Source organism: Tiliqua scincoides, chromosome 1 (assembly GCF_035046505.1).
Source record: "Tiliqua scincoides isolate rTilSci1 chromosome 1, rTilSci1.hap2, whole genome shotgun sequence".
Classification (NCBI taxonomy): domain Eukaryota; kingdom Metazoa; phylum Chordata; class Lepidosauria; order Squamata; family Scincidae; genus Tiliqua; species Tiliqua scincoides.
The window spans coordinates 171,768,774-172,057,131 of record NC_089821.1 but is presented as its reverse complement, the minus strand read 5'-3'; the positions used below and the strand labels follow the sequence as shown (position 1 = coordinate 172,057,131).

General features: G+C 43.2%; 4 protein-coding genes and 6 pseudogenes across 13 annotated transcripts; 1 reads left to right on the top strand and 9 right to left on the bottom strand.

Annotated features, from left to right (window-relative positions):
* Positions 1-12,792: 12,792 nt before the first annotated feature.
* On the bottom strand, positions 12,793-12,912 carry LOC136637817 (5S ribosomal RNA; annotated as a pseudogene).
* A 29,425-nt stretch (positions 12,913-42,337) lies between these two features.
* On the bottom strand, positions 42,338-42,454 carry LOC136637386 (5S ribosomal RNA; annotated as a pseudogene).
* Positions 42,455-45,191: 2,737 nt separating this feature from the next.
* LOC136637509 (5S ribosomal RNA) lies at positions 45,192-45,306 on the bottom strand (annotated as a pseudogene).
* A 2,211-nt stretch (positions 45,307-47,517) lies between these two features.
* On the bottom strand, positions 47,518-47,636 carry LOC136637974 (5S ribosomal RNA; annotated as a pseudogene).
* Positions 47,637-51,157: 3,521 nt separating this feature from the next.
* LOC136637956 (5S ribosomal RNA) lies at positions 51,158-51,282 on the bottom strand (annotated as a pseudogene).
* A 63,362-nt stretch (positions 51,283-114,644) lies between these two features.
* Positions 114,645-202,380, bottom strand: PRIM2 (DNA primase subunit 2). Its single transcript, XM_066609490.1, has 14 exons — positions 202,315-202,380; positions 196,226-196,388; positions 194,948-195,051; positions 192,840-192,919; positions 189,767-189,887; positions 178,004-178,099; positions 176,707-176,844; positions 149,317-149,384; positions 147,018-147,090; positions 145,373-145,558; positions 131,612-131,738; positions 129,680-129,762; positions 122,884-122,952; positions 114,645-116,753 (listed from the first exon to the last, which is right to left on the bottom strand). Exons 2-14 carry the CDS (start codon positions 196,371-196,373, stop codon positions 116,532-116,534), a joined length of 1,515 nt encoding a protein of 504 aa, XP_066465587.1. The 5' UTR covers positions 196,374-196,388; positions 202,315-202,380; the 3' UTR covers positions 114,645-116,531.
* Positions 202,381-215,003: 12,623 nt separating this feature from the next.
* On the top strand, positions 215,004-235,147 carry RAB23 (RAB23, member RAS oncogene family). 5 transcript variants are annotated; one of them, XM_066609440.1, is made up of 7 exons: positions 215,004-215,080; positions 219,551-219,769; positions 220,270-220,355; positions 222,803-222,959; positions 224,975-225,057; positions 226,599-226,691; positions 231,364-235,147. In XM_066609440.1, the coding sequence occupies exons 2-7, from the start codon at positions 219,615-219,617 to the stop codon at positions 231,501-231,503; spliced, it is 714 nt and encodes a 237-aa protein (XP_066465537.1). In that variant the 5' UTR covers positions 215,004-215,080; positions 219,551-219,614; the 3' UTR covers positions 231,504-235,147. The 5 variants fall into 5 exon arrangements, with proteins under 5 accessions (XP_066465537.1, XP_066465555.1, XP_066465529.1 ...); XM_066609458.1 differs by having other exon boundaries at positions 215,013-215,080; positions 219,557-219,769; XM_066609432.1 differs by lacking the exon at positions 215,004-215,080 and adding an exon at positions 215,249-215,307.
* Positions 235,148-237,613: 2,466 nt separating this feature from the next.
* Positions 237,614-247,185, bottom strand: BAG2 (BAG cochaperone 2). Of its 3 annotated transcripts, none has more exons than XM_066609411.1 (4): positions 246,940-247,016; positions 241,104-241,262; positions 239,681-239,790; positions 237,614-238,819 (listed from the first exon to the last, which is right to left on the bottom strand). In XM_066609411.1, exons 2-4 carry the CDS (start codon positions 241,136-241,138, stop codon positions 238,419-238,421), a joined length of 546 nt encoding a protein of 181 aa, XP_066465508.1. In that variant the 5' UTR covers positions 241,139-241,262; positions 246,940-247,016; the 3' UTR covers positions 237,614-238,418. The 3 variants fall into 3 exon arrangements, with proteins under 3 accessions (XP_066465508.1, XP_066465517.1, XP_066497011.1); XM_066609420.1 differs by lacking the exon at positions 246,940-247,016 and adding an exon at positions 245,807-245,890; XM_066640914.1 differs by lacking the exon at positions 241,104-241,262 and having other exon boundaries at positions 246,940-247,185.
* A 5,684-nt stretch (positions 247,186-252,869) lies between these two features.
* Positions 252,870-288,064, bottom strand: ZNF451 (zinc finger protein 451). 4 transcript variants are annotated; one of them, XM_066640894.1, is made up of 15 exons: positions 287,929-288,064; positions 285,696-285,782; positions 279,206-279,280; positions 276,272-276,397; positions 274,222-274,333; positions 271,803-271,953; positions 271,167-271,293; positions 270,466-270,619; positions 267,110-267,257; positions 263,737-265,367; positions 261,422-261,559; positions 258,209-258,339; positions 255,686-255,872; positions 254,746-254,834; positions 252,870-253,062 (listed from the first exon to the last, which is right to left on the bottom strand). In XM_066640894.1, the coding sequence occupies exons 2-14, from the start codon at positions 285,777-285,779 to the stop codon at positions 254,791-254,793; spliced, it is 3,108 nt and encodes a 1,035-aa protein (XP_066496991.1). In that variant the 5' UTR covers positions 285,780-285,782; positions 287,929-288,064; the 3' UTR covers positions 252,870-253,062; positions 254,746-254,790. The 4 variants fall into 4 exon arrangements, with proteins under 4 accessions (XP_066496991.1, XP_066496975.1, XP_066496999.1 ...); XM_066640878.1 differs by lacking the exon at positions 252,870-253,062 and having other exon boundaries at positions 253,516-254,834; XM_066640902.1 differs by lacking the exon at positions 252,870-253,062 and having other exon boundaries at positions 253,516-254,834; positions 276,272-276,394.
* LOC136637315 (5S ribosomal RNA) lies at positions 263,411-263,530 on the bottom strand (annotated as a pseudogene).
* Positions 288,065-288,358: the final 294 nt, after the last annotated feature.

The window sequence follows — 288,358 nt, the reverse complement described above, 5'->3', positions numbered from 1 at the left end:
TCAATTTCTCCAAGAAAATGATAAGAGAAGCCTTAGGCCACTGGGTCCTGGCCCCACCTCCCACCATCCACTCTATCCCTGCCCCGGAACGCCACCTCCTCAGCCGGCATGGACCTATCTTCCTCCATCGGTGCAGAGGCTGAATGCAGCCTCCGTGGACCAGCGCACGTCCTTGTGTTGGGTTGGCCGACATTTGAGGAGGTGCAAATGTGCTTTATGGCACGTTTGCAACCCTCCTGGGCCACCGCAAGGGACTTGTGCCAGCCCAGCACAATCTTAGAATTGTGCCCTAAATGTGGCTGCTGGGGGAGTTTTTGGTACCAAAGAATTCCCACCTGCAGTTTGAAGTGGTACAGCCTAAAAATAGGTTTGCCTCCTCAGGTTCTTGAGAATGAGGCCTGGGAAAGGCAAGTTGAGAGGAAAAGCTAAGAAAGCTGTACTAAATGAGGAAATGTGTGGTGGGTTTAAAACAGGGGTGTCCAAACCCCGGCCCTGGGGCCACTTGCGGCCCTCAAGGCCTCTCAATGCGGCCCTCAGGGAGCCCCCAGTCTCCAATGAGCCTCTGGCCCTCTGGAGATTTGTTGGAGCCCACACTAGCTCGATGCAACTGCTCTCAGCGTGAGGGCGACTGTTTGACCTCTCGCGTGAGCAGTGAGATGAGGGCTCCCGCCACTGCTTGTTGTTTCACGCCTGGGATGCAGTAGCAGCAGCAAAGGAAAGGCCAGCCTTGCTTTGTGCAAGGCCTTTTATAGGCCTTGAGCGATTGCAAGACCTTCATTCATTCATATAAGTTCATCTTTAATATATTCACTTATGTAAACCTATGTAAATTTATTCAAATTTGAAATGTAAATTAATTATTTCCCCCCCCCCCCGGTCCCCAACACAGTGTCAGAGAGACGATGTGGCCCTCCTGCCAAAAACTTTGGACACCCTGGTTTAAAAGAACCACTTCTCTTTCAAGACTCTGCCTGTATAGCTAAGCTTTAAATAAACCTAAAGAAAAAAAACATACCAGGGAGTTCAGTGTCTGAAAGAAAGCAGAGATAATTTACTGAATCTTGTAGCGTGTAAGGAATTAAAGTGCTTCACTTCCTGAAATTGAGTCAGGTTAAAGAGCTATAAACTCATAAACTACCAGAGTTAATTATATCTTCTTTTCAGCTACCTTTGTGTCATTTCTCATGCAGAGTTGAGTTGAAATCCTGTCCCTCACAGAGGTTTCATAGATGGCTTCATAAACCCTGTAGTTCAACACGAAAAGCTACTTGTCTGATATGACTGTAAAGAGAAGTAATTTCCAATGTAGTACTGAGGAAAAGGAGGCTATGATAACCTCATACAGCTGAGCAATGAAAGAAATTAGCCCTCTGCAGGCATTCAGAATGAAGCACAGAGCGCCCAGGTAGAAACAGAACGAGGGCATGTGGACTTTCAGTGTCCCCTGGTGCCAATGCCATCTGTGGCCACACTCCTGCTCTTCCTGTTTTCATGTGTACAGAGGTGCCAAACCCAGAGAGTCCCTGTTCCCATGTTTTGGAACTACAGCCAGGGGTTCACCAGAGCAGGGGTCTCCAAACTACAGCCTGGGGGTCACATCCAGCCCACCACAGGATTTTATCCAGCCCACAGCAACTTAAAATACTTTTTTTCCCAACCATGTGGTTGGACAGTTAACACATGCAGTTCTGTCTGCCGCACTCCTTTCCATGTGGCCAGGGTGGTGTCAGGCTGGAAAACCCTCATTTCCATCACCTGGGCTTTAAGACCCTCAAACCCTAATTATTCAATATGAGTTTATAGCTCTTTAAAACAATAAAAGAAATCAATAAAACAAATTCCAATAAATTCCCCTGCCAATAAAACAAATCAAGTTTCTGCAGGTTAACTTTTCGACGCTGTAAACCAATTGCGGTTTTTGCACATGCATAAACAAATCATAACAAACCGGGTTTCCGCATCAGATTCGGCAGAGACAGTGTGTCATTTGTTACTTGCCTCCACCCTATATAAAAAAATTTTTTGGTCTGCGCAAATATGCAAAATATACAATGTGGCCCTCGTACTGAAAAGTTTGGAGATCCCTGCTCCAGAGCATGGGAAGAAAGTTCTTAATCTGGGGACAGAAGAGGGCTTAGTCATGCGCATGGAGTGGTGTAGGAGCCACCCCCTGTGGCTGGTTCCCCTTCCAATTCCTCCATATCCCCCTCTTCCTTCCTGCTTCTGTCTTCTTTCTCCCTTAAATCTCCTACTCTCTCAAGGCCCCACTCTCTCTGGCTAGAGGGGCCAACCAGGGCCTCTTCTCCCATAGTGCCCACTGATAACATCATTGCTGAGTGTCCCAGACTGAAGTGGCTCTACTCTGGAGTATTCCCCCTTCTCTGGAGATGCTGCAAGGACTCAAAAGAGACGCAGCTGGCCAAGATGCTCCCAGTCCCCTTCTACCTGAATGCACTGTATCCACTTTTAGAATGCCTGGAAAGGCACATAGTCTTACAAGAAAACAAACACGAAGGCCCAAATCCTAAGCAACTTTCCAGCACTGGCATAGTGGTGCCAGTGGGGCATGTGCTGCCTCCTGCAGTTGGGTGGCACTCACAGAGACCGCCTCAAAGTAAAGGGATGTTTGTTCCCTTACCTCAGAGCTGCAGTGCCCTTATGGCAGTGCTGGAAAGTGGGTTAGGATTGCACCCTAATAAGTATTATACCTTTTAAGAGAGGACAACTGTTAATTCCACAATCAAATCTAATGCAGAATCTCTCATTTTCAGTTTGAATGGCCGGCAGTTTTTTGTCACTTGCCAACTATTTTAGAGCGGAGGGAGGACCTGACCCATCACAGGAAGTCCTTTACTTTGGTCATCCTGCCACTTTTGGATCCTCGCAGAGGAAGCAAAACTTCCACATGGTGACTGCATGAAAATAAGCCTCCCCTATTCACTTGCAAATGTTCCCAGAGCTACCCTGAGTGCTTTGACTTGTAGAAAGCATTTATATTCAGTAAAGTGTTGGCAAGCACCACGATTTGTAATCCAAACACTTTGAAACTATATATGCCCAGCACTTGAAGAGCTTTGAGCATCTACTCACAACAAAGCCACAGGAAGCATCCCATGTCAGAACCATAATTTTTGTGGAGGTTTGATCAGCCACACTTACAACAAAGGATGAACTCTTGCTTAGTTATGAAAAGCATGTGTTGGCATTCTCCTGCAGTGACCTAACCAATTCTGCAGGTAAATTTTGCAGCAGAAGAAAAAAAGCCATCGAGTTTCACCTTAAAACCTAACTGCAAAGCAATTAACTTCACAGCAGTTGCCATTTGGCAAAGCTAGACAGGATATAGAATGAAGTATTCATTAATAATTGACTCTGTGAAAACTGTAGTTAAACTGTGTTCAGCTAATATAATAGCTCACAGCTATAAGAATGCAGAGGATAAGACGCTTTATGTTAACCCCCAAAAAGGAGGGGGAGGTAATTTAAGGCTGTTAAAGTCTGAGAGTTGGGTTTTGTGAATTGCCAAAATCAAATTCTAAAGGTTTTGTGACAAAGGAAGAATATACGAGCGAGGCTGGAAAATGGAGCCAGTGTGTGCTGATTTTTCATACACGTCTCTGCATATCTCTGAAGAACAGGTGATTGATAATATTCTTCAAATCCAAGTATTTTTTTTTTCTTTAAAGGTCTATATTGAGAACAGTCAATGGCTTATTTTCAATGAGAAACCAAACTGTAAGGGGGGAAAAGAGGGAGAACAGAATGCACGCTCAGTAACACAATCTGATAGCATCCAATGATGGAATATCCAATTAAGCCAACTTGAAGCCAACACTAACTGCATCAAATCAAGGCTTTTGTGTTTCTGTGGCAAAGCTCTAGTCTTATCCTTTTACAGCTGTCTCTCCACGGGGCTCTCTAATTGAATTTACTGCTTCTTAATGAGAACCAAATTTAATGCTGTTTACCATGCCTGGTTGACTGCGATGGCCCCTCCTCCTCCGCATGCAGCAAAACTTGCCAAATGATTCTCTCTGAATGTAAGGGTGAAATTCAAAGGCGCTCCTGCCTCGCATCTTACCTTTCATCTGCAAAATGAATGAGAGCACTTTTCACACAAAGAGGAAACAAAAACAGAGGAGGGATGTTTTCTTCCAAGCTGGTTATGCTCCACGATGTCTCACAGTTTTGATGGTTTCTGGTGCCAGTGTGAAGCTCCTACTCTGGGAGGGAGGGGGCGTTGAAAAAGTCCACTGCTGAACAGTTTTGTTTTTTTAAAAAAAAATAGTATTTGGTACATTTGAGAACCAACAGATGAACATGTCTAATTGCTGTAATAAAAGGGAACAGCCAAGTATAGCTTTTGTATCATAATTTGCAGGGCCACACGCAATGTATCTTGGCCCCAAAAACAAAACACCACATTTATTTGTCACTAAAGCCATAAGCAAAAACATAACAAAACAAGTGCCATTTTGAGTGATGCCAGCCATTCCTCTCATCCAGTATCTGTACACTACCTCCTCTGCTGTCTTTTCCCTACAGTGCAGTATCACCTTCCTCTCCCACTCCATCTGGATGTGTCCCCGTTCTCTTTGGGTGCAAGCGGTGGGAATTTGCGGTTTCTGTCCTCAATTTAAAACGGACCACAATTTGTTGTTGCATCCAAACCTGGCAAACGGTGGTTTATGCTCTAGCCATAGCTTGTAAGCAAGCCAGGATGTCAAACCAGGATGAGTTCGGATAGACAAAATGGAAATGCAATACATATAACGTGGCATTTCACTTTCTGCTAATCATGACCTAGTGCTAAGCATGCTAGTGCTCCCCATCTAAGGCAGTGGCATAATCAGTGGTATAACCACACCAACCATCCCCCTAGCACAGGAGTTCTGAAATTTTATGTTATGGCAATCCCCCCAAATACATATAAATGTATACTACCACTCCTGTATTACAGTCTGAGAACCTGTGGACAGTAGCATAGCTAGGGGGGTGCAGGGGTAGCAGGCGCACTGGGCTACAGGGTGGGTGGGGGCAACAACATGGCTGAGGGGGCAACAACTTGCAGGCAACAGCGCCTGTGTGCAACAATTGGGCTGCTGCCAGCAGCCCTGGCAGTGCCAGGCACTCTGAAGGGAGGAGGGGCAACAGTCATGGAGAGGGGCAAAACTGCATGTTGCCCCTCTCTGCAGCCGAGACGGAAGGTAGTCTAGCTTGTCACTTCCGGCAGAGCTCAAGAAGCACAGGTCGCTACAGGCACTAGGAGCTGGCCCTCTCCCCCTCCCGCAGCTGAGATGCTGGCAACAGGCACAGACCTCCTAGGAGTCTTCTTTCATGCACCTGCCAGCCCTCATTCCCTCCGTGATTTCCTCCACCTGTCCTGCTCAACAAGCTGCCCCTGAAGCCCTATTTGGCTTAAATGGCAAGAGAGGCGAGTGGGGAGCAGAGCGCATCAGTGCTTGTTTGTGTTTAGAGAGGGGGAAGAAGTGTGTTGGTGGGGGGGGGCTGTTGGATAGGACACTGGGTGTGTGTGTGAAAGAGAGAGATGGAGCCCCAGATAGTCAGGCGTAGATCCCAGAGACCCTTGTGGAGCCCAGCCTGGAGTGAGGAGGGGGTTCCCCTTGTGCAGCGGGACCAGTTGCTCACCCCTGCCCTGCACCTCCTATTCTCCTCTGCTCATCACAGTCCTCTCTCTACTTGCCTGCCCCCTTATCCTCCTCTCTCCTCCTGGCAAGGCTGCAGCAGCCCAATCGTCTCTGCAATCTAAGCCAGTAGGGCTTGCTCCTGAGTAGACATGCAGGAGATTGGGCTCTGAGGCTGCAACCCTATCCACACTTTCCTGGGAGTAAGCCCCATTGACTATAATGGGCTTGCTTCCAAGTAGACAGGCAGAGAATTGGGCTCCAAGGCTGCAATCCTCTCCCCACTTTCCTGGGAGTAAGCCCCATTGACTAGACTGGGCTTGCTTCCAAATAGACAGGCAGAGGATTGGGCTCTGAGTTGGCTGACTGTGAGAGGTTACCTGTGCATGTGCAGGAACCCGAAGAGGGTAGCAAGCAAGGCACAGCAACCTGGGAAGCAAGTGGCAGCAGGAGCCCTGAGCAGCAGGTGGTTTGGCCTCCTCATTTCTTCACATAATTCCACTTCCTCAAGATCAGCTGCTGGCTCTTATGATTGTCTCCAGTCCCCTCCTGCACATCTCAAAGTGTGTAAGCCTGCAATCCTACCTTACTTCACTTACCAGGGAGTGAACACAATGGGACTTACTTTTGAGTAGACATGAATAGATTGTGCTGTAAAATTGCAATAAGTACTTCCAACAAGTGTTTGCTATTTTAAAATATTAGCCAACATTTCTCACTCACTTTAACAAATAAAAAGACCCAATGGCTGGCTGGGGGGGGGGGTTTCCCCTGGAAGTGGGATTCTCTGGATGTGATTTCCCTGGGAGTGCAGACTCCAGCTGGCCAGGGAACACAGAGGAAGGGAGCTGGAGGCAGTGTGGCAGCAGGAGAGGGGAGAAACAATATGCTCAGCCCCCAGCCCTGGTTCCCCCTCCCCAGTTGGCAGGATTGGACCCCCTGGATGTGCTCTTCTAACACCCAGGGGTGGAGCAAGGGATCCAGGCAACCAGGTTTTTGCACCCCTTTTGGAGAGGGAAACAGGCAGCATCTCTGCTGTCTTACTGCAAGGTGCCCACCTGGGAAGAAGCAATTCCAGAAGCTGCAGAACAGGCACCACCATAGCCAAGTACAGCAGGTGTAACCCCTGACTTTTCCTCCTCAGAGAGCAGCAGTAGCTTTGTCCATGGGGAGCCCTCCCCACCCCACACTTGGCCAGTTCCCCATCTCCTCAGATTGCAATCCTATGCATGCTTACCTTGGAGTAAGCCCCATTGACTATAATGGGACTTACTTCTGAGTAGATGTGCCTAGAATGGGCTGTTAGTCACACCGTGGCTGTGATGGCCTTCTCCAGAAATTTCTCCAATCCCCTTTTAAAGGCATCTAGTCTAGACACCATCATCACATCTTGGGGCAAGGAGTTCCACAGACTAATGGCAGAGTAAGCAGCTGTTGTTTTGTGGCTGCAGCCTACCTATAGGCTTGCTCACACTCTCTTAGCTCCAACCAAAGTAGTCCACAGCTAGACCATGACAGCAATTAGAACAGGAAGTGAAGAGAGGCTTTTTTCCCCCTAAAGACCTTGCAGTGCACACCAAAGGGACTTTTCTTCCTGAGACATGCAGCAGCCATTCTGAGCTGGTGCTTCTCCTTCAGGACCGACCGGCCTAAGTTGTGTTGAACACTTTCCTAAGGACTCTGGACTCACAAGTGGGGGGGAGCAGGGCCAGGGCTGTGTCACAAAAGGAAATGTGGAGGGATGTGTGTGCTTTCTGTTGGCTCATTTAACTACCTTGCATGACTTGTCTATAATCCCCTTGTGCTTACCCTCTCCCTTTTTGAGGTGTTTTTCCACACTTAAAAGAGGCAAGGGCTGTGCGCAATGTGGTCTGGTGTGGGGGAAAAGAGACTGGATTGAATTGGGTGGGTGTGAAAACCTCTGAGTTGGGGGGGAATTATTTTGTGTTCTGTGTATTCCATGTAAACCCAAGACTTTCACAGCTAGTGAAGCTAATGCAAGTACAACCATCACATTAATTATTAAATCATCTTCTTATGTATTACAAATTTAATTGTATTTTTTGTGTGCAAGGGTGGGGGGGGGTTGCATGTGGCCCCGCCATCTCCAAATTTTGCCTTAGTGGTCCCTGAGCTCTTAAAGGTTGGGAACCACTGATCTAAGAGCTTCCACAGATGTCTTTCTTGCACTGCCTTCAATCACAAATAGGTCTGCTGAGAATCTGCCACCCATTGCACATTGTTTTCCCTTTAAATTTGATTTCCTGACAGCAGTCTGGAGACACATGATTCATTTCTCATGCTGACACTAAGTGGAGTTGTTCCTGAGGAATACCTATATAGCAGACTATTGTGGGGCAGGAATGGGTAGGGGCACTTATACGCCACGCTGTCAACTTTGGAACAATGGTGGTATACTTTTGCAACACAGAGATTCCATATTAGGCTTTGGCTGCAATCCTAAATTGAGCTGGAAGCAGGCAGGCCAGCAGGCCTGCACTGCATCCAGTGCATGTTTGGGGCCAAAAGCAGCGCAGCCCGAGGCAAGGGGAAACCTTTCACCTTACCCTGTGTCGCACTGCAGCAGCCCCAGTGGGTCTACTCAAATCTGCGTCACCTGATGCGGTGGTGCAAATCCAAGCAGCCCAGGACTGCCCTGGGCTGTCCAGGAACTGGGCTAGGATCCAGCATAACTGCTGGATCCTGGCCCCGCTTCCTGCTCCCTGCCCCCAGGAATGCCCACCACCCGCTCTCCCCCACCCCAAAAAGCCTCCCTCCTGCCTCCTCCTCACCCCCACAACCCCTGCGTCGGCCAACACAACTCACCACTCCTCCAGGGCCCACATTGGTGCAGGAAGGCCAGCACACATGAATGACGCAAAAGTGCCTTATGGCATTTTTGTGACACTCCCGGGCTGTCCCTTGTGCCAGCCCAAGCTCAGGTTTGGATTGGGTCCACAGTTTCCTAAGAGATCTGGAGATGTAGAGACAAATATCAAACAATTTCACTGAGCTTCTCACAAAGGGCGGACACCCAAAAGTATTTTTTCCTTCAAAAAAATTTTTTAGAAATTAAAAGAAAACTATCAAACACGAGACAGAAACTTACCACATCAAAATTTCTGAGCTAGTCAAATAAGACCAGAGCTTATTTCATAGGCACCAATTTCAAAGTTGTTTTTCTTTTCCCCAGTAACAGCTTTTAAGATAACTGTGACCCAATTTTATTTTGTTTAACATCCAGATTTTGTGCAATGAGACAAAACTACCACTTTGAGTGAGGCTTGTCCCTCGACAAGCCACCATTTCTACTCATTCTGTTTTTAATCAAAGTGACATGAATAAGAGAGGGATATAATACTCCCTTCTTTTTGTGTAATGAATGCACAAGTTAATTCTTCCTCAGGCAAATTCAAACAGGATTTATTCTGTACTTTAGAGCAAAATAGAGGAGGGGAACAAACCCACACACACACTAAAAATTATATTTTGAACAACAAAAGTGAAACTGCAGTATCTGACAGTGAAAGCATAAACATTCATTTCGGCTTTACAAAGCTTTTTCATCTGACACTGGAGCCAGATAAATATCTACATGGCTGGTTAGCTCTGCAGTATTAAATATAAATGTACACAATCATCTACAATCCCAGTCCCAAGGGAGAAAGGCTATAAATGAAAGAAACAATCTAGATGAGAAGAGAAATAGCCTTTGATTTCAACATGGAAATATAAATATTTTAACTTGGGGGAAAAATGATCCTTTGTAATCTTTAAGAAATATCTGCAGGAGGGCAGGAGTGGTTCACTGGAGCCAACACATAAACCAATTACCTCCTATGGCACTTTAAAGAGTCATGTCTATGCTGTGATTAGAGTACAGTGCAGGAGTAGACAAATCCAGGGGCAGGATTCACATAAGAGAGGAGCACTGCAGAATTTCCTTCCCTCCTAAGGGAGGAGCTGCAATTTTGTTACCCCAAGTGTTGCAGGACATCTGTACTAAAAGTGCCCACAGTCCCCAAAACATCTTAAGGGACCTCAAACTGCTGACGATGGAGTACCCACCTTCCAACCTGTGATCAGAGACAAAAGGAGTTCAAAGTCTGACTGTAACTGGAACATATACACATTTCAGTGAGAGGACTATTTAAAATCATCTGGAAGGAGAGGAAGTCCGTAAAGTCACACATTGGTTGGCAACCTTCAGTCTCGAAAGACTATGGTATAAGCCTACAGTACCAGGTAGTCTCCCATCCAAGTACTCACCAGGCCTGACCCTGCTTAGCTTCCGAGATCAGGTATGTGCAAGGTAGCAGTTGCTGTACCCATCAATTACTGATATGGACTAACCAACTGGTGCTGCTTTGGAAGACAGAAGCAGGGAGCACAGCACCTGCAAGGCAATCAGCAGTACATAAGCAGAGTGCTGGATTTCCCAGGATGCCAAAGGGTTTTAAAGTATAACAGGCTTCACCAAGAGCAAGAGAGGAATAGCAGAAACCTGTGGTTAGGTGCAGAGGAACTTGGAGGGTTGGCCAAAATGCAGAGGGAAGAGGGACTGAAAAAGAGCAGCATCAGCTCTCTGGCAAACGGTTTGCTAACCCAGAACTACAGTTAAGAGTTCACTCCTCACTTTCCAGCACTCTTGACTGATACTTCAAACTACCGAGAGTAGGGAAACAAGGTACCATGTGGAAAATTGTTCATAGGAGTGCTACAACCAAATGTGAAATCAAACAGGTATTTGCTGGATTGGTCAAGAGGATTGAATCCAAAGCAGCTGGAAGGCAGATCTCCCACCCTAATTAAATATAAAATGAAAGGGAGAGGAAAGATGGCAGAACAAGGCTGCAATGTCATGCACACAAGTGGAACCTCAGGAGAGAGGCCAAAGCCCAAGACTTCCTTGTCTTTGTCTGCTGAGTAGACAACATCTGGAAATCCAAGACCAGGTCCAGGAGAACCGCCAGACTGAAAGCCTGATATTTTAAAAGGAGTGCTACCTGTCCAGAACAGGCTGATCCACTATCATTGGTTACTAGTCCTCGTCACCAAGAGTCATAACTCCATGGCACATCACATGCTTTATATATGAAAGGTCCCAAGTACAATCTTGGCATCTCCAGGTTGGGTTGGGAAGACTGCTGTCCAGAACCCTGGAAGTTTCTACCAGTGAGGACAGACAAGGTTGACCTAGATCAGTGGTTCTCAAACTAGTGGGTCGTGACCCACCAGTTTGTGTAAAGGTTCCCCAGTCCCTTTAAGGGGTGGGGAAGGAGAGAGGCAGGGATGTGATCCCCAGGATCACATCCCTATGGGGGATGAAGGGGGGGGGTGCTTTCACTTTATGGAGGTAGAGCTGCAGCAGGCTCAGGGAGCCCTGCACAGCCCTCTGCAGCACTCCCCAAGGCTTGGGATCGTCAGTAACAGGCGCAAAACACTTCTGTTTTGCAGGAGGTGCTTTGCCCCTGCATTTAGTGAACGTTTCAAGCCTTGGGGAGTGCCTGCTGCAGCCCTAACTACATGAAGTGAAAGCACACACACACACACCCCTCAGTGACATGATCCTGGGGATCGGGTTGCTGCCCTAGCCCCTCCCCCACAAAGACTTACTGAGGGAGTAAAGCTCCCTCAAAGTTTGAGAAACACTGACCTAGATGAACCAATGATCTGATTCATTCTTCTTATGTTTTGTCCAGATTAAATTTCATCTTCTAAACCCATTTCCAACCCATCACTGATTTCAGTCATTGATTCAGGATTTCCATTGTCTCTGAAACAGAAAAGAGGGACAAAGTTGCATGTCATCATCAGCATACTGATGACAGCCAACTCCAAACCTCTGCCTGATGGCCTTCAGTGGCTTCATGTCCATTATGCTTTGACCTTCCCAGAAAGAAGCTGACGAAACAAGGCAGAGCCTTCATCTGTCCAGATCTAAAACATTCAGCTGCATTCTGCAGTTTGCAGCTTTCCCCTTCTGTATAGTCCAACCTTACAATATGGATACTACTGTTGAGGAGTCAGCATTAAAGACATTGACCAGCAATTGAAATTTCATTCAACAGTGAGGAAATGAAAGGATCTTAGGTGAGGTGTGGAATCTTCATGTCTCTGGCAACCAGACAATTAGAAGGACTACAAACTCCACATGCCAGACAGCAGCGCTAAGATTTGTGTAGTAATCAAAGCCAAGAAGGGGGAAAAAAAGGTAAAGCCAACACAGGTGTTGAGCTGCACTTGAAGTGAATAGCTGAAAGAAAGCCGAAATCGGAAGCAGCTGTTCAAAATCACATTGCATAAGGAGAGATGATGATTCAGATTCAAATGTGACCTTGTCAGCACTAAGCATTTCTGTAATGAAATCCTGCAAAATGGAGTTTTTTGGATTATTTCCTTATCAGCATGTTGCCTGACCTTCCTTTTGGCTGATTTCTGACTGTTCATGCTTGAAGTCAAATACTACTGAAGCCATTAAAAAGCACTGAGACTTCCTGGCTCATTAACTAAAAGTATAACACACATACACATCCTGCAAAAGCCTCCCCAGCTCACAAGCCAACAACAATCGACTTGGCTAACTACTAAGAGAATCCTCATTCATCCTGAGCTTGAAAGGGAATTGTTTCTGGCCAGAGACATCAGGGTTTTTGGTTTTCATTTACTATTACAATTCAAAATTGTCCTTCCTGAAATCAAAGCCTTCTAAGACAATTATCTGCCTAAGGAATTTTGTGTAGTAGTTATTTGAGAAGACATCAAAGACCTGGAGTAAAGGAAGGTCACATATCAGGCAAATTTCTTTTTGCACTTTTCTGGTCACATTTTCTTTTCTGAAATATTTCAAGGCATTCCAGAACTTTTTATTCTGGCATTCTTCTTATTGCCAGGAATTGATCATACAGTCAAAATGAACAGATGCCTCTTTAGTTTCACAGAAGTGTCATTGCAGTTAAGGCATATTGAAAGTCAGTAGAAAGCCAATGGAAACCCTTGTTTCTAAGAGGAAAGAGATGGAGGTAAGTGGGTACAAAATAAGGTTATGAGGCGAAGGCAAAATAAGACATAATGCATTGCAAACCCACCAGGCAGGAGCCATTCCAAAAATGATTGGCAACCTTCAGTCTCGAAAGACTATGGTATAAGCCTACAGCACCTGGTATTCCCAAGCGGTCTCCCATCTAAGTACTAACCAGGCCTGACCCTGCTTAGCTTCCAAGATCAGACAAGATTAGGAATGTGCAGGGTAACAGTTGCTGCATTATAGAAGATAACCAGGCCCCTGCCTGAGATGTCAGCATTTTAGAGGTGTCTTCCTCTGTGATGTCAATCTCTTGGAGAGGATGGCACTAAAGAGGGGTGAATAGGTGTTCTTCACTTGGCTTGGATCATATTGAGCAGCAAGAAGTTCCAAACAGCACTTCTGGGATTTGCTTTTCTGTGGATGAGAGAGCACTGGCGACCTTGAGATTTGGGGTAGTATTTGCCTTATTCTCACTGCTTGTAGTGGGGAATGTGCGACATTGGCAAGCCAGCTAAAATGCTCCTTCTCTTCCAGAAGTTCAGTTAGTAGCTTTCTTGCTTTCCAAGAGACTGACATCAAGTATACAAAGTAGAGCACACACAAAGGCAAAGAGGTTGCTTTTTTACAAGGCAGAAGGCTTGCTACCCCACATCAGACTCTCAGAATCAGGCCCTATGCTTCCAGCCTTCTGCTAACTTGCAGTTCTGTCTGTTCCAGAGGGCAAAATTGCTGTCTCTTCACTTGCAGAGATCTTTCAGGAGGCTGTCCTTAAATGAGTGTGGGGGTCAGGTCACCTTCTCTGATAGCTCTCCTTTTCAAATACACATTGCCAATGAAATTGATTGAGATTGCCACCTATTAGAGCCCACCAAGGAAACAACATGCCATTACACATACAATCTGCCCAACAAAAGCGAATGGCCAACCAGCCAGGACACGATTGAACAAGGACATAATCATCAGAAAAAAATGCAGCTGGAAGAAGGGACCACTTTCTCTTCTGCTAAATCAGGAGATTTGTTTTAAAATACAGTGCCATTCTCAGGGTTGGAATTTAAAACCCTGAGTGCAATATCAGGTTATCCAGCATTTCTTCTCAAGCACAATGTACTTCTGCCACTATAGGGTTATAGCCTGAGCTAGGTTTCAGCCTATAGAACCCATTTGGGTTCACCTATATGGAATATAGAAGATACATCCTACTAGTACAGTGGTACCTCGCATAACGAATGCCCCCGCAGCGAAAAACCCGCAAAACGAAAGAGTTGTGCGAAGTTTGGTAACTCGCACAACGAATTTTTATGACTTATGCTTCGCATAACGAATTTTTTTTTGTTTTTGTTTTGGTTTGTCTTAAGGGGGGGATCTTCATGCCAGTTTATGCTCACATTCACCCTAAGGAAGGGGGAGGATCGTCATGCTGGTTTATGCTCACATTCACCCTAAGGAAGGATGATGAGTTCTTGGGGTTTCCTCGCGCAGCAGCGGGTCAGTCAGCATCCCTCCCTCCCTCCCTCTCACACACACACTTACGCTCTCTTCACCACTCCTCACTCACTCACAGGGCAGGCTCCTGTGTGCCTGTCAGGGGTTGCTCGTTCTTGCTCCTGCCTGTTTTTGTGGGGCCCCCCCCGCAAGCCTGGAACATCACAGCCCTCTCTCTCCCCAAGCCTGGAGCATCGCAGCCTCTCTCTCATCCCATCCTAGGGAGTGAGCCCAGGGAGTGAGCCTAGGGAAGGAGCCCAGGGAGCCCAGGGAATGAGCCTAGGGCAGTGGTGGCGAACCTGTGGCACGCGTGCCAGATAGGGCACGCAGCAGCGCTGTCTCTGTTGGCACACAGCGCTGAACCAGGCAGCCTGGGGAGGGGCGCTGAAGCGGCGTGTCCCTCTAAAGGAAACTGAGGCTTTTTCTGAGCCCCTATGTGTTGGGAGGGCGGGTTGCTTCCCTCCGCCCCCTGTGCTCACTGCCCTCCTCTCCCTTCACCCCCACCTGCCCCACATTTGTTTCCGTTTTCAATTTTGCCCATTCTGCAAGCTTGGATTGGAGTCTGCTCCTGTGCGTGTCTACTCAGAAGTAAGCCCCAGTAGAGTTGATGAGGCTTCCTCCCAGGAAAGAGTGGCTGGGATTGCAGCCTTGGAGCCCACTCCTGTGCATATCTACTCAGAAGTAAGCCCCATTACAGTGGATGAGGCTTACTCCCAGGAAAGAGTGCCTGGGATTGGAGCCTGCACCTGTGCATGTCTACTCAGAAGTAAGCCCCATTAGAGTCAATGAGGCTTACTCCTAGGAAAGTAAGCCGTGTTGGCACTTTGTGATAAAAAAGTGGGTTTTGCATTGCAGTTTGGGCACTCAGTCTCTAAAAGGTTAGCCATCACTGGCCTAGGGAGTGAGCCCAGGGACTGAGCCTAGGGAAGGAGCCCAGGGAGCCCAGGGAGTGAGCCCAGGGAGGCTTCTCTCCCGTCCACGCATCCCTGGAGTGAGCCCCATTGACTCTACTGGGGCTGACTTACCTTTCCCCTGTTTTTGCACTGGTATGTATGGAGATCTGCCCCCCCCCAACTTCCATCTGTTGGTTCTGTGTGCAAGGGGTTTTGCACTGGTCTTGCTGTGATGTCTATACAGAGATCTTCCCTCCCCCACACCTTTCCCCTGCTTTTGCACTGGTCTGTATGGAGATCTGCGCCCCCCCCACTTCCGTCTGTTGGTTCTGTGTGCAAGGGGTTTTGCACTTATCTTGCTGTGATGTCTATACAGAGATCTTCCCTTCCCCACACCTTTCCCCTGCTTTTGCACTGGTATGTATGGAGATTTGCCCCCCCCCAACTTCCATCTGTTGGTTCTGTGTGCAAGGGGTTTTGCACTGGTCTTGCTGTGATGTCTATACAGAGATCTTCCCTCCCCCACACCTTTCCCCTGCTTTTGCACTGGTATGTATGGAGATCTGCCCCCCCCCAACTTCCATCTGTTGGTTCTGTGTGCAAGGGGTTTTGCACTGGTCTTGCTGTGATGTCTATACAGAGATCTTCCCTTCCCCACACCTTTCCCCTGCTTTTGCACTGGTATGTATGGAGATTTGCCCCCCCCCAACTTCCATCTGTTGGTTCTGTGTGCAAGGGGTTTTGCACTGGTCTTGCTGTGATGTCTATACAGAGATCTTCCCTCCCCCACACCTTTCCCCTGCTTTTGCACTGGTATGTATGGAGATCTGCCCCCCCCCCAACTTCCATCTGTTGGTTCTGTGTGCAAGGGGTTTTGCACTGGTCTTGCTGTGATGTCTATACAGAGATCTTCCCACCCCCACACCTTTCCCCTGCTTTTGCACTGGTATGTATGGAGATCTGCCCCCCCCCCCAACTTCCATCTGTTGGTTCTGTGTGCAAGGGGTTTTGCACTGGTCTTGCTGTGATGTCTATATAGAGATCTTCCCTCCCCCACACCTTTCCCCTGTTTTTGCACTGGTCTGTATAGAGATCTGCTCTCCCCCCCCCACTTGTATTGGAATCAAGCTCCCCACTCAGCATCCCCCCATTTTTGAAATCCTCAGTACAGTATGTATGCCTTTAAAGAGCACTTAATAAACACTTTGTAAACCAAATTTGACTTTGTTCTGACTTTTCTTGCCCATAGGAACGCATTGATTAAATTTCAATACATTTCTATGGGAAAACTCGCTTCGCAAAACGAAAAACTCACACAATGAAAGGACTTGCGGAACGGATTAATTTCGTTATGCAAGGCACCACTGTTTTTAGAAGAAACTTCTGCTTCCCAGAGGAACATAATTACCATTTTAAGAAACAGGATCAGAGCTGGCACTCCCTGGGAAATGTCACTTGTCTCAAAGAACAGTGGTTCTTAAACGTTTTTCACTTGTGTACCCCTTGGAAGCCTACTTCCATAAATTGTACCTCTCACATTAGCTAAATGTTTGTAATTAACAATAATAAAAGCCTTCATCTCCTCCCTGTGAAAACCCATCACAGTATTTTCTCTTGTTACCTGTTTGAAGAACTGAAGATGATGCCTTTGCACTGTTTTGTGCCATAAGTGTCCCAAGAAATTCTTGATGATTGATTACTTTCCATATTATGTTTCAGCTTTTTTACAGTGCTGGTTTTCAATCACTGATTCATTCATGTTGGCAACCTTCAGTCTCGAAAGACTATGGTATCGCGCTCTGAATTCATACATACCGATTCATACATGAATCAAAAACTAGCTGTTGGAGGGGCTTTTGCAGCCAGCTAGCTATCTCCTTTCCTGTCTTGCTGGCTCTGCATTCTGGGCCCTACTTGCCTTTTTCTGCCATTATTCTTTTTCAAGTATCCTTAAAGGACCTGTTGAGTATCCCAAGTTGGGAACCACTGTCTTAGAACATTGTTTGGTTTTTCTTGAAAATTCTAGATCTTCTTGGGGGGAACCCTGTCATGTGCTTGGAATTTCGTTTTTTCAACTTTCCATTTTTTTGTTTTTACTAACCCTGCCTCAGCACCTTTCTCTGTAGGAATTCACCACCGGCGGCTGCCATCAAATCTACAGCTGATGGAAGAGGCCTCACCACACAAATCCCAACATGAATAGACTCACTTTCCCCATTCTTCCGAGATTTACACATTCTTTGACTCTGATGGGTGTTTTATGTGTGGATGTTCAAAACTGGAGCTTTCATCTGATTTCATCTATAGTTTTAAATCAGTATGCTGCAGCAGGCTACAGCAGTCTCCCTCTGTTCAAGTAAAGTGCACTCCAATGCCAACACCTTTCCAACATTTTGAGGAAGTGCAAATTTAAAAAAATATTATTTTAAAACACCTTTCCACTTGAGCAGTTGCTGGGAACAGATGTCGGCTCCCAGCATGCAGGCTGGACAGCAAAACCACAAGGCCCAGGGTACTGATTTACTGCTTTCACTGCTGCCTTTTCCAACTGATTGATGGCAGCGCAGTGGAAATGCCTTTGTAAGAAGTCAATTCACCTTAACAAGTAAAAATCTCCCATCTGCCACTTGATAAAGTTAGAAAGAGAGCAAAGGAGAGGAAGAACCTGGTGCTGTTATTGTTTTAAAGGCTAATGTGAAGACAGCTGAAAGATTAGTTATATAGCCTCACCCTGGATCTATCCCCTCACATTTCATTGGGCAACACAAAACTAACTGAAATTCTGTGTTTTGGGTGAAGTACCAGGAAATCCACTCAGCGAATACAAAATTCCCATCAAGGCCCTTTCAAAAAGGCCCTCACTTTTTTCCCCTTTTGGCCAAGGCAGTTACTGCCCTCATGATGCGAAGCATGAGATAATCAAAGTCATGTTTTTGGTAAAGGCCATATGAAAATGGCCTTTTCATTGACATTGTCAGGGTGCTAGAGAATCCACTAGACACAACAAATTAGACTGTAGCATATCATGCGCCCCCATGATGGGGGGGATCATGTGATTTCTATGGTCATGGTGAAAGAAGGGATAGGAAAATATGAATAAAATGGTGTGGAGGTGAGGGGTCTCTCCCTTCATTGTTAAGCACAATTGTCTCACAAAAGGGAGAATCAGACTTTCTTTCAGGCTCTGTTCACAGAATTTGCTGTCACAAAATAGCCACCAATAGCACACAGAACACTCCTTCATTAGCCCACCGTAGCCGCCAGAGTACATAAGGCAGGGAGGCTATGGGAGAGGGTGGACCAAGCAGTGATGGCACACACTGGTTCCTATCACCTCTTAGCAGCCTCCCTGTCCTCTTTCTCTCCTCATACATGCACCAGCTACAGAGTTAGCATAGGTCTGAAGCGATCCATTGTGGAGCGGAAAGCTTGTGGAAGCATAATGGGATTTAAATATCCTCCCTCCCTCCAGAGCCCCCAGATCTCCCCCTCCCACTGGATACAGAGTGTTCTTTTTTGGCTCAGCTGCACTGCAATGAGGGGAGGATAGGATTGGGCTCTAAGGAACTAGCTGGTTTGGATTTGCGTTTTTGTACTAGCACTGAATAAAGGTTACCTTTCCTTGCTGACCCCCTTTGGCTCCCCCTGGAGGTGAACAGAGGAATGACATTTATGTAAGTATTTTTTGAAATTTATGTCTAGGTTGCTGCGTCAGGATTTATTGTTTTCCTGTTGCCGCACGTGCTGTTTTTATCTAATTGCAAATTGTTTTTGTCTACTTTGCTCTTACCCCTTTCCCCTTGGGCTCTGTCTTTTATTCCTTTGCTTCTTCCCAGAATCACTACACAGAGGGCTGCGAGGCCTCTTGCACATCACCACATGGCTAATAGCTTTTGATAGTTCTATCCTCGATGGATTTGTCTAATCCTTTTTTTAATATTACTATTTATTCAAGGGATTTTCAATACATCATTATAAAAGTTAACAAAGGCACAGTCCTAAAACGCAGTCCTCTTTTTTGCCCTTAAGAAAACCAACTGTCAAATCACAAGAAGAACAAATTAACAAAAAAAATGGATCATCCAGCCAGAAAAAACACCAAGAAGAAGGTCAAGAGTTTACAAAAACATAAGGATGTGTTTATTAACAAATGAAATACTAGCTTAAGAATGTACTACCCCAAAGACCAACACAAAAGTCTAAGTCAGGTTTCCTTGAAATTAAAACAATATCCAGAACAAAGAAAGCCACCACCTCAGAGTCTACCTATGCATTACATGTAAATGCGGGCAACAAAACCCCAATGGTCACTTCCATCAAAGAAAAGCAACTTCAGGAGAGAATAAAGATCAGTGGAGAAGTGGGGGGGGGGGAGAGGTTCTTACCCTGTTTTCCATTGCTAATCTTTCCCTCCATCTGTCTGCTACACATCACTCTCACACTACACTGGGTTTTTCCAAAGGTATGTTAAAGAATGCTTGGATTCCCAAAAGTGATAACCCTACTGCAAAAGGGGAGTGGCTTGTCAAGCTCCTGGCGGCTACAATTCATGGCTAATGAGTCACACATTGTGCAAACATGATCTACAGGGACATGCCCTCAGAAGCATGCTGGACAACAAGAAAACATATTGTAATCAGCAGGTGATCCCAAATACAAAATTCATTCAGAGCCTAATGCAGTAGTTCCCAAACATTTTTTGACTGGCAGCTCCCATGGCTCCCCATTAGGGTTACACTGTATAGGGCAGTGGCTTTTTAAGCAAGGATTCTGTGGCTCCCCTGGCTGGTTTCCAGTTTGGGAACTACTGGCCTAATGCAAGGAGCTTTCCATCTTAGCAGATGGGAAGAGGAAGATACTGTACTTTGAATCTGAATGAAATGAAATTTCATTCGTTTTGAATGAAACCGAAACAAATTCAACTAGGGTGGCCAACTCTGAGTGAAGATCTTCCAGGAAGAAGCTCAGCAGCTCTGTGTCAAGGAGCAATTGATGATCTATTAGTGAGAGCAGTAAAAGCTGCAACTTCCCCACCTCCCTTGAGTTCAAAGTAAGTGCATTTCCTCATTGTTCTCTGCTTCAGATTTGTTCCTGAACACCCACAGCAGCGTTCCACTGCATTTGTGCCAAAAATAAAGAGTGTGTGTTTGTTCTCACTTTCAGAGAACATGAAAGACCCATTACGATAAAAACTAAATAACCCATTAAGAATATTTCATGTTGCCAGAGAGATAACACGGACACACTTCAAAGGTCCGTTCCATGCCACTTTTTAAAGTATAGAAACTCTGTGCATTTGTGCAGGTGGAAAAAAAAACACCAGAGAAAGATCTATCATTTAACACTAACTATACAATATATGGAAGATTCCTACCATCAGCTCTCTAACGATTACTGTGTATTCAATAACTTTTATTTGAGTAACTCCCTTGGCTGTAAATGGGACTTATTGCTCCTCTGTTGGGCACAAATGTTATAATTTGGAGAATAACATATTGCGGTTCAGAGGAGCACCGGGTTCCCTCCGAGATATCTCAGACAGACTAATGATTTTCATTTCAGATTTTCATTTCACTTTCTGCTTTTCATTGCTGTGAGGGTTCTGTGGCAACCACAAAATGCTAACTATAGCAAAATGCAGCTTTAATACAGGGTGAATCAAATATAACTAGCCCTAGAAGGTATACCGTTTTGAAGAAGGATCATGCTATTAGGTGAGCCTTGGCAAATTATAAAATAATGCATTTGTGTGAGTGAACCTATACTTTTTGTTCCTTTAGCTTCTGTTGTGCTGCACTGTCACTGATGAGACAGTAAACGTCACTTCTTCAAACCTTGAAATAGCTAGTGCACTTTTTTTGGTTATAATAATACTTTCCAAAAAAAAATTATAATACCTGATATTGGTATAGTCAGTACAAAGCACTTCAAAGTTACTACCCTGCTGGAATCCTTATAACAACCCTGTAAGGCTGTGGTCTCCCAGAGTTTGAAACCCACAGTAAGTCCTTGTGGGGGAGAGGCAGCAGGGGCGGGGGGAAGGCAGCAACGCAATCCCCAGGATTGCGCCGCTCAGGGGAGCTGCAGGGACTGGGGTGCACTCACCAGTCCCTGCAGCAGCGTCCTGGGGGTGCAGGGAGCCCTGCGTGAGCCTCTGAAGGGCTCCCCAGGACAGCAGCAGTGAAAGTGAGCAATTGCACTCTGCCTCTGCAAAACCGAAAGTGGTTTTTCCAAAAAACTGGTGAGTGCACCCAAGTCCCTGCAGCCGCATCAGAAGTGAAAGTGGAGCAATCACACTCTGCTTCTGGTTTAGTGGAGGCGGGGCACGATCGCCCCACTTTCACTATGGAAGCCTCAGGGAGCCCTGCAGAAGGTCACGCAGGGGTCCCCGCACCCCTGGAAGGCTGCAGGAGGCTGTGGTAAGTGCAGCCAAGCCCCTGCAGCCCCCTGAGCAGCGTAATCCTGGGGATCGCGCTGATGCCTCCTCCCTGCCTCCTGGCTGCCCCCACCCCTTAAGGGTAAAGAGGCCAGGGCTCTCAGGCTGGGGTGTCGCAACACCCCAGTCTGAAAATTTCTGCCGTAAGGTAAGTATTCTGATCACCATCTTGTGGTTGGTTTGCTAAGACTGAGAGAGGAGTGGCTTTGCCTCAAGCCACCTGGTAAAGCATAGCAGAGCTGAGATCTGAACCCAGGATCTTTTATAGCACAATTCTACACATGTCTACTCAGAAGTCTAAGGGCGCAATCCTAACCCACTTTCCAGCACTGGCATAAGGGCAATGCAGCTCTAAGGTAAGGGAACAAGCATTCCCTTACTTTGAGGAGGTCTCTGTGAGTGCCACCAACTGCAAGATGCAGCACATGCCCCACTGGCACCGCTATGCCAGTGCTGGAAAGTTGGTTAGGATTTGGGCTTAAGTAATTTATTTTAATGGGACTTACTTCCAGGTAAATACTGTAGGATTGTAGCCTTGCAGCCCAATCCTGTCTACTCAGAAGTAAGACCCATTGTGTTCAATGAGACTTACTCCCAGGAAAGTATGGATTGGATTGCAGCCCCAGCCACTGTGCTACACCAGGTGGCTGCTCTGTTTTTACTTAAACTCCTTAACATTAAAAAATCCAGTTTGATATGAATTGTGATAAGGTACCAAAACTTCACACACTCATCTACCTGTGGCAAGTAGAGAAACTCCTGTATATCCTTGAAAGGCACCATCTAGGAAGGGAAAACAGGTGGAAGAGATAAGGAGGGTCTGAAGCCACAAGGTTTGCCCGACCCTACAGATATGCTGGGAAGCGAAGTGCTGCAGCTCTGTCAAGCCTCCTTGATTCAAGACTTCATAAGTCCTTTTCTAACCAGTGTTTGGGACTGGGGTGCAGCATGTTGGGGAAGGGGACAGAAAGGGGACAGGGAAAGGGGACAGAAAGGGGACAGGGAAGGGGAGAGAAAAAACATCCTTATCCAGTCACCACTGAAACAGCCACTTTTGAGAGCAATGGAAACAAGCCCTGTTGGCCAACCATCCCTAAGGATAGTCTCCCTCTTGAGAGCTGTGTCTTCCAACCCAGCATCTGTCCTGGAGACTGACCTTCCATGTCTCAGAGAATCACTTTCCCTCTTTGCACCTTTGACGAATGCATTTCTGAAGCATGCATGCTGCTGGAGCTCCATTTATGATAGCCATAAAGCAGCAACAGCTGCTGGAACACTAACTCTGGCTGTGGTAGGGCTCAATAGTGCCATTAATTACATTGAATTGCTTCTTGGTGATCCACAAGCACCTCACTGGCATACATACATTCTGGAATATTCGTGTTCATTGGTAGATGCAGACAACAGGTATGGTAGGTTACTTGCAAAGCGATGACTGCAACACACGGATGCTCATCATCTGTAGCCTCCGGCCACATTGAAGCCAAACTGTACCATGTTCCTGCAACTAAGTGAAAATCTGTTGTACTGCAGTGGCCAGGCACCACATATAACCCTACTCTCCACTTGGCTGCAGTCACTTCATGGTAATTTTATAGACATCCCGTGGCAAGCAAGCATCTCTATCAGCCCATTTACTTCCACTTGGCAGGGTGACAAAAATTTGGACGATGCATAGCAAGTTTGAAAATTGCAGGTTTGAAAATTATAAAATGTAGAATATTATATGCTTAAACGCTCAGAATCCATATGACCCAGCCAATCAATGCAGTATCGGGAGAACTGGTGCTTGAAGCTTTCTGACCAGAATCCACTTCAAAGACCCACATTTAAAAAAAAAAAAATCATTACTTATTTTTGTATTCTCCAATGGAAAAAAATGTTGACACGTTTAAAAAATCTATTGTCTGCACGAGTTAATACATTTAGAAAAGGTACAACAGAATCATTTGTTACCACTTTTGTATTGGCAACCTTCAGTCTCGGAAGACTATGGTATCGCGCTCTGAAAGGTGGTTCTGGCACAGCGTCTAGTGTGGCTGAAAAGGCCAATCCGGGAGTGACAATCCCTTCCACATCGGGAGCAAGTGCAGTCTGTCCCTGGTCTGTCTCCCTGGCTATGGGCCTTCCTTCTTTGCCTCTTTGTCTCAGACTGTTGGCAAAGTGTCAACTGGGAAAGGCCATGCTGCACAGCCTGCCTCCAAGCGGACTGCTCAGAGGCCAGGGTTTCCCACTTGTTGAGGTCCACTCCTAAGGCCTTCAGATCCCTCTTGCAGATGTCCTTGTATCGCAGCTGTGGTCTACCTGTAGGGCGCTTTCCTTGCACGAGTTCTCCATAGAGGAGATCCTTTGGGATCCGGCCATCATCCATTCTCACGACATGACCGAGCCAACGCAGGCGTCTCAGCAGTGCACACATGCTAGGGATTCCAGCACGTTCCAGGACTGTGTTGTTAGGAACTTTGTCCTGCCAGGTGATGCCAAGAATGCGTCAGAGGCAGCGCATGTGGAAAGTGTTCAGTTTCCTCTCCTGTTGTGAGCGGAGAGTCCATGACTCGCTGCAGTACAGAAGTGTACTCAGGACGCAAGCTCTGTAGACCTGGATCTTGGTATGTTCTGTCAGCTTCTTATTGGACCAGACTCTCTTTGTGAGTCTGGAAAACGTGGTAGCTGTTTTACCGATGCGTTTGTTTAGCTCAGTATCGAGAGAAAGAGTGTCGGAGATCGTTGAGCCAAGGTACACAAAGTCATGGACAACCTCCAGTTCATGCGCAGAGATTGTAATGCAGGGAGGTGAGTCCACATCCTGAACCATGACCTGTGTTTTCTTTAGGCTGATCGTCAGTCCAAAATCTTGGCAGGCCTTGCTAAAACGATCCATGAGCTGCTGGAGATCTTTGGCAGAGTGGGTAGTGACAGCTGCATCGTCGGCAAAGAGGAAGTCACGAAGACATTTCAGCTGGACTTTGGACTTTGCTCTCAGTCTGGAGAGGTTGAAGAGCTTACCACAGTGTTACCACAATGTTACCACAATGATTCAATTTAAAGCAAACCTGTTCACAAGCAAGGCACAAGAAACTTCAAACAGTCAAAGCCCATGGAAAGTTAAAATATAGGACAAGAGTTTCAGGGAGAAAATGCTTGCTTTGTCTTTTCTGAGGAGCCACAAACCAATGTCTAAGCTCATTCAAGCATCTCTCCATCACAGATGTGCTTTCATGGCTTCAGAGTAATAGTTATTGGCCACCATTACACAGGTGTCTATCCGTCTGCTTCAAAAAACACAGTTTTTACTCTCCAAACCACAGACCTAAGAGGGTACTGAGGAATCATCTGGCCCGAGTTCATACATCATGGCAGGATCCACTAAAGCTAAACCATGTCAGCCAGAGTCACATTCAGCCTCCTCTCCAAAACCTCCCCCAAATTCCCCGGGGAAGCTTGTCACATTGGTCAACTACTATTATGGTTCCAAACAATGCATTCCTTATAGATCTAATTGAAATCTGCCTCCTGGCAGTGTAAATCTATGACTTCTCTTCATAGCTGCTGTAATAGCTGTAGGAAACAATTACTCTCCATCTTCTTTGAGGCAATTCAAATATCTGGGGGTTTTCACGAACAATGTACACTCTGGCCAACATTTATTTAGTTGAAGGAAACAGAAATAAATTCAAGTCAGTTCATATCCTGCCCTAAGCCTTTTTGATGAGGCAAGAAAGAAATACAAAGATCGATAATGGTTTTCCCAGATATTCAAGTCACATTAATTTATCTGTATTTCCTTGGGTCCTTCTTTTCCCTCTTTGAATAAGTCCCATGCTTACATCTCTCCAGTCATTTGGAAATCCTCTGTTCCCTCACCAGTTTTCAGTTTTAGTTGTCCTGAGCTAATTTCTTTAGCTCAGAATTATACCCAAATGGGATAATTTGCCAGTGATTTGACATCTCAACTTAGGGACCAATCCTGAAGTCGGTATGCCAGCTCACTGCCAGCACGCACTGTCACAAACATGCCATAAGCCACATTTGCGAGTCTTACCACGGACCCAGCACTGGAGCTAGCCCAACATGAGTTCACGCTGGGCCAGCACCAGCACTGGGCCTGTGGTCCACCACCTGGTTTTCCGTGCTAACACTGGGTGGAAGAGAGGTTAGACAGGGCAGGGGGAGGTGGGGAGAAGGCATTCTGGGGTGGGTGGAAGGCAGGGGCTTGGCATGGCGGAGGGAGGAAGTGGGGGGAGGGTGGCTGGACTGGTGGAGTTAGCTTTGCTGAATCCAGAGCCCTGTGTTGGGCCAGGGTTGACACAGGACTCCTTGATTCTGCACAGGCTAAAGAGCAGCACAGAATCAAGTAGCCCCATTGTGGGACTACATCCCTTACCCAGGAGAACGGGACAAAAGTCCCCTGAGGATCCACCAGTAGCTGCCCAGTGTCCTCAGCATCCCATAGTAACCATTTTGTGTTCCTGTTTCCAAGAAAAAATGTGTTCCTGTTTCCAAGAATAGCCCTTTCTGGTCTCATAATTGTAGTATATATTATGCATTTCCAAGTTAAAAATAATCTCAGAATAGCAGAGCCAAAGAAGACCCTGTCTGAGTCTTCAGAGACCCACTGCCCTTCAAAGTAGTGCAAACGGTGCAAGATAGACCAATGGTCAGCAGAAGGCAATGACCTAAAATGCTGTAACTTGTTAGTGATTTGTTATGTTAAACAGCTAGGAACCATGTTACAATTTCATACATGGAGATACATGCTCCTGTATGAAGATCTCTGTAATGTCAGGAGAGCCAACAAATGTCAGCAGTGCAACTGGATGCTCTCATCTAGATGCTGTTCCATGCTTCTGCTTCTTGATGCATGTCCAGCTACAAGATGTGTGGCTGGTTATTCTCACTTTACAAAATATCGGCAACTTCCTACATGAGTGCAGGTCACTCCATATGACATTATAACAACTCTGTATTAAATTACCTGAGCTATTGTGACTGCTTTTCCTCACTCCTCCATGTGTGTGTTTAGAATCTGATAGTTCACTTCCTTGACAGTATGTCAAAACAACAATGGTAAATGTCCTGGATAAGTAAGATTCAAAAATATATGTATGTAAATCACCAGATCTTGTATGAGATAGGAAACCGACAAAATAGATCAGATCGGCAAACAAGAATTGGTTGCATCCACAGTAAAATGACTTTTCACTCACTAGTAACAACCTCTGAAAAGACACTCCAAAATCAATTACCCAGCACCCCCCAATAAAGACACAGGCAAGGGTATATGGTACAAAGGGCCACTTTATTAACTATTTAAATATACTTCAGATTGCAACAGGGCCTAACAAATAAGTCATGCGGGTTCTACATGGGGGAAACGGAGCTGCCCGTCTACTTCCCCCTATAGTGATTTGGGCGACCACACCAGACTCAGGGCAGCGTCAGTACAAGCCTGCCGCCCCCTTCATTGTCACCCCGAAGGGGCAGGGTGGCAGGCTAGCTCAGGCCACCCGAGCGAACCCGCGGTGCGCCTTTACCACCAGGCCGAGGTTCATCCAGCCTGCGCCACCCAGCCGGGAATGCCAGCATGACCAAGCGTGGAGTCCACCCGGCCCTTGCCACCCTGCGGTGTACACCGATATGACCTTACCTACCCAAAACCCGCACGACACCTGCCTAAAGTGACCAAGAAGACCTATGGAAAACCCCCATTCCGCCCCTAACTCCACAGTCCGGGGTAGGCAAAAAACCATCAACCGATGTGCCAATTAGGCTGATGGCAAAAATTCCTACCCGGCCCCAGAAGGCGACCAGCTAGTCTCGGACTGTGAAAGGGTGGGCGGGTGGGTGACCGCTGCCTGGTCCCGACTGCGCGGGCTTCTCTGAGCAGCCTGCATGTGGCCCCAGACCAATTAGCCCCCAGCCAATCGGCTGCGAGGCTGGCCCTTCCTGTGTCTCGTGGGCGGGCAGGGTAAACGCCGGTGGCGTGCTAATACACGTGCCACCGGAATTACCCAGCACCCCCCAATAAAGACACAGGCAAGGGTATATGGTACAAAGGGCCACTTTATTAACTATTTAAATATACTTCAGATTGCAACAGGGCCTAACAAATAAGTCATGCGGGTTCTACATGGGGGAAACGGAGCTGCCCGTCTACTTCCCCCTATAGTGATTTGGGCGACCACACCAGACTCAGGGCAGCGTCAGTACAAGCCTGCCGCCCCCTTCATTGTCACCCCGAAGGGGCAGGGTGGCAGGCTAGCTCAGGCCACCCGAGCGAACCCGCGGTGCGCCTTTACCACCAGGCCGAGGTTCATCCAGCCTGCGCCACCCAGCCGGGAATGCCAGCATGACCAAGCGTGGAGTCCACCCGGCCCTTGCCACCCTGCGGTGTACACCGATATGACCTTACCTACCCAAAACCCGCACGACACCTGCCACCCGGGGGGTCAGCCTAGCGCTTGGCCCCACCGCCCCACACGGAAACAAATTTCCGCAGGCCCAGTTGCAATTCAAGAAGAAAAGGATAATTGCCCAACACCAAAAGGTGTACTCCATCGCTTCTGAACAACTGGGGCGCATCATAGCTGATGCCTGGGTGATAAATGACACCGACTCCGTAAAGGGGTACCGCCCGCCTCACATATGAATTTACCTTCGTCCTATCCAGTTCAATCTTTTTAACATCAGAGGCATAACACCAAACACTGTGAGGCAAGAGGTCAGACCATAAGATGACCGTCCTGCAAAATGCTGATTAATGTGGAGAATATCGCTGTAGGCCTGAAGCCTCAAGGACAGAGTCGTCCTCTGGCCCAGGTCGTTCCCTCCCAAAAGTATAACAACAATGTGAGGCTGGGCATGGGCATGCACAAACTCATAAAAAGCAGGAAGAAGCTGATCCCACAGCATTCCCCGCCGTGCAACCCAATGCACAGTAGCCAAGGAACCAAGCTGCAACTGCATGCCAAAGCTACTGGATACCGCCCTCTTCCTTGCCCAGAAAACGATGGAGTGGCTGAAGATAATGACCCGAACTGCTCCCGCCCTGGAACCTGTGGACAGGAAAACAGGAATCACAATTCCAGAAACATGCATCACTTAACCATATAGCACCTGGCAAAGTCAGTGCAAGTGAGCGCCCAACCGCTGTCACGGGACGAGCCCGGAAATATAGCATGCAAAACAGGAACATGCGGCAGTGCCACTATAAACTTCTGGCAATGCCAGTATAAAGAGCGCCCAACCGCTGTCACGGGACAAGCCCGGAAATATAGCATGCAATACAGGAACTTGTGGCAGTGCCACTATAAACACCTGGCAATGCCAGTATAAAGAGCGCCCAACCGCTGTCACAGGCCGCGCCTGGAAATTTCTGTGGTATCTGCATCACCCCTCGCCCCTACCACCAGGGCGAGGGGGAATAGCCGAGCGAATCCCGCTCAGCGCTTGTCAGGCTCTCTGACGTGATACGAAAATGCGCAGGAGCGCCAACGGCCAATCCTCTGAATGTCCCGGGCTGGGAGGCCGATATCAGCTGTAGCCGAGAGTGCAGGCCGTAATCTTCCGTCCAAAACCCCAGGTCCGCCACTGCCCTGCGAAAAAGGATCCTAACTGGAAAAACATAACAGGTGAGGCATCAACATGACAGAACAAGGCATCCCAAACCACAGGACGTGCAGCCAAACAAGACCAGCATCAGCAAAACTTGAGGCCTTGGCACAGAACGCCAATGCCGCCAAGTACACTGATAAAGACCCACACGATACGTTAATGCCCTGCAGGTATAAAAGAACCGCATCAGGTGTTCTGGCGGAATAGGCCAGACTTGGGGTACAGCCAGGGCTGCCCAAAAGGCCTCAAATTCCCTTGCCGCCCTTTGATAGCTGTGAAGGTAGACGGCGCAAGCGCAGACAAAATTACATGCTGCGCTCTGCACAGCCAAGGGTCCTAAGCCAAAGAGGCATCGGGTCGGGATCCCGCTGCACCCCTGGAGCCAGCTGCCGGAAATGCTCCACCTAAAAAACGAGATAGGGTGTCGGCTATGCCGTTATCAAGACCCTGGATGTGCCTAATGAAAAACAAGGTGTTAATCTTAAGGCAATGCAACAAACACCCTCACCAGTCCCATTACCTGTGGGGACCGGGACGTCTGCTGGTTAACGACAAAAACCACAGCTTGGTTGTCGCACCAGAAACGCACAGTGGAGTTGGCAAATTCCTCTGCCCATAATTGAACTGCCACCGCAAGGGGGGGGACAGCCCTAAAAAATCATGTCTACAGTAACCCCTTCTGAAACCCATGTATCCGGCCAAGGGGCAGAACACCATCTCTCTCTAAAATAACTCCAAATCCAAAACCACCCGCAACATCAGAGTGAACTTGCAGCCCCGCCCCAAGTAAACACTCCTGCTGCCAAAAGGATACACCATTATAAAACTCCAAAACTGTAACCAGATTACCCAATCTGCCTTCATGTCCTGGGTGATCCGCAGGCGATGGTGAAGCCTCTAATACCCGCCATGCAGGCATGCAGCCCCTGAAAAAAGGCCTGGCCAGGGGCAACTACCCTGCAGGCAAAATTCAGATGCCCCACGAGAACCTGCAAATGTCTCTAGGACAATTTCGGAGCCTGGAGGCCAGCACGTATTAGCTGCTGCAGCCTAACCAACCTGTTGCCAGGCGGCCTACTGCACCGCTGTACAGTGTCTAATTCAATACCAAAAACGTAAGGGTAGTTGCGGGCCCCTCAAAATAATAGACCATTGAGGCGAGTCGTGCTCTGCTCACCACTAACCACCCCATAAGGGAGGCAGATTTCTCGAAAGGGCACAGGAAATTGCGCATCCCATTGGTAGCACTTTATCCAGATATAAGGAACCATTAAACTGAAAACCAAGCAAACAAAAATCATCAGGGTGGACGGGCAAGAGTCTGACTGTAGACACAATATCCGCCTTGGCCATAAGGGCGTCAAGGCCACAGCCACGTACTACCCTGATAGCTTGGTCCAAAGAATATATCATAATGAACTAAGGTGTGCAGGGATCCTATCACTAACTGAACCCCCATAAGGATAGGACAGATGGTGAATGAGAGGGAAGGTCCAGGGACCTTCTTGGAACTACACGTAACGGGAACACCTAAACATTGGGAAACTGAGGAGACTTAAAGGGGCCCACCAGATGGCCGGCTCCCTATTCCTTATCTATCTTAGCTTAAACTGTTCCTTCCATACCCTTTACCGACAGGAGATTCCTGGCCCAGGTAGACCTGGAGGGAGGGGCCACAGGAATCTGAATCCCTTGTCACTACCTTCAACTAATGATTGAGCGTCCGAAAACTTAGGATACCCCTACAAAATACAGCCAACACCTCTACTCTAATCAGGGTGGGCCACCTTCCCAGCTTGAGGGGGCTGACCACCCCCACTTTTGGCCTGCCCAGCTCGGAGCCTGGGACTCCTCCTAAATCCTGCCAACTCGGGGCACACGGACACCGAGTGCTGGCCGTTGTACTGCCCGCTGACATGTGCAAGGGTGCAACCTGCCCTGCCGCCCCGCCCCATGGAGTTAAACTCATAGCAGGAGCGGAGGGTGAATGCATCACACTCCTAACATCCCTGCCACTGGCCCGGCTGCGCCCAGAGCAAATGCCCACTAAGGATCAATCGCCCAAATTGGACCGGGCCAGCCAGATAATTTGAACCCACAATCCTGCTCTGAAATCTGCCAGTCGAGGGGATAATATCCAGGTACTTAAAGTGCAGCTGCCCCTGCTGCCTACATTAGAATAACTACTGCAGCATAAATATCAGGTCGACCAATTATTCCAATTTTATCAATTTTTCTGCCTTCACCCCACTTGAGGGACAGGCACTGGGTCACCCGCCTTCAAGGCTGGCTCAGGTTGCTCACACAATAAACTAAACACAGTAACAAACTCGCCCTGCTAAATTTTCCTTTAACTGCCAAGGCGAGTTGACCACCCAAAGGCAGGGCCACATCCCACTAGGCCACTCGTGGACATTCACCTGACCCTTCCGTGGCTCCCTGAGAGAAAACACCATACAGGACATCAGCATAAGGAGCCAGGCTGTAAGGGACACCAGAGACCATCAAGATCCGATGCCTGTACCTGAACAACTGGAGGTCCCGGAGCCTGTCGCTCAATGAGCTTGTCCAAAGTGGTTAATCTCTTCTGTGCCCAGAAAATGATGGAGTGCCCACAGATAAGAACCTGAACTGTCCCTACCCAGGAACCTGGGAAGATGCCACCTGTGGCTGCTGCTGCTCATCAGGGTCCCACTGTGCTTGCACAACCGGAGGTCTGGCTGGAGCCTGTGACTCCTTAAGCTCCTCCAATGGTTACTCTGGAAGAGAGGATTTGCGTTAGGTTCGCCCCACGTCCCTTCCTGGTAGACCTCCCTGGGGAGGGAAGCGCCTGATGCATTGACCATCACCCAAACCAGCGTTTGCACATTGCACTCTCCTTCTTAAAAGCTTCTGCCTGTGCAACCAGAGCCCACAGCTCAGCTGTATCATCCTCCTCCTCTGAGGAAGAAATCAGTGCGAGCTGGGGGGGGCCTTCCCCCCTGATTTCTTATTCCTCATTGGGCATACAGACGTCTCAACAAAAAACCTGGGGGGGGGGAGTGGTGGCAACTGACAGCCACCTCTCACCCCTCCAATATATTTCTATTAGAGAAATATATATATATTATTTCTGAGAGCCCAGTCCTATGCATGTCTACTCAGAAGTAAGTCCCATTATAGTCAATGGGGCTTACTCCCAGGAAAGTGTAGACAAGATTGAAGTCTTATTTATCATGACCGCCTTATTATTTAACAATCATTAATTTTCTTTTTTTTTTTTGTTTTGTTTTGTTATTAATTTATATTTTAACTACAACTTCCTTAATTATGGAATTTGGTTTTTTTTTTTGTTTGTTTGTTTCGTTGTGTTTTGTGTTTTTTAATTAAATTTTTTATTATTATTATTTATTATTTTTATTAATATTATTATTATTTTTAATCTCACCTCTTTATTTATTTATCCAATCAACTTCTTATTTTCTTTCCTCTTCCCCCCCTTTTTTTTTTCTCTCTTTTTTTTTTTTCTTTTTTTTAAACTAGCATGCAAATGACACAGCAAAACAACTATCCAACTTGCGGTCTCCCATCCAATTCTAAACCACAGCTGACTCTGCTTAGCTTTACTCAATGTTGAGTGTAAAACACCACTCAGCCAGCAGGCCTTATAGGCAAGCAAAGGAAGCAAACTCCTGGCAAAATGCTCTTCCATACTATGTGCTGGGGAGGAGGCTGATGACGCCCTGAAAGCCCCAAACACACGGAGGAAGGTGCGGAGAAAAGCTCCTGGTGCCTCTGCCAGCAGGCTCAACAAGCAGCCGGGCAGGAGGCAGAGCAACCCCAAGGGCGGCAGGCACCAGCTGCAGCCAGCTGCAGCCAGGCACGCGCCCAAACAGCGCTCCCACGGGGCGCCTGCACACCAAGCAGGCGACCCGTTTCCCACAGGCACCCCAAACGACCAGCAGGCTCAAACACTGACCCGTGCAGAGCTGCCAGGCGTCCAAGCGCTGGCCACCCAAACTACCCTGGGGAGGTGGGGGGGGGTCGGGCACTGCGTGAGGGAGGTGGGGGGGAGGTCGGGCGCTCAGCGGCTCCCGCTGAGCGCTCTCGCTGAGCGCAGCCAGCAGCCTGGAGGAGAGCAGCCAAGCACCAGCCCCAAGGCACACCAAGCCCACTGGAGGCGTGGGCACACCAGCCGCACACACGAGGCCAAAGAGGGGCGCAGCTGGACCGCCGCCCCTGCAAGGCAGCCCACCGCAACCCAGCCAAGAAGCCCAACCCAGGCAACACCACCAGCAACCGCTCGCTGCCCACAGGTAAGCCGAGAGGGCAGGCGGGCAGGCGGGCGCCCGCAGCCAAGTCTGCTGGGCTCGAGGCCCCAGCAACGTGGCCTGAGTCGGGGAGCAGCGTGCAAGAGGTCCTTCCCTGACCGCTGCCTGGTCCCGACTGCGCGGGCTTCTCTGAGCAGCCTGCATGTGGCCCCAGACCAATTAGCCCCCAGCCAATCGGCTGCGAGGCTGGCCCTTCCTGTGTCTCGTGGGCGGGCAGGGTAAACGCCGGTGGCGTGCTAATACACGTGCCACCGGAATTCAAGAGAAGCAGGTGGTATTATGCTTATACCATTCTTGAATTGAAGGACAAATCCATGGGATAAAGTTTTCAATAACACTATCACTGAAAAATAAAATTATACTCTTTAGGGCACAAGCCTAAGCAGGTCTACTCAGAAATAAGTCCCATAGTGTTCAATGGGACTTATTCCCAGGAAAGTGAGGTTAGGATTGCAGCCTTTAAAAAAATATGTATGTTCCCTTTGTGTTCCCTTTGTGATTATGATACTGTGAGCTTCATTGCATTGGAATCTACAGGATTAGGAAGGGGAAAGGGGGCAGTAGAATTTACCTATGGAATATTACCAGCGGCTGGGTGTGTGTGATATGTACACCATAAAAATAAGCCTAGATAAAAGAAAGTAGTAGTCATATGCATATGCATTTAGCTCAATGTTTCCACTGTAATCAGCAGCAGCCTTGAAAGATTTTTAAATTTGTATTTATTAAAAAAAACTTCTACCTTTCTATGCCACAGCAGGTCCTACAAGGACTAGAACACAACAAGTGCAACAAAATTTCAAGAAGGTAAGAAACAGCAGATAATATGCATTAACAAAGATAGGGAAGATAATCAGCCACTGGACCATCCAAAGGCATAGGATGCTGCTTTACACTGAATCAGCCTGTTGGTCCATCTAGGTCAGTACTGTCAACATTGACTGGGAGCAGTTCTCCATGGTTTCAGGCAAGAATTGTCTCAACCTGGTGCTTGCTACATGCAAAGCACGTACTCTACCATTGAGCCCCAGTCTTTCCTCAACGGCCTATTGACACTATACAGTCTTGATAGAGGAACACCAGCAGAGACAGGGCCCAACCAAACCCCTAAGGCACAGTGTTCCAGCCTGGGTGCCATGGCCAAGAGGACCCTGTCCTATATAGCCTCAGTCAGTGTTGGAGCACGGAGTAGTTGATTCCCAAGATTATCTCAATGGGTGGGCAGGTTTCTACGGGAGGAGTTAGTCTTCTAAGTATCCAGGTACCAAAACATTAACCACTCCCCAAGGACAAGTAACAATTTTTTTCAGGCCCATATGCCAAGCCATGTTTTAGCAGATAGATATGTGGGGTAGGCATGCTGATCAGATTTCTTTTGCAATAGTAAATGTTTTCCCCTCTTCATGGATATCAAAAGCTTTATGAGCTTACCTTGTATTCAGAAACGTGTCCTTTTAACTGTTCACTGTTTGTACACGAACATATTTTGTTACTTCCAGTCATGGTATTTTATGCTATTATCAGAACACCAATACGTAACAACACAGTCAAAATAAATTTCTCTCTCCCTGGTTGTATCTGACAAAATGCTCTTGCCTCCAGCCAGCAGCTGATGCCTCCCAATGCTTCCAGAGATCCTACCACAAACAAAGAAAGCAGGCAGGAAATACAGTACACAACTACATGTGCACATACACATACACCCTCCCCATCCTCTGCAATCCATTGTTTACTACTAGTTAGTTCACAGGCAAGGAGCAGGTGCTTATCGTGTAGCAATAAACACAGATGTGCTGATAAATTAATGAAAAGGCATATATATTTGTACATTTAAAAAAAATAGCAAATATTAATTATTTAGCCGAAGGGGAAAACTCTGATAGCTGAACTCAAAAGATACTCTTTTATTCATTACCCATTAGAGTGTAACGAAGCATTTACAGGCTGGCCAGGACAGGTGTATCACTATGTATAGAAAGTGTCAAATCTGACTGTAATTTATCTTCTCTGTTGATGAGATGTGGCATGCAATTTTGTACACTGACAGCTTAGTTAGCTAAATGTCATTGGCCTGGGCAAAAATGGAAACGAAAAGGGTTAACACCCACAGTATCCATCATGTGCTTTTCTCTAAGGCTATTCCTCGTATACATACTTCACGTCTGTTTTACCAAAATAAATGAGTCAAGAAAAAGAATAACGAGCAAACAGGTATATAACTTCTGGATACTAAATTACCTAGGAGAGCAAATCATGCAGAGAACCAGTAAGAGTTTTCCTGACCCAGGGCCTCCAAGAGGAATTTTATCAGGGGGTACAAAGTTTCTTTTGAGTCCCTTCCCAAAGGGGGAGGGGCGAAACAGAGCAAGGGGAGGGTAGTGACAGGGGCAGGTAGGGGTGGGGAGGGGTGAAAAAGGGCAGAGGAAGGATGGTGATGACCGGAATAGTTTTTGAAGCCCAGGTCTACCAGGCTTCCTGATGTGGAGCCCAGGTCTACCTGCCTATGTCAGTGCAGTGTCAGCAGCAAGACACATTAATATGGAAGACCAAAGCCCCTCCTGAGCCGTTGTAAAACCTTTCAGATATAGAAAGTTGTTGCAGAAAATAACAGAAGCAAAAATATGCAAACCTGGACCATATTTTAAAGATGTGGGAAAGCTCAATTATGTGGCCACCCTTTCAGCAGTGCCATTTCTGCCAAGGCATCACTTCGCAGCTCAGCAGCTGAGAGGTGCTCTGCAAAGTTCCAGTTGACAAATGCGGCTACAGAAAAGCAAAGAGAGGCAGGCCTCAAGTTGATGGTCAAAAGTAGCATTTAGTATGCAAAGATTTTCCATTGTGATTTGACCACAGGCCTTCCTTGGAAGAAAGGATCTTCATGTATTATTGTGGTATTCCAGCTCAAACAATTCTCCAGCTGTTCCAGAATAGAACATGCAGACACCCCCTGGAATCCCATCCTGTCCATAATGGAACACACTGGAAGAAATGACATTCCCTCCCTCCTAAGTTCTGACTCAGGAGCTGAGGTTGCGCTTCGTTTCAGGAACAAAAGAACCCTGCTATGTTTCATGCCCTGGCCTATTTATGTTCGCCTAATGTGCAATTAGAATCCTGTTAAACTCTGTACATAAGGTGACACTATCCTGGTCTCTTTGCTCTGTAGCTTTCAACCTCCTGCTACTCTTAAATTATGCCATCGCTCTCACTTTTTTGCCAAGAGGAGCTTTTTCAATTTGCTACACTGTCAGTATTTACTTGTTAGCCTGCCAATAGTGCTAACACTTTTAATTGATTTACTAGTGATTTTGTTCATTGCTAGGAGAGTGATAAAAAGAAATGTGCACGTCTGCCCTTATTGTACAGCCTGCGGGCAGTGTGCTGCTCCTTAGCAGGTCTGTGGCATGCCTTGTTTTTGTATTCCGCAATTAGGACAGGAGTGATGCTAATAATGAAACCTGGGTGAATGACATGAAAGCATTCATTCATTTTCCAAAGTACCTGTACATTTGTTAAAATTTACTTACATCTTCTGACTAAATTACTTGATGTACCTGGGGAGTGAATGTACTGTGCAAAAAAACCAACCATAAAATTATATTGGATTTTCTCCCTGAATGTCACATTTGTCTTTCTAAATTCCCTTGTTGGCTTTTAGATTTCACATGAACAACGAATAATAACAAATAGAGTTGCATTGTAATAACAAGGGAAAGCCTCTGTTTACTGCAAGGGCTGTGAAAAGAATATTCAAGAGTGTCCTTCACATTTGGTACCAACAGTTGTAGAGGTCGTATGCGAGAGTGATATGTAATAAAACAACAGGTTGGGATCAAAACACCTTTAGTACATATCACTCTTGCTAAAGCTCTCTACAACAGGCTGAGGAAGACCTGTACCCAAAGAAAGTCTGAGCAGGTGAAAAAAAAACTGCCCACCAAGGCCAGTTAGGTGAACAGTAAAAAAAGCCTTACCTGGCTTCCTAAGACAGATAGCTAGTCTTAGACTGCACAATGGAGATCAAAACCTCAAGGCACACTGAGCTGAATTCCCCCTCGCATTGGGCATTCAATGGAGTGCCAGGACTGTCTGCTCTTTCCTCCTGTGATTGTGGGGCAGGGCAAGTATGCCCTGCTCCCATAAGGGCAGTGCAGTGGTAGCATTCTCCTGAGCAGAGAAGCAGCAGCGGACCTCCCATAGGCAAAAACCCCAGGCGCCGGCCACCGTGGAAGCCTCTCTGCTATTATATTCTTTGAATTTTTTTTGAAGCTAGTGATCTTAACAAAGCAACATAACTCTGGTGGCTCATCAACACTGAATTTTGGTTTTAAAATATTTGTAGAGTACTTGAGCGTATGAGATGACAAATTTTAAGATTTGTTTTATTTGTTACAGCTCTTTCAGATGTTCCAAGGTTGTATATTTGTTAAACAAAAAAGGCAGAATCCTTTATTGCTTTTGAAGAAGTTTAGCGATGCTTGACACTTGACCAATGATTGGCTACATCTATATGAAACTACTTGTAGGTGTTGGTCCCTGAATTCCCTGCCAGTCAAGTGAAAGAGACAAATCAAGGACTGTTAGAGGAGTGCCAGAGGAAGATGACCTATGATGTGCCTTCTGTAGTGTGAGCCTCAGCCAATATAACATTTTTCTTACCTGAACCACATACAAGAAGGCAGTAGTTACACCAGGCTGGGTACTGGTCAAGGGATCACACTCAACACATCCAAAACCCTACATACAACACAGCACAAGTTGGTCAGGCCAATTCCTGAAGTCTCAGTACCAGAGGCAATGGTAGGGCCCAAATTGCCATCAGGGAGCAGGCAAGGAGCACCATGGGGACCCAGTGCAGAGCCATGTCCCAGCACCCCCAGCAACCTAATGACAGCACTGCTTGAAGGTGTCTGAACCTTCTTCTTGTGTTGCCTTGTGATGGGCAAAGTTGAGCTTCCTCTGTCCCTAACGGAGGTCACAATGGCATTATAACTGTTTAAGGGAAGCAAAGGAAGGAAAGAGCAATAAAACAGCCCAGCTTAGGCTGATCTGCCAGTGTCCAATCTGAACCTCCCTTGGAGTTGCATGGCTTGCTTTCTTCGCTGTGTCCATGTCACAGATTTGACTGCTTAGCCCAGCGGGTGATCCAGACACTGTTCTGTAGCAAAGGGATCTTTAGAAGAGTTGTGCAGGGACCAGAACTGAATTAAGTTAAAAGCACGTTATTTGCCAATAACAGGGTAATTACAGATGTTACAATAATCATAGTTCCCTATTCATCCTCACACATGAATTCTCAGATGCCAGTCTAATTGGTTGCAGATATTTGAGAAATTGAAGTTTTGGCAGTTGATATGCTACCTCTCCATCCAAGCGAAGTCTGCCCCTAATGATCCAATCCTATCTGGCTATGGCACGAGGGATGCAGGGCTGCTGACTCAGAGTCCATTGTATCCTACGTGTCATCCCAGAGAAGAGGCTGAGTGAGAGGAGTGGAAAGAAGAAATACTTAGTGTCATGCTGGCTGCCGCATGGTCCCTGACAGGAACCCTCAGATTTACACCAGATGTTGCTGGCGTAGTTCTGAGGACCCAGCTGGAGGTTTGGGATTCAGTGGCCACTGGCTCCACCTCACCCTGCCCTCACCCCACCCCAATCCTTGCACCTTTCCCACTCCACCAGTGACTGGTCTGAGCCATGCTGCTGGCAGCATATGGCTTTATGGCTGCTGCACTGGTAGCCATGCAGCAGTTGCTGGCAGAGGGGCTGCCATGACAATGGGGCCCTTGTTGCACTGGCATACCCGGTTGTATGCCAGAATTCGATGAGGATAGGATTGGGCCAGTAGTTCTCATATCATTGAGAGCTCATAGCCTGGGTACTTTTGTACTCACTGCTCTTTGCCCAGCTAATCAGCTACTGTCTACCCAAGACCCATTGCTGACATTTTGACCCATGATAGTCTGGTTGTTGGCAGCATCCTGCTTATCACCTGAAAGCCATGTTTGTGCAAGGAATCAATAATGCACATGACAAGCCAGGTGTTAGAAACTTCCTGCTTATCAGGCTATGTTGGTCTGATCAAAACCCACAATTACAACTTATTAACTGTTTCCTGATAAGTTCCTCTTTTCATGGCATGGCACTGTGTCATCAGCTTATCTATGGTCACTAGACCCCATGCCTCTCTCTTCAGGCCACCTCTAATTTCCATTAAGTTAAATGTACCTAAATCAGCACAAAGACTTATTTGAGTACAAAATGCTACATCATGTGGTTACGTCAATGGTAGCCATAAGAACATAAGAGCAGCCCCACTGGATCAGGCCATAGGCCCATCTAGTCCAGCTTCCTGTATCTCACAGCGGCCCACCAAATGCCCCGGGGAGCACACCAGATAACAATCAAGCCCAAGTTATGTAAGAATGCTGCATTAATGCTTATGTATATTGGTGCTGCCCCGGGTACCTTGGTACAGTTTCGCGTCTAGCCTACTGAGCGGGGAGCAGATAGCAGTGTGGCCTAAGACAGGCAATGTCTTAGTGTACCCCTTAATGTCCACTACAGCCAAGAGTTCAAAACTTCTCAGTGAAAATAAGGACACACCTGTGCATGAGGGTTAAGGGCAGAATCCGGGCTCGTAACAGTGAGGACTTAGGATCAGACTACATGTTAAGAAAATAGTTTGAGCCATCCATAGTTGTTTTAAAAATGAAAACATACATGGTTCCCCAATCCAGATCAGGACAGTTGCATGGGCAAGAGGGGTTTAACTTCTCCCTCTGCTAGGGTCCCAATCCAGATAAGCCCCCCTCCCCCCGTGTGATATTTAGCCCAGAAGCTCCTATTGGCAACAATGGAAGTCTTCTTTCATTGCAGTCCCAACAAAAACCGTTTCTTCCCAAGCTACCATGTGCCCTGGAAAGCTTTGAACATCTCATCCAAAATCTCAGTGGGCTTGAAGAAACAAACTAACTAATAACGAAAGCATTTTAATGTGCATTTTGCATGAGGCTTTGAGAAGGAAAGCTTACAAGAAGGAATCAGAATCTGCATGTAAAGGTGTTTTGCTATCGCCTTTGCCTCCATGAGAATTCATATTTGGATGATCATCTCAACTTTAACTTTAGACACTGTCATAAGGCCAAAGATATTAAGGACACACGTATGCCTTTAGGTAGTGCCTCTGTGTGCAGCACACAAGCTGCAGGTTGACCACCAGTGAGTTACATCAGGCAAGCCCTAGATCTCTGTTTCACAAACCCGTCCAATTGCAGGGCTGTAAAGATAACCACACATAAACAATCCAGGTGACAGCAATATGCAAAAGGCTAAACTTTTGTCTATCTTAGGCTTTATTGATGCTTAGTGATGGCTAGAGTCCAGAAGGTGGATACACTCGTTCCACCTTCAAGAAGCTCAAGGAGGAAACAGCAAACACACGAACACATCCTGGGTGATGGTCTGGGTCCCTCTGCTGTTAATGCTCTACCCCAGCTGTTGCCAGTTAGGACATCATGTTACTACCTGCTATTTCCATGAAGGAAATGTGCATCTTTCAAAGTGGCCCTCCTCTGCCCCCTACAGTCTCTATTCAAAACAGCACTGCTACCACATATGGATATCTCAGCATCTCTTGATTAGCCTAAATAAATTCACACAAGTGCAAACACAGAGGGACACATAGTATCTTTGAGGGCGCCTTTGAATCGAGTCACTAGATCCATTATTCAACAGCAGCACACACAATGGAGTTCCCTTCATTTCCATAACAATTATGCAAATAAGCTCACCTTTGTCGCAATCTGTGTAAAGTTTATGGAAATCATTCCCAGCTAAGTTGTAGGATGTCCTTGAAACCACAGATGTGTGAAGACAGTCATGTACTGGAGGAAGAAGGGCCACGTCCACTCTTAACCTCACTTGCTGGCTGGAAATTGCATAAGTCCTACATGTAATGAATACACAGGGGCATCTGTGTTGCTTACACAGCTGTCTAAATTCCCTACAACAGCTTGAGCAATAACTATGTATTCATTGTGCAACAAAGTAATGGTCTGGAGCAGCATTTAGTCATACAACTGTCCAAACCCATTCCTTAGACATACACTTTTTCTCTTCTTCACAAATATTCCCTCTTTGAAAGAGGCAAGGGAGTCTGCTCAGTTTGGTCCCTGGCTTGCTTCTCCCTGGCTGTCAGCAAAACAGTATTGTAAAGAGATTATTCATCAATAATTAAGCAATAAACAAAAGCATGTGGCAAAATTGTGGGAGATCAGGGCTCATTCTGCTCACAGTGCCATGGCTCTCAGTTTGGGATGGCAATTGCTCAGGTGGCCAGATGGCAGGGCACTGCTGCCGCTGCTGGAATACAGACAGCGATCTCCAAGGACATACCTAAGAGGAAATGCTCCAGAACTGTTTAGGTGGCTGATGGGATGGACACAGTTCTCTTTTGTTCCAGGAATGAATTTCTCAGGTTCTGAGGACTTCTCATTTATCTTATACTATGTCACTGGGGGCCTTCCTAAATCAAGAGAGGCTATTCATGCCTGCTGGAGCAGAAGACAAAGAAAAGATTATAATAGCAGCCTTATCTGAATGAGTGCAAACAAATACATCAAAAAGGGAGACCAGAAGGTTCCTCCAGTTTCTGAGGGCTCCCAGCTAAAGCCTTTTGCTGTTGCCTGAAGCCTTCTTCTTTCTTTCCCACAAACATTCCTCTTTCTCCTTGGCACCCCAAAACTTTCCTTTTCCTGAGTTCCTCTGGGATGCCCATCTAATCTTGCTACATCCCTTCTTTTCCCACCCCCATGTTTTCCCTCTTTTTGCTCTGCCCCTTCTAAGGAATTCCTTTCTCCTCCACTTTCCTCCTTGTAACCATTTTGGTTGGTTGGCAACCTTCAGTCTGGAAAGACTCTGGTATAAGCCTACAGCACCTGGTATTCCCAAGCGGTCTCCCATCCAAGTACTAACCAGGCCTGATCCTGCTTAGCTTCCGAGATCAGACAAGATCAGGCATGTGCAGGGTAACAGTTGTAACCATTTTACCCAGGGCTTCATTGTGTGTGATGGTTAGCTGTAGATTGTGAACCATTATTCTAGCCTCTGTCTACATAAGTGCATGTAAGCTAATTCAATTGGACCCAATTTAACCCCCACCCTTTTTTTTTTTTTTTTTAATTTTGAGCACCTTGGTAATTTTTCTGTACTTTCACCCTTGTTTCCTATATAACAAATTATACAGTTGCACCATTGACCATTTCACTGGTTCCCTGCACACAATTGTTTTATTTCCAGGTGCACGCATTACATATGTTTTAAAAAAAAACACTGCCAGTAACACCTGTGAAACTCACAGCTCTTACTAGGTGTGCATCCACTTGTATCTATATTTATCTGTTATCTAACCACCAAAACCCACAATTAAGAGGGGATGAAAATGCAGATAAGAAGCAGCCCAGGGACAATGAAGGACAACAAGGGACACAACTAAATTTATGGAACCACAATAGAGGATTGCTGTGACCTGGACGTATCTTGTATATCATTAAGAGCCCAATACTATCCTCCACCCATCCCCTGCTGACGCAGCTGTGCTGAAAAGGAGCATGCTATATCAGGCAGGGGAGGGGTGGGTGAGGAGCCTTTGAAGAGGAAAGGACATATAGATCCCCTTACCCCTCTGTAAGCCTCCTAGTCAGCAATGAGTCTCCTTGGACCTGTGCTGGCGCAAGTCTGAGGAGAGAAAGGGGTAGGGAGTCTGCAAAATGATGGGACACCATCACTGCCAGATCCACCACCCCCTGCAGCCTTCCCAACCCCATTTCTCTCCTTGCCCAGTTTTACCCTTTCCCCGCCTGGTTTGTCCCCCTCCTCGTCCCCATCATTGCCTTACCTGTTCCAGTGGCTGCAGTAGGATCCAGTGACAGAAGGGGAACACTGCAGCTTCTTACGGCAGCTCTCCCAAAATGGACACTAACAGAGTGCTCCATGCGTCATTGGTGGCCACTTTGTGACAGAGTAACTCAGTTCTGATGTTGCAAAGTGCTCCAGCCAGTAGCCCAAACCAGAACAGAAATAGGCTGTAATTCAGTGTGATGAAGTCTAATGAAGACAATACCTCTCTAAAAAAAAATCAGTCAGTACCATGTCACACCCCTTATATTCTTGCAAAATGTACTATAGGGATTCAAATCTTTGTTAGCTGACAGCACTGTGGACCCTTTCTAACACTGAAGAAAATAAACTGTCAGGAATGAAAAGGAAAAGGGCACATATAAGTAAACTTTAACTTAGCCTAATCAAATGGAAAACAAATCTCCACAGAAATAACATGACTGTCTGGTTAGTCTCTCCGATCTTTCATGGGATGGGAAGGTCCTTAAAACTTAAAAGCACTTTACTGTGGGTCTCCCAGATCTCCTTCCCAACACTCTATTTCAGTGGTTCTCAAACTGTGGGTCTGTGACCCACAAGTGGGTTATGACCCAGTTGTGAAAATGACAGGGCAGATTTGGCTATGTACATCAAGGGTTAAACAACCTTCCACTTGGGGGGAGCACTGCTGCCCCATCACCATTACAACCACACAGGCTTGAACGGCTTGTAAAATGAAACATTTTTATAGATGCTAAAAAGTTTGAGAACCACTGCTGTATTTCCTTTCTGCCCAAGTGTTTGGGAGTTGAAGAGAAGTATTTAACACAGCAAAAGACAACAACTTTTTGCTTTCCAGCAGATCTGTGACATTACATAAAAAGAAGGTAGAGAACATTGTCAGAAATAGCAGAAGGGAGGTTTGTTCAGTGAGGTTCAGTCATGGAGGTTTCATTAAACATCATGGAAAATAAATTCAGAAGGAATGCCTGTTCTTTTCTATTTTTTCCCCACAATGGAAGACGTACACACAAGGTGGTACTGAAAAGTTCAGAGACCCCAGTTTATTATTCCTTTTCTTCTATAACATGAAAGAGGAACAGACATAAAGGCCAGGAAAGGAAGACCTACAGGCAGAGGATTGTGCCAGGGTCAAGAAAGCTAGACAAGACTTAGCCCTCCTGATCTTGCTGAATTTGTCACAAAGCAGAAATCAAACCTGCATAGCCAAAAGACAAATACATTCACGCACCAAAATACTAGAATAATCACAGCTGATTTTCCAATAATACTTACACAAGATCATTTTGAGATAATGGATATGTCCACTGAGTCAATTTGACCCTCACATGATCCCAACCAAATGCTGACCTTTTTTTTTTTAAAAATCTGTCTTTATTATTTATTTACAGTGGAAAAAATGCTCCTGCCCACAGGAGCTTACAGCTTGACTTTGACATTGGGTAGGAAAGGAAAAGAATATAGGAAACCAAGGGTAATGTGAGATGACTGTGAATGAACACAGTCACAGCTTACATTTCAGATGCGGATGTGGAATTAGGAAACAATCCTATGCACAGATAAGGCCACTGAACACAATGGGATTTACTTCTGAGGAAATATACCTGGGCTTCAGTTGTAGGCCATCTGCTTTTTCTCAGGAAATGCTGGTTTGAAAGAGGGCATTGAAAAGTAAGAGAGAATTGACACCATAGGGGCAGCAGAAGAGAGGGAGAAGATACTGGCAGAGAGTTGTGCCAGTAGAGAAATCAGGGTCATTGGCAGAGATATAATGGGAAATAAAGACAGAGATATAGGGTAAGGCATATCTTGAGCACTTTATAGAAAAGGGTAATTACTGGTACTGGATGGCAACCTTCAGTCTTGTAAGACTATGGTATAAGCCTACAGCACCCGGTATTCCCAGGCGGTCTCCCATCCAAGTACTAACCAGGCCTGACCCTGCTTAGCTTCCGAGACCAGATCGGGCATGTGCAGGGTAACAGTTGCTGCAGAAAAGGCTAATTGGTTTATGCTGAATGAGGAAGGAAATGGGTAGCCAGCGTATGCATTTCAATAGGGTAATAGTGCATATGGAAGAAGCATGAACAAGAAACGTGCAACAGAGCAACTTCAGCAGCAGAATTCTGGAGAGAGGTGGGAAGATTGTGATGCAATGAGGAAAGGCTTCTGCCTGTTAGTGCAGACAGAACCTGAATCTCAGGATTAAGCAGAAGAGATACTTCCACAAAGAGAAGGAGCCCTGCTGACACAGGAAACTGTGTTATGTTGTGCCTTCTTTTCTCTGGGATTCCTTCCTTGATCTCTGAACCAGACACACAGAGGTTCCTACACAGAAAAGCTCACATGAAGGATCTAGAACAGTGCTTCCCAAACTGTAGGTCGGGACCCACTTGTGAGTTGTGACTTGGTTTTTGGTGGGTTTTTGGTGATGGAAAGATCAGATAATTAATTGCCTAAAGCTATTCAAAAATTAGATAGCTGCTAACTGCCCTTCGAGGTACTGAGCTCCTGCAGTCTGCAAGAATGTGTAAACAGAGGGAGATAAATGTTTGAGGATCTTTTTTTCTAGTTATTATTACTTATAAATAAATAAAACATTTCTTTATAAATCTTTTTTTTTTTTAAAGTCTGGTGAAACTAGGTGGGTCCCGATAGAGTGTCATTTTAAAAAGTGAGCCCTGGTGCTAAAAAGTTTGGGAACCACTGATCTGGAATCTAGAATACAACATGCCACTCCAGCGAAAAGGACTGGAACAACATCAAAAATGGTTTAAGTTAAGGCCAAATCAAAGGAAAATTTTTAACGCAATACATCACAGGATGTGTTATAAACCCCCATCCTTATATCTTCATCTTAATCATCTCTCTCAGGGAATTTACACTGGGCCAAACTGCAGAAATTCATATAGAAACGAACAGTGCCAACACCAGCTTGCTTAGGGCTCTGGGGCAAAGGCTTGTACTGTTCTCCCCTCCTCACCCCCTGATGGCACACTGGGAGCTCCCACTGCCACTAGTAATGAGGGTTCATGGCTTGCCCTCACCAGGTGAGCCCCATGATGGGCCTGGACCATTGACTGGTCCCTGACGCCACCCTGGAAACTATGAGAGGAACCCTTTTGGAAACAATTATATTTGCCTAAAAAAGGCAAATCCCACAGATGACAAGCTGCACCTGCTGCAATTCCCTCTTCTATACACTTGTTAAAGGTCCAGCATCCCTAAAGTTGAAAGTTTGAGCACCCCTGCTGTAGTGGTTGCTGTTCTTAATTGTTGCTTTTAATAGATAGAAAAGGACCTGTATTAAACAGCATGCATGCATGCATGCAAGGACAGAGAGAGCTTTTTAAACTCCCAGCACCATTTCATCGCTTCAACTACATTGATAAAGTCTTCTCCTCCTACCCCTGGTAATATTGCAAATCTATTCTTGTTGTTATGTTTCTTTAACAAACTATTTACATCATTCCTAAGCATCCTTCTCCTAGGTTTGGCACTGAAATTTCAAAAAAGTGAAGGAGGAAAAGAATTTCTGTCTTCCTCCCAAACTGATACAGCTGAGAATTTTCAAGAGACTTAAGGCAAGTGTACAGCCTGACTAAGCATGGGCACTTCCTACTCTTCCAAAGATGGACCTGAAGAAATGGAAAAAAATTGCAGCCACTTGAAGCAGTAATGCACTTCCTGTAGGAGACTTCCTAGGGAGCTTTGCCAGTCACTTCTCATATTTCAAAAACTGGTCAAAACTTCTTCCTTGTCACAAGGTTTAAATGATTTTTTTGTTTTTTCTTTTGGCTACCTGCTATATGCTAATTAGGGCTTTGATTCATTATTTTACAAATATTGTGCTTGGGTTTAATTCCTTTTCATTGTACTATTCATTTTGTGTACGTTGCCCTGGAGACCAATGCGGGCCAAAAAAAAAATGACAGAAACACATGAAGAAAAATAGCTATTTCTCAAACAGTTGAATGTACTGCAGCCTGCAGGGATTTAAGTTGAACAAGTCCAAGAGCAGCACAATTAGGTCATGGTGGGGCCAAAGCATTTAAATGAATACATGTATGGGACCTGTACATAATGACCATACTGTTCCAGGCGCTGGAAGGTAGCTTTCCATCCCACAGTTAGGAACAGCCTGCTCCCCAGCACCCTAACACACCTGGATGGTTGGCAACCTTCAGTCTCGAAAGACTCTGGTATAAGCCTACAGCACCCGGTATTCCCAGGCGGTCTCCCATCCAAGTACTAACCAGGCCTGACCCTGCTTAGCTTCCAAGATCAGACGGGATTGGGCATGTGCAGGGTAACACACCTAACAGTTTATCATTCCAGCCACTTTGTGAGAGAAGTGGTAGAAAGGCAGAGGGCCAGAATTTCACCCATGGCATCCTAGTGTCATGGGACAACAGGGAACAGTGTTCTGCCGAAACAGACCACTGCTCCATCTAGCTCACTATTGTCTGGCAGTAGATCTCCCAGGTTTTTTTTTCACACATGGGTCTTTCCCAGACATACCTGAAGATATGAATGACTGAACCAGGGGGCTTTCTAAGTGCGAAGCATGCTGAAGCCATCAAGAACTGGGAAATCAGATTACAGAACCATCCAAGTCCAGCATGCTCTGTCAATGAATATTTTTTGCCATTGCCCCCTTAAGCTCACTCTACCTTCAGAATAGCTCATTTGCTGGTCCTTGCAAAAAATGAACTGCAATAATAGTGGTTTACCAGCTTGCTAACACTTCACTCACATGGGCAATATGTGTTTTAGGGCAGAGAGGTCTTGATTCATTTAGCTTCTGCATCATTTCCAGGTAGCATGAACCCACACCGATATGCAATTGTTAGCCATCAGCAATCACTCTAGCCTTTCCTCAGGCCACTTATCTCAGGACCATTATTTTACAGAAATATATTTCTCATTCCTGTGCTCACATGGAGCCTGGTCTCAAGCTCAGCAGCAGAAAAATAACTAAGAGACTGTCCACCGCCCAAGGTCAGAGGAGAAAAAAAGTGGTGTCAAGAGACATACATAGTTGTTACACAAACAAGACAACTTACCAGGCACTTCAGGCAGACAGTAATTTCAGCTGAACTTGAAAGGAATCTAACAAGAACTGTGCTCTTCTGATCCATCTGAAAGAGCAACTACTAAGTCAGTTCTTGGAGGAGGCACAAATCATCTTAATCTGCCCACAACACAAAGTCTATCTTTTTTTCAGAATTCATAGTCCTTGTTCATGTTATGGATTATCTGGTTTTTAACAGCCTGCTCACCCTTAGTATGCAAAATTGAATATTATTCAGAACAATCCTGAATAAAATGCAATTCATCAACAGAGTCTACTAGTATGCACGGCAGCCCAGCAGGGGCTTGGTAAATCTCCTCATTTTGCTACCTGCTTGGGGCAGCAATCCTATCCACACATACCTGAGAGTAAACTCCATTGACTAAAATAGGGTTTACCTCTGAGTAGACATGTATAGATTGGGCCCTGGAACTATCAAAACAAATAGACTGGCCAAGACCCTGGCATGGCAGGTCATGGTTAGTGGGTTGTATTTAATTTGGTAGGTCACAAGTTGGGTAGACCTGATAGAACAGTGAAACAAACTTTCCCCTTTCCACAGAATCAGTAGATCCGTTCAGGCAATCATCTAAGCCAGGGGTGTCCAAAGTTTTTAGCAGGAGGGCCACATCATCTCTCTGACACTGTGTCGGGGGCCTGGGGGGGGAAAAGAATTAATTTACATGCGTTTACATAAACGAATATATTAAAGATGAACTTATATGAATGAATGAAGGTCTTGCAATAGCTCAAAGCCTATAAAAGGCCTTGCACAAAGCAAGGCTGGCCTTTCCTTTGCTGCTGCTACTGCATCACAGATGTGAAACAACAAGCAGTGGAGGGGAGCCCTCATCCCACAGCTCACGCGAGATGTCAAACAGTTGCCCTCATGCTGAGAGCAGTTGCATCGGGCCAGTGTGGGCTCCAACAAATCTCCGGAGGGCCAGAGACTCATTGGAGACTGGGGACTCCCTGAGGGCCACATTGAGAGGCCTCGAGGGCCACAAGTGGCCCCAGGACCGGGGTTTGGGCACCCCTGATCTAAGCCAGTCCAATCACAGTCTGGTACTTGAACACACAAATCCTGCCCCTCCTCTCAACATGCCATTCCCCTTCTCATAATCATGTAGGGAGAAGGTTCATCCAAATCATTTTCAAAACACTTTGAGGAGGCCGTTCAGACTCACCACCATGCAATTATGAGGACAATAGTCCTCATAATTGGGACAGAAAAACAGGTGCGCACTCACCTGGTGGGACAGAAAACAGGTGCACGCTCGCTTCCCAAATTGTGTACGGGCAAGGGTGGCTTGAAATACGTATATATAACATTATCCACTCTTCACAACGGTCATTTTCCCCATTCATTGAGGGTACACTGTCAACTCAAGTGATTGTATTGTATTGTGTCATTATGAGTTTCAAGGAAGTTTAAGGCAATGAAATTGGCCTTTAAGTGACTATTTAGATTGCAGGATATTTGCCTGAGATCACAGCTTTACCCATGTATTGGCAACCTTCATTCTCGAAAGACTATGGTATCGCGCTCTGAAAGGTGGTTCTGGCACAGCGTCTAGTGTGGCTGAAAAGGCCAATCCATGACATGCTGTCATATGTGAAAAGTGCTTGAACTGCAGGTGCATGACTAAAAGGTTTTGCCAGTCAAATATTCCCAGTGACGGGCACTGTAATAGTCCTATTGCCCCCACAGCAAGAATCGTGCAGTGTAGTCTTTCAAAAGAGACTGGGAGGGGGGGCTAGCACCAACTGCCAGTTCCTGACTTCAGTTTGAGGTGGTGAAGACTTGGTGCGATGATAGCGTGACTTTTCTCGTCAAGGTCATCAAGGTTCCTTTTCTTAGTGCCATTGGGGATTCTGTACTGAAAAAAGACACTCAGGTTCCAATCCTATGCACACTTTCCTGAAAATAAACCCCATTGAACACAATGGGACTTACTTTTGAGTAGACATGCATAGAATTGTGCTGACAGCAAGCAGGAACTTACATGTCAACAGTTCTTAGAGGCTTACCCAACACAGACAGAAATAAAATCCTATGTAATTATCCTTTTAGAATACTTTGTCAGCCCTTGAAAACTGTATTTTATGGATGGAACCTACAAATAAGGGCCAACCTTATCATGAAGCAATCGTTTCAAGGCAGGAAGCCTCAGGTTATGGTTTTCCTAATGGTTTTTTCCTACTGTTTTTTCAATTTGATTTGATTTTGCTATTGCTTTATGATTATTGTTATGATTTACAGTAAGTGACTGTGAGTCCCCTTACAGGAGTTTTTTTTTTTTTTTTAATGAATCAGACTAAAATTCCAAAGGGGCTCAAATTCCCTGCCTCAACCTGCTTTTCACTCTCTGGTACAGAGAACCAATCCCAGCCCTTAAGTTTATTTTTCAAATTCTTATACTGCCCTTCCTCCAAAGAGCTCAAGGTGGTGTACACAGTTCCTTCCCTCCTTCTTGTCCTCACAACAACCCTGTGAGGTAGGTGAAGCTGAGAGATAATGACTGTCCCAAGGTCACCCAGGAAGCTTTATGGCTGAGAGAAGATTTGAACCTGGACCAGCTGATTGAGAAGATATTGCTGTTAGAATCCATTCTGAACTCAGAAGCCGATGCCCCACCTGATTCCTCTTTATGGGTACTGGTGGGAAGGCTCCACCTGCCTAAGAGCCCAGTCCTGTCCAACTTTCCAGCATCGATGCAGGCACAAATGGTTAAATGGCTGGCAACCTTCAGTCTCGAAAGACTACGGTATAAGCCTACAGCACCCGGTATTCCCAGGCGGTCTCCCATCCAAGTACTAACCAGGCCTGACCCTGCTTAGCTTCCGAGATCAGACAAGATCAGGCATGTGCAGGCACAAAGCAGCTTCGATGTAAGGGAACAAATATTCCTTTACTTTGAGGTGGCATCCATAACTGCCCCAGCACCACAAGATGCAGTGCACACCCCATTGGCATGGCTAAACTGGGGTTGGAAAATTGGATAGGATTGGGCCCTTAGTTCTTCTGCAATAGGGGAGTTACAAATATTCCAGATATTTGTTAGTTATTTAAATACATTTAATGTATATTATCCTCCCACCCCATGACCTTAGCACTGAGGTATTCAATCTGTGCGTCCCGACTCCCTAGTGAGGCATGGCTAGCCTCTAGGGGCGTTGCTAGGCATCTCAGGGAGAGAGGTGGTCCAGCTGCTCTGCTCAGCTGCAGGTGCTGCCTCCTGATTTGCTGCTTTTCCATGGCTGAGAACAAGGTGGGGAGGGCAGCATGAGGAGGAGAGGGTGTGGGAAACATGGTGAGGAGAGGTGGGAGAGAAGGCTGGCTGGGCAGCAGCAGTGGATGTGCTGCATCTCATCAGCACAGGGTGTGCTCCAGGCAGGCTTCAAACTGGGAGGGAAGCCTGACCTAGAGAGAGCAGCGCTTGGGAAAGAGGGAGCCCAGTCTGCTCTTGGGGGGGGGGGGCAAATGCCCCAGCCTGCATCCCTCTGTCTTGCCTGGGGGGAATAGGGGTGGCATCTGCATGTTGGGGTGTATGTGTGTGAGCAGCCCCCATCTACTTCCGTGGTGAGCTGTAATCTTGCACTGTGTGGCTGCAATCCTAGCCACACTTTCCTGGGAGTAAGCCCATTGACTCAAATGGGACTTACTTCTTAGTAGACGTACATAGGCTTGGGGTCTGCGTCAGGTTAACCAAGGATCCTCACCTTTCTCTTTTTCCTCCCCCTTCAAAAAAGAAAAAAAGCCACTCTTGATGGCTTTGTCTCAAAAAATTGATTAAAAAAATAAAAACACCCATTCCTTTTCAGCCACCCCCCCCCCTTTTCTTCCTGCCTCGTTTTGAGGGGGGCAGGTTACTTCCCATGTTAGCTGCTATTATAAGACAAAAGGCACAATCCTAGCTAGGTCTATTCAGAAGTAAGTCCTATTGTGTTCAATGGGACTTACTCCGAGGAAAGTGAGGTTAGGATTGCAGCCAAACAGTCTCTGGGTGTCAGTTTCCAATTAGCAGATGCACACAAAACAAAGTCTTCTCCTCCCCCAGCAAATTCATCACTTCTCCCCCCTCCCTTTCCAAAACCCTCCAGGTGTGCTGCTAATAAACTCAGGGCACAATCCTAACCAGGTCTATTCAGAAGTAAGTCCTATTTTGTTCAATGGGGCTTACTCAGGTAAGTGTGGTTAGGATTGCAGCCTCAGAGCTGGCAGCTGTTTTCTTGTTTCTAGTGTATAATTACAACACCTTCCTCCCCATTTTGGGGGTAACTGAGGTGAGGTGATGTAATGGGAGCTGTGGCCAATGGCCACAAGGATCAGGGAAGCCGCAGGCAGAACCACTGCCTTAGCAGGAAATTCCATATGATGTTCCAGCTATGTAACATATTGTATCCATCTGGAAAGTGAGGATAAAATGGTGGTTTTCTGTAACAATCTTCCATATTATGCATTATTCTTGAAATAGCAATCTGTCGCCAAAAGAAATTAGTAGTGTTCACTGTTATGAATTTCTTGAGAGTCTTTAACACGAAGCTACAATTATTGCAGGTGGTTAGGCCAGAATAATACAGGCTTTATAAAAGTCCCATTGCAACATGCCCATGGATAATTCAGCATTAATAGTAGGTATAGTACAACTGCACTCACTGGCCAAAGATGTTCCCTTTTGACCCTCTATTCTGCAGCAACATCTGTTCTCCTTTGACTCATGATAAAATAATGCAACATCAGACCTCTGCTTGGGCTGCTGCACTCAAAACAGAGTTTGAACTTTTCCTTCCCAAGGGGAAAAAAAAAACACACTACAGTCTTAAAGTGCACAGAGCACATAAGCCAGAATTAATTGAGCACATAACAATTCCTGAGCCATAAGGTTAAGCATCAAACATACAATGATAAACAAATCTGAGACAGCGCACACAATATCCTGTTCAACGTTTCCTTGGAATGAAAGAATGCCAGGAAGTGAAGTGTAGCAAATAATGCAATATGCTACATGAAATGGTTGTGGGTGCGTTAATTTGATAAAGTGCACAGGCAAACAGAAGGCCTCCCTTTCCAGCAAGCGGCATAGCTAGTACAGAATTAATACATAAAACAGAGTTAACACATAAAACTGGGAACACTTGAATTTGCACAAGGAATGGTTCAATTATAGTGATAAGCAACATTAAAATAATCATTATTCTGCACAGAGGTAGCCGTGTCTGTTCTGAAATTTGGAGCACTGGTTTTACAAAAACACTTTAGGTTGTGATTGTTGGCACACCTACCTAGGAGTAAGCCGCATTGAACATAGTGAGACGTACTTCCAAGTAAATATGTATAGGATTGCTCTGTTAAGCCTTTTGCCCTGACTTTGGATCGTCTCCCCGAGAGAGTCTCCTAACACACAGCACACCTAATGTATCCAGCGAATGACATCACCAACCCATTCCAAAAGCATAGCTGTGTTGCACCAAACACAAACAGGAATCTGGTAGCACCATAAACACCAGGTTTATCGTGGCATTCACTTTTGTGGAGATGTATGGTGTTAGCTAGGGTTACCAGATACAAAAGGGGATTATACCTTTAACCATTGTATAGAAGATGCCTATACCTTTAACCTTTAAGGTGCTTATACCTTTCCCCATTGTACAGAAGAGGGAATTTGGGGAGATGCAGCTTTTTAAAACCTTCTATGTTGAGCTGCACCTGCCCAGATTCCCTCTTCTATACAATGGTGGAAGGTACAGGCACTCTGCCCGCCCCCTTTGTATCTGGTAACCCTAGTGTTAGCCTCATTTGACTCACTGCCACTATGAATGGCAGGTTTGTCCAACACTACAAAAAATGAGGCATTGTCACTTGGACTAAATAAATATGTTAAGTTCAGGGGCAAAATGATAAAGCAAAACCACTCGAAAAGCATAAACTGTCATTTGGATTAAAAAATACTGATCCCCTCCCCTGTAAGAATTCATACCACTTTTTCCATGATTCAATCCTATCTACTGGTTTTGGTGGATTTACACAGGGCAACATGCAGCAGTTGCTAGGCAACAGTAGGACAAGCTCCCCAGCTCCTTCCAGGTTGAATAAACAGCTGGCAGTGAATGACAGCAATTGGGAGGGGAAAATGCTCTGGCAGCTGGCAACACAGTGTTCCCTGCATTGTACCAATCTCCCATTTGCCCAGTGGCAAGTTGTCTTTCAGACTCAATGATTAACCAGCCATGGACAGTTGGCCTGTAAAATACAGCTCAGTGGAACATGGGCCATAAAAGCAGCTGCAGCAGGTTGATCAGAGGAAAGTTCTCTGCTCTCTGCTCAACCAAGATCAGCTTTGTGACTTCAATTCAAGCATGTTCTTACACAACAAGGACATTCCTGCTCAGGCAAAGGACCCCTTGATTCTCACTGATCTCCCCTCCTGCTGCAGACCCCATGCCCCATCCCATGGCATTCCAGAGGATTCCCTAGTCCACAAGAGCAGGGGCTTTTTTAGCACAGGGGGCTGCTATGGGGAGGAAAGAGTGGGAAAGTCTTGCTGCACAAGTGGTGTTCCACTTACATAACTTATGACACAATGCTTGTTCTACACTGGCAGAGCACATGCGGCACTGGCATAGGTTGTCACAAAAGCACCATAAAGTGTTTTGTGACAGTGTAGGAGTTTCTGGTGCAGGCAGGAAGGGCTGCATCTGCCTGCCAACATCAGTGCCGGAGCAGGTACGGCCCATGCTGAGCAGTGGAGTGGGGGAAGGGCGAGGGAGGGTGGTGGCATTAGCGAATGGGGCTCAGGAGCAGGGTAGGATCAGCAGTGCTGTTGCCAGATGATATTCCCAGGTGATATTCCTTCCAGGGCAAGATTCAGTTGGGGCTTTCTCCAGGGCAAGGGGACAAATGTCTGCTTACCTCAAGGAGACCTCCAGGTTGCTTAATTCCCCCACAGGATGCAGTGCCATAGGATTGGACTGCCCGAATCCAAGTCTATGTATCAATAAAATTGGTTCAAGATGGATATAATCTGAATTACAAAGTAAATTTAAATAGACTGTGGCATAGCTAACATCTTGTTTATCTGCTGCTTGAGTTGGTCTTCACTGTAGCCTACTGAAAACATACAAGCCAGCATTTCACATTGCAGATTTTTCATTATAGACTCAGCAAAAATGCAGAAGACTGATCATAAAAGGAACATGCATTCAGTAAAGATGACATAGGGTGCATTCCTAACCTCTTATGTCAGTGCTTTCCAGCACTGGCATAGCAGTGCCAATGGACCATGTGCTGCATCCTGCAGTTGTGTGTCACTCAGGGAGGCCTCCTCAAAGTAAGAGATGTTTGTTCCCTTACCTTGGAGCTGCATCGTCCTTATTTCAGTGCTGGGAAGCACTGACATAAGGGGTTAGGATTGCGTCCATAGTCTCTTCTTTCTCAGCTAGAGAAAAACACTCGGAAACTATAAGTGCTTTTCTACCTCTTGCTTACTTAGTCTTGGTCCTCTAACTAAAAGTGAAGAATTCACTGTTCAACTTTTGACCTGTAAGTATCACAATATATTACTCTGCTTACGGTTCAAAACATGTTCATAAAAAAGGCCATAAATATTAGAAGGAAATGTATACCAGTAAAGAAAATGAACTGCGGGAAGATTATCACCTTTTTGCCTTTTATCCCCTGAAGCAGTGAAAGGACAGGCACAATAATATTGCCCTTGAATCTAATATTCAACAAGGCATAAGAATGAATTCAATGTTGACAGCATTGCTTAGAACCAATGTAGTGTAAGGCACAGAGTGTTGAACTTTGAGCACAGAATCCCATATTCATATTCTCCTTCACTTATTTTGGACCGATCTCTCTCTCTCAACCTAATCTATCTCACAGGGTTGTTGTAAGGATATAAGTGGGAGGCGCCAAGAAGGCTCTCCTAAGTTCCTTGGAGAAAGGGCAGAGTAAAAATGTAGTAAAAAATAATACATTTAGGTTCTGATTGCATAATTGAGGTCTTGCCTTTTTCAGAATTTATATGGAAGAAGTTTATACATGTATATCTTGTATGCGTGTCTGTGCTCTCATGCCTTTTCCTGCCTTCAGGCCTGGAGGTCAGCACTGCAGGGACAGCAGAAACAAGTCATAGCTCTCCTCCAACGTGTTCATCTGAACTTCTGAATATCCATTACCTCTAGGAGGTACAAGTAAGATAAGGGATATTTTCAGAACCTTTCCACAACTCCATAGAACAGTGATTTTCAACCTTTTTCATCTCATGGCACACTGAGAAGGTGCTAAAATTGCCAAGGTTCACCACCAGTTTTTGGACAATTGACAAGGCACACCACACTGTGCACTGGTCAGGGGCTGACATCCCTACTAATATATGACCCTCCCTAAACTCCTGCGGCACACCTGCAGATTATTTCCAGCACACCAATGTACCACGGTACAGTGATTGAAAATCACTATAGCACATGAGTAGAAGAATATGATGGCTGCGCTAAATGGAAACATGAAATTAGAACAGTAATTTAGACAGAAATTGTTTAAAGTGATCTTTCAGATCATTATAGAATGGCTTCTATAGAATGGTCACATGAAGCAATTCCTGCAATTGAATTATTAATTGAATGACTGATTCATTGATTTCATAGATTTATGTCATCGCTTTCCATTGGAACACTCAAGGCGACTGATAAAATTACTGCTGCACAAAACACTTACAGCAAACATAAGAATCGCACTGTGGAAGAAGATGATTTTCCACAAAAACGTAGAAGGCTGGATTAGGCCATTCCCTTGGATCACTGTCAGTTAATGTCTTTTAGTAATCACGGATGATGGTGGCAAGTTAAGGGCTGGGTTTTGCCTCTCTCTCTCTCTCTCTCTCTCTCTCTCTCTCTCTCTGCTAACTTTTGGTGATACAAAATGGAGGACTGGCTTTCTTAGCCCTTCCATTATGTGTGGCAGTTTATGGTCTTCTGACCTGATGAGAGTTGAATGGAAACTGGAAGTGTGAACAGCATGACTGCTATACACTGATTTTGATACATGGCACTTTTCAGATCGAACAGCTTGCGATTTCACAAACAGCATAATGCAAAAAAAAAAAAAGCCAACTTAATAAACGCCAACAATTGGCCCAATTTTTCCTCTTAAAACACTGTAAATTCTATGATTCTCACAACATCACATACCAAGAAGAGTGAGTCCAGTTCTCAGAATCAAGGTTACAGAAGTTGTAAGTTCTCTCAAGCTGCTAATTCTCTATGTCGTCTGTCTCTTGCTCACCTGCCATTGCTTCCCCAGCTGTGAGAGAAAACTGATTAGACATGCTTCTCAGGAATATTGTGATAAATTAACTGGAGCCTGCAGTGAAGTGGCTCAGGGCTCCTTCAGCCAGGTCTCTTCTGACAGCCTGTGCTGACATCCAATGACAAGTTCACATATGGATTCCAGTAGTGCCCAACATCATGAAAGTTCAGAACCTCTTATAAAACACAAAGGTAACCTCAAAGGAAAGAATACTGAAGGTCACTTAACTATTAAAAATTAGTGCCGAATAATAAAGCGAACCTAACCATTACAAATGCCTGTGTTGTCTATCCAGATGTCCACCTGGTTTTTAAGCAGGATTGAAGAAGGTTTGCGCTAGATGTGGTGAAAACAGAAGGTACCTTTTTCATATGTGGTGGGACTATAAAGCTATGAAAAAGCTTTGACTAGAGCAGGGTTGTCCAGACTTTTTGGCAGGAGGGCCACATCATCTCTCTGACGCTGCATCAGGGGCTGGGAAAAAAGAATTAATTTACATTTCAAATTTGAATAAATTTACATAAATGAATATATTAGTGATGGAACTTTCATGAATGAATGAAGGTCTTGCAATAGTTCCAGGCCTATAAAAGGCCTTGCACAAAGGAAGATTGTCCTTTCCTTCTCTGCTGCTGCTTCACAGATGTGAAATAGCAAGCAGTGGAGGGAGCCCTTGGCCCATAGCTCATGCAAGAGGTCAAACAGTCACCCTCATGCTGACAGCAGTTGCATCGGGCCAGGAGCAGTCTCCCACCTTAGTTTGGTATATATTCTGTGTAATGATACCAGATGGGGGAAAAATGCCACCATCTAGATCTGTCCCCTGCTCCTTATTTATTGTTGGCAGCAAAGCTGTGGAATGCAGTGCACCCTCCTACTACCCTCCAGTGATTTAATAAGGTGTTGGATTTTCTCACTGCAGAGAATAAAGAAACACATATCAAAACCAGATGCTTTTCCTTACTTATCTGGGATCTTCTCATTTCTATGACAATTTGGTTAATTAATAGTTTTGATCCAATGTTTGTTAATATGAAGAATTTTGCTCTTTGTTTGGAATTGGTTTTATTTTGTACTTTGTCTCAGCTTTTGTTTCTATTCCATTGAAGCTGCATTGTCTTTCAAAATTTAAAAAAAATTAAAAATTAAAAAGAGAATTCTGCCTTTCTCTTTCATTACTTGGAAAGTTTTGATCAGTAGTTATAATACTACTAATAGTACTGAGCCCAGGTGGGGTAGCCTCTTTTCACAACTATCTTACAGCAAAAAAAAGCCTCTCAGCAAGGGAGAGAATCCTGATTTCACAGCAAAAACAAAAGCAGATTTTCCTCCTAGGGGAGAAGTATTTTGGGGGGAGAATAGTTCATATATCACAAAATGCCTTTTGACTGTGAAAAGTGACAAACTCCACAAAAATGTGCCTTGCCACTAATTATCATGTTGCCTGAGGATGGGATCTGAAACAGTCTTGAGCTATTTTGGTTCTGAGCAGCCACTCAACAAAGTCAAGAAAGGGGCTTGTTTAACAGATGCTCAAGCATTATCAACCCCATAAATGAGCTCAGTGTTCTTTCTCTGCTATTTGTGCCTTCCTACTTACTTACTACCCACAAGCAACCTTCCTTTATATAGAGTGATGAGGAACATGACAGGTATTATCAAGAAGAAGGAACGCAAACGGCAATTGAACCACTCCATCAAAGCCTAAAATGTTTTAGCTGAGTTTCAGTTGTAGCCCAAACAACAACAAAATGTGCCAAAGCTTGCAACTAGAGCAAGATACATTTACAAGATAAAACTCAGTCTCTTCCATGCTCAAGTACCCACTTGAAACAGATGAAGGGTGTATGTGATTATTGCTTGGAGCATGTAGCTGGTGAGAAGGTATTTCCAGAGCCTCAACCTGGGGCAGTAATTGAAAATGCTTGTCTCATTCATAGTCTCTTTTGAGACAGCCCAGATGTGATATGCCTTCCAACTCTGCCATTCAGAGCCAAGCCATTCTTCTCATTATCATCCTTAAACACCACCTGTCCTTGTTGAGAAATTGTCCTGGAACTAACAACCAAAAAAACATTGTGCTGCTGCTTCTTGTTTAAAGAGCAGATAAAGGCACTGCCCTTGAGCATGAGAAAATCCTAGCGGCATCGCACAACAAGAACATGATTACGATGACAGCATGCCAGTCTTCCTGTTACCCTCAACCAACTGGTACTTTATAGTGCTAAACCAGCAGAAATAACTAGGTCATATTTGCAGCTTACTGTTGCAACTCCAGACGTTTTTTAAAAAATGAAGTCCAAATTATGGAATGGGAAAATCATAGGCCTTAAGAGTGCCTCTCTTTTCAAGTTTCTAAAAGCCAGGTCCTGTGCATGTTTACTCAGAAGAATGTCCCACTGAGTTCAAGGCAGCTTAGTCCTAAATAATGGTGATTGGGGCTGCAGTTTAACACATTCTGTACATCTTTCAGATCTGTCTGTTCCTGAGGTAGAAACCAGCGGTCTTTAAAAAGTGGCCAAAGTGAGCTACTGCAGAAGTAAGAATGTAAGAGCAGTCTGTTGGATCAGACTAAAGACCCAATTAGTTCAGCATTCTGCTATCCACACTAGCCAACCAGGTGCCTTTGGGATGCCCACAAGCAGGAAATGAAGAAACATCCCTCTCCTGCCATTGCTTCCCTGGAATTGGTATTCAGAAGCATATCTCCTCTGAACCTGGAGACAGCATTACTAGAAGGCATGGGCAGACTTGTCATTCATGAATTTGTCTAATCCCCTTTTAAAATACTGTAAACTAGTGGCCATCACCACATCTTGTGCAAGCACATTCCATCCACTAATTATGTTCTGTGTGAAAGTGTACTTTCTTGTGTCCATCTAGAATCTCCCACCAATCGTCACTGTGCAACTCCTTGTTCTAATGTTGCAAAAGTAGGTCTGGCCCAAAGTGAAATGGCACCTGAAGTGGTACCCCAGTTTTCCACCATTCACTTTTATGTGCATGCATTAGCCTGCACATGCCCTAACCCAACTCCCCTGCCTTGTCCAACAAGTTGCTTCTTCAAAATGGGTTGAACAGAGCACCTTCAGCATGCTCCCACCCAGCTTTTGTTGTTGGCAACCTTCAGTCTCGAAAGACTATGGTATCGTGCTCTGAATGGTGGTTTTGGAACAGCGTCTAGTGTGGCTGAAAAGGCCGATTCAGGAGTGACAATCCCTTCCACACCGGGAGCAAGTGCAGCCTGTCCCTGGTCTGTCTCCCTGGCTATGGGCCTTCCTTCTTTGCCTCTTTGCCTCAGACTGTTGGCCAAGTGTCTCTTCAAACTGAGAAAGGCCATGCTGCACAGCCTGCCTCCAAGCGGGCCGCTCAGAGGCCAGGGTTTCCCACCTGTTGAGGTCCACTCCTAAGGCCTTCAGATCCCACCCAGCATGCCTTGAAAAAAAGGTCAGATGGGCAAGTTGGCAGCAGAGCAATCCCAGAACAACTTGTCCCTTTTACCACATCCTCCATCATCTCCTTCTTCCCTACCTGGTCACTTCATTAAAACAGGCCTGGTGGAACACACTAGGATCAGAAGAGGAATTCTTCACCCAGCTGCATGGGCGAGGCTGACCCTGCATGAAAGAGAGAGAACTTTTATACATCTCAATTAGGTCATCTCTTTTCAAGTGGCCCCAGTCTTCAGAGATTAGAAAAATGGTCTTCCCTCTGGATGACAGGAGAGAGGGTCTTCTTTGTGTCGGCACCAGCTGTGCAATATTCTTCACAGAGATGTTCAGCTTATGCCTGCTTAGCTTAATTTTAGGCACCAGGTCGGAATCATTTTATTTCTCTGAGCTTTTAAGTGACTACTGATATTAGTTTTATTGCCACTTCTGAGGTTTCACTGCTTTGCTTCTTTTAATGTGTTTTGGCTTTTTTTTTCTGTGTTGATTGCATTTTATGCTTTTGTAAGCAGCTTTGTAACTTAAGGTCAGCTACATATAATTTTGAAGTGTAGTGTAGTGTAGTATAGTGGCATTTTAATGGAACTATTTATGTTTTTATACACTTTTATTCTAGTTCTCTATAAGAAATAAACATCCAAAGAGGCTAAAGAAAAAATGTCAAAGTACAAAAATAACCAATTACAACAAAACAGTCATAAAGGAACAACTAAAAGAGCAGAAAAGAATACTAAAACCAGCAGAACAATCAGGAGCATAGCAGGAAAACTCTATTCTGAGGCTATGGCATGACTCCTGGGGGTCATGAATCACCACCACTTCCTTCCCCATTTTAGTCCCTTTATAATGCTACTTAGAGCACAATCCTAAAGATGTGCTAGGCCAGCGCAAATCCCTTGTGCCTGGGAGGGTTGCAAATGTTCCATAAAGCACATTTGTGTCTCCATGGAAGTAAACCGTGCCAGCGCATGAAGGTGTGCTGGCCCATGGAGGCTGCATCCATCCTCCTTTGTGATAGGAGAAGATAGGTTCACACCAGGCGAGCGTGGCAGGCATGGGAATCTGGAGTGGGCAGGTGGAAGGTGGGGAGAAGGCATCTGGGGCAGGGGAGGGTGGGCAGTGGGCAGGCCCATGGACAGGCAGGCAGGGAGTGGAAGGTGGGGCAAGGATTTGGCAGTTATGCAGAATCCTAGCCCCCATTTCCAGGCAGCGTGGAGTGGCTCCAGGTTGCTCTGTTCTACTCAGATCTGCGCCACCTTTTCAGGTGGCGCAGATCCAAGTAGACCCATTGGGGCCACTGCGGTTCTCACTGGAGTAAGGAGAAAAGTTTCCCCTTGCCTCAGGCCAATCCTCAACCAGACCCAATCTTGCCCTGGATACAGAGCAGGCCCTGGCCTGCCTGTTCCACCTCAAGTTAGGATTGCGCTGTTAACTATTTAGTCCAGGAATGTCAAACATAAGTCCCAGGGACCAGATGCAGCCCACAGAAGCTTTCTATCTGGTCCTCAGGCTCTCAGCTGCTGAGCAATGCTGAGGGGTCACTGCTGAAAGGGTGGCCCGCATGATAACTGGGCTCTCTCATATCTTAAAACATAATCAAATTTTGTGTATTTTCTCTTCTGTCATTTGCAGCTAATGAGTTCCTACATAAGAACATAGTACTTATTTCTGGTTTTGACCAGTTTAATGACATCACTTCCTGCCTAATGACATCACTTCCGGGCCTCAGCAAGCATCATGAATGCTGTTCAGTCAATTGTATGAAATGAGTGTGACACTCCTGGTTTAGTCTTTTGGTTCTCCATCTTTCTCCCTTTTTCCTCTTTCTCTTTTTCACAGCTTTTCTTCCTTCCATTTCTTATGTCAGGTTAATTAATAGTTGTGGGTAAGCATGGGCGTGGGTGGGCAGGAGGTTGTTTTGCTGTGTTGGGAAATATTATTGACCCGTTTCTGTTTTCCAAATCCTCTAATCCAGTGGTTTTCACCCTTTTTAGCCCAGGACCCACTTCTGAGAATGATAATCTGTCTGGGGCCCACCAGAAGTGATGTCAGCAACCTGGAAGTGATGTCATAGTCAGAAATGACATCATCAATCAGGAAGTGACATCACTGTGATGTCAGAGCCGGAAGTGATGTCATCAAGCAGGCATCAAGTTCCTGCCTAGAAACTCAAACTGTAAATGACAAGAGACACTATTCCAGCTCAGAAGCTTCTTCCCATTCTCCCTGCCCTCGCTACCATTGCTATCAAGCAAAAAATAAAACATCTGAAACAAAATGTTTGTGTATTTATTTACTACTGTTTTTATTTCTGTCTTTATTTACAAAATCTCAAGCTACTTCTTGTATTGTGCTTGAAACTAACAAACATGGATGTGGCTATTGATACTGTGCACAGCATTAGCCAGAAACAAGTGCGCCCTACTCATGCACCTCAAAACAAGAAGTAGCTTGAGTTTTTGTAAATAAAGGAAATAAAAAGTAGTATCCCCCTCAGAAGGAAGATAAGCAGGGACGCTTCCTCTCATCTCCCCCAAGCCCAAGCACATCTACTCAGAATTGACTCCCATTATTAGCAACGGGGCTTCCTTCCAGGTAAGAGTAGACAGAATTGCAGCCTAAGAGGGGAAGGGTGCACATCAGAGAAGCGGCTGGGGGAGCAGCACTCTCCCTGGGTGCTCCCCCCCCACATGCCAGGCTTGCCCCCCTCCCCCCCTCCTGGCTGTTCTCTTGGCAGCCAGGCAACCAGGGATCCCCCCTCACCCCAGCCAAGATAAAAAGAGAGGGCGTGCTAGTCAGGGCAGGAAAGGATTGCGGCTTCCAGGCGATTTCAGAGTGGGAGAGAGGTCGTGATGCAGAGGATGAGAACGGCAGTGGGGTGGCGGCAGCGGTGATGCTGCTTTCAAGGCAGGCTCACAAGAGGGGAGATCACGCGGGTCTGCCTCTACTCACCCAAGCCCTGTGTTCAGGTCTTCGCCTACACTCCAGCCCAGTCCAGCTGCAGGGGGTGGGAGCTGCTCCGTCTTGCAAACCTGAGGCGGCCCATCCCGTCAAGGCGGCCAAGCTGACAAAGGTTGGTGGGGAGAAGCCTGGCTGGCTCGTCCGCGTCTCTCCTGGTCCTTCTTTGCCTGCAATCCAAGCCTGCACTCTACGATTGGACCTCCTGAGGGAAGCCTCCAAGTACAGAGGGAGGTCCGGCTGGAAGGCAGCAGCACTCTTTCTGGGGAAAAGCGGCATACTGCTTTCTTTGCACATGTGCAAGCCACTCTTAGTTACGTCTCAATGCCGGGAAGCTTACATGGCCACGCCCAGGCTTTGCCCACTTCCAAAATCTAGGTCTTTTGCCATCTTCGAAGATGGCTGCCATCAGCTTCTCACGACCCACCAAAAATCAGATCATGACCCACAGTTTCAGAACCAGTGCTCTAATCAAACCAATCTGGTTTTGCAACGTAAAAAAGACTATTGTTAAGACCTTTTTCCAGAGGAAACAAAGCTGAATTAAAACTCAACACCTTCTGTGCTGCATAAGAAAACAGAAAGATATGTGCTAGGCATTGTGAGGCTTGTGCATGCTTCTTGGCTTTTAAGAAGTTACTTGCTAGCTTGCTCTGCTTCCCTTTTTGCTTCACCCCAGCCATGTGTCCATTCTTTGGTTAGCACATAGGGTACAGCTGCATCAGAGTGTAAACACAGTAAAGCTGCAACTCAAAGAGCCTCCTACATGGTCTCCATAAAGTAAGACAATTGATTTATTTACTTGTATTTTTCTACCAACATACTACCAAAGTACCTGTTGAAGTTCATAATAAAGCAATTCCTTACAAACTAAAAGATATAATACAAAAGATAAAGGGGAGGAAGAGGAAAATGTTGACTCTTGAAGCCTAACCCTTAGTCTTATCTACACACAAGGTCCTCCCTGTCCAATTCTCTTGGATTTTTCCACACACACTCCCTCTAACAACACAGAGTTCTACCTCTCCTTCCATTTCCTTAACATCAACAGCCGCCTACCGTCTGTGGGTACTTTTTCTGCCAGGATTGTCTTGATGCAGAAGTAGTAGCCACTATATCAGTGAATCAGAAATACTTTGTCACCAGCCAGGTGGTTAGTTTAGCCAATTTCAAATATAAAGTGAACATTTTCTTTGGAAATTTGGAAGCATTCTGCCTCCAGATTTCCGCAGACACTGGGGACAAACAACAAAACAGGGTTGTTTTCTTCATGCTCCAGTTATGGACATTGCAGAGGTATCTGGCCACTGAGAGAAACAGGGTGCTAGCCCAGATGGTGTATCGGTCTGAACCCAACAGGACTGTCCTTAAGAAAAATCATAGTTCAAATTTTGCAGACACAGAGGTTACTGAATAACCACAGAGGCTACATCCTTAAAATACTCTTCCTGCAACAGAAAAGAGGTATCTTTCCATTGCCTGTTCCACTCCTTTCAACTGATAGAAATGCAAAACAGAACCCTCCTTTAATTTCACAGTCTGTGATTCCTTCATGAAACTTTTAAAGATCAATTATGTCCTATCAGTGTTGGATCCAGGTTGAACTAAGTGATTTGTGCATAAATAGCCTCAACACACTGCACTACTGTAGATTGAGTAACTTATCTATATTAAATGTAAACTCAAAGGATTGTTATTTTTGGCACTATCTAAATCTTCATTGTTTCTGCTCATTTTTCTCCCCGATATCCTACATTGTCCCTGTAAAGATTGGCCTTCCTACATTATGGTATCTGGCACTGTGAACTTTTCAGAAAGATGTGGCTAAAATCAGTCTCTTCATTACAGTGCCATTGTTCGCTGATGGGACACTGTTGGGAAATAATGCAAGAGAAACGCATGAAAAGCAACATTTTGTAAACTGGAACTACATCAAATGGGCCTTTACTCCCATGCATGGAACATGCATTCTACCAGCATAAACTGCTTTACAGCCCGTCACAAATGCTAGTGCACAGGGCCTGGCAGTCACTGCAACCAGGGAGCAGGCAGCTCCACACAAAGACAGATCGCAGACACCTGCCAGGGCAGGTAAGTTGTGAGAGGGTTGGAAGGAGGTGGGGAGTGGGCTGAACAGTGTGGGGATGGGCGGAATGGAGCAGAGATGGGGTGGGAGGAAGGCGAATTGGACCCAGGAAGGGGCAGGTTCAGTGGTGGTACATGTCAAATTCTGACCCCCTTCCTGGGCATGATCTGCCTTCACGGATCAATTTGGTCTTGCACCAGCAATCAAGCTGGTGCAGGTTCAAGTGGATCCATGGTCATTGCTGGGGGTTACCCCAGGGCAAAGGAACTAATGTTCCCTTACCCAAAGGAAGCCTCCAGAGACCAAAAAAAAACCCTGCAAGATACAGTGGAAGCCGTGCCGTTGCTGCTCAATGCTGGGCAGGAATGGGCTGCTCAGCTCAAATACAGTAGATAATAAATCAGAGGACGGGGCCTGATTTTTAGCACAGAAGGGGTGTGTGGGTGAGGCGGTACGGACCTCCACTCCACTTCTTTTCTGGTATCGTCTCTTCGCCAGTTGAGCTCTAATGGCGGACAGGAAGTCAGCTAGAAGAGAAGCAACAGGGGGAAATGATATGCAAAAGGTTCTGCTCCTCCCATCCATAGAACCCTTTTGCTCTAAAAAACATGACTACCCACCTACTTCACTTTACACACAATTGGGAGGCACCTGGAGTGTTACTTTAGCCCACCACTTCTCGGCACTTTCTTTTGGGCCCTGTTTCCCTCTTCCTTTTCAAACCCAGTGGAGGAGAAGGAGGGGAAGTAGCAGCTGGTAAGGGGGGGAGGGCACTTGGGCACCACTATCAGGTAAGGCACTTGGCATGCTGCCTCACACACCAGAAGTGATTAAGCCGGCTCAGAAACCTGATCTTCTGAATGGGACTGAAGCACAGTAGTTCTCCCACACAACCACAAGTTTAGCATACCCCCAAAACCAGTTTGTGCGGTAGCCCAACACATATGGAATCTGTTCATAATTTTAAGCAGAAACCATTTCAGAAACTACTTACGAGTCAACCTTGTTTATGTCCAAACGTCTACTCATAAATAGTTGCATGGCTGAACAAGATGAGGTCATCAAGTTTTTTTCCCCCTTTGCTGTGAACACACTGTTGTTAGCCCCAATTTTCTAACTAACACATGGTAGAAAGAAAAACCTTAAAGCAAAGAGAAATCGCATTAAAGCAAAGACGGATCAGGGAAACCGCTAGCTAACCAACCCCCAGCACCGTAAGACATCTACATTCCTAAATCCTCCTAGAACTTAGCTCTGCTGTCATTCGGTAACATAAATGACTTGAAGTGTATCTCTAAAATCCTTGTGTAGAGACAAATCAGATTACTGAGAATGTACTGCTGGAGCATACAGCAACAATAATAAGCTTACCATACATCTCCACCTATTATCTAAAACCACAAGGAGAAGCAGAAGCACACAGCAGCATCAAATAAAGCCATGCAGGAAAAGATGCAATGTGGATAATATCACTAGCTTTTAGGTGAGCGCATGAGAGATAAAAAGGTAAACATAATACTATTGCCACCTAAAATGAAGCTGTATGTGTTACGACCCTACTGTGCAAACACAAGATCCTGGCCACCTCTCCTAATACTTTGCATGCACAGAGTGAAAAGAAATTGCTGTATTATCTGTATTTTTTCAATGTGTGTGGGAGGTATGTGTTGCATTCAGGGGCCCTCAAGCAAGGCACTCGCAGTGGACCCCTTTAACCTCCAAGAGTAGGGACACTTGGACAAACACAAACATAGAATCCACTTACACCACCTCCAACCACCATGGGTGTTCTGTAAAGTGAAAATGATAGCACTTTGGGGGTGATCTTTCGAGACTGAAAGTTGCCAACAAATGGGGGTGATAACAGGAAGGAGGGGAAACTCCTGGAAAAGGGGTAGCAAATATTTGGTAGCAGAGAACACCAACCAGGTGAGAATCTCGTTCTAGGAAATGTTTAATGGAATGTTATTTGAGTTTAAAATTCACTTCGATTGTAAGCGTTTGGGGCAGGGGCTGCAGCAGGTCTCTCTTCTACTCATTGTTGCCCAGCATGCTAGTAAAACAGTTGGGACCGGTAGGGCAGATGTGCCCTCTCACAGACACACAAGGCTCACAAATGGATTCTCCATTTCTACAATGCAAATAACAAATCCCTCCTGTATCACTGGCTGGAATGCTGTAAGAGTCGCTCTTAAGTTCACTGCTCTGCACATCAATCCTACCTGAACTTTCTTCTGAGAATGGATACTCCCCAAATCCTACACTCCTGTGGACTTTTCCCCCCCAAATATTGGTAAGAAAGAGAACCACCACCATCTCTTGCCATTTTTTGTTTTGTGTTGTTAACTTTAAAACCTCTGAATTGAAAGGACCTCTGGGCCAGCTGCTGGAGGCTGCAAAAGATTTGATTCTATTGAATCACAATCTACTGTAGCTGAAGGAAGCACCAAGGGAAATGCCAGGCTCACGTGCTGGTAGCACAGCTGAAGCATCCTTTAACATCAAACTCTCTCTCTCTCTCTCTCTCACACACACACACACACACACACACACACACACACACACAATGAATTTGCCCAGATAATTTGGGTAGCAGATTCATTTTCTAAATTTAAAAAGAAACCCAGACTGAAATGGAACTTAACAATCAGTGTCATTGAGAAAAACATGGAGCTGAAACAGGACATGCTTAGCGTCTTGCCCAGATTGGTTGGCAACCTTCAGTCTCGAAAGATTATGGTATAAGCCTACAGCACCTGGTATTCCCAAGCAGTCTCCCATACAAGTACTAACCAGGCCTGACCCTGCTTAGCTTCCAAGATCAGACAAGATCGGGTATGACAAAGTTAATTTTGCACAGGACAATGCTTGTTCACCCAGGTCAGGAGTTGATTTCTTTTGGGTGTGGGGGACCCACGTGGTCTCTGTTCAGGCTGTTGGGGTGGCACCCTCTTTCCACTCTTTGAGATCTCTGCCTTAACAACCTCTGAAAGCTTCAAAACCCACAAAGATAGACTGGTCCTGACAGCTCTGGTAAGCCAGGATGGGCAAGGATCAAGCAAGCAGGTGGGCAGTCTCACTTTTCCAAGGATTCTGTTTGTATCCTCAGGTAGAAGAAGCTGAAAGGTATCCACATCACCTTGATCAAAACGAACCATTGCTACACCCGACACATACTGAGCACACATTATGGTGCGCACAGTGGAACCATTGCAAGCCATTTTACACCTGCACAGTGTTCAATGCACTGGCCACAGTTAGGCACTGAGAATTCCACCAACCTCCTGCAAACTGGGAACGACTGTTCACTGCTTGGAAAGGCTCTGCTGGGCCAGCACCATGCAAGAAATGGGCTTTTCTTCCACCTTCATCACCACAACAGCACAAGATTCAACATGGGTTCCAGTATGGTAACAGTTCTGTTGTTACCATGACAAAAGCAAGGTTAGGAAGGGGAAAAATTGTGATCGGAGACTGGCTTGCACAGCTTTCCCCTGAGCTTGGTCTGTTCATCTTGGGCATAACTTTTCCAGTACCATAAAAAAGAAAAAAGTATAAAACTCCATGAAACCATTTGAACATTTGAGGTGGGAAAGAACAGCTGTTTGCGCTGTGCTTTCAGCCAATGGGAGCTGCATATTTTGGCTAGAATTTTCTGGCTAGAATATTGTACACTAATGAGAGTGGTATATTCTTGCTAGCGCAGGACCAACATTTGCTACCAGAAAAATGCTTCAAAAAAGGTAAGAGTGGGCAAGGCAATCTGCCTTAGATGTCTCCTTCAACAAAAAGGGTGAGACACCACCTGGCTCGAGAGTAGTTCATCCCAGTCTCTTCCACTGTGGCCATGCAGAAGAAGTGATGTAGAAGAAGTAAAAGGCTCGGACCTAATTCACTAGTGGCTTACAGTGCTGTGACTTACATTCACATCAGAACTGTGTAATAATTTTCTTCTTTAGTACTGTTACACTCAGCATTTTTTTTTTTTTCAGGAACATGTCCACAGCATCAGAAGTGGTATCAGAGAGGCAGGTGCAGTGGTTTAGGAGTCAGACTTAGACCTGGAAGATCCAGGTTCAAATCCCTGCTCAACCATGAAGCTTCCTGGGAGACCTTGGGCCAGTCACTGTGTTTCAGCCTAACCTACCTCAGAGGGTTATTACTAGGACAAAAGGAAGGGAGGAACCACAAGCTCCTTGAAGGAAGGGTGGTATAAAAGTGTGAAAAACAAACAGCATTGTATTCAGGCAGGTTATTCGCTCTGTATTTGATGTTACAAATTTGTGTAAATAAATGAACCCATGTATAAAATACACATTTCAGATACTCAGATTTGAGTGAGCTGAGGAAACTGTCCTCCATGTAAATCGCACTTATTGATTCATACTGCATCACACATAACTCAGCTGGAATAAGGAACAATTTTGAGGGAAACGGATTCTTGTAGTGCCGTTTTACAAGTGAGCACTTCTGCAGTGTAAGGCATACAAACGGCTCTCTGCTCTTCTCCAGGGAAGGTACTGATTACATAAAAGAGACAGGTGTATTTCTTGTGTAATGTAGCTGGAACAGAAATATTTTATCCCATAGGACCAAACAAAGTGCAAAGACGATGAATAAAAATACATTGAGTTATGCTGTAACACTGAGGAAAGGGCATGAGGTATATAAGATGGTGCATTTATACTCCTTACAGACTCTCCGTATTAAAAGTACAAAAAGCATGAACAGTACAGTGTTGTGTGACAACTCGTAAAAATATGAAGAAATTTATAAAAATGGTTCCTTCTTCTTGCATCCTGGTTTCTAGCATTTTTGTGAAGACATCTTGGGCAGAGTTTCTCAACCAGTGGCACAGACACCACCAGTGATACTTGCGGTGGTTTTTGGTGGTATTTGTGGGACACCCTGACATCTGCCACCCAGCAGTGAGACCAGTGACTTGATACTACAAATATGGGTAGGAGGCGTGGCTTGGTGGGCAGAGCTCCAAAGCATGCTTTTCATGTGCTCTAAAAAGCCCTTCCAAGCCTCTTACTGCTGTTTGTCACATTGCGTCTGGCCTCTCAACTCAGAAGTAACTGGTGATGATGTCATCACCAGTTACTTCCAGTGGTCCTTCCAATTGGTGGACTAGCAAACATTGAGAAACACTAATCTCGGGCTACCACAGGTTTTAGTCCGTTCATCAGTGCAACCAAACCAAAGCATTGCTCACCCAATTAGAGTTGCCCTTCAATTCATCAGGGAGGTCGACTACAAGCAAACGCCTGGGTCCATCGCAGTGCAGGCCACACAGATTCCCTTACCTTTCTCCATCCAGTCTGATGAAAAGAGAAGGAAGATGGTCTTTCCTCCTAGTGTGGATCCAGAACTAGCAAACAGTTTAACTTTCACGCTGAAACCATTATGGTTTTCTTGCATGAAATATTACTGCTAACCCTCCAAGATTGGCCTGGAGTCTCCAGGAATCAGCTTCAATTTGCAGGTTACTACTAAAAGCAATCCTGGAGATTCTAACCAGACCTTCTTGGCCTAGTGATATTCTGTTATATTGGGGGGGGGGGTGGAGTTTTCAGTCAGATTTGGCAACCCTAAGCATTAAGAGCCCAATCCTATGCATGTTTACTCAGAAGTCCCATAATAGTCAATGGGGCTTACTCTCAGGAAAGTGAGGATAGGATTGCAGCCTAAGAAAACTAAGCTAAAAGTGCTCATGTACAACAGGGTCTATTATAGATACTGGACTGAAGATCAAATATTTTGATTCTTCAGTTAACCTTCTTGACAGCAATTGCTTGAGAGGACCATTAACAGACATTCTGTCTGTATGGTGGCAGAAGGAAAGGACTGTAACACTCCTGTATTTTGAGATTTGCTCATTTCATTTTCCTGGCCAATCAGGGTCAATCTCTTTATCAGCGGGAACTCAGGGTCCAATCCTATCCAATATTCCAGTGCCGGTACAGCCGTGCCAATGGGGCATGCACTGCATCCTGTGGTGGGAAGGCAGTCACAGAGGCCTCCTCAAGGTATGGGAACATGTGTCTGGTCTAGGAGGAGGTCTGGTCTGGCAGGAGGTCTGGTCTAGAGGGTAGAGCCTCCATTTGCCTGAAGATTAACATCCACAAGGTCGCCAGTTCGAGGCCACTGGCACCGTGCGACCTTGAAGCAGCTGGCAAGCTGCAGCTGAGCTGTTCCATCTGCTCGGAGTGTGGGAGGATGGAGGCCAGAATGTTAAACCAGATCCGGAGTGTAACAGCTTGAATGTGGTGGTTCTTGAAAGAGAGAACCTTCTTTCAATTTGTAAAAATCCCTGCGTGGATTTAATAAGCCTGCCTGTGTAAACCGCCTTGAATAAAGTCTTGAATAAAGACCAAGAAAGGCGGTATATAAATACTGTATATTATATATTATATATTATATATTATATATTATTATTATTATTATTATTATTATTATTATTATCTTAGGCCTGCATTGCAGCTGCACCAGTACTGGAAAGTTGGATAGGATTGGGCCCTCATTCACCTGTCTTACCTGCAATCCACACTTCTTCACTGACCGTAGCAACCACTACATTTTTCTTCCAGTGGTCTCTTTGAGGCAGTCAGAATTTGTTGAAAGAACGCAAAGTACAGAAACTACTATTTTGCTGAGCTTGCATTTCAGCCCCAGTATGTAATCAATCTAGTTTTGTGTACTTCAATAACTTTTAGCTGGCATTCTAATCTTGTTTTTTTTTCCCCCCCATTTCTTTTTGGTCTTAATAAATGCACATTTTTCTTTATTCTCGATTTTGTAGCAGCTGTTTAAAAATCAGTAAACCTATTTTTAACGGAGTAATATTGACTCAGTTGGTCGCTGATTTTGAGAACTATGCCATTCTGCCTGTAACTGCTATCTTACAAAGCAGATGACTTTCCCAGGTTTATGACAGGTAGGCCAAGGGCACTCTTAGGACTGAATTCAAGGGTTTTTTTACACCACCATCACAACCCCTCACAATATTGCTGCCAATTAACAACAGAATCAGCAATCTCATCCAGTGTACAGTATCTGTTGCTGGACTGTATCACATTTAATCCTTCATCTACACTCTGAATGTTCTCCCATATAATAAAGCAATTCCCTTTACATGCACAACTAGCCTATCAAAGAGAAAAATTCTGGGCTAGTCTTTTCCTGACATTCTAGTTTTGTATGGGCAAGTGGCTTTCTTTTAGGTTTTTATTTGTCTGTTTACACCTAAGGGAGAGTTCACATATTCATTCCCCACCTGCACTCTGAGTCTGAAATGGTACCATCCAGCAACAGAGACATGAGATGAGTTCCCACATAGACATGCAAGTAGAAGACTGTGCAAAACCAGAGCAGAGATAGCAAGTTTGAGATTGATTGTATAACAAAGGCATAGCCATAACTCAGGCAGAACAGAGAAATCCCTGTGTTACCTGCCTATTAATTGTGTTTAGTATAGACAACTCTAACAAGAGACATTAGTAACCAACAACGACAAGAAGACTACCTATACTAACCAAATTACAGAGTTCTACCCAACCAATTGTGCACGGAGAATGAGTGAGCGACCCTTGAATCTTAGCTGCTCCTCCCTGAAAGGGAAGCCTATCTGCCCTCAAATCCTATCCCTGCAAATACGCCTGTAACTTCTGCTCTAATGCCAATTCCACTACACAGTTTTCCGAAGCAAGACTCTTAATCCTTCCACCACAGTAATAAAGAGCCCATAAAACACAGTCTGGCACATTCCAGGACCTATGCGAAGCACCTTGTTTTCTTTGCCTCTGCACTGCCATCTAGTGTCCAACTGTAGAAAGACAATTAGCTTGTAACACGGTACTGTACTGTACTGACAATCATTTTTGCTTTGTTTCTGGTGTGTCAGAAGATTGAAATTCTTCAGTGTGCTTCTCTATGCACTACAGTACAATACATTGACAGTTCAGGAGTGACTAAACATTGGTACGGAATACCCACTGGATATTTTATTCTTTTAGTACTGATGTCGAGGCCAGCACATCTATGAGGCCTATGGCCTCTGAGCAGCCCGCTTAGAGGCAGGCTGTGCAGCATGGCCTTTCCCAGTTTGAAGAGACACTTGGCCAACAGACTGAGGCAAAGAGGCAAAGAAGAAAGGCCCATAGCCAGGGAGACAGGCCAGGGACAGACTGCACTTGCTCCCAGTGTGGAAGGGATTGTCACTCCCGAATTGGCCTTTTCAGCCACACTAGATGCTGTTCCAGAACCACCATTCAGAGCGCGATACCATAGTCTTTCGAGACTGAAGGTTGCAACATTCATTCATTCATTCATTGAAGTGGTCATCACAGACAGTAAACTGGCCATCTGATTGATTATCCCCCTCCACTCACTTGCCTCCATTCCTCCCTTCTCCTGCACCCTGGATTGGAAAAGGAAGACAGTGCAGTTTTGGGTGCAATTTTAATTCTTTTCACCCATTTCTCACTATGGGACAATGTATTATAATGAACTAAGAAAGGGCAGGATGTTGAATTGTCATCAACATTTAGTGAGCATAATAGACTGTCCTGATTTATTATTTTTCCTTACAGTTCCATTTTGCACTCCGTGTTTGCACTGAACTAAAAGATACAGATATTGGGGGAGGGGGCTAAATATATGAGCACAGAGCTTCCTGGCTATTAGCTCATCATTCTTCCCTCTAAAAGCATTGATTTCCTATTCATTCTCACTGTTGAAGAGAAAGTGGGAACGGTAAACAAGAGAATAATGCTACTTCCACATTGGCATATGGTGATGAGTAGTCCAATAAAGCATGGATGAAAAGCACCAAGATTCTATTTGGGGGGAAGTAGTAGCCAGAATACCAAAGCACTTGCACACAGTGCGCCACTTTGGGATCTGAAACCTTGATGTTGCCAAGAAACCTCTGTCCTTCATATCCAGGGTCATGTAAGGGGATCATCAATTGGGACCCTAGAGCAACAGATATTTCATTATTTAAAATGTTGGGAATAACTGGGGCATTGTCAACTCTCATGGCAGATTTTTATTTTGATGTTACAGTCTGTATGGTTTTGGTGGGAAAAGTCTGAAGATGTGGCTGCCCTAGTGCAATTTGGGGGTATGTATTAGTCATTAGCGGATTGATGGTTGAGACAGACATTCTTCATTCATTCAGGTTTCACTTTAAATCATTCAGTCATAAATGAAAAAGAAAGCTTTCCCAATAGGAGCAATGCCCAAATTCATAGGGAAAGGCATAATATCCTCTTAGCACAGTATCTGGAAGTTGAAGCACTTCAGAAAAGGTTATATAACTAGTAGGCGGAGAATTTATCTTCAGCCACACCCCAACAGTGCACTGTTTCTAACCATGTACACTTTTGTACTGAAGCTCCAAAAGTGCTCCACAATGAATGCATGCCTCCTTCTTGCTATTCTCCATGGACAGATGAAGTTTCCACTCTAGCCTCTGCAGCAAAACTGTGGTTTCTTAGGGATAGCCTTCTCACAGCAGCAGAAATTCTCTTGTCCTCACTTCAATGCCTGCTTTCTTAGAGCAAAACTAACATGCAATGTGAAAGCTCTGCAAGAGCAACAAAACTGTATTGTGATTTTAAGTCACAATTACCCAACTATGTGAAAAGTAGATTCCTTCAGTGGGGTAGAGCCACCCTTGCAAAGGGACTGCACATGGCTCAGAAGTTGAGTTAGGCTTTCCCAGTAGTACAAGGATCAGGATGATTAAAGTGAATGCATGCAGAGAAGGCAAGGAACAGAGGAGCTTCCGCTATACCCATTTTGACCAGCACAAATGTATTAAGATCTTCAGGACTAGAGAGGAAGAGGACTGGGCAAGAGAAACCTATTGCTAACGGAAGTTCTAGGACTTTCAAATAGTGGAAAAATAAAACGTTGCTGTATTTAATTGAGACTGGGGTACTTTAATTTTTTAATTTTTGTTTTTTGAAAGCCTTAACTTCAGTGTCTCAGAAGGCAGCTTCAGGCTTTTGCAAAATCATGAAAAACTTAATAAGGAGCTCTTTTAATCTACAGAGAAAGGCTTTTATAGAAATATATTCTGAAGTCTAGCGGAACATTTTTTTTTAAAAAAACATCCGTGAGTTTGAAGAGAGTTTTAACAAACTCTCTACCTGGCATAGTAAAAAGAAACTTAAAAGACTAGAAAAACCCAAGGCAAAATTCAATTTCTTCCTTAAAAATAAATAAGCTAATTGAAAATCTATTTTGTATAAGTGGTGCAGAAGCCAAATATTTCTCTTTTCATTCACTTCCTTTTTTTCTTGAAAAGTTGTTCATGGATATCTTGTCATTAATTGTTTATTTTCTGTGAAGACAACTGAACTGGATTCTGAGTTGTGGAAAGACACCAAAAGAGATGGTGTATGTCAAAGAAGACCCATTGCCACTCGTGCCACCTACCAAAAGTTTAGTAGAAAATCTATTTATTTCCTGCAGGTTGCTGAGTGCCCTCCCACCATAGGATGCAGCATATGCCATTTTGGCACATGTGCATTGGCACTGATGGTGGGAATAGGGTTGAGGCCAAAGTGTATACATACAGGTTAGGTTTCAGGGGTCTGTACATAAGCTGAAACATACGCAGGTCAAAACAGCCAGTTCTTGCTGGCCCAAAACTATCATGCTTGCATAAAAGCACCAATGAAGCTGTCCATAACTCAGATATCCATAACTAGAAGACCTGCTGTATTGCGAATTAAGTGCACCTTTGAGCTGGTATGTCTCAAACAGCAACTCTTCATGCCATACACCTTTTGAAGCTGAGGGGAGATTCAAAAGCAATTGCTTACACAGCACAACAATCTGATGTGCAAAATGGGAAAAAAAGTCAAAAATCTCATGAGACCAGCCTAAACCTTGAGTGTGCCTTAAATAGGGGTTTGTTTTTGAAAAACCCAACCGCAGTTTTTCACAGATTTACTAGATCAATATTTCCCATATCTTTGAGAGCTGAGGCATACTTTAACAGGAGTTTACTTCACTCTAGCCCTAACTATGTGTCCTCAGAAATTATACAGACATACATCTAAAAGAGAGTGTGAGCGCCCTCTGAGCTCTGTTTTTAACACAGGCTTGCCCATTTTTCCCAAATCTCTTAATTCTCCAGCTTTTTGTTTCCCAGACCCTCAGGTGGATGAGCAGCCAACATTAGGTTATTTGGGGGTTGTTGCTGGGCTTTGCCACAGTACCAGTTCTCCCTATTCAGGGTTGATAGTCTTTTGACATCACCAGGCCCTGCCTCATAAATCTTCATTTTAAGGATGAGTCTGACCTGGCAGCCTTACAAACATATATGAGGCAATAAGCATATCAGCAAATTAAAAGTTAGCAGATGTTACAGACATTGATAAGCAGAACCATCACTGCTACCTCAACCCTAATTCTGCCAATAAAGAAACCAAACACCTCATACTTACGTAGTTGCCTAAGATAAGCAACTTCCATTTCAAGTACAGGTCCACCCCGCAGATACAGAAAATCGCGGATAAGTGAATCCATGATTTTCAGGCCCTTATGCCCTCCAAAGGGGACCAGAATGGGAAAGGAAAGAAGGCCCTAAGTTCCAGGACCCTTCCCATCCCCATTTGCTGACATGCACCCTTACTCCTCCTGGGAAAGTAAGTGCCTGCCACAGAGTGCTTAATATGGAAGCAACTGCCCTCCAGCAAGTAACTGCAGGGCACCCCATTCCCAATTTTTAAAAAAGACACTAAGGGCCCGATCCTATCCAACTTCCCAGCACTGATACCGTCGCATTGCAGCCCTGAGGTAACGGAACAAATGTTCCCCTACCTTGAGGAAGCCTCTGTGACTGCCCCCACACTGCAGGATGCAGCGCGTGCCCCATTGGCATGGCTGCATCAGTGCTTTAAGGTTGGATAGGACTGGGCCCTCAATGTGCAAGTGTCACCTGAGTGGCTCATTCTGCAATCAACCAGTAATGAACATGCAAACATCCAAGGCGAAAAAAGTGAAGGTAAAACTTACACACACACTTTTATTTATCTAGATTTCAAATCTGCTTTTCCTCATAGACTTGAGGGTAGATAACAATACTTTCCAAATAAAAATAAACAGAATAAAACAAATACAACTCAGTGATACATGTACATCAAAAATTAATATACACCAAACTACACAATTATCCAAATCCCAGCAGAATCAAGTCAATACAATCCACTCCAAACAAAACAGTCCTGCAATGCTTTTGGAAAGCACTTGACCTCAGACTAGCAAGTCTCCTAGAGGGCAAAAGTGTTCTGCAACTGTAGGGCAGTGACTGAGAACTCTTCTTAAGTGAGAATATCTATGGACATGAACTATTTAAGCTCATGTAAAATGGGCATGAACAAAAATAATGGTAGGTGTAGTGGGGTCAGTAAGGCAGCTCAAAGATACTTCCACGCATCACTGCTCATTCTGAGCCACCTACCCAATACCCAGGGCCTATGAGAAGAATTTTAGGAAGGGGTACAAAGTTTCTTCTGGGCCCCTTCCCAAAGAGGAAGGGGAGCAATGGGGGCAGACAGAATGGGGGGGGGGAATAGGGCAAAGGAGGGTGCTGACAGCCACAATAGTCTTTGGAGCTCAGGTCTACTAGGCTTCTTGATGCAGAGTCCAGGTCTATCCGACCATGCAGCATTAGCAGCTAGATAAAGTAATATGGAAAACCAAACACACTCCTAAGTCTCTCTAAAATTTTTGAAATATAGAAAATGGATTGTAGAATATTAGCATTATTGTATTTAGGCTCATGCTAGAATGGATCAAAATGAACTTCTGCAGCAGCTACAGCTCACAGCTGTGTCCCTGAGCTTCTATACACTCCTCCATGGTTATGGGATCCACAAGCCAAAGAGCTACTGCAGCAGGCCAGTTTCCTCCCAGATTTGACACTGCATAAGGTGGGTCATGGATGCTTTCCTGGGCCTGGTGTGTATGGCTTGCAGCAGCAGTTAACACTGCATGCACATGGTTGTGCCCCAGCATTGTGCGCTGGCAGTTAGTTCAGGTAAGATAGGAAAATGTCAGGTCCCAGGAACTTTCTGGGCCTCCTCCTTTGGCTCCTGGGCACCCTTTCTGACCCTGGGCCCAGGTACAAATTACCCCCTTTACCCCCCTCTCTTAGGACCTGCCAACACCCAAAGCAGTATGTAGCTTGATAAAAGCATTCAAGGCCATTCCCTGGTGAACACCCTGAACAAGTTGTTCATTCTACTAATCTTGGAAGATACACTGGATCCATTAGTCTTTAAGGGCAAGTCAATTTAGGGTGCAATCCTAACCCCTTATGTCAGTGCTTTCTAGCACTGACATAAGGGCACTGCAGCTCTGAGGTAAAGGAACAAACATTCCCTTACTTTGAGGAGGCTTCCATGAGTGACACCCAACTGCTGGATGCAGCACATGTCCCATTGGCACTGCTATGCCAGTGCTGGAAAGCACTGACATAAGGGGTTAGGATTGTCCCCTTAACCAGGTCCATACTTCTGCAGAGGTCAGATGAGCCCAAAATCTATTTCAGCAATGAATGGCCATCACAAAGGGTGTGTTTTACAATACCAGACTGAGTAAATGTTCTCATGGCCCATAGTCATGTTTGACACTGTTTCTAACTCGAGCCAGCCCTTGGGTAATTTTGGTAGTTCTGTGATGTTTAAAACAATGCCAGGACATCACATCTCAAATGGCTATCTACTAATTCCTTATACTAAGGGAGCAATCCTAACCAACTTTCCAGCACTGGCATAGCTGTGCCAGTGGGGCATGTGCTGCATCCTACAGTTGGGGGAAAGTCATGGAGGCCTCCTCAAGGTAGGGCAATGTTTGTTCCCTTACCTTGGAGTTGCATTGCCCTTATGTCAGTGCTGGAAAGTTGGTTAGGATGCGCCCTAAATGTACTATACACTTTATTTTCTCATAAATTATCTAAGGTGGCAGTTAAGTGTCTGGCTTAGAGACCAATAATCAAAAGTCCAATAATCCTCTCCACTTGGGAGCTCTGAAGTAGAAACTTTTATATCAGCTGAGAAGAAAGCAGCACCCAAATCCAAAACAGAAACAGTAAGGTTTGCTTCCACTTGTAGAAATGCCAAAGATATTGAGTCATAAAACAGTGACATTTTAGATACCCCAAAAATCTATTTTAGATCATTTTCAGATTAGTTTTCCATTCCATCAGAACCTAGCTTGAAGCAAGAACTAGATGAAGAATAGACTCTGTTATGCTGTAAACTCCATTGACTGGGAAAAGACAAATGCTGACCAAGGATGATGGAAACATTCTATAGATGTATGTCTATTATTTGCGTTTCGGTCAGAAGAAAAGCAGCTAGTGTAACCCTTTTTTGCCCGGCCTACAGGTGTACACATTTAGTCCCTGTTGCATATATGCAACGTTGGGCTGAAATGGCTTAAGCTGTGTTTGGTCTATATGAGCCCATGTTCTCTCTATATTACCTCCCTTTTCTAAAAATATGAGCACAGGAGCCCAGTGAAAACATTATCAAACTGGGGGAAGCCTCCACCAGCAGCAACTACTGTAATGAGAGAATGCAGGCAAGCCCTGCCCACACCACCAACATGCTCCATAGTGCCATCCCTCCTCCCCAGAAATAGCATTACCTGTCCAGATAAAGTATATTCCAGGAAGAACATGAAATGGAATGTGTCAAAAGCAGTGCTTGCCAGCATACTCTCCTTAGCCCTGTAACTGTGGAGATGCTCCAATACCTGCACAGAGCTAATTTCAAACATTGTATTGCACTTTCCAACAACTTTGCAGTCCTCTCATAAACCCTCCCCTGGCAACCTTGTAAGTAGGCTTTATTCCTGCTTTATACTACAAGAACTTGAGATTGAGACTCACCTTCCACTGGGGACTCAGCCAAACTGAGGATAGTATTCATTTTTTTCCCAAACACCATTCAATGAAATTGGACCATACACTAGGATTCTCCAAATACTAATCTGCTTTATACAGACAGCCTGTGGGGATACCAAAGTAGCCATGTGATTAGATATTTAGCTATACGGAAATGGTGCTTACATGTCGCTGTACTAACAAAGTTAAATGGCAGCAAGGAGTTCTGAATACTGGAGGTGTGTGGTTAATTTGATGGATGACCTGATGGGGGAAAATGCATATTCAAAAAAGTGGTAAATTTTTTGAAACATGTTCCCTGCTTTTCTGACCACTTTGAAGAAGGGAGGAATTAGTAATTTGTCACAATCCTTGTTACACCGTGCATTATGTGTGTCAATGTCAAGAAAACCTTTATTAGGCATAAAATGCATTATGTGTATTTTTTTATTCCCTTTGCCATGTTTATAAAATATACTTGTCAAGACGATCCACTTTGTTCAGCTTTTAATTGCAATTAATTCTTATCAGGTACTCAGGAAACCGAGAGAATCCATTTCTAGAAAAGCCATTTCAGAAGGGGGTCAATTGAAAACAGAGAAGTGGGTGGAGGCACACAACTCTTTTCCCATCTGTTTCACCGCCCAGAATTGCCATTCTCAGTACTTTTCCCACACCTGTGGGCTTTCAAATGTTGAGCTACTGTCTCAAATATGCAACATTTCAGTTTTGCTTTTCAACACTTAGGCCTGATACAAAAAAAAACATGTCACTCAAAAGTTCGTCTCCATTAGAAGACCACACACGCTTGCAAAATTTTGAAGCACCTTATTTGTCTTTTAAAAACCCCTAACATAACCATCCTTCATATTTATGCAGAGCCCCTATCGCCAAAGGTTTGAATCACTTCACATACATTATCTTACAGATATCCTCAGTAGAGGTGGGTTTTTCAGTGATAAAAAAATAAAAACACATAATATCGATTTTTGCACTTCTCATTTTTTCAAAGCCACTGTGTAGCCATCTAGTGGTGCCACACAAATGATGCCTGTAGAATGGTGTTTCTCAATGTTTGCCTTCCTCTGTATCACTTCACATGGTCCACCTATTGGAAGTACCACCAGAAGTAACTGGCAATGACAGTGGCAGACCTGCCATTAAGTGAAAGGGGCAAATGCCCAGGGCGCGGAGCCTCATGCACCTCTAGGACCGTGTGGAAGCCTCTCTGAGGCTCCTGATGAGGTTGGAAACTGTGCTTCTGGTTTTCCGGAATCATAGTATAAGAGTGCTTCCCCTGTGTGTCCTTGAGTCGCACAAGGCTCTGTTTGCTTCCAGGTGAGTGGGCGGATTTGCGAGCAGGGTCAGTGGCATCAAGTAGGGGGTGCCATCATGGACCTTTGCCCCAGGGCATGGGGCTGGGGAGGGCCGCCACTGGGCAATGGCATCATTGCCTGTTACTTCTGGATTGAGAGGCCAGATGCAACACGACAAACACCAGTAAGAGGCTCAGGGTGGACAGGAGGACTTTTTTGAACACAGAAAAGCATGCTTTGGAGCTCTGCCTGCCAAGCCTTCTACAGCTGTTTGTTGTGTCCTGTTCCTGCGCAGCAGGTGTCCTGGGGTCCCGCGAGTACCACCAGATGCCACCTCAAGTACCACTGATGGTACCTGTACTACTGGTTGAGAAACAGTGCTCTAGGCACAAATAGGAGAGGGGTGACAGTTCCCAGTCATCTGTCTCTCCTGAGCTGGATCCTCCCTTGTTCCCCCTGAGAGACAAGGAGTAGCATAGTTGACAGGCACCACGTCAAGTACCACTGGTGGTACTTGTACTACTGGTTGAGAAACACTGCACTAGAGGTGTTTGTTTCTGGTGAGTAAGATGAGTTTACAGCCTAAGTCTTACTGAACACAATGAGCTGACTTTGGAGTAAAATAAATAACACCTTTTTTCAAACACCTCTATTCCTGGGTCTAGAGCCTGAAAGCACTTGCATGTGTAACAAGCTACATAAGTCTCTTTCACCAGACTTGTTCATTAAAAATATTAATATTTGACACCTCTGTTAAAGTTTAGACATTCTGTGAAGTTGACCACACTGCCATAAACAAATATGTGCATTTTCCCCAACTACTGTTTTACCCGTAACAGGAAACATTTGGTCAAGTGGTTTTTGTTTGAATTCACACCATGCCTCAATCAATAAAACAGAAATAGTTACCAAGATGGAGAGCATTCTCACAGCAAGAATAAAAAGCTGTCACAAAAGTGATCTACCTCGCCAGGCCCTGCTGCTACTACCACTTTGCTCTGCAGGCTCTCGCAACAGTAAAACCATGATTGAGGCCTGAGCTTTTTTGCTGTGGGAAAAATAGAAGTCTGAATTATTTAGCATAGGAGACTGAAAGGAGAGCAGTGCAAAAGGCCAGCAAATGAGATCAATTACTGCGTTAAGCTGCAACACTGAGGCTGAGCTGTCAGGAATCTCCCGTCCCAGGAGGCCTTACTAGATTCTGTGGTCTCTCAGGCATAAGGCTGTGTATGATACAGATGTTACTCAATCCTCCCTTAAATGAAGTTGGAAATAGACAAGAAGCAATAGTCAGCTATATTATGTGGAGGTGTATCTGACCCGCTGTTTTACACTTTATTCAGATTAAATGATATTGTGTGAGAGGATTTGGTGCCATGTCTTCTTCTGAGCAGAGTCCCACCTCCCCCAAGTTGCACAGTGGCTCTTTCATGCAGGTTCCATGAGAGGGGGGGGTACATTGTTCCTGTGCTCAGGATCAAAAAGGGGGCCTGGGACTCAAAGCCAAAGGAAGGGAGCAGGAAATTTTCCAAGCTTTGCATATATTATATGAAGGCTAGCAGTCACATTTTGGGTAAGCCTACATAGTTTTATATATTGTAAGTATCGTGAAATTCCTGTTAGAGGCCCTGCTTTGGCACTCATGTCTGACCTTCCACTTTCTGTGGTGGAATTTCTCTTTGGCGGAAGAGAGAAGGTCAGAGCATCTGGAGCTATATTTGACCCTCTACCTGGGTTTTTCAAATTCTTTCCACTTTGGAGCCCAACAGGTTACTGCTGTTCCTCTACCTTACAAGCCTGGAACAGCTTGGGGGGAAATTATACAGAAAGCAAATGCCCCCAACCCTGTCAGATGTTTTCTGGTCAGTCAGCAGCCATCACAGAATACCTTTTCCCCCAGCTTTAGCAGGTTTACTCCCTACAGCCAAGGGGAAATGTAGATGGTATCACTATCCCTCAGAAGTAATGCTGACAATGCAAAGATGGTAGGCTATCACACAATTTTCACCTGGGAGTGTTTTCTTTTCAACCTAATGAACGGACAGAGAGCGTAGCTGCTCTTTTCATACATCACAGCATCGGGGCCAGTGCTTTGAGGAGGAGAAAGAATACCTTGCACTCAATACAGATCAATATTCAACTACACAGTAAAATAGGAGAAACTGTCAAGGAGGAGTACATGACATTCTGTAACATCAAAAAAAGATTCTTAACTGTGGAGCAGCTGACAAGCTCTATTTGTAGCCTGCTACCCTGTTGAAGAGAAAAGGTCATAGAAAGGAACATTTGAGGGAAACCTTGATTAATTACAGTAATTAAATATGTTGAAAAATCTAATTAACTATAAATCTAACAGCCTAATCCTATTCACCTCCCCCTGCTGGTACAGCACCAAAAACAGACACGCTGTATCCAGCGGGGAGGGGGTGGACTGGGAGACTTCAGAAGCAAAAGGAGATTTAAATCCCCTTACTCCTATGTAAGCCTCCCGCTCCACAGTGTTTCCTTGAACCTTCTCTAGCGATTTTGCTAGTGCAAGTCTGAGGAAATAAAGGGGCGGGAAGGCTGCAGAAAAGGGGAATCGGATCCTGCTAGTGCCATAACCTCCAGCAGACTCCCTGTCCCTCATTCCTTACCCTCTCCCCACCCCTGTTTCACCTTCTCCTTACCCCTCCTCACTTCCCGCCACCCCACCTTCCTCAGCAGGCAGCTGGGAATTTGCTGGCACAGGTGGGAAGGCTCCAGCCGTCCCAGCAGCATGCCACTCAGTGTGCTGCCAGAGTACCTTTAACAGCTGGTGCTGACTGGCAGGCAGCACCAGTGGAACATGAGTTCCACTGCTGCATGGGCCCATTAGGATGCAGTCTGAGGGCATGGGCACAGTCATCTTGCGGAAGTTAAACAGGTCTGGATTTGGTTACAGTAAATTTCCTAGGAACCCCATGTATGTCACCTTGAGCAGCACCATAGAAGGATGTCTACCACTATACTCATACACATGCACAATCTTGGGTCCAGCTAGAGAGGTCAAAGAGCAGCATATGGCTGTTTGGGGATCACTGTCTAGATAGTGGTTCAAACAACCTCAAACAACCAGTTAGGCTAACAGTAAACACAAGAGAGTTTTCCAAAATATATAGATTTTATTACAGGATGTGGAAAAAAGGAAAAGTCAAGATCGGTTACACAGAGATTTAAATGGTCGTGGATGAAAGAATATTTGCAAACAACTCTGTTTGGACAGGTACCAGGTAAGGGAGGGGGGGCATTTGGGCTACCATCTGGGCTGAGTTTCAGATGTGATCCAACGAGAAGTAAGTGGGGATTAGAAAGAGGTTTAAAACAAGCACTGGGGAATGGAGGATTTCAGATGGGAGGAGGTATCATGTGGGTTAGAGGAAGAAATGAGAAGAGAGAGGACAAATTATCAATTTGAATAGTCTGGGGTATGATGTCCTTCTGCAAAAGAGCTACATGGCTTCAGACCCTGGGAAACAGGAAGAAGATAGAAAAAAGGTGCTGGGGGAGATAAAGTAGCTCCTCCTAAGGTGTGGGTAGCTACCATGGCAAGAGGCTTTCCAAGCAGGAAAAACCTCACCAAAAAAGGACCAACAGGAAGTCTCTGTTGGAGGGAGAGGTCACCAAAACGGACAGTGTGGATGCCTTCAGTGGGGAAGAAAATGCCAAATGCCAAAAGGGAGTTTGTTCAAGCAAGCAGAGCAATCAACAGTAGGTCCATTTTCCTGTGGTAAATTCCACGACCCAGCTTTTGCTGCTATCAATAGAACAGAGGCAGTTGAAGGTTTCAAAAAAGTACTTAACAACAGTTCCTCAGACAAATACAACTCTTGAAATATCAGAGGCTTACATAAAGAGGCAGGAGGGTCTGGTCTAGAGGGTAGAGCCTCCGTCTGCCTGAAGATAACATCCACAAGGTCGCCAGTTCGAGGCCACCAGCACCATGCGACCTTGGAGCAGCTGACAAGCTGAAGCAGAGCTATTCCATCTGATGGAGGCCAGAATGTGAAGCCAGATCGGAATGAAACACCTTGAATGTAGTCGTTCTTGAAAGAAAGAACCTTCTTTGAAATTGTAAAAATAGGGATTTAGATAAAGCCTGCCTATGTAAACCGCCTTGAGTAAAGTCTTGAATAAAGACCAAGAAAGGCGGTATATAAATACCTGTTATTGTTGTTATTATTATTATAATAAAGAACAGAGAACCCTATGACTGTTCTTTTTTTGTGGAAGTCTGGGGGGGTTGGTACCCTTCAGTAATGGCCTTCAGAGCAAGAGAACGGAACATATGCAAGGAAGGTACTCAAGGGACCCATCTCCTGCAGGCTCCACAGGGAGCAGGCAAAGGGGTCTCAGGCAACCAGACAACACACTGCTCTCCTGAGTCCTTCAGGCAGCATTGCACCGATATTCCAACATGCTGCACCCATGCTTAGGTGGGAGAAGCTTCCTGGAGAAGGAATCAGAAAAGACTGTTCAGGAGGCCTGGCCACTAAGTTGCAGTTTAGTTTATCATGCCGGAAGACTTGTACTTACAAAGTGAGGCTATGAGGCAAGGTGGAGAACCCAAATTTGGAAGACCTAGAGGGAAAGTGACACACAGATGCCCCACAATGCTTGGACTTTCTGTTCCAATCAATTAGTATGATCTTGACTAGAGGGAGTCTTGCCTCCTCCTCTCCAGGGCAAAATTCTGACAGACTATGTCAGAAAAGGTACCAAGGTGGAGTTAGGAGAGACTGTGCGCATTTTGTAAAGTGAGATCATTGGCAACACCTGGGAGTGATTGATAGATCACACCATAATTACCCTTTCTTGCCTGGTACATTTTCTTCTGAATCATCCAATAGTGTTCATAGACATAGGAAAACAGCTTGGGGAGCCATTAATCTGACAGATTTATGGCAGTTTCTCCTCTCCAATATATAAGTGGAAATCAAGACCTGTTTTTCACTTCTCTCTGTGCATTTTAAGTTAAACTGTCACCATTCTCTCATTCACAGAGGAAGCTTCTCGAGCTATGTTTAAAATGCATCAGCACAAAACGAAAAAAACATAGCAATTGATATTGTAGTACAAGAATACTCCATTATTATCCTCAATGCACACTAGCTCACTCTAGCACATGTACAAGATATTTTCATTGATTTGTCACTGAGTACTCCCAGAAGCCCAATGAAGGCATAGATATTGTAACCATATGTTTCAAACTTGCCCTTGGTTGGATAGCTACTGTCACTTACCCTGGCCAAGCTGTAGAATATTTTAGAACTCTCTCTCTCTCTCTCTCTCTCTCTTTTAGTCTCAAAGCCATAAATTGATTTAAAGTAATTGACTGTGATGGAGTCTCTGTAATTAAAGGAAGGCGTACTTTGCAAATGTGTTCAGTCATAAAACTCAATGACAGGTAACTACTGTATACAGGAGGCAGGAGGCCTGGTCTAGAGGGTAGAGCCTCCGTCTGCCTGAAGATAACATCCACAAGGTCGCCAGTTCAAGGCCACCGGCACCGTGCGACCTTGGAGCAGCTGACAAGCTGAAGCCGAGCAATTCCATCTGCTCTGAGCGTGGGAGGATGGAGGCCAGAATGTGAAGCCAGATCGGAATGAAACACCTTGAATGTAGTCGTTCTTGAAAGAAAGAACCTTCTTTGAAATTGTAAAAATCCCTATTTAATAAGGGATTTAAGAAAGCCTGCCTATGTAAACCACCTTGAATAAAGTCTTGAATAAAGACCAAGAAAGGCGGTATATAAATACCTGTTGTTATTATTATTATTATTATTATTATTATTATTATTATTATATCTAAGCTTTTCTGCTGCATTGATAGCATGCTATGAAATACTAAATCTCTCCTTATGAGCAAAGAATATACAATCCATTTTCAGTAACTCTCTTTGAAACTACTCACCTAATTTGTGCCCAGCCTTTGATCCTGCATTTACTTAATCAAAAAAAAAAGAAAAAGAAAAAAGGCAGACACAGGTCCTGAACAAATATCTGAACGTATTCAATTGCAGTCTAGAATACTGAACTCGTTTCTCCTGCTAGATCAAATGTCATGTCCAAAATGTAGATCAGCAATGCAAACCCACTGAGATTTTTTAACTCACTGAAATGCAGCACTTCTCTTTCATCATTTATAGCTTCTTGATGCAATCAGCATCACACCAAACCCCCCCCCCCAATCCCCACATAAAACATCTCCCCACATATAGGCCTAGTACTCCCTGTAGCTTCTTGGTGGCTACCAAAATCAGGGAAGATTTGACAGAGCTCCATTTAGAACACCACCTCAGAATAGGCATGTGAAGGGGAAGAAGGTTGAATTTCTAATACAGTTTTCTGGCATTTTTTGTGGATTTCCTTTATAGGATGATCAAGTTTGAGCTCTCCATACAAGAAGCAAAGGTAGCATCCCACACCAAAGAGAATGTTAACTTTTAAACCACTTTGTTGAGAAGCAGTATAAAGATTATTATAATCAAAAACAAGGTGTTTGTTGTGGTTCTTCACAAACCACAATATTTCCCTACACGCCTATATTCCAGGCGGAGCACTAGAGACCTGATCACTACTGCTGCATCTGGGTTAACTGAATGCTCAGCCCTGCCCAGGAACACTGCTTCAACAAAAAAGTGTGGAGCAGCCTCTGGCAGCCACCTCTCCTGAACAGATCCGAGTAGACCCAATGCGACCCAATGTTGCGTAACACGAGGTAAGGGGAGAGTTTTCCCCTTGCATTGGGTTGTGCCGATTCTGGCCCCAAACTTGCACTGGATGAGCAACCCGGGGGAAGGGGGTCAGGATCCAGCATAACTGCCAGATTCTGGCCCCACCTCCCACTCACTGTCTGCCTGCCCCCGGGAACACCTGCCCTCCCCCCACCCTGAAACACCTCCCTCCCACCTCCTCCCTGCCTCCCCAGACCCCTGCATCAGCTGAGCTCAGCTGACGCAAGTCACCCATCTGCGAGGGCCCACATCATTGCAAGGGCCGCATCCCTGGAACGTGGAAAGTGCGACGCTTTTGAGCTGGCGCAAGAGAATTCCGTAGGCCCAAGTGAGGGCTTGGATTGCGCCTTTAGTGTTACATGACTGAATTATAAACTAACAAAAAATACTGCATTTACATCCAACCAGAATGACATTTGTCTTGCAGGAAAACATTTAAGTGATTCCTCATTACTATAGGTAATAGGAAACTGTTTTATTTTTTGGCAGATTTCAATGTTTTCCAAAGTTATAAGTGCAGAAAGTGGTGTTATATGTTGTTGTTCAAAATTTACATTGTAAGTGTAAATTATAATCACTTTAAAAGTGTACTAGGTAGGTGATATTGGTGGCATAGTGTCAGCAGATGCGGCCACAGTCATTACCCATGCACCCCGCCCCATTAAATAATAAATAAAAACCAAAGGAAACTGTTTTATTTTTCCACAGATTTGGGGTTTTTTTTTTACAAAAATGAGAATTGCAGAAAATCGAGTTATGTCTTTCTATTTCATTATCACTGTTTTCTCATACCTCTACCCATTACATGCCAATTATCTATGGAAGTGTCCAAATCATCCCACTTATTATAGAGATAAATATATTTTGTTAATTTGTCCATCAATGCCAAAAACCATCCTTGGTGACACCATTGCTTTACTGTAGCAGAATTCCGACTTTTCCACTTTTCTGAGTCTTTGGTGCAAGAGAAAGAACAAAATTCTTGTGCACCATGTGCTGAAGATCTTGTCCAAAAATATTTAATAATGCCAATTTTGGTACAAAAATTTGATACAAAAAAAAAGGTACAAAAAATGACAGCATGCAATTTTGTCCATTTCATCAAAGACTTGCTTCCAGAACCTGTTTAACAACATTACATTCCCACCATATATGAAAACATGGGCCCATACCTCTGCATTCCTCCCAACCTCTTGAGGAAACAGGATTACAAAAGTACACTGAAGCAGGTCTCTTTTCTCCCTGAAACCCTTTAATTACTTCAGCTGAGCACCCCATGGGAGCAGAAGCAACTGGGCCTGAAACAACAACAGCTCGGAAAAATGGTCTGACCCCTTGGGATAAAGCAAGATATAAATCTAATAAATGCATAATAAATGTGTTAAACATTTAAAAAAGAAGCATTCGCCTTTATCAGGTTTTATGACTGGAACAGCAAACAGGCAGGTACTCGTACTTTATCGTGATCTGAAGCAAAGGGCATTACGAAGCTAAAACCATTTAAATAAGAAATAAGCCTTGCATTGATTGTGTTTGAAAAATTACACGGAGAATTAAGGTAACTGGAGGGTTTCTGGATACAGACAGTCAAGGAAAGTTGTGTTGCTAAGAGACAGCAACTGCACTGACAGGCTGGCGTGCTTTAGTTTAAATAAGGGGGGAAAAAACCATTCTAGCAAAGCCAAGGAATATAGTATTGTATTTGAGAGCCAGTCAAGGCATTTCCACTGCTTGATTAAAAATGTGGAATATTTATCGACTGCAATAGGTTTAAGTACCATTTTTGAATTTGCATCTTGGGAAAAAAAATCTATCTGCAGGAAATGTCCAGTTGAAGCATATGATAAAAGTCTAACACCCACAAAAGGTGTAACCTCTTACAAGTTACATTGTAACATTGTTCAGGCATATGGCTAAATTTATTCCACTGCGTAGGTCGCAGGTCACTGTGTTGGTTCCTTTCTTTGTGGTCAAATTTATTTAAATTTTGAAAGGCAATTAACCCCTTGACCAACTACAGAAACACTCAGACGGATCAGTTAAACTGAACAGAGATTAATTATAATTACTAGAAACAAGCATCTCTACAGCACTGTTATTTCTTTGAAATTTACTGAACTCATTCAAGTATATAGACAGTGCAAACACACAATTTCATCATGATGGTGGCAAGCCAGTCCACGGCTACTGAGGAACAGATGGCATAATTAGCATACTTATAATTATTTTTCCAAATAAGTTATCCACATGGATCCAAACAAACAAACAAACAAGCAAACAATAGATCTTGTCATGTTACTCCACCAGTGGAAAATTCCAGGTTTATGAGTATGACTTTTGGGGGGGGGGGGGGACCAACTAAAGAATGATTTTATTAATTTATAAAATACCAAAATCAAGCCTTGCATACAGACTAAAACATTTCAGAATGAGAAATTACTATGCATAAAGAAAAATAAAGAGCTAAAACTAGATCCTACTTGAAGTATACCAAGACATTGAAATACAGATACATTTACAAACTAGTTGTACAGAAAAAAGGTCACCACAAAGTAAGACGTCTTTGCAATTGTTTGGTGTTCATACATTCTTTGAAATTAAATGCAAATGGTGTAATAAAGACACAATCGTGGTTGTTACTTGACTAATTTCTATTCGAATTTTCACATGGACACCTCTTTTCTGGATGTTCCTCACAAACAATTCTGCTTGGGATGATCTAAGTGAAACTGGAATCTGTATAGATCTGTGCCTTTCTCAGAACTCCCCCCCAATAATGCCCCCTTCTTTTTTTACTTGCACACACACATCCTATGACTGCCACAACTGCATCTAAGACCCATGTGATTGATGTAGTCCATATAGTCATGGTGTGCTCACACTTATGGGATCATAGCACTGGAAAAAGGTTCTCACACTGTGCGACAGCAGATGTATGTGAAATACAGGGCCAAGTAGAGTCACAGTGACACAATTCTAAACAAAATGCACTGGTAAAATAATGCATCACTTCATCAGTTCTGGTGTTCTTGGTGCAGGTTGCAGCATTTGGAGATAAAACTGCACAAGTATACAGCATCCTATTGGGCTGAATCATTACCAGAAAGCAGCAGACACACAACCTGGAATGTTACCCGATGCTGCCTCAGGTCCACCACACACACACACACACACACACACACACAGCTGCTTACCACACTCCTTGCACAGTTTCTTCAGCTGCAGAAGAACAGGACTTCCGCATCTTGTTTAAAAGAATTGCATAAATGAACTCCCTTGTTCACACAGCTCTTGTAAATCAATCAGGAAGGCCTGCACTTCTGTGTTTCAAAAAACCATGCAAAGTAAGGAGGTGGGTGGTCCACTTTCTGCTTGCTTTTAATGAGAGGAAAGCAAATCAGTGAGGATTGCATCCACAGAGGGCTGGAGAGAGGTGGTGGCAGACTCACGGTGGATGACTCCCCGAATCCACTGCCCTCTCACCCCCGCAATCTGCTGCTGATGCAACCCACATCATTTCACCTAATGCAGCGGGTCTCAAACTTTTCAGTCTCTGGAGCCCTTTACACTCCTAAATGGAGTTTTGGGAAGACTTGCTGGCACATGTGTGGAGTCTCAGGGAGCACCAGCGCATGTGCAGAGTGGTGCAGCACCAAGAAGATGGCAGTCACTTGTGGTGTCATCATGGAGTCCCTGAAGGGGACTCAGGGAGCCCCAGGACTCCTTGGAACACACTTTGAGAAAGTGGCCACACACTGGCTTAATGGATCAGCCACTCCTGCCAGAAAGCATGTGAGCATGAGAGTGCAATACTGGACATTCAGACTGTCATCGCCTAATAATCTACAGTTTGTGAGAGAGCGCACTGGCAAATTCAGCAGAACTAAAATGCCCTCATACATGCTGCAGGAGAAAATACAACTAACTGGGGCCCTCTGTATTCAGTACATCACTAAACATTTTGCCCAGAGCAAGTGACCTAGATTCCTAATGGTGATACCTCTCTGGACGAGGCAGCTCCTACCATTTTATTCAGAAGAGAAAATTTAATTCCATGCAAAGATTTTTGATCTGAAACTGTACAGTCTGAGAGAACGGAGAAGCCATCTTTTCTCCTTCATTTCCTCCAGCTTCCCAGCTGTCAAAGAACACTGTCAAAAGTAGTGCATTGATGTTCATACAAAACTTTTCCAGTGCACAGAAATCGCTGTCCTGCTCAAGCAAAATTACATACTCCTGAAAAATAGAGATATTAAAAAGCTCACCTGGATAACAGACTATCTGGATATCATCTGTGTGCATGAATGCTAGAGAGGGAATATTTTGACCCCACTCTAGGAGTCAGTTCACATGAACACTTTGAAGTGGTGACCAGGTGAGGGGGTTTGTGAATGCCAAGTGGCAAGAGTCTCCTCTGGGCTTTATTGTAATTCCCAGGTTAGGAATTGCACCCTTAGGGTATTGTATTCGATCATGTACATTGTATCTAACCATGTTATACACCTCAATGTGCAATACGTGTGAATTGGATGAAGGATGTGAACACATGAGATTGGACCAGTTCCCTGTTACATATATCCACCATATATTATACAGTACTCTGCAAGCACAGGTGGTACAGATGCCATTGTCAGCTAATCTGCAGTGTGTTAAGAAACTTTCAAGCCCAAAAATCTGCTCCCCAACTCTGTGAAGAGTCAGAATCAGGAGTTGGACCAAGATGGCAGTTTCATATGTTCATATGAACAGCACTCTATTAATGGCTGTTAGCCATGATGACAAGGTGGAATCTGCAAGTTCAGAGGAAGAAAAGGCTGCTATAGGGTCAAGACCTACTTATGGCCTTCCTGGTGTTTGGCCACATGGGAATCAGGATGCTGGACTGGATGGCCCTTTGGTCTCATCTAGCAGATTTCTTAAGATTTTAATGATGTCTAAAGTCTTTTAATCAAATGAGGTTAAAATGATCCAAAGTTCCTAACTAAAGAACAGTGCAGAAGACACATTTTCAATGTGACCAACACATCTAACAGGTACCCTGGTACATACTTGAAGGTAGGTCCTGCTGGAGGCATTTTCAAGCAAGGGCAAGCTTTGTTCGAGTTTCCCGCTTATTGTTTCTTGCCTTCTGTTCTTCCTCCAAGTATTACTTTGCAGACAGGGCTGTGGCCAAAAGTGTGTACTGTGTGCAAATGCTATCTTCAATCTCTTGCCAATCAATGTCTTTGAATGACTGCAAATTCTAGCATTAAGAGAGAGGAAAAACACTTCATCCACTTTCTCCACACCATGCAATGTCTGACCTGTCCCTACCTGAGCCATCTTTTTTTCCTTTTTTTCTCCCTAAAACTTAATCAAAGCCCAATCCTATCCAACTTTCCAGCACCAATGCAGCCATGCTGATGGGCTGTGTGCTGCATCCTGCAGTGTGGGGGGGGGGGGATTCATGGAGGCCTCTTCAAGGTAACATTTGTTCCCTTAACTCAGGGCTGCATTGTGACCGCATTGGCGCAGGAAAGTTGAATAGGTTCAGGTCCTCAGTCGCTTTCATCCTTCCTCATAGGGAAGTTTTCATTTGGTTGCCTCTTTCTGCATCTTTTCCAGCTCTACAGTATCCCTGAGATGGGGCCATCAAAGCTGTCCATGCTCTTCCAAATGTGACTGCGCCATACCTTTGAATTCATTCTCAGCTCAGCTGTGACAAGATCCAACATAACTTCTTTTCCAAGACCAGAAGTGTTGGAATGCAGAGCAGTGAAACCTGGAAGGGAAACAGAAAAAGAACGAAGAAACAATCACAGCAAGCTGAGAAGTGCTGGTTATCAAATGAACCACTCTACCATGATTTTAAAATATGCTTTGCCATCGTTTCTGCTGGAAATGCACCTGATTGTGTAATGTCTGAAGCTTGGTTCATTTGATTGCCTTTTGCCGAGAACAAGCAGAGCTGCAGTGCTAGACATATGCATGTGGGATTATCTCCCAAACAGAGCCACTTGCTGCATAATTCTAGTTTACTGTGCTTGGTTCTTCTTCCTAAAGAAAGAAGATCCATGTGTGGAGCACTGATAGTAGACAGTCATCCCTATCTCCCCCCTGAGTATGTAACAAAAGAGTCACACACAATAACTGTGGATAATTTATTGTTGGTGAGATAGATTACTGGACACCACCGTCAAAGAGCCTTGAATGGCTCTTCTTCCAGCATTGCCAGGGGAGTCACAATATAAAACAAAACAGTCAAGTCAGAACCATTTTATGTGGTATTTGATGGGTAAAATAAATGATGAAAGGGTAGGGGTCCCTCCTTGGCAAACAAATGGTGAAAGGGGTGAGGTGTTCCTGCTTGCAGGCTTAGATTACCAGATTTTTCATAAGGCATCCAACATTAAGATCCTCCTTACATACACACACACACCCCTTTTCTTCAACCAAGAAGTTGACGGTCTTAAAAAATATGCAAAAGAGACATCAACAACCAGCTACGGAAAAGTACACTATACTGTGGTGAATCAGGACAGCTGGCTCCCCCTGCTAATGTAAGAGAACTATCCCTTTAAAAAGTGCCCCTTAAACCAGTTAGCAGAGTTCTATTTCCCAGGTACTACTGCCTGCTCACCATCTCCTTAGTCCTGAAGTATTCAGTCTGTTCATCCTGCTTCCCTAGTGAGGCGTGGCTAGCCTCCAGGGGCATGGTGAGGCATCCGGGGAGAGAGGTGACCAGAGCTGCGCTGCTCTGCTCAGCTGCACATGCTGCCTGCTGACTTGCTGCTTTTCTGCGGCTGTGAATGAGGTGGGTGGGGCAGCGTGCGGTGGGGAGGGCATCTGAAACATGGTGGAAGAGAAGGCTGGTTGGGCGGCAGTGGAGGTGCTGCATCTCATCAGCACAGAGCACGCTCCTGGCAGGCTTCAAACTGGGAGGGAAGCCTGACCTAGAGAGAGCAGCGCTTGGGAAAGAGGGAGCCCAGTCTGCTCTTGGGGGGGGGGATGTCCAAATGCCCCAGCCTGCATCCCTCTGTCTTGCCTGGGGGGAATAGGGGTGGCATCTGCATGTTGGGGTGTATGTGTGTGAGCAACCCCCATCTACTTCCAGGGTGAGCTGTAATCTTGCTCTGTGTGGCTGCAATCCTATCCACACTTTCCTGGGAGTAAGCCCCATTGACTCAAATGGGACTTACTTCTGAGTAGGCCTACGTACGCTTTGGGTCTGTGCTAACCAAGGATCTTCACCTTTCTCTTTTTCCTCCCCCTTCCAAAAAGAATAAAAAAGCCAGTCTTGATGGTTTTGTCTCTAAAAATTGATTAAAAAATAAAAATACCCATTCCTTTTCAGCCATCCCCCTTTTTCCTCCTGCCTCCTGGTGGGGGGGGGGTACTTCCCATGTTGGCTGCTATTATAAGACAAAAGGCACAATCCTAGCTAGCTCTACTCAGAAGTAAGTCCTATTGTGTTCAATGGGACTTACTCAGAAGAAAGTGAACATAAGAACAGCCCCACTGGATCAGGCCACAGGCCCATCTAGTCCAGCTTCCTGTATCTCACAGTGGCCCACCAAATGCCCCAGGGAGCACACTAGATAACAAGAGACCTCATCCTGGTGCCCTCCCTTGCATCTGGCATTCTGACATAGCCCATTTCTAAAATCAGGAGCTTGCGCATACATATCATGGCTTGTAACCCGTAATGGGTTTTTCCTCCAGAAACTTGTCCAATCCCCTTTTAAAGGCATCCAGGCCAGACGCCATCACCACATCCTGTGGCAAGGAGTTCCACAGATCAACCACACACTGAGTAAAGAAATATTTTTTGTCTGTCCTAACCCTCCCAACACTCAATTTTAGTGGATGTCCCCTGGTTCTGGTGTTATGTGAGAGTGTAAAGAGCATCTCTCTATCCACTCTATCTTTCCTGTGCATAATTTTATATGTCTCAATCATGTCCCCCTTCAGGCGTCTCTTTTCTAGACTGAAGAGGCCCAAACGCCGTAGCCTTTCCTCATAAGGAAGGTGCCCCAGCCCAGTAATCATCTTAGTCGCTCTCTTTTGCACCTTTTCCATTTCCACTATGTCTTTTTTGAGATGCGGTGACCAGAACTGAACACAATATTCCAGGTGTGGCCTTACCATCAATTTGTACAACGGCATTTAATATTAGCCATTTTGTTCTCAATATCTTTTCTAATGATCCCAAGCATAGAATTGGCCTTCTTTACTGCCGCCGCACACTGGGTCGACACTTTCATTGACCTGTCCACCAGCACCCCAAGATCTCTCTCCTGATCTGTCACAGACAGCTCAGAACCCATCAGTCTATATGTGAAGTTTTGAATTTTTTGCCCCAATGTGCATGTTCTTACACTTACTTACATTGCAACGCATCTGCCATTTTGCTGCCCATTCTGCCAGTCTGAAGAGATCCTTCTGGAGTTCCTCACAATCAGTTCTGGTCTTCACCGCTCTGAAAAGTTTGGCGTTGTCTGCAAACTTAGCCACCTCACTGCTCAACCCTGTCTCCAGGTCATTTATGAAGAGGTTGAAGAGCACCGGTCCCAGGACAGATCCTTAGGGCACACCGCTTTTCACCTCTCTCCATTGTGAAAATTGCCCATTGACACCCACTCTCTGTTTCCTGGTCTTCAACCAGTTCTCAATCCAGGAGAGGACCTGCCCTCTAATTCCCTGACTGTGGAGTTTTTCCAGTAGCCTTTGGTGAGTCACCGTGTCAAACACCTTCTGAAAGTTCAGATATATAATGTCCATGGGTTCTCCCACATCCACATGCCTGTTGACCTTTTCAAAGAATTCTAAAAAGTTTGTGAGGAAAGACATACCCTTACAGAAGCCATGCTGATTCTCCCTCAGCAAGGCCTGTTCGTCTGTGTGTTTTGAGATCCTATCTTTGATGAGGCATTCCACCATCTTACCCGGTATGGATGTTAGGCTGACCGGCCTATAGTTTCCCGGGTCCCCCCTCTTTCCCTTTTTAAAGATAGGCGTGACATTTGCTATCCTCCAATCTTCTGGCACCGTGGCCATTTTGAGGGACAAGTTGCATATTTTGGTCAAGAGATCAGCAACTTCATTCTTCAATTCCTTAATAACTCTTGGGTGGATGCCATCAGGGCCCAGTGACTTATTGAGGTTAGGATTGCAGCCAGTCTCTGGGTCTCAGTTTGCATCAGTTTGCAATTAGCAGATTCACACAAAACAAAGTCTTCTCCTCCCCCAGCAAATTCATCACTTCCCCCCCTTTCCAAAACTCTCCAGGTGTGCTGCTAACAAACTCAGGGCACAATCCTAGCCAGGTCTACTCAGAAGTAAGTCCTATTTTGTTCAATGGAGCTTAGTCTCAGGTAAGTGTGGTTAGGATTGCAACCTCAGAGTGCTGGCAGCTGTTTTTTTTGTTTGTTTCAAATGCATAATTATAACACCTTCATCCCCATTTTGGGGACAACTGAGATGAGGTGTTGTAATGGGGAGCTGTGGCCAATGGCCACAAGGATCAGGGGAGCTGCAGGCTAGTAAAGTTTAAGAACCACTGCCTTAGTCTGTAATCTCAAACAGCCACAGAGTAGTAACAGTGTACATTCATGCACTTGGGACATTTTCCGGGGGGGGGGGGTTGAAGTTGTAAAGATGCTTCCCACACTAGCAAGGAACCTAACAGGTGATACACACATACTCCAAGACACTTGATTACAAAGAAAATTTGGAAAAAGGAACAGCTGTACATGTCTCCCCACACCCCAAAATGGGGAGGGGGAGAATCTAAGTCCTTTTGTATGTTTCCCCCAGCCCTGTCAACCCATTTATTATTTATGTGGGTGACAACCATCAATGATGCAACAGTTTGTGTTATTTAGGATGCAACCCTAACCAACTTTCCAGCACTGACATGGCTGTGCCAATGTGGTGTGCACTGCATCCTGTAGTCAAGGGGGCCTCCTCAAGGTAAGGGCATGTTTGTTATCTTATCTTGGGGCTGCATTGTGGCTAGGCCAGTGCTGGAAAGTTGGTTAGGATTGTGCCCTTAATCTGCCCAAATGCATGTTTTGGAAGAGGCCAAGAGAATGTGCCTTTAGGGGACCTGAGCAACTCTAATCCTATGCAAGTCTAGCAGCAGAACCTGTTTCACCTCAAGACCCAGAACATGTGACGCAATAATAAAAATGAATGCACTTTGGAGCATGTGCAGAGGTGCCTTTTTTGCCCAGTTTAACATCACAATCAGACTCTGCAGATGCAATATCAGGGCCCCAATGCCTAATCTGAAGGCATACGATGTAGCAACCCTGGGTCTGATCAGTGCCTGGGTGGGGAACTACCTATGAAGCTCACTCACACTGCCTTGAGCTTGATCATAGATGAATGATGGGCTACATATGTAATGAACAAATTAAAAACAGCAACATTAGTTTCCAGACAGGCTTGAGTTCTAATATTTCTCATTTTGTAAACTGATTTTACCCTAGAATTACACTAGCAGTCTGATTTTGGGCCACAGAGAAAAAAATTTACAGGCTGCATTTGGCATAAATTGTTAAAGAAAAAGGAGGCAGGTACCAAAAGTGAGAAAGAAAATTCTATACTTAAGGACTATTTCCTTGCTCATAATTCCCTTCTTCTTCTACCCTCCCATTACCATTTCACTCTCCATTCTGCTGCATTGTGTTGAACACAAAAGAAGAGAGAAGACAGACACAGGAGAAAGAAAGAAAGAAAGAAAGAAAGAAAGAAAGAAAGAAAGAAAGAAAGAAAGAAAGAAAGAAAGAAAGAAAGAAAGAAAGAAAGAAAACTTGTGTATAACAAAATTGAAGGCCAACATCTCACAGCCACTTTCAAAACACCAACCCAAACACCCACAGTATTTAATGACAGTAATACAGAAATACTGCAGAGAGCAGAGGCCAATTGCCTCACTTTCATTCTGTAACAATCTGCAAATATTATACCTTGCATTTCACTTCCACTTGAAGCGTTCAAATCCTCAATAAATAAGAAACATCATTGCGGAGAAATTCCCCAGCCTTTTCTTCTTATCAAATACTGTAATTTCAACATAAGAAAGAGGATTGCATGACCATTTGGGAACATTTTGTAAAGCTGTTAGCTTCCCCGCAGCCCATCAAATTGCAGAGTGCCCTAGAAAAAGTGTTTAACATTGAGCCGGTTCCATATTATCAACTGCTTTCAGAGGCAGATGTTTAACAGCAATCATTTGTCAAAGATTAAAAGACCCTGTTCCAACCTGTCCAAAGAAGTCAAAGGCTGCTTGACAGTTGTAAGTGTGATGCACCCCCACCTTTTAAAAAAGTATCCAATCACTGTTTATTTATTACAGTATTTATATACCGCCTTTCTCAAAGACTCGTAGACTCAGGGATGTTTACATAGTTAGCTGACCATAAACCTCATGGGGTTTTTGCAAGTGTTATATGAGAGAAACTCATACAAGCCTCCACGTCCCTAGATCAGTGGTTCTGAAACTGTGGGTCGGGACCCACTTGGTGGGTCGCGATCTGATTTTTGGTGGGTCATGAGAAGCTGACAGCAGCCATCTTGGAAGATGGCAAAAGACCCAGGCGGCGCCATTTTGGAAGTGGGCAAAGCCTGGGCGTGGCCATTTAAGCTTCCCGGCATTGAGACGTAACTAAGAGTGGTTTGCACATGTGCAAAGAAAGCAGCATGCCGCTTTCCCCCAGAAAGCTTGCTGCTGCCTTCCAGCCGGACCTCCCTCTGTACTTGGAGGCTTCCCTCAGGAGGTCCAATCGTAGAGTGCAGGCTTGGATTGCAGGCAAAGAAGGACCGGGAGAGACGCGGACGAGCCAGCCAGGCTTCTCCCCACCAACCTTTGTCAGCTTGGCCGCCTTGACGGGATGGGCCGCCTCAGGTTTGCAAGACGGAGCAGCTCCCACCCCCTGCAGCTGGACTGGGCTGGAGTGTAGGCGAAGACCTGAACACAGGGCTTGGGTGAGTAGAGGCAGACCCGTGTGATCTCCCCTCTTGTGAGCCTGCCTTGAAAGCAGCATCACTGCCACCACCACCCCACTACCGCTCTCCCCTCTGCATCACGACCTCTCTCCCTCTCTGAAATCGCCTGGAAGCTGCGATCCTTTCCTGCCCTGACTAGCACGCCCTCTCTTTTTATCTTGGCTGGGGTGAGGGGGGATCCCTGGTTGCCTGGCTGCCAAGAGAACGGCCAGGAGGGGGGGGAGGGTGGGCAAGCCTGGCATGTGGGGGGGGGAAGCACCCAGGGAGAGTGCTGCTCCCCCAGCCGCTTCTCTGATGTGCACCCTTCCCCTCTTAGGCTGCAATTCTGTCTACTCTTACCTGGGAGGAAGCCCCGTTGCCAATAATGGGAGTCAATTCTGAGTAGATGTGCTTGGGCTTGGGGGAGATGAGAGGAAGCGTCCCTGCTTATCTTCCTTCTGAGGGGGATACTACTTTTTTATTTCCTTTATTTACAAAAACTCAAGCTACTTCTTGTATTGAGGTGCATGAGTAGGGCGCACTTGTTTCTGGCTAATGCTGTGCACAGTATCAATAGCCACATCAATGTCTGTTAGTTTCAAGCACAATACAAGAAGTAGCTTGAGATTTTGTAAATAAAGAGAGAAATAAAAACAGTAGTAAATAAATACACAAACATTTTGTTCCAGATGCTTTATTTTTTGCTTGATAGCAATGGTAGCGAGGGCAGGGAGAATGGGAAGAAGCTTCTGAGCTGGAATAGTGTCTCTTGTCATTTACAGTTTGAGTTTCTAGGCAGGAACTTGATGCCTGCTTGATGACATCACTTCCGGCTCTGACATCACAGTGATGTCACTTCCTGATTGATGATGTCATTTCTGACTATGACATCACTTCCAGGTTGCTGACATCACTTCTGGTGGGCCCCAGACAGACTGTCATTCTCAGAAGTGGGTCCCAGGCTAAAAAGGGTGAGAACCACTGCTCTAGCTGTTTCCCTTCATGGTGCAACCATCATTCTGGCTACACCGCTCTTGCACCTTCCAAGCATCTACAGGCAGCTCCAAATCATGTCCCAGTCTGTTTCTCCAGTTGTTATCCATTTCTTTGCCAGCTGACTCCTCCAGCCTCCTCCACATTCCTTTGTCTCTAACCAGCTGCTTCCAGCCATCCAAGGTGAGACCGGAGCTGATGCTGCTTAGTTATGTTATTCAGGGAAGAGAGATGTTCCTTCTCTAAAAAGGTGTCTCTTGAACACCTGTAACAGAATATGCTATAGACTTAAACATATCAAGCAAGAACCAGTTTGGTGTAGTCTAATGATTAGTGTGCCAGGCTAGAACTGTGGCTTTCCATGATCAAAACCCTATTCAGCCATCAATGTGTGTTAGGACTTTACTTGACACTTGTCTTCAGTCACTGAGAACTGAAGATCACATGACCACCTTTGGGGAAAGTGACAATTTTCAGAAGGAAGGTAAAGGAGAAGAACAGAGAATGATGCACCTCTCCAGGTACATTGATTCTGAAGCAATATACAAGCCTAGCCATGCAGCTCCAGCTAGAGATTTGTGTGTTGTTTCCCTGCTTTTGATTTGCAAATTACAAATGTGCAGGTTACTTCAGCCAGTGCTGGCTTCCCAGCCAACCCTAACTCTGGCACAGACAGTTAAAGGGTGGTGTCAAATAGCTGGCTTTTAAGTTCCAGCTCACACACTTTCCAAGCAGGCAGTAACTGCCACTGGCATTCCTTCAGGGAAGGGCAAAACGTTACGTTTTTCAGGCTCCAGAATGCCAATGTATAGTGGCCTCTCCTCCTTGCCTTCAGAGCCATTTGGATAAGGGAGAGCAAAGCAAACACCTCTGTGTTTCTCTCACTGCCCCAATGGGTGAAGGTGAAGGTCAGAAGGAGGAGGAGGAGGAGTTACACCATTGTTCAGATACCTGGAAAAACTTAATGTTTCCCCCTCCTTCAGGAATGCCAGTGGTACCTGCCTTTTTCAAGGGACATTTGTGGACTCCTAGTTATGTGCTTCTCTTGTTCTGGATTGAAGCTATATGGAAGCTGCCATCCAGATGTACCATAACAGTGCAAGAATCCATCCAACATTGCAATAGCTGTTTGAAAGTAGCGCAAACCACACCAACTTAACCCTGGAAGTTACTGCTATTAGAAGCTACAAAATGGTGTTTTAGCAGAAGACCAACACACACTACACACTTGAAGAAACTAGAGCAAAATTGGTTGATTCCTACCCTCATTCGTCAAAGTGCCCGTAGTTCCCATTTTAGGGGAAGATAGATGATGATCAATGCAATGCAAATCCAATAGGCTCTGTTAAGGCCTTCTCCACCAGAGGGATGTCTGTCCCGTTCACAGGAAAGTGCAAGATCTATTAAAAGCACCCTGTCATTCTTTAACCAACATTAATGACAGACTCCATCTTGCCACAGCAAGTAGTTTAGGAAACAGCTGATCTTTCTCTGATTCCATCCCATCTACAAGAACTCATAGAACTAACAGGGTGTAGTTGAGTTAGGTATGTCTATCTTAAGAACATAAGAACAGCCCCACTGGATCAGGCCATAGGCCCATCTAGTCCAGATTCCTGTATCTCACAGCGGCCCACCAGATGCCCCAGGGAGCACAACAGATAACAAGAGACCTCATCCTGGTGCCCTCCCTTGCATCTGGCATTCTGACATAGCCCATTTCTAAAATCAGGAAGTTGCACATACACATCATGGCTTGTAACCCGAAATGGATTTTTCCTCCAGAAACTTGTCCAATCCCCTTTTAAAGGCGTCCAGGCCAGATGCCGTCACCACATCCTGTGGCAAGGAGTTCCACAGACCAACCACATGCTGAGTAAAGAAATATTTTCTCTTGTCTCTTCTAACTCTCCCAACACTCAATTTTAGTGGATGTCCCCTGCTTCTGGTGTTATGTGAGAGTGTAAAGAGCATCTCCCTATCCACTCTGTCCATCCCCTGCATAATTTTTTATGTCTCAATCATGTCCCCCCTCAGGTGTATCGTCACCTTTAACCACTAGATTGTGCCATGTTGTCATTGAAAAACTGTGCACATAATTTATGCAATTGTGGTTAAGGATTGAAAGTTAGCCTTCCCCATGTGACTGCCCTAAAATCAGTGATGTCAAACTTCTGTTGGGGAATACCACCTGCTCTGTTGTCCGGCCTGAACAACTTCCTAAAGTCACTGAGCAGCAGAGGAGATGATGGGCAGCCCAATCCTGAACCGCCCGGCATGCGGGGCTGCAGCAGTACTGAAAATGGCTGCCACTGCATCCAACATGCTCCAGGCAACTGACGCCGCCTCCTCAGAAGAAGAGGACATTTGTCCCTTTCCCCCAGGGACTGCTTGATTCTACGACAACTCAAGGGTCAGAGTAGAATTTAGAACTTCCATGCCGGTGCTGACTCATGGCTAGAGGGCCCTTCAGTCAAGTCCAGGAGCTGTTCTGAGGCACGGGGTTTGATGAAAACCAGAAGTGCCTGTTAGAAGCCTTCAGGAAGTCACATGTGGCCTCCCTGCACCTCAGAACACCTCCAGTTGCAACCAGAAGGCACTTCCTGTCACGTCTGGAGGTCCTCAGAGCCCTCATCTGTGTGGAACTCAATATCCATGGGTTCGTAATCCATGGTGGGTACAGGACCTGATCCCCTACAGATACCAAGGGCCAAATTGTAATTTATTTATTTATTACACAGTTCACTCCTACCTTATTTTCTTTGGCTTCTTGCCTTCTTTCTTGCATTTCACTGAATCTCCACATAAATACATAAACATTAAAGCTTACAGACATCTGAGGCATTTATTCACATGCACATTCTTCTATTTAAAAAATCTATTCATGTTTTTCATATAATTGTTCACTTTTTCAAATACTTCTGCTCATCTTTGGATAGCATTCTGTGCAATTTGAATCGGTGTTGCTCATAATGGATCATGCGGTCACTTCATTTTGACAGATCCTAGAAAGACTCTCTTCGCCTTCACCTCTCCCTCCATGGAGTCTTAAAGCAGTCTTCTATTCACTGAAAACAGTATAACCAATACATGTTCTCAAATTTAATTCTTTTCCTACCAACCTTGTTTGTGCACTTTTTCCTTGGATAATATACAAAAATGTTTCTTTGAGGGATAGCATGTTCAGTTGTGTCCTTTGTTTCCTCTGATTTTTGGCTCATTCTACCCCCCCCCCTTGTTTCTTCTGACTCTTTCTACCCACCTTTTGTCATCTATCTTTGCAAATTTATCTACATTCAATAAAGTACGTTATTAACTTTTAAAATGTCCTGATAATCTTTTGTAGATAACTCATTAAAGCGCTTGTTTTGTTTCCTTTTCTACAACTTCTGCTGCTTGTTCCCCTTCTTCGGGGGATCTTTCAAGCTGTTTTTCTCTCTCAATTCTGAATTAAGAATTTAAAAAAAATGTTTTATTTCTTGCTTGAAGACCAGGACAAACTTTAAAAACAAACAAACGAAACAAAAAACACTGGTTGGTTTAACTGGCTTCTGCAAAATATCTCTGAAGTCTACAGACAGTTTACATTTATCCCCTTTAATTTATTTTATTTATCCCCATAAATTAAAATGTCTAATGAACTGAATGTGTTATATGAGACTACAGTGCTATGTAGACTCAGCTGAGAATAGTGGCACTGCATGACTGTTGGCTGCCTTTTCTTTTCTTCGTTCTGATGCGGCTCCTCACATGGAGCCTTTGTCTGATCAGAGCTCTTCAAAGCTTCTACAGTGCTAACGAACATTAATGACTCCAGGAGAAGCTACCCTGAAGCTTTGCTCAGGCTGAGTTGCTGGAAGTACAGAAAGACTTGCTACTAAGCTAGGGGAATTGCGGAAGGGAGCAAAGATTAATTATGAGCTTCACTATTGGGTGATTGCCTGTGTAGTACTGAACAAGGTGAGAATGGAACTTAAGTGTGTATACCCCCAAGGTGTGGCTGTGCAGATAAATACACAATTCTAGACATTAAGGGTTGCATCCCAAGTTGTTCTGTTAACAGAATGCTATTTGTGTAAGGGACAGAGGAACAATTTTAGCTTATTTCTACCTCCTGCTGTGGTTGCTGGTGCAGCATTATTTATTATTATTGTGAGATTTTCAGTTGGTAGATGTTATTGACTGGTTTGTTTTATCCAGACATCGAGTCCTTCCCAAGGACCTGGGATGCCTGACTTTTATCCTATTTTGATATTATAAATACTGTTGCAAAATGTAAGCTTTTCCCAGTAAAGCTGCTTTTTTCCAGTTGATTGATGGTAATTTCTGTGGCCCCTGTGCAATACAGGTGCTCTTCGAGGTGTTTTGGAATAGCACCAAAGGAACCAATCACCACTGGGATCCTGTGATCAAAGGTTCATGTGATCACTGTGATCGCTGATCACTGGTTCATATGTTCAGTTATGATTTTTTTCAGTTTCTTCTTCATCTTTGCCTTCTGTCAACAACGAACACAAGACTCAAAATATCATGACTGGCCTTGATTAATTGAAACAAGTCATAAGAACATAAGAACAGCCCCACTGGATCAGGCCATAGGCCCATCTAGTCCAGCTTCCTGTATCTCACAGCAGCCCACCAAATGCCCCAGGGAGCACACAAGACAACAAGAGACCTGCATCCTGGTGCCCTCCCTTGCACCTGGCATTAGTCTCAGCCTGAGACCTAAGTGTCAACTAGATATTGGTACAGTATGTACGATATGCACCATTTTCTTGGCAGATCTGATGGTGCTATTTTAGTAAGCTGCAGTTGTTTAAAATAATTCACAAAGGACGTTCTGTACCTGTGCAAAAATGTTGATGCAACCATCCATAACTCGGACATCCATAACTTAGGAAGGCAGTGTATTTCAAATTCATGGAACTTCCTTTTTTTTTTAATCATATTTCTGCTTAGCCTACTTCTCTATCATACTACAGGAGATATGCACAAATAATATATCAGGTGCTTGATCTGAAATGATTGACGTGCTGGAGGGAAAACGTTTTATTAAAAACTAATACTTGACTTGTTTGGTGACTGTCCAGATATGTCTCCTGAGTGGCACAAATGAATCCAGACAGTGCTTTCCTTTATATATATATTGTTTCTATGACATGGTTCAACTCCATATTCCAAGGTGTTCAACGTTACTGATCAACTGCTCAGCATTTTGGTAGTAGATAAGACGTGTATAGCATGCTTTCTCTTGGGAGCAATTGAGCTCAGACTCTTCTGTTTCCAATCCTTGCTCGTCCAGTGTTTTTCCTTCCCCTAACAGCAGCACAGGCATGAAACCATAAGAGCCCAAACAAAAGGTAATGCCATTCGCATTTGTAGCACATAGAATTTTTCTCTTTTGGATGCTTCAGTTGAAGGACAGCAAAATGCACAAGAGATTCTTGTCGTAAATTCAAGAGCAATGCTGAAAATACAACAGCCCTTATCACCATGCCATTTTTGCAATGTATTCATTGAGGATGCAGTAAAAAGCTACTGGAAGAGATGGCCATGAAGTTTTCTTAAAAATTACAATTCAGGAAAGAGGGGCTTTGAATCTACACAGTAGGGAGCAGGCAGTGAAAATCGGAAATAAAAAGACAAAGCTTTGAAGGATAGAAATTGAATGTGTTCATGAAGATAATATGGCTGACATAAATGCAAAGCAATTTATGGCTGACAAATTCAAAGCAATTTTTGAATTGCAAGAAAGTTGTTCTATTGAAAAATGTTAAAATCTAGAAAAAATAATGCACAGAACCCAATTTCCCAATTCGGCTTTTGTCAGAATACTTACAACAAAATTAAGCTCAAACACCACTTCATGCAAGTTCAGACTAATTAACTGACTGTTGTTTCTGCCTTTTCCAACCTAAGTAACCATCAATCAGAAATAGAGCACTAGGAAAACACACAAGGCCTGCTCACAAGACCTTCTGAAAATATAATTTTACAGTATTGTGCAATCTTTTGGAATATTTTTTAATCAGAACAGCTGTCTCATCGTGTGAATGCTGTACTAGTCAGTTCTAGATCAGTGTTTCCCAAACTGTGAGTTGAGACCCACCAGTGGGTCGCAAGTCGATTGTTGGTGGGTTGTGAAAAGTTTTTGAAACATTAAAAAAAAAAAGAACTTTGCAATCAGTCTTGCCTGGTTGCATAAGAAAATAGTTTGCTGCAATGCTAACCTGAGGTATGAGGTTAGCATTCCAGAATTTCACACCCTCAAATTAAAATGGGTGTGCTGTAGATCACATGTGAACCCAGTCCCTAACTGCATGTCTTGCTCTCCAGTTCAGCCTTCTGGGTACCCTATAATGACTATAAAGTTCTGGGGAAACAGTCCTTGAACTCCATCTCTAGGAAGAGTCTAGCAAATGTCTATACACACATACGAGTATAAGGTCTCGTATATGTAAGGTCTCTAGTAGCCTTGGGAGCACATGATGATGATGATATATTATGGAATTTTTCCAGATATGGAAAAGCAATGACATAAGCTTAAATACCAAATGCAGATTAGTCCGAACTATTGTGTTCACCATTGTCACCTATGGCAGTAAACGTTGGACAATGAAAGAAGCAGGGGGTTTCGAAGAAATTTGAAGAAAGCCACCTGCAGCTGTTCTTAGAGGTAGTTTCTAAATATAAGAGGAAGCAAAGGGAAAAAGGTGGAGTTATTTGAGGAAGCAGGAAATAGTGAGACATCTTTCTCTCTCTCATAGAAAAATGACTTTTGCTTCTTTTGTAGCTTGATAGAACTTAAAGAGCATAAAAGGAAATAAAGAAAGGTATAAGAGAAAACTGATTACAACTCTGAGACTGCCTAATTTGACGAGTATTGCATCCATCCATTAGTTTACAAATTAATTTTATGAAGCTGTGCGTCTTTACAACACAGAACTTTCCATGGAAAAATGTAGAAGTGGAACAAATTCCATTATGGACATTTTTCCACCCCGCATCACCAAATGCAATACATTTCAGATCTCACCATGAAATCTTTATCTCTCCTTCTGATTATAGACCTCCATGGTGAGATCTGGGAATTGCTACATTCACTTCACCATACAAAAATAAGCAGAAGCATTAAACCCCAAAATGAGAACACAGTAGTTGCTAGCAAAGTTGCACTTTGACGGGCTCCTAATGTAATCTCAGTACTATCAGTGAGATGCCCTGATTGTGTCAGCAAATACATTTTGTTTGAAATGGTACTTTTAAGGCTCTTAAGGCCCATTTAACTCAGTGGAACTTACTCAGCTGTTTTTGAGAAAACATGCATAGGATTAACATAAGAACATAAGAACGGCCCCACTGGATCAGGCCACAGGCCCATCTAGTCCAGCTTCCTGTATCGCACAGCGGCCCACCAAATGCCCCAGGGAGCACACCAGATAACAAGAGACCTCATCCTGGTGCCCTCCCTTTTATCTGGCATTCTGACATAACGCATTTCTAAAATCAGGAGGTTGCGCATACACATCATGGCTTGTACCCCATAATGGATTTTTCCTCCAGAAACTTGTCCAATCCCCTTTTAAAGGCGTCTAGGCTAGATGCCAGCACCACATCCTGTGGCAAGGAGTTCCACAGACCAACCACACACTGAGTAAAGAAATATTTTCTTTTGTCTGTCCTAACCCGCCCAACACTCAATTTTAGTGGATGTCCCCTGGTTCTGGTATTATGTGAGAGTGTAAAGAGCATCTCCCTATCCACTCTGTCCATCCCCTACATAATTTTGTATGTCTCAATCATGTCCCCCCTCAGGCGTCTCTTTTCTAGGCTGAAGAGGCCCAAACGCCGTAGCCTTTCCTCATAAGGAAGGTGCCCCAGCCCCGTAATCATCTTAGTCACTCTCTTTTGCACCTTTTCCATTTCCACTATGTCTTTTTTGAGATGCGGCGACCAGAACTGGACACAATACTCCAGGTGTGGCCTTACCATAGATTTGTACAATGGCATTATAATACTAGCCGTTTTGTTCTCAATACCCTTCCTAATGATCCCAAGCATAGAATTGGCCTTCTTCACTGCCGCCGCACATTGGGTCGACACTTTCATCGACCTGTCCACCACCACCCCAAGATCTCTCTCCTGATCTGTCACAGACAGCTCAGAACCCATCAGCCTATATCTAAAGTTTTGATTTTTTGCCCCAATGTGCATGACTTTACACTTACTGACATTGAAGCGCATCTGCCATTTTGCTGCCCATTCTGCCAGTCTGGAGAGATCCTTCTGGAGCTCCTCACAATCACTTCTGGTCTTCAGCACTCGGAAAAGTTTGGTGTTGTCTGCAAACTTCGCCACCTCACTGCTTAACCCTGTCTCCAGGTCATTTATGAAGAGGTTGAAAAGCACCGGTCCCAGGACAGATCCTTGGGGCACACTGCTTTTCACCTCTCTCCATTGTGAGAATTGCCCATTGACACCCACTCTCTGCTTCCTGGCCTCCAACCAGTTCTCAATCCATGAGAGGACCTGTCCTCTAATTCCCTGACTGTGGAGTTTTTTTAGTAGCCTTTGGTGAGGGACCGTGTCAAACGCCTTCTGAAAGTCCAGATATATAATGTCCACGGGTTCTCCCACATCCACATGCCTGTTGACCTTTTCAAAGAATTCTAAAAGGTTCGTGAGGCAAGACTTACCCTTACAGAAGCCATGCTGACTCTCCCTCAGCAAGGCCTGTTCGTCTGTGTGTTTTGAGATCCTATCTTTGATGAGGCATTCCACCATCTTACCCGGTATGGATGTTAGGCTGACCGGCCTATAGTTTCCCGGGTCCCCCCTCTTTCCCTTTTTAAAAATAGGCGTGACATTTGCTATCCTCCAATCTTCTGGCACCATGGCCATTTTGAGGGACATGTTGCATACCTTAGTCAAGAGGTCTGCAACTTCATTCTTCAATTCCTTAATAACTCTTGGGTGGATGCCATCAGGGCCCGGTGACTTATTGATCTTTAATTTATCAATGAGGTCTGAAACATCTTCTCTTTTAACCTCTATCTGACTTAACTCCTCGGTCAGGAGGGGCCGTTCGGGCAGCGGTATCTGCCCGAGGTCTTCTGCCGTGAAGGCAGATGCAAAGAACTCATTTAATTTCTCTGCCATCTCTAAGTCTCCTTTTATCTCCCCTTTCCCTCCCTCACCATCCAGAAGGCCAACCGCTTCTCTGGCGGGTTTCCTGCATCTAACATATTTGAAGAAGTTTTTATTATTCCCCTTAATGTTGCTGGCCATGTGTTCCTCATAGTCTCGCTTGGCCTCCCGTATCACTTTCTTACATTTCTTTTGCCACAGTTTATGTTCCTTTTTATTCTCCTCATTAGGGCAAGACTTCCATTTACAAAAGGAAGCTTCCTTGCCCTTCACAGCCTCTCTAACTTGGCTGGTTAGCCATGCGGGCACCCTCCTGGATTTAGTGGAACCCTTCTTTCTTTGCGGTATACACCTCTGCTGGGCCTCTATTACTGTTGTTTTAAGCAGCCTCCATGCACTCTGGAGAGATTGGATTGAGCTGTTAGTCACCTAATCTTCCATTTCGGACTTAAATCACAGGGGAGTTTTTGATCAATTTGGTGGTTGTAAAATTTACACACCCATGTATGCAAAGTTCATTCTGCAGTGAAAACAAGATCACAAAATACATCTGTGAAAGCAGTTCACTTCTCTTTAGGCTATTGTCCTACCCACAGTCATAAGCAAGTGAATCACTATGATTTTAAATGTGAACTACTCATCCATAATCATCAGCAGATTTCCACTAAATGAATAAAAGGTACTGACTGAGTTTTCTTCATTAACAGTAACTATTTCTCAAGCAATACATAGTGCTGCTGTCCTGGAGCTCTCCCACTGTAGCTTCTACATACCACACCTGTCCTGCACCCCAGGTGGGCCTGCCATTTTCACCTCATTGCAACAACTGTTGAGCGTAAGCACAAGTCATGGGGTACTTTCCTGCTTGTTAGGAAGCAAATCATGTTTGAGCTGCAGTGCCAACTGCAGCTTAAATCAGAACTAGACAAAAAGTAATTTCCTGCAGAGCTTGGAGTTTTAACACACAGTTCAGGAGGTCTTCCAGAATTCTTTGCAAAACACCTGTATGTCCTATAGAGGACACATGATGGGAAATTAATTTAAAGCTTGACAAATCAAGAGAAGCTTCCCAAGATGAAACTGATGACCTCAAAGCCCTTTCCTCGAGCAGCTGCTGATAGGAGGTGCTGAAAGTGCTCTTGCCCCCCCTTACCAAAGACATGGAGAATCCTGTTATAGTAAGTGGGTAGCATGTATCTGATAACTGCCACAGCAGCTGCATAGGACTGCACAGGTCACAGAAAAGTCTTCAAGAAGAGTCAACTTATGGATCATATTCTACATTCTCTTGGTTTGAATTAACTCACAGGAACAGGCTGCTTGACTACAGAGAAATGTAATGGTGGTAACAGCAGCCAGTTCCTTTTACCTTTACTTCTTTTTTTGCTCTTTAAGTTCTACAAGCTACAAAAGTCGCAAAAATCATTTTTCTATGAAGCTAAAAGACCATGGAAACCCCAGATCTGAAAGCCATACTTTTTTGGTGTCAGGTAGGGAATAAAAGGCTCGTCTCAAGTAAAAACATTTTACAGATCACCATCCAATTCAAAATGCATGGCTTTCAAACAAGGACCTTCAAGAATCTGCATGTTAAGCAGCAGATACAGTACGTTTGCAGTAAAAATCCTTGACTTCCCCCTACTGTTTAAACTTTCCAGCCCCACAGGAGCTTCTGTGATTCTTCAGCCACTTAAACTATTTTGCTGGGACATCCTGCTCCGAGACCCTCTTTGAATTCAGCGCCATTACAAAAGAGCCACATGCTAGGGCAGCCAGGACAGAGTGTAGGTCGCTTGTCTTTGTGTCTGTGTCCAATAGATCTCAAGAATGAACCTCTTGTTGAAGTTGGCATGTGCCAGCTGACTGGGCCCTCCACCTGACCAGATCCAACTGTAACTCTTTCCATCAGATAAACCCACAGCATAATCAACCCTAAGTTCTAAAAGATCTGGCAAGGAGTGGCCTGTGTTTGTGTTGCTGGCTTCATCGTTGAAAGCAACTGTTTCTAATCAAAGGATGCCCACTGGCCAAGTGAGTTCTGGAACCAGTCCCTGCAAGAACATGGGTGTCAAAAAGAGCAAAGGAAAAACTGTTATCAGTTTCAGAGATTTGTTTGATTTCTTGCTTGCATTTTTATCTCATGTAAATCCCTAATCCTGCCAAGTGGTTTTTTTCTTTGCAAACCTGACCACCCCTTTGTTTTGGTCCTTTAACTTTTTAAGTAACTGCCATCCATTTTCTACCAATTACCTGACTGAGCTAAGATAACTGATAGCAGGGTCAGACCACCTTAGTCCCATTACTCTCAGTTTCGAGGGTGACCCTTCAGATGTTAAGAGCTCTCTAGTGAAGGAGATTTTTAAGGTTACCTGTATTGATATATCTTCTTATGTAAACCTATGTATGTGTTTAACTCTAGTAATGTATATGGATCTCTGAAACTGGTTTTCGGGCCTACAATTATGGCTACAGACTTTGGTTCTCTGTTACGCAGATAAGAAGGAATGTGTTTTTCAGCTCTAAACTGTGGCTGACAGCCAGGGACTTTTGCAAGGAAACATCCAAGATCATGTCAACTTGTACTAGGGCGCTTTGACCTGAGTTTCGATGAGTTCTGGAAGTTTGGAAAGTCCCGAGAAGCCAAAATGTGTCATGGTTGTTATGGACAGTTTGTTTTTCTACTGTTATAAAAGTGATTACAAAGGGGAGGTACAGAAGGGCGTATGGTCTTGTCCGTGACCAGTCTGTTTGAGCCTGTTAGAAAATAAACCATCTGAAAGAGAGCAACTCTTGATTTTTGATTTCGGCTTCTAATTGGAAACAAAGAACTCCAAATTCTTTCTATCACTAGTTATCCTAGGAGAAGGGTTTAAGCCAAGATGGCCTCCTCCTGCATGGGCTTTCTGGCAGAAGCGTATTATCAGACCCCTATCAAACTGGTGTGACGAATAAGCGGGAGCAGAAAGCAGAGGGCTAGGGAGAGTGGGTTGTTGCTAACCCCCGACGCTGTGCTTAACTAGTCTCTCTACCACAGCCTTCTACATTCCCAGAAACTGTGACGAGAGGACAGCCATTTTGGAATTTAGGAGACAAATTGTATGGCTGGGTCACTGAAACTTGAGAATAATAGATTAAGCCATTGAACTTGAAATATAATTAAGTGTTGCAGAATCTCATGAGATTTAAACTTATTGAAACTGTATAGCTGTAGAGAAAGGAAATTCTTAAGGATCTGTCAAAGACAAGGTATTTATTAATTATTATTATTATTATTATTAACAGTATTTATATACCGCTTTTCAACCAAAAGTTCACAAAGCGGTTTACAGAGAAAAATCAAATAACTAAATGGCTCCCTGTCCCAAAAGAGCTCACAATCTAAAAAGATGCAAATGAATACCAGCAGACAGCCACTAGAACAGACAGTGCTGGGGTGAAGTGGGCAATTTCCAACTAAGTATCCTCCCTGAAGCAGGCAACTAGCATGCTTTTAATACATTCAACCATTATTCTGAATTCTATTTGTCTTCCTAAAACTGATTTCACTCTGTAGCAATTATAGTTGGAACAGAGCAAATCACACTTGAAATGAGTAATCCTGAAGCAGGTTTCCAGCCTTGGAGGTCTTTAAAATGTGCAATGCTCAATAACTATACAGTGGTTTTCCTCATCACCCCTACCTATAAGCTGTGGGTGTCCCATCCATTTCCCAGGTTTTCAAGTAAGCGTTTTATTGAAGTTCTTGGTTTCTGTTGGATGCCAGTAACTTTTTTCTTGTATAGGGTGAGGAGGCTGATCAGGGTCAGAACTGTGGCAGTTCTAAAAAACATAACCCTTAAAGGCATCATGCAGTTCCCCCCTCCAGTTTCAGCACACTTTAAAAAAAAAAAAAGGAACAGAAAAAGCCTGAGGCCAAATTACATATTACAAAATGCGTAGTTTGGGCCCCACTGCATTTGACAAAATGCACTGGTCAAAAATGCCCTAACTGAAGTCTAGTGCTGTTGGGGCTCCCCTTGTGACTTGTTCCAGTCCCTGCTTTGGCATAAGAGCTCCTTCCAACTGCTAGATGTCCCCACACATCTCAAACCCTTGCAGTGAAGATACTTTGTGTTTGTTTCACATGGCTTCCTTTTTCCAAGGCAGCTGACATTCAACCTTTGCTCTGTTCTGCTCAAAAAAATATTGCTTGGGTGCGAGTAGAATGAGGGAACTAGAACCATGAATGTAGGAATCCCTAGCATTTCTTTGCTTTTGCCCCTTTGCAGCTAATGCCACTGTAACCCTTGCAGGAGCTGCGATGATATCCTTGCATTATGTCGTGTCCTTGAGGCGTCTCCCCATGGTTGGGGCGGTGCCTATTCCTGTGTTGTTCATTCCTAGTGAGAATATCCCCCCCAACACTGCTCACTGACCTTGCACCTGCTCCCTGCTCAGTTTACTTGGATAGCATTTCTCTGGCCGCAAGTGCTGGGGTTGACTGGATGTGGTGACTGGCTCCTTGGACATCACAGCAACAGTGTGCAGACATCACAGTGATGAATTGCCAATGACACTCTGATGTGAGGATGTGACTCCATGGACTATAGCTGTGCTGGTGTTTCCATGCACACTGGAGGGGTTACTGGGAAGGACTGTGCCCATGTTGCTTTGCCAAGACAGGCTTGGCACATTACTCTTGTGCCAGCATTGGTCTGCTATGGAGTGGCATTGCCAGGAGAGACTTCAGACAGGACAGGTGTCATGGCAGCATCCGTGCACCAGTGGCATGCTATCCTAATAGGACTGGGCTGCAAATTTCCTTTTCCATTGGCTATTTAAGATTGCAGCAAAATGCCTCTTTGTATTTCTAAGAGCAACTATGAATGTCCCATAAAGTATTTAGCAGGCTTCACTTTGAAAACCAAAAGAAATATTTTCATACTTCTACATTTCAACATCAGTTTTATTAAGAAAAAAAGTGGAGGAGAAAAGAGCTGAATAAAAGCAGTGAGCACAGGGTGGTAATAAAAATGCAACAGAAACTGCAGTATCACTCAGGCTTTACAAACCACTTTGCAGTTTCCATGTCAAAAAGGATGCCTGCTTTTCAAAAGGGATGCACAGCTTCTTGAGCTGGATGCACTAAAGAACATTTCCCGTTTCCGATTCAATGGTCCATGTATACCTACATGCAACAGGCCTGGGTTTGCCCTGATGCTCGACTCTCATTCTCAAACAGGGAAGGCTGCAAAGGACAAAAGATGCTCCTTAATCTTCAGCAAAGCAGGCCTCCAGCCCCTCCAGTTCCATTGCTTCTGTTGTGCTGAGAGAAGAAGCAGCAGTGGAGACAGTTCCCTGGCTATTGTGTTTGGGCTGGGAACTTTCAGGTTGCCTCTGTTCTTTCTTGATTTCCTTGGCACCACTGAGTAGCTGCTGACTCTCTGCAAAATACTGATTTGGATGGTTCAAAGAAAAGCCAATTTCACTGACCTGTGCGTGAAGAGAAGGACATAGAACAGTGCTGATCACAAAAACCCAAGCTGAAATGCATACTAAATTCTTACTTTGTTCAAGTTTTGAGACAGCTTTCAGAGGAAAGTCTTGCTGAACACACGACATTAGTTCAACCCTCTTGCAGCATTACTCCCTTAGAGTGGCATAAAGCCAAAACATCATGTTCTGATAACTAGGTTTCAGTTTTTGTGTGGTTTTTTTTTTTTTACAATGAAGGCAAATAAAATGAGACATGCCACAGATTACAAAGGTAGCAAACATACTAGTCCACAATCCAAAGAAGCCAGTGCACAGCAAGGGGACTGTAAAGCTTTTACACTTGTCTGCTTTGCTATGAGAAGTACATCAATCATTTTTCTGAAATCTCTCCTTACAACTGTAGAAGCAGCAGCAGAGAAAGCTCCAATATGCTCAGTTCTCTTTTCCAGAGCTAGCCCTATACTTACCAGCAAGAAGAGGTTGTTAAGGGATTGGCTGGCTGCTGAACTGCAATTTCATGAGATTTAGAAAGTGGGCATGGCCCCAATTCCTGCTCAGGAAAAGGAGCTGGGAAGGCAGCAAAGCCTAAACTGTATACAAGGAGCTAGTCTAATATAATTCCTGGACTACAAACCAGGAATTCCTCAATCCCAATCCCACCTTCATTTACTTTACAGAATTGTTGTAAGAACAAAGATAATACCTTAGTCCTGAACACTCAGAAAGTGCTATACAAGTACGCATTATTAATAAGTAATCATATTATTACCTCTGCCTACCAGTACTGAATATTGGTCAGTTTGGTATATATGTTTGGGAGGCTAGGAGTTGCTGAAGGCACAATCAACCAAACTTTGGGGATTTGTGGTAGATTTTGATTCCAGCACAAGCACAGGTAAATGATAAATTTACACACAAAGATAAATGTCTCTTAAGGTGCCTAGCTCTAGTCTGCTCACACAGTGTTGGATTATCCTTTCCTGCTTTCTATTCATCTGTCTTCAGCATGGCAAATTCCATATGAAACACAAACAAATCGCCATCGCCTTCCAAGATCACAGCTGAGAATGTCTACAAACATGTCACAGTGGGAAGCTATCACTCACTCATCAGAGCACGCTCCTATCAAATCCTTCAGTAGGGTACCTTCCACCACACTTTAGGCTAGTGTTTCCTCTATTTTCCCAAATGATCTGGTTTGACTCATTAAGGCTGCTGTACAGAATACATTAGCCTTACCAAAGAATACATTTCACTTTATAAAACACATTTGTATAAAACAGTAGGGCATTGTTTGCAAACACTCAGAAAAGTTAAGACATCTCATTTGGGAGCTGGACAATTACGTGTCCTTTAGGGTTTTTAGAAACACTGAAAAATGTTATACACACAATACACACTCTCTCTCTCTTTCCAATCATAACTTTAAAATACACACACAGGTATTTTCCTTGAAAAGGAAACCTGAAGAGACATTTCATTTGAAGCTGATATTACTTCCAAGTAAAATCAACCCAAAGCAGAAATTTAACATGCACAAAAAAACCAAAACCATTTACTTGCCCAGCAGAAAAACTTCACTCGTAATCTAGACCAGCACAGGATAAAGGCCTCTGGATTTAAAATCAGGTCTCTTCATTTACCCTTTTTGTATTTTATCCACCAAGGCCTCAAAGCTTTCCTTAGATTCTATTCATTTTTGAGCACAGGTTCCTTCAAAGCCTGGCATCCTCTTTGTGCTATATTGTGTGGTTGTAAGGAGTTGAAGCAATAAAGTTGAACCCATGTGATTCCGGGGGCTTTAATCAAGAGTTTCAAAGTGATGGGATAATGAGACAAGCTGGTATTTTACAAAGCCATATAGAATTATTTTAGACACAGTACCAAGGGTGCAGTGTGTGCTCTCCTTCCCTCCTCTAAGCCTGCTTTCACTACAGTATGATTGCCAAGATATTGAAAAGCAAAGTGCCCTTCTTCCCTACAAAAGTAATCAAGATATGTATTTTTCAATAAAGCAAACTCATTAGAAAAGCAGCAATAACCACAATATCAAGCACACTGGTCTTTGCAAAACTACTTTAAGAGTGACATTTTTTAACATGTGCATTGCCCATTTTGATAGTGACTGCCTTAAATATACTGCATTCAATCTAAAGGGCTTAACAATTTACGTAAAAAAACAAAACAACCACACTTCTGCACCCTTATTGGCTCAACCAAATGACTCACAATAACAACACATTTATAGGTATTCAAGTACAAAAAACACTGAGGGCTCAATCCTGACCCTCAATTGGGCCGACGCAACGGCCACTTGGGACATGCACGGCCTCCCCACACTGACCCTGCAGGAAACGTGTCAGCTGAGTTCAGCTGTCACAGGGGTCTGGCAGGGCGTGGGGAAGGCCGGGTTTCAGGGTGGGGGGAGGGTGGGCAGTGGATGATCCCGGGGCAGGTAGGGAGATGGAGGCATGGCCAGGATCCAGCAGTTATGGACTCTCCTGTATCTTGAAAATACTATCAAGACTTGCATATTTTCTCTTCTGTCATTTGCAGCTGATGAGTTCCTATGAAAAAGTGCTTATTTCTGGTATAACCTGCTTAATGACTTCACTTCCTGCTTAATGACATCACTTCCAGCCCTCAGCAGGCATCATAAATGCTGTTCGGCTCTCTGTATTAGATGAATTTGTCATCCCTGGGAAAGGTTACTAAAGACATTACTGAATAGCTGCATTGATATGCTTCAAATGTTGTGGTTTAACAAAATCAGCCAAATGATTTCTGGCCAGGGGTTTCCCCCAGCATATCGGCCAGGAATCAAGCCAGTCACTGCAATGAAAAAAATAGAAATCCAGATTATAAAACTACTTTACTAAACAAGTTTTGTCACAAATTGTTCCCATGATATACATATACAGTACTTGGCACAGTTGTGGGTCTTTGTTTTGTTAGATGGACAACTCTATCCAACTTGTCAAGCATTCAGGGTGTCATACAACCAGTTTTTGTATGCAAGCAGGCAAACTGAACCCGTAGTGGGTGAAAAGGAAAAAGGGACAAAGCATATTTTGCACAGTAGTTTCAACCCCACTACATTTACACTATAGACATGCATCCCTGAAGTCCAACAGCAACAGAACTGCAATTCTTCTTTTATGAGTTTGTTTAACATTTGCTGACCTTTGTGTGAAGCCCTTTTTTAGTTGCTGAATTGCAAATAAGAAAAAGAGCTACAGTTGGCCTCAGCAGCAGAGCTAAAAAGAAACCAGAGCCTTGAGGGTCAACACTCCACTCCAGATTGTACAAGTTAAAGAAATATGATTGACATTTTTGAAGTGTGCTTTAAAAAAAAAATTATCCCAAACTTAGCCAGTATGTTAGGCAAAAGGACATTAAAAATGTTACGGTCATGTGACCCAATCTATGTGAATTAAAAAGTGAAGCTCAGTGTGCATATATGCGAGCATTGTAATTTTTATACACACGCACGTGCACAGAGAGAAAGAGACTCCAAGTGCATTTTAGCAACTATGCAGCAACTATGGAAGAATGGTCAACTGTCCCCCTCTCTCACCTCCTTTGGCCTACAGAGAATGGAGAAAAATATGACACAAAGGCAGCGTGGCTTAGGACGCAGTCCTTACCAACTTTCCAGCACTGGCATAGCAGCGGCAGTGGGGCATGTGCTGCATCCTACAGTTGGGGGCAGTCATGAAGGCCTCCTCAAGGTAAGGCAATGTTTGTTCCTTACCTCGGAGTTGCATTGCCCTTACCTTGGGGCTGGAAAATTGTTAGGATTGTGCCCACAGTTACACGTGTACTGCTTTTGGATTAATTTTAAAAGGGTGGGCAGGGAGGTGACACATGTAGCCTAAAATGGAAGCAGCCACTTTTCTCTTGGAAGCTTCCATCTTCGCACTGCCCTGCTAAATAAAGGTTGTTAAATAAAAGCGCTTGGCTTACTATACACTTTAGTCAGTTTAGTTTACTCCTATTGTGGAAAAGAAGGTATTTGTTTTCCCTTTTATACCATCATTCCTCCAAAGTGCGCAGGGCAGCGTAAATGACTCCCTCCTTTCAGCTTAACAAGACTTTGAGGTAATTTGGGCCAGTCATAATCTCTAAACTGGGCAGCCCAATGCTAAGCTGCCCTGGTGCAGGCTGGCTGGCCTGCTTTGCATCCAGAGCAGGGCCAGGCCCAGTTGCAGCGCAACTAATTCCCCTTACCCTATGTTGTGGGACAGCTGCCCCATGGGGCAACTCAGACCTGCACCACCTAAAGAGGTGGTGCAGATCTGAGAAGCCCAGCGTAAGGCTGGGCCAACCAAGATGGAGGTTAGGATCTGGCCTAAGTGTCAGATCCTGGTATCACCCTCCTCCTGGTGCTGGCAGGCCCTTTCACCCAAGAACATCCTCCCCCTGTCCTCTCCAAAACCCTGTGCTGGCGGCCTGCCACCAATGTGAACATACTTCTAGCTGGTGTGGATCCAGTGCTGGAAGGACAGCGCACATCCTTGCACCAGCCTAATCGATTCCTGAGTTGTCACAACTGTGCTTTATGGCACATTTGTGACACTTGTAGGCAGATACAAGTGCCTTGTGGGCCGGTGCAAGTACCAAGATTAGGATTGCACTCTAAGTCACCCAGTAAGCTTCATGGCTGAGCAAGGATTTGAACCTAGGTCTTTCTGGCCCAAGTCTAACACTCTATGTCAGGGGTGCTCAATAGGTGGATCGCGATCTACCGGTAGATCGCGAGGCAAAATGAGTAGATCGCGGAGTGCCGACCCCCCCTTCAGGTGCCTCTGGGAGGAAACGCCGGGAGTAAGGCCCATTGTACTCAATGGGGCTTACTCCCAGGTAAGTGTGGCTAGGATTGCAGCCTCACAGCCTAATCCTAGGCATGTCTACTCAGGAGTAAGTCCTGTTATACTCAGTGGGGCTCAAGGTACACCAACATACATTGTACACATAAATGTTATATGTTATGATGGCGCTAACATTGTAAAAAAAACTCTGGTAGATCTCCGGGCCTTGCTGGGTTTCAAAGTAGCTCTCGAGCCAAAAAGGTGTGAGCACCCCTGCTCTATGTAGTCCTCCTATAATTATTTGTAAACTTATTCAAAACTATGTAAAATAGTATACTACAGTACCTTACCCAGTCTAACAGCACAATCCTATGCATATCTGATCTGAAGTCCTAGTGGAGTTAAACAGAACTTACTCCCAGGTAAGTGTGTATATGATTGCATGCAGAATTTGGTGGAAATACACAAAATTCAACCAACCCCCATAGAAAGGATGGCCAAACATGTGGCTTTTTGATATATAATGTGCGGCTCTTGGAAATGTTGGCCGAGCTCCTTTTTGCATCACATTTAATATAAAAGACGACATTTTCAAACTTTACAATGCTTTACCAGGTACAAACTTAAAGTCCACTCAGTTAAAATGTAAGTTTAATTTTCATAGTAAGTAAATCTATTTAAAAATTTAAATGCTAACTAAATATTGCAGCTCTCAAACACCTGAAGTTTATCATAAACGGCTCTTACATTAAGCAAGTTTGCCCTGTCCTATAGTAAAATGTCATGGGTAGCAGAACATATTTAAACAAATTATGTACTGGTCTTTAAAAGCAGCTTGAAGCTGTATCTACTTTTAAACTTCTATAGAGCCTGATGAAGCTGAAAAATCTGAGTCATCGTGAGAAGTTATCACCTTACGTACTTCATTTCATTTGCTATGACCAAAGAAAAAACACCACTCCATAAACAAATAATTTTTCTACACCTCCATTCATTCATTGGCATCCTTGGAGACTATGGTATCGCGCTCTGAAAAGTGGTTCTGGAACACCTAAAATTTAATTTAATTTCTACAGCTAAAATTGCATAATCTCATAACCTTTTTGCTGACTCCATGTACTAACAAATTGCAAAATATGGAAATATCAATTCAAATATAGAACCAAAGACATCCATTATATATACATTATCTCAGTAAAGTTAACAACCAATAGCAGTATTTGATGGATGTGGACAACTGAATCTCCAATACATCACACAATATTTCCAGTAAAGAGACAGATAATTTTCTGACAAAAAACTAAAGGTGCACTCACATCATGCATCAGCTCAAAATATTTCTGACAGGCCAACTGGTAATGCATACCCTTCACCAGGTCCAAGATCTAAAAAAGGAAGAAAGATCAAGAGATTAAAACATGTTTACAACAACTGAAATAGACTGTGGTGTGAACACATGACATTTACAGGATGAGTTGGCATCCTTCAGTCTTGGAAGACTATGGTGTCACGCACTGAATGGTGGTTCTGGAACAGAGTGTCCTCTCCAGTGCGCGAAGCTGGGTAAAGCAGGTATGGAGGATAGGCTGTTACCCATGCAGCAAATCCCCCCTCTCCACGTCGCTGAAATGGTCCAATGGAAAGGCAGAGGCCAATACGGTTGGTTCCAGCGGCGTCGCAGGAGTTGCCAGAACGTGACTGTGTTCAGTCATGAACTGCCTCAGGGACTCCGGCTCCGGATTTTGCCTCGAGGTTGACTCCTGAAGCCTTTTCCATAACTGGATGTAGCCACAAGACAGTGGAGGTTTGGGATCAGAGTTTTCCTTCTCTCAGATGAGCTACCTTCCCAGGCTGACAAGTCCCATCTACCCGGTGGCTGTTTAGTCGCCTCTTACGACAAGTACAGCCAAACTGAGGATATCCTATCCTATCCTCTTTACAGGATATTGTCAGGCATAAGCATATGTAATGTATGTATATATGTATGTATGTATGAATTACCAGGATATATTATTCTACAAAATCTTTCACAGTTTCAAATATAAATGTAGCATTGGCATGACAAACACAAACTGGTTAAGTATGTTTACCATTTATTCTACACATTTATTTTACCTAAACTTCTCTGTACATGTATGACACATTGTGGCTATGCTCCCATCCAGAAACTACTTTAAAGGGGTTTAAACATCAAAACTACTTCAAAGGAGTCGCAGAAAGCAACATGTTTCTGTCCTCTGTCTGATTGGTCCTGCTTCTAACAATGCTCAGAACAAGAAAGGGAACCACCTATTTTGAGCTGCTATTAGCAGCATCTTCCCATCTCTTGTAAATACAATTTGCTTTCCAATTCTGCCTCGTGTAATCTCTTCTGTCCGACATAAACACTCATTCTTATCAGCAGAATGCAATACTATTTGAAAATTTAAGTTGTATGTCATTTTCCCTTCCACGATTATATAAAACTGTATATTTGTTGCTTATCAAAAACAGAAAACCACTGGAACCAAAAGATAACCTCAGTACAGAGAAAATTCTTGAGAAATGCAAATTTCCATCCCTCTTTCCAAAGGCACTTTCCAAAGGCTCTTTCTTTCTGTGTCAAGCACAGCAATAAATTCGTGCACAAATCCCTCCTGTCCTCATTATTGAAGGCTGCCTTATAGTTATTGTCAGATATATAAATAATATTTGCTGAATGTATCAAACCACAATGCTGACTACGAAGTGCTTCCCGGGTCTGTTTTGCTGTTACAAGTGCAACGGATTAAAATGTCTACCTTTCCTGTCACTTCTGGTTACATATCACATGAAAAACGAGTCAGCCAACAGAGTTGCCTGGCATTGGCTAGGTATTGGTCTGATTTGTTAAAAACCTGTTTCTGCCGAATGGAAATTGTTACTGCATTTTCAAATAAAGTTGGAACTGTAGTTGACATAAAACTTTGGTATTTCTATACACTGTATATGAGAGAGGGGAAGGGATATGCATTAACCTAGAGTGACATGTGGTTATTCTATGTGTACTGTGCAGAGCTTTTCACTAAGAGTAGTTCTCTCCTGTCAGCTTCACAGGTTATTTTAGAAGCATAAGGAAATCTGAAACACAGTCCATGAAGCAATGTGAGGAGTCACTCTTAGGGGAAAGGTTTCTCCTGCCTCCTTCAGCATAAAAAACCCTTCCAAAGGGGTTCTTTCAATTCAAGAATTTTGCCAACCCCAACTGCAAATGGTTGCCAGTCCAAGAAAAATCCACTGTTAATCCGAGTCTACTGAAATATTCAATGACATTGGCAGCTAACATAAGACTTCAAAGACCAATCTGACTGTAGTCCCCATATTCCATTTCATTCTGAAACTTTGCATATGGGCACCCTTACAACAAATACCAAGAGAAGCAGAAGGGTTTGTGCTTCCTGTAACATTTATGGGAAAAGTGTTTTTGCCAAATGCTTCCTGAAAAAAGAGAGTGAGTAAAACATATACAAAATTTGCTAAAGTTCCCTCTTTTACAAAATGAACAATGAACTAAAGCCTTCACCTTTCCATTATTAGCTACTATTCAACATTTGAGAATTATCCTTCGCACATTTCCCCCCCCCCCCATCTGATCTCAAAATCTTTGGGTTTTACCACTAAGAAATGTTTTAACTATCTTTGCCTTCTTAATTGTCAATACTGATATTTCATTTATCTAAGGTAAGTTTGAAGCCATTTTCAAATGAGGGAGTTATGTCTAATCTTTAAAAACTCTTTTTCCAGTAAAGACTTGCTGCATGCTATCCATTCTAACCTTCATTTTTATTTCAAAGGTGACTTAAAATGTGATTTGAGGTGCAACTACTGGAACATATTTGGAGACATTTCCCTAGTTCTAAGTCAGTTTCTCACCACTCAGCGTAACTTGCCTTGTTCTCCAAGGGCTTTGCAAAGACCTTCGTTTATTTGCCTATATGAGGCAAGTATCTAACTCTCCTTCTCTGCGTATTTTATGTTTACCACTTGACATCAAACATTTACAGGAACTCTGTGTTTTACACCCTATAGGGCAGTGGTTTTCAGACTGGGACGTTGCGACACCCCAGCCTGAGGGCCCTGGCCTCTGCCCCCTTAAGGGGCAGGGGCAGGGTGGAAGGCAGTGACATGATCTCCAGGATTGCACCACTCAGGGGGGCTGCAGGGACTGGGATGTACTCACTAGTCCCTGCAGCAGCCTTCCCGGGGTGCAGGGAGCCCTGTGCAAGCGCCTGCAAACAGGAAGTGGAGCGCAATCGCTCTACTTGCACTTCAAAGCAGCTGGGGAGGCAGGCACTCGCACAGGGCTCCCCGACCCCAGGAAGGCTGCTGCAGGGACTGGTGAGTACATCCCAGTCCCTGCAGCCCCCGAGCAGCGCAATCCTGGAGATTGCGTCGCTGCCCCCCCTGCCACCTCCCTCCCTCCCTCCCTCCCTCCCCCTCAAAGACTTAGTGGCTCTCAAGCTCTCCAAGAGAGCTCTCCAACAGATGGCACAGTTCTGTCCATTCTGCTACTCAAGGCCCTTCTAAACAGGAGATGCTGAGAAATGGATATGCGGACCAACTACATAAAGATAAAATATGTAGTCTTATGGAATTCCTTCCCCTTTGGGTCTTAACCCATTAAGTTCTTAAACTACTCCTTCTCTAGAAGCCTTCCCACAAGTTCTAAAGACTCTTTCAAAAACCTTCTGAAACCAAGCAGAGTATTTTTAGGGTTCTACTGGTGTTTTGATTAATTACTGATTGATGGTTTTATAGTTGCTGTTTGCCACTGTCTGGTTCTTAATATTATACATGCACTTTTATATTTATTATATATTTTATAGTTGTTAAATGTACTTTAGTAAGCCACCTTGGGTGCCCTTCAGGGAGAAATGTGGAATTTAAAAATCAAACAAATGAATGAATTCTGGAATAACTACATCCCAAAATTTGGGTGGCCACATAAGGCACTTGAAGCTCAATCTTAAGGAAGTTTACTTAGATGCAAGTTTCACTGAGTTTACTGAGGTTTATGTCCTAACAAAAGTGCTTATGATGACAGTTTTAATGAAACGTGTATAAGAAATGGTAAACTTACATCTTTCAGGGAGGAAGACAAACTGCAGTTCACCAGTGGACTACATTGCATCTCCTGGTTACTAGATATCTCATAAAATGCTGGGTAAGGTGAACCATAGTCTGACCCCTGCAAGGCACTCATTTTCTTAAGACCACATACTCAGGATCCCTTTATTATTGCTTGCTTACTTCTCCTACTCAGGCTTGTACAATTATACAAATACAAATGTATACCTTAATTGTTAAAAAAAAAAAAGTCCATGTTTGCACTCTTGCATTGAAAACTTAACTAACACAGGTGAACCCATTATCAGAACTCTAGTTTAAGGAGCAGATCTTGCAAGATTTAAAGTAGAACAGTGAACAATGAAACAAGGTCTTCAATACTGAGCTTCCTGCAACTGCAATGTGGCATTTTTCCAAACAATGCATATCACTTATGAAAATAAGTTCATAAGTGATGACCACATAAGGCACTTGAAGCTCAAAGAAAAAGAAAGTAAGCTCAAAGAAAAAGTAGCAGAAAAGTGATTCAACACTGTTTTTGTGAGGTATATTAAACCAAGTGTTCCTACACACCATGTATGGAGCTTCATTCACTTATTTTAGAGTTGCACTCTCTTTTTGTTTCAGCTGAACCTGCTTTCATCTGAAATAGAACGCTCAGAAGGTTAGTACTTCAAGATTTTCTTCAGAATGTTCTTGACGTGACCCTCAGTGTGCTAGTATTTCACTGGCAGTGTAGAAGTCACCAAAAGTATGTTGCATCTATTCACTAAAGCAAATCATCAACATTAATGAACTGAACTATGCAAAAACAAAAAAACCTAAACATATACCAAAAAAGAAGATTTTAAGGCCCAATCCAACCAGCACTTTCCAGTGCTGATGCAGCCATGACAACAGGGCATGTGCAGAATCCTGTGGTGGGGAAATGAAGCCTGGGTGGTCTCTTCAAGCTAAGTAAAAGTTTGTTCCCTTACTTTGGATTAGCATTGCTCCTGCATTGGCCCTGAAATATTGGATAGGATTGGCCCCCCTCTACTATTGAGAGCTTTTACTTTCAAACCTCTAGACTGCAATTGTTGCTATTTTGGTTAAAGCAGTTTATGTTGTGAAATACCAATAGAAGTACTTGCCAAGTCAAATTGTGAACACCATAGCAAAATCTTGAATAAAAATAGGTAAAATAAAAGTACACAGTTAGTACTACCAGCAAGAGAATGACAAGATTTCATGCAGAAATGCTTCCTGACAAAATGACACTAAATATTACAGGCAAACAGACCACCCACTAACTTTAAAACAATTTACCTTTCATATAAGTAACTAAGGCATAATGCACAAGTTAGAAATGATTAGTTTGTAGCTGAAACTACAAAAGAGTCTGGCCTTTTCAACGTTTTATTCCAAGAATATTTACATTATTTGAAAGTGATCTGAAAAACCCACATAAAGGGTAGTTCACAAAACCTATGAACTTTGTATACATTTGGACTATTCATAATTGAATTCCTCCTCATCATTTTTATTGCATATAAATGTTTAACATTGCACATGCTTACAGCTCCCACTGAAACATGTGAGAACGAACAATAGTTTTACACAGAGTTGCAACAAGGTGGCTGGATGAGGTACTTCTTCTGTGTGAAAGTAGTTGATGCTGGGCTTCAAAACAAAATTCCATGCCTAGAGACTTTGTCAGTGCTACGCTGTCAGCACTTGGTTCCAGTAGACATGCCTAGAAGCATGATTACTAAGAATGGCTGCAGCATCCATGAGAATTAGAGAACACAGAGGGAAAGAGTTGGACATGTATGCTAGCAGATATTTGCCTTCAGGATTTGCACGGCAGAAAGTTGTTTATTTCTATTTATTTACTCCATTTAGACTCTGCATTTTCCCCCTGAAGGGCACCCAAAGCAGCTAACACACATAAAACAACAATAAAAACAGTAAGTTACACATAACCATCAAAATAACATTAAAACAACCTTAAAAATAATAACAAATCACAATCCACTAGTGCAGATCCAAGTAAACTCACAGAGGCTGTGGGGGGCACTAGACAGGGTAAGGGAACCCATGCTCCCTTACCTTGAGGAGATCTTCAGCTGCTGCTCAGGGCCTGCTGGATATAGTGGTTGATATTTTGGTGTCACTATACCACACTGTGCCAGGGCAGCATAGGATTGGGCCTAAATCTGTTTTGTAGCTATACTTGTTCAGGGAAAGTGTTTTCCCACTGTCAGGGAAAATACACAAAACCATCAGGAAAGAGCCAGGAGGGAGAAGATAATGGAGTTTCCATGAAGAGGGAACAGAACACACTAAAAGTGAAAATGTTTGAAAGAATATACTCCTCTCAGCAAAATCTCACAGATTTATATTTGTACTCACTTGTTTTAAAGAAGAGATTTAAACTTACATTGAAAAGCAATTTCCTGTACCGAGTTCTGTTTACGGCATTTCAGTGCAATCAAATATTTTAAAGCATATATGCACATTAATTGATAGATTATTGAAACGATATATTACATAAGACCATGACTAACGAATATCACAGTATCACTGACTGCAGAATATATCTCAGTGTCACACAAGCTTAAAAAATCCCAAAGAAGAATGTTGCCATTAGGTCCCACTTTCGTTAGAAAGCCAAAGTTACAATACACTGCAATAAACTAGAATTTCAAGACTCTATTATTATTATTATTATTATTATTATTATTATTATTATTATTATTATTATTATTATTATTATTATTAATAATAATAATAATAATAATAATAATAATAATAATAATAATAATAATAATAATAATGAGAAACAAAGCTGTCAAGCCATTTGTTAGCATTGTGAAGAGGGCACTTTCTGAAAACAAAAACAAATAAACTGCTGAAGCAAATACTAAATCTGATTTACAAGACATTTAGCATGCATTGTGACACACTGTAAATCAGTATTAAACTAACTTGAAAGGAAATGCCAGATGCCACATCACTAACGTATTAGAAGAAAATATTCCCTACCTGACTGATCCCAGAGGGAGTGACTTTATAGGACTGTAGCTTCTGCTTCAGTAGCTCAGGATCACTGTGACGGAATGGGCACCCTAACAACAAAGAACATAGGCAAGCACACAAAAAAGGCTATTTACCCCAGAGTGAGTACAAATAACACACTTGAGAGACTGGCTAAGTGGTTCTTAATTGTCTGACAGCTTATTAATAAAAAAGTTAATTGCCCATGTGTGCAATTGCTTTACCCTTCTTCTAAACAACTACTCACTGTATGGTATTGTAGCACCACAGGCTCAAAAGTTACATAATGTACAACAAAGCAAGCCAAGAATCTCATCCATTTGAATGGGGAATTGCTTTAACTAGGTTCTTTGCTAACAGTTATGAACATTCATTATGCAAAAATTCATAGTTAGAGGTGTTTGAAAATTATTTTATTCAGAAGTAAGCCCATTGTGTTCAGTAAGACTGAACTGCAATCTTATCTCATTCACCAGAAAGGAACACCTCTACTCTACATATAGAATAATAAAAAATATTGTGCTATAGTTACAGTTTTGGAGTATTACAGCTGTGAAAAATATACATTGAAAATAAATGTAAGGTCTATTATTAAATTGCAAAAATGACTACTCCTGTGGAGTTACTATGAGAAAGGAAGAATGCTGCAGACTATGTTATTTACAAAATAATTAATCAGAAGTATCTGGACCTAAGAATATTTCATCCCTAGATTAGAGTTATGTTGGTTTAAATTCCAAGTATCATAGGTTAGCTGGTACTGTATTTGAATCATAACCCGAAGTTAAATTGTTAATCAGCAGATATGAAAAATTATGCGTATCTAAAATATATGCGAAAGGTTTTTTTTAAGAAAACCACTGATAATTTAGATTCACAGGTTCTGTAATACGCATTCAGTATTTTAAAAATCTTTTAACAGGACAACGTGGTACTCTGACCACAGGCATCCGCACTGCAGATTCCAGAATGAATGACATTGAAGAACACGAATGGTAATGAAGTTGGGGCCAGGGAATTGTTATTTACCTTCTTTTACAATACAAAACACATACAGGTACATACCCTTCCTTCAAAACAATTAACATTGAACTTATCACGCAGCAGATTTTTACCTTGGGGTACTGGACTTAATTGACTGAGAGGGATTGGAGGTGAGAGTAAACAAGTCACTGTAATTGGCTGGTGGCTTCCTTTGGAGCAGACTCCCACTGGTTGCTGTCACACCGAAAAATGGGCTATGTGGGTCTCTAATGTGACCCAGTAGCAATTTTAAGCCTTATTCCACCCAGAGTGCACCACAGCCTTTTGTGTATAGTGAATGGGGGCAAATTTATTTTTACAGAAACTAAAGTAACTTGCGTGTACTTCAAATTTTAGAACATCATTTTGATGGCGGACTCCAGCTGAAGAGAGAGAGCTGAAGGAAAACCTGCTCTCATGCAAGTTGCTTTGTACAAGCCTTAAAAATGTGCCAGGCTGCCCTATAAGTAATTTTAGTCTAGAGAGATCATTAAGATTTGAAATACTTAATATCACTCCAAATGGCTTGGCTATTAGAAAAATCAAATGATTTAGTATGCTTTGACAGTCAGAGAGCATACACACTGAGAAACTTTGTTGTATGCCATGAAACATACTTAGCGGGGAGAAAAGTAACTGCAGAAGCAGGAAGAGAAAAGAAATACCGGAAAACTCAGTGGCGTGCAGATTGAAGCGCTGCTGAATGAATCTCTCTTGCTTGACCTAGTTTTGTAATAAGACAAATCACCAGAAGAGTTACAGCACACTAGGCTTGACAGTGATGACTGGCATAAGCTGCAAAACTAACTTCTGCCAGCAATACAGCCAACCAATCAGGTGGCTTCCAAGGCTGCTGGGTTCCCACGCATTGTGAACATGTCAGGTGTAAGCACTCACCATGATAATCCCCTTGGCCTGGTGGATTGGACAGGATAATTTTCATGCAGCTGAATGGAGTATAATCAGTCCTCTTGCCTTCTTTTCCATAACTATGCCGGATGCTGTAAGCATATCCTTTGTCAAACTGAAAGTGAAAACATTTTTTTTTAAAAGCTGATAGTTTGCATTTGAATTGCATGGGGGGGGTGGATCGGGAATTTCAATTACTATAAAGGATGAAATATTGGGACATTGAGACATTATATTCAATTACACCTCCCTGCTAGAACCATTTCAGAAGTTATCATTAAAACCATGTTAGCAGGAATTTAGCAGAAAGTGGTCTTCTATTCATAGTAAGTTATCATAGGACCTTGAAACACAGGAAGTAGGAAATCATTTCTAAGGATGGCATGTCGGTATTGTAGATTTGTTATTCCCTTTTCCACAATAATTACCTCTCCCACCGAACTTATTTAAAAGGAATATTCAAAAGAACGTAGTCAAACTTAAATTGACAACCAAATTGCTTCTCAAACAATTTTATTTTGAAATTAGCTCAATTTTGTGAGTACTCAATTACAAAGTCACACTAATACAGGTGACCGCTGCTTTGCGATGCTCTGACCGGCGATGGGCCGCATATGCAATGCACCACTGGTCCCTGCAAACCCCCCCAAGCCTTCGAAGTCGAGGGGAGCTCTGCTCCCCTTGCCTCTGGGGGCTTTTCTGAGCCTCGCAGAGGCAGCACATGTCCATGTGCTGCCTCTGCGAAATTCAGAACGCCCAAATCATGAGAGAGACATTACTTCTAGTTTCCCAAGGAAAGCAGAAGTCATGCCTCTCGCACGATTTGGGCGTACTGAGCCGCGCTGAAGCAGTGCGTGGACGTGCACTGCCTCTGTGAGGCTCAGAAAAGCCTCTGGAGGTGAAGGGAGCACAGCTTCCCCTCAACTTCAGAGACTTCATATAGCATCAATCCTTGCTTGATGACGGGGATGCCGGTCCACATTCCTATCGCTAAGCAATGCACGACTGTAAAGAGTTTATTTTATAGGCTGATGTTTCACGTATGGTTTAGGACAGGGGCCTCTAAATTATGGTCCACAGTACATTGAGGAAATCCATTTGGATGTGGCGGTGGCGAAGCCTTGCCATTCCACCCTACAACCTCCTATCTTCACACCTGATCTTTGCAGAAACACACGCCAGGCAGCTGATTCCACTGCCAGTCACCCCCAGAAGGCTCTGTGTTCCCATTTTCCAGGGAGAAGCAGCCGCCCAGCAAGAATTTCTGCAAAAATCAGGAGTGAAGATGGGAAGTGGTGGGGCAGAATTGTAAGGCTTCGCCATTGCCGTACCCAAGTGGATTTTTTCAGCATGCTGGATCCGGTTGCAGGGTATAGTCTGGAGGCCTTTTGTTTAGGGCAGTTCTTCCCAAACCCCTACAAGGGACTTGGGAGCACTGTAAGTATGTGCAGGGGAGCGGGGAAGACAGAAACACCCAGGATTGCACTGCTGTGGGGGGGAGGGTTTTTTCCACTTACCTAAGGAGGTGCCAGCCTTTACAACTGTAAACAGGAAGTGACTTTAAATCTTTTTTTTTTACTATTACATTGGCTTGGGGAGCCCTGCAGAGGTGTCTGCAGGGCTCCCTGCACCCCCAAGGCTGGTACCCCCCTTAGGTAAGTGAAAACCCCTCCTCCCAGCAGCAGTGCAATCCTGGGGATCACATTGCCACCTTCCCCCCACCCTTAAGGGCCCAGAGCTAAGTGCTTCCCAGACTGGTGGGTCACAACCCACCAATTTGGGAAGCACTGGTTTAGGGGAATGTTCCTGCATCACTGAAAAAGTAACAGACAAAATAGTCATCTCAAAACACTGTCCCCTCAGCAGGCACATTGAAAGGAGTTAAACCTGCTTGCCCACCTAACTTCCTCCTTAACTTAAGGGCACTCAAATTTTATAAGATGGGCGCCCCATTCCACTTATCACTGCAATATTATCTTTCATTCTTGTAAAGGGAACTGTCAGTAGACATTTCCCTTCTGGGGGAATAGCAGCTATTGGTGGGGCAGCTCCAGATCCATTGGGCAAAAGGCCCCCCTCACCCATGCAGTCCCAATTGGGCCACCCCAGCTGCTAATTAAGTTATAAAACAAGCACACAAGGTCAAACTGCGCATTTAACATAAAATGTAGTTTGGCTCTTGGGGGAAGAATCAATCTGACATCAAGACAAAGCAAATAAGTTGAAACAGCACTGAAATTGACATGGTCAGACCAATTTAAAAAAAAATTGAATTGAATTTCAAGTTATGTTTGCTTTAGGGTGAAGCATTCAATGTATCAAATGGACCAAGATCCGATTACCCGAGGTGTTTCATTTCAGTGCACACATGTAACTATAGGAAACAACCAAGAACTGCAAAAGGAAGAACTCATGCACCTTAAATACACATCATAGTTCAATTCTTTCATTTGCAGGCTCTGAAGGGATGACCATTTTACCACACATCAATTCCAATATATAGTAAAATCCTCCTGATCACTTCAGCAGGAAGATTCAGATGACTGAGCAACTCCAGGATGAGCGCATTCATCCCCCAGATTACTTCAATTGTCTGTACCTCAATTACAGTACAATCCTAAACATACTCCGAGGCAGACATGCTTACTCTGAAGTTGGACTGAAATCAACAGGACTTGCTTCTATAAGTATGCATTGGACGGCAGCCTGAGAATGCCAGCATGCCACTACAAGTACTATTCTGGGGTTCTTTATTTGTAAGTAATGAGGGAGAGAAGGAACAAAGTCTGCTTAATCTTCTCGGTAAGTGACCTATCACTACAGATTTGAAGATTTTTTTTGTTGGCATCCTTCAATCTCATGGCATCCTTCAATCTACCATGGAAGACCATGGTATCGCACTCTGAATGGTGGTTCTGGAACAGAGTGTCCTCTCCAGTGCGCGAAGCCTGGGTAAAGTAGATATGGAGGACAGACTGTTTCCCATGCAGCAAATCCCCCTTTCCACGTCGCTGAAATGGTCCAATGGAAAGGCAGAAGCCAATACGGTTGGTTCCAGCAGCGTCGCAGGAGTTGCCAGAATGTGACTGTGTTCAGCCATTAACTGCCTCAGGGACTCCGGCTCCGGATTTTGCCTCAAGGTTGACTCCTTGAAGCCGTTTCCATAACTGGATGTAGCTGCAAGGCAGTGGAGGTTTGGAATCAGAGTTTTCCTTCTCTCAGATGAGCTGCCTTCCCAGGCTAACGAGTACCATCTACCCGGTGGCTGTTTAGTCGCCTCTTAGGACAAGTACAGCCAAACTGAGGGCCTATTCTTATCCCTAGCCCCCACGGGAAGATTCGAAGATTACACCTAGGTTAATCTGCTTCTACAATATAACAAATGGAATGCAAGGAATTCTCACACAAGACACTTACTTGTTTCCCCAGAATGATAATCAAGTATGTTCCACTCATGATCAACCGAACAAGGGAAGGAAAACGATTTCCTACCTCCCTCAAATCCAAAGAAATCACTTTTTTGATATTTTTGACTCTTCTCTTCTTATTGCTTCGTATCAGCACAACAGTTTTGCTCAAGTAAGAGGGAGCAAGTCTTTCAAGGACCAGATTTGCTCCTGTGTTGATCATGCAGCTAATGAACCTGTCTATCACACTGGCAGACAGGGCAACCCAAAACACTAATAGCCCATGCCATAAACTAGCTACCTGAACCTTCATGCTTTTCTGAGATGTGGGAGGGTTTTGTTTTTACAAATGGTAAAAACCTGCATGTTCCCAAGAGAAGTGTTTTATTCCCATATAGTTGTGGTTTTTATATTTAACTTTTAAACAAAAAGTTTTGTTTTTGTTACATAACACAAAACAAAGATCAAAAACGACACGGATGGGAGGGAAATCCCTCAATCACAGCATTCATCCACTCTGTCGTTTATGTGTTCTAGGCCACAAAGGCAAAAAGAAACCAGACCAGAGTGCTAATGTCACAAAGAAAAAAAGTTATAAGATCCAGCATTTGATGATCCAGAATGCTCTATTAACAACCTCAGGGCCCAATCTTATCCAACTTTCCAGTGCGAGTGCAGCTGAAATGTAGCCCTGACAAAAGGGAACAAATGTTCCCCTGCCTGGAGAAGGCCTCCATGACTGCTCCCCTACTGCAGGATACAGTGCGTGCCTCAACAGCATGGATGCATCAGCACTGGAAAACTGGATAGAATTTGGCCCTCATTGAGCTCACCAGTCCCAACTTCTGGTTTGTTGCCAACGCATCTGATGACTAAAGAAGCTGTCCAGGAGCATTCTGAGTGGCTCAGCAGTGAAACAGCTACAACCACAGAGATGTTATACATCACTGGGAGGGGATAGCTCTGGGAGGGAGGGGCTAGACAGGATGGAACCTGGAAATGAGAATGATATAATGTTTTAACATCCGGAAAACTATGTTATCCAGCAACTCTTTGGTGGCAGAGATGAAAGCAAAACTTTTACTGTATGTACTTTACAGTAAATTAGTATTCCAAAATGTATTTATATTCCACAGATAAACTTTAGATCCTAAGCTTTCAAATTAATAGTTAGAGCAACATTAAGAGAACTAAAGCCAATGTTATACAATATACATGACTAAACAATGACACCATAGCTTATACTGGAAAACTTCTGGATTTCAGTTATTAGAAGTCACAGTCTTCGTCAAAGCTTCTCAGGCTAGTATTTCCACATTTCAAGACCAGGGTTCCCCAAGCTTTTCATATTTTACACATTTTCGTGGGTTGCTAAAAATCAGTTTTATAAATGAATGAATTAAATTTAAGTGAGTGAGTAAGTTTTACTTGGATCTTTTTTGTAATCAACATGATATGATTTAGAACAAAACAGAAATTTGACAATTACAAAAAAAAATAACGTCCTGCATAAACTGAGAAATATAATGAGTAAAAGAGTCAAAATATTAGCTAATGCTCTGACAAAAAAGACAAGTTGCTGCAGGCTGGATAAAATCGTGTGGCAGGCTGGATGTGGCCCCTGGGCCGCAGTTTGGACACCCTTGTACTAGACAGATGCAACTTTCTTTCATTGCACAGCTGCCTCAAGGACTAACCCCTATTCAAAACTGCATTGCAACAACAACTCTTAAATTCACTAATACAAGATTCTAGATCTACAGCAAAAAAACCTCACCCACTATTCTGCTAGTTTACTTAACCTTGGTGTGCACCAGTGGACTGATTAGTAATTTAAGGACTAAAACGAGAAATTTCAGAAGGAAATACACAGAGGTATGATTTAGTTTAATATGCAACTACATTAGCAACAGGGCATAATTAAAACTACATCACTCCTTTAAATCTACATAATTATATCCCAAAGACATTCTCATTAGTGTCTTTTACTTTGCAGCTGAACCAGAAGAGGCTTCAGGTCTACAAGGTCAGACTTCTTTTTTTTAATGTAAAAATGAAAGCACAACAACCAACACCTAATTGTGAGGTTGGTCTTTATCTTCTAGGAGTTACTGTGAACACCAAAGTTCCCAAACACCCATTAAAAATGATCAAAGAGCCAAAAACCAGCTCTTAAAAGCCTTATTAATCACCAATAAATGAACAGGGCTAATTCTGATAATGTGGAATTAATTGACTTGCTTTATTAATGCATGCATTAATTTATGGTAACAAGACTGCTACATTTATTCAAAATAATGTTCTTTAGGCAGCTATTTAGCTTGCAAGTTTGTTAATGGATGAATGTAACTGTTCTAATACCACATAATCTTTTACATTAATAACTACACAAGCTTAAGTTATGATAGGTGTTGTTCTGTGGGCAAGCTTCTGAAAGCAGGACAAATGCCTGTCATCTGAATAAAAAGTGAATCAGAAAGTCCATGATGTCACCCTCTGTAATATGGCAGAGAGGGGGTACCTCTTCCTCCCCTTCACCTGCCAGGTACAGAACCTCTGGCTGCCAAATATTTTGATAATACAGTATCAAGAGGACCAGGCCAAAAGTGTTATCTTATGGAAGTCCTTCTATAGTAGCACATCTTACTATCCAGTCATAATGCTCACCAGCCAAATGCCTGGTAACAGGAATGGGGGGAGGGGGAGCAACTACTGAGATTTTATTATGCTTTCTCCCAATCCATAACAATGAACTGAAGGCTTTAATCAACGTTTTCTTAATTTATTCATTAAAGCAGTGTCCCACCTTCAATAATATGCTCTCAGAATAGCTGTCCATTCAACATATCAAAATGACAAACCAAACTGCACGATTTTTTTAAAAAGAGTGTACAACAGCAGAATAATATCTGTTCAATTTTTATTTTGTTCTTGTATGTATTTTTTTAAAGCCTGGGAAAATACGAAGGACTTTGCTTGGTGTCGGGTGAGCCTTCCTGGAGATAAAGTTCCAAAAAGACGAAGTCAAAGCCTCCCTTCTCTCTGGCTGCTATCGGACTTAAGACTGCAAGGGCATCCAGAGGAGGATGTCTGTCTAATAAAGACTTCATTGCCTGGGTAGATTCAAATGCGAAAAGGTGGTCCATTAGAGTTCCACTTGAGTTCCAGACCATAAGTGACTTGAAAGGCAGGTACCAGCATTTTGAATGGTGTTCTGAAAATTGCCAGCAGTTTCAAAATTAGTGAGATGGGTTCCCTTGGACTGGTTCGAGTTAGTAACTTACTGGTTCGAGTTAGTAACTTAACAACCATATTTTGTACTAACTGAAATTTCTAAGCAGTCTTCAGTGTTAGTCTCATGTGGAACATATTGCAGAAGTCTGATCAGAAGGTTTTCAGGGCATGGAGAATTGTGGGCATGTTATGCTGCAATAAGAAACCTTTTGAACTGTGGTGAATAGTAAGAATATTGGACTGAATGAGATCCTTAAAGCACTAAGGTGACCAATCAACATTTTAGAATATGGAAAAATGAGAAAAATACGGATTTTGTTTTAAGAAATGAAGTTCCTACAATTAATTAACTGCAGCGTAAAAAAGAGCATACTGAATGAGAAACAGTTGCTTTCTAGTATCATTCTAAACAACACAGTTAGGTTTGGACACTGGAATTAGCAACATTAATGGTAACTTCAACTGGCTTACCAATGGTCCAGCAGAGCTAGGATTCCCTATAATTATATCCAACAGAAAATGCATAGAGTAGTGATTCCCAAACTTTTTAAAACTGGGACCCACTTCTTAAAACACTCTATCAGTCCCACTAGCATTACGAGACTAAAAAAAGTTTCACATTACCAGCTTCTCAAGTCTCTGTATCTTTTACACTATGGTGGAAGGAATTGCCTTCAGGAGCATTTATTGAGCTCCACTTTCATCGAATTGGAACCATTTGTCAGAGTGTGCAGATTGGAAAGAGATGCCAGCACTCCAGGTCACTGTTCCTCATAGTTGAAATAAGATGCAGACACAGTAGCTCCCATTACCAAGTCTCTCTCTCTCTCTCTCTCTCCACACACACACACACACACACACACACACACACACACACACCCACCAGCAAAAAATCCATAGCAGTTTCTGGGTAGTTCAGTCCTAAATGTTACAGACAGAATGGAGGAAGAAAACAGCCCCAGAAGCTAGCTCCTGGTCCTTCACCTTTATATTTCATTTAGCCAATCAGCAATCATGCATGGAATACAGCTCAGAGTAGCGCTGCACCCAGCGTTCCATCTGATGCGCCCGGTCCTGGATGACCTCGCCTGTGGCAAACTTCAGAGGGGCAGTTCTCTTCTGTGTTGGACCTAGAGCCTGCTTGATACCATCATACATCCCCTTGATGTTGCCTGTGTCAGCTGCTAGCTGTATCTGGGAACAGAGTTGGAGCCAGTAGTCTAGCACATCTCCTACACATCTAGCACATCTCCTAGTAGTTAGCACACCTCCTGGCAGTCTGCTGAACTTTGCTGCGAGTAGCTCAGAGGACCTGCAGGTTGCGCTCACTGGGACAGGCTTTGTATGCTGCTAGAGCTCTCCTCTTTTCCTCAATGACTGGTGTCAACTCCTCAGAGTGGGCTTCAAACCAGTCTGCCGCCTTGTTGGTCTTCTTGCCGAATACAGACAAGGTGGTGTTGTAAACAGCATTCCTGAAATGTTCCCATCTGTTGGATGCATTTGCATTGGCTGGGCCTGGAAGAATTTCCTCAAGTGCTCGTGCAAATTCCTCCACTTTTCTCTGATCCCGGGTCTTGCTGGTATCAATGCAAGGTCTTCCTTCCTTTTTCATGTGATACAGTCGCTTTGTTCACAGTTTCACTCTGCTGCACACCAGGGAGTGGTCAGTGTCGCAGACAGCACCCTGATAACTGTGTGTGATCTTGATGCTGGGAAGGTTGGAGCGTCTGGTAAAAATCAGGTCGAGCTGGTGCCAGTGCTTTGATCTTGGGTGTCTCCAAGAGACTCTATGTTGGGGCTTCATGTTGAAGAACGTGTTGCTGACACAGAGACCGTGATGACAGCAAAACTCTAGCAGGCGTTGGCCATTTTCATTCATCTTCCCAGTGCCGAACTGACCTAAGCATGTGGGCCACAAACTGTGATCAGCACCAACTCTAGCACTGAAGCTTGCAGCTTGTCATGATCCATCAACAATCAGGTCACAACCCACTTGTGTTTCCTGCCAGTTTGGGAAACACTGATATTAATGCCATCCTTCCAACTCACTCATTATACGCTTGCAGCACAACATTCTATGTACAAAAAGGGTATCTCCTCCTGCTTTAGAGCAATTTGCATGTATTCAAAAGGGAGAGAAACACTAATCACTTGAGTTCAAGAGGACTTGAGACATTCTTCTCAAAAGCATACTGCATTACAAGCTACTATTGAAACTGAAAGGGTTTCACAAGTAGTTGATAACGCAGAGCTGTTCAAAAAAATTTCAGGTTCAAGGTTTGCACTGAATTTGTTTGGGGTTGTTTATTTTGTTTAAGCACCAACAATGCACTAAAATCATCACAAAGTTTGTCACCAAATTAAAGTGAAAAAACAAAAACAATTTTCAAAGGCACAAAATACACAAGGTGAAATATAAGCAATTAGTCCTAACTATTGCATGTAGTTAGAAGTTCCCATATCATTTTAATAATCAACTAACATAATTTAATCAAAATATAATGTACTCAAATGCATGACTAGTTAGTCTCTTGATGATTCATGCAAGCAGGAGCAATCTGTTCTAACAAGTGTTTTAATACTAATTTTCATACTGTGCTACTGTGAATTATTCTTCCCTGTTTCCACAGATAGCATAGCAATAAAATCAGTATTTTGTATGTGCAATATTATGGATTTAAAAGCTCAAGAAGAAAGAAAAACAACTATGTCCTGTACTATATCTTCAGATTCTAATATATCATTATAATGTACCAGAATATCTGAATTTGGAATGTTACTTCCAGGGCCCTAGAAGCATTATTGCAAACAAGCATTAGGTCATTCATCTTCACTTTCCATTACTGAGTATATACTGCATTAACTTTGAGAAATTGATGCAGTATCATAGAAACCACCTCCCACACAGCCAAGGGATCCAGTGAGAGCACCCAAACCCTGACTGAAATAAACTGCACTATTGGGAGACGTACCCATAGGAGACGTACATCATCCAACAGCCTCACTGACTTCTTGGCTGGATCCCTGCTTCTGGGGTGTGTGTGGGTATATGTGTGTGTGGGTGTGTGTGTGTATATTTTTTTTGTTTTTTTGCTGTGGATAATGTGGATAGAAGTGTGTTGTAGGTACAGTGCCAGAGTATTATCACTATGATTTTTCAAGGTCCATAAGAAGAACCAGATATAGGCACTTAGGGCTGTCCACAATGATGTTTTTTTTTTCAATCCTACATGTAAGCAGGTTGAGTTTTGCATTATTTGTACAGCAAGTCCTCACTTAAAGTTGTCAATAGGTTCTTGGAAAACTGCAACTTTAAACAAAAGGTCTTCTAATGAAACCAATGTTACCACTGGCTAATTGATATATGTAAAAAAAAAGAGTTATGCTCCTATAGCAAATTTCTGATCACAAAACACTACCAAATTTCTAAATAAAGAACCAGAGTACTTCTAATATTAAACATCAAAATAAATGTGAGCTTTCTGGGCCAGAGGAAACCCTCTTAGATATGGGGAGACCATGCAAACTCCACACAGGCAGTGGATGAGGCCAGGAATCAATTTTTTTCTCATCAACTTTGTAACAAAACAACTTTAAGTGAGGACTTGCTGTACTAGAAAATATGAGTGGCTGCTGTACTCCACATTCTAATGCAAAACCTCTACCTATTAAAGTTCCACTTCCATATTTCTTTGTGCGAAGGCTAATACCTCACTAGTAACGTACTAACCGTATTACGATCTCCTCTTCTCTGCTTGTGTTTGAACAACTCTAATCATGTCTGCCATCCGAGCCAAGGTCTTGCACTTCCTTCCTCACAATCAGAGCTTTGCTTCTAACTTCCTTTTGACAATTTCTTTAGAGAGAGGGGAAGGGTGCAAGATGGAAAAGACTATCCTCACACAACCTGAATATTCTACATTTCCATATAGAAGTCCTCTCATCTACACACTTTTTGTACACTGTATGAATGTGGGTGGTGGCAAATATACACACTTGTTCACACATGTATTTAGCATTATTTCTAATTAAAACCTGAGCCCACAATCTCAAGAGAAGAAAGTGCATTACATGCTGAAAGCGTGAAAAAACCACAAAGGAACAGCCTAGCTAAAGTATCACTACAGTTCAAAGGTTGCATAGACATAACCAGAAATGTGTATTTCAAATATACTCAAGACTCTGCCCACAATCCAGCACAACTGCTCTGCAGCACCTTTTCCAACAGTCATCACTGGCAATGGATACTGCTGCAAGAGTAGGGACATTCCATGACCTGGGTGTTCACTCTGTCCACATGCGCCCTGGACAGAGCTCTAGAGATGTGATCATCATTAAGGACTGAGCTCTTTTTTGTTTGTTTGTAAATTGCTACTAAGCTTACAAGGCCAATTTGAATTCATTTGACCTATTTTATTCCCTCAAACTATTATTAATCTTCTTAATGTTTTCAATTGTGACCACCCTAAAGACATGTCTATTAACATGTTCAAAAAGTACTACAAGCCATTCTGACCCTATGGGATAGAGGAGGAGATCAACTGAACAAACACACAAACCAATACATAGAAACAAAAGCTTGCACAGTACAAACAGTCATTTTGCAGGGTACATTCAATTTCTAAAACAGTCAAGGGATTGGGATGCTTCATATAACTATTAAAACTGTATATAGAGCATTCTGCAGGCCTTATCAATATATATTCCTCTTTTAAGATGAATAAAGGGCTTAGACCCAAGGCTCCTCATCACCTTTTAGGTAGTTATTCATACCTAGTAACTTAATTGTGATCATCCAAATTGTTTTAAAAGTAGAGCAGACCTTCACTTTACAATGGATTCACAAGATAATTAAATTACTTTACAATGGATTCTCCATAATAAAACAAGGTTCACCCTACGATGAGTCCACAGTTGCCACCAACAGGACCCCATGGGTGACAGATAAACCAACCAGCTATGCAAATGCAAACCTGTGATAGCATCTTAGCCAACAGCAGCATTTAACATCCTGGCTGTGTGTACAGAGGGAAGGATATAGCCAATGTGAACACTGATGTAAATGCAAGCCTTCTAAGTAGCATCTCAGCCAGTATCAATGCTTTAACATTGTGGCTATGTATACTGAGGAAAGGGTACAGTCTTGTAATTTGGGTTTTGTACTTACAACATTGCAGAAGCTTTAACCATGGCCCCTAAAGAGTATATTAGGCTCCTTTAAAATAACATTTTAGAGAGGGAAATAGCTTATTTTTGTGGCAGAAATTTCTGAGGTATTAGAAAGAAATTACCAAAAAAAAATATGTTATTGGGTACACATTGCAATATTTTCACAATACAATGGTGTCTCCAGAATAGATTACTATTATAAAGCTGGGATCCACTGTAGTAGTCACAGTTCTCGGGGGGGGGGGTGTCATTCCAGGCTACTTCAATGCTCCCTGTGCCTCTAGGTTGTTACAAAATTTCCTTTTTCTCCAATTAGCAACAGGAAACATTAAACTTACCATTTTGGACAGCTTTGCATCCCCAAAAAATGTATACATATCCCTTCCCTTAACAACTCCTGGTAATTAATTTCTCTCTTGTATTTTGAGGTGGGACAAAATACAATAAATACAAATTATTATAACAGGCCATAGGGACTTTAGAATTACTGGTTACCTCTATCATCTGTAAAGTTAGGTTTTTTTCATAACTAATCTATAATTCCAGTTTTAAACAGCAGTAACTAAAAGCATTCTCTTTGTATTTTTAATTACTGAAAGAAGTCAGGGAGAGGAAAAAAAATATGTCACTCACAGACAGCTGCAAAACCAAATTCCACACTGATACCTTATATACTTCTAAGAAAACAATGCTCTTTCTACAGGTTACCTTCACGGTTTCCCTTGGCAACCAAAAATAAAAAATAAAACACAGTATGACCTTGTAATAATATTGTGAAATTTGTCAAGAAGTTAAAATCAGATAGGTTATAAATACCTGAGCACATCTATTTTAAGACTACAAACTATTTATTCCAGATACACTGAGGGAGAAATGTAGAAAATGTCATTCTGTGGTCAGATTTGTAAAATGCAGGCAAATAAGAGGAACTGACATCATCAGAATTTCTAAGACCATACTATACTGACCATACAGGGCAGGAGGTCTGGTCTAGAGGGTAGAGCCTCTGTTAGCCCGAAGATAACATCAGAAGGTCGCCAGTTCGAGGACACTGGCAGTTCCTCGACACTGGCTGAGAATGGCGAGACCTTGAAGCACCTGACATGCCCAGCTGAGTGATTCCACCTGCTCTTGGCATGAGCAAGAAGCATCTTGGCTGCCCTCCACGTGAGAGATGGAGCTGCTTGTCAGCCTGCGTGGGAGAACTGGAGGCCAGAAGTGAGACCAAACTAGGAAGAGCCATTCTGAAATGTTGTTGGTTCTTGAAAGAGAGAACCTCTATGATTGAAATGCCTGCCTATGTAAACCACCTTGAATAAAGTCAGAGGAGTAATCCGATGACCAGAAAGGCGGTATATAAATACCTAGTTGTTGTTGTTGACGACGACAACATCGACATCATCATCATCATCATCATCTGTGCTGTGGAATTCTGTTCCCCATTTCTAGCTCTCATATCTGACTAAAAAGAAATTAACTTATGAAAGAGGAATGAATGTGCGGAAGGTGAAAAGGAGAAGCAGGGCAGCAAGGAGAAGACGAAGGAGCAGCTACTTTTGTTTCTATCATTTATATTTCCTAACTTTAGTACGGCTTTTCTGTCTTTGCTTTGCTGCCCTGCCTCTCCTTTTCACCTTCCACACAATGATTCCTCTTGGTTGGTATACTACAGTACCTGTCCGTTGTACACAGACCTCCTCTGCAGACTAAAGGCCCAGTCCTATCCAACTTTCCAGCACCAATGGAGCTGTGCCAATGTGGCAGTTACTGCATCCTGCTGTGGTGAGGCAATCAAGGTCTCCTCAAGAAAAGAAAATGTTTGTTCCCTTTACTTCAGGGCTGCACTGCGGCTGAATCAGTGCTGGAAAGTTGGAGAGAAATGGGCCCTAAACAAGTTCCCAAACAGAACTGACACACTCAAAAACTGCCTCTAATTTACCTTGTCTGAATCCACTTTTCCTTTGATGAATTCAGATTTCCAGAACTGCAGAGCCTGTTCTAGTGTTAAACCAATGCCCTTTAGAAACAAGCCATACTGCATACGGCCTCCGTGACGAAGATGATGGTTATCGCGCAGAGCTTTGTGCAGCTGCCGCATGCAGGGGGGAAATGATTTAACCGAAAGCTGCAAGAAGACAACTTACATTAAAATACATATTGACTAGATGAGCTTACAGGCTGTATTTTGATCACTAATTAAATCCATTTATAAAGGTGAACAGCTTGAGGAAAGAAATGTATGCAAAAGCTACAGGGACTATAGATAAATCTACTTTACAACTTCAATGTGCCTCTAAGCATTCAGATCTAAACTCTTTCTGTACAAGATAAAAGAACAAATGTAACGCTGAAGCACATTATATATATATATAATCTTTATTAATTCTAGCCAAAAGGATCAATCAGTATGGTTAATTAGTTTATTATAAGTTTAGAGCAGCTTTCCCCAAAGAAAGCGAGTTCTGTGTTGATGACATCACTGTTATATATGTATCTCTCTTGAACACAACAATATGTTAAAAGTTTACTTTTGCCAGCTATCAACTGTTCATTTGCATTTCTTAGCCACAAAACTGTCAGTATTAATAAATACTACTCAAACAGTCACACATGATGATGATATATCAGGTAAATAATAACCTGTCAGTAATTACATTTGGGTTGTAATTCTATGCATATTACCTGGGAGTTAAACTTGAATCCAGGAAGATTTTCTTCCAAGCAAAAATGCATAAGATCAGAATGTAAACGTTATAAATTATAACTTTATAACAATATTTTAACTTAAAATATTGGAACAATGAAAATAATTTCAGCTCATCTTATAGGTTAGTTTTAAGAATTACTGAGGAAATTTAAGTGAAAAGCTCTGAACACTCTAAAGCAGTATTTCTCAAACTGTGGGTCGGGACCCACTAGGTGGGTTGCAAGTCAATTTCTGGTGGGTCTCCATTATTTTAATATTTTATTTTTAATATATTAGACTTGATGCTACCATGGTATGTGACTGCATTTGGGGAAAATGTGACAGAGCTGTACTTTTAACAAGCAACTATGTATATTCTTTTAACAATGATAGTAAACGGGACTTACTCCTGGGTAAGTGTGGGTAGGATTGCAGCCTAGGATTGTTAAAAATTGTCCTGCTTGATGATGTCACTTCTGATCATAATCAATGATCACTTCCAGTGGGCCCTGAGAGATTCTCATTCTAAAAAGTGCATCCTGGTGGTAAATGTGTGAGAATCATTGCTCTAAAGAGTTATACATGTATAAAAAGTTTGAGAATGACTTACATTAACTTATTATTGCCCTTTTATTCTGTCTGTCATTCAAGGAGCTCACAATGGCATTTACACCAGCATATTTTATTTTGTGTGTTACGTAAGTGAAACATTTCCCCTTCTGGTCTCTATATCATTTTTTAAAAATTCATAGACAATACTAATGTCATGCCCTTGCCACACTAGAGGTGTAATAAATATGCTAAGTATTATGTTTTATTTGTATATGGAAGTTTCATTACACAAATTGTTTGCCAAACCAGGCTGATGGATTAAGGCATAAAAACATGCAATACTTACAGAGTCAATCTGAGTCAAAGAAATTTTCCCAGTAGTTTTTTGGGTGCTGTAATCTGGACCAACATATGCATGGCTGTGGAGCAGAGGAGGAAAAAAAGGGGGTGACTTACAATACATGAAATTTTCACAAATTCAAAAGGGTAACCTTTCTGTTGTCCTGGAAAGTCAAATTTGCTTTTGATTTGTTCTGCTTTTGATGCTTTGTATTTTATATTGTCTGTTTTTATTATTTTAATGTTTTTATCTGCATTATCTGTTTTATTTTTATATTATGTTTTCTATTGATTGTTAGTTGCCTTGGGTGCCCTTTGGGGAGAAAGACGAATTACAAATCCAATAAATAAATAGATAAGTAAAATAAATTCTTAAAATCAGCCATTCAACATAACAATTCAAAACAAGTGTAAAGAAACACCCATTAGCCAAAACCATTTTTTTAAAAAACCTTTAGGGTACAAATGTTTTTAATATTAGCTTTACATATAAAATTCCATACATTCTACCACAAAGACACCCCAATATTGTCAAGCAAATGTGCTTCTTCCAGGCAATTATGCTCAGAATCACACTCTAAGGTGCCAAAACTGAACACTATTTTCAAATGGGGGCAAAATATTTGAAATTAGGCCTATCAAACTAGTTTACCCAAAGAATATAGTTCTAGTCTTCGGGTGCAGATCTTCTAGATTTTTGCTATTACAGGAGCCACGAGAAAAATTGTGTTCTCTTAAATTTATCAGAGAATGATGACAACATTTATACTGAAATATTACAGAGCCCGATGAGGAGACAACCCAAGGGAGTATGCAATAAAACCATAACTGTGGCTTTAAAGGGGTTCTGAGCAAAGGAGAATATTTTACATGAATTTCAAGTAGCAAGGCCCTTTTTCAAGGACAAAACATGATTTTCCAAATATGAGCCAAGGATTACTTAAAGGAAAACCTTGAAGTGTTGACAGAAAGCAGAAGTTGTATGACAGCACAGCTAATTGCATACCACGGCAAGTTCATTCTACAGAAACATTTTCATTATTTAACGTTATTCAGGTTGGCAAACAAATATTGCAATATCATTCTCAAAGATAAGATTTTGATGAAACCATCTCCAATCTTTTTGCAGGATTATATATCTTGAAAATGAAAAGCTGAAAACCAAAAATCTACCCTACATTATTATAAAATATATATTCCTTTCTCAGTAACAAAGTAAACATGTAAAGTGAACAAGATTAATTTCTGAAGCATGTGAAAGCTTGGACATACCCAAAGATACATATATATTGTATATACATATACATATATGCAATACAAGGACATCTGCAAGAGGGATCTGAAGGCCTTAGGAATGGACCTCAACAAGTGGGAAACCCTGGCCTCTGAGCGGCCTACTTGGAGGCAGGCTGTGCAGCATGGCCGTTCCCAGTTTGAAGAGACACTTGGCCAACAGTCTGAGGCAAAGAGGCAAAGAAGGAAGGCCCATAGCCAGGGAGACAGACCAGGGGCAGACTGCACTTGCTCCCAGTGTGGAAGGGATTGTCACTCCCGAATCGGCCTTTTCAGCCACACTAGACGCTGTGCCAGAACCACCATCCAGAGCGCGATACCATAGTCTTTCGAGACTGAAGGTTGCCAATACAAATTCCTTTCTCAGTAACAAAGTAAGCATGTAAAGTGAACAAGATTAATTTCTGAAGCATGTGAAGGCTTGGACATACCCAAAGATACATATATATGGAGAGAGAGAGAGAGAAAGAGAGAGAGAGAACGAACATTTCACTGAATGGCAGATTCCTATGCTATATCACAAACTGCTTTTGAAATGCCATAGAATCAACAAGTATGTCTCTTGGTCACACAAGATTATTTATGTGGTTCTTTGAACAGAAGTCAATGCACCCCTTTGTATTAACAACAATACTAGTCAGTGATGAACTGAATGAGAATGAATAAATTTAATCCCGATAAGTCTGAGCTGATGAAAATGGGGGACTCGGTAGACGTATTAGCTAGGGATCTGCTTTACCTGGACAGAGTCACACACCCTTGTAAGAGTCAGATTCCTAGTCTGGGAGTTACATGGGACCCAGCATTTTTCCTGGTCCCAGGTGGTTTGCCACAATGAAAAATACCAAATTATGTACTATTTTCCCCACTAATATCTGCCTGCGTGTCATCATAAGGTTGCATGCTTATAGCAACCTGTAAAAGGAAGCACATTTCACCAAATGGTCAGTCCTTGCAACTCCCATCTGTTGCACAGGAGAGAGAAATATCATGAAAAAAATGAGTATTGTTACCTCAGGTGGCTAAGCAGAGGCTGGAGTCTCTCATCAGACTGTATAACAGGTAGAGATCGTGCTGTTAGCTGGAAGACAAAAAAAACTCACTGAGATCCAATGAAATATTTTTCAGCCTTAGTATACCACTGCACAGTTACAAATCCTATTTGCTCTATCTTGATAAGAGCACAGGATGTTCACTGGGTCTTTCCCCAGATTCTTCCCCTTAACGCTCTTACTTTAGTATCCTACCAGTTCTTATAAAACATTCTACTAATTTATGAATAGACGAGAGAGCCTACAACCTCACTTGCCAATTCCAGTCTGAAGAATTAAAAATCGATTGTGGCCATCTTCTGTCACTGACACCTTTGTGCTCTCAGTCTGTCTTTCCACTCCATCCCTCCTCTCAAACTCACCTTTATATCAGCCTTTTCCATAAGGTTAAACCTTTCAGTTAAATCTTTCAACCTATCCAAAAGTATTCCTTCTTCAATTTGTTCTTCAGTCTTACAGTCATTCATCGTAGAACTGCAACTGCCTTTGTTCCACTGATGGTGAGCATCTATTCCTGTGCCACATCCAATCCTGAAGAAGTACTATACAAGTCGATGTTTCAATAACTACTCCTAGAGAAGACTCTCCTACAAGCAACTCTCAAAACCTTCATTGTTTCAAAAATAAGATTTCCTTCTAACAATCATAAATTTAACACCAAGATCTTTAAAAACACAAAATTTTAGGTGAAAAGTTTCTTTTATGACAGCGTGGATAGCAAATCATGAAGTTCCCAGCTGAAATCTGGGGCACCAACTCACAAATTTACTAAGGCCCAAATCCTAACCAACTTCTCAGCACCGGCATAGCAGTGCCAATGGGACATGGGCCTCATCCTGCTGTTGGGTGACAGTCACAGAGGCCTCCTCAGAGTAAGGAAATGCTTGTTGCCTTGCCTCAGAGCTGCATTGTCCTTATATCAGTGCTGGAAAATGTTGGAGTTGGTGCAACTCCATCTGCTGTCCAGAGGGGGCAGGATGCTGTCCAGAAGGGGTCAAGCTATGGCTCAGTGACTATGACCTTTCTACCTGTTCTCTCTGTGATCCTTGTGGGGTGTGGCCCTAACCCTTTATCCTTCCCTTCTCCTCTGAGCACTTCCTCTTGTCCTCTGACCACCAACCTGTTAAGATGTGCACACCAAAGCTCTGATGCCCAGGCCATCTTGAGCACAAAGCATGCAGGGCGAGGCAGCTCCAGGGCCTTGCTATCTCTAAGTGTTAGCTGAACCTCTGATCCTAATCAGATGCTGTAAATATACACTCAATGGAACTGTAAGTAAATAACTTTTTTGCAACTTTAAGAAGCCATTGCCTCTTGTGTCTTTTTTTTATTGATTAGCAGTCAGTTGGATGAGGGAGGTTCTCTGTTTAAGGGGGGTCTGCTGTTTAAGCTACTCTGCTTCCCCCCAAAGAGGAAACCATTTTTAATTTCCTCCAACAGAAAATAAGTTAGGATTGTACCTTAAGCGGTGTTAAGCAAGCCACTCAATGTCGGCCGCAGTACCCTTCCTTTTGCACAATGGCAACAACAAGAATAGCCAATCTTATGCCAGGGCAGTGCGGGTGGCCCACAAGCTGCCCCTGCAATTGTCATCACAAATATGCCATAAGGCATGTTGCGGTGGGTACACAAGTGAAAAAAATTTGGGAACCACTGTGCTATGAAATCATTTAAACAGAAAATATACCTTGCCGTAGCATTCAGTCCAAACAACCTCATGTGATGCCTTTAGCTAAAGATGGTATTTTAAAGATAATATGAAAATAGCATACTATTTCAATAGCTATTTTCAACAGTTTCAGAATTTTTATTAACAGTAATTTTATACACTTTTCAACAATGTGAATTTTTTTACAGTAGTTCACAGAGAAAATCAAATGGCTCCCTGACCCAAGAGCACAAAGTATAAACGATGCAGAAGAACACCAGCAAATAGCGACTAGAAAAGACACTATGCTGGGGTGAAAGGGGACAGTTACTCTTCCCCTGCTAAATATAAGAGGATTAGAATGTGCACTTGGATTTGCACAGGAGCTTCAACACTTCTCTAAAGATGGCTTTAGGACAGGCATTTGATTAATTGGCTTTCAATACAACTATTTTATGCTTTTCAGTGAAGAACTGATAGCATTTGATTAATAACCAGACAGGCTTGTACAAGTGTCATGCAAAGGACAAGTCTCAGCAGCAGTCACAGGCTTGTACAAGTGTCAGCTCCATGTTTTATTATGTATTTTGTACCAAAGAGGGCAAAAATGTGGCAGTGTAACACAATATCCCTTGACTTCAGATTTTTCAAGACAAGAGACCATTTGGCTTAGGGTACTCATTAGTTGATAGTTCATTCAACTCCACATAGAAGCTAATAATGGATTATTACTTGATGTATGCTAATCTAAACACATGGTGCATATGGGCAGTCTAAAACCATTTAATTAAGAAATTTATACCCCGCCTTTCCTGTGTCAAAGCAAATGCCCAAGTTGTACTTGGTTGTACAAATGTACTTGGTTGCTTTGTAAGCCAACCAAGTACAAAGTATCACAACAAATTAAAAAAACACATCAAACAAGGCATTAAAACATTATTTTTAACATTGTAGGGTGAAAAACAATATCAAAACAGAGCAAAAAAAATTAAGGGAAAAAGAGAAACAAACTCATTGAGTCAACGGGGAACCAATGAATCCAGGGAGGCAGTCAAGTCACCACAGTGTATCAGAGAAACAGAAGGCAAAAATCCACTTAGCAGCCAAATGCCTGATGAAACAGTTATGTTTTCAGCCTTTGCCAAAAAGCCATGAGAGAGGGAGTTGTTCTCAGTTCACCTGGGAGAACATTCTATAGTTGTGGTGCCACCACAGAGAAGGCTTGCCCCTGAGCTGCCACCCCCTCACTTGGGACAAAGGCAGCACTTGTAGAAGAGCCCCTTCAGCTGACCTAAGAGAGCGGGCTGGAATGTATGGAAGGAGGTGGTCTTTCAGGTAGCCTGGACTCAGCTCATGGAGGACCTTAAAGGTTAGAACAAGCACCCTGCATTGTGACAGAAGTATATGGGCAGCAGCCAATGTAGCTGCTGAAGATGTGGTCCAGCCAAGTCAAAATGTCTGGTCCCCGTAACCACTCGGGCCGCTGCATTCTGCACTAACTGCAGTTTCCAAACTGTTTTAGCAGGTAGCCTCTACCTGTTTTAGCAGGTAGCCCCCCAGTGCATTGCAGTAGTTCAGTCTTGAGGTTACTAAAGCATGGGTCACCGTAGCCAGGCTCTAAATGGCTCAAGTATGGTTTCAGTTGGTGCACCAGCTTAAGCTGGATGAATGCAGTTCTAGCCACTGCTGCTACCTGGTTTGCCAGGGAATGCTGAGAGTCCAGAAAACTCCTAAGCTGCATGCTTGTTTTTGTAAAGGGAGTGCAGCCCCATTCAAAGTGGGTAGATGATTCTGTGCCTGCATTGAGGATTTCTTAATTAGGAAAATGTCTGTATTTTCAGGATTTAGTTTCAGCTTATTGACTTTCATCCAGTCCCTAATGGCATTCAGAGTTCTAGGACTTCCACAGCTTCCTCAGAGAGGGATGGCAAGGAGAGATGGAGTTGGGTGTCATCCGCATATTGGTGGCACCCCACACCAAATCCCCAGATGATCTTGCCCAGAGGTTTCATGTAGATGTTAAAAAGCATAGGAAAAGGATAAACCCCTGTGGCACCCCATACTGTCAGGGTGCAGAGTAGCTGTCACCAAGCATCACCATCTGGAACCTGTTTGATAGGAAGGAGTAGAACCATTGTAGAACAGTGCCCCCAAGCCCCAGTTTGACCAGTCAATTCAGGAGGATACCATGATCGATGGTGTCAAAAGCTGCCGAAAGGTCCAGTAGGATCAGCAGGGACGCATTATCCCATCTAATCCTTGGCGAAGGTCATCTATTAGTACAACCATGGCTATCTTTGTTCCAAAACCTGGCCTGAAGCCGGACTGGAAGGAGTCCAGATAGTCCTTCTCATCCAGGAACCCTGTATTTGGCACACCACTGCTTGCTCAATCACCTTCCCTAAGAAAGAAGATTGGAAACTGGAGGATAGTTGTTAAAATTGGTGGAGTCCAGAGATGGCTTTTTAAGGAGAGGACACACAATTGCAGTTTGCAGGATGTTGAGCACTACTCACTCCTGCAAGGATGAATTTACAATAGGTTCCATCCATTTGGTTAGCCCTTCCTGTGCATCTTGTATTAGCCAGGCAGGGCAAGAGTCAAGCAAGAAAATGGTCTCAAGCCATCACTGTCAGTTGACGTAATCACTGTTGGCCAATCTAAGACAATGTCTTCAGCTGCAGGCATGACCAAAACATGTTTACAGAGCAGGGAGAAGTTTCAGCCATTTCAGCCATTCAGAAGTTTCAGAAGTTTCAGGGAGAAGGCTGAAACCACAGCCAACCCTTTGTTTTTTCTCCTCTCCATACCTGCTTCAAGTATCAGAGCTTGGCTAGTGAGGAGGGAAGAAAAGAACTTGTGAATGCCAATAAAGGTTAAAAATGCGGTGGTAGTTTCAGTGCTGCATCCAGATGCTGCACTGGTGCTTGATATCAGACATTCACCTTCTACTGCATACTTAGCTGGGGCAAACTTATGTTTGAAGACAAAGTTCTACTGCCAGCAAATGAAGTTTGGGTCTTAGACCAGAGAGACCCAGATTCAGCCATGAAGTCTACCCAGGTCAGCCACTCTTCCCACTTTGCCTATTATAGGAATGTTTTGAAGATAAAAGGATGGCGGAACATCACATGTATGCAAACAAATTTCTGGAACAAAGGGTGGTTTAAAAACACAACATAATTTTATTCCTGATATCAGATGTACAATGAGAAGAGGTTATAAGTAAGCCTTGCTTTGGAAAGAACACAAGAAAAAAAGAAAACTATTTCCTTTAATAATATTTAACATCTGACTGTAAAAACATTAGAGTCTTATGAAAGATCAAACTACAAAAAATATAAAACTCACAGTATTCCCAGCTTTGTTGCCTGAATTGTCTACAGCAGGGGTGCTCAATAGGTAGATTGCGATCTACCGGTAGATCGCGAGGCAAAATGAGTAGATTGCGGAGTGCCGACCCCCCCTTCAGGTGCCTCTGGGAGGAAACGCCGGGAGTAAGGCCCATTGTACTCAATGGGGCTTACTCCCAGGTAAGTGTGGCTAGGATTGCAGCCTCACAGCCTAATCCTAGGCATGTCTACTCAGGAGTAAGTCCTGTTATACTCAGTGGGGCTCAAAGTACACCAACATACATTGTACACATAAATGTTATATGTTATGATGGCGCGAACATTGTAAAAAAACTCTGGTAGATCTCTGGGCCTTGCTGGGTTTCAAAGTAGCTCTCGAGCCAAAAAAGTGTGAGCACCCCTGGTCTACAGACTCAATTTGGTAGTCCCTTTTGATATATCTAGGCCTGCAGATTCCATCTCTTAGAACTGAGTACCACACTCCAGGCTAAAATATTAAAATATTTACACACATGCCCCTTTTGCCCAATAGTTAACATCTAATTCCATATAGGTCACATCAGATACGATTGTATATGGTGTACTTTCAAAACGATTGATCAAGAAACAACCCATTTGCTAATGTGGTAGCAAAAATGTCACAATGCAAATGTTATGGAGCCAGGAAAATCAATATTAGACTGGTGTTTGCATGCTGGTAGGCTGCCATAACGAGACAGTTGACATTTCAATGCTGATCAATTTTGAAAAAGTTTGGTTTTAACCTTTAACATGTTACAATTCTTAAGAAATACGCAAAATAAGCAATCTTAGCAAAGATATTATATTCTAGCACTGCACACACCTGGACCTATTAAAATTCAGAACTACACTACTGATGATAGTATTAATTCCATAAGAACAAGCAGCTTTTTCTGGTTAACCAATACCTCTTAGCATTAAAAATAAAATACAGTTCGTACCACTGAGCTTCCATGCTGATTTATCACTAGTGGGGCACTAACAAAATAATTGATGATATAGTTACTGTATTTATGTCCCAATTTTCTTTTTCTATCAAAGGAAGCCCTCAAGACAGCGAATAAAATAAATAATACACATATGCGTGAAAAGAGCCCACAACAAACACTCTCCCTCTCCTAGATGTTGGCTAGCCACTGAAAGAGTCAAAGAGGGAGAGCGCCTGGTTTCCAAGGACAGGCAGTGCATGCAGGTAACAGTTTACTTGCTGTTTTCACCACAGTTCACAGTGCTGTTCAGTTTAACACATTTTTGCCCGACCCATAAGCGTACACATTTGGTCCCTGTTGCATATATGCAGCGTTGGGTGGAAATGGCTTAAGCAGCCTCTTTGGCAAGCCTCTGACTGTGCACTCAACTAACTGTGTCCCTTCTTTGGATCTCAGCTATTATGGGAGACAATAAATTGTCTCACCCCAGAATGCCAAATGCAAGGGAGAGCTCCAGGATACAGGTCTCTTGCCTTGTATGCTCCCTGAGGCATCTGGTAGGGCCACTGTGAGATACAGGAAGCTGGACTAGATGGGCCTTTGGCCTGATCTAGCAGGGCTCTTCTTATGCTCTGAAAATCAATGTTAAAAGAACTTATTCATACTTCAAGCATTTAGGATCAGAATGCTCAACAATATGAGTCGTAGCACAGAAAAAAGGCAGAAATGCTTTAACAGCTGTGTAGACCTCAACAGAACTCCTATCTTAAGTTTGCAGAGCTGAATGGGCAGCTATCTACCACTGCCAGCTAAATCACTGAAACAAAGACATTCAGGAAGACATTCTGAGCACCCAAAAAAAACCCACTATGACAAGTAAAAATTTAAAAAAACAGTACTTTCAGTTACATTACGTATTGCAAGCTGCTTCGAGTCTAAAAAAGATAAATATTCTAAATAAAGAAGTGCAGTAAATGTTTAAAAGACTCCAAAAATGAAAGGATGACTGGCAACTTTTCTTCAGGCAATACTACAGTACCTTCCCACCCTATTGGTATACCTACCTTCCTTCCTGCCGCATTCCTTTCCAAATCTAAAGTAGAGAATCTCACTACGGACTCTTCTAGTAATCACTGACTGCCTCCATATACTAAAAAACCTTCTCCTTACAAAGCATAGGCATAGGAATGATAACACAACCCAATGTTGAATAAAACAAAATTTATTTATAAAAACAAACAGGCTGTTTTATTTACAGAGATGTTCCATTACTTAAAGCAGCCTTTTTCAACCAGTGTGCCATGGCACACTGGTGTGCCGCGAGTGGTCCACAGGTGTGCCACAGGAATTTGAAGGAAAGGCATTTATTAGTAGGGCCAATAGGGATGTGAGACCCCCACTGGCAGCATGGTGTGCCTTGTCAATTGTCAAAAACCTTATGATGTGCCTTGACAATTTTAGTGCCTGATCAGTGTTGCCATGAGATGAAAAAGATTGAAAATCGCTGACTTAAAGGTTACTCTGATACCAGCTCTCAAGAATGACAAGATATTATGACCAGTGAATTCTCTAAATAATTTAGATAGCTAGTTACCCCTTCCTATTTCCATCCCAAGCACACTCACACACTGGAAGACTTCCCTGGGAAGCAGGCTCGCTCCACACTTCAGACCAATTCAGGACTCTGGAAGCTCCTGCCACAAGTCTTCCTTTAGGTCACACCAAAAGTCTCTGGGTGCTTGCATTCTTGCTGACTCACCACCCTCAGATGCCACTGAGCAGGGCCAGCCCAAGACTTCTAGGCACCTGAGGTGCCTAGACTGCTGTCCCCTGGCCCAATGATATGCCAGCCTCAGTTTCTCCCACTCTCCAATGTTTTAGCACTCTCCAATGTGAGGGGAAGACTCAGTACAGTCTTCCCCTCCATATTTCTACTTCTCTATCCCCCTCTTCCTTTTCCATTCACTGAGTGAAAGGAGAAGAAGGAGCAGCAGAGACAAGTAGGCAGACAGGGGTGGGCACTCCTGGCCAATCTACGACCTGAAGCTGCCACTTCATTTGGCCCCACGATGGGCCTGTCCTGCCACCAAGTAATCAGCTCTTTGTTGAGAGAAAGTTTCTTCGAAGGTTTCCTTAAGCACTTGTCCATCAGCAATTTTCAGCCACAAGTACTCTCCTGGTCTTTGTACCCTCTGCCTCTAATATGCCATTACTCCTTTCCTCTCTGGCTCTGTGGCCCCTTTTATTTTATCCCTCTTGGCCTGGGTGACCAATCATATGATGTGCTCTCTCAATCCTCCTGACCACTGCTCCAGTTATAAGCCAATAAGAACTTCTGGAGTGAATTCTGAATAACTAATTTTACAAGGTCCCTTGTTGACCAATCAGAACTGCACGTCTACAATACCTTCTGAACTATTTAGATAGTCCTAACACGCTGAAACCTCTAAAGTTCTGTAATCTGTGAGTAGCTCATATTGCTATGACTGAGTAAACTCTGCCTTCTGTTTCCCTCAGCACCACCTGTCAGAAGTAAGGCCAATACAATGTATACATTTTCTCAGAATCTCCAGCAGCTCAGCTTTAATCTTTAACCTGAGGTCCTGTTTACAAATAAAGTTGCTTCTGCAACCTCACAGAGGTTGTCCCTTCCCTTGGGACAAAGAACCATTCTCCAATTTATTTTACTGTATAAACTACTTTCGGAATGGTTTTTCTTGAAAAATAAAGCGGTGGTGATGATTATGATAATCAGATCTTATTTTAGTTTCATCCTTTGAACCTCCTGTATTCTGCCTCTGACATGCATACATCTGGAGATAGAAAAATATAGGAGCATCCCAACTGGAACACAGATATAGCACTTGCATATTTTCTCTAGATGCTGAACTAAGGCCCAGAATTTAGGAATGCTTAGATAATTCTTTGAAGCTTCTACATTTTCACACTCAAAAAAAGACCCGTACATCAGACACAGAAATGTTTCTGGGATCTGGCTTTTGTTCCCATATCGCCTGGGTGCAGAACTCTGTGTCTCTTCTTTCTCTGTCTCTTGAGGCATTAAGATTTGCTCTGTCAGGATTTATTCACAGAGACTTTTATTCATAAGTTTCTCCACTTATATCCATTCTTGTGTTTTGTTACGAAATTGGGGTTTTTTGTTTGTTTTTGTTTTTAAGTACATGCTGTGTGCCACTCTCCTTTTATTCAGTTTATCTTTGCCCCTGTCCTTCATTGGATTTAGCATAGCATTTCTCCTGGTTTATCACCAGAGACCAAAAACAACAGTTGTAGGCAGCAGCCTGAACTAGGAAACTACTGTCACTGTTTGGGCTTCTTATCATTAAATCTTTGGCTGCTGATAATAGTGACTGCATCTGGAATCCCTGGTAGCAGCAAAAAAGCTTATGACGACTTTTCGGTAGCCTCGATATTAATGTTACATACACAAAGTACTGCAAGGACAGTCTACAGGATTTTAAAAATTGAACAATCAGCAACTGACAAGTAAAAAACAAAATTGCCAAATGCTGGAAGCAAGGACAGGCGGTTACTGCCAAGAGAAATTCCAGGTAAGAGGAGGAGAGCGGGTTCCAAATTTCTCCCTGTCCACTCAGTGCTTTTCTAAGCAGCAGATGGGTAGAAAGAGGCAATCTAAAGGTTGCAGCAGCTTTCCATTCCCCCTCCCAGAGTACTGGAGAAAGGGGCTACAGCTGTTTTGATTCGCTTTCAGAAAACCAGAAGTAGAATGGAACACTGACCAGAATGTCAGCCTGCAGAGGATGGCAGACAGAGTGGCTTGGAACTCAGTTAGTTGATCTTCCAGCTTTGCCACCTGATCTGATGGTTTTATGTCACTTCCATGGAAGGCTAGCCTTGGCTGGAGGTCCCAAATACACTCCAATATATACAAAATTATAATCTGGAACCAACATTTACAGAAAATATACTTGTCCAAAAGAGTGTCTGTTCTTTAAAGCATAGAGGACAAGTAGTTGATAGAATAAACAAGAAAAAGGTCACTAACATATGTTATTCTGCTTGGCAAGTTAACATTTTACCCGGCAATTTTTAAATCAAAAAGAATTCCAACAAAGATAATTCTCAACAGTATTTTGTGCTACATGTCCTAGAAATATACAATAACATTCCCACAAAGCAGAGTTTGATATGGCTGTCAAAGTGCTATTGCTAAAGCATAGAAACACCACCAAGTCCAAAGTACCTCCAAATGTACTTTTCAGTCTATCACTGGGTTGCATCCAAAACTGAATTAGTCACAACTAACTAAACTTAAGATTATACTTAGTATCTGGCATAGTCAGAAAAGATGAAGCCGTATTCGTGCCTCAGTACCACATCATGGCCCAATTCTATTAGGGCGTTACAGTTGTGGATATTGTGATCTGCCACCGCCACCAACACAAAGCCCTGGAAGCTGCACACAGGTAACAGCAAACAAGCTAAAGAATGGGCATAAGTCTGAAGAGACCCATTGGGGAGCCAGGAGAGATTAGTAAATAACATTTTTACTTATGCATGTAGCACTGTTGATGGAGTGCATGCTGTATGCTGTGGGCTGACAGGATACCAGATAAGCAAGGAGAGATTAGTAAATAACATTTTTACTTATCTCTCTGTAGGCTTCCTACAGCGTGCACCCCATCAACAGTGCTGCATGCTCTGGGCCAGCAGGGACAGGACTGGGCTGACAATTTCTTATCACACCTCTGTCTTTTATATTGAAATAGTCATGTCAGTATCTTTGAAATATTACTGACACACATTTATGTAAAATCCATTTAAAGCCAACAGTAAAAAAAAAACAACAAATTTTCTTCAGTGTTTCTCAAACTGTGGGTTGGGATCCACTAGGTGGGTCACGAACCAATTTCAGGTGGGTCCCCATTCATTTCAATATATTAGACTTGATGCTACCATGCAGCATATGTGACTGCATTTGGGGAAATGTTACAGACCTATACTTTTATCAAGCTACTGTGCATATTCTTTTAACAATGATAGTAAATGGGACTTATTCCTGGGTAAGTGTGGGTCGGATCTCAGCCTAGGATTGTGAAAAACGTTCCTGCTTGATGATGTCACTTCCAGTCATAACATCACTTCCAGTGGGTCCTGACAGATTATCATTCTAAAAAGTGGGTCCCAGTACTGAATGTGTGAGAACCACTGCTCTATGACAATAGGCTAGATCCAGAAAAATGTAAACAGAATTCCCTATGCATGTTATGGGGCTTTCCCACTTTCTCCTTGCTGCAATCCATGGTACCACATGAAAAATGGTTCGGAAGAGTCAGAGACCCTCCAGAACACTGAAATATAGAGTGGTGGGCTGCAGTATTTGGGGAGGAAGTTTAGCTGAAATCAGATGCACACACAAGTATCCTCCATTCATTCATTCATAGATTCTCATGTCACTTTTCTAACTAAAATTTACACAAAGATTTACAATACAAATACATTCACAAATAAAAATAATATCAACAATAAAATCACCTGTCAAACAGTATAAAAACACACAGCAGGTTTAGAACTTGAACCCATATAAGATTCTGGCCAATGTTAGTCAGTACTAGAACACAGTTGTTGCAAAGTGGGTAAATTGGTAAGCATCAGGGCTGAGAGGGGACTGGAACAGAGCTCCCCTTGAGTGGCTGTAGCAGTAATTACAGTTGTGTAGTTGCTACAGTAACCTGAAAATGTTTGGCCATTTGAGGGTTCATGTCTTAGGTCAACTGGCCCAATGAAGCAGTACTGAAGAAAGTTGGTTCTATGATTTTTCATTCTATTGTGCCCTTCCCCCATACAGGTATCTCCTATACCACCAAACCTCCTTTACTGCAGCAAGTAACCTCTCAAAAACCTAACAACAGCTACGTGTAAAATAAATACCACCACATCATCTTCCAGTAGCCTTAAAAAGCATGCAATTAAAACACCTAAACATGAATGACAATCCATAGATGGAAGCGGCAACTGTAGTCATTAAACTAGGTTTCAGAGTTTCCTGCATGCAGTTTGTCACAACTTTAACACTTTTTGTATCAAACTAACTGCTTGTGTGATGGACAGCGAAGCCACACAATTTACATTTAATTGATTTAAATAAGGCTGGATAAATCTTCACCTTTATGTGACAAGCAGTCAAGACTGACAAGTGATGGTAGCCAGGTAAAAGTAAATGAATAGAAATTTGAATTGCCCTTGCCATTTATCTTGGTCTTCTGCATTGTAAATCCACTTTGGGAGAGAGACATTCTGAATTTCACTATTCAAGCACTAAATGAAACTGTCTCCTTCAAAATGATAGTTCCACTACAGCAGTGATACATATCCTCATTTTAATTAACCTAATGGTCTATTCACTCACCATACCTGGAGGACTATTTCATTACCCTAAATTAACATTTTCTTTCCATTAAACATCAGATAATAAAAAAGATACTACTTGCATGCCTGGTTTACAATACATTTAAATCAGTACCATTCCTTTGAAAAGAATTCAAATAGCAGAATATAAGATGATCAGATTATTAACAAGCAAAGAGGACTAAAAGTAATAGACATAGGTACCACACCTTTTGTACTTCAAAATACCCTCTCACATTAGCTAACTTTATATACTCAAATACTTAGTCAACACTTTAAAACTATAACTGCCTTATATACATATAAAAACAGAAATGACCATTGGCACAATACATTTGTCATCAGAACTACCTCCTGAACAATTATTTCAAAAGAAGCACAATTTAAATTCATTCTTTGCACACATGGAGAAAAATGGCTAGATTTTTTATGGCATTACCCCAACATCAGAGTGCCTCTAAACCATCTCCTGATTAAGGGAGAGGAAAAGTCAGAGGAACCCACTCATTTTTAATGGACTGCTCCAACCCAACACTAGACAACCAGAGATATATTTAAGGCAACATGCCCCCTTCAGATCCATTCAGTTTTCCCAAGTAACTAACATAAAAAAAGAATCTGGGAGTGTGAATGATTACACAGCAAATGCTTGATTTTCTAAAGTTCACATTCATCCTGAGTAATGTAAATCATTACCCCACAATGATATGCTTCTCAAACAGAACTTAGGTCCCCCATTTTATGATCATCTCATCTCTTCTGGTCTCAATGAAAGACTTAACTAAGGCTGTGGTGCTGCAATACAACCAAGCGGCTACGCACAGATCCAGTCTGAGAAAAGAGCTCCTGGGCAATTTTCTCAGGAAAATAATTTCTCAAATTCTAATCTCTTTTCTCTTCCTTCTTTCCCTGTCCACCAATACCTCATGTTCTTTCCCACTGGTTGGTTTCTGTCCCACTGAAATTTACACAAAGGGAAGGCATACCCACACAGCAGAATATGCAAACAAGAAGGAAGTTTATCTAGAACAGGGGTGCACAAACCCCGGCCTGGGGGCCATTTGCAGCCCCTGAGGACCCCCAATCCGGCCCATGGGGTGCCCCCAGTCTCCAATGAGCCTCTGGCCCTCTAGGGACTTGCTGGAACCCGCACTGGCTCAACGCAACTACTCTCAGAGCAAGTGCCAACTGTTTGACCTCTCGCTCGAGCTGCAAGCCGATGATTCCCTCTGCTGCCTTCTGTTTCATGTCTGTGAAGCAGCAGCGGCAGCAAAGGAAAGACTGGATGGCTTTGTGCAAGGTCTTTTATAGGCCTTGAGCCATCATGAGACCTTCATTCACTCATAAGTTCCATCTCTAATATATTCATTTGTGTAAATTTATGTAAATTTATTCAAATTTTAACTGTAGAGTAATTCTTTTTTCCTCTGCCTGCAACACAGTGTCAGAGAGATGATGTGGCCCTCTTGCCAAAAAGTTTGGATACCAACAATCTAAAAGAATGGAGAAAGCACTAACGTGTTAGATGGTACGGGTGGTAATGGAAGAGTCTTAAGAAGCTGAAAGGAAGTCAGAACCTGAACTTAGATCTGAAAGGAAGGTCCATGAAATGTAAACCTGGGTTAGGCAAAGACAAGACAGAGGAGACTACCTGTCATTTAAAATAATAATTTCTAACAAGGATAATAAAGTATGGAAAAGGAACATATTTGAAGACTGGGAGATAACATTGCATGCCTCTAAACTTGTTATACACATTTAGGTAGGCATGCAAAAGAAAGATCTTATGAACCAGCTAAACATGACAGAATGATATTTTGATTTCTTAAATCAGTTAAGGTTTCTTTGCTGCTTTAAAACCAAATATATTGGCCTTGGTTTTTAAGGGAAAGAAAGAAAAGAGATATTCAACCTGGCAAAATGTTATATAGTGAGACAGCAAGGGTCATTAATTTCAAGTTTCAAAACCTAAAAAAGTTCCCTGCGTATCAATGCAAGTTTAATAATGCTATGACTACAAATTAGAGAGACATGTACCTGGAAACCACAGGAGTAATTCTGTCTCTGTATATAAGTTATGAGACCAACCATAGCGTTAACTCACTTGATATAGTTCCAGAAATGATTAGTACAACTCAGCTAGTAATTTTTCTCATTACAAGAGGATACAACAGGGCAGGTACTCTAGAACAGTCTATCTGAGACCAGACCTACCACTGCTCTTCATTTCATTTAGAATCTATTTCAAGGAATGGGCACTTTAAACATCAGAACACATATACTTATGGGAACAGAGCAGTTTGCAGTGCAGAATAGTAATTGGTTTCTGGTTTAAAATGGTCTATTACTGATGTAAAAAAATTAACAGTAACATCCTATGCAGATTTACTCAGAAGTAAGTCCCATTGTATTCTATGCACTTATACTCTCAAGAAACTGTGCATAGGAATGCACTGTAAGTTTTAAATTATTATGGTATTGTATGAAAGCCATGTTAATGTAAACTTTAATACATTTTTTAAAAGTTTGATTTATGCCTCATGTCCATCTTATCCATTCTATTAAATCCAGTTAGCAAACTCTTCATCAACTTTAAAACACAATAATACAAATATTGGTGGGAAAATTTTTGCGAACTCCACAATGACCAGGCAAGAGTCATAAATTTTTGCATTCTTCCAAGAAGCGGTGACAAAACTAGTTGGGAATACTTAGGTTAGTAGTATGTCAGCTGCTTCAAATAAACAAGCACCCACTCCCTTGCAGAACCAAGTGAGAATTTTTTGTTAGTTTTTTCCTATGTTTGAAGGTGAATAGCTCTACTATCTATGTTTCTCAACCCTGATTCTTCTCACTCAGATCTGAAGCATACTTCCAGCATCCATTGCAGGAGCAAGACTTGCAGTAGAGAAGCAGTAGGCATGCAAAGCGTTAAGCACAGCCTCTCAAAAGCAGACTTTGTTCCTTCATCACACTGTTTTGGAGCAGTTCAACAGAGACCTAGGCCTATCGTTGAACATTTAGTTTCAAGGCAAAGCACACACTGGTCACAACCCATAGGTCTACATAAGGATGCCTCTTGATCTCTTTAAAATAATAATTTATAACAGAAGCCTGCACACTGCTTGACACACCATTTTTTTTTTTAATATGAGGAATTTCCTAATGGCCTCTCGTGTTTGAGAGGAGTTGCTGATCTGTGCAAAGAAACAGAAGTCCAGTGTGTCTAGACAACTAAAGGGGGTCTGTAGTTCACAACCACTCTCAGGTATGGACATATATAGATCGGTCTTTGGAAGACTCAGTTTAGAGCTTTAAGAAGTTTACATTACTGCATTATAACTCAGTGGACAAAATTTCTTTCCTCATTAACATGTTTATGCTTAATAATAAAGCAAAGGATGGTTTTCATTGGTTCTACCTTATATTCTACATAAGAAAGTAGAGAAGGCGGTGGGGGACTGGAGGACATGGCATACTGCTTTGGGAAATTAATTTTGCACTTTAAAATTGCTGTGCTGCAGGTTCATCTTTAAAACAAAGTAGCTCTCAAGCAGCAAAGCTTAAGTGGCAGTCTCCACTCATGCAGCATTATACACAAAGCCTTCTATAAAGCCTCCTTCAATAACTTGGCTGTTTTTCAATAAAGGAAAGCCTTGAAAACGGGAGGAGAAATTGTTCGCACACCTCCCAGGTTGGATCTAATATGTTTTGCATTCAGTCAGCTCAAGTACACAATTCACTAATAAATCACTGAACCAATGTAGTGTAAAATATCATGGGGTACTTGCATTTACATGTCATTAGAATGGAAATAGGGGGATATAAACATGTACAAACATCAATTCCATAAGCAGCGTTTGATTCAGGACATAAATTGGTTTCGCTAAAGAAAATACAATGCATACACTTTTTTTGTTTCATTTTATGAAGTCATTCTCGCTTTCTGGCTCTAAGCTGAGAGGTAATCAGGTGACAATTGCAAGTACTGTACCACTTTTAATAACATCTACATATTAAAAGCAGTTATCCAGTTAACCTAAGGAACAGATATGTGAAAATGCTGAAGAGGTAATGGCACTGTGTATGAGCAGGCAGCTTTAAAGTACGCACTTAAGCTGACAAACATCAAAAAGATGTTCCAGAGTCCCACCAGAAAGAACAATGCAGCAGAAATCATGATAAGCCTCAAGCTGCAATCCTATACAGGTTTGCATCACTTGATACATTTTCCGATCCCTGTCCTTATTCAATTAGGTCATTATGCCAACATTCAGCCCCATCTAGTGCCTTTGTTGTGTAAACAGACACTCCATGCCAGACACACACTGCAAAGGCTACCTGTCTCATTAAGAGCCTCTTCTTTGCATTAAGAGCCTCTTGTTTGTTGTGTAAACAGACAATCTGCTGCAGGCTATGGGAGATCTGGTTCCTCATTCAGAGACTTTTCTTGGTTGTGTAAACAGATACTTGCTCTGCAGGCTACTAGAGACTTGACTGGTTATGCTAGAGCTTCTTGATTGTGCTTTGATCACCATCATATATTAGGCCCGTCATTAGGCGGAAGGTTGTTAAGTGATGCAAGTCTGTACACAGTGGAGTGTAACCCAGTGAATACAATGAGATATACTTCTGACTAAACTTGTATAGAATTGGTAGGGTTTAGGTAGAATTGTGCTTAAGAACTCTCAAAAATGATGCAATTATTCCAATAGTTAGAAAAGTGAAAAGTTACTTTGTAACATGAAGGAGTGCACTGATGCAATTCAGTAAGGCTAAAATAAACAAAAGGTATTTATGCTAAATTTTACTCCCACATCTGTTTTAGTACACCAGAGTTCTCCACATATCAGACTGCAGGAACTCTACAATATGGTTAGAAATAGCAGAAATGTATGATGTTGGCGTACACCTCTTTATTCATTTATTTGGTCTGCAACAAGCATGTTTTTTTGTACCTCGTACTTTTCAAATTAATGGTTAACTAATACTTGCTTTAAACGAACAAGCAAACCAAATAAACCACTAATATATCTAAAACTTAACAGTAAGTTCAGAATGATAAACCCAACCAGTGCAATGCTATAGCAAAACCAATAAAAAAAACCACAAGTAGCTATGTAGCAAAAAGTAGTACTTTGTTCTTTAACAACTTGCCATCTGTAAACACTTTCACTGGTTAAAAATAGATGGTTAACACAAACAACTCCATTAGAATTGCAATAGGTTGTGTACAACAGATGGCATTATACAACAGTTCTAGAAAACATATTCGTTAATAGCTTCTAAGTTGTTAGTTGTGTCTACAGCCCAATGAAATAGCTGAAACAACACATCTTGATATACTATATCCAGGGGGAGAAAAGATTGTTTGAAACACAGGCCCAAAAGGAACAAGAATTCAAAACTGTGGTTCCCAAAGTGGGTGGGTACTGTCCCTTTGGAGGCATTGGGGTTACCTGAGGGACACTAAGAGGCAAGGTGATGGAGATGGGGACACTGGAATAATGGCACTATGTTGGAAAATGGCACTCCAAGATTCTGCCTCTGCATAGTGATGAAATTTGGTGGAAATTATTGGAATTTTTAGTAGATATGACAACAGAGTTCTAGTCAGACCCATATACTGAGTTTTGAGAAACTGTTGTCACCATATGAGTTTCTATCTCTTTTGGCCCAATTCTCTTGGGCCCAGCAACCAGTGGAACACACATTCCAGTAGAAGTGACTGCTGTAAAAGGCACTCTGGAACTGCACAGAATAGCACTCTGCAGGAAGGCTGGAGCCTTCCTATGCACTTTGGAGCATCTACAAGGACCCGCTGAGGTAAGTAGGACATCATGGAGGCTGGATGGAGTGGGAAAGACCGGAATAAGGAGACGATGGGAGTGAAAAGGGTGAACTGGGTTCACGAAGGGGGCGGGTCTGGCAGAGGCAGCAGCTGTCCTGGACCCGATCCCATGGCACAGATTCACGTGGAACTGAGCCAATGAATTCACTAGCACAGGTCTGAGTACACTCCTCCATTCTGCAAAGGGAATGAATGTTCCCTTACCCAGAAGAGACATCCACATATGCCTCCCTCCTCAGGATGCAGTGGTAGCCATTTTGGCATTGCCACATCAGCAGGGGAAGGGAAGCATAGGATTGAGCTATTTGATTTTTCTGCTTCTGTCATTTCTGTTCAATGACAAAGAAGAAATGTAGAATATCGCTTGGAATTTGAAGTATGGATTTCTCCAAGCACCAACAAAGCAGCAGCTGCCAACATGCCAATACGTGAAAAGCTCTTTTCTAAGGACACAACAATGCCTTCCAGACTGATGGGACATTTGAAGAAGGCACAACCTGATAAGGCAGTCAAGAACTTAACTTTTCTTCAATTACTTCATGTCAGCAAACACTGTTTTGCAATGTTCACAACAAAGCACTGATGGTTGTGTGCATCATGCAACATTTCATGGTTGATTGATAAGACTGGAAAGCCACCTACAACCGGTGAAGAACTGATCCTTCCTGCAGTTAGTGAGTCCTGTTTTGCATAAGTCAACACATGATATAATTAAGATGATTCCTCTCAGCAACAATTCAGTGCAAAGATGCAGAGGTGAAATGACTAACGATGCAGAAGATACATTGTGCAGTATACCAAGGACAAGAGAATTTGCACTACAGCTGGACAGGGCAATATTGCCAGACAAAGAATCTTTGTTTTTCGCTTACATGTACTTTATCAACAACGACAGTTTGGCTCAAGAGTTGTTATTTACCAGACAACTAAGAACATACTAAGAACATAAGAGTCAATATTTTGTGTTGTTGAGTAGTTCTACAAAGACAATGAAATTCCTACTACTAGCATACTTACTTGTGCAGCTGATGGAGCACCATCAATGACTGGTCGCTACCATGCGTGTGCTGCTTACTTGATAAAAGCAGCATTCACTGTGTCATTCATTGCCAACATCAGGGTCCAAAAATCCTCGGTGATTGCCTGCACAAGTCATTTCACACTGTCATTATTGCAGTGAATAAAATTAAAGCCCATACTCTCCAAGATCAACTAGTCAGGGAGCTCTGCAATGAAGATTTGGAACGTTTGCTGCTTCGTACTGAAGCTTGTTGGCTAAATAAAGGCAACTGTATGAGACACTTTTACAACCTTTTTGTTGTGGAGTTTTTTTGAAGGTGTTAATGTTTTCCTCAATCATGACACCATTTATCAGAAATATTTGCAAAGTTCAATGAAATGAATTTGCAGTTGCAAGGAAAGGAGATCAATCTTATTTATGGTCAAAATCTGTCATCTCTACATTAATTTCAGAATTAACTCTATTCAGTACAGAGTCATTGTGAGCTACGTCAATTACCAAGCCTGCCTGAGCAAGAAGAGAAAGGCAGGATACAAGATGATGGTCAGCAGGTTTTCTGCAATTATTTGGAAATGCTGCATGAAGTTATATTTGAGCTATTTGAGAATCTTTTATCAATGGAAATTCCAGATTGGGTGAAAAATCCATTTTCAGATTCTGAGGAAGTTGGGATAATGCAGGGCCTGAGCTACAAAATGATACTATGCCAAAGCCAACGTTTAAGTAATCATATCAAGAGAGTTTTGGTTATAGAAGAAAATTTCTGGTTGCTATCCTGTCCTATGGACAGAGGTTAAAAAGCTCCCTGTTGCATTTCCATCATCATATTTGGTGGAATGTGGTTTTAGTGTGGTCATTCAACTTCTGCCCAAGCAAATTGACTCCAGATATTACTAAGCGTGGTGACAATATCCTTGCAAGAAATAATATTTATGCACTCCACTAGAGTGACTGAAACTGTTAAAAATATTTCACAGAAATATTGTTAAGTACCTTGAACTTCAAGCAGTGCCAAACATCTTGTAACTGCTCCATAGTAATACAAGTGGGGAAAATAATAAATGACACAAAAATAATGGGAAGACATTAAATGAAATTATACTAAAATGAAAGCACTTTCCTGCCACACTACAGCATGAAGCATCTAGAGGACAAAGTCATTTTAATCGTGTTTTACACTGCACTGTCAAAGTTATTACCTTACTAACCTTGTATATGCATATTATAAAAATCATCCATTTATGTTACAGGGAATTACTTTGGGTTAACACTCAGAACTCAATACCTGAAACGAATCGCAAGTGACAAGACCCTCATTAATCATAATTTTCAGATATTAATGCTATAACACAAAGCCTTCTTCTTCACAGTTTGAAACTTTGGGGGATCAAATATTATTGAATACCACTTGCACAAAATTGCATACCTCCCCCTCCCAATTCCAAATAAAATTTGCTGGAGGGAGTTACAATGATAGATGGTGTTTACAAGTGTGAATCCTTGACAAAGGGGTAAAAAAAAATACACTTTTCACAAAAGGAAAGAACAGTGTTTCCCCTCTAAGCACCAAAACCAATTAGAGACTTTAAGCTTTATGTAGGACATATGTGCTTCATAATCATTTATATTCACAACCAGTCGGGGAGATGGCTAGCTTCCACTGCTGTGGAAATTGGCACTGAGTAAACCAATCAGATCCAAGTTTATTTTGGAATTTAAACCCAAATTTACAATGCATGCAGATTAATCTAAGCTAGGTGCTCTCCGGAGGTCTACCAACCTAGCTGGTAGTAGCAATTGCCCCTTTGCCTTTGGGTTGGGTACTTCCCACTAAACTTGAGGGTGGGGGACAGGATCTTTATCTGATCCCACCAGGATTTAGAGACAATGAAAAAGGAAATCCTGCTGAAGCTGCCTTGGAATCCAAGCTTTCAGTAAACACTTCAATGAACTTCCCTCTATAGGTAATAGGGTCAGGAAGTTTTGTTTTACCTTAAGTAAATATTTCTTTGAAAGTGGTATACAATCCAATGATGGTTGTGGGGGATAAAAATGTTTGTAGATGCCTGTCTGCAATATGCCGTATTTTTCGCTCCATAAGACGCACCTGACCATAAGACGCACCTCGTTTTTAGAGGAGGAAAACAAGGAAAAAAATATTCTGAACCAAATAGTGTAATAAAATATTTAATAAACTATAACAGAATAACATTTGAACCATGTAAACTGAACAGCAGTCAACAGTGGCATTAAGAACCATTATCACTGTCATTAACAAATGGAGAGACTTAAAGGTTTGAATACTCTAGTTTTCTGGAAACCCCAAGAACTCATCATAGCTGGAGTCAGAATTTATGAAGATCACAAAAGCAGGTGCACACAAATAGGGGATCACATTATCTTTCTGCTACAATGATGTTCTGCTAAATTCCAATCCACTGGGCCTCATGCCCGCTTAAGGCTGATCAGTCCCTCTTGTGCAACTCACCAGTGCAGCAAGCAAAAGTGAGTCCAGTTCCAGTCCACAGATGCCAAGTAAATCAATCCCATCAATCAGAGTTACCAAATCAGAGCCAATAAGCCAAATTACAGTCCAAGGTCAGGTTCCAGGTAGGTCAGTCAAATCCATCAGGGTATCCAAGTCCAGTCACAATCCACAGTCAGATTCCAAATTCAATAAACCCAGTCAGTCTCCTCCCCTACCTCCAACCTGCACTCCTTCAAAACCCACAAACCCTTTCTGCCTCTGGTACTCCTTATATCCCTGAGGGCCCTATTGCCTTCCAGTGGCTGCAGCTGTGCAGCACACTCTGCTGGATGCCCAGGCCTTACCCTTAAAGGGGCCACTGCTGACACCACATCTACCTCCTCGCCAGTTCTTCCGTGATTCCAATACAAATGAACAAGTGGAAAGTCCAACCACAACTTGAATTCTCAAGACACAACAAACCTCTGGATTTATGGTGAGAACCGAGCCTTACCTGGGGCTTGTGCAATAAGCAAACACTGGCATTCTGACCAAGGAGACAGTTTTTTCTTTGTGATGGGGGGGGGGCGCTTACATTCAGATGCTGGATGAGGTGAGTGAAAGTGCCCCTCCCCTGCTGTGTGAGTGGGGGGGGCAGAGCATCTGTGTGTGTAAGTGAAGGGGGCAGCCTGTGTGTGAGAGGGAGGGGGAAAGTGTTTGTGTTGCAGAGAAGTTGTGATGCTCCAGGCTTGGGGGGAGGGAAGAGTCTGTGATGCTCTAGGCTTGGGGGGCGGAAGAGAAAAGCTGTGATGCTCCAGGCTTGGGGGGAGAGAGGATGTGATGCTCCAGGCTTGGGGGGCGGGGAGAGGCTTTCCTGGGAGTAAGCCCCCCTGACTCTAATGGGACTTACTTCAGAGTAGGCATGCACAGGATTGGGCAGCGAGACTGCCACCCCACCCACGCTTTCCTGGGAAGCGGAGCCGAGCCAGAGCGGGCAGGGGGCGGGGCCAGGGGCGGAGTTGTGTTTTGTTTTTGTTTTTTGCGCAGTATTCGCTCCATAAGACGCGCGCACTTTTCCCCCACTTTTTTGGGGGGAAAAAGTGCGTCTTATGGAGCGAAAAATACGATAGCTTTCCTACATGGAAGCAGAAAAGCTATACTATAGAACCCACATAACCTGTGATCCAGCTACATACAGTTTGTGGGCTTTCAGGTACCATCTATTGCATTTAACAATGGCCCAATGACTCAACACTAAAATAAATCTGAACCAGACCAATGTATCCCTTGTCCCCTAGTCCATCTAGTGTATTATCTAAGTAAATAATACCAGAACCAGGGGACATCCACTAAAATTGAGTGTTGGGCGGGTTAGGACAGACAAAAGAAAATATTTCTTTACTCAGCATGTGGTCGGTCTATGGAACTCCTTGCCACAGGATGTGGTGCTGGCGTCTAGCCTAGACGCCTTTAAAAGGGGATTGGACGAGTTTCTGGAGGAAAAATCCATTATGGGGTACAAGCCATGATGAGTATGCGCAACCTCCTGATTTTAGGAATGGGTTAAGTCAGAATGCCAGATGTAGGGGAGGGCACCAGGATGAGGTCTCTTGTTATCTGGTGTGCTCCCTGGGGCATTTGGTGGGCCGCTGTGAGATACAGGAAGCTGGACTAGATGGGCCTATGGCCTGATCCAGTGGGGCTGTTCTTATGTTCTTATGTTCTTATGTAAATTGTGGTATCAATTTACTTACTAGAACACCTATCACGTCTTGGCCTCACTTTGAAACTCTGGACATTTGTTTTTAATCACTATATTTAACGTTTCCAAGTTTCTTGATTTATTTATTCACAATTCTTAACTGTTTCAGGCTACAATCCTATGCACACTTTCCTGGGAGTAGGCCCCAATAAACACAGTGGGACTTATTTCTGACTAGACCTGTCTAGGCTTTCTTGAAACCAATAGTGCTAAAAGTACAGAATATATATTTCTAAAAAGAAACACATACACACATTTATATTCACACGTTTAGTTGCATTCAAGAAAACCAAACATCAAAAATGTATACATTTTTACTGTACCTAAAACTATGTGAGAGATTAACCTGCCACACCTCGAGACTTTTTAGATACACAGGTTGCACTGTTCAAAATTTAAACACAGAAATCGATAAGAGCTGCTGTAATCTACACATACAGTTTTGCTGAATAAAATTGCCAAAGAGTTTAAAAGCACCAAAGAAGTGTTCTGCAGTTTCCTAGCAACTAGAACCTGCTGATGTCTTCTCAACACAAGTAGGCAATTTATATAAAATCTGTTGTGTTTCAGGGCATTCATGTGTCAAGGAAAGCAATGCTGTGCAGCAAGAACTTTCCAGCTATAAATAAATGTAGTTCTGAAAGAGTTTCAGAAATTGTAGAATTGAGTTTGCAAGTCTAAATCATTTTTTTTAAAATTTGAATCTTAAGTGCAGTACTTTGATACTTATACACATGCAATGATACACTGATGAACAATAATTCAGAAATTACCTACCAAACTTCTTTACATATAGTCTTAATTATATCATGATATCCAGGCCAAAAAACTGCCCCCCTTTGATAGGCAACTATGGTCAAACTGTAGTTGATGATATAACAGCAGCATTTGTTTAGTGCAGTAATTCCCAAACTGGTGGGTCACTACCCACCAGGGGAACTGGAAATGGGCCACTGCCGGTGCCACAGTGATTGTGGCACTGTAGGGACCCAGGGGCTTTTATATTTACCTGAGGGCTCACGCTGGCCAGCAGAGTCCAGGAGGCTCACAGCCTCCTCTGTGAGTTCCCCTGCAGTTGCACAGAGCTCCAATCACCAACTGGAGTCCACGTCTGGTTTTTGGAACTCCAAAAACCACAAGTGGACTCCAATCAGAGCTCTGTGCAGCCACAAGAAGGCTCACAGAGAGGATTCTGAGCTTGCTGGACCCTACCAGAGGCCAGTACAACCCCCCAGGTAAGTGTAAAAACCCCTAGGGTCCGTACAGCAGCATGATCGCTGCAAGGCCATCAGGGCCTCCCCTGTCAACACTTGGACTTTGGGAACTGCTGGTTTAGTGCATTTGAATACTAACCAACTTTTTTTTAGGGAGAGGGGCTGCTGGGAAAAGGTTAGCTGACCAAGAGGAGTAGCTTCTAGTGGCTTCCTTGCTACTCCCCACTTTCCCCTTACTAGACTAGCAGCTTAATAGGAAAAAACCCTTGGAAACAGGGGGATTCATCACACATACATTATTATATTATAATCCTTACAAAATTCTGAAAAATTGGGACAATAACACAGCCTAGATGGAAGGTCAAGGCTGAGAGGTAGTGGTTTTTAAAAACAAAAACAAAAAACTACCAAGTGGGTTCAGGAGAGACAACATCTCAACTGGGGATTTCCCAATTCATAGCTCAGATTCTTAATCACTATGCTATATTAGCATAGATCAAGTCTTATGTCTGAAGGAATGAGTTAATTCTGAACCACAAAGAAACCTATTAAAGTAAAGAAACTCCAAGAACAAGAGTGACCTTGAAAATGAGCAAGTAAAGCCAGTTCTATTAATGCAAACACAGGAAAATAGTTATATTGATTTGAACTTTCCATTATGGCTTCTCACATTTTAGGAACCATCTCACCTACTTCTCCCAGTGTTAGGGAGTTTTAAAGCCATTAATGCAAGAAGAGCAAGAAGTAATGAGTCTTCCGAAACTACCGTTTTAAAAAGTTAAATACTCCCACCATAATGTGTTTTCACTTTTTTAAACACACACACACACACACACGCAGGCACATGTGCGTGTGCAAAAAGGAAGCAATCAAAATCACAGATAAAACTAGGGAGGATAGATGTAAAAATTCAAGATTACTTCAATGAAAAACTGGGCTGATGACAAGTTTTTTTTTTAAATCAACAAAAGCAAACTGCTACACATAGGGAAGAGTTGCACAAATTATGATTAAGGATTACTGACAAGACTGTAGCACCTCTGTGAATAACAATGGTTTTAACAGTGAACTGAGCATGAGTCAACAATGATACTGTAATAACACAAATAACCTACACCATTTTCTCTTGTAAGAGAAGTTCTGTTTTTATAACTCTCAGACATTTAGAGCTGCTGACTCTGAGTTTCTGGGAACTACATTTAAGGATATCATTGACAAGCCAGAAAGGATTCAGTCAGAGCTATTAAAAATGTCAAAACAACGGCTGAAAACATGCCCTACTTAGATGGAAAAGGAGGAAAATTTGGGTTGGGGGAGATGTACCTACAGTTCTCAAACACTAAAAAAAATGTGTCAAAATACCGGCAACACTGTTCAGTGTTAGCCACCACTGATAAGTTTTTTTTTTTTAATGGATTTTTAGGACAGTGAGAAAGCATATTCGGATGCAAAAGAGGACTTTCCTCCTATAAAAGCAGTTAAACAATAGTAAGCTCTACGGAGATTACACATTAAGCATGAAATTTGTAATGACTGGTACACTGGGATCACGCTGGACAACAAAATCCTCCAATTCTCAACATAAAAAAATCACAGCCCAATCCAATGTGCTGGGTCCACTGCTGCAACTAGCATTCTAACAGCAGACCACACTTCACAGCATCATGAATGCCTTTACAGAAGCATGCTTAGCCACGTATTTCCAGGCCACTGGCAGGCATAGTAAGTGCACCCCACGCTTGATAGTTGCAGGTAGAAATTCTGCCAGCCTCAGTGAGTTGCCAATGGGGGCATAATGGGGAGGGGGATGAGCATAATGGGGGGAAATGGGGGAGGGCTGGGGGCATGACAGTGGCAGCAAGGGCGACACATGACATGGATGACTGAAGCTGGATGCTATTTCCTCCGGAGCCGCCATGCCGCCCTTTGTCTCTTTGGACTTGTGCCTGCTAAAGAGTTGGCACAGGACCGAGGGGACCCACTGGTGATCAAGAGTCTTATGGAAGGGTCAAGGAAAATAATTTCCCTTTCCCCTCCAAACCCTTCTGATCCTGCCTCCCATAGCATGCAGCTGCATGCGGTAGTAGGGAAAACCAGGGGTGACATCTCAATATTTCATCTTATCAGCTAAAAATAAATGAGAAGCTTATTTATTTTTCATATTATCAGACTTATGCCTTTGTAGTTTAAAGAGACTTGGAACCTCTCTGAATAAACAGCCTTGATCATTAACATGTCATCGAGCCAATGATGGGGTTAAAATTCAAATTAAAAAATTACAGAGGGTTCCCAGTATTTAACATAATAGCCAAATACTATTACTACTATCACTGTTTTTCTACTCCTACCTAAAGTTACTATGAAGTAGACTAGAATAAAAATTAGTTGACAATAAGAATCATACTGCATTATCTTTCACAGAAAATGACTGCAAAATCCCAATATCACCTCTAGCAGAAAGGGTCCAATTTTACATTGTACAGTAAAGGTGAAGAGTTACTTAATGGGGATAAGGAGTTTATAAAGTTGAAATACTACTCAAATCCTATAAGCTAAATCCCTACTATAAAGCTATACACTAAAATCCATGCCCTACTCCGATCAGCTTTTCCCCTCCGGTTGCAATGTTTCCATTTACAAACTAAAAACAAAAGGATCATACAGCACAGGGCAAATTAAGAGTGAAGAGGCTTACCGCCAGGGCTTTTGATAGTTTGGTTCTGAAATTGTTCAGGACAATGGCAACAATTTCACACTGAGGTACATAGGCATAGCCATCATGAAAGTAAACTTTTCTTGCACGAACTAAATCCACAGCATCAGGAAAAGAAACCTGAATTTGGAAAAGAAAAAGAAAGCAGACAAATTCTGAGGACAATCAGGGCCAGCATCCAATTACACAGAAACCAAATTAACCAAAAAGATAAAAACCTGGTGAAAGAAACAAGTTACAACTAAAGGGACGTAACATGGAACTTGTATCAGCTCTCACCAATTACAGAATGAATCTACAACTTGAATCCTGATGTGACATTCCTTTCCCGTATTAGATGCTTCCCCCTTAAAAATAACTGTTTCTTCACTTCATAAAAATACATGCTTGAAATTGGCGCTATTTACTGAAAAAATGCAACCTGATAAATCACATTTTGTCAGGAATCATCAATTTTCGAGAAAGACTCTTCTTTTGGAGGAAAAGAACCCGTTGGATGGGAAGAACCTACACAACTTGAGCTATTCACATGCCTGGAACAATCTCACACACACTTCCCAGTGGCGTTTCTCACAAGATCCAAAATGGCAGTGCCCAGGAGAGCCAGAAGAGGCGGCTGCCATCAAAGAAGGGAACTATGACTCTGGTAAGTTTAGGAACTGCCGGAATAAGGTATTGCTAGGTTAAGATTAACATCCGTAAAGCCTAATCAACCACTATTTCCTTTACAATGAGTCTTTTACACCAGAACATCAGATAAAAGACCAGGCAGGGACCCATATCCACACGGTTTCAATTATCTGTGGATGTGGGGGGTGGGGGCATGCCCATTAACTTGCTTGACTTGACTTAACTTGCTTTACAGACTTACCCCAACAAAACGCTTTGGAAGAAAACTAGATTGAGCTTAATGGGAAGCAGTTAAGCTTGATCTAGTTTTTTTCAAGCATCTAGGCTGCCAGGAGGCAGCCTGAACATCGCTATAAGCATGTAAGCTTATAGTGACCTGGTTAAGCAAGAAGTTACTCCAGTTTTGCTGCTTGAGGCAAGCCTGTAAAGCAAGTTAATGGGCGCACAGGGGGCATGTGAGGGTGGGGTCATGGAAACAGGAATCCCCCATATCCATAATTTCCATGTCCGTGGGGGGTTCATGGAACAGTTCTCCTATGGATATAGGGGCACACCTGTATCAGAATATGAAACTACAGCACTATTCACTTAAGTGGCGAAACTTAACGCTATGAAGGACAGTAAAAAATACATCTATCCATTTGCTTACCTTATAGAACACATTTGTTTCTACTTTAGAAACACTAAAACCAGGAGTTGAATTTTGTAATTTTATTTTCAGTTCTTCTTTTTTGTCTTCTGTCACCTAAAATAAAAGTAGCTACATTTTTTCAGTTGCTAAAAAGAGCTTTTAGTTAAAGTTTTAAGAAGAGTTTTAAGTGAAGAGACGACTGTGGAAAAAACAAAACAGACACCTAAGCAAATCCTCATGAAAATGTGAAAGTCAAATACATTATTAAAGAAATAGGGGCATGAAATAACCAAAAAGCATGGCTCAGGTGAAAAAGAAGAGGTATGGTCAATGTGAGCTAGGTACTGTAGGTAAAGCATAAAATAGAAACAATCTTGCACATAACATTAAAAGTGGTATTTTCTTTTCTCTTCAGTATTCCAAATGAATATTTACGTATCCAAATAGATACGTATTATCTTATCCATCTTCAGAATTAAGCTTTTGGGTATGCGCTTTCTCATGTATAAGGCTCACATTTTGAAGGATCTTTATACTCAGGTTAAGCAGAACACAGGATCTAGGCTGACACAGGTTAGAGCATTTTAGGCTTAATAGAGTGTTCCCAAGTTGTTCTCAACTCTCCAGGGTGATCATAATCAGGCCACAGCCCCACCATAAATTAATTTTCATCATTCCAGCAGACCACATTAAGGTTAATCACAAGAACATGAGTAATTAAGAGGCAGTTTTGTGTCACAGTAATGTACAATACAATTGTGATTCAAAGAAATTTGTCATTGTGAATAAAGTGCAGGAATTATTGCAATAACCTGTTGGTGTGCAATTCTGAGTATTTTTAAGTTACTATCTTTTTGCATTGCTGCAACTGCTGAAGTCATGCTTCTCTCCTTGCTTCATCTGCTGCCATAGTAGATCTTCCTTGTTTGCTTTTCTACTAGCATCTAAAGGGCTCTAGACTTTTCTTACAGATATTTGACAAACCTGATTTAGATAAGAAAATAGAGATATACAACCTCAAAAAACTGACAGACGCCTATGGTTTTCATCCCTTGTTATCGTTACCACTAATCTCATGGGGAAGAGTGGTCAACTCTTTCCTTCCCTAGCCCAACACAACTCTGCACTGGTTAATAACTCTTGCGTAGGAGCAAGTCGTTTCAACATCTACTAATATTGCTATATGTAAGCAACCGGGCTAGTACACTGTCTCATGCCCCAAGCAAGGCATAAAAAAGACTGAGTTTGTGAAAGGCTGAGAAGGAATGCAGACTTCATACTAACAATGGGCTACGTAATGGGCCATCCAAAGATTTTTTTTCTCTATACAGCCCACAAGCTTTTCCACAGCAGTAAGGCAGACTTTGAGCATCCTTTGAGTGGTGTATCTCTAGGTCGAAGCTTAGAAGAGCCATACCAGTATCATTCGTGGTCTTTTTGCACTTGCTACTTACACCACAAGAAAAAGAGTCATGCTGATTTAATTCCTATTGAGGTGGGGCTGCTTCTGCACCCACAGTGTCATCCCAAGGGGGCAGGTCCACGTCATAGGGTTTGGCATACAACATTTGGTTGCACCAGGGCCTTTTCCCATAAGCATGACAGACTACAGAAAAACAAGGTGTTGCTCAAAGGGGCTTATTAAGAAGTCTTAACAACGAACAGGACAGCTTCAGGGCCCAGAGATGCAGTCAGTCTATTCCAAAAGGGGATGGTCATGGACTTGTGTGTACATTTTCACTGTCGCCATCCTTCAACTATAAAGATCTTCTTCAAGGTGCAAATGTAATAGGCAATTGATGGATACAGTGATGATGTCTTAATTAGGGCTCTGGCTGGGCAGGGGCTAAATCTTCACTGAAAAGGCTCAGGGGTCTTTGTGCCATGTGATTGGCTAGGTTCTTCCTCAAATCCCTTCCTGTGGGGCTCACACCTTGCTCCTGCTTGGGAGGGGAGGGAAGAGCTTCCCTGACTAAGCCTCGGGACAAAGACAAGGTCCAAACCCCACTTTTCCTCCCCCATATACTCTTCCCCAGCCCTTCTTCCCTTTCCTTTTCCCCCCCATCTGGGGTCGCTGCTCTGTCCTTCCAGTCTAACACTGTGTGGGGTGCCTTCTTTCTTTCCACTCCTTTCCTGGGCTTCCTTTTCCTCCCTCCCATTTCTATGCCTCTTTTCTTCACATCTGACTACTTCCTCTTAATCCTCCTTTCTCCCCACCTTGCCTTGCTGTCTGGCAGCTGCTGGTGTCTTCCCCAAGGCTATCACCAGGCACTGTCCAGTTGATGGCCACAGAATACCTCACTGTGATGGTTTCAAGCGACTAGGATGCTGTGGGCATCAGGCACCAGACCCCACACTTGCTTTCCAATGGAGTATCCAAAAAACAGCATATTGCATTTATACTCACCATCCCAAAAGCTCCGTAAACACCTTCCTAACTTTATCATTACAATTAGCATAGGATGTAGATAAGAAAGTAACAGTGGCCCTGAGGAGAAGGATCACTTTGTATCCGTTTCAGTCAATTCACCAGTTATGGCCTCTCCTGGAAAGGTCTAATCTAGCTAAAGGTACCTTCACTCTGATCACCTCCCTGGTGATCTATGTTCTATGTACGGTGGCCCATGAAGAGCATTCTGAAACTTCCACTGATAAAAAATGTAGCAGCCAGAACTGGGGCTGCTTGGTGGGATCACATCGTCATAATTCTTCATGAATTGCATTGGTTATCAATTAGTTTTCAGCCTCAATTCAAGCTGTTGGTTATGCCTAAATTCCAAACAGTTTGGAACCTGAAAACATTAAGATTGCCTCCTTCCATATGTGCTTCACCACAGGCTCTGGTCATCAACTTACTCCAGCTGCCTCTGCCTTCAGAGGCATGGTGGGCACTGATCAATTAGCAGGACCTTATTGGTGGTAGCACCAACTTCGTAGAATGTCCTTCCCGTGGATGGCTAGCTGACCTCACCACATGCTCCTCCAGGAGATGCATTAAGACCTGGCTATTCCATTCAGGCTTTGGAAGGAAGTGATGTTCAGGAGGTGAAGGGGTTATATAGCTGTAGCTTCACAGTCACAATATTTAGCATTTAGTTTGCTTTATGCTGCCTTTTTAATTAGATATTTTCTTTGTTATTTTATACCATACTGTCACCGCTGCTGTAGTTTGTTTTATGTTACTGGAATTGCCTTGGGTTGCCTCAATGGGCAAGAAAGGCGAGACAAACAAGTTTAAATATAATTCAGCTGCTGCATGGTCAACAATAGCATTCATGGCTGAGCTGACATCCGGCCTCCCCATGTTCAAAGCCAACTCTATCCACTGCCTCCTCATGATTTTAAAGTGAATCACTCCCATTTTTTATCAAAGGCAGCATTAGAAGAAGCCATGACGCAGTAGGCATGGCTTTGTTTTATTTTAAACGATGCTCACAAGTTTATTGTAGCTACTAAAAGCTGCCTTAGTAGGGTCCATTTAGCTCTCTGTTGATAATCAGCATCTGTTTCTAATCAAACTGAGCCAATTAACAAATTAAAACTCTTAATTAGCATTGTGTGTATTGTCCCCAAATAGCTTTTCATTATGTTTATGGAAGGGAGAAGAGGCATCCATTACTAGTTATTTCTCAATCACATTTATTACTTTGCTTGTACAAAACTGAAGAAACTTACACACCATATACACAAAAAAACTACATCTGGAGTTCTTGAAAAAACTTCACAAACTGCTCTGTTCAAGTCATCTTAGCGAAGAAGAGAGAGGAGGCAACAAGTTAACAAAAATCACTTTCACATGAGGGACTGAGGTTTGTAGAGAAGACACTGATAACCAACAGTAACAGCCTGGCCAAGAAAATGCATACAAGTTGTACACAATAGAAACACAAAATGCTCATCAGAAAAGGAGCATAAGCTAGTAACAGGGAAACATAGAGGTAGGCCGTTTTGGGTCAGTATCCAAGCAGTGGAACAATAAAATTTTTAATCCTAAGTGAAAATTGTAGTGCTGTGGTTCTCATACTTTTCAGAGGCCCTAGGCTGCTTGCTGCCTGATTTAGAAATGCTAAGGGGTCTGGCTAAAATGGTAATGGGACAGCAGTGCCCCCCCCCAGTAACAGCTTGTTTAACCCTAGACGCATATAGCCTAACCTGCTGTCAGTTTCATGAACCACAAAAATTCGGTCACAATCCACTGATGGATCTCAGACCCACGGTATGAGAACCACTGCTCTGATGGCTTGCACCAATGCATTGATTTAAGCTCACAGAACTACAAATGTAGAAATGTGAAGAGAACTGCATTATGAGTTTAATTTCAGCCAGTAAGTCCTTGAAATTTGTCACCATGCTTGGGGGGGGGAAAGAAATTTGGTGACAGTCGTATTTTTCCTTTAGATATTTTGTCATTATAAAAAATAACTGATCACTTTTCTGTTCATTTGATGCAGTATTTCCCAACATGGGGCCCCCCCGACTCCCCAGGGCAATGGGTACCAGTCGCTACCCCCTTAAGGGTGTGGCGACATGCTGTAATATAGTAATGACGGGGACAGCATCTCTGGGATCACGCCAACATGGAGATAAAGGCTTTTTTAAAATAAACCTGGAGCAGCATCGGCCCTCCACTGAATGCAGGGGAGCCACGCCTCAGAACAGCTGGTTTCCTGATGCAATTGTGACCCACTTCCAAAAATGAATCACAAATGTCAGGGAGATGTTTGAAGGTGCGGGCCCCCCACACCCTCCAGAGGGCAGGAGCTATCCCCAAGTACACTTTTTTTGCTCCGGTGGCATGATCCCGGAGGTGCCATCACCACCGTCAAACTCCTCTGCCCCACAAACAGTGGTCCCAATGTTTGTGTAAAGGTTGGGAACCACTGGTTTAATGAAAACAGTTTTTGCATGGTGCATACAGGAAAAACTTCCATCCAATTCTATGTTTGGACCAATTTCATATAATTTACTAAAGTAGGAGATTCAGTAGGAGACACACCGGGCTTTATTTGTTCCACATACAATCAAACAAGAATCTGATTCTTATCACCAGGGCTGAAAAGCACAATCTTTCTCTCCACAAAAGCATTCTAGGTTTTTGTACAAACCCAGTCCTCAGAAGCAGCTCAGTCCTTTGAGTCCCTCTCCACCCCACTTCTTTAATCAACCTTGAGAAGGCAACCACTGAGTGAGTTGCTCCAAAACCTGAATTTTTGCCCCTTATTGACGTGGGAAGGTTTGCTGCACCAAGCCCAGTTTCTTATACAGCAACACAAAAGCTGACATGTTCCATTCTCAAGGAATATCTTGCTACTTAGTTCATTTTTCTATGAAGTCATTTTACGCATTTGCTTTGCTTTTATATTTTTCCTTCTGGTGTGTGTGTCTGGAACGGAAGTGGGGAGGAGATTAGGATTGCTTGAAAGCATCCTTTTTGCTGATTTGTTGTCCTAGTGCTGGTTGATGCAGTACAGTGAGAGAGACTTATACCAGCACATGCAAGAAAGCACATATGTCTTGGAGCTCATATCATACAGAGCCTGATTTGAAGACAGCCTTGTGCATGGACATCCAAGTGGAGCAAAAATATTCAGCCCTGATGTAGGAGCAAAGCCTCTCCTTTCCCTTCCCAAGATGCCTGTGAAGAAACAAGATGGTTCTCTTTCCCTTGGGCTAAGCTTTTGAAGAACACAGTAATTAGAGAGCACAAGCTCTTTCCTTTCCCTAAAAAATCTAGCCCTGATTTTTGCAACTTCCATTCAATTGCATAGAGAAGCATTTTTCCCTTGCCAGGAAGTCCCTCCACTGAGGCAACTGGTTTTCTTGAAGCCCAATTATCCTTACAATCTTATGGTCTTTTGTTCCCAGGAGCCATTAGATATGAATGCTTGTTTATTTTCCAGGTCTACTGCTCCAAGTCTACTTGCAGTAAGTCAAATATGCAGTTTGGCAGTATGTGCATTCTATTAGCCAGGTCAGCCATTTCATAGCTACAAGATAGCAAAAACTATACAAAACTTCCCATGGATACCAACTATAAACTATTAAAATGCTAATACTCAAAATAAGATTCCCTAGCCCAAACTCCCATATAATTTCTGAAAACAGGTGAATTCTAGCAGCTGCTGTTCTTGAAAAGTTGTGCAAAAGACTCTAATTTCTGAAACAAAAAACTTTTGATTAAAACCAGCATAGTTTGGATCATATTACTGTGATTCAAGTTGGTGAGAAACCACTCTGTTAAGTCAAAGCATAGGAGTTACTTGGCACTAAATTTAAAAGTTAAAATTAGCTACTTTCAAAATCCATTTACCCTTGCGTTTCTCTGAAAGTCAGTCAATAACTCAATTCCTTGAAATTATCGGCATTTACATAAATTTCTCTACCATTCAGTACTATTCTCTACTATAAAATGGTCTAAAAGTGATATAACTTGAAAGATACCTGTTTTTATCAGAACAATTGACACACAGAATAGGAAATTGAATAACTGTCATTTGCACTGCTTACCAAAGCTCCCCAAAGCCACTGTTTTTAAAATTATGACCCCCCCCCAAAAAAAAAGCTACTTGGGGAAAAACTGAATTTCACTGACTTCTGTTTCCTTTCCTACCCCCCCCATTTATTCTGCACAGCAAACCAGCAGCTGCATTACAGAACATTAGCTCCTCCAACTGACTGTTCCAGAACACAATTTTTCCTCCCCAGTAGTGCAGTACAACATACTTTTAAAATAATCTAGTTTAAAGAATATATATGAAAGATTAATGAACACCTGCTTAGCAATGGTTGTCACGAGCATCAAATTCAGATGCCAGTAAAGTTCAAGCAATACACTATCTTTATGAAAAAAAATTCAGTCTAAAATTCTGAAAAATAGTGCCAGTATTATGCAATTCACTATGAAATCTAACAATATTGTATCCTATAATCTTTCCTTTGCCACAATCTTTATCAACACTGGAAAAAGTAAAAATGAAGCCTCCACATTTAATATAAACAAATCATAATTGTTTAATTTTTGTTTCTAGTTATGTTCAGGACCAATAAATCTATTAGTGCACCATTCTTCTTTGGCCTTCCTTGCTAAGGGATCATAGGGTAACCCTGTATCATGTGCTCCATTCCCTACCATAAGCCTCAACCATGTTTATGTTGGTACCAACAGTAGACTTAATTTAACCAGGCTGGAACTTGTTCTCAGTTGGCAAGGGGCTGTAAGAAAACATGCGATCCTTCAATCAGTACAGTATTCTCAATTCCTTCAGTGTGGCATACTACTAAGGGCCCAATCCTATCCAACTTTCCAGCACCAATGCAACCATGGAAATGGGACATGTGCTGCATTCTATGGTGGGAGGAGAGTCATGGAGGCCTCCTTAATGTAAGGGTTGCATCAGCACTAGAAAGTTGAACAGGATTGAGCCTTCAATGTATTCATTGCCTCTCCAAAAGGAACTGCCTGCTTTATAACTTTTTCAATGGTGACTTCTCCATTCTAAGAAAGGTATCTACAAGCATAGATAGAAAAGATTACACTTCAATCTATTTCTTACATTTCAAGAGATTTCATAAAGAATCTAGTTTGCTTCACTGACAAAATTTGAGGCACAACAGATGAATCCAATTCCTCATTTCTGCTAAGAATGTGATGCTTGAGGGCCCAATCCTAAAGAGTGTTCGTTGGCTTACTGCCAGCGCACACTGTCGCAAATGGGCCATAAGACATGTTTGTAGGCCCTAGCGCCAGTGGAGCACCAGTGCTAGCCCAGCACTGGTTGGCGCTGGACTAGTACCGATGGAGCTCTGGAGCGATTGCGTGGAGCTCTGGTGCGGTTGCGTGGATCACCAGGAAGCCGAGAGGTAGGTGAGGTGTGGAGGAGGCATTCTGGGACGGAGGAGATGGATACCGGGCAGCTCAGGATTGGTCTGCCTGTTTCCTAGAAGTATAAAAACTGCATGCCTGTGTTTGTGCAGCCCCCCAATGAGTCCTGACACCTTAAGTATCAGTATTTAATCCTCAAGCAGTTCCTAAGAATTACCTGTGCTTGCAACAGATTCTGCATGTAGATTTTGTAAAGTATTTTACAGTCAGTGCAATACTGTAAACAAATGATGGAAATAATCAGAGACGTGTTTCCTCTACCAAAATAGCCAAAATTGTAATATCACAATAACTGATGAAAGTTTCCAGGCTCCATTTTGGTATTAGTTCAAAGTTTCATTTACAATATCCACTGATAGTGTGATAAGCAGGACTTTACTAATAACCCAATATCAAAGGAGAGCAATCTCCAAAACTCTTGTCCTACTTTCTTGTCTCATTTGAAACTTATAAGTTAGAGCAGTGGTTCTCACACATTTAGCACTGGGACCCACCAGGACAGAATGAGAATCTGTCAGGACCCACCAGAAGTGATGTCATGACTGGAAATGACATCATCAAGCAGGAAAATTTTTAACTATCCTAGGCTGTAATCCTACCCACACTTACCCAGTTTCCTTTACTATCATTGTTAAAAGAATATACATAGTAGCTTGTTAAAAATACAGGTCTATAACATTTCCCCAAATGCAGTCACATATCATGGTAGCATCAAGTTTAATATATTAAAAATAAAATATTGAAATGAATGGGGACCCACCTGAAATTGTCTCGCGACCCACCTAATGGGTCCCAACCCACAGTTTGAGAAACACTGAGTTAGAGGACCAATCAGTTAAGGGTAGTGGGTGGGAAGAACTGCAGAAAGCTAGCAGCATGAGTTCAACTTTGTCATTTAGTATAGACATCATATTACACAATATACATTCTAAAAGGTTTCTGCTTTTACAATAATTTATTAATTTATATATTAGGAATAGTTAATCACATAAACTATGCTACAGTTTAAAAGGAAAAGGCAGAGAAAAATTTCTGTGATCCCCAAAACATATATCTAAAATGCATTGTCAAAGGCTTTGAACTATAGCCTCTCGCAGATTGTTTATCAGGATGTCTGCTGTTGGAGTTGTGACCTTTTCTTAGGAAACAAAAGTGTAACTGAATAGAAGTCTTCGTACAAATCTTGTTAACCTTTGCCATTCACTTGTAACATGCTATAACAACTTTGTCAGCCAAGCTGACCTTCACAAACTTCATTTTAATCTATCCTCTTCCATATCCTGTCTCCAGGACTATTACAAAAGAAAAAATTGCATAAACTACCCTCTTCTTAAAGCAGGATCCCGCAGATCACAGTTACAGCCTTCCTTTGGTTGGCAACTGTAGGAAACAGGATACTCGTCAAAATGAACCTTTGATCTGATCTAGTGGATCTTTCTTAAGTTTACTGTAGAAATTGCGTAGCATGTTAATAGTCACCCTAATTAATAACTGCACAAGGCCCACATAAGCCTTAACTGAAATTCCATTCTGTTACACAGATTTTTTTTTAAAAGGCCAAATTTTTGTATGTGAAAGACAACAAAAATGTAGTTGGAGAAGCATCCAAGCACAACTGTGCAACCCTCCACCTTGATTAAATATAAATGAAGCCAAATCAAATGCTCACTCAATAGAACTGCTTGCTGCATGGCAATCCACACCTTACCAAGTGTAGCAAAGGAAAAAATCCATTATCATAATGAAACTTAAGCAATACAAGATTTTTAATTCATCTGTAATCCTAAATACTAATGATGGATCAAAAAGTCTTACAGATAAGAGACTATCTCTTCTCAAAAATTTTGTCAGTGTTGCAAACTAGTCATGGTTGACCAATTCATCTCAGTTAAGCCATGAGGACAGTGTCCAAATTATCAATCTGCAAATCAGATCATTTCCACTACAAAGATTTCATGTTTTAGCATTGATTTTAGGGAAAAGAGACTCATAATTCCACTTATAGAACCTACAGAATAAAACAGCTTACAGAAACAAGATATTGTCCAGTATATATACAGGTCGTGCCTCATTATCCACCGATTTGGCATCCACCAATACTGGGGTCCACCTTTAAATGCCTTGCATCAAGGGAAAAAGCACCAAAATCCCATTTCCCACCTTCACACTGTTAAACTGCACTTGTTGCAAGCTTCTTGGGGTTAAATATAACGTTAAAGACCTACTTCCACGTTTCTGGCTCCATTATCGCCCCAGAATGCATTGCTATGGACACTATATCTCATTCAGTCACTTGTTGAGGTGAATAATGGAAGCTAATGGAATAATTCTATTCCATTATTCAATCCATCTAGTGGCTGGGTGTGGTATAGCATCTATACCAGCCATTTTCAACCACTGCTGTAGTACACTGGTGCGTCGCAGGAATCTGGAGGAGGGTCATTTATTAGTAGGGCCGTTGGGGGATGTGAGCACCCTGCTGGCAGTACAGTGTGCCTTGTCAATTGTCAAAAGACTGATGGTGTGCCTTGACAATTTTAGTACCTTGTCAGTTTGCCATGAGATGAAAAAGGTTGAAAATCACCGGTCTATACCAATGCATTCTGGGGTAACAATGGAACAAGAAACCCAGAAGTGGGTGTTTAAAGCTATTTTTCCACTGACTTTTTTTTTTAATCCACTGAGGGTTCCAGAATGGAACACCTGTGGATAACGAGACACAACCTGTATGTTGTCCCAATAAATTAAAAAAATACAAAAAGGCTGCCAAATTTCCAACAATAACCCAGCTATATTTATCCTTAACATACATGCACTAATTTCTTAATGACCATAGAATCCCAGACCTTAGTCAGCAGCTTCAGTTGTCATGGGATATGTCTAGATTTCTAGCACCTAGTTAGAGTTATCTTGGCTGCTGTAAGTGAATTCCATGTCAAAGAGTAATGGTTTTAATTGATCTTGAAGTACTGGTTTTTCAATTAGTATATCGAGTCCTATATGATATCTAAAGCAAGAAATCTAACCAATTTAAAATTCCAGAATAAAGCTGATGAGTTGTCAGTATGCATTTTATAACCTAATGTGCAAAATAGTTTTGCTCCACAGAAAGCTTGTCTCAAAAGAGCTGTCCTGTTTTACAGCCCAATCCTATGCTGCCTGGTGCCCAGGCAGTGCTGTAGTGGCACTGAAATGGCTGCCACTGCATCCAGTGGACACCGGGCAGCTGCTGCCGACTCCCAGCTTCTCCTCGGGGGAAGGGAAGCAGCCCCACAACGGGCTACTTGACTCTGCACCAGCTGTTTGAGCATATTTGCAACAGTGCGTTCTGGTGCTGAGCCTTTGCAAGCCCAGTAGAATTGGGTCCTTAGTTCCATTTGGTATGCACGTCTCCATGAGCCGCATCCCCACAGAAAGAATGTCTAATGCACAACTCATCAGGAGCTAAATTTGATGCACAGGATACTGACATTACTACAGCACTTTGACACTATGCGTCACAGTTCCAATCTTTGCTGCACCGACATCAGACACAACCATGTTTAAAGACCCTCATATCGTAAACAATGAAAGAATGGTCACGGAGCACTGCTAGGGGCCAAAAGAGATTTCTACTGAAAAGTGTTGCAGCTCAAACACTTGTTACAGAATAGAAAATTGAGCTCCACAACTGATGCAATTTTTATCCAAGAAAAGGGGATGAATGGGCAGTGCCCATAGAATGCAGCAGTAGTCATTTTGGCACCACTGCTCCTCTGAGCACCAGGCTGCTAAGGATTAGGCTGTTATAAACCCTATTCAGTCTTCCACTCAGATATTAAATATCTATTTCTACACTACTACACAATCTTTCATAAATAGTTCTTGAAAAATTCTGGAGACAAATTCAAGATACTTACAGCGTCATATGACAAATTAACATATTCAAGGCATTTTTTAATCAACTCGTCATTTAGCTGAGTGAATCTGTACCGGAAGAGGTCCATTTCTTGTTGGATAAACCACCGCCTAAGCTCCTCCCTGCAGATTTAATACACACAAAACACTTAATTATAAACACATAAAGCCATTCTTTAAGTATTGTTCCTTTGGGGGGGGAAAAAAAGAAAGCAAACATCTCCCTTTCACATTCAGGTTTTTGATATGAAGCTTCAACATGATTAGTTTTTAAATTGCTATCTTTTACCAAATTATCTTCAGCTGTTCCTTTTACAGTATTTGTCTCTCACTCATGCACATTTCTTTTTGTTCAAGTAGTGGAAGGATCTTCTCCTCCAACGTTAAATGGGCTGCAACTTAAGTTTAGTCCATCATTCCACTAAGACTGGTTTTAAAAAAAGCTCTCGCAATACTCAAAACATGTTTAACAAATCAAAGCAATAAGCATCTTAAAATCATTTTTGTCAACTTCCTGATTCCTCCAAGCACCTCATAGTTCAACATTATGTTTCAAATCTAATCCCAAAATACAGAGGGAACAGCAGTATAGAGGTATTATGTTACTGTAAATGCCCAGTGCTTGTTACACATTGGAACACAAGTAAACATTGACAATCCCAGATGCATTTTGTATCAGTAAATTTTCAGACACAGGACAATGAATAATGGCAATCACATTTCGCCAAGTAAGTTCTCACCAGTAGCTCTCTAAGTTTTCAGATATTCACAAATTCATCAGCAATTTTCAACATTCACCGTAACATATGCGTTGATTTCAGTGAAAGAGTCTAGACTGGGGTGTCAAACTAATTTCATAGAGGCCAAATAGCATGCATGGCGACTGCTGAGGGACAGATATCATTACATGACATCAGGACCAGAATTAAGATATTTTTTCTCAACAACTCATTAGCTGCAAATGATAGAAGAGAAAATACACAAATCTTGATCATATTCTTAAGATATGGAAGAGCCTAATTATGTGGGCTGCCTTTTCAGCAGTGACACCTCAGCACAGTTCAGCAGCAGGTGGTGGTGCTAGGAGAGCCTGAGGGTGCAATAAAGAGCTTCCTCAGGCCACATCCAGCCCTCAGGCCTTATGTTTGACACCCCTGGTCAAGATAGTCTCTTTCTTATAATCCTTAAAGTGAGCAAAAAAAGTCCAATACCACCAAGGAGAGAAATCAGTATGTTAAGTGATTCTCAATAATACCTTTGCTGGGTCATTTTCTAAACTTAAAGTATAAGTTTACAACCATATCTGCAGCTCGTAGTCCGCAGACTCTAGCTGGACCATTCCCCAATATCACAACTCATCTAAATCAGGGGTGCCCAAACCCCGGCCCTGGGGCCACTTGTGGCCCTCGAGGACTCCCAATGCAGCCCTCAAGGACACCCCAGTCCCCAATGAGCCTCTGGCCCTCTGGAAATTTGCTGGAGCCCGCACTGGCTTGATGCAACTGCTCTCAGAGTGAGGGCGACTGTTTGACCTCTCGCATGAGCTGTGGGATGAGGGCTCCCTCCACTGCTTGCTGTTTCACGTCTGTGATGCAGTAGCGGCAGCAAAGAAAAGGCCAGCTTTGCTTTGTGCAAGGCCTTTCATAGGCCTTGAGCTATTGCAAGACCTTCATTCATTCGTGTAAGTTCCACCTAGTATATTAATTTATGTAAACTTATGTAAATTTATTCAAATTTTAAATGTAAATTAATTCTTTTGTTCTCCAGCCCCCAACACAGTATCAGAGAGATGATGTGGCCCTCCTGCCGAAAACTTTAAGACACCCCTGATCTAAATGATTATCCATTTTGACTATGCTCCTAACCTACCACCAAAATAAGAAAATTAACCCCTATGTCACATTGTGCAAATGTTAATTCAAAGCAAACTGCATTGAGATCAGTAGGACTGGAAAGAAAATAATTGTAAAAGTACATTCATCCAATGCACAAGTATTACATAAGCAACTAGACTTCTGCATGAATAACTTTACAAAACTGCAGCATTTGCTTAAAGCCAAGTACTAAACCAGAATTTACTCTCTCATTCGTGGGCAAATAAAATCCAGCTACAGTAACAAACAAACAGTCACAACAGAAGAACATTTGTGAATAAAAGCAAAAGAGTGCTAAAACAAGTTTTTGCCTCTTGGTGGCACTGTTGAACTACTAAAACCTAACAGGTGAACAGGTAATTTATTTTCAACACATCAGATACACTCAGGATTAAATAACTTTGGGCCTTCAAACTTGTTGTCATCTACCTTGAACATAGGAGGAGACTGGGTATATAAATATTTATTTAAAAACAAGTAGTCATTAAAACAGATGAGAAACAATACATTCCAGTGATAATGCAACTAATATGAATTAAAATATTCTAAAAACCTGGATTCTAAATCGATTATCCAGCATGTTGTGTTTTTTTAGGAAGCAAGTAATGGCCAGCCTCTTTAAAGGGCTTTGTTTACCTTGATATATTATTGATTTATAAAGCTTTTCAATTATTTACACTGCACTATAAGCTGTTTCCTTTTTCTCCCCTTTAAAGAGCAATATACTGTATACATCTTTACATAAGCAAATGTTATATATACCCAACTAAACACACTGTAGCTTCGTTTGCGTCTCCTATAAGCAATGCTGACACAACAGCTTAAGTCAGACATAATACTGAACCATGATTTGCGCCAATCCAAGTTAAGAACCCAAATAACAGCTTCTGAACACACATAAGCAAATCATGGCGCAGCAGCCTCTGAAGGTCAGGTAATGGCTGTACCCATGCTCAAATGGATACCATGTATGTATTGAAATTAATACATTTTTTCTTCATTGTGGTTTGGTGTGATGTCTGATTCAGAAGTGAGTTACTATCATTTTCATCTGAGAAGTGAAAGCATTTCAAAAGTAAAATTATCCCAAAAGGCTTGGAACACTGCTCAAACAATGGTTACATGTATGTATGTATGTATGTATGTATGTATGTATGTACGTGTGTGTACGTGTGTGTGTGTAGAGCTGAAGAATACCTACGATTGGCAGTAGGCAAGGCGCAGTATAAAATGAGAAATATGATCTTTTCTTCTTGCATCGTAATCCTCCTCAGCCAAAGCCTATTTACAAAAGCATATGCGTTAGTAACAAAAAAATCTAGTCAATATTCATAAGAACATAAGAACATAAGAACAGCCCCACTGGATCAGGCCATAGGCCCATCTAGTCCAGCTTCCTGTATCTCACAGCGGCCCACCAAATGCCCACATTATATCCAATATTATATATTGGATATAATCCAATTATATTATATGCCATATATATATAATATATATATTATATATAATCCACATTATATCCAAATTATATTCAATTTCACATTATATCCAATAATCACAAGAAGAGTTTAAATGCTTTACTGTAAGAACTAATCTTAAAAGGGACAACCCTATAGTCTATGAATCAGGGTCAGAACCAGGTTTTAAGGGTCGTAGTAAAGATGCCTTCCATGGATCCTTAGCCCACACTCACATCTAGTCACTGACATTACTACCCAGGACAGGAAAGTGAGCATAAGGAGGTAGCTGTAGCTGCTTCCAATCACCCACCTGCCTGTTTACATGAGAGGCGAGCGACAATGGTTGGCAAAGAATAGCACCACAATCATAGTCCTCCAGCTACCCTTTCCCTCTCTACAGTGAATTGGGTAAGAGGGTGAGTAACTTCTTCTGGTTAGTTTGCCCTCTTTTTCCAGGCAGGTGTAAGTTCTACAGCTTGAAATTAGAAAGACTCGAAAGTAGCAGAAGGTAAGTGGAGCTATCACTTGCAGGCATGATTGATTCAAGGCATATAACTACACAGGTTCCTGACAAAAATCTAATGGAAAGCAATTTAGCTGAAGCTTTGAGGATGTAACTGAGGGAAACCACCATGGAATTCACTCCTGCTGCATCTCACAATGTACATATCACTTTCACTCTCAATAATTCCATGGGTGTGAACAAGGGGGACTCAATTTACACTATGCAGGCTCATGAATCCTGGATGTTCACAAACATGTGTAGAGTCTTCTAAGGTCACACAGTATCAAGAGAGCCGAGACTCCAAAAGTAGGAGTAACTGGGACCACCAAGCCTTATGTGACCTGTATTGGGACTTCAACCACCCTACACAGGCAATTATGCAACCAAATATAAGGATCAGGGGCCTCATCAGATCCCTTGCAATTTCCAATGCAGCAGTCTCCCCTGGGAACCATCTCACTTCCTCCAAGGACTCAAAAATCACAGAAATCAGATAGCCACATAAGTTTTCCAAACATATGTTTAAAATTCATGGAGAAGACTCTGAATTCATGGATTAAAATGTGAAACGGTACTTGGCTTATTATTCAATGGGGAAAAACTCACGGATAAGGAAACCCACATGGGTTTTGCATTCAAACATGCATCCATTGGAAATCTTGGTTTCCAAATTTTGCATGTTTGTCCTGGGCCTCTAAATCAACCTCTCTAACCTTTCCTGCTAAGTTAGCATCACAGATGTCAAGGAAGGTGGGGAGAATAGGACAGCGCAGTAAGTGCACTGAAGAAGAACAAAGCAGAATGTGAAACATGTATTTGTAGTCGAGAGGAAAGGGAGTGGAATGGCTTGCAGCAAGAAGACTTGAATGAAAAGTATAGTTAGGTTGGCAAGATGGGCTACTTGGCATATAGGCATTCTAGAATGGAAGTCTGGGAATGCAAAATCTGGAAGGGGCACACTGCAATAGAGTGGCAGGGAATATTTCTATGGTCCTACCACTGCCCCCTCCATCAGAACCTGGCAATTTTTGGTGGAAGTCTTTGAACATGGTTCTGGGCATCTGCTGCATAGAGAGGTTGGTCTTCTAATCCCTTTCTGTTTTGATGTCTCTGTTCTACAGCAACTTCAGGCTTAGAAGTCACTGTACTTGAACATACACTGATAACATTACAGCCTCTAAAGAAACTTATTACAGGTGTGGTTCCACAGGCAACTGCAACAATTGTTAGTAAGCCCCCATTTCTTAATCTATCACCCCATCAGGTTCCAGGTTTTCACAAGCGCATGCAAAGTGTAAACTTTATAGTCAGATGGTCAAGAACATATTATTCAGTCGCACTTACCATGTATGGAAATTTTAGCTTTCGAAGTTCTGTTCCTAGCTTTCTGTCATAATCATCAGAACCTTTCAAATAACTCACACCCAGATTTTCAACAAATTTAAGTACTGCAAAGAAAGAGACAATAAGCCTTGAAATGCATCATAAATTGGCAATGACACATCTGAGGATACATAGCTCACTGAATGGATAGAAATTAATCCTTAAAAAGCATATTACAGTGGGCCCGCTGTATCAGCAGATGCAGGACTCATGGATTTCATTATCTGCAGGTCCCTCAACAAACGGGTCAGTCTCACATGGAACCTCCAGAGGTGACCGGAGCTGTGCTTTGGTCACCCACAGAGGGTGTCCTGAAGGCCAGGGAGACCCTCCAAACACCCAAGACCTCTGGGAGGCCTTAGAAGGTCACTTTTGGTTTTTTGGAAAAATTGGAAGTGACATTTTAAGGTCTTCAGAGGGCCGGCGAAGCCAGATGCAGCCTCCCTGGTTCCCACTGGAACATTAAGAAGGCCCCAAAACCCATGGTTTTCCTTATCCACGGGGGGTAGGGTGGTGTACTGGAACGAAACTCCCACGGATAATGAGGGACAACCTGTATAATGAACCAATATGGAAGATAACAATAGTTGTACTGGGGAAAACTCTGAATATATTATCTATAACCATTAAAAATGTTAAGTAAAATTCCATGGCACAGTATTTCATAAAATATAGTAAAAAATATGGATACAACATAGTATAGACAAGTGGTTCTCAAACGTTTTAGCACCAGGATGCACTTTCTAGAATGAAACCCACTGGAAATGATGTCATTAACCTGGAAGTGTTATCATGGCTGGAAGTGACACCAGCAAACGTGAAAATTTTAACACCCCCTGACAAAATCAATTCAAGTTAATTAAATTAAAAGTTTACAATACTTATAAATTTAAAAATTTATTTAAAAGAAAGAAGAACCCTTCTAACCTTCCCAAGCAGTTGCCAATCTGTTAAAAAAAATTCCCCAAACATCTCAGAGTCCAATCCTATCCACACTTACCAGGGAGTAAGTCCTATTGACTGTCATGGTTAAAAACATATACATAGTAGCCTGCTAAAAGTACAGATCTGTAGCATTGCATTAAATCTAATATATTAAATATAACGTACACATTGAAATGAATGGGGACCCACCTAGTCCCGACCCACAGTTTGAAAAACACTGGCATAGACTATTCTAGACACTGGTACAGCCACATACAACAAAGCACTCTTCATCCCGCTGTAGATTATACTCACATTTAAGTCTGTCAACTGCTAGACTTTCAAATTCCATCAGAGAGATATTTTCAGTAGGAGGCTGCAGGTAGAACTGAAGGCTATGAGGATACAAATTCTGTCTATCATTCACCAGCCTCAAGAATCTCTTTCTTCTAGAAAACTCCATTTTCTTCAAGTAAACCTATAAAAGACACAGCCACGACAAGTTAACAGCATATAATTAAGTAATAGGGCAACGTTAAGCCCAATTTAAAACACAAGAAACAATTCCTGATAAAGCTATTTCCTGATAAAGTTGGAAGAATTATAGGTTTCAGTTTTAAGAATTCTGAAATATATCATGAACACGTACTTGAGTCAGAGATTATGTGAGAATAGCCACTCATCACTTGCAGCCAACCCTTCATTAATCTCAGAGAGAGGCTGTTTTCTATTGGGTACAGATAATCCAAGTGAAAATTAGCATTGTTTCAAACAGGAAGTCTCCTGCAGCACTGTTCTTCCCCATAAAATTGTGTGGGATAGTTCATCTTATACACATAGGAAATTCTCTGTATAACCAGCACTTAGCTAATATCCCTGTACAGAGCACAACAGATTCCCATATTTGCTAACTATTAAAACAAGCAATGATTCCCAAACTGGTGGGTCACACAACTCCGAAGCACTCGTCCCTGCCCCTTTAAGTGCGGGGAGGTGGGGAAAGCAGAAACAGGATCTCCAGGATCACACTGCTCCTGGGGATGGGAGGGGGTTTTCACCAGCCTCCAGCACCAGTATCCTGGGAGCCCTCCACAGGGCTCCCTGAGCTTCTAAACATGTAAAAAAAGAAAAAAGCCAGCACTTCTGGTTTTGCAACAAATACCGGAAGTGCCTGCTTTTTTCCTTTACATATTTGGAGGCACAGAGAGCCCTGTGGAGGGGTCCCCAGACTCCCCAGGACTCCAGCACTGGCGGCTGGCAAATAAATAAAAAAAACCTTCTCATCCCCAGCAGCAGCATGATCCTGGGGACTGCATTGCTGCCACAACCCCTCCCTGCACACACTTCCAGCGCTCACTCCCTTGCAGGAGTTTGGGAAGCACTGGAATACAGTACTATCAAGCTTCACAGTAATCTTGCCATATCTGTCCAACTTCAACCTCTACAAAAAATATAAGCAAAATATGTCTGTCAATTTCATAATTACAACTAGAAGTTAGGAGCACATCAATTTGTCAGTTTGTAAACTTCAGTCACATACTGTAAAAATGTCGCAATTGATCTAATTGATTGAAACACTTACTGAATGACATCTGAAGGTTCATTTACATCCTACTTAATGTCCTTGGTTGATGCCAGAAGGCCCTTCCATTTACAGTGGAGTAGACAATAATAAAATGACTCTAATGCAGGGGCTTCCACACTACAAGAACTTTCAGAAGGCGTTTGACACGGTCCCTCACCAAAGGCTACTGAAAAAACTCCACAGTCAGGGAATTAGAGGACAGGTCCTCTCGTGGATTGAGAACTGGTTGGAGGCCAGGAAGCAGAGAGTGGGTGTCAATGGGCAATTTTCACAATGGAGAGAGGTGAAAAGCGGTGTGCCCCAAGGATCTGTCCTGGGACCGGTGCTTTTCAACCTCTTCATAAATGACCTGGAGACAGGGTTGAGCAGTGAAGTGGCTAAGTTTGCAGACGACACCAAACTTTTCCAAGTGGTAAAGACCAGAAGTGATTGTGAGGAGCTCCAGAAGGATCTCTCCAGACTGGCAGAATGGGCAGCAAAATGGCAGGTGCGCTTCAATGTCAGTAAGTGTAAAGTCATGCACATTGGGGCAAAAAATCAAAACTTTAGATATAGGCTGATGGGTTCTGAGCTGTCTGTGACAGCTCAGGAGAGAGATCTTGGGGTGGTGGTGGACAGGTCGATGAAAGTGTCGACCCAATGTGCGGCGGCAGTGAAGAAGGCCAATTCTATGCTTGGGATCATTAGGAAGGGTATTGAGAACAAAATGGCTAGTATTATAATGCCGTTGTACAAATCGATGGTAAGGCCACACCTGGAGTATTGTGTCCAGTTCTGGTCGCCGCATCTCAAAAAAGACATAGTGGAAATGGAAAAGGTGCAAAAGAGAGCGACTAAGATGATTACGGGGCTGGGGCACCTTCCTTATGAGGAAAGGCTACGGCGTTTGGGCCTCTTCAGCCTAGAAAAGAGACGCTTGAGGGGGGACATGATTGAGACATACAAAATTATGCAGGGGATGGACAGAGTGGATAGGGAGATGCTCTTTACACTCTCACATAATACCAGAACCAGGGGACATCCACTAAAATTGAGTGTTGGGCGGGTTAGGACAGACAAAAGAAAATATTTCTTTACTCAGCGCGTGGTCGGTCTGTGGAACTCCTTGCCACAGGATGTGGTGCTGGCGTCTAGCCTAGACGCCTTTAAAAGGGGATTGGACGAGTTTCTGGAGGAAAAATCCATTATGGGGTACAAGCCATGATGAGTATGCGCAACCTCCTGATTTTAGGAATGGGTTAAGTCAGAATGCCAGATGTAGGGGAGGGCACCAGGATGAGGTCTCTTGTTATCTGGTGTGCTCCCTGGGGCATTTGGTGGGCCGCTGTGAGATACAGGAAGCTGGACTAGATGGGCCTATGGCCTGATCCAGTGGGGCTGTTCTTATGTTCTTATGTACAGCCCACAATGCACCAAGAAAAGCATCTTAGGAGCAGCACTGGCAAAGTTTTACCATTTTGCCCTGCCGCCTCCCATCTTCATGCCCAATATGTGAAGAACCTCACACTTAGCAGCTGCTTCTGCTGCCAATCAGTCCAGAAGGTTCTGCACTCCAATTTCCTGGGAGAAGCAGCTACCTGGCATGAGCTTCTTCTCAGATTGGGTGCAAAAACAGAATAGTTAGCCTTTTTGGTGGCTATGTTTTCATACTTAATCTGAAGTTTCCTTGAATCTAGGTGATAGGCAGTGTTAAAAATAAATACACTTATATTCTTACTAAGAGGCAAGAAGCTGTACAGCTCATCATGTTGAGTATTACACAAGTCTTTCACTGGATGTACACAGAGTACCTATAAACTGAAAAACGTAAGTCAAGCAAAGCTTTTCAAGGAATGTAAACACAGCAAAATAAATGTTCAGCAAAGATAACTGTCTGTTCGCAGGCAACATAAGTGACTGCCATGCAGAATTCCATCTTGTCCAAAGCAGCGCTGAACAAAGAAAGCTTTTACTAATCCACTATAATTATTAATCACGTGTGCTTTGGCCAGGTTATATATCACTAACTGAAAGTGAAGCAGGACATAGAGAGAAAGTAACACTTAAAGAACTAGAGAGCACAACATTGTCTCTTCCAAACACACCTTAGAGAAATAATTCATTTGCCAAAGTTTATAAAATGCTCTAGTATCAGTTTGGCAATGGATGGTGCAAATTGCTCTCTAAGAAAGCTCATGCCACAATAAATGACTGTTGGTAGGGATGAGTTTTCTTAGGTAGCAGCCTACGCCAGGGGTTTCTAAACTGTGAGCTGCGGCTCCCCAGCGAGCTGTGAAAACCAGACAGGGGAGCCATGGAATTCTCACAAAAAAAATTCACTGCCCTATACAATGCATAGCAGTGTTTCTCAAACTGTGGGTCAGGACCCACTAGGTGGGTCGCAAGATAATTTCAGGTGGGTCCCCACTCATTTCAATATTTTATTTTTAATATATTAGAATTGATGCTACCATGATATGTGACTGCTTTTGGGAAAATGTTATAGACCTGTACTTTTAACAAACTACTATGTATATTCTTTTAACAATGATAGTAAAGGAAACTTATTCCTGGGTAAGTGTGGGTAGGATTACAGCCTAGGATAGTTAAAAATTTTCCTGCTTGATGATGTCACTTCCAATTATAACATCACCTCTGGTGGGTCCCGACAGATTCTCATTCTGTCCCGGTGAGTCCCAGTGCTAAATGTGTGAGAACCACTGAAGTATAGGATTATAGCCCCAGTGGGGAACTGCAGTCAATGGCCCAGGAGGTCAAGGGAGCTGCCAGTCAAAAACATTTGGGAACTACTGGACTCTGCCATGGTTGTCACGCACCCCATCAATTTCCCCTTCCTCTTTCTGGTAATCTGGAAACTCTTCAAGAAATGATGCTGATGCAAACATAGGCATAGCTATGAGGTGGTGTCTTCATGATCGCCAAGGGTTATACACAAAAGTGTATAAGAACAAATTACCATTATTCTAGCTCAACTATCTCAAGCCCTCTTTTCTCAGCCTCTTCCATATCCACATATAAAGTTCTCACAGGAAAGAAATACCAATGTGCAAAGGTCCTGAAGAGAGAAGAACTAGCTTGCTCCTCACACTGAGCACATCTGAAGTCAGTCAGTCAGTCAGTCAGTCTCTCTCTCTCTCTCTCTCTCTCTAATTTCCTTTGTTCTGAAAGTGTCCAACATTACTACCTAGCTTGGACAAAAATCTATTGGGCACTTTGCTATGGATCACCAGTTCCCCCCCCCCCAATGCATCACTAGTGAGACAATTTCAAAGACTACTTTAACTTCTCCTTCCATGAATTATCATTCAGTCTGTTTTCCTATTCCTATTGAAGGCAAAAATATTGTGCAATGTTGGTTTTTCCACCAGAACTATATGTATTGTCATCAGTTCCAGGTTGAAACATTATAACTTGCAGAGTGAGGTGAAAGAATGAGAAGAGTCTAGACCAGCGGTTTTTGAACTTTTCTGTCTGTGGAGCCTTTTACACTCTCATATTGAGTCTTGGGAAGTGCCAGATTGCCGGCACATGCACGGAGTGGCGCTGTGCCAAGCAGATGGTGGCCAGATGGTGTGATCGTAGAGCCCCTGAAGGGATCTCAGGGAGCCTCAGATCTCCTGGGAGCACTCTGAGAAACATTGGCCTAGACTTCTAATCAGCAACTACTTTTACCAAAGGGTTAAGCCATTCCAAGATCCCCAGCCACCCAAGCATTACACTGCTATCACAGCCACCCATTTCACACACTGCCCTGGCTTCGAGGTTGACAACCTGTATTGTAGGAGGAGAACTGCATCCCCTCATGGGACCACAAGTAGTTCTGAAGCTTGCATACATGATGGCAAGGAGCGAGTCAATGTGAGAGGATGCAGCAGGCAGGCAACATGAGGACAAGGAAAGATACTGACTACTCGCCCACCAGAGAAGGCAGCCAGACAGAAAAAAGAATGAGATGGCAACATCCTGAAGCTGGAGAGTGGCCTGCATAACCTCAGGCAGGAGATACCATTCTTAAATTTTGAAATTATGCAAGGGATGGATAGACTGGACAGAGAGGGTGTTCTTTTCCCTCTCACACAACACCAGAACCAGGGGACAGCCACTAAAACTAGGTGTCTGTGGAACTCCCTGCCACAGAATGTGGTGATAGAGTGGATGGAGTGATGCTCTTTTCCCTCTCACACAACACCAGAACCAGGGGACATCCACTAAAACTGGATGCCTGTGGAACTCCCTGCCGCAGGATGTGGCGATAGAGTGCCTGGAGAGATGCTCTTTTCTCTCTCGCACAGCACCAGAACCAGGGGGCAGCTACTGAAATGGAGTGTTGGGAGAGTCAGGACAGACAAAAGAAAATGTTTCTTTAACCAGCATGTGATTAGTCAGTGGAACACCTTGCCACAGGATGTGGCGATGGCATCTGGCCTGGATGCCTTTAAGAAGGGATTGGACCAACTTCTGGAGGAAAAGTCCGTCACAAGTTGCCAAGCCCTGATGGGTCTGTGCAACCTCCTGATGTTAGAAGGCGGTTTTTGAAGTCCAACCTGCCACAGGCTCTGCCACCTCCCACCACTGTATACATGCAAATCAAGACCTGACAGCCCAAGCCTATGCCTGTCTACTCAGAAGTAAGTCCCATTATAGTCAACGGGGCTTACTCCCCGGTAAGTGAGCGCGGACAGGATTGCAGCCTAAGCCAGCAATCAGCGAGGGGCCTGCTGCTGCTGCCTCCTGCTCGTGCGCTTCAGTGACACGCCCGCGAGGGAGGGGGGAATAGAATCTTGGCGCCCCAACATTCCACTCCCGCAGAGCCACTCACTTCACAGCCCGACCCGGTCCGCGTCCTGCTCCTTGCAGCTGCTACCACCAGCCACCGCTTCCCAATTTCCCGCGCCAAGGCAGCGCGCGCCTTCCATGCCCTGTGACGTATTGCCGCTTCCGCATCTGCCCGCCTCCTAGAGCTTTGGTCCTTCTTCCGCCAGCTTCCACGGTTGCCGTGGCAACACTCCGCCTGCCTTGGAGGGCGGAGTAGCAAAAATGGGCGGGACTTAATTAGCATAGTAATGAGGCAGAGGCGGGGAGAACGGAGCAGGAGCGAATGGGAAGGCTACATGAAAGCGAGAGGCGGGGCCACGAGGGCTTGTGGGTGGGGCTTCTCCCCTCCCACCCGCTTAGGTCTTCAATCCGTTATTTGGGCTGTGAGCTGAGGCGCAGCTGTCTTGCGAGGGTTGTCCTTTTAGAGTCCAAGCCTGTGCATGCCTACTGAAAAGTAAGTCCCATTACAGTCAATGGGGCTTACTCCCAGGTAAATGTGGATAAAATTGTAACCTAAGGCTGCCATCCTATCCACACTTTCCTGGGAGTAAAGCCCATTGAACACAATGGGGCTTACTTCTGAGTAGACAGGCATAGCATTGCACTTTTAGGCTGCAATCCTATACACACTCCCCTGGGAGTAAAGCCCATTGAACACAATGGGGCTTACTTCTGAGTAGACAGGCATAGCATTGGGCTCTTAGGCTGCAATCCTGTAACTACAATGGGACTTGCATCTGACAGGCATAGGATTGGGCTCTAAGGCTGCCATCCTATCCACACTTTCCTGGGAGTAAGCTTAACTGATCACAATGGGACTTGCTCCTGAGTAGACAGGCATAGGATCAGGCTTGAAGGCTATAATCTGAACTCAGTGTGATGCTCTTGCCAAATGCTGTATATGGTTTGCCAAATTACTGTATATGTAATTGCCAAATTACTGTATATGGTTTCTCCTGTGTTAATGGTTTCACATAAAGTCAGATACAGACCCTGTCTGAAATTTTTCTCACATTTGACATATCTGTGTTAGTGGAGTCCTTGGTGTAAATAGCAAAGGGCAAAGCTCTGAATGAAGCTTTTGCTACCCTGAACATTCTCCAGCATGAATCCTTTGATACCTATTAATACTTAATGGATGACTGATGCTTTCCTCACACACAGAGCACTTATTCCTTCTCTTTCCCTGCTGTATTTTTGTTGCACTTGAGAGTTCATAAAAGCCTCTGCTCTGACAAGCAATGGCTTTACTCCCTGACTTCTGTTTTCTTTCTCTCCTACCCATGTAGACCATTTTGATTCCCAACACTGCCTTCCACCTCCAAACACTCCCAGTTTCCTTCTCAGGGCCCAATCCTATCCAACTTTCCAGCATCAGTGCAACTGAAATGCAGTTCCAAGGTAAGAGAACAAATGTTCCCATACCTTGAGGAGGCGACTGTGACTGCTTCCCCACCACAGGATGCAGTGCATGTCCCACTGGCACAGTGGCACCACCAGCATTGGAAAATTGGATAGGATTGGGCCCACACTGCCTAAACAACTGCTGGAATAAAGAGAAATCACATAAGTGTAAGTCTAGCAAAACTCAACAAATGAAAGATGAAACCTGTATGTGAGGGAGGAGAGTGTCACTTACCACTAAATTATTCTATCAGTTTGGTTTTACTTCCTAATTGAGTCAGGGTAGCAGAGCAACAGTTAGGGCCCAATCTCATGGCCACACTGCATTCTGGTGGTGCAGCCTGCTTTATGACAGTCACAGATGACAACATACCATTCAGCACAGCTGAGCTGCTACTGCAAGCAGCCGTGGCCATGTGCCAGCAGCCCAGGAAAAGCCCTGGTGCCGGTAAGACAGTGCAGGGGCAGGTGAAACAGGGTAGGGAGGGAAGAAGAGTGGGGTGGGGAAGGGGGTGTGTGGAGGCCAGGAAGGGGATGGTATCAATAACAGTGCGCCACCAGTATCCTATCCCTCTTCCCAGCCTTGATCTGTCTTTCCGGCTCCACTCGGACTTGTACCAGTGGAATCACTAGCACAGATCTATTTGGGCAGTAGAGCCTTATGCCCACATAAAGGAATAAATGTTCCCTTACCCAGAGGAGACCTCTGGGACCCCCTCTGCAGAATGCAGCGCACACTCTGGTAATGCAGCTGCATTGGCAGGCGTTTTTTAGATAGGATTGGGCTGTTAGTGTTTTGTGAGGCAGAAAGATTGTCAAGTCAGATACATCCAAAACCATGAGATTTTTTCAAGGTGTGAGACCTGAGAATTTCACAAGAGTGCCAGACATCTCAAAAAGTTGGAGAAATAGGATTATTTGGGCCAAATTGGCAACCCAGTGTTGGGCTGTAAGGGAACAGAGAAGCGGCATTCATTTTTGCATTCCTGGGAATAAAAAACAGAGGATTCATAATGACAGATGGTTTTAAAGACAATATTAACTAATGTGTTTTCCTGCATTTTATTAAAAATATTGTATACAAGGTAGGCTGTATTCTTAATGTAGTCACAAGTTTGTTTAATGCAGCATGCCATCTGGTATAATATACTCCTGCTCCATATTGTAAAGAAATAACACTGGTGATAGAGTTGGTTTCTATTTAATTTTTCTTCAGCCAACTCTTAAAAGAACAGGAGTGCTCAGTGCTGTCCTCCCCTCTTATTACCACCCCACCCCACCCAGTGAACTCATCATGGGGCCCTATGCCTGTTCATGCTTCTGTAGTATCTGAAAACCCTGATGAAGATCAACCTGTTTGACAAATTACAGTTCTACTCATTACCTGAAATGATATTTTAGGAACAGGCACATAATGCAACATGAGATGATTGTCTTTATATAGGAAAATATCTTCTCAACTTCCATCAATAGAAATTATTACTTTGGAAATTTATAAGTTAATTATTACTGCTAACATTTTAAGTCAGCCCTGTTTGCTATGGAATTCCCTGCTAACAAAAGCTCTTGCAGATGAGTCATTGAAGCACACTTCAATGAGCTACACTACAGCAATAATTACAGTTGAAAGTAATTGCATCTGTGCTTATCCAAGCTAAGGCTAATGCTCTTTTTTCAACAGCAAGGGTAATAGTTATTTGTTATATAAGTCTGAATGTTGCACATCTGAATTAGTAAAGTAAATTGCAACAGAATCTTTTAAAAAATCAATTGAGTACCTCCGCTCTGTTTTCCTCTGCACATTCCTCTTGTCTGCTGCCTCTGCATTTACAGTATATTACGACAGGTGAACTCAGGGTTGGGAAACAGGAACTTGTCTCTCACAGTACAACCCTATGCATGTCCACGCATAAGTAAGTCTCATTGTTTAATTGGGTTTATCCCAGGAAAGTGTGTATAGGACTGCAGTCTTAGGGCCCAATCCTATAGTCTTCCAGCGCTAGCGCTGGGTGCCGTGAATGTGCCGTAAAGTACGTTTACGGCACCTGGAGAGTAGGGGCGCTGGGCTGATCTAGTCAGGTGCCAGGCCCAGTGCCAGCAGAAGGAGGATGTGCCGCCCCTGGAGGTAAATGAAACTGCTGGGCAGCGGTTCAACCTCTGAGGGGTGAGAGGATGGCGGGGGGGGGGAGGAACTGGGGCAGGAGGAGGCTGGGACTGGCAGAGCCCTGCTCCGCCTGATCCTGAACTCCATGGAACGCTGGATGTCCCAACACAGAGGCTCTCACATCTGCGCCGACAAAACAGCCAGTGCAGACATGAGGAGACCCATTGCCAGGGTCAGGGCTTTCTTAAGGGGAAGGGGACAAAAGTTCCTTTCCCCCCTGGAGATTCCCAGCTGCTTCCCAGAGCCTGCTGTATACAGCAGTAGCCACTTTGGTGCTGCTGCTCCAGCAGGTGCCATGAAGCATAGGATTGGGCTGCCCATGTGTAGTTCTGCCCTTACTTCTTCACAAACGCATAAGAAAGATTGGGCTGTGCAGGGTTGTGTTTCTTATTTTTAATTGTTTGTTAGCTGTTCTGAATGACCTTGTTTTGGGAAGGGCAGAATTATTTAATTTTTCAACAAATAAAATATGTAAACACATTTAATTGTGGAATTTACTACTCCTAAAAATGCAAGACACATTGTACTCCTTAAAACAGTTGTTTTAGCCCACTTTCAGTCTTAAGCAGACATTTCTGTGGTATTACACAATTTAGCTTTTTCAAATTTTCCTTTCCTTACCATGGCAACTAGAGACTTAACATTTATTTTAATAGGCATCTCTGATCCAGATGTAATTGTTGAATTGAGCAACTGGAGTTGTAGAAAAATCCTGAAATCCCTATTTACAGTGACAGCTGATTTGCCATATCTGAGTTTCTTCGTTTTCCCAACAATGAACATCATTTAATATATTTATAGCCTGTTCCTAAATTTTAGTGAGAGGTCAATCCCATACTGAGACTTTCTTGAGCTATTTGCTATGTAATTGATGCATGGTCTGTAGGGCCCACTAGCACTACTTGACAAATGTGCAACCTCACCCCGCTTATTTTCTATCCTACATTTTTATAATTCATTTGGGGGATGTGTGCAATTCTGTATGCCATGGCAGTGGTTCTCAAACTGGTGGGTCACAATCCACCAGTTTGAGAATGAGTGCCTCTGGCACTGGAAGGGGCGGGGAAGGGAGCGACACAATCCACAGAATTGCATCACTGCTGGGCTTGCAGGGGCTTTTTTTAAAACTTACCCCCTGCCTGCAGTACTTCCTGGGGGTGCAGGGAGCCCTTTGGAGCCCTCTGCAAGGCTCTCCACACCTCAAAATAATAAAAAAATGCCACTGCAAGCCACATCCGAGTTGTGATTGCAAAACCGCAAGTGGGTTGGAATTGCATTTTTTAATTATTTTGTGATGTGGGGAGCCTTGCAGAAGGCTCCACAGGGCTCCCTGCACCCCCAGGAGGCTGCTGCAGGCAGGGGTAAGTTTTTTTTTTAAAAAAACACCCTGTGAACTCAGCACTGCCTTCCCCCTGCCCCCATCAAGACTTACCTACGGTCTTGAACTCCCTGTCAGTTTGAGAACCATTGTGTTAAATATCCAAAATGACTGAGGACTACTGAAGGTAAAACAGGAGTAAAGAGAATTCAGCTGTATTGTTGACAGCAACATCAGTTCATGCTAATATTGAAAACTAAGGGCCCTATCCTATCCAACTTTCCAGCACTGATGTAGCCATGTCAACAGGGTGTGCGCTGAATCCAGTGGTGGGGGGAAGTCATGGAGGCCTCCACAATGTAAAGGAATGTTTGCTCCCTTATATCGGGGATTCGTTGTGGCTCCATTGGCACTGGACCCCAAGAAACTTTACATTACAAAAGGGGGGGTGTTTAAATTACAAAAGGGAGGGTGTTGATACCACTTAGGCCCAAATCCTAACCAACTTTCCAGCACTGGCATAGTGGTGCCAATGGGACATGTGCTGCATCCTGCAGTTGGGTGTCACTCACGGAGGCCTCCTCAAAGTAAGGGAATGTTTTTTCCCTTACCTCAGAGCTGCATTGCCCTTATGTCAGTGCTGGAAAGTGGGTTAGGATTGCACCCTTAGTTCCACAGGATTATTGACACAGAAAGTATTTGTGGACTGCAGCATTCCAGTCAGAATATCTCTGTGTTGGTACTACAGTCTTGGTGCTGCCTTCATAAAACTTCACATGCATGTTTCAGTTTGAGTGTTACAGTGAAAGCTTTCACCTTGCCTTTGGGTGAGTTACTACTGGGTTTGAATCTTGACATACAGTACTAGGTTACCAGGCAACACCCTTATGTTTTGCGCCAGAGGAACTGCAGATACTTTCACACCCAGTAACCACAAAGCTCCTCACATATCCAATGTGGAAAAACACTCCATTGCTGTTGGGACGTAAGCTTATGTTTACCTTCCTTTGCTGAAAGCCACTGCTGGATCCATCCCACCCAGCTGCCTGGTCAAGCTGCGGAATTTGGCAGCTCCTCATCAAGGCCGTATCCTGAGCTTGCTTAGAGCACAGCTCCATCCTCAAAAGCTCCTTCTGCAAGCAGAAGGACTGTTGTGCTCATACAAGGAATACTTTCATGAGTGGAAAACTTTCCTGCTTTTAGAAGGGTTTCCAAAGGAGCTACATTGCATTCTGCATGATCTTAGGATACAATCCTATGCTCACAATTAATTGATCAGAAGCACCAAGGAAAAAGAAGACGCTGTCCCTCCTTCCCTCTTTTTCTACTTTTTCCATTCATCCATCCTCCTCTCCCTCCTAATGTAGGACAACATTGGAGTAGTTTCTCATAGTAGCAAGCAGCCAGCATGGTTTAGTAAATAGAAGATTTGACCTGAGGTCAAATCCCAACTCAACCATGAACTTTACAAGACAATTGACATGGTCAAATCTTTATCATCCCAAACTACTTGCATTGTTGTTGTGAAAGGGTGGGATAATCCCCTATATATTGCCCTGAGCTCTTTGAATAAAAAGTGAGATTGAAATTGATAAATGTGTTCTACCTGTCTCTCAGCTGTAAAGGTACAAAAACACTACCAGAAATAATGGTGGCAATCCTTTTCTGAGTCTTCTCCAGCCACTGTCCGCCTTTTCTACTGTTAGAATTCTGAAAACTTAAAAAATCCTACAGTTCAGTACAGTACCATCTAAGCCAGGGCAAAAACGTTTCATGTAGTGGGTCGAATAGCATTCATAGTGCCTGCTGAGGACTGGTTGTGACATCATTAAGCAGGAAGTGACATCATTAAGTGACATCAAGATGATGGCCAGAAATAAGCACTTTGTTCTCATGTAGAAACTCATTAGCTACAAATAACAGGAGAGAAAAATGTGCAAATTTTATTCATAATTTCAAGATATAAGAGAGCCCAATTATCATGCTTGGAGAGTGCAATTATAAAAGGGGTTGGATAAATTGCGTCTGGGGCTGCATACCCAGCACAATCCTATGCATGTTTACACTACAATATCAGTAGGTTTTACCACCAAGTAAAGAATGCCCACAATTGCCACCTTAAGTACTAGATTTTCTTGCCAGTTGGTATCCACAGGTTGCTTGCTTGATTGTTTGCCTTATTCTTTACAATAACATTTTCAAACCAACACCCATTACATTAGGCGTTTTGTACTATCATTGTTTTACTAATTCTAATGACTGAAATGCCAGAATGAGTATCAGTATGATGATATTACTCTTTGGACTTGTGGTGGACTCAGAGCCCAATCCTGTCCAACTTTGCAGCACCAGTGCAGCAGCAATGCAGCCTCAAGGTAAGGGAATAAATGTTCCCGTACTTTGAGGAGGCCTCTGTCACTGCCTCCCCACAACAGGATGCAGTGTATGCCCCATTGGCACGGCTATACAGGCACAGAAAATTGGATAGGATTGGGCCCTTAATCACATTTGTCAAGAAGTGCAGGAGTGCTGCTGAAGTGGATGACTACACAAATACTGTGGTTGGACATGCGCTGTTATGTGCTCAGTTGTTGTTATGTGCTCAGTTGTCTGAGTTATGTGCTCAGAAGAACCTAATTTTCTGAATAAACACCACACAACCAGAAACATATTATAAAGCTGTCAAACTCTAAAGCAAATCTAGCATGATGACAGCTGCATTTCAGATACCTGCCAGTTTGCTGTCACAGTTTCAGTCCTTTTGTGTGATTGTTTTGTTCATGGTTCTTGCACCATATTCAAGATAAATATACATTCTCAAATAACCGATAATTAACTGTGACCTTGGAAAGGTTGCACCGTTTTTGCCATAATGCAACTTTCGGTTTCTGCATTCTGTTTCGCCTTCTTCTGTGTGTACCAAGCAACAGTGGGCTCCATAATTTTATGTATCCTTTCCCCATCCCATGCCTTGCCACACTATCCTGAGACTGGATTAATGCCTCTCTAAGGGCCCAATCCTATCAAACTTTCCAGCACTGGTGCAGCTGCAATGCAGCCCGGAGGTAAGGGAACAAATGTTCCCTAACATTGGGGAGGCCTCTGTTTCTGCCTCCCCACCAAAGGATGCAGCACATGCCCCACTGGCATAGCTGCAACAGCCCTGAAAAACTGGATGGGATTGTCCTAAGACAAGTCAAAGTAAAGAACAAGTAAAGAATGTGTAGGGCTGCAATAAGCACAGATGTGCTTTTTCATCTACCCTGGACTTTCCTAGTTCTCTCTTCTCTTCATTATCTCAGGGCACAATCCTAAACCACTTTCCAGCACAGACATAAGGGCAATGCAGGTTTGAGGTAAGGGAACAAACAGTGCTGAAAAGTTGGTTAGGATTTGCATTTGCAGACATGCTCAGTCAGCATTTCTGCTGAAGGCAATCTTGAGTACAAATGCTACAGTCTGTATAGAGATGGCCTCTCTTACAGCCCAAGCCTGAGCTGGGGCACCCAGAGTAGCAGCGGAGCCAAAATGGCTGCCGCTGCATCCTGTGCATGCTGGGCAGCCACCAGCATTCCTTCAGGGGAACGGGACATTTGTCCCTTCCCCCAGGTAAGGGTGCAGGCCCCGCAATTGGACTGCTCAAGTCTGTGCTGGCAAAATAGCTCACACAGAGTTGAGAGTTCCTGAAGCGGGCTTCTGAATCCTACGGAGCAGAGCTCCACTGGTCCCGCCCCCTGCTGCCCTGCCACCCAGCCACAACTAACCTCTACACTGCCCAGAGCTTACCACATGCTCTGGGTGGCAGGTGGCGGGCTTCTGACTGGCTCTGGGCTCAGCGCGGACTGGCACTCCTAATCCCTTATGTCAGTGCTTTCCAGCACTGGCATAGCGATGTCAATGGGACATGTGCTGCCTCCTGCAGTTGGGTGGCACTCATGGAGGCCTCCTCAAAGTAAGGGAATGTTTGTTCCCTTACCTCGGAGCTGCATTGCCCTTATGTCAGTGCTGGAAAGCACCGACATAAGGGGTTAGGATTGCACCCATAGTTGTTGTTTGCTAAGAGAAGAAAGCACCCATTGGTGCCATTGAACCAAGAGATCTACAGAGATCTCCCTTGGCAAACAGCAGTTGTGGGGGTTCCAATCCAACTTCTACTGAACATTAAAAAGCCAAGAATGTGCACATACAACCATGCTTAAAGTAACTTGTAGTTTGATTCTAAGGCTGTATGCTTAGCTGGGAGTGGGCCCCATTAAATATAGCAGGACTTACTTCTGAGTAAGCATGCATAGGTTTGCACTGTAACTGTGTGTTTAGGACTGCAATATTAAGTATGTAGCTGCTTGAAAAAAGTAGCATCTGTCACTAGAGAGTAATAAAGTGAAAGCTTTCAAAACCACAATTTTTTTATTTGGAATATTTACATATCACATTTAAACAAAAAGTTCTCAAAAAGAAGAAGACAAAACAACAACAAAATACAATTAAGATACAAAGGTGTAAAAACCAAGTATGCTATGCACCCGGATAAAAGGGCTAAATAGATTCATGGAAGTGGAGACATTTTTGGATTAGGCTGAACTAAAACAGCGCCAGACAATTTAAGTCCCAATTATGGCAACTGGAAGTTAGTAGGCATGATCAAAGACAGGAAAACCATGTTGCCATCATAATTTTCAATTTAGAAATTGCATCAGTTGGAACATAAATAAAACAAAATGCATAGCTTCCATCATGTGGATTACTCTCAGACAGCTTGATCCTTATCATGTTTACTCAGAAGTCAGTCCAATTTGGCTTCAATGGATTCAGTGGCAAGTATGTCCGTATTTAGGACTATAGTAGATTGCACAGACTGAGGGCCCAATCCTATCCAACTTTCCAATGCTAATGCAACTATGCCAACAGAGCCTGCACTGCACCTGTGGTAGGGGGACACTAACAGAGGCCTCCTCAAGGTAATGGAACATTTGGTCCCTTACTTTGGGGCTGCATCAGTGCTGGATAGCTGGATAGGATTGGGCCCTGAGTGTCCACTCCTTTACATACTTTCCTGGCAGGAAACCCCATTGAACACAATGGGACTTACTTCTGAGTAGACATACCTAGGATTCTGCTGTAATTCTATGATTGTTTATTCAGAAGTTATTCACAATTAATTTAATGGAACATACTCTGGATTATTTGTGCACAGAATCACAATCTCTCTCCAAACTCATTCAAACAGCCAGGAATCCAGACTAATGGTGATGAACACAGTTTATCACAGCACAGACAATATCCCCCACCCTCTAAGGGCCCAATCCTATCCAATTTTACGGTGCTGGTGCAGCCGTGCTGTCGGGATATGTACTGCATCCTGCAGTGGGGATGCAGTGACAGAGGCCACTTTAAGGTATGGGAACATTTTTCCCTTACCTTGGGGATGCATTAAGGCTACACTGGTGCTGGAAAACTGGATAGGATTGGGCCCTGAATCTGTACAATACAGGACATTTTTCAGGATCTGGGCCAACATGACATGCACCTTAGAAATGCCAGGTTGAGGTGGAGGGAGCACAACAATTAATAAGAAACCCTATTATATAAAGCTTTATGAGGCCAATTTCTCAACCCCCAATCAATTTAACCTTGTCAATTGATGCTCCACTCTTCTGTGATTTCTGGAGGCTAAGGAGCATGCTTAGACCCCACTAGGCTGTTTTGGTCTTTTCCTCTTTATACATTAATATCTTTCTCTTCCTGCATATGTGGGGAAGCCTTCCAAGTACTATATGCAGAAACCCCTACATTGTGAATTGAATCATTTCACTGCCCTGCTGATAGGCACAGGATGACCAAATTCACCATTAGTGAAGAAGACAATATCACCACAGAGGACTTGGGGAGAGAAAGAAAAATAAATAACTGAAGAAAGAATTGAATTGGAATTGGACACCCAGATTGGAATGAGGAATGGTAGGGCTCCTGAGCTCTGGGGCTAAAAGTGGAGCTTCCTTGTTCCCTTAGCCCTGAATCTTTGCAATCTAGAACTAACCTAGACTTAGCGGGGGGGGGGATTAGGACTGGGGAATCATGCATTTAACCCACATTTAAACAGGTTGCTTTGAACTCTTGGGGCCAATTTCCTCAATTTTCCTTTCTCCTTCAACTGATGCCCCCAACCAATATGTGGTGCATGCTGGATAGGACTAAGCACACCCAGTCCTCAGCAGGACAAGGTGGAGGAGTCTTCTAATTTACAAGTTAGTATTTTTCAGCCTACCTGAGCAGTCATCTGAGTGAGGATCTGGCCTCTGATCTTTCTGGACAAAGTCCAGCCTTCTAACTACTGTATGCACACAGATTGGGATCATTAGGAGAATTTGTGCCATATTGGGGATCCTGTATCTGCTGCAGTAAGCAAGACAAAACATATAAACCATCCCAAGCCATGCTTGCTGGGGTGCACATTATTATTATTATTATTATTATTATTATTATTAACAATATTTATATACCGCTTTTCAACTAAAAGTTCACAAAGCGGTTTACAGAGAAAAATCAAATAACTAAATGGCTCCCTGTCCCAAAAGGGCTCACAATCTAAAAAGATGCAAATGAATACCAGCAGACAGCCACTAGAACAGACAGTGCTGGGATGAGCTGGGCCAGTTACTCTCCCCCTGCTAAAAAAAGGAGCACCCATTCCATTGAACTCAATAAGACTTAGTTCTGAGAAAAGCTGAACTGGGATCTGGTTGCTGTGCTTCTAATGCCCAGGTAGGCTTATCTCAGATATGTCTACATTTCAGCTGTACACAGAGTTGTCTCAATAACCGTGCATTTCATTTCATGGCTACCTTGGCCCCACTGATTACATTTTTTCCCCTATATTCTCAGTGAATGTACCCCTCATTTGATGAAACCTCAGATGGTTGGTCAGCAGCCCAGGAAAGCTTACGCTGTAATGAACTGGCTATAAGTAGTCCCCACATAAGAAAAGCCCCACTGGATCAGGCCAAAGGCCCACCTAGTCCAGCTTCCTGTATCTCACAGTGGCCCACCTGATGCCCCAGGGAGTACACAAGACAACTGGAGACCTACATCCTCATGCTATCCCTTGCATCTGGCATTCTGAGGTAGCCTTCTTCTAAAACCAGGAGGTTACACATACCCATCATGACTTGTAACCTGTGGATTTTTCCTCCAGAAATCTGTCCAATCCCCTCTTAAGACATCTAGGCCAGATGCCATTGCCACATCTTGTGCAAAGGGGTTCCACAGACATTCAATTTTAGCAGCTGTCCCCTGGTTATGGTGCTGTGTGAGAGGGAAAAGAACGTCTCTCAATCCACTCTTTTTATCACCACATCCTGTGGCAAGGAGTTCCACAGACACTCAACTTTAGTGGGGGCCCCCTGGTTCTGGTGTTGCGTGAGGGAAAAGAGCATCACTCCATCCCCTCTATCATCACATCATGTGACAGGGAGTTCCACAGACACTCGACTTTAGTGGCTGCCCCCTGGTTCCGGTGTTGCGTGTTCACACCCCTGTCGATTTCTTTTTTGCTGCGACAGAGTGAGAGCCGAAGCCTAAGCGTGTCTACTCAGAAGCAAGTCCCCGTGTAGTCAGCGGGGCTTACTCCCGGGAAAGCGTGGCTAGGACTGGGCTGTGAGGCAGCAGCGACGGTAATTCCCCGCCCGGAAAGAGGGAGGCAGGACTGGTGCCTCCCAGAGGGAAGAAGCGCCGCAGCTGCTGCGGAGGCAGGGCGCGACTCCCTCGGCAGCCATCCCTCTCCCTCCTCCTTGCCCACATCTCCCCGCTGCGCGGGGCCAGGCGAGGCTGTTCCCGCCCCCGTGGAGAGAGAGCAGCAGCAGACGGGTGGTGCCGGCGGCGGCAGCGGTAAGCAAGGCAGCCTCTCTCGCACGGCTCCCCGGGGAAGGCGCGGAGAGGAGCCGGGAAGGGTGGCCGCCGCAGCGGGTCCCGCCGCAGCCCTGACGGCGTTTCCGGCACGGTGGGAAGCCGGGATGCGCGTCCGGGTTGGGCCGCCGGCTCCGCTTCTTCTCCTCGCCTGCGTGCAGGGACGCGCCTCACCCGGCCGGCCGCGCTCGCAGAGTAGCAGCCCGCAGGTCCGCGCGAGCCCGGGGTGGAGGCTGCAAGCGGGCTTGCAAGGCGGGAGGAGCGGGGCGCCGCCGGGGCTGGAGGGAATGGCCTGCGCGTGGGGGCCGCGCTGGGGCTGCCGTCCTCGCCGCACTTGCCTGGGAGTGAGCCCCGCTGACCAGAACGGGGCTCGCTCCTGAGTAGGCATGCAGAGGGTTGGGCCGTGGGGCTGCAAGTGTGGAGTGGGGCTTGCTCCACGCTTGCCTGGGAGTAAGCCCCATTGAGCAGAACAGAACTCAGTCCTGGGTAGACATGCATAGGACTGCCTGGGTGGAGCAGCAGGGGCTGCCCTGTGGAGGAGAGAGGCAGAAAGATGTCCTCGCCTTCTCAGACCTCCCCTTTCCCCCAGCTCCAAACAGCATGGCTGTGCCTGGCCAGTGCTCAGCTTGGAGGAGAAGGTCCAGACAGATTTTCCCAAGGCACAGGCTGTGACCGGAAAACTCTGGCCCCTCATCCCAGAGAGCGGAGGTGACTTAAACAGTACATGTTCAGTGGCGCTGTTTCCATGAGTGTTTTTATCCTCAGGTAGGATGATGAGGAAATAGCACTCTGTACATGGTCAGAGGCACTGGTTCCGTGAGTGTTTTTATAGGGTCAGGCTGAGTCCTCAGGCAGAGATAAGCTCTGCAATCTAGTGTCTTTGCTGGGGTGGTGTGAGCTTAAATAGTATGTCAGCTCCCTGAGGCATCTGGTGGGCCTCTGGGATACAGGAAGCTGGACTAGATGGGCCTTTGGCCTGATCCAACAGGGCTCTTCTTATGTTCTCTGCTTCCCCACTTCATTGGTTGAGAAAACAAGGAAGGCTTAGGCCAGCTATTTTCAAACACTGTGCCTTGACGCACTGGTGTGCCATGAATGGTCTGCAGATGTGCCACAGAAGTTTGAGGGAGAATCATTTATTAGTAGGGCCATTGGGGAATGAGAATCCCTCACCAACTGCATGGTGTGTGTTGTCAGTTGTCAAAAAACTGATGGTGTGCCTTGAAAATTTTAGCATCTTGTCATTGTACCATGAGATGGAAAAAGGGTTGAAAATCATTGCCTTCAGCTGAACTCTTAAGCATATTTGAGAGTATAAAAAAAACAGCACTGAACAAAAAGGATTGTACTTTTGAGTAATCATGCATAGGATTGCACTTTTAGTTTGGTATGAGTTTTGTACTTACTGTATTTGCCACCCTGCTTGGTAAGATGTGGCAGGCTACTTGTCTAGAGGATGGTGTTGCACATTCCATCAGGGCGACTAATTACGGTTCTGAGCAGAGCAGATGAAGCTGCCTTATGTCGAGTCAGCCCATTGGTCTAGCTCAGTATTATTCCAATGTTTCTCAACTAGTGGTACTAGCACCACTGGTGGTACCTGAGGTAGTGTCTGATGATACTTGCAGGACCCCCATTTGGCAGCCAGCAGTGGTAGGAGGCTCAGCAGGCAGAGCTCTAGTGTGCACTTTTTGTGTGCTTGAAAAAGCCCTCCCAATCCTCCCTGAGCCTCTTGCCATGTTTGTTGTGTCATGTCTGGCCTCCCAATCCAGAAGCAAACTGGTGATGACAACATTGCCACATTACTTCCAATAGATAGACCATGCAAAATGATACAGCAGAGAACAAATGTTGAAAAATGCTCATCTACACACTGGCTGGCTGCCAGTGACTTTCCGAGAGTTCCAGACTGGGGTCTTTCACATTCCTACTTGGAGATGCCAGGGACTGAACCTGAGTGGGTCATTCTGTGGGCCCAAGCAAGTTGTTCAGCCACTGAGCTGGGCCCCTGCCATTGGCATTAAAGGCTTGCTCACAGGGGTGACATTTGTGGTGAGTTGTTACATACACAGATGTATTTGATTTATCTTCTGTGCTTGTATGTGGGAAAGTGATGGCTTTCTTTCTAGAACTGAACACTGCACAGATAGTTCTGCACCTGATATGAGCCACCATGAACATAGTATGTGAACACTGTTAGGAAAGACATCACTGGGAAGAGGCTCCAAATGAGGCCATAGGTACAGTAGTGCAGCCACTGATTTGGATTGTGCTCCTTATTCTGCTATGGTTTGATCTAGCAGTTATCAGCATAGGCCTGCTACAGTCCTAGAGTGTCTTTCAGGTATTGGGAGCATTCATTCTGCACAAAGATTTGCCAAGCCCCTGGAAGTGCCCAGAGAACTGGAAGTAATAGTCTTGTGTATTCTCCTTGTGGCAGCATGTAGTCTCTACGCAGTGACTGTAGTGTCATGTGCCATTTTAAGCCTTTGAGAGAGTCAGCACACCTATAGAGAGTCAGCACACCTGTACTACACATTTCTGATGGGAGCACAAAGACTTCTTACTGCATTGAACCACTTCACTGCTTAGAGCTGCTAAGCACTGCACTGCTTAGAGCTGTCACTGTGTCAACAGAGGGGCCATAACATGTAGATTGGTTCTTACACAGAGCATTATTACTGGAACATTTGTTTAGTTGACCTAACAAACTGCTGGGATCAATCCTGGTGTGGAATATGTCATGTGAGGTCATTTTCCAAGCAGCCAAAATCTGTGCTGTACAAAGGAACTGAATTTTTTTTTTGTGGTGATGGGAGGGAGGAACATACTGGATTTATGGGATAACTTGATGCTGGGAGGGACATTGGACAGGGTGGGGAATGAAACAAGCTACAGATCATACTGAATGGAATGAGGCTGAATCCTCAGAGAGGAGAGAGACTGCTGTGAGATCTGAATCAACCCTGGGTGTATCTTTGGAAAGGGGATGTTGTAGAAATTGGGCGTGCCTGGAAAAATCACAGCATGGGGAAAAGATGACAAAGGCAATAAGTAGTTATCCTTTGTCTGCAGCTCTCCTAGTCTTTTGGATCATAGAAAGTGGCTTCTTAGTAATACCAGGACAGATGGCTCAAAAATGTGGACATCTTCAGATGAGTTAGGCCTGAGGGAATTTGAGCCCATGTTTAGACATTTTTGTGTCTAGGGAAGTCTCAGTGGAAAGAGTGTATAAGCTCATTCCACAATTTAGATCTCATAAGAAATGCAACTCCTTGATACCAGCCTTTTATGTTAATATTTCTTCTTCGTGGCAATCCTTTTTTAAAAAAAGTACCCTTGTGCCTTTAAAACTACGCTAGTTTATGTGATATTCTGTAGTTCACATTTTTAAACATATGAGATAGATTATAAATCTGATACTTTGCACTCAAGAGCCTGGTGTATTATAATGTCAAAGGCCAGCTGTGACTCAGGAAATTCTCATTTCAAATATTGCCTTTGCCTTGACTTTATTCCTTAACCTTAGACAAGTCGCTGTTCTCTCTGTCCCTCATCTGCAATGTTGGAATAATAATATGCACCCTTCCTTACAGAATAATTATAAAAATTACTGAGGTAATGCAGGCAAATTGCACTGAACAGTTTCGAGATAATCATTATTGTATTCCAAAGTGATATGCCCATTCGTGTTATGTTGATAGCTGTTTGGATCCTGAAAGTAAGGTGGTTGTTTTTCATAAGTGTTTTAGAAACACTGTGGTGATCCAAACACTCCAGTCTTAACATGTTGCTACACTCTAGCATAGTGTTTCTCAACCAGTGGTGCAGGCACCAGCGGTGGTACTTGAGATGGTATCTGGTGGTACTCTGGGAACCCAGCAGCGAGACCAGCAACACAACGCAACAAATAGCGGTAGGAGGCTTGGCTTGGTGGGCAGACCGCCAAAGCATGCTTTTCACAGCCCTCCCGTCCACCCTGAGCCTCCTACTGGTATTTGTCGCATCACATCTGGCCTCCCAGTCCAGACATCATCACCAGTTATTTTTGGTGGTACTTTCAATAGGTGGACCATGCAAAGTAGTACGGCAGGGGACAAACATTGAGAAATGCTGCTCTAGCGACTTCTGCACAAGGAATCCTTGTACCCAACTGGCCCTCTTGTACTTGTTTTGACACCATAGCCATTTGACACAGTAGTCACATGACAGTCTGCTTCTGACCCTTTACCCATCCAGTGTTGCAATGTGAGAGTTAAGTATTAGTACTGTAATGCCAGGCTCAAATGGTTCTCTGAGTGCTAGAGCAGGGGAAATTGTATCCATCATAGTGGACTGGCAGGAAGGGACAATATATAAGGCCACGTGGTTTATTTGTGGAAGAGTTAAATAAGGTTTCCTTGTATGTTGCCCCTAGCCACAAAGCTATTATCATTAGTTTGTTTCCTTCAGTTACAGATCTGGACGATCAAAAGGAAGATTGTGAAGTAATCAAAGACTTCTGTGACTCGCCAAGATGTTGGAGGAAGATATGGAAGTGGCCATCAAAGTAGTGGTGGTAGGGAATGGAGCTGTTGGGAAGTCCAGTATGATCCAGAGATATTGTAAAGGGATTTTTACAAAAGACTACAAGAAAACTATTGGAGTTGATTTCCTCGAAAGACAAATTCAGTATGTATTTTGCAAATGGGACACAACTCCTCCTTGGCTTCTTGGCTCCTCCTTGTTTGTTTTTTGAGTCATGCTTTTGGTCAGGGCTGATATAATGTCTCCCACAGAACAGTGCTGTGACACTGTCTTTTCTTTATTGAACTAAAAGTGAGGCATTTGTATGCTAATTGTGTTCTTCAGTCTTTCCACACAAGTGCCAGATTTACCAGCTTGAATTATAAATGCAGAAACACTTGTCCTTTCTTTGTGAAGACAAACCCTCAAGGGAACAGCTACATTGCAACAGTGGCAAGATGAGATAGGAGTATGAGTGAGGGGGGGACGAGGTAGAAACATTTAAGATGAAAAACAGCATCTTATATAGGAGAAAAAAGCATTTAAGTAAACGTAAACTTGAAATATTTGTTAATGTACTTTCCTATCATATATTTTTAACAAGTTCTTAATATTTTATGTGTGAGTTTTCACTTATTAGTAACATGTGATGATGTTAATTTTAGAGTCCATGATGAAGATGTCCGACTAATGCTGTGGGACACAGCAGGTCAAGAAGAATTTGATGCAATTACTAAAGCTTATTACAGAGGTAAGTAGAATGATTAGGATACCCGTAGTGGTACAAGACTGAATATTTTCTGCCACATATTTCCTGCAAATGGAAATTTTTTTTGAAAACTCCTCCACTGGTATATATTTCAGTGGAAAGTTTTCCATTTCTAAAAATACATTGTTTCATAAATTAATTAGTCATAGAATACAGTGACACAGCGCCCATTAAATTGAGCAGTTACAAAGTTGTAATCAGCCTATTTGAGATTAAGATACCTACAAAATATCTTCAAGGGGCTGCAGTGGGGAGGATAGGGAATGAAGAATTTTACTTAAACAAGCTTCCTCCCACTTGGATAAGTTAATATCCAATTCACTACAAGGAAAGTGCATGATATTGAATTGTTGCATTTTAAAATATTTACAACTACAGTAAACTCCAGTAGTCCAGCACCTGATACTCTGGTATTCCCAATAGTCTGGCAAAAAATTTGTCAGAAGTGCTCCCAGCTGGGGAATAGACTCTTGACCTCCCCAGCCCCTGTGCAGGAGCAGACAGACTATGAAAGCCACTCAGGAACAAACTTGAGTGACTTGGAATAAATAGCAACCCTATAGCAACAGGGGTGCTAAATCTGGGTATTGTTGAAAGCGGAAGAAATCGAGATAGTTGGGAAGCAACTGTGATAGGAGGGTGTGTGTGTGTGTGTGTGTGTGTGTGTGTGTGTGTGTGTGTGTGTGTGTGTGTGTGTGTAATGTCTGATAGTCTTGCATATCCAATAATCCAATAAAACATTCAGGTCCTGAAGTGACTGATTATCAGAAGTCTCCTGTAGTCCACTAAAAATAAACTCTAAGTAAAATTTTACAATTTTTAAAGTATTAGATCACATGAAATTGGCTTTACTGAGTTTTTTCATTTTTGCTAATAAAAGTTTAAATTTAAATACTTTTGTCTGTTGGGGAAAAAATTGAAATATTTATATAGCATGCAAAATTATACTTTTGTCTGTTGGGGAAAAATTGAAATATTTATATAGCATGCAAAATTAATATAGCTTTAAAAAAAAATTGTTTGTTAAATAGAACTCAAGTAGACCTGCTAAATTAAATCTCAGTTTATTTAAGTCACTGGAAAATGTTCCTGTTATTAAAAAAATATCCCATGATATGAGATATGGTCATGGATTGCTAATAATCCAAGCCTGCAGAAAACATACCTAATAAACAGATAAGGTTGAAAATGTATCTGTAACTTTGCTGTGTGTCTCATGGGCTTTAGGGCCCAGTTCTATGCTGCTTACCTGCCATGAGGTACAGCAGGAGAATCTCTGGGGCAGGAGAATCATAGATTTGGAAGGTGCCTAATCTAGTCCAACCTCCTGCCTTAGGCAGAAAATCCTCTTAGAGCATCTCCAACAGGTGCTTGTCAAGCCTCTGCTTGAATATCTCTAGTGAGGGAGAGTTTGGCAGTGTTCCACAGCCAAGCCGCTCTTACCATCAGAAGCAGTCAGAGGTCTCCTCAGAGTAACGGAGCATAAGTTCCCTTTCCCACTGTAGCACCCCCACAGCCCCCTATGGACCTACTTGGATCTGCGCCAGCAAGTTGCTGGTGTAGATCCAAGTAGTCTGTGTTGGGCTTTCAGGCATGGAGGTGGGGGATTAGGATCCGGTGGCAGCCTCTGTCATCATTCCTGCTTCCCTCCCGGGCCTGAACTGCCTTGTGGTTAGATTGAGTTCCGTTACTGCTTTTAACATTACAGACTTTACCTCCTAGCTTAAATGATCTTCTTCGTTTTAATGACTGAGTTTCTAACTAAATGAAATAATTCATACTTTGACATTCCTCCCTTTAATGTGACCTTCTTACAACTCGCTCTCTGAGAACTTCAACTTAGATAAAACTTCATCTAAGCCTGGCGTAGGATAGAGGGTCACATTAAGTATGCAAGGTTTCTTACTGCTCACAGTACAGGAGTGACTTTTCAGAATTTCAGTATAACACCAGTGTAAAATTACCTTTCATTCACTGTTAGCAATTGAGCTAGATACAATGTCATGAGTAGCCTGCTCTTCTAATGCCAAACACTGTTGCTTATTGTTCTTCTTCAAGCATTTGACCTGATAAGAGGCTCATTACATGAGGCTTTTAAAACTGTGGTATCAACAAGTTTCTGAATTAATTCTGAAAGCCAAGGCCCCTTTTTTGGGAAAACTTGTAAGGCCGAAAATATGGGAATTCTTCTCATGGCCTTAACCTCTGTGTGTTTGTTCAGAAGTAAGTTCCATGGACTCTGGGGGCTTATTCCTAGGTAAGTGTACATAGGACTACAGTTTTGGTTTCTGATCTCAAATTCCACCCAAGCTTCTTAGAAACTATTTGGTCTCTAATGGAATGAAATGAACTGACCTATTCCATATACTCAGTAGATTTGGTATAGTTAACTCAAGTTATTTGGAAATGGTTATTGTGTTTGTTTTTAGGAGCCCAAGCTTGTGTGCTTGTGTTTTCCACTACTGACAGGGAGTCTTTTGAAGCAATCCCTACCTGGAAGGAGAAAGTAGTCTCTGAAGTTGGAGACCTTCCTACAGTGCTTGTTCAGAATAAGATTGACCTCCTGGATGATTCTTGCATAAAAAAGTAGGTGTTGCTGTGGTATTTTAGGAAACTAGTTTTCTGTGAACTAGTGATATCATAATGGTCACTAATGATTGATCAATTTAACAAGAAGGCAAGTGCTGTTGCAAGTCATATCTAGATAATGGAGAGTCTTCGTGTACTACAGAAGTTGCTGGGCAGCCCAATCCCAAGCTGCCTGGACCGCGGGGTTGCCACGGCATCCAATGTGCAACTGGGAGAGCTTCTGGTGGCACCTTAGGAGAAGGGAGTGTTTGTCCCCTTCCCCTGGGTAAGGGAAGTAGCCCCATTACAGGTCTACTTGATTCTGCAGCAACCCTTAGGTTGCTGCAGAATCAGAGCTCCATGTTGGGCCGCATGACCCAACTCTAAGCTCAGGATCCGGTGGAGCTAAGCTCCACCAGTCCCGTTCTTTGCCCACCCCACTCCCTTCCCCACCACACTTCCTCCTCGCCTTCCACCTGCCGCAGTTCTCAAACTTTTAGCATTTAGCACCCACTTTTTAGAATGGCAGTCTGTCCAAGACCCACCAGAAGTGATGTCATGGTGGAAGTGACATCAGGCAAATTAAAGTAAAGAAGTATAAATAATTAAAGTAAAACAATTAAATAAGCAGAAGTCAGCCTTGGTCTACCAAATGAATTTCCTCTATAGCCTACCTGCAGTAACACCCCCCCCCTCCAAAATCAGTAAGGTTTTCAGCCCTGCCCAGTTCAATTTAAGAACTTCTGTTTAAACCAGATCACTGTCAGGATCCATCTGGCTTTGCAAGGCTCAAAAAAATTCACCTAATCAGCTGAAGTCTCTGTTTTGATCCTTTTTAGTGGGGGGGGGGCTGCCTTCTGGAGCATTTGTTTAGCTCCAGTTCCATCAGTTCAGGACCATTCTAGTGGCTTCACATTCCCCTTTGCCTGGCCTGACCACCGGCCAAGGCACGTTTGCTTATTCGTGAATCAACGCAACCATGTTGCTTAGTTTCGCTTTCCATAGTTTCACACAATACATTTGTTTGCTTGGAGGGAGGGACTTCCTTCTCAGGTGTTTTTGGGGGCTGCATTTGGATCAGGACCATTCTGGTGTTGTTGAATTCCTCTCAGCCTGCCCTTTCTGCTGGACTAATGCAAGTTTGCCTACTCAAGAGTAAACACACGATACGGCTCAGTTTCACTTTCCATAGGGCTCCATGCATTTTTTGTTCTCCGGTTTCTTGACCATAACTTTTAATACAAAGGAGATATTTCACTGTGGTTTTTTGCCTTGCATTCTGCTGGAAATTCCACATCCAACGGTATATAACATGATGGTATTACTCCTAACAACTGCCATTTTAGCGTGTCACCCCCTGTGCTTGTCACCCGGTGTGGCCCGCACCACCTGCACCCCACTAACGACGCCACTGTTTCTTGGGGAAGCACCAGAAATGAGCCTGACTTGGACAGTGGAATAGATGTATTGCCCCTTTTGTGCTTTAATTCACAATCCCTTTGTATGGATGAATGGAGCAGACTTGTATTTAAAGACATGAGTCTGGCACTATCAGGTGTAGACTAGTTATAAATCCCACTGAAATAAATGTGATTTCTTTCTTAAGTAGTAGGCTGGGATAGCAGTTTAGTTTGGCTGTGCACCTCCAAGAGCAATTTAATCTTGTTTGGCTTTTGTATTGTGCATTTGTCTTTTCTTTGCCCATAAAGAATTTTGAATCTCAGTCTTGATGGGTGTCTTCTTTCTCTTCTATTTCATCAAAATGATGTTAATATAAAGAAAACACTACAGTCTGTTAATGTATCAACTCACTGTCCATCTTAGCTTGCTTTCCACTGCTGTCCTTGCAGCAAGTAAACTTAATATTACACCATTGTCTCTAGCACATTTCACTATCCTTACATGTGGTTAATTTTTTGTAATTGAATCTACTTTCATGAAGGTGATTAGTTGCATTCAGTCTAAAAGGAATTCTGTCTACTATACTGAAAAATATTGGCATCTGAATTCTTTTTTTTTCCTCTGGTAAACAGTGAAGAAGCAGAGGCATTAGCAAAAAGGCTAAAATTGAGATTCTATCGCTCATCTGTGAAAGAGGACTTAAATGTAACAGAAGGTAAGAGACCAAATATAGAGCTGTAGCTCTGTGTTTAGCAGTCTTTAAAGCAGCAATTTTCAACCTTTTTCATCTCACGGCACTAAAATTGTCAAGGCACACCAGTTTTTCGACCACACCAGTTTTTCGACCATTGGCAAGGCACACCATGCTGCTGGTAGGGGGCTCAAATCTGGTAATTGCTCTACTAATAAATGATTATTATTAGATATTTATTAGATTTGTATTTCGCCTTTCTCCCCAAAGGGCACCCAAAGCGACTAACAATCAAGATTAAAATAGAAAACAAAGTAAAATACAAATAAACATTAAAAATAAAAGAGCAGTTTTATATGATCCTTCCCAAATTCCTGCAGCACACCTGCGGACCATCCACCGCACACCATTGTGCCACAGCACAGTGGTTGAAAGTAGCTGCTTTAAGGTACCTCCAGCAGTCTTTAATCTTCCTAGCATGTTTATTTTGAGTTTTTTGTTTCCCAGAGCTAGAGTCAAATCACTGATGTGGTAAACCTGTATCTGTGCCAGAATTCTTTTCCCTGACATCTGGTTGTCTACGTGCGGGGAACTTGGTGATGTTTGAAGACGTTTGGGGAGAAGCATTCACACTTGTGATTTACAATTTGGTCCTAGTAAAGTAACTTCTGAGGCTGAATTTTAATTTCAGGGAGAAGATTTAAAAGAGAATGGATTTGAATCTATTAACAGTAATGTTTGTATACATGAAAAAGAGAGAATCATAGCGACAAGAACAGCTGCATCCTCCTATCCATGTTATGCCTGTTTCTATGAATGTGTATTGCATAAATATTATCTTCTTGATTATTTTGTGACAGTAACAGCCAAATAGCTACATCTGGAGCATTGATGTTGATTTAGTGTTGTGTTTCAGTATGCTTGTTTGGAAGAAAACTTGTGCAACTTTCAAAATGTCAATGTCTTGGCCTTGCCATGATATCATCAAATAGGATTTGGGGCTCAGTCCTATCCAGTTTTCCAGTGCTGGTGCAGCTGTACCCGTGGAGCATGCGCTGCATCCTGCGGTAAAATACCAACATTAAGGTTGGCTTGAATGTTGTGGAGCAAGAGCAAGCAACTTTGCAGCATAGAGAGCTACAATGAGCTTTCATTTTTAATCAGTTTTTGTATATAATTGTTATAAACATACCAGATATCAAACTACAGTTGTACCTGATCTACAGTATTGTTGTTCTGACATTGTTACAATTGTTACCTTCAGTTCTGGGAATTGCAAATAGCTGTTAAAAAAATATGGTCGCTTAATACATGTATGATGCAATTGCAATATGAGTCTCATCTCATAACTGGCTTCCTTTATATGATGATACTGCAGTTAATGTCCTCTCTTCTGTTGCTAGAAGCTTGGGGAAAAATAGGATGTCTCTAATGGTTTTTGGAATTTCTTCCTTAAAAATTGGAGCTTCAGTAGTAGCACTAAGGGATATTCTTGACTTGAGAATGAAAATTTTGGGTTTATTATTTTTGTAAACAATCTAAATTTAGCTTTTTGTGTACTACAGTTTTTAGGTATTTGGCTGAGAAATACCTTCAAAGACTCAAGCAACAAACAGCTGAAGACCCAGAAATAGCACACACAAGTAGTAACAAAATCGGTAAGTATGCAGCAATAAATGAAGCCAAATGGTGTAGTCTGTTGATAAAAGTGTACTGTTAATACCAGGCTGTCTGTCTCCTGTGAATTTGGACAGAAACAGAACCAGAATGCTAGTATGCCAAATATCTGCAGAATGGGTACTCTGTTGTCTTTTTGTAAAACCATGTCTTTGTGACCATGATGACCATGCTGGATTGTCATACTGTGACACTAATAATGCTAGCTAAGCCTAATCAGTCACTCCTCTTGAAATGTGCCCAGAATTTGTGCTAAAAATGGAGAATGCATGTTTCCCCACATACAGGGCCATAGCTTTGAGGTCTGGTTTAGAGGGTAGAGCCTCCGTCTGCCTGAAGATAACATCCACAAGGTCGCCAGTTCGAGGCCACCGGCACCGTGCGACCTTGAAGCAGCTGACAAGCTGAAGCCGAGCTATTCCATCTGCTCTGAGCGTGGGAGGATGGAGGCCAGAATGTGAAGCCAGATCGGAATGAAACACCTTGAATGTAGCGGTTCTTGAAAGAAAGAACCTTCTTTCAAATTGTAAAAATCCCTATTTAATAAGGGATTTAAATAAAAAAGCCTGCCTATGTAAACCGCCTTGAATAAAGTCTTGAATAAAGACCAAGAAAGTTGGTATATAAATACCTGTTATTATTATTATTATTAGCTAGGGGAGCCAGGGAAGGTTTTGCCCCCCCTGAGCCAGCAGTTTGCCCCCCCCCAGCATTTTTTCCACACTTGTCATGTAAATGTGGTTGAATGTCCTCCAATTTAGCTCCTGTTCCTTGAGAGCTCAGCCTCTCTCTGCAGGCAGCCTCCTCCAATCAGCTCAGGCTGCTGATGCGTAGTAACTCACCTTAGGGGCCAATCATAGTGACCTGCTGATAGTCACAGGACACTAGAGAGGCGGGCATGAAAAAGCCTGGAGGGAATGTGCTCAGTGCCTTCAGTCACCTTCCTGGGAGCTGAGTGGCTGTGCAGGCACTTTGCAGGACCCTGGAGGCTGCTGCTGAGTGACTCTGGCATCATTTGGGGTGAGCAGGCAGGAGATTTTGGATGGGCCATTTCTGCTGTTTGGGTCTGATAGGGCCTTTCTCTTTGGCGGGGGAGAGAAAAGCATGGCTCTGGCATCTGAGATTTTGGATGAACCATTTCTGCTGTTTGGGTCTGGTAGGGCCTTTCTCTTGGGGAGAGGAGAGAAAAGCTTGGCTCTGGCATCTGAGATTTTGGATGGACCATTTTTGCTGTTTGAGTCTGGTAGGGCCTTTCTCTTTGGGAGGGGCAGAGATTTTGAATCTTTCCTAGAGATCTCAGAGTTTTTTTCATGGGTATTGGATATATACACCACCAAATAAACAGACATTTACTCTGAAGAACCTGAGTGCAAAAGAATTAGTGTTGAAATCTTCCAACATGGACCGTTTTGTTGTCAGAACAAACCGAGCTTCAAACTCGTGTACTCAAGAAACTTTGGAAACAGGTGGAGATAGAGATATCATTGCTTCTGCTAGCACCAGTAAGGCAATTAATGAGAAGACTCCTGATGATTTAGCATGAGTAGGAGAGCCTATTAAACAAATTAAACTTGGTAAATATCCAAAGAACAAAGATGGCAAATCATTCAGATCAGAGTGGTTTCAACATTTTAAGTGGCTGGAATATTCTTCAAAACTAGATGCTGCATTTTGCTATCCATGTCGCCAATTTGTTCCATTTACTAAAGAGCAAGCTTACATAAAAATGGGATTTAACAATTGGAAGGCTGCATTGGATAAAACTAAATCAGGATTTTTCAATCATGCTTCATCTGAGACCCAAGTACAGGCTATGTTAATGTGGTCTGAAAGAAACCAAAGAACTGATTCAAACACATCTATTTCAACTCTAATTAATGACAATGTGCTTGAAAAGCATAGGTATTACATTTCAAGCATTATTGAAATCATTCAGTTTCTTGTAGCTAATGAGCTTCCAATGAGGGGAATATACAACATTGAAGAACATGTGGAGGAAAGTTTATTTAAAAACCTTTTCAAATGTACCCTCAAAAAGGACCCAAAACTAGCTGAATCTTATAAAATTATTCCAAAGAATGCCATTTACCAATCCCCAGAAATTCAAAATGAAATAGTTAAAGTAATGACTGATCTCATTAAAGAGGAAGTTTCCAATGACATAAAGAATCTAGATGTCCCATTTTTTTCTGGCTTGGAGGATGGAACAAAAGACAAAAATCGAAGAGAAAATATAGCAATTGCTACTAGATATGTTAAAGATGGTGAAATTTACAAATTCATGCTATCCATAGAGACAACAACTGCTTTGGATGCTGAGACTTTTACAAACACAACTTTAGATATGTTCCGAAGTTATGGTTTAAATCCTAACAACCTGTTGAGCCAATGTTACGATGGAGCATCAGTTATGAGTGGCAAGAAAGGTGGTGTCCAGGCATTAATAAAAAAGAAAGTGAAGAAAATTCCATATGTCCATTGTTTTAACCACAGGCTGCATTTAGTTGTAGTTAAAGCAGTTGAAGTTATGCCAATGGTGAGGGAATTTTTTGGACAATGTGTGGAATTATACAACTTTTTGTCCTGTGGGGTAGTAGCTGCTGAGTCTGAAGGCAAAGCTCTTTCTCGTCTGCTGGAACACACGGTCAGGACATCTTCAGGTGTGTAGGACAATTTTTGAAGAATACAAACATATATCAGAAACTCTTGAACTAATATCAATACATAATGGAAAAAGATTTGCTGGGGAAGATGTGGTTCTTAGCACTGGTCTCCATCTTATAATGCAGAAGCAAGAGTTTAGGTTTTGTCTAATGGTAATGAAAAATATTTTGGAAATTCTTTCTCCAGTAGATAAGGGACTCCAAAGTCATGACATTTCCTTGGAGTAGGCCTATAACTTAATTCAAGCTATAGAAAGTTCACTAGAAGAGAGTGAGACTTTGAAATCAATTCTGCAGGAAACATCAAAACTGGCTAAAGAGGAAGAAGTAAAAATGCCAAGGAAAAGGAAATTTAATTCCTTACTTGATGATTATGTGGTGTCTGTAACAACAGGTAACAGAGCATCATGTAGTGACACCCACAGTAAGCATGCTTCTGACTTTTTGAAATTCTGAATTTGGTGCTAGCTGAAATAAGAAGATTCCACGACAATGAAGAGATTCTTCAGGCAATTGCAGCAGAAAATTTAGATGATGAAAATGGTAGGCTTAACTATCTAAAAAATTTCAATATTACCATTCCAAGTAAAGAAGAAATGAAAGTAGTAAAACATTTCCTTGAGAAGAACAAAATCGAAAAGCGAAATTTCTTCAGTGAAATATGGAGTGCCTTTGAAGATTGTTACAGTATGTTAGCAGCAGTAAGAACTTTTGCATGTAGCACAGCAGTTTGTGAATTGACCTTCTCAGTGCTTTCACGAATTAACAGACCTCAAAGACTATTAATGTCTCACTCAAGAATGGCTAATTTAGTATACCTAGCTTTTGAGCTAAAGAGAACCAAGAATTTGTGTGGAAAAGGTTCTAAGAAGATTCAATTCTCAGAAAGATAGGAGAATTCAGCTCTACTAGGTAGTTTCAAATCTTCTGTACCTTGCTTTTTAAAAGTAAAGAATAATGTAAAAAACTAATGTTCCATGGTGCTGCTATATTTTACTTCAATATCTTTCCTCTTACTTTTAGGTAAAGTAAATTTATTTTTGTCATCAGCAAATGAAAGGCTTTCAATACAAGCAAATACTACCTTTATCATAGTGATATGTTTTACTTTTGCAGTGTTGCAAGTCTGTGTATTGCGCTGGTGTCCACAATGAAAAGACAAGTTGCATGTTATTTCTATGTAGACAAATAGATTTTACATTGCATACAGAGATGCATTTATTCTATGCAGATCATTGTTAGATTGCTTTACAGATAATGAATGCATCTTTCAAAAAAAACACCAACCCAAAATATTTCCTCCTAATGAAATTTGGGTTAGTTATGGGTCTTTGATGTTTCTCCATACTTATTCTTCATTTTGCACACCAGTATAGATACCTGACATAACTGCCCCCCCTGAAAAAATGGTTGCCTCCCCCCACCTCCTGAATCCTGGCTACGAGCCTGCCCACATATTGTCAAAGATTTGAAAAGATGTAGCTGCCATTAGTGGTAATGATGCTGGCGATGAAGCACAAGAGACTTGCTGTTTTAAAAAAATCTGGCATCCAATGAAAAGAGCTTTATATCTATGTCTTTTCTACAAATTGAACTTTTACACATAGCCCTTCCTTAATACTCTTCATGGTTGGTGTGACTCTCTTTATTTTATTTTCCAAAGCCCCTTTTCTTTTTTTGCCAGTCCCTTCTTATGTCTAAATGTAAGATTTGTTGAATTTATGTCTTTGCTTCAGCCAGCTTCAGAACCCTGAACTTACTAAGTTCAGGAAATATACATAATCATTTTTTTCAATGACAAAGTTAGGATAAATTGTGCAGCAGTGAATGGTTTAACTAAAGTTTGTATTTATTTAGGTTAAAATATGTATAGACCCCACCTCCAGATTCTTAAGGCTCATAATCAACCATAAAACAATGAAACCTTCAAATCCCTTCAGAGTAGGACACTCCCAATCTTGTAACTCTCTGTGTGTTTTGTTTTATGTAGGTGTTTTCAACACTGCAGGTGGAAGTCATTCTGGCCAGAATTCTAGCTTGCTTAATGGTGGTGATGTCATCAACCTTAGGCCAAACAAACAAAGAACCAAGAAGAACAGAAGTCCATTTAGCAACTGCAGCATACCTTAATGCTACTTGCATAGAGAAGAAAAGACAGTCTGACAAAGCTGTTCAGCTGAAGTCTGTAAGGAACACAGCTGGCTGTAGAGGTGTTTTACCAGTGCTTTAGCAGACGTTGCACACGTTGGATCTCACATTGATAGTGGCAGTTCAGTGTTGCAATGAAATATTATTGTTGGTACATAGTGAGACCCCTGGCGGCACAAAACTAGAACCATTGCCCCATGCATTCCTGTTATGTTGAATAGGACAACTTTCCAGTTGAAAGGTATGATGTATTAAAATGTACAATAGATTTTTTTTTTACAGTGAAGCTGAAATGCTTAAATATCAGTACTGATCATACTGTTATAAAATAATTTTTTTTCCTACTTACCTGACTATATGGTTCATTAGGCAAGGTACTTAAAACTAAACAAACATGAATTTCTGTCCTGTTTAAACAACGCCACTTGCACTTTCTTGCAACATTGGTTGTGCGGTATTTGTATAGTTTTTGCATTTTAACTGTGGTCTGCATATCAAGACACTTGGTCAAAGATTCAGAATAATGATAAAGAAGTTCTGGATCCTGATCAGGGAGTCAAACTGGAACTGAACCCAAACATAACATTTCTTGTTCGCCTTAGAACTGAACTTTTAACATAAAGTGGTCAATAGGTCAAAAAACAGTTCAGTAATAAATAAATACATATGATGGAGTACTTGGGATACTATTATGAGGAGTGAACTTCTCTGTGCTCCAAATATTGGAGAATTCATATTTCCCAGTGAGCAGGCTGAATCGTAGAGAACAAGATGCAGAAGAAATTGGTAGGCAGGGCCTAGGACTAGTAGCCCTCCTGGTGCTCTAGTCAAGGCTGTCCTGCCGCCCCTGGGCTGTTGTCCATCGACAGACTGGAGGATTCTTATGTTTTTCCTCAGCACTGCAGATTTTCCTTGCTGCCATTCTACAATTTATCTTAAACAGGGTACTTCATTTTCTTTTTTGCAAAGTTAGTGGCACTTTTGGAAAGAAAAGCTAGAGCCTGAGGAGTTGGAGTAAGAAAGATGATATCTAAAGAGGAAGGCTGGAGGTGTCATTGTAATTACCCCTGAAATATCCCAAATCCCAGTATAACACTATTCCAGAGCCATATTATGTTAGGGCAGAGGTTCCCAAACTCTTAGGGGGAGTTTGGAAACCTGTAAGTCTTTGCAAGGGCAGGGTGATGGCGGCAATGCAGTTTCCACAGTTGTGCCACTGCCGAGGACAAAAATGCTTTTTATATTTACCAGGGGGCCACTATGGTCCTCTGGGGACCCCACAGCCCCCTATGCAGGCTTCCCCATGTCTCAGAACTACTACGCCCCTGACCCACTTCTGGTTATCTCAAGAAGGAAGCGGCAACAGAACTTCCCTGGCTAGGGTGTCATGATATCCCAGTTTGGGGACCTCAGTGTTAAGGGATACAACACTACGAGGAAGTTAAAATGTCACCTCCATTACACCAGCACTGAGAGGAGTACTGCTGGCTGCTATCACTTCTGTTGCCAGCACCACTCTGTAAGCCCAACAAGTTCACCCACATAGCAGGGACTCTCCTGGTGGATTTTGCTACCTGGTATTAGTGGTGAGAAGTGGTGGCACTCTCAGCCAACTTCAGAATGGCTAAAGGTGCTGTTTTAATTTGCACCACCTTTAACACCAGCTCTCAACATAGCAGCGATGGGAAAAACCCAATGGTAATGCAGGCATCATTAATAGTGGACTGTCTGGTGCATTTGGACCCCTTTGCCTGAGGATTAGCATGTCCTGATGCTGACCATTTGTGCAGGAGAGGGGCAGAAAAACAACATTGGTGTCTGTCATATTCTTAGAGATTCCAATCAAGAGGTTTGGTATTTATCTGCATAAAATGTATTCAGAATATACATTTCACACATAATAATTATGGATATATGGTTATTGGACTACTTTTTAAAGTTAGTGGGTGAAAGGGAGAGGTAGAAAGTATTAATGAACTGGAAACTTAACCCAAATTTTTAATGGTTTTACTCCCGGGTCCTGATAATTTCTTAAGTGGCATCCTAAATTTGTAATGAACTTTTACCCAATTGTATTACTGTGCATGTTTAAAAGTGTCCCTACAGTGTGGGCCTTAACTCTTTAAAATTGTGCTGTGCCAAAAACAAGTTTTTATGCTGCTATACCTGGATATTTTTATCAATGTAGTTTTAGATATATTTTCTAAATTTTAACAGGGCAAATGAGATAAATGGTACAGTTACGCAGAACCCATCAAGTTGTTTCTTTTATAAAAAAAATTGAATGCTATAGCGTATATATTCATATGCTCTTAATTTTGGAAACAGATGAAATATGAAGATATTTGTAATTGAAAGGTTAAAATTATTTCAAGGAATTTCTCCATTGCATCTTGGAATACAATTGTGCACGGTAGAAAAACAAGGACCTATTCCTACTCTGTCATTTAAAGATTCACTTTGCTCTTATTAGCACAGCTTTTAATTGCAAGGTTGAAATCTTATATATGCTTCTGTGACAGCTAGTTCCAAAGAGTTCATGGAACTTATTCCTGAGTAAACATGCATGGGATCAGGCAACTTTGCTGTACTGGATCCTAACCTTGCAGTTGTTGATGGAAGGCCCTTCCATTCAGAGATGGACTACTTCCTTGAATGCAGTTGTCCTTCTGTGAATAGAAGGCACTTCCTTTCATGAAGCACAAAGGTACAATCCAACATAATATTATTTAGGATTGGGTTGTTACATTTTTTTAAACGTCATGAGGCAAAAACAGTGCTAAAACCTTGTTCCCAAGTTTCTTGTTTAATCATGCATCTACAATACTGATCCTGTTTACATCTTGTTGTGTAATATTTCTACAATATTTCTGTAACAATGTTCTGCCAGCAAAAAAATTGCTTTGTTTTCAAGAAATGTTGGAATATTTGTAGTCTTGGAACATAGTTACATTCAAGGGCAAATAATATAAATAATATGACCTGGGGCAGCAGCTCCCTCAACTGAAATGTACAGTTGATTTGGATTATCATGTCTTTTTATGAATGTTACTTTAAGCTACCATATCCATATTCTTCTTACAAGCTGTATTCATCAACATTTACTTTTGCATTTACTTAGGATATCCTCCACAGTAAGTCTGTATCTTGTTATATTTTGAAGAGGGCCTTAATATTTCAGAGGTGTCTTAACCCAGCTAACGTGAACTTGAAAAGCAGATATTTATACATACATACAGGCTTATATCTATGGAATTCTTCCTCCAGAGGAAGGAAACCTATGGATACAATCCACACAGAACCTCATACCATTCCTTATGTAACCTCTCCCATTCCGGGCACTGAGGTAGACACTGAAGTAATCAATCCTTTCTTTCATTTGAAAATACTGGATCAAGGTCATGTTCTCCTTTTTTTGTTTGTTAAACAAGTGCATTTAAGTGCTAGATAACTGTACATGTGCAGGTCCAAACTGTGCTTGTCTTGCTTTTAGGACAATTGCAGTGGTGGGTAGAAACAAGGTAAGCATTGTTCACTGTCTGTTCAACAATCTTAGTTCATTATCTGGGGCTTGTGTGCACATTTATTTTTTATATGGAAATTTTTGCATTAAACTGGTAGCCTTACATGTTTTGTACACCTAAACAAAAAGACTCTGATCTCAGTTTTTTTGTCTTGTCCACCTTTGTGTGTAAAGCCTCTTTTTAGCATGTAAATGCCATTCATGCTTGGGTGAAGGCCTTCTTCACACTTACCGCTGCTTTTGGAATTGAAAATCTGACTTGAATGCCCTGTAGTAGACTGAAAATTGACTTGATTCTTACCACAGTTTGAATGTGCATAAGTATTTATAAAATTGAGGGTCTGGTAAGGGTTCCCCCCCCCCCCAGGCAATTATACAAGTCTTCTGCATTCCATTTTCAGTATAGAGGCACTCTTGAGTGCAGAGGGAAATGATATAAAATGCTACTGATCTTGTAAGTAACAAATGTTATTGTTCATGTGTGTTAATGGATGGTTAAACATTAGTGCTGTAATCCAGAGGATTCTCACGCTCAATGGTAGGCTGTGCACATACTGATGATTTCCTTGCCAAAGGTCCTACCAGTTTTGATATCACTGATCTCCTGAGGGTTTGAGATTGTGGAGAGAGTGCATGGAATGAATCCTACTACACTTCCAGACAGGTGAAAGGTACTTTCAGTGCTTATTATCTACCATCTATCTTGTAATGTACACATAGTCCCAGGTTAGTAAGGAACCATTTGTACATGGCGCCCAGGATGAGAATCTTTTCCCACAATTACCATTTCACCTAGAAGAACATGACCCCTGAGGAACATCCATGTAGGCAATGGTGAAACCTTGTTTCCTTGAAAGCAGTGAGCCAGGTAGGCTGTCTTAACTATGGCTTGCTCATTGCAGATGTTATACACATCTGTTTAATTGTAGAGTTGGAAGGGACCTACAAGGTCCTCTAGTCTAATTCCCTGCCTGCAGGGAGCATCTCCAGCAGGTACATCTTAGAGCATCTCCAACAGGTGTTGGAGATCTCCAGTGAGGGAGAATCCACCACCTCCCTGGGCAATCAGTTCTACTGCTGAAATACCCTGTCAATTAATACTAATTGTGATTTGCAAAACCTCCTTCAAACTTGCATATACCTACTTAAAGCTATGGTTTCACATTCTGGTTTGTAGCCAATCCTTTAAGATAGCTTGGTTGCTTAGAGTAGACTTCATTTTCAACAGCGGTTTAATAACAAACCATGGTTAAATTACCTCTGCATAGGGAGTCTGACCTTATAGACAGTTAATTAGGGATATTCTTTCAAATCTCATATTGATAGAAGGGGTTTGGTAGGCTCATGACTGGTTGCTCCAAATACTACTTACAAATTAGTTTAGTCCATTGTAGCAAAAGTGAGTCAGATTGCAAACTGCCATTAAATCTGAATGTTTAAAATTGTGTATATAGTTTTTGCCTCACCTTATTCCTATAAAAGCATATTTAAAATACACACACACACACACACACACACACACACGTGTAAATTGGAGGAGGAAGGGGAAATAAATGCTTTGGACTTGACCTTTTGTGTATGCTTTCTGTAAAATTGTGAAAAAAACCATTGATGGCAGAATGCTGAATCACTGAATATTTAATGCATTGTAGACACACACAGAGAGAGACAAGTAAAGCCAGTTAATTAACAAAGTGCCTTTCTATATCACCCCCTGAGGACAGCACTTTAAAAGCACAGTCCCATTACAGTAAGTTTGATATGTTAGGTACTTGTATATAAGGTACATTCAGTATGCAAAGTGTTGCCATTTAACAAAATAAGCATATAAATAATACGAACGAGGTTATCCTGGAGTGTTGCTTAGACACCTAGGATCAAAGCTGAAATGCTTTATATAACTGAAATGTGACACTCATTAGGAATATATGAAAAAATCCCATAGAACAGTAACATACTTAAGGCCAGTGCAATAATTTGAAAACTGAACACAATAAATTTAATCTAGCCCAATAATTTCCCCTATAATAAATTTCTATTGTATTTTTAGATTCTTGCCAATATTACTGGCATTGCACATATATATATATATATATATATATATATATATATGATATGTGCAATATCATTGTTGTGAATAGTAATTCTAAGAGCACAGTAATCTTAACACCAGACATGTGTGTCACCTAATAGTAGTAGGTAGTTCAGTATATAAATTAAGCAAAATTGAGAGGTGGCAATCCTGTATACCAAGCTTTTCCAACAATCTTGCCCCTATTTCATTGTCTTAGCCTGTAGGATGCAAGTGATGCACCCAGGTAGCTTGCAACATTCTCCTGTTGCAAGACATAATTAATATGAGCCACATTAGCACGGAATAATAGGGGTGTAGCAACTAGCCACAAAAAAATTGATAGGTAAACCTTAAATGCATGTTTTTGAGCAGGTGTGATAATGAAAAGGGCAACTAAAACATAGTTTGGAAAGAGTCCCTTATACTTTACCCAGCTCTAACAAATAAGATATCTATAAATGCCAAGTACAATCTCCAAAGAAGGCTATAGAAGTGTTTATAGTGCAGAGTTTAATCCACTTTATTTATGCATATGCAGCAAGAAAGTGCAGATCAATTTTTCCTTCCCATTTATTACAGCAATCTCCTCACTCCATGTCTCATACACAGGTTCATTCACCAAATGGGAAAAAGTGTGCTAGGTGAAATATTAGTACGTGATCATTGAGATTGAAGCTTTCTAGAGAACATAAATACAGAACAGGTACTCACTAGCCTCCAGAATTTAATGAGAACTTTCAATTGTAAAAATATTAAATATTTTATAGGAAAAAACTTACCATTTTATTCATAAGTTATGCAAAGATTAATCCTTAGTACGACATACTGTAACATGCCTGTGTTTATTGCTAATATCTTGAATAAGGCTATATTCAAGCACGCAAAGGATATATTCATACCAACAGGGTCACCAGACTACTCAACCCTGTGAGGTGAACTAAAGCTCTGGAATAAAGCCTGCTGATTGTTCATGTGGTTCTATAGTCCCCACAGTCACTTAACTCTGCAGCTGTCACAGAGTAAGTGCTATATGTGAGCACATTCAAACTGGTCTTCATCTCTGATGGAAGCATGGACATTTAAGCTGGAGGTAAGCTAAGGGTATTGTCAAAATCCTCCCTTTACAATTCTGCCCAAGGATTGATTTAAGGGCTACACAGACATGCAAGGTCCTCTGTTTCTTCCAAGTCGAGGGTATCATTTGTGCCAACAAGCTCCATAAGTTTAGTGTTAGCAGCGGGGCTTTTGGATTTTTATGTGCTTCTTGGAAACATTTTTTTATCATAGGCCTTGATAGCTTTTAATCTCTCCCATTGTTGCATAGCTGTCTTGCTCTTGTCTTCTGATGCTCTAATAGCATGATGGATTTTTCAGAGTTTTCTACATTTCTAAGCAGAGTCTCGAGCCTTCGCTTGATTTTCTTTTGATCTTCTATAGCACATCCAATTACAACAGACTGGAATTTCTGATTAATGGGTCCAGGCGGCACCTCAGACGTACATGCACCATAAAGTGACATTAAGCGGCTCTTGGAGTCTTCCAAATCATCCAGGAGTTTGCCAACTACTTCATCAATCATCCGTGTGGCATGCAACAGGGATTCCTGCTGCTGAGGATTTCGGATGGTTTCTACAGAAACCTCAACTGTGAGGGTTCTTCCCATCAAGCGTTTGGCAGTCAGATTGAGTTCTTCTCTTTCACCTGCATTTTGAAAACAGCATTTTGTTTTAAAAGGGTTACACTACACAACACTAAATCTCTGTATTGATTGGGTTGGAAGAATCAAGGGAACTAGCATTTGCCAACTGGGCTCGGTGCACCGGCTCACCGCTGGCGTGCACTGTTGCAAACGGGTAGCCCAGCCCTGGGCCAAAATGTATGTGAGGCCTTCTGAGACGTGGGGAGGCAGGATGCAACCTCTCCGTGCCTCAGTAGGCCCTCCTGATGTGACTGAAAGGTGCTTCGGGGAGGTCCTTGAGGCCCTCTAGACACAGGTTTGGCACCCACATTGAGTGAAATCTGCGGGTGCTGAACCCACGGATAAGGAGAACCCACTGTAATGTCACTTCCTTAGGAACACACATCACAGAATGGTTTATCATTGTGTGTTCCCAAGAATGTGAAATTACTATAGCCTGTATCCAAAGAAGTGGAGTCTTGTGCATGTCTACTCAGAAGTAAATTCCATTGTGTTCAATAAGACTAACGTGTTCATCATGACTAAATTCAATTGAAATGAATGGGACTGACAGCTCAATCCTATGGGTGTCTACTCAGAAATACATTCTATTGTGTTCAGTGAGGCTTAGTCCCTGAAAATTGGATATAGGATTGCAACCTCAGTCATGACTAACTTGTTTCACTGATTTCAATGGAACTTAGTTGTGATTAACCCATTTTTGCCCAGCCCACGTGTACACATTTGATCCCTGTTGCGTGTATGCAACGTTGCGCTGAAGTGGTTTAACTTTTATTTGATTCAACCCTATTGTATTTACAAATCTTTCTCATATACCCAAAAGTTGGTTTCAAGTGGGGGTTTGAGAATTGCAGGGCTCTCACCTTCACTAATGTTCCTCATATCCTGACTATTTTGTATATTGTGGATCATTTCCAAAAGAGTTTCTTTTTCTTGTTCCATAGAAGATGCTGCATCACGTAAAGCTTCAACCCTGTTGGGGTATGAAAAAGAAAAGAGCATATACATTGTAAAGTAGCAGCTTTGAGAGCCTGTCATGTTCTCGGCTTTCACTGGTGTACACTGAAAGCGTTATAGTATCAATTAATTTTACATGAAAAGTACATATTGAATTTCCTTGCATTCCCTGCGCCCCAATGTTCATATGAAAATATTCTTGGTGCCCTGGAAAACTGCTAATTCAAATGCTCAGGAATATGTGGTGTTAGAGGGCCAAACTAGACATGATATCTGAAAAGCACTACATGCTGTGGGTACAAGTGAGCACTGCTACAGTATACAAAGAAGCCCTCAAGTGTCAAATACAATGTATCTAAAATGGATGACGCCTAAAAAGAGGTATATACAGCTTATTTTAAAAATCTTTTTGCTATTCCTCATAATCATATGAATGGAATATGAAAACTATGAATGGAAAACTTCATAATCCGTTTGATTGCTGAGAAGTGTACATACAAGGACAGAGGAATTATTTTCTGCCATCTACAGGGAACAACTGCTCCGTTGGAGTAACGGAAACCTTGTTGGGTTAGGTAGGCTGACTCCCCAGCTACAATAGTATTGCTGTGCTAGACAGGTTGTGTTTTTTTATTTGAAGAAGCCAGAGAAGACTATTGTATGCTCTTGTATTTTCCAAATTCGAACCAGTTTTATTTTTAAAATGAAGGTATGGAAAAGCGATGATCAGTCCCAGCTTCACTGAGGTGGTAACTATCTGTTATGTGCCTCTTCAAACTGCTGGTGGAAGCTCACATGACTGTCCTAAATACAAAGGCTTTCCTTTGATTGTTTGTACACAGAAAATCAGCAACACTAAAGAGAAGAGTAGGCTAGATCCTTAACATCTAGTTTTCTGTATGGAGGCACATTCTATCATGTACCTCGTAAATACCACCTGCAGCCTGAAGGACTACAGCCCTGGCACAGGTTCACCACCTCAGTGAGTACTAGGTTCCACCAGCTCACAAAATAGCTCAAATCACAGCCAAACTTCATTTCCAGCAAATCTTTTTTTCTTTTTTCTAGGCTCACTAGCTTCCTTGTGGGAAGATGCTGGGATACATGTGGGACAGGTGGTAGAAGCTGCTACTAGTTCACTGCCAGTAACATACAAGTGAGATCCTTTTAACAGAATATGAAGTAGAAAATGAAAGTTCTCTCTAATTACAAGTAGTCACATTATCTTGCTCAGCTGCATATAGCGCTGGCTGCTTTTGCTGTGTGGCCCTGCTCCTATGCTTTTAACAGTAAGCTGACAATACAGCAATTATAATTTTTTTTATTTACAAATTTATATCCCGCTTAATCTTCCAAGTGGTCATTCAAATCTTTTCTTGATTCGAAGCATGTGAATCTTTTCCTTTCACTTCGTCTCCATCCTTCACAAGAAAAGGCTTCATCTGCTAAATTCCTGTACGTCAGGCTGCTGTTAAGGGTTCCAGAACACTGCCAAAAAAAAAAAAAAAACAGCACTGCCAACTTTAACTATGTTTCCCTGGCTTCTTTACAGAAGTTCTTCTCTGGTACTGAAATCTATTTTTAAATGGGGTTCTGCAAGTATGTAAACTTCACAATACTGTAGTTTTTTCCCTCTCCTCCTGTACATATGAACACATCTAGTCCTGGCTGTTAACTCTTAGGCAGCTGGACTTCATCTGTGGGAGTAAGGAAAGGATTATGGTATAGTTCTGGAGTCATGAATGGATTTGCCTGCCTTTAGGAATAGATGCTCTTCAGGTGCCTTATTTAGAGCCCTTTGGTATTCCTGGCCAATGAAGCTGAAATTTTCAGCATGCTTACCAGGCAGGAAGTCTCACTCAGTGGGATGTACTTCTAAGTAAAGAGATCCCTCAGAAAGGGTATCCCTCAGAAAGTCCAGTCCCGTCATCTGCCAACAAAAAGGTGCCTGGACTCCGTATGGTTTCTGGAATGACAGCTGGGACTTCCAGATCTCTGCTAATTTGGGACTATAAATAGGACTCTTCCAACATAGCACCTGTGTACGTCACTCACAAGTCTGGACCATCTTGCAGCAGTACTTTTCTTCCTCATTCCTCAAATGCACCCTGCCATGTGGACACCTACCTTGGCAGCTATGGGGATCACACATGCACATTCCTCACCTGATTGCTGAAGCATCAAACAATTTATCATGTGCAACAACCATACAAACCTCTGCTAACCAGGCAAAATAGCACTTTCAAAGTGGTGGTTCTCTTATATTTAACAGGGAAAAGCAACTGCTCCTATTCACCCCAGCATATATTTTTTCCAGTAGCTCTTTTTTAGTATCTCCCTTATGCCTTTTTTTCAGACTGATCTCTGTGGCGTAATCTCCACCTTCTCGGGCTTCATAAACCACTTTTTGAACATTTATTGTTGAAAAGCAGACAATATAAACAAATAGTTATATTGTATTAATATATTAATTACAAATTATTACAATAATTCAGTTGCCATTGTAATAATATGTACATAATTATGTCTGAACATATTTCAGTATGATGTTTAGTGGCAAATACTGTAATATTCTAGCTTCATTTGAAAGTTGGGGGGCTGGGGATAAGAATAGGCCCTCAGTTTGGCTGTACTTGTCGTAAGAGGCGACTAAACAGCCACCGGGTAGATGGGACTCGTTAGCTTGGGAAGGCAGCTCATCTGAGAGAAGGAAAACTCTGATCCCAAACCTCCACTGGCTTGTGGCTACATCCAGTTATGGAAAAGGCTTCAGGAGTCAACCTCGAGGCAAAATCCGGAGCCGGAGTCCCTGAGGCAGTTCATGGCTGAACACAGTCACGTTCTGGCAACTCCTGCGACGCCGCTGGAACCAACCGTATTGGCCTCTGCCTTTCCATTGGGCCATTTCAGCGACGTGGAGAGGGGGGATTTGCTGCATGGGTAACAGCCTATCCTCCATACCTACTTTACCCAGGCTTCGCGCACTGGAGAGGACACTTTGTTCCAGAACCACCATTCAGAGTGTGACACCATAGTCTTCCGAGACTGAAGGATGCCAACAACAATGTCTGAATAAATAATCCCATATCAAGCACCAGAGATAGTGTTCCTGTCACCTGACATCACTATATAACACAATACTTGTCAATGGAGGTATTCCAATGATACAGAAGGGACCAGTTTATGGCTATGTGTCAATCATCTATATTGGGGTGGGTCAAACTTGTTTAACATAAGAGTTAACATACAATACAATACCATACAATAACTTGTAATGTACATAACATACAATAAACTTCAGATGTTTGGGAGCCTCAAGTTTAAGAAGCATTTAAGCTTAAATATATTACCATGTACACTATGGTAAATATAGTACCATGTACACTAAACTTATGTTTTAATCCAGTGAACTCTCAATTTATACCTGGCAAATTATAAAGGTTGAAAATTTCTTGTTTACTTTTTATATTAATTGTGATGCAAAAAAGAGCTCAGCCAACATATTTCCGAGAGCCACACATTATACATCAAAGAGCCAGAGGCAGCTGACAAAGCATCATTTGGCCACCCTGATCTATAAGCAAGCAACTTAGATGGAAACTTCCCATCCAACAGTTTTGAAAAATGAGAAGCTCTCCTCTCTGAAAGAGCCTGCAGCATGAATATTGCCCCTTTCATCTGTAGCTTCTTAGCTGACCTCACAAATTCATTTTCCCTAGAACTACCTCCAACTGCCTACAGCATGGAAAAATGTCTTCTATCACATGTTGTTGGCATCCTTGAGTCTCGGAAGACTATGGTATTGCGCTCTGAATGGTGGTTCTGGAACAGAGTTTCCTCTCCAGTGCGCAAAGTCTGGGTAAAGTAGATATGGAGGATAGACTTTCCCATGCAGCAAATCCCCCCTCTCCACATCGCTGAAATGGTCCAATGGAAAGGCAGAGGCCAATACGGTTGGTTCCAGCGACATCGCAGGAGTTGCCAGAATGTGACTGTGTTCAGCCATGAACTGCCTCAGGGACTCCGGCTCTGGATTTTACCTTGAGGTTGACTCCTGAAGCCTTTTCCATAACTGGATGTAGCCACAAGGCAATGGAGGTTTGGGATCAGAGTTTTCCTTCTCTCAGATGAGCTGCCTTTCCAGGCTATCGTGTCCCATCTAGCTGGTGGCTGTTTAGTCGCCTCTTACGACAAGTACAGCCAAACCGAGAGCCTATTCTTATCCCCCAGCCCCCAGGGGAATCTATCACATATCTCTGTAGACTTGGATCAGAGAGCTCTGGGTTCACCTTTCAGCTCATCTAAGAGTTCCCTTTGAAACGCTGAAGGAAATTATTTCTTATCAGACTGGATTTTACAGACTCTGGATTTTATTTCTTATCAAAGTCTGGATCTTGGGCAGAGTGGATCTAGGACAACGATTTTCAACATTTTTCAACTCATGGCACACTGACAAGGCACTAATTGTCAAGGCACACCATCAGTATTTTTTACAATTGACAAGGCACACCACACTGCCAGCAGGGGCTAGCATCCCCCAGTGGCCCTACTAACAATTGATCCTTCCCCAAACTCCTGTGGCACACCTGTAGACCATCCACAGCACACCAGTGTGCCACAACACAGTGGTTGAAAATGACTGGTCTAGGAGGTACACTGAATACCTAAAATGTGTTTTGAAAGGATACTTTCCATTTAAATGTTTTTAGAGCAGGGAAATTTCTGCTTAAGAAAAATGTGGCTGTTGTCCCCCTCCCCTGGTTTGGTGTGGAGTGGCACTCTGAACCCCACTCATTTGACCAGTCAAACTCTGCCCACTCATGAGTCTCCCTGCTCAAGCTGATTTTGTCGAGATTGTTTTTGTACTTAACATGCCTCGGAAGTGATCACCTCTTCCACTATTACTATTATGACCGTGAGCATGACTGACAGCAATCTCAAAGATGGCTTAAGATTTAAGTAGAACACACCACTGAGCCTTAATTCTGAGTAAACAAGCCTTAAAATTACCATAGTCTGCATAGTGGGGAGGAAAAGGGAAGCTTGTATGTATTTAAGAAAGTTCACTGTAAAAAGGGTTTGAACTTAAACATAACCATTCTTACTTCACTTGGATGCTTCTGACCATAATAATTCAGATAAACACAGAGATGTGGAATGCTATTCACTTGTTACATGGGGGGAGTGTCCTGTTTTTTACCCATGCTTAGCAACCCATGTATAGCATGTATTAGGGCCCAATCCTATCCAACTTTCCAGTACCAAGGCAACCACAATGCAGCTCTGAGGTAAGGGGCAAACGTTCCCTTATCTTGAGGAGGCCTCTGTGACTTTCCCCCCAGCACAGGATGCAGCGCATACCCCATTGGCACGGCTGCATTGGTGCTGGAAAGTTGTATAGGATTGGGCCCTTAATGTGTGAGATGGCAAGAACTTTGGGTTGCCTGCGCACAAAAGCTGTGCTCACATCATCAAGATGGAGTTTGGAAGCAGGGACAGCCCACAGAATACCACTCCTGGTCCCTTTCCCCATGTTCAGTGTTAACACACTAGTGGTGCTCAGGTTATTATAGACACTACTGAGGAAATCAAATCACTGATCTTTCATTAATGTCCTTAAAACATATCTGGATGTGTGGCAAAGCTTCCCAAGTCAAGAAGGCTGGCTATGGCCCTGTTGAGCAAAATGGTGGGAAGGGCTTTAAGAGATTTAAAAGTAGTACTACGAATCGCAGGATGATAATTTGAATGGTCACATTGTGTCTGCTTTATTCCTCTGCACATTCTTTCACAACTAAATAAAAACATTTTTATTAACATTACCTGTTGGGGGTGGGTAAGGGTGGAATGCTCCTGGATGTCCTTTATGTAGCCTGTTTTTATTGTGCATTTGTGAGTTTTTAGTTGGTTGTGTATTGTTTTTTACTTGTCACCACCTAAGGGTTTTTAGAATTATTATACTACTGCTGTGCTGGTTTTCAGTGATCTAGGGCAGTGGTTCCCAATGTTTTTTCCACTTGCGTACTGCTTACCGGGTAGATGGGACTCGTCCGCCTAGGAAGGCAGCTCATCTGAGAGAAGGAAAACTCTGATCCCAAACCTCCACTGCCTTGTGGCTACATCCAGTTATGGAAAAGGCTTCAGGAGTCAACCTCGAGGCAAAATCCGGAGCCGGAGTCTCTGAGGCAGTTCATGGCTGAACACAGTCACGTTCTGGCAACTCCTGCGACGCCGCTGGAACCACCCGTATTGGCCTCTGCCTTTCCATTGGACCATTTCAGCGACGTGGAGAGGGGGGATTTGCTGCATGGGTAACAGTCTATCCTCCATACCTACTTTACCCAGGCTTCGTGCACTGGAGAGGACACTCTGTTCCAGAACCACTATTCAGAGCGCGTTACCATAGTCTTCCAAGACTGAAGGATGCCAACAAGAACTGCTTGGCAGCCCAGTTCCATACATTGTACCCCTCATATTAGCAAAACGCTTGTAATTAATAGAGTTGCTGGTACTTCAGATCTCAGACCACTGATCCGTATCTGATGATACACAAACTGATGAGCAGAAACTAGCAGTTAGTGGGGCCTTCGCAGCCTGCTACCCACCTTCCTTCCTGCCATGCCCAGCACCGCAAGACATTAATACTGCCTTTTCCTGCCATTATTCAGTTCTTTTTTCCAGGTACCCCTAAAGGTCCTGGCAAGTACCCCTGGGGACACCTCACCTACCCCAGGTAGCAAACCACTGATCTAGATTTTCATTATCCTAATGCTGTGTTTTATGTATTAAGAGCTCAATCCTATGTAGAAGTAAGTCCCACTAGAGTCAATGGGGTTTACTCCCAGGAAAGTGCGCAGCCCCAGCTCTGCAAGCCGCCTTGAGCTTTTGGAAAGGTGGGGTACAAATGTTGCAAAGAAGGAAGCAAAGAGACTGCCTGGCAAGCACAAGAAAAGCCATGCAGGGCAGCAGAAAATCCGGGGGGGGGGGCTGGAGGATGTGGGGGGGGAAGTTGGAAGGCTGCAATCCTATGCACCCTTTCCAGGGAGTAAGGCCCATTGGAGAGAAAGGAACCTGCAAGTACTTGCAAGGGAGAGGGGGGGGCTCTTTCCCCTCCCAGCAGAGACGCCCCCCGCCCTGTCGCCTCCCTCCCTCCTGCTGGCCTCACCTCCGCTCCAGCTGGTCGAGGCTCTCCAGCAGGCGCATGGAGCGGTCCGCCATGGAGGTGGAGCGGAAGAAGCGGCCCCGGAGCTGCCCGCCGCCCGCCTGCTGGGCTGCCTCTCCGCTGCTGCTGCTGCTGCTCTTGGCGCCGCTAGTCTTGGCCTGGGCCATGGCGGGCAGTGCGGGCGCAGAGTCGCCGCCGCCGCCGCCTGCAGCCCCGAGAGACCAGGAGAGGCGCTGCGGGCGGCACTGGCGCTCCGGCGGGACTGGCTGACACCCGACTCGCCGCTCCAGAAGGAGACGAGCCGCCCCCGCCCCGGGCGGCACAGCTGTTCCCTCCCCGCGCTCTTTGCAGCGGAGAACTGGCTGGAAGGACGCTGCCCAAGCTCAGGCTGCGAGCCTGGCCACACTTTCCCGGGAGTAAGGCCCATTGACTCTAATGCGACTTACTTCTGAGTAGACAGGCTTGGGCTCTCAAGCCCCTTTAGGAGCCCCGGGCACCCCCTGCTGCAGCCAGGGATCAGGTAGTACTCGACTTGGGGAAAGGCACTCTTTACTTGCTCAGAGGCACTCTCATCCTCATTTGGGACTTGTCCTTAAGTCCCAGCCTTAAGTGACCTGGTGTCATCACCTCAAAAGAGGACCAGGCACCCCAAAAGGTAGGACAGCCAAGAAAAATGTAGGGCACGACCAAATAAAAGCAAAAGCACTCGTATATTGGTTTTATGGGGTTAATTTTACTTATCATTAAATTCAAAACTATATCACATGTAATTTATTACATATAGTAATTACAAGAAGGCAATGTGCTGCCTGATCACAGGGAAAAGGACATTTAAATTCTTCGCTAGGACACAACGCTCAAAAAGAGGACATGTCCTGCAAAAAGAGGACATCTGATCACTCTGGCCCCAGCCATAGCACTGGAGAGAGGGGCAAGGATTTTGCCTTGAACCTTGGCTCAAATAATGCTCCCACTGCTAAAGGTGTTGGAGCAGGTCGTGACTTGCTAACTTAAATGGGAGCAAAGGCAACTGACACATGCTCAGAGGCACTCTTGTCTTCATTAATAATTCAGGTATTAAAACTTATTTCAGCCAAGCATTGTGGTTCAGCCTTCTTGAAGTCTGGTTCACTATGTCCTGGAAGACCCATTTATAATCATAATGGCAGAGAGGCCAAGGTGAGTTCAGCACCCTGCCTCCCCCCCAACAGTTCACTATTCTTCCCTTAAGATCATAATTAGTTTTATTTCTTTTTCAATGTATATACAACCATTTCTCTTATTGCTGCTGCCTTAACTTTTTCATCTACATCACCCACACAGACGTGTCGTGTCCTAGGTTGCCAAATTTTATGTTTGCAAGTTTCAAAAGCGAAAACAGCAGCAGAGCTGCAGTCCCTTGAGCTAATGCCAAAAGGTGACCAAACTCTTCCTCCCTTTAACTGCAGTGCAGTAGTTTTTCCAATTCTTTTTTTTTAACTACTCAGTGGGAAAGAAGAAATTCTTTACTGTACAAACTTCTACCAACTTCTACCATGAGCCAGCAAAGTGTTCTGTAGCATGGTTTTGATATCATCCACTGAGAAACAGTTACTTAGAAGTGTTTAGTTGTACTTAAATGGTACTATTCCTAATTTTGCTGCTGTTATTTAGGTTCATTGGACACATTCCAGAATCAGAGGATATGAACATTATTGTATTTATTGTATAGTGTAGCATAGAAATTAAGAGACTATGAAATAGACATTCTCGAGTTTGAATCTCATCTCAGGCATTATTTCACAAGATAGTCTTCAGCAAGTTGCTACTGTTCCCTGTGGTTGTCGTCCCCTACCTTTTTTCTGCTTTGAAAAACTGTATGTACCTACCATAAGCCAAAAGGCTTCCCCCAGTCCATTCCCATATTAACTGTGCATTAACTCCTTCTACCACTTACACTCTGTCAAAAAAAGGTTTCCATATATTGTGAGGGTACATCGTGAGTACTCACAAATGTAACTTGTGAAGATCACACCAAAAAGAATGAAAAAAATAAGAGAAAATGGTTCCCTGTCTAAAAAGAAACACGGGGGACAAACCAGCAAAAGCCACTGGGAGAGACACTATGCTGGCTGAATAGGGGAAATTGCCCTCCTAAAAACTATGTGATGTACACCTGTCGCAACTACTATACCAGTGTAGACACAGAATTTGCACCAAACCCTTGTGGGTTTAACGGTGCTTGCTTTTTATACAGGACAACTGTAATTATATTTAGCAAGCGCTGAACAGGACTCCCTTATGAAGAAGCCCTCTGGCAGCCCATAAGAAAACGTAGGAACTGACATACTAGGTTTTTTTTAAAACACCTTCTAACCTATATGTTTTCCCTAAGAAGGGGGTATTATCACACATACAGCCAATTGCAGGCTCCAGTGCAACATGCACTAAACTGGGAGCAAACCCATTGGATTCAGTGGGATAAGCTTTCTGGTTTCTCCAGCAAAAGCAACCAGCTTTGACTTCAAGCTGAAGTCAATTGAGAAAAAACTTCTTGTACCCATAAAACACTGTAGATTTTGTTAGTGCTCGCTAGAAGTCTTTTTATAAATGAGTACTTGAAGAAGACAGAAGACTTTCCTTTTGAAATCCATCTTCCCCCACCTTTTTGTCCTCCTTACTCTGCCCCCTTTCTGTCTTAAGTTCCTCTCTTCTCCTCCTTCTACCACTTTTCCCAGCGCTCCATTGTGCATGGATACTGGACGCAGACTTCCCACTGTGTGTATTAACCCATTTTTGCCCGGCCTACATGTGTACACATTTGGTCCCTGTTGCATATATGCAATGTTGGGCAGAAATTGCTTAATTTAGTTGGGCCCAGTTTCATCCCCCTCTTTTTATTTTCAAACACTATTAAAATTTTGTGCACCTTCATCCTCTTCTCAGTCCTGCTTCACCACAAAGTTATACAGTTGAACCACTGGCAGTTACATTGGGTCTCTGCACGTGATTGCTTTTCCCCCATATATGCACGTTACATGTGTTTTAAAAAGCATTGTTGGCAACACTTTGAAGAGCTACACATTTGAATATTTTCCTGTAGATAAGACGCCTTACAGATGAATAAAGGAAAAGGGTTCAAGCATAGCCTTCTCTCAGACATGCTAGTTTCTTATGTGGTTTATTTTTCCCCCACCATTATTTCAAATAACTTTTCTTCTTCATGAAACTTTATACTCAGACATTAATAGACTGTAGTTTGAACAGAGTCACTTCACAGGGATTACTTTAGAGGCATTTTGACAAGATTTTTTCGCTTAGGGAGGATTCTCATTGAATTGTATCCATATGACTAAAACAAAGACCATGTGGATATTGTTACATCAGAACTGGGCCAAGATATTAATAGGAAAATGAAGTAAGATAGTGTGCTTCACATAAATTTGGAGTGAAAGAAATTTTTTTTTTTTTAAAGAGTGAACAAGAATTAGAGAATATGGAAAGTGAGAACACTCTATGATACCAGAAAGTCTTGGGCTGCAATTCTATACATACTTTCCCAGGAGTAAACCTTACTGAATAGGACTTACTTCTGACTAGATATGCATAGGAGTACAGTATGTCACATCAGGACATCTATTGGCTACATGAAGAATAGAATGGCATGCAGCTGAAGTTGACTTTGGAGCTTTCTATTTATAGAAAACCCTGGTTTGAGAGGTGGGGGTGGTTCCAGCTGCTATTTTTGTTTGGATTAAGTACCAAAGAATGTGAAAGGTGCCCAGAGAAACATTTGGGGACCTGTACCTGACCAGGCATAGGAAAACATTTACATGTATGGTAACTTTGGCTAAAAGTGAAGGATGTAGAACAGGGGTGTCAAACATAAAGCCCGCAGGCCAAATGTGGCCCCTGGAAGCAATTTATCCAGCCCCCCCATTATAATTGGGATCTCTCATATCTTGAAAATATGAACAAGATTTGCACATTTTCTCTTTGATCACTTGCAGCTAATGAGTTTCTAAGTGAGAATGAAGTGCTTATTTTTGGCCATTATCTGCTGAATGATGTCACTTCCTGCTTAATGATGTCACTTCCAGCCCTCAGTGGGCACCAACTTTGGCCCTCTTATGAAACAAGTTTGACATCCCTGCTCTATATGAAACAACTGTGACACCCCTGATATAGAATGTCTCTCAGCTACCAGTTTGCAGAGATATTTGACTCTGTTGGAGAGCAACATAGCTTAAGAGGTTCTCAAGCTAGGGCATAGCGGCGCCCCAACCTGAGAGCCTCAGCCTCTGGCCCCTTAAGGGGAAGGCGAGGGCAGTGACGTGATCCCCAGGATTGCACTGCTGCCAGAGCCAGAGGGGTTTATTTGCAGGTCGAAGCAGAGGACTTCAGAAGGTGTAGGAGCCCTACGGAGCCCTCCACAGGGCTCCCTAAGTCTTCGTATTCTTAGTACAATAGCACTCCCTTGTCATGCACCAGAATGTGTTCAAGAATGTACCATGTAACATCAGTACCAGTTCATAAAAGAACCTGTCCTTTTATCCCATGAATGCTAAGTATATTCAAGAGCATTTTGTGACTGACTTTATCAAAAGCTTTTTGAAAGGCTAAGCATACAATATTAACCAGATCTATCCACTTACCTGTTGATGCTCTTAAAGAACTCTAGAAAGTTAGTGAGGCAGCACTCAGCTTTACAGAAACCATGCCAATTCTCCCTCAGTTAAGACTTGTTCTCAGTAGCATTCCAGGGGGGCACAGAACTAAGTTTTGCAGGATGCCTCCACGTGCCATGGAAGCTGCCCCTTTCACCATCAGAGTCATTCCAGGCAGCGAGAGCCACAGGCAGGTATCTCTTCTGCATTGCTCTTACCGCCCTGAATGGCTCTGAAGGTGAGGGGGAGAGAAAGCTACTGTTTGTTCTTTTATATGTTCAATAATTTTGTCTTTAATTATGCTTTTCCAGCAGTTTACCTAGACTAGATATTAAACTGACCAGTCTAATTTCTGGATCATCCTTGGATCCCTTTTTAAAATCAGTTACATTGACTACTTTCATCCTCTGGCATGGAGGCTGACATAAAACACAAGTTATATATTTTTGTTAGAAGATCAACAATTTCACAGCTGAGCCCCTTTAAGAACTGTTGGGTTCATGTCATCTGGACCCACTGATTTGATGATTTTTAATTTGTCAGTACACTCAAAGATTCAGAGCTGCTCCTTCTTTTTCCCTTGTTTAAGTGTTTTGTGTATGAGCCGAAAGATATGGCAAGTGCATCCCCACTCACTTCTAAGAGCAGAAGATCCTTCATCCTTTGACTCATTTCAAAAATAAGTTATTTTTGTCTTACTGAAGTTAGTTCCGTTGATACAGTTTTAAGAATAAGTGTACCTGAGCTCCTCTTACATAATGTTGGATGCTCAAAATATATCTGCAGTGTAGATTTAATGGGATACTTGCCCAGCATGATTATAGTCTCAGAAGTCCTAGTGTTCTTCAGCCTGTGGACTGTGACCCCACTGGGGTTGTGAAGGCTCCTGGGGGGGGGGGGGTGAGTTGCAGCAACCTTTCAAAGCCTATGCAAGAGAGAGCTTGGATCCAATCCAATCATGGTGCATATTTTGATATAATCCTGCACAGCCTGTTCTTGCTGTCTTGCCCCACAGCTCCTAAGGCCAACCCTGCTCAGGCTGCTACCTCACAGGGTTGTTGCGAAGACACAAGAGTTGGGGGAAACGGGGCGGGATGGGGGTGGGCAGATCAGGTCCCGGGGGGAGGAAACAGGATGAGTGGTGGGTGTCCAGTCTCATCCTTTATTTATTTGGGTCATGGCACAAAAAAGGTTGAAGATCTTATGGAATATTCTAAGAGCTTTATTTGATGCTTAGCATCCATTTCCCTGAAGACTTGCAAAACTAGACCAGAAGTTGAGGGCAGAACTTAGCAGTATTATAATTAGGTGGATGGTGGCACTGCTTGCAGATATTTAGTCCTTGTAACAGAGGTCATTAGAGAGAAGGAAGAGGAGGCAGTCAATGTCAAGATTAATGCACGCCATTCTTTCCCAGCACTAGTAGTCCTGAAAAGTGATCCTTATTTGATCCTGAAGGTGGACAAGACTTATTGGTGCCCTATCGGACATAGAGAAAGAGACAGAGAGAGAGGCAGGTAACTGCTTGGAGAAGTTTCTAACATCTTTAGAATCTTAGGAGTACATCCCTCCTCTAAAACAAGTCCAGATTTCCCACAGAATCTTAAATTGTGGTCTTCTTTTTAATGGTGGACCCTTTCATTAAACATGTAGCCAATAAATCCCTTGAAAACAGCTTGCACCTCTGCGTAGTATAGCCTCCTTCCCAGGGGACGTTTTTGCAATCCATTCTTAAAGGGAACCATTTCTTTTATTATATTTATAGACTGACATAAGTGCAGTGTGTTATGCCAATGAGTGAAAGGCTGACACAAAAGTAGGTCACGCCAAAGCACTGCTTCAATAAGCAACAGTGGGAATACTTCAGTGGCATTCCATTCAAATTCAGTAAAGTTGGGTGTGAAAATGAGAGTGAAAACTTTCAGGAGGCAGCCGGCTGAAATTGACATAAACAAAAATAGTTGATACTTTAATTATGTCCAAATATAGAATACGCTTTTTGAGAAATAAACCACAATAAGTTAACAAAGATAGAAAGGTCTTGCCTTTCTAAAATTACATTATTCAAATCTTGGCAAAAAAGGGAGGAAAATACTCTCCTGAAGTATTAGTAAGACAGGAAACAAAATGTACACACACAGTCCAGCTATCTGGCATTGCGTTCATTCTAACTGTTTCATAAAGAACATAGACACAGGTAACAAAAAATAACTTAGATCCTAGAACCTCATTCTCAGTTCCCAAGTCCCAGTAAAGTCCCTTCATACATTTGCCTGTAGACCCTGGATTAGTGCTTAATCTCATTATGAACTGATTGAGATAGACAGCACTAGATATCCACCCCAGGCCCATGTGATTACTGAGTGTTCCTGGCACATGCATGACACTGACCCTTATCTTTGCTTCCCAGTCACCTTTGTCAATATGGGGGGAGGTCATTCAAACCACTGCCCCTACTACAATTAGGGAAAGTTACCAAGCAGCAAGGTGAGGAATCCAGGGCATGTCTATCTTGGGAATATCTATGTCTGTAATTGCAAGGGGCCAGTTAAGCAATAAAAGTATTGTCTAAACTGGTGGTGAAACATGGTCCAAGAAAACTGGTTTCAGTTCTTGTGTCTGCAATAGTGCTTGTGCTAGAAAAACCCATACAAGAGAATAACAATGTCTCCCCAGAAGCAAAAGCACAACATTAAAAACAAAAAACAAAGAAGCTAAATAAAGTAAACTGAGTTTTCACACTAATAGTGGAAGAAGCTTAAGCCAGCTTGTGGTTCAGTGGAACTACAAGAGGCTTTAGAGCAGTGTTTCCCAGCCTGGGGGTTGTAAACCCACAAAGGCCAGGCATTCCCTTCTTTTGGGACGCTACTTGCTTAAGGAGGGTAGAGACCTGATAGGGGATCCATAGTGCTGTTAGAATGGCACTACCAGGTTTCATTGTCACTGCCTAACACATAGTAAAAAAAACGGGGGGTTTGCTTACATGTGGGCAGCAGTGGCTGTGAATCCCAGAAGTGCCATTCAAAAAGGGTCTGTTAGCGACCTGTTCAGGTCGCTACCTTAAGAGGGTAGTGTCCCAAAAGAAGGTTTGAGAACCAATGCCTTAAGGTACAACAAAATTGTTACAACAAAATTGAAATACATTTCAATCACATGAAAGCACCTTGGATGTTTTAGGATGCTGATCTTCAAACGTTTTCACATTTCTTCAAGATTTTTCCCGATTTCCCTCTTGAAATTCTACACCTTCATCTGAATAAAAATATCAAAATTTGAAACTGCAACCAACAAGTAGCTATTGCATATTTGGTTTAAATATTGGTGAGAAATAGGTGAGAAATAATTATTGCTTTCCAATTAGTGCTTGCCTACAGCAATGATCACCCTGTGAAACAACAAATGCAAGTACTACTACTTATATATTTGCACCAGTGAAAGATGCAACATGAGTTCTTGTGCTTATATAGCTGTAAAATTAACACATCACCTTCCTGTCTTCTGAAGCTAAGAGATCCAACATAGTCTTGGTTCTGGGTTCCAATCCCGCCTCTGTCATTAACTAGATGACTGTATATCTGCATATTTCAACTGTATATCTGTGCAGGGATTGTTTTCAAAGCTGTCATGATTTATGTGATCACGGGTTCTAAAAACCTTGCAAGTTGTAGGGCCTGCAGGTATTGCTGCAATGCAAAGCATCCTACAGTGGACTGCAAGCTAGTGAACAGATTTAAAAGAGGAATGTGGTCAGTGATGAAAGAGTTGAACTATTTTGACAACAGAGAGTTGGACAGGGGTGAGTGAAACTTGTGAAGCCTATGAAGGTGGCTTTTCACTTGAATATACTGGACCTAATTGTTACAATGCTCTTGGATTTGGAAAAGACGGCAAACATACTAGTCAGCTCTTTTTCTTGTGGCAAGCCCATATTGTAAAGCCTATATAGCACTGAAAGCCAAACAATGAAGCTGCATCAGAGTATTTGAAGGAAAATGAATTGGAAAGCAGTTCAGTTAATGTAAATATTTTTAGAAGATCAAAATGTTTACTTTCATTTGTATAGCTTCTTTCAAGAAGCAATGCATGCCTAGCATAAGTAATACCTTTGGCTGTATCTGAAATGTTGTTTAATAAGGCACACATCACGTCAGCATCAATCTTATGAGGATCTAAAATGCGGGTTGTTCGTTGAGTCATCTTAAGCTGGCTCTCTAGCTCCAGAAAACTTTTGTCCCCAGAAAGAATGGTGAAAGGAATATGCTTTGGCAAATGTTCATCAAGGCGGCCCACCTACGGAGCAGAATGGAAATTGTGCAGAAGTATGTTATTAGCGTGAAGACAAAGGGAAGTGGTTCTCAAATGTTTTGGAAGGTTTAATCCTAAAGTAAGTGTTGCGGAGGAAGGGCTAGGGCAGTGATGCAATCCCCAGGATCATGTTGTGGGGGGGGGAGGAAGGGGTTGGTTTTACTTACTGCGTGTTAGGGGAAGCAGCAGGAGGTGCAGGGAGCCCCACGCAGCCCTATGCAGGGCTCCCTGAGGCTTGGAATCTTCAGAAATAGCAAGCACAAGCCACCTCCTGGCTGCGTTCACAAACTGGAAGTGGCTTGCACTTGCTATTTCTGAAGATTCCAAGCCTCGGGGAGCCCTGCGGAAGGCTGTGAGGGCTCCCTGCATCTCCTGAAGCTTGATCTAACACACAGTAAGCAAAAGCATCCCCTTACCCCCCCTTAGCAATGTGACCTTGGAGATCACATCACTGCCTTCCCCCGCCCCTTAAAGGGACAGGGGAAGTATTACACAAATTGGTGGGTTGCGACCGACCAGTTTGAGAACCACTGACATAGGGAATACAATTCTTCAAAGAAAGGTTCTTTGCAGGTTTTATGGCTAGGAATGACTAGCAGATCCTTTAGCCCAGGGGTTGGTAACCTTTTCAAGAAAAAGGGCCAGACGATTGGCAATGACGTCATCGCATCATTGCCAAACTTCTAGAAACAGCTGCGTAAAGGTTGGCTTGGGAGGCAAAGCCTCCAACCCAGTTTGCTGCACACCAGATGGAAAATGGCAGAGCTGCCTGGTTGGACTCGTAGAGTTGGAGGGGAGGTTCACTTCATCTTCTCTGTTTATTCTTCTTGGCATACATTTAGACACTGAAAGCCTGGGTGGGTAGCTCCACCATTCCTTGTCTGATGTGCAGCGAAGAGGCCAGGAGACTTTGCCTCCCAAGTTGAGCTCTGTGTGAGCCAGATCCTTCTGGGTCTTGTGCTGGATCCCCTGAAGGCAATAAGTTACAACCCTGATCTATCCCAATTCTTTGCACTTCAATACTATTTTCTGTGTAGTTGACACAGCCAGAATGAGCTATCAATAGGCTGAACCCCAACCTCCCCCAGGGAAAGATCATTTAATTATCTATATATTTTCCACCAGATGTGTTGTTAATTTTTCACACATACCGAGCCATGGTTGTATCTATGCAAGTAATTTTTTTCTCTTATGGGGAATAAGTACTTTCTGTAAGTACAATGAATGAAGAAAAAATGACAAAATGATGTGTCCCTTCCCCTGGACATCAGTGGATAGATATATATATGCTTCAAAGGGCGCAGTCCTAACCAACTTTCCAGCACTGGCATAGCTGTGCCAAAGTGGTGTGCATGGCATCCTGCAGTGGGGAGGCAGTCAAGGGGGCCTCCTCAAGTTAAGGGCATGTTTGTTACCTTACTTTGGTGCTGCACTGCAGCTAGGTCAGTGCTTGAAAATTGGTTAGGATTGTGCCCAAAATCTCCTAAGCCAATTGATGGCCTTGAGGTGGGATCTGATAAAGTGGTCTACTCAGGCAGTGAACTGGCAGGTTTGAGTGTGTATTTCTAGTTTGCCTCCACCACATCTGCTGGTGCCTGGACATACCCACTCCTTCTCTCGCTCCTGTGGTCATTAAAAAAAAAAAAAAAAGAATGAAGAGGAGCGAAAAGGAAATATGTGGGAAAGCGGAAGTGGCAGTGGAGGATAGCTAGATGTGTTTGTTTCCGATCAGTAAGACAGGTTTACAGCCTAAGTCTTACTGAACACAATGGGCTTATTTCCAAGTAAGGCAGTGGCATAGCTAAGAGTGTGCAGGGGATAACAACTGCACTGGGCAATAAGCTTTAGGGGGCAACAAGCTGAGCTTGACACTAGTAGCCAAATAGTGAAACTTTTGTATGTACAAATACCATTATGTTATATATCATTGGAAAGGTAATTTAATACTGAATGCAATGAAACAAACCACACTGGAATATCTGTATTCTATCAAAAGGTATAGCCAATTAACCAGAAAACTTTTTATTTATTTACTTAATAATTTAAATTTTATTTTGTTATGGGGAAGCTACAAAATCTTCTTTGATCATGAGTAGCAGATGCCTTAGCTATGTCACTGTCCCATTTTTCACTTTTTAAAAAGTCTGGGTGTGACATTGCTTCTGAAAGTGACCTCACTTCCAGAATATTACTTTGCACTCGACAGTGGGCCACACTTTCATTAGTTATGCTACTGGAGTAAGGTAGATAACACCATTTTCAAAACCCTCTAATGACGGCTTATTCTGGGAGATGCTCAGCATAGAACCCTGAACACTTACATGCACACAGATTGCAAAGTCAGCTGCCTCTCTCCTCGTACCACAGCGTGGATGAAGGAAGAAGCACCCAATCTTATTAAGGTAGTTAAAAATTTTGCAATTCACTGGTGGCTTCCAGTTGCCATGCCCACCTAAACCATTAAACAAGATGACAGCCAGGATTAGAAACTTAAACACTGTATAGAGAAGAGGCAGACAAAATTAAGAAGGGGTTAATACTTTGATAGAGTGGAGAAATAGTTGAACAAATGTTGTAGAAACTGTAAAATACAATATATATTTGTAAGAAGCAAAACTCTGGTTGCACATGACCTATATATGCCCAATGCTGAATCTCTTGTTAGTATATGTAAAAAGAAAGTTTGTTGATTTTGATTTGATTTGTAATCTGCCCTTCTCCCTAGAGGGCACCCAAGGCGGCTAACAACATTTAAGTCATAAGATACATAAAATAGAACAATAAAATAGATAATAAAACCACCAATAGCAATAAAACCAGCAGTAAAAACGATTGTTAAAAGCAGCCATCATGTTCTCCGTCATGCCCTTTATTCAAGCAGTTCAAAGTACATATTTCATCTAGAATATTTTCAATCTATAGTAAGGGTCACAGAGCACCCACGTCTATTAACTATTATATGTCAAAGCAACTCTTGATACAGCAAAATGCTACCCATTTATTCCTCCCATTTAGCCTCACACTTACAGTAAAGTGCAACGCGTTCACAAAAATCCTACTAAAACGAAAACAGAAAAACCAGACAATATAGCTTCAAAAGGGCTATTGTGGACAAAACAAAAAATAAAAAAACCTCCTATTCAGTGTTTTCCCCTTAACAGCCAGAAAAGAAGTTTAGAAGTCCTGGAATGCTGGGAAGCAACATTTCAGTAAAAGCTTCAGTACTCCTGAACATACAAACCTGTTCTCTAGTGAGTCAGACTCTTGGGCTCACAGAGGTCATTGTTGCCTACACTGATGGAGAGCAACTCTCCAGGGTTTCAAATAGGGGTCTTCTCCAGCCCCCTTCTAGAGATGCTAGGGACAGGAGCAGGGGCCTCCTATATGCCAAGCAGGAGTTCTGACCTACAGTCCCATTCCTAACCTCTAGTTTAGGATATGCTCAAAACGTGGGCATAAATATCACTGCAACTAATGCAATGCATTTCCACATAATGGCCACAATCAGAGCATAAAGTATTTCACTGCTCTATGACTGTTTTAGAATTGAATTGTAACCAGCCACCAAGTACAGAACCTCATATGGTTCACTATTTTTCCCTCAAAAATGATGAGGCTTGGAAAATGTATTACTATTCAGAATATTTACATACTACAGTGGTACCTCGCATAACGAATGCCCCACGCAGCGAAAAACTCGCATAACGAAAGCGTTTTGCTAAGTTTGGTAACTCACATAACAAATTTTTATGACCCCTGCTTCGCAAGACGAATTTTTTTTTGTTTTGCTTTGGTTTGTTTTAAGGGGAAGATCTTCATGTCAGTTTATGATCCCGTCCACCCTAGTAAGGGGCAGATCTTCATGTCAGTTTATGATCCCGTCCACCCTAGTAAGGGGCGGATCTTCATGTCAGTTTATGATCCCGTCCACCCTAGTAAGGGGCGGATCTTCATGTCAGTTTATGATCCCGTCCACCCTAGTAAGGGGCGGATCTTCATGTCAGTTTATGATCCCGTCCACCCTAGTAAGGGGCGGATCTTCATGTCAGTTTATGATCCCGTCCACCCTAGTAAGGGGCGGATCTTCATGTCAGTTTATGATCCCGTCCACCCTAGTAAGGGGCGGATCTTCATGTCACTTTATGATCCCGTCCACCCTAGTAAGGGGCGGATCTTCATGTCAGTTTATGATCCCGTCCACCCTAGTAAGGGGAGGATCTTCATGTCAGTTTATGATCCCGTCCACCCTAGTAAGGGGAGGATCTTCATGTCAGTTTATGATCCCGTCCACCCTAGTAAGGGGCGGATCTTCATGTCAGTTTATGATCCCGTCCACCCTAGTAAGGGGCGGATCTTCATGTCAGTTTATGATCCCGTCCACCCTAGTAAGGGGCGGATCTTCATGTCAGTTTATGATCCCGTCCACCCTAGTAAGGGGCGGATCTTCATGTCAGTTTATGATCCCGTCCACCCTAGTAAGGGGCGGATCTTCATGTCACTTTATGATCCCGTCCACCCTAGTAAGGGGCGGATCTTCATGTCAGTTTATGATCCCGTCCACCCTAGTAAGGGGAGGATCTTCATGTCAGTTTATGATCCCGTCCACCCTAGTAAGGGGTGGATCTTCATGTCACTTTATGATCCCGTCCACCCTAGTAAGGGGTGGATCTTCATGTCACTTTATGATCCCGTCCACCCTAGTAAGGGGAGGATCTTCATGTCAGCTTGCTCCCAGGAAAGTGTGCACAGGATTACAGCCTTCAAACTCCCCACTCAGCATCCCCCCCATTGCTCATTCACCCTCTCACTGCCCCATTTCCTTCACGTTTCCCCCCATGATCACGGCAAAAGCAAGCAATTGAGTGCAGCTGCTCTGTCCTCCCCAGCTTAGAGCACAATCCTGTGCGTGTCTCCTCAGAAGTAAGTCCCATAGTGCTTGCTCCCAGGAAAGTTTGCACAGGATTACAGCCTTCAAGCTCCCCACTCAGCATCCCCCCCCCGTTTTTGAAATCCTCAGTACAGTATGTATGCCTTTAAAGAGCACTTAATAAACACTTTGTAAACCAAATTTGACTTTGTTCTGACTTTTCTTGCCCATAGGAACGCTTTAATTAAATTTCAATGCATTCCTATGGGAAAACGCACTTCGCGAAACGAAAAACTTGCATAACGAAAGGACTCGCGGAACGGATTTTGTTATGCAAGGCACCACTGTACTTTCCAAAAAAAAATCACAACACAGTTTACATAGCAAAGTGCAAATAGAGATTCTGCATTGCCCATGAGAATTACCAGAGTTTGTGTTAGAGAAGATATGCAATGAATGAGTGTAAACACACTTACTAAGGAGTAAGTCCCCATGAACACTGTAGGACTTGGTTCCAAGAAAACTGCAGAAGACTGCACTATTAGAGCAGCAGAACACACTCTGGAAAGCAGACTCCTGGCTTCTTGCCTCTCTCAGAATCTACAAAGCTGTCTCCTTATATTGCAAGACTTTTGTTAATGCCTGAATGATGAATTCTTTTCCTTACCTTGAAAGCCCCAGATAAAAGTTCCTTGGTTAAGGGTAGCAGGCAACTGCTGAAAAAAGTTTCCCCAGTTATCTAAATCCATCATTATAATATGAGTCATGGTGCACAAATAATCAAGATCAGGGAGATCGCCATCATCTAGATTGGAGGGTGGAAGAATACATCAAGATGCATTTGAGTTTTACCATGGTTGTAGAAATCTGTATTTTGTCCAAGAAACAAATCACTTCACATTTTAAATTCAATATAATTTAAATAACAAAAATAAAGTTTTTTCCCAACAAGGCATCTTCTTCAATAGATTTGTAACAACTTGGAGTAACTTTTTGCTGTGAGGCCCATTTGGTTTTAGCTGGTTATTTACCAAAAAGAGGCAATTACTGTAAATGCTGGGAGAAGAATACAGCCTAAAGGGCGCCCTTATCTCCACCAAACATATGAATACAATGGAATTGCACAATAAAATTCCTTCCAAAAAGGCTGTATCTGTATGTGACCAAAGGATATCATGGACCGAGAAGCAACCATGAGTAGGGTCAGTCTGACTGAGGTGGCTCCCTCAAATGTTGGGTTGATGGAGGCACCCACCTCTGCTTGCCCAACTCCATGGCTCCTCTTCTCCCACTCCCTGTAGTCAAAAAGGAAGAGGGGAATGGAGCAGACAAGCAGTAATGGAGGCTGGTGAATTGCCTGGTAAGAGGGGGCAGCATCTGGCACACCACCTCAAGTGCCAAGAGTTTTTGGGCTGGTCCTGGTAAGAAGAGGCAAGAGGTAAAGAATTATTGTGACCAGTAATAAGGTGGCATGAGTGTTAGCCAAGTGACAAACCATTTCCATTGACGCACACTTCAGAATAGCCACAGGCTACAGCACTTAGGCAAGTTAAGGGCCAAAATATTGTAGATATCATCTGTGATCAAACAGCCCAAAAATTTCTTTGAAACAAAAAACTAATTTGTTAAGAAACATCTAATCAAGAAGTTCTCCCATGGCTAATATTTGTATTTATAAAGAAACAGCAAATTACAGCCACATATTTTTCTGGAACCACTTTATATCCTCCTTCCTCTACAAGGTGGTGCATTATAACACCAGTTAGTAATACTACAAAGAGTAACACAAATGCTTTTAACAAATGTATGTGTCAGCTGAACCTAACCTGGTGATATGGGAGTGGACAGTCAAAGCAGGCCAAAAATCAGATTTTTCAGTAGGTGCCACATATAAAATATTACCATTGGGCCAGAGCAAACCACTCCAGGGCACCACAGTAGTCAGTGCTCCAGGAAGCATGTAAACTGGGTTGGAAGGCTGTGTTTTGACCCTTGAGTGAAATAAGTCACAGTATATATACCTATACACCATATAGTATACAACATGTATGGCAGAAGCTCCCCATATTCAGAATTATGTACATATACACAAACAGAACATGAAAGAAAAAGTTGCATCCACTCAAACCTAATGCCAACCTCCATCTCAGAAAAATTAAAATGAGCCAATTTCCTCTCCCCCGCCATGTTCTGCTGTTGCATTTTTTCCTGCCACCTCAATATACCATGGTTTCCGGGAGCCACCAAGTATGTTCAGTCTACATCACCTGTCTTTGGAGGGTGGGATGGAGTGTGAGCTACTTTTAATTTACCCATGTATGTACTTCATCATACCATGGGAAGCCCCTTGATTATGTGGAAACTCCCTCCTTATTTTGGGGTGACCCCATTTTGTTTCCCATCTGATATTTGAAACCCACTGGACACTACTGCTTATTCTGCCCTATGCCACCACATATCTTCTGAGGTTTTTTCTCCTCTAAAACTCAGCCATTTTATTTCTCTCACATAACCAATTAGGAATGATTGCCACTTCCAAGTAGCAATTATCTTCACAGACCTTGCTACTGCTTTTCCCTCCTATATTTGCCTTCACCTTGTCAACCTTAGCTTTTATTGTGGTTGGCAACCTTCAGTCTCGAAAGACTATGGTATAAGCCTACAGCATCCGGTATTCCCAGGCGGTCTCCCATCCAAGTACTAACCAGACCTGACCCTGCTTAGCTTCCAAGATCAGACAAGATCGGGCATGTGCAGGGTAACAGTTGCTGGGGGCTTTTATTAACTCTTTCTATTCCACTGCTCAGGAGCCACACGCATCTGGCCTGGTAAATAGGATGAAATACCAAAAAAGGTAACAGCCATAATCACTGGCTTGCAGTGTTATTAATCTAAAAAGGTTCTTCACATTTCTTTTGGACACCAACTATTATATAGTCACAATAGTTTGCATACTGAAAGAGTACCATGGCATATACTAACCTTGGGCAAACACTTCAGAATGTGGCTTCTTAACTTGCTCTTTGTCTGTATTTTCCGGCTTCTTCAAAGAAACTAAAGCGGAACTTACAGGAGGCAAATCTCCTGAAAGCTCTGGTTTGTCAGGCTTCTTATCCGTACAAGACCCACTGGCACAAAACTGGAATACTCCATTTTCTGCTTGAGACCCAAACGTTAGTTGGGGCTTCACTGAGAAGCAGTGTTTATCATGGAAGTGCCGATGGCCAAGACTAAGATTACCATAGCTTTTGTTACATGCACCACATCTCACTACATAGGATTCTTCATTCATTTTTTTGTCTGTATGGCTGTCAAGATGACCCATCATGTCACAAAGACTTTGTGCTGTTGAGGAACATAATGTGCAGCGATACCACAGACTACCCTTTCTCAGCATGGCTTCCTGACACTTCCTGTAATCAGCTTTCCTGTTTTCTTTGGAGATGTATTTCTCTCGACAGCCACAATTTAAAAAGTTGCTCTCTTCTACAGTCTCAAAATTTTTAATGGATGTGTTTGCTCTCGCAGATACACATGTGTAATCCAAGCTGTGGAAGCCCTTGAAGTGAAGAAAAACCTCTTCTTCAGCATCAAAAAAGAGGTCACCACAAAACCCACAGAAATATTTAATTTGTACAATATTCTTATGCTTATCCTCGCAGTGTCGATTCAACGTTTCTATTTTCCGAAATGTCATTTTGCACAAGCCACAGCTATACCTGTGAAAGGGATGCTTCTCTAATGACTGGCAATGTTCCTTCACACTGTCTTCCGAGTCAAAGATTTCCTCACACATGCTGCACTGCCACTGGTGCGAAGGTTCCTCAGAGAGATCCATTGGACTCAAAGGTGGAGACGTTTCCATTGGACTTGGAGATCGGTCTTTCTGCTCCAGTGAATTACCACATAGTGTACCGGAAGCTAACACAGGCTCATCCACAGAGATATCCTTCTCAGAATAGTAGGTGTGCCCAGCATGATATGCTGTCACGTGGCCCATAACTTCCTCCCCTTTCTGAAGGGCTACACTGCAGGTCTGACACCAGAAGTGGAAGTTAGCCAAGTGTGCTCCGCCATGGATCCTGCTCATGTGCAAACGGATGATACTTGCATTTTCTGCAAGCTTCCCACATACACCACATTTGTGGCAGATTCTGTTTGCAGAAATAATGTGTTGCTCTACCAGCTCTTCAGAAGAAAATGTGCTATGGCATTCACATATCCAAGTTTTTACAACAAGGGCACAGCTAACCTCTTGGCTTTTGCCTTCTAAATCCTTTTTACGTTTGGCAACTGTTTCTGTCGTGTTAACAGACACTTCTGAGTCCAGAGATCTTTTTAGGGGAGACGATTTTAAAAGGCTTACGTGCTTCTGTAGATGAGACACACTTTTATTCCCTTCACTGATATGACAGAACATCAAGATGGACTCTTCTAATGTGACAAAAACTTTAACTTTGTGTTGGGTCTGGTGAATATGCTGACTGATCTGAGCTTTATCAGCAAACAGTTTGTCACAGCGGAAACAGCAACCTTTGGCTTTAAATATTTCAGCAACACAGGAGATGCTCTTCTTTGACACTGCCACTGGACCAGACTTACGACAATGAGTTCTAAAATGGGGAAAAGATACAGAAACATTGTCACCTAAACAAAAAATAAAACAAAACAAGGAGCTAAATATTTCAGCAACACAGGAGATGCTCTTCTTTGACACTGTCACTGGACCAGACTTACGACAATGAGTTCTAAAATGGGGAAAAGATACAGAAACATTGTCACCTAAACAAAAAATAAAACAAAACAAGGAGCTAAAAAGCAGCCTGCATTATCAACATGCTTTCAAATTATAGTATAATTTACTATATATAATTTAATTAATTATATATCATTTAATTAAATTTAAATAAGGGTGCTGTTTGCCCTTTGTTGCCTTAATCCAGTGATTTTCAACCTTTTTTGTCTCATGGCACACTAACAAGGTACTAAAATTGTCAATGCACACCATCAGTTTTTGGACAATTGATAAGGCACACCATGCTGCTGGTGGGGGGCTCATATCCCCAATGGTCCTATTAATAAATGACCCTCCACCAAACTCCCGCGGCACACCTGGGGACCATTCGCAGCACACCAGTGTGCCATGGCACAGTGGTTGAAAATGGCTGCCTTAATCCCTTGTAGTGGTTGGCCAATACCCCAGATACCTATCAGAGCAATTTAAAATGCAGACTGACAGTTGGTGCAGCGCTATAACAGCAATACACGACTCTCTGAGCCACTTAGAGCCCAATCCTACGGGCCTCGGTGCCAGTGGTACACTCGCACTGCTGGTGTCAAGTGTTGTGAAAGTGCCCCTCGACACTCAGCGCTGGCGCAGAGGCCAGCCCCAGTCAGCATTGGGTCTCCACATCGTGAAGACACGTTGCAGGAGCACTTGGTGGTGAGTTTCCCTGCTGGCCAACAGATGGGCTTTTCAGGGTGGCGGGAGGGTGGACCATGGGGAGGATTGGGCTTGGGAGGAGTCAGGGACAGCGGCAGAGGCTGCAGCTGTATCCTGTACCCCCTTCCAAGTTGTACCCCCTTGAGTACGCAGAAGTGCTGCTGCTCCAGAGACCCAAGGTCAGAAAGTTGCTCCCAGGAAATAATGAGGCACAGACAAGGCAGTGCACCACCACCAGATGTCCTTCAACTGAAGTATGTACAATATGTATAGTGCCGAGGCAGCACAGCAAAGGAAAACAGCAAAGACAGAACTTGCCACAATCTCTGATCACCAACCCCACTGACGCAGCTTTCCGCAGACACTCCACCTAACATCTCCCACGCAGCAGCAAGTACAGGCTCAAATATACTCAAATACTGGCACTGGCCAATGGGAAGCAGGGTATGGTCTGGCGATACTATGAGTCATAGTCTTGTGACATGGTATTACAGGCTATTGCATCATCCATACTATGCCCTGTTGCAGCAGCCAATCCCATGATGCAATGGGGCTACACTGTATGCACTCAGGCAAAGATATCAGGGCCTAGCCTTGCCCTACCCAGCCTGTAAATTCACACAGGCCTGGGGCATATATCACAACAGGAGCCCTACACAAATCTTGGTGCTAAGCCAACTCAAGAGCTGGCACAGCTCAGAGGAAACCCACTGGGGATGCTGCAGTTCTATACAGGGTAAGGGAACATTTGTTCCCAGGTCATAGGATTGGGCCGCCCAAGACAGTGAAGTGTATGTGCACTGAACATATGAAGCTGCCTTAAACCACCAGAAAATGGGTGTGATCCCTGACAGATATGAACAGAACTACAGAGCAGCAGTCCCATCTAGAAGTGCTAAGACTCTCACAAACCTGAAATGCGCAGTTAACTCCACATGGGAACGCAACACCCGATGGCAGGATGAACACTTCACTTGGAATGGAACTTCTTTGCACAAGGAGATTAGGAGATTCTTCGCATAAGTTGGGAAAGGCAAAGGAACCGGACAAATTTGTTTATCTGTAATGGAAAGAAGGGAAACAAGCACTGAAAGACAGCTAAAGAAACATGTTTGGCTTGGAATATAGATTAATATTGAGTTGGAAGCAAACAAAGTTCATCTAGCCCCACCTCTGCCCAAAGGCAGGGTCACCCCCATATCAGCTCCTGCCTATAACAAAATCTAAACTCCACTGTATCACCAGTAAGATTTGGTACACTGCCGGCAGGCAAGGAGGCAGATTAGACTTTGTGGTACAGTGATATGTAGGCCACAATGCAACATCCACTAGAGCAGGTGTGTCAAACATAAGACTTGTGGATGTGGCCTACAGAAGCTCTTATCTGTCCCACGTGATAACTGAACTCTCCCCACTGCTGCACTTTCAGCAGTGTTGCTTCTGCCAAGGCTCTGCAATAGAGACTGGAGGAGGCCTCAGAAGGCAAGAATTGCTATGGGGGAAGGGGCAGACCAAGAATGAAAGACTGAAAGAGATGCTACTGAGGCACTGGGAGAGCCCAATTATCCCCTGAGCCGCCCTTTCAGCAATGTCAATACTGCCGAGGCGTCATTTTGCAGAGTATCTCACAGCTGCTGAGCTGTGAAATGATGGCAGAAGCAGCAATGCTGAAAGGGCAGCATACGTGATAATTGGGCTCTCCCATATTTTGAAAATATGGATCAGAATCTGTGTATTTTCTCTTCTGTCATTTGCTGCTAATGAGAACAAAATGCTTATTTCTAGCTATCGTCTGCTTAATGATTCACTTCCTGCTTAATGATGTCATCTCTTGTAGCAGGCACGGTGAATGTTATTCAGCCTGCTGTACAAAATCAGTATGACACTGCTGCACTAGAGTGTTGCAAGCAGCTGTCTCTTATTTCATTCAGTTGTCATTCACATTCATGCCTATTGAATTTCAGGAACCAGGTGATGCTCTGCAGAAAGCTATCTGGAGAACAAAGAGTTACAAATGATTCAAGCAAGAAAGCAAAGTCAACAAAACAGGGCAGGTATAGCCTGGATAGTTAGAGTGGTTAGGGAAATGCTAGTGGCTTCTGTTCCACAGCTAAGAAATTCCGCTCTCCAGAGAAATATCAAACACATCTTAAGTACAGGTAGGGCCTCCATATCCACAGATTTTGCATCTGTGGATCTGGCTCAACCCGGGGAGGTGGAGCCCTCCAGAGGTGCAGACAATCTGGAGGGCTTTGCTGGGCCTCAGAATGCCTTACATGGCATATAAATGTCACTTCCAGTTTCCCTTAAGAAACCAGAAGTAGTGTTTTTTGGTCAGAAACGGCCACTCTGAAACCCGCAGAGACAGCAGGTGGATGTGCACTGCAGGCTTCAGAAAGCCCTCCAGAGGCAGCCAGAGCACAGTTCCGGCTCCCTTCAGAGGGCTTATGAGGCTAAAATCATGGATTTGATTATCCGCTAATTTCGGCATCTGTGGGGGGGGGGGGATCCAAGAACGGATCCCCCGTGGATAAAAAGGCCCTACCTGTATCTTTAAAAATGCTACAAGAGTGATTTATTTGGTTTGGCATGGGCTTGGAGTTTGGGGATTGTTATATTTTAGCATTTTAAAAAATCTGTACCAATTTAGTTCCTTTGCACATGTTTAAAATCTATTTCCTGCCCCAAGACTTCAAGATGCAGTGGGTTACAAATCAAGCAGCTATGCTAACAATATCCAGTACTTTGGACAGAAACAGAAAAGGAAAATCCTGAGACCAATGAGAAAGAATTTCAGGAAAGCAGACCAGGACCAAGCTGCACATGGCTTTGCCCAAAACTGTCCTGAATAATTATCATGCATTTTCTATGGGCCATACATATGGGCTTCAGCCATGATGAACAACACATTCACTGCCTTCAGAAAAATTTTTCCTGGCAATTTTCTCAAAGTGTATTACTTTGTGTTTTACTAGATTGGCAAAGTATCAGCAGTTTAATTATTTAAAAGAGCAGTGGAACCAATAGCATCTAAGCTCCAGGTTCTTTCCGTCCTATATAAGCTCATTATGGTCTATACTCCCACATTTGGGTTTAAGGCAACTGGCTTTATAAAATAGTGAGACCTGATTTGACCGGATAAATACTCTTGACATGTGCAGGAAGGAGAGATCTCATCTTAGCTTACAACGATCAGGAGAAATTTGCAAGACTAGCAATGGGGAGAGGAGACAGCATGTTAATGGGCAGATTCAACAAGTTTAGCAGCAGTGGGAAAGTGGAAACTAACAAATCAGTATATTCCACTGACACTCCCAGAATAGAAACGTTTCCGTAAGACAGACACATTTTTTACTTCCTTTAAGATAAAAATTGCATGTATGGTGCAATTAGTATAAAAAAGATGATAGCACTAGAGCAGTGATTCCCAAACTGTGAGTCAGGACCCGCCAGTGGGTCACAATCTGATTTTTGGTGGGTCGTGAAACTGATAAGCTGACAAGGAAAATGTATTTATCCCTATGGAAACCGAAATGGAGCAGCACATGTGTGTTTACTCGCAAGTAGGCAAGTGTGCCTCAGCTCTTATCAAAGGCCAGGTGAAGGGGAAAGCATGGTCACCAGAATGGTCCCAATATGATGAATGTAGAACTCGACAAGTGCTCCAGAGGACGGCTCTCCCCTCCTCCAATGAAAAGGATAAAAACGTGGCTTGAGTAGCTGGTAAAGTGACACTTTTATTTTTTTAAGTCTTGTAAGGCTGGGTGGGTCCTGATAGAACAGTGTTTCTCAAGGTTCATCCTCCGCTATACCACATCACATGATCCACCTGTTTGAAGTACCAAGGGAAATAACTTGTGATGACATCATCGCCTGTTACTTCTGGGTTGGGAGGCCAGATGCAACATGACAAACACCAGTAAGAGGCTCAGGGTGGATGGGAGGGCTTTTTCAAGCATAGAAAAGCATGCTTTGGAGCTCTGCCTGCCAAGCCAAGTCTCCTACCACTGTTTGTTGCATCACATTCCTGCTCCCACTGCCAGGTCACAGTTGTCCAGGAGTCCTGTGAATACCAGTAGACACCACCTCAAGTACCACTGCTGGTACCCATACCACTGGTTGAGAAACACTGTGATAGCCTGCTGTCAAAAGTGGATCCCAGTGCTAAAAAGTTTGGGAACCACTACACTAAAGTATTTTTTCCCTCTAAAGAACAAATCATGAAGGAATGGCAGGAAGTGAAGCAAATATCGAAAGACAAGACGTACCACTCAGTTTAAAGGTATGGAAGAAATGTTTCTCTCTAGACATATGCTGCAGGCACTCATCTCGTATGCTAAAAAGGAGGAAGCAGCAGGGACAGGCAAAGCACTGAATACGCTGAGGCGGATAATTTCTTTCATGGCCATCATCTTCACTTGCCTGGGTGGAGGGTGAAAAGCCAATTCAATTTCAGAGAAAGCAAGGTTTATTTCCCAAGGTTACTGAAGAGATTTTTCTATAATCTGTTTTGAGAGAATTGCTCTTAACACCGAGAATTCTAGAGACAGGAACTCAATGTTTATTTATGCTTTTGTATTGCAAAGCAGCCGCCATATGTAGACGTCTACCTAAAAGCAGAAAATCTAAAAAGTTAAAACAAGAATAAAGCAAAACCTCAGTAATAAAAATTGATGTCTACTTGATGGACAGTATTCCCCACATTACTTTTTTTCAGGTGTCCTTCTATAATGAAAAACTAATTCTAGTATCAATGCAGACCTCTGCTGCACTGCAAAGGAATTTCCCAAACCAAGATCGGTGCATGCAGAGAGACAACAACAGATTTGATCCTCCCTGATAAGCTAGGCGAACTATAAGTAATTCAGGCAGATTCTAGCTTTTGGGAAGAATGTCAGTGCTCAAATGGTCAATGAAAATGACTAAGGGGGGGAGCTACTTTGTCAAAAGATATCTATCAAATTCTTGCCTTAGAGTGACAGTGATCATTATATTGCTCAGGGGTGGGAAATCTTCTGGTACAGACAATGCAGGCAAAGGCGCTGGCTGGGGATCCATGGAGGGTAATTGTAGGATCACATGGAGAATGGTCAAACCTAAGAAAGTAATAAATTATCAGGCACATTATATATTTATAGAACAATATACAAAAGTAACATTCATTTGAAGATTGTCCATTAAAAAGTTTATGGCAATTGCTTTTAAACAGTGTAGATTTACCACTTTTTACTTAAAACGCTCACAAAGTGGTTTACGCAGCAAAATGAATGACTGAAAAAGAAAATGTTTCCCTGTCCCCAAGGAGCTCATAGCGTTTAAAAAACAAAGACACAAGGGAGACATCAGCAAATAGCTACTGGAAATGACACTATTCATATTTGAATAGGAACAGTTGCTGTTCCCCTGCTAAATCACCACTTAAAAGGTGAGTCTTTATTCAGTATCCGTCAATGTACCTAAATACACAACATGCCTACAGGCTTGCATACACCAGAAATCTGGAGTCTGCAGAACACAAATCAGTCAAATGCACATTTGAAAGTTCATACACACCACGTCCCATCTTCAGGTAATCTAATTACTTTAGTTCATAAGGCACTATTACCTTTGAAGATGACCTAGAAGGAGGGGCCCATTGTCAAACTTCCTATTGCAGTGCATTATCGGACATAAAATGGATTTACTGTTCGATGGTGCTTGGTTCGATCTCTGAGGTAAAGGTTTTCTACCAGAGTTTACAGTGCCTGGTGTAAGGCCTACAGTAGGAATAAGAAAGTACATTATGCGGTCCTACTTCAAGACAATGCAAAGGCAGATTACAGTAAGATGGCAACAGAAGCACCTAGAATGTACTCAGGTAACATGCACTATGCTTGACTCCTGATAACTAAAGTTCTCTGAAAGGTGAATAGGTGCTATATAAATGCTAAATAGTTTACTGCAGTGGTTCTCAAACTGTGGGTCGGGACCCACTTGGTGGGTCGCGATCTGATTTCTGGTGGGGCACGAGAAGCTGACGGCGGCCATCTTGGAAGATGGCAAAAGACCCAGGCGGTGCCATTTTGGAAGTGGGCAAAGCCTGGGCGTGGCCATGTAAGCTTCCCGGCATTGAGACGTAACTAAGAGTGGCTTGCACATGTGCAAAGAAAGCAGCGTGCCGCTTTCCCCCAGAAAGCTTGCTGCTGCCTTCCAGCCGGATCTCCCTCTGTACTTGGAGGCTTCCCTCAGGAGGTCCAATCGTAGAGTGCAGGCTTGGATTGCAGGCAAAGAAGGACCGGGAGAGACGTGGACGAGCCAGCCAGGCTTCTCCCCACCAACCTTTGTCAGCTTGGCCGCCTTGACGGGATGGGCTGCCTCAGGGTTGCAAGACAGAGCAGCTCCCCCCCCCTGCAGCTGGACTGGGCTGGAGAGTGTAGACATAGACCTGAACACAGGGCTTGGGTGAGTAGAGGCAGACCCGTGTGATCTCCCCTCTTGTGAGCCTGCCTTGGAAGCAGCATCACCGCCGCCGCCACCCCACTGCCATTCTCCCTTCTGCATCACGACCTCTCTCCCTCTCTGAAATTGCCTGGAAGCTGCAATCCTTTCCTGCCCTGACTAGCACGTCCTCTCTTTATATCTTGGCTGGGGTGAGGGGGGGATCCCTGGTTGCCTGGCTGCCAAGAGAACAGCCAGGAGGGGGGAGGGGGGCAAGCCTGGCATGTGGGGGGGGGAGCACCCAGGGAGAGTGCTGCTCCCCCAGCCGCTTCTCTGATGTGCACCCTTCCCCTCTTAGGCTGCAATTCTGTCTACTCTTACCTGGGAGTAAGCCCCATTGCTAATAATGGGAGTCAATTCTGAGTAGATGTACTTGGGCTTGGGGGAGATGAGAGGAAGCATCCCTGCTTATCTTCCTTCTGAGGGGGATACTACTTTTTTATTTCCTTTATTTACAAAAACTCAAGCTACTTCTTGTATTGAGGTGCATGAGTAGGGCGCACTTGTTTCTGGCTAATGCTGTGCACAGTATCAATAGCCACATCAATGTTTGTTAGTTTCAAGCACAATACAAGAAGTAGCTTGAGATTTTGTAAATAAAGACAGAAATAAAAACAGTAGTAAATAAATACACAAACATTTTGTTCCAGATGTTTTATTTTTTGCTTGATAACAATGGTAGCGAGGGCAGGGAGAATGGGAAGAAGCTTCTGAGCTGGAATAGTGTCTCTTGTCATTTACAGTTTGAGTTTCTAGGCAGGAACTTGATGCCTGCTTGATGACATCACTTCCGGCTCTGACATCACAGTGATGTCACTTCCTGTTTGATGATGTCATTTCTGGCTATGACATTACTTCCAGGTTGCTGACATCACTTCCTGTGGGCCCTAGACAGATTGTCATTCTCAGAAGTGGGTCCTGGGCTAAAAAGGGTGAGAACCACTGGTTTACAATATATGCAGTGCATATGCTGTGTAACCAGCATCAGTGGCAGATTGCAAGGGCTCTTAGGGGGTGGCACATTCGGGGTGTCTTTCAGTTTGGGTCTGCCACTGCCACCTCCCTCCAAGCTGCACTGATCCTCTTTGTGCTCATTCAAGCACAAAACAGATCATTCCCCTCCTCACATGCTGTGGTGAAACCCGCAAGTGTGAGACTTCTGGTTTCATTAAAGGGACAGTTCGAGAAGCAGATGTGAGAGTTTGTGCTGTCCCTGTAAATGAAACCAAGAATCCCATGCTTCACCGCAAAAGGAGGAGCATGGTCAGGGTTTTGGACTGTGTTTTGTTTTTTTAGCACAGAGGCAGTGAACCCTAGATATCATCACACTGCATTTCAGGCCACACCACGTCTGTGTACATCTGAACTAGAATGTCTCCTTAAAAGAAGGATAAAATTCAGACACCTCCATGTTGTTCAGTATATTTGTACCCCTCTTTCTCCATACCTCTGAACAAGAGAAAAGAACAATTATGGACAGACAGGAACAACTATTTCTTTGGAAAAACAGCTTATCTATCAATGCCTTGATCCCACCAATAAGTTACCTGGCATTTTTAGCCACTGGTTGACACACAGTCTGGCTGCTTCTGTGTCGCTGCGCCCCTGGATAAATTCCAGCTCTTGCAATCCATGAGCAGTCTGGGAATCCAGTTTTTCCTAATGGTCCCAGTGATTAGAAGATAGGCTGTTAGTATTTGTGTGTGTGTGTGTTTAAGTAAGCAATCAGACACACTGAAACGGACTAAGGGAGCAATCCTAACCCCTTATGCCAGTGCTTTCCAGCACTGGCAATGCAGCTCTGATGTCAGGGAACAAACATTCCCTTACTTTGAGGAGGCCTCCGTGAGTGACACCCAACTGCAGGATGCAGCACATGTCCCATTGGCACCACTATGCCAGTGCTGGAAAGCACTGACATAAAGGGTTAGGATTGCGCCCTTAGGCAATTACAAAACATCTGCAAATTTACATACAAAAGTATATAAAGCTGATATACTGAACACTTAAAAGTCTTTCTTCAGGAATGTATGTGTTTTCACAGACCTATCACAGTGTCTGAGAATGAGCATTTCTTGCTCCTTTCTGGAAATGGCTCATATGGCACCACTGAATCAATACAACATGTTCATCAGGTGTAAGTTAGGGTCATCTGCATTCATTCAGATTAGCTTCAGGAATCTGGTTCATTGCAGGTTTCCAATCTAGCGTTTTGTATAGCCATCTTTGACTTGCTGTGCTCAGTACCTACAGCTGTCATAAGAAAATTAAAAACAAACAAACAAAGCTTTGGGGTAGGGGAGAATATACCAATAACCTCCCACTGAAAGCACTATCTATCAAATCATCATATGACCTTCTATCGAATGAATTACTTAAAACCAGGTTAATAAGAGTGTTCGTGTGTCAGGGACAGGTAACGTAAAGCCTGCAAGCCATAACCAGCCCACTGCTGCTTTTCTTCCTGCATGATTAGCTGCATAATCAAAGAGCAGCAGTATGGGGCTGTAAGAAAGGTCTTGGCCCACCACACATGGCTCACAGTCCTCAAAGGTGCCTATTCCTGCACTATTCTATAACCCTTACAAGAACAATTAATTTTATTTGAGGAAGCTTATTTTAAAGTCTGCATTTCACACCACCTTTGGCCTTTTAGAGCTATCCCTGTGACAAAATATTCAGACATTTTACTATCACTTTCTCCCTCTGCAAAATCTCCTAATAACTGAGTCAGTAAGACATCTATTGTTTGTAAAAGGCCAACATTTATTCTAAGCTGAACAAGAAGTTATTTGGAGGAAGCCATTCAACAGCCTAGGACACATGAATAACTGCTAGACATGCCATATGTAATAAGACAATTACAAACAAAACCAAGTAGAGTTTTCCTGAAGCAAACCAGGGCTAGACTTGACCATTCTGGGGGTGGGTGGGTTAAAGTCTTAGGTTCCATCATGCTGAAGAAATTCAGGAAGAATGGCCATTACATGCTTCCAAATCAGCACTCTCCTGTGGCAGCTACTGTGGTCGCACACTAACATGAATGTGTGATATTCTGGCAATAGCACTCAGAGGTACTTTGCCTACACTATAAAAGATGGCAATATGAAAGTCTAAGAAATTTTAAAACATGATTACCAAGAGCCAGACCAACAAGGCTACCTCAAATTGCTAAGAGCGGGAAAGGTGGTGGAAGATTGAGGTTATTGGGCAACTTCAACAAGAGCTCATGAAATAATAAGACGGACTACTGATGCAAGAGGCTACAAGGAGAGATATGGCACAGGATAGGAAAAGGAGCACATTATGTAAATAGTGGCTATATGAAGACTGAACAGACGGAAAACAAACAATGTGGAAAGGGCTCCTGGTGACAGATAGGTCCTGGATTGGATGGTTCAGTTCAGTGGTATAAAACAGAGTTTAAGTAGGAAGGGCTGTGACATTTTTAGATGGTCAATAGGATGAAATTCTGAAAAACCATATCAGCAACATTTCCTAATATGCTATTTGTTCATTTTTATACTTTTACATTACATTACATAATTACAGAAACAAAGCCAAATCTTAACAGTTGTGCATGGTGAAGGATCATACCTTGAAAGCTTTATTTTTCTCTTCTTTTAATTGTTTCTCTACCTCTACATGGTGGGCCAAGCGATCCAGAGTTGAAGCAACCCTTGCCTTCTGATAGTCAATGTGGTCTTTGCGCTTTACATTCTTCTACAAAGAGAAACTTTTTGAAACTATTTGCTCAATGGCTTAATGTCACACAAAAAGAAATCTTAAAATGCTAGAAGAAACCAGGAAAACAGCCCAATCTCTTGACCAACTGATAGCAACAGGAGGGATGGGGGAGAAGAGAGGAAGAAACCAACAATGCAAAAAACAATGTGGGTATCAAGAACCAGCCAATATTAGAATATGAATTAGAGTTAGAATTATTAGTCTATCAGAACTCTCCATTGAACTATAGGTTCAGCACAGGGACTGTGCAAGTAGACAGGCCACTGCCTCCTCAATTGATAGCCACCCCATGTCAATTTCCCCTTCTCCATCTCACACAACCAGAAGGGTTGCCATGATCAGCTTTTCAAGGGGCACTACAGGAATACAGAGTGAGGGTAGGAAAACCCTGTTCTACAAGTTGCTCATAGTTCACTAGATCCAAGTTACGACTGGATAATGCCCTGAGCTTAGTGTCCGTACTCCAAGGAAAGGGTAGGCTCATTGAGTAAGTCAATCTCTCATCATAAATTGCATAAATGTGGAGTCTCCACACTTACAGGTCAATGACCAGGTTAATGAGCTCTGCCCCAATGAGCTCTGCCCCATGATCTGTAGCCCCATCCATGTCTTCCACATGAACAGCATTTGTCACTCTCCATGGTAACAGTAGAGTTCACCAGTACACGCCTGACATTCTATAAGCAAGACTCTACCCCAGTGATTTTCATCCTTTATCAGGTCACAGCAAATAAACGAGGTGCTAAAATGGTCAAGGCATACCATCATTTTTTGGACAACTGACAATGCACACTGCACTGCTGGTGGGGGGCTCACATCCCCCAACGACCCCCAAACTCCCATAGCACACCTGCGAATCATTCGTAGCACACCAATGTACTATGGCACTCTGGTTGAAAAATCGCTGCTCTACCCCAGGGGTGTCCAAACTTTTTGGCAGAAGGGCCACATCATCTCTCTGACACTGTGTCGGGGGCCGAATTAATTTACATTTCAAATTTGAATAAATTTGCATAAATGAATACATTAGAGATGGAACTTGTATGAATGAATGAAGGTCTTGCAATAGCTCAAGGCCTGTAAAAGTCCTAGCACAAAGCAAGGCTAGCCTTTCCGTCAAGGCCACTGCTACATCACAGATGCGAAACAGCAAGCAGGGGAGGGAACCCTTGTCCCACAGCTCATGCAAGAGATCAAACAGTCATCTTCACACTGAAAGCAGTTATGTCAGGCCAGAAAGGGTTCCAGCAAGTTTCCAGAGGGCCAGATGCTCATTGGAGACTGGGGGCTCCCCGCGGGCCAGATTGTGAGTCCCTGAGGGCCGCAAGTTGCCCCCAGGCTGGGGTTTGGGCACCCCTGCTCTACCCTTACAACATGTCGGCACCAGAGTTTTTCTTTCAGTTTTCTAAAAACTGGAACTGAACACTTGATCTGATAAAGAGTAAAACACACAACAGTGAAGGTAAACAATACATTTAGTATCAGACCTGGATTTATTTTCTTGCTTATAAATGATATGACAAAAGTATGCATACTAGAACATTAGCAGTCCTCCTTTGCCTCAATACAAATCTCATAAGAAACACTAGGGGGCACCACGCTTTCTGTTATTGACTCTTCCTGCAGCCAATACATTCCATGTGACTTCCCTTCAACTTACTGTACTGGCATCTAGATAATACCTTAAGCCTCAGATGTGACTCATTGTAACTTACGACTGAGTCTTCACAAGATCATCCTGCCCTCTGTTTTTAATTGTAGAACAGCCATTTCCTAGCAAGGGCCATCATCAATACCCTTTCTACCATTATATGCAGTGTCCTCAATGGTCAGGGTGGAAAAAAATGGCCAGCACCATGAAAAATTACAACTAGCAGGTAGCAGCAGACATCACTTTCTTTGCATGCTGCTCTACAAATTGCTGCATCCCAGGACAGGATGAACATTTAAGATGGCACATGCTAGATAACTACAAGAGTTCAATGTTCTTTTCTTAAAAGAACCCTGGACACAAAGAGCAGCAAATGGACTCTCCACTCATGTCTGTCCTAGACTAGAGAAGTGCATTCATTCTGACATCTAGGGTTTCGTCTCTGGATGGGAACACAGTGTCGCCCTCTTTCACTTGGCATAAAAATGTCACGCAGCACTTGTGTCAATGTCATCAGCTACTGTGAAAAGATGGCACTTAATGACACAAATACAAGCACTAGCCTTTAAGAGACATCAATTTAGGTTCCAAAACAGTTCTTTCCATCAACTATATTGTCAGTTGTGATAAACTACTCCACTTAGGATGGGGAAAGAAAAAAAAGAATCTTTTACACAAACAAGAAACCACCGGGGAGAAGCCAAAAAAGAGCAACCATACTATGCAGGAAAAATTCTCAGTCGCCAGGGCTTCATTACAAACTATCCAAGCCCCATATAGAAGAGATATATAAATAGCACTGTAAGCAGCTTGGGAGGCCTGAGAAAGGCAGAAAATCAGCCAATAAGTAAATTACAGAATAAACCCACAGGACTGACTGTGTGAATTAATGCCCTCAGAGTCTGTAGCCACAGTGTGGGGGACAAATGCAACATCAAAACAACACATAATGCTACATTGCTTGCAAGTGCACTGCTATATTTTTTAAATCTCTTTTAGAAATCATCTATAGCCCCAGAGCTTTTTAGAGGGAAAGCCACCAAGATTGAGCAGCACCATCACACACAGAGCCTCAAATTAGAAAGTAATTATAAAGTGTACACTTGCATTTTAAATGGTCAGGAAACACTCACATTCAAAGAGCTGCTGCATTCCTCGTCGCTACTACTAATTTCAATGCAATCCAAGACAGGTCTCAATACCCCTTCCTAAAGAAACGAACAAACATTTAACATTAGCAGTGGTTTTTCTCCTTTGCACTCACAATTACAATTGCACAACAAATTCCTTGTAAATTCAGAAGCACAGCCTTTTCAGATATCTACATGCAACAAGAATTATGTGTATCAGCTTGTCTGGTATAAGAGTCCTATGACTGTATTTAGTCAACTCACTGGTTTTCAACTATGGTCAAATATTGCATAAATCCAACAGTCAGTGTGGTGTAGTGATTTGAGTATATGACCAGATAGATCTGGTTGCAAATCAGTTTAATAATCTCACCAATTTTAAAAAGACTTAAACCCCTCTTTTTAATCAGATTGTCTGAAAATCATAGAACAGAGTTGAAAACTACATTAGGTCATCTAGTCCAACTCCCACTCAATGCAAATGACTACAGCATCCCCAATAGATGACCACGCAGCTTCTGCTTGAAGACCACTAATGAGAGAAAGCCCACTGTAATGGAAGATCAGAAAATCATCAGGTGGATGATGTGGTGTTGACAGCTATTCCATATTTTGACAGCTGTTTGACAGCTCTGGGAAGGGCAGAGTTGGCTCCACAGCTGTAATCAATCAAGGCCAATGGAGACCTGGATGGACACCTGAGCTTCATTTGACCTTGATGGGACTTTGAATGGACATGGACTGAAGAGATGGCTCATCTGAGCCTAATTTGGATTTAACAAGGTGGCTCACAGGTGAGCTGCATTTTGGATTATGAGACATCCAAGGATAAAAGGCAGCTTCAGAAGGCACAAAGCTACCAGACCAAGGGTACCCTGACCAGAGGGAACCTGACCCACAGGGAGAGGCTACATGACCCAGAGGGGACCTGACCCCAGACCTACAGGACAGACACACGGCAGAAGGGGACTGCCAGGACCCTGCTGGAGGAGACACTCTGCTGGAGAGGACACAGAGGAGGGACTCTGCTGCAGAAGACTGACCTGGGAAGACTAGACTGTGCTTTGGAGACTGGATTGGACTTAGACTGGAGGCTTCAGACCTTTATCCACTGAGTTAAGTGCAGTTTTGGGGAGGTAAAGCCTCTAGACAAGAGGACTTTCAGGGAATAAGTGCATGTGTTTGTAGCAATAAATTCTTGCTAATTGCTCAACTGATAAGGAGTTCTGGTCATTTCTTTGCACACCACAACTGTTGTTCTTGGAAAAGGAGGGTGTTAATTAGCCAAAAAGTGGGCATTAGAAGGAAGTTGGAATATTTGGATGGGACAAATTGGCGTAGTTGGCAGGATAGGGAAAATTGGGATAGGACACCCACAACTGTATGAGGCAGGTTGTTCCAGCATTGGACAGCTCTAGGACTTTTTTCCTCATGTCTATCAGAAATCTACTTTCTACAATTAGCTTAAATTGTAGTTTCAATCCATTGGTTCCAGTCCTGCCCTCAGGAGCCACAGAAAACAAGTCCTTATCTGCTCTTATTATTCTCTTAACATACCAAGCTCCTTTAACCATTCCCAATAGGCCTTAGTTTCCAGACCACAGCTCTTCTCTGAACCCACTCCAATTTTTGCCTTTAACAATTCTAGCCCTAGAATCTGACTTATTTGTTCTGCAAGCCCACTAAAATCAGCTGTCCTGAACTCCATAGTACATATTTAACTACCTTTCACTTTCCTTTCCCTTGATGTCAAGAATTCCACATGATCATTTTTGCCCAAATTCCCTGCCACTCTTAGTTATTCAGTAAGGATTGCATGCCCCCTTGTTCCTTCCTCCACCTTCAAGATGGTTTATAACAAACAATCGTCCAGTTGTCCGTGAGCTAGTGATGGAGGCCGGAGCTTCTCCTCTCTTCTGCTGTCCCAGAGCAACTGACAGTTGGAGCAGAGTTCTTTTCAGTATGGGGAGGGGTGGGAGTGGGGGAAACTCCTCTGGCTGAGAGCTGGAGCCAAGCCAAAGTCAAGTTGATCTTCCCCTTGCTACGGTGATGTTCTTAAGAATGGAAGTAGGGTGTGAACATAAGGAACATTTATTTTTATTTACTACATTTTGTAGTATGACTTTTTTACTTTTGTGATTTTCATTCTATTTTGTTCTATTTTTCCTTTGCACAGTAATAAGGATGGATGACTTGCTATTTACAATATTTGTAGACCTACCAACTTTCAGACACAATGGTTCCCAAGGCAACTTACAACATAAACAAAACATTGGATGCTTGTTTGCTCTGTGCAATCACAGGTACAATGCATCCCAGGTCAAGCATCCTTGTTATAAGTGCAAGGCATCTATCTCGTGGCTTCTGCTTTTCTCCATAAATCAGTCATCTCTTGGGTTAGAGCTCAGAGGCTGGCATTTTGCACTAACTTTGCACTTTTGAGTGCAAACATTTTTCACAGAGCAGCTTGAATAGCCAAGGTACTCAGCTAGAAGGCTGGAGTATTCATATAGCAAAGCCATTCACTTTAGATACTGGCCTATAAGTTGATCTCACAGATAAATCAGGAGCAGCTTTTGTGCCCAAAAGCACAGAATTTTCAAAGATAAGTCCGGGGCAAAACTTTAGGGGTGTGTGAAATTCTTTGAAAATGACGTACCAGGAATTGTTCTGAGGCAGCTCCAAAAAACTATAAAGAGAAAAAAGAACTATTTTACCTTCTTTTCCAAACAGGAAGGTAGATGAATGTACTTATGGAAATTGTAGGTTTTGTGTGAGGAGTACAGTGCTGCACTTCCATAGTAGTAGCTCTCATACACTACAATTCCCATAAATGCCTTCACTTCTCTTCCTGTCTGGAGAAAAAGTTAAAATGTCTACATTTTTTTTTGCTACCTCTGAATAATCACTGGTAAGTAAAGTTACTCCTTTTGGCCTGTAAGTAAAGTTACTCCTGGGCCCTTGCATCCTGCTTCTTAGCCCAGTTCCACCCCCACCTTACCAGGTAGCTGATCTTCATTCACTGTATTGACCCCTGTATAAGTTGACCCATGTTTTCAGGGACAGTTTTTAGGCATAAATTTTTCAACTTACATGAGTACACACGGCGCCCAATGACAATAAAAATCAGGTTCTATTTGGCAGATGTGAAAGCTCTTAGAGAGCTGTGATGTTTAGCCCCAATGTTCATACAGCAAAGCCAGTTACCCAATATTCTAGTTGCTGCTGTTTTCTTAAGTCACATAAGAAAAGCCCTGCTGAATCAGGCCAAAGGCCCCTCAGATCCAGCATCTTGTTTCTCACAATGGCCCACCAGCTGCCTTTGGGAAGCCAATACATAGGACAGAATGGCATACCTCTCACCGGTCATTGCTGAGCAGGAATTTAGATATTTGTAGCTATCTGGGAGGAACACCTGAAGCAGAACATTGCTGGGAATTGAAAAGCCCCTGTGGAGTTCATAAAGTCTCTTTAGAGGACCTGATACTCAGAAGTTAAGTCCCAGTGTCTTCAGTGGGACAAACTCCCAGGGGAGTGGATATAAGACTGCAGCCCAAGTCTTCCAATACTCCAAAGACAACACTGTGACTAGGGTACAGCATCAAACACAATTCCACAACAAACAGATGTTTTGTTTCATGATCTTGCTTATTGAAAATAAGCTGGCATTTAAGCTAGCTAATGAGAATTAACTGCTGGGTTAGTTTTCCATCCATCTTCTGCTTGTTAGCCAAACCATCTGCAGTATTTCACTAAAACTCAAACTGCTAAAAGATTCTTCAACATCAACATAACCATCACTACTTTCCCACTATAAAGCTAAATTCCCAGTGAGTTATATCTGTGCCCTAAGGGTTTAAAATTCTCTATTTTGGAACTGCCCCTTTAAGAGTTAGGGCCTAATCCTATACTATCTGAGCACTGATGCTGAACTCCTGTGCCAGTGCTTGGGTGACACAAACGTGTTGTAAGGCATGACCACAGCACCTGGGGAGGAGGGACCACTGGCACTGGGCCTCAGAGCTAAGTGGAGATGCCGCAGAAGCGCCTGGAGGTAAGTGGCACTGCCAGGCGGCAGTGCAGGCTTTTGGTGGGGGGGGGGAGGCATTCCAGGGAGAGGGCTAGATAGGGGGAGTAACCAGCCTGCTCCATTGGATACTATCCTCCATGTTGGACTACAAAGCCTGACACTGAGGTTTTCCAGTCTGTGCCAGCAAAGCAGTCAGTGCAGATTCAAGTAGCCCCATTGTGGGGCTTATGCCTTTATTTGGAGGAAGGGGACGAACATCCTTTTCCCTCATGGAGACCTCCGGCAGCCTCCGCAGGGCCTCAGGATAGAGTGGTCACCATTTTGACACCACTGCACCTGGCTGCCCCACCAGGGATAGGATTGGGCTGCCAGTCTTGCTGTTAATTTGCTGATTTCGTTGTTTGAACAGTATAAGGATACTTACTAATGAACTGAAATGGGCTTGAGATAGCTATTGTCGTAACAAGCAAAGCTTTACATGCTGGTTTTCTCCTTCACTTCCTGTATTAACACTGAACTCACCTGCTCATTATTTCATACAGAATAAGAAAAGCTACAAAACTTTCATTCTGTGATCAAATATATGATCACATAGCACAGTGATGGCATGTGTCAAAAATTTGGAAAATGCCTAACTTGACTCTGCTGGCATGTCACCCCCTCCCAAAAAAGAAGAAAACAATCCTTTACAAATTCATTTACAAATAAGCTAGTACACATTACATATTCAGAGCAAACAAGCTAATAGGTGAGGGGACCAATGAGAGCCCATGCCTAGGAAGGGAAAAGAGGCATCTCAACCCCATTTTCCTTTACTTGCCTGAGCTCTATACACAGCCTCTCTTCTTCCATTGTACCACTTCTCCCTGAAAGGAACAGGAGTAGCAGGCAGGGAGAAGCATGTGCTACTCCTCCTGTTCATTTCAAACAAAAGCTCTGGGGATGAGAGGCTGCGCATGGAGCTCCCATAAACAGCTAGATGGGTGGGCACCTCCCTGCGTGGCTAAGCAGGGGTACAGAGGCACCCCTACCTCTGTTTCCCTTTACTTACCAGAGCATCATGTATAGTTTGTTTCCCTCCTCTGTGCCACTTCTGCGGCTTCAAATGAGAGGGAAGAATGCGCAGGAGAGGGTAGGAGGATGCAAAAGTGAAGCGGAGGGGGCAACTGAGGTGAGAATCACGTGTGCGCCCTGGACCTTAATGACTGTCGGGTGTTGATGAGCGCTGGTGTGTTACCTAAAACATTGTGGTGTGTCACATTTGACATGCATCTAGGTTTGCCATCACGGGCTAGTATATCATAGGATGGTTTTTCTGAGTGCAGGGAGCTATTGGTTAGGTTTATTGAATGTGAATTTGGGTTAGGTAGGGTGGATTTTAAAGGTCAACAATTTAGCACTGACAACCTTATTATTATTATTCCACAATTGGCAATACTATTACAATTGCTTATAGTTTTAAAACATGAATATATATTCGAATTGTCTGCATCATTCTATATTCTTTTCTTTTGAAAAAAGCTCCAGGCATCAGCAACTGATATGGGACCCTCTTCTTTGTACGGCCCATTGTTCTAAGAAAAATGGATAAAATGCAGCTTAACAGACAGCTAAAAGCAGATAGCTGATGACAACCAACCTGTAACCCAGGCAGCAAAAAAATCATAATTAAGAGGAGGAGGAGATTAAGCAGGTAAAACAGAAGGTCATCCAGGATGGAGCAGAGTCTTAGGGAGCAGAGGCTTTAAAAAATGAGGAAAGCAATCCATATTCAGAGGAAGTAACTCCCTAAATACCAGATGCTAGGGATAAACTATAGGGGTCATCTTGGAAGGTTGAAGTTATCCAACTGGCCCCATTTAAAACCAAACAATGGATTAGATAGACCCTTATTCTTATTGGGAAAGCTTTATAATGTTTCAGGAAAGGCTTGGAAAGGCTTTAGAATGTTTTATGGAAACTGGCCAGTTGAACTGGCAGTGTGAATTGAACTGGCAAGCTGGAGGTTGGCAATTGGAAGTAGGGGGAGTGAAGAGAGGAAGGGTAAGAAGAGGGACAGTGTAAAGTTGAAACAGGTAATCGATGTTGTATGGTGTCTACTGAGTACTATCTTGTTCTGCTTCTTTAAAATAAAACTTTTAAATCTTTTCAAATAGTCCTTTGGTTTTGTCCTTGCCTATTCTTCATAGCTTATTCCCTGGTCCATCCTATAACATCCAGTTATAGGATGTTTCTATAACTTTCTGGTATAGAGGGGTTGTTCTTATTTGGTAAGCACACGTATAGAGCTGTTGAAGACATCCAGCTGAAGGGACACACAAGAAATCATTAAAGAACTGACTGAAAGGCCTAACTGTATATTATTGTGTATGTGAAGCTGCCCCAATTAGACTCCTCAGAAAAAAGGAAAAAGCATAACATGATAGCTTATAAATATAAATATGAATGCTAAGAACTACATACGCCAACAAATACAACATCATCTTCGCTTTCCTCCTGCTGAGAAGAGGTATTCTCCACCTTCTTAGGAGACACACGATACTCCATTATCTGAAAAGACAAAGAAACATACACTGCACAACTAACAACATTTTAGCCGTGGCATAATCAAGTCTCAATTGGACCCACTCTGCTCCAACAGTTACTGTTGAACAGTTCATCCTAATAAGATTGTCTGCCCTTGGAAACAGATGGATCCCCAACTGATCTGGGGCAGAAGAATAACCTTGCCCTGGGATCCAGGGCAGCAACATCACACTGTCGTGTCCCAGCGCCCTGGGATAGTGATGTCATAATGTTCCATGACATCATTTCCAGGTTCTCCCCGGAGGAGGAGGCCCTGGCCGTATGTGCGTGGCTGCTCCTCCTCCTCCGGGGAGAGCACAGAAGAGAATGCCTTCACACCACAAGCCCCCCGGAAGAGAGGTCAGGCACTGCAGTGTCTTTGTGCGCCCCACTGCTTCTCCTCTGGAGTCTAGGAGCCTCCAGGGGAGATGGAATGAAGTGTAGAAAGTGGCAGCAACGTCCTCTTTTAGTCTTGTGCCCCCCCCTTGGCAGCGCATCCAGGGCAGGTGCCACTCAGGCTCTGCTCTAGTTACGGCTCTGCTTTGTTTTCTTGCTGCCATAGCTAGTGAAAGACTCAGGTCTGCTGGTGAGCTACTGGCAGTGACACAGTTCAGAAGAGCCATGGAAGAGGGCAGCTTCCAATGAATATGACCAAACAAAAAGTAGAGCAAATTTGACAGCCTACTCGGTGGTAGCAGTGGCAAAGAAATCTGACTTCTCTAGCTCTATTATGCAATCACAGAGTTGTCCATTGGAATTCATCTGGGTTGTGAAGGCATTCTTATATCTAAGCCCATAGGACAGTGAACAGGAACCACTGCTGATTCACTGTGACCAGAAGCAAGATACAGGTACTCTTCCTATAAAGTACCACTCATCTGCAGCAAGAAACAAGCTCCACAGGAAAGGAGAGAGTAAAGTAATTTGGGAACACAATGGCATAGGGGCAAGCCTTGACAGCATTTCTCATCATATAGACAAGTGTCCATGACCTTGTAACTTCTGAACAGGACTGAGGTGCTATGCAAAACACCAAGAGCTACAGTCCCTGCAGGCAAGTCTTGTATTCTGCTTGAGATTCAACTGAGCATAAGGAAAGAACAAGGTTAAGAGGTAACAACTTGCTATGGAAATTGGTAGAGCTGCTAAGAGGAAACATAAAATGTTATCTTTTATTCAGCCTCCTTAGGTTGATAATGGAACAGTGCACCAGCTTTCAAGTCACACACAACTCTTTATCATGCATGAAAAAAGAAATGCTGCCTGTTAGGAAGACTGGTAAAGCTTGATGCTTACACAATTATCTTACACTAGCTTAGTGCAGGAGTGTTATACAGGAGTTTGATATACTGAGCCAAACAGTATTCACAGCACCTGCTGAAGGCACCATTAATCAAAAAGTGACATCATTAAGCATTAAGCAAAAATAAGCACTTGCGTTCTCACAGACACTCATTAGCTGCAAGTGACTTTGGGTCCACAGGTGAGTGTTTGCAAGGGCAGGACCTGGAACTGCAATGATAAGGTACTCCAATCTCCAGAGTGCTCCAATCCCCAAATGGAGCAATTTTCAGCATCAGGGAGGCAGGTGGAGGGGGCTGCAGGACCCAGGACCCCTCCCCAAGTCCAGCAGGAACCTCCAGGTAATGGGAAAAGCCCCAGGGTTCCCACGGCACTGCAGCACCATTGGGACACCCATTACTCCCCTGAAGGGGCAATGCCCCAGTTTGGGTTCCCAATGGTGGGTCGTGACCCACCGCTTTGGGAAGCACTGATCTAGACTGATGCCAATCAGGCAGATGTGGGTTAAAGCAAGCCTACTGCTCAGCAGAAAAGCAGTGCCAGAAAACAAGGGACAGTGAAGAAGAAACCAGTTCCCCTTTTAAATTCACACTCTCTTACCTGCTGAAATGGATCAAGACCAGTGGCAGTGAGCCAGACCTTCACCCACAGCCAAGCCTGGTGCTGTGCAAGGGGGCAGCTCCTCCCTCCCCCTGCTCACCTGGGGCTGAGGACAGGGCCAGCCAGGCTGCCCCAGAGACCCCTAGGTGACTGGCTGCCCCTGCCTGCACCCTGCAAACAGTCCAGCCATGCTATGCTATGCTTATGCTGCTGCTGCGCCCCACTGTACCTTCCAGGAGCTGCCCAGGCATGCCCTGCCCACAGCTCAGCAGTGGCCCGCAGGGAGCCGGGCTGCGATGAGCCGGCCAGGGGAGCTGCGGGGTCGACAGCCCAAGAGAGCGCCACTCAGAGCCGCCCACTCCCAAGCGCCCAGACAAGACCCGGTTCTCACGTGACCACAGCGCACGCCTTTGGCTTCCTCTGTTTCAAAGCCCGGGGACGGCTACGGTGGCCTGTCGAACGAGCGGCTGAGGGGGCCGCCGGGAGGTGTAGTTTGATCTCTGAGCACAGGCGGTCCTTCCATTCGCAGTCCTTGGAACGCGCAGCATCCCAAGGATCTCAAGCACCGCAGCTGCGGACGGAACTGGCTGCCACTGCGGTGCTGTCAGTATGCAAACAGCCTTAGAGTGCAATCCTAGGCACACTTTCCTGGGACTTAC

What these genes read in the sequence shown, in the direction of transcription:
- BAG2 (XM_066640914.1), bottom strand. Translation starts at nt 247,103, where the DNA reads ATGGCCCAGGCCAAGACTAGCGGCGCCAAGAGCAGCAGCAGCAGCAGC. An exon ending in CTCGACCAGCTGGAGCGGAG is followed by an intron (nt 239,791 to 246,939) that starts GTGAGGCCAGCA and finishes ATACCCCAACAG; the next exon opens with GGTTGAAGCTTTACGTGATG. An exon ending in TATGAGGAACATTAGTGAAG is followed by an intron (nt 238,820 to 239,680) that starts GTGAGAGCCCTG and finishes TTCAAAATGCAG; the next exon opens with GTGAAAGAGAAGAACTCAAT.
- PRIM2 (XM_066609490.1), bottom strand. Translation starts at nt 196,373, where the DNA reads ATGGAGTTTTCTAGAAGAAAGAGATTCTTGAGGCTGGTGAATGATAGA. An exon ending in CCTCTGCTTAGCCACCTGAG is followed by an intron (nt 147,091 to 149,316) that starts GTAACAATACTC and finishes TCTGCTCCACAG; the next exon opens with CCATGCATATGTTGGTCCAG. An exon ending in ATTTTGAGCTGATGCATGAT is followed by an intron (nt 116,754 to 122,883) that starts GTGAGTGCACCT and finishes CTTCACGCACAG; the next exon opens with GTCAGTGAAATTGGCTTTTC.
- ZNF451 (XM_066640894.1), bottom strand. Translation starts at nt 285,779, where the DNA reads ATGGAGTATCGTGTGTCTCCTAAGAAGGTGGAGAATACCTCTTCTCAG. An exon ending in ATGATGTTGTATTTGTTGGC is followed by an intron (nt 279,281 to 285,695) that starts GTATGTAGTTCT and finishes TCGTTTCTTTAG; the next exon opens with GAAGGGGTATTGAGACCTGT. An exon ending in CCATACCTTTAAACTGAGTG is followed by an intron (nt 267,258 to 270,465) that starts GTACGTCTTGTC and finishes TTTCCATTACAG; the next exon opens with ATAAACAAATTTGTCCGGTT.
- RAB23 (XM_066609440.1), top strand. Translation starts at nt 219,615, where the DNA reads ATGTTGGAGGAAGATATGGAAGTGGCCATCAAAGTAGTGGTGGTAGGG. An exon ending in TACTAAAGCTTATTACAGAG is followed by an intron (nt 220,356 to 222,802) that starts GTAAGTAGAATG and finishes GTTTGTTTTTAG; the next exon opens with GAGCCCAAGCTTGTGTGCTT. An exon ending in GGACTTAAATGTAACAGAAG is followed by an intron (nt 225,058 to 226,598) that starts GTAAGAGACCAA and finishes TGTGTACTACAG; the next exon opens with TTTTTAGGTATTTGGCTGAG.